The 280,714-nt window shown below is 45.0% G+C and overlaps 6 protein-coding genes and 1 long non-coding RNA gene across 19 annotated transcripts; 1 reads left to right on the forward strand and 6 right to left on the reverse strand.

Moving 5' to 3' along the window:
- Positions 1-5,675: 5,675 nt before the first annotated feature.
- On the reverse strand, positions 5,676-129,367 carry TTLL5 (tubulin tyrosine ligase like 5). Of its 8 annotated transcripts, XM_068192794.1 has the most exons (33): positions 129,232-129,367; positions 125,423-125,532; positions 123,559-123,641; positions 122,690-122,796; positions 121,973-122,103; positions 121,323-121,405; positions 118,909-118,978; positions 118,530-118,614; positions 107,320-107,421; positions 107,107-107,198; positions 104,940-105,047; positions 97,067-97,148; positions 96,122-96,183; positions 95,341-95,432; positions 92,475-92,516; positions 89,666-89,779; positions 89,203-89,294; positions 88,528-88,590; positions 87,574-87,612; positions 86,499-86,644; positions 85,232-85,517; positions 81,072-81,192; positions 79,338-79,484; positions 77,112-77,209; positions 74,138-74,271; positions 73,441-73,554; positions 72,659-73,066; positions 71,068-71,252; positions 56,202-56,356; positions 30,571-30,745; positions 23,095-23,315; positions 15,964-16,049; positions 5,676-6,228 (listed from the first exon to the last, which is right to left on the reverse strand). In XM_068192794.1, exons 1-33 carry the CDS (start codon positions 129,309-129,311, stop codon positions 6,188-6,190), a joined length of 3,954 nt encoding a protein of 1,317 aa, XP_068048895.1. In that variant the 5' UTR covers positions 129,312-129,367; the 3' UTR covers positions 5,676-6,187. The 8 variants fall into 8 exon arrangements, 6 of the variants coding, with proteins under 6 accessions (XP_068048895.1, XP_068048896.1, XP_068048897.1 ...); XR_010999913.1 differs by lacking the exon at positions 23,095-23,315; XM_068192795.1 differs by lacking the exon at positions 92,475-92,516.
- Positions 129,368-130,158: 791 nt separating this feature from the next.
- ERG28 (ergosterol biosynthesis 28 homolog) lies at positions 130,159-132,649 on the forward strand. Its single transcript, XM_068192803.1, has 4 exons — positions 130,159-130,370; positions 130,526-130,616; positions 131,844-131,962; positions 132,123-132,649. The coding sequence occupies exons 1-4, from the start codon at positions 130,238-130,240 to the stop codon at positions 132,200-132,202; spliced, it is 423 nt and encodes a 140-aa protein (XP_068048904.1). The 5' UTR covers positions 130,159-130,237; the 3' UTR covers positions 132,203-132,649.
- A 509-nt stretch (positions 132,650-133,158) lies between these two features.
- On the reverse strand, positions 133,159-168,281 carry FLVCR2 (FLVCR choline and putative heme transporter 2). 6 transcript variants are annotated; one of them, XR_010999915.1, is made up of 12 exons: positions 167,733-168,281; positions 156,650-156,791; positions 155,296-155,436; positions 150,328-150,395; positions 149,509-149,612; positions 142,770-142,880; positions 142,243-142,348; positions 141,665-141,776; positions 140,655-140,710; positions 139,222-139,354; positions 138,967-139,066; positions 134,681-134,718 (listed from the first exon to the last, which is right to left on the reverse strand). XR_010999915.1 is itself a non-coding variant. In XM_068192800.1 (11 exons), the coding sequence occupies exons 1-10, from the start codon at positions 168,243-168,245 to the stop codon at positions 138,977-138,979; spliced, it is 1,443 nt and encodes a 480-aa protein (XP_068048901.1). In that variant the 5' UTR covers positions 168,246-168,281; the 3' UTR covers positions 133,159-134,718; positions 138,967-138,976. The 6 variants fall into 6 exon arrangements, 3 of the variants coding, with proteins under 3 accessions (XP_068048901.1, XP_068048902.1, XP_068048903.1); XR_010999916.1 differs by lacking the exon at positions 138,967-139,066 and having other exon boundaries at positions 133,159-134,718; XM_068192800.1 differs by lacking the exon at positions 139,222-139,354 and having other exon boundaries at positions 133,159-134,718.
- An 8,825-nt stretch (positions 168,282-177,106) lies between these two features.
- On the reverse strand, positions 177,107-182,833 carry BATF (basic leucine zipper ATF-like transcription factor). The gene is made up of 3 exons (XM_068192805.1): positions 182,090-182,833; positions 180,171-180,275; positions 177,107-177,755 (listed from the first exon to the last, which is right to left on the reverse strand). The coding sequence occupies exons 1-3, from the start codon at positions 182,153-182,155 to the stop codon at positions 177,549-177,551; spliced, it is 378 nt and encodes a 125-aa protein (XP_068048906.1). The 5' UTR covers positions 182,156-182,833; the 3' UTR covers positions 177,107-177,548.
- A 14,941-nt stretch (positions 182,834-197,774) lies between these two features.
- On the reverse strand, positions 197,775-215,747 carry JDP2 (Jun dimerization protein 2). The gene is made up of 4 exons (XM_068192806.1): positions 215,616-215,747; positions 204,302-204,525; positions 199,660-199,764; positions 197,775-198,826 (listed from the first exon to the last, which is right to left on the reverse strand). The coding sequence occupies exons 2-4, from the start codon at positions 204,500-204,502 to the stop codon at positions 198,641-198,643; spliced, it is 492 nt and encodes a 163-aa protein (XP_068048907.1). The 5' UTR covers positions 204,503-204,525; positions 215,616-215,747; the 3' UTR covers positions 197,775-198,640.
- Positions 215,748-234,019: 18,272 nt separating this feature from the next.
- On the reverse strand, positions 234,020-244,997 carry LOC137475476 (uncharacterized). The gene is made up of 2 exons (XR_010999918.1): positions 244,821-244,997; positions 234,020-235,369 (listed from the first exon to the last, which is right to left on the reverse strand). It is a non-coding gene; the product is annotated as an uncharacterized lncRNA (long non-coding RNA).
- A 10,649-nt stretch (positions 244,998-255,646) lies between these two features.
- On the reverse strand, positions 255,647-258,069 carry FOS (Fos proto-oncogene, AP-1 transcription factor subunit). The gene is made up of 4 exons (XM_068192807.1): positions 257,706-258,069; positions 257,055-257,300; positions 256,832-256,939; positions 255,647-256,711 (listed from the first exon to the last, which is right to left on the reverse strand). The coding sequence occupies exons 1-4, from the start codon at positions 257,844-257,846 to the stop codon at positions 256,094-256,096; spliced, it is 1,113 nt and encodes a 370-aa protein (XP_068048908.1). The 5' UTR covers positions 257,847-258,069; the 3' UTR covers positions 255,647-256,093.
- Between the last annotated feature and the right edge of the window lie 22,645 nt (positions 258,070-280,714).

The following is a 280,714-nucleotide window of genomic DNA, read 5'->3' on the forward strand; positions in this document are numbered from 1 at the left end:
AGCACCTCTTTCACCTGCCCCAAACAAATGATACAATTTTTGTTAATAAAAGACATATCTTTAACAGCCCCTAAATCCTTAACAACTGCATCCAATTTGGTCTTTTTAAGGCAAATTTGATTTGTCTGATAGGTCAGATATAGAAGCCACTTCTTTTCAAAGAATAGAAGATTTCTCAAGCTCACTGTCTGTGCTGTAGGCGTGGACTTGTAGAGAAGAAGCCTTGTTAAGTATAGTCTTTTCCCTTGGGAACCACTATGATTCACTGAATACTACTGGCAAAGGCTTCATACCAGGGTCTCCACAGTGATCAGTGATTCTTTCCTTTTAATTCAAAACAGCAGTGAAAACTCCCTTTTCGATATGGGCCAATAAAATCCTTTTTTGGTAAGTTAATAGAGCAGACTCCTCAGGGCAGACTTGGTGTTACTTGTCACCTTCAGTTCAGTGGAGTTGTCTTCTTGCATTACAACTGCAGAGGAAGACTCAGAATCCAACAATTTTGAGATCAGTCTGCATTTCCTAACTACTCATCTAAGTCAGCAGGGAAACTTCATTCTTTGGAAAAGGACAGCAGTGTTACCAAGTGGGAAGGAACAAGTTACCAGGTTCCTTAAGACATGCTGTGGTTGTGCACATTCACCTTGAAGGTGCTCTGCACTCAAGCTCTTTGGAAAACAAAGCTGGCAAGTGAAATGTGTATGAATAAGATAACTTAAAAGCTTCAGTTAGTGGAAAGGTTTTTTTTTTCCATATTTACATGTTTAACCATTTACAAGGATCATATTATGGATGACTTCCATGTAGCAATCTACTTTCCTCCAAAATCCCAATTTGTCTAGAGGTGGATCTTGGTGTCCCTTATGTGCTTATAAAACTTTCATCATTCTGAAAGCCTCTGCAATATATAGTGCCCAGCCAGGTGAAAGTATACACAAGTTGCATGTGACAACTTGGCAAATGTCAGCAACAGACACTTTTCTTGAGACAAATCAAGGACTACAGGATGAATTCTGGTGGAACATGCCATTGTCATGAAAGTAGCTTTGTCCTGGCTGTTCTAGTAATCTGTACTGAAACTCTCAAAAACCCATACAAAGTCAGACTGCAAGACAACCTAGCCTACCTCTTGTGGGACAGAAGTCAGCAGCACATGCCTCATGCACAAGTTTAAAATTGGAACAGCCCATTGTGAGACTTCCCCAGAATAGTAATTTGAAAAGTCTTAGAAACTTCCTGGTTTTCAGTTTTATTATTTAATATGCCCTAACATAATACTTTTTCGTGGATTTGCCTACTTTTCTTTTCCAACCACATACTCTTTTTTGTATTCACATTTTGTACCAAGAAATTCCATAAGTCCAATACATACTGAGGGAAAAAAGTTGCTATCTCCCCCGACTTTTTTATTTTTTCCTTTGAAACTCGTATCTATTAGTTTCATTTGATACTCCTACTTTTAGTGGGCATGATTGTGAACTATTACTCCTTTTTCAACTTCTCCCTTACATACCCCTTGCTCATCTCTTTTCCAATTAACCACTTTCTGCATGAAGGAAACTATGAATGTTAAGCTGTTGGTATAAGCAATCTCAGTTCTATAACGTTAAATAAGGTTCTTCTGATGTCTGGTGTAAACAAGGATGTCTCAGCTCTAGAAACATGAGGTTCTAGAAGAAAAAAAAAAGCCCAGCCCCAGATTTAAGTAAAGCTCAGAAGCTTCTTTTGGAAGAAACCTATGACAGAACTATGAGAATAATGTGTTCAAAAAGGAAATAATAAGGAGCATTGATCAGCCACTTACTGGAACCAAAAAAATCCAACTATTTAAACACCAGCAAATAACCCATTCAGATTCAAACAGTGAGCCCAGGATTATCAGCAAACATAGAACTGACTGAGGTAAAATGTCTTTGGCAATTTTATCAAGTAAATCTTAAAAAATAAAATGGGAGACAGACTACTTTTGTTTCCAGCAAATAATCCAAAATTATAGGAAGTGTTGTATTAGTACAAGGTACAGGCCTTAGAGAATGCATGCTGAGAATCCAAGTATGTTCTGTAAAGCCATCTGTACATCAATGAGCTCCTCGGGTAAAGAAGAATGGTCTCACACTGCCAGCCATTCAACTCCTTGCACAGGGAGAGTATCTGTTATGAGGAAAAGGCACAGCACTGAGATTCCTACTGGTAAACGAGTATCAGAGATACATCTGTTGACCTTGTAGGCATCACAGTGAGGAGCATTTCCAAGAAATCATGATTGTCCAAAAACATACCCAGTCTTGAGAATAGAAATTTCAGCATTATCTTGTTGGCATCCAAGACTAAGTGGTTTGTCTGGGGTCACAACATGATCTCCCATTGATGGCACTCACATGCCTTGTGAGGCTGTTTTAAAGGTCAAGATAAAACATGTGAACAGGAAACTTGATACTTCACTTATTGAGCACAAGTCAGCTCTTCTGGAAAGGAGAGAATTTAATATCCCTGCCCTTAATTTTTATGTTGTGGTATGCTCATCACCTAAAACACAGCACAAAATGCTGTATGAACTCTTCATTAGCTCAGCCTCCAGGACTCTGATATGCACATTATTGCTTTCAAGCCTAACAAGCCCGATTCTCTGTCACTAGAACAGGCTCTGTAATTTAGAAGTGATACAAACATCACCGAAGAGGGGGATCCTTTGATTACATTATTCACTGTCACCACAGAGATAAATGCTGAATGATTGTTGGGGCTTTCTATTAATAATTGTCTTGCAGTGAGGAAGGACACTTCTGACAGAACCATTGATGAAGACAGAGAAAAAACAACCACACTCACCTCCCCCATAGTCTGCATCTAAAAAAACCTAAAGCTTACTTGCTTGCTAGCTTACTTACTGCCACTTTGCTCTCACTCCTACTTTTTACTTTTACCCTTACTTTTACTTTTGCTTATTAGTTAACTAAGCAGTCCAATTTTTTCCCTAAACTGTTTTTTCTTTCCCTTTCCTACATACCATTCGAACCTACTCCAAACTAAGACCTGAAAAACACCCAAAACCACTGAAAACCTACATTTTGTGATCTGCAGCAACCATCCCCAGTGCCGGAGACTGATAACTGCGCAAACACTCCCAAAAGAGACTTTCTAAATTTGTCATCTCTTCAAAGTAATAAAAGAGTTTTTGTCATATAGTGTTGTTCATTTTTTGAGCTAAGAAGTGCTTTACCAGTTCAATAAACAGGTTTTTCCACTACTCTCTAAAAAAATTCTTTCCAAGCCAAGTAGAAAAAGAGTCGTAAGAGTTTACTTTCTAAGGGCTCCTTCCAGAGGTTTTCTCCCAAATTTACCCAAAACCAAAACAACATATAACTGTACTCCCCTTGTGCAACTATTATATATCCAAAATGGTTTACTTTTCTGCTTCCCTCCTTTGTAGTAGAAAACACTTCCTGTAAACTGCCTTCTCTCCCAAGATAGGTGGGAAACAGTCCTATGCTTCCCCCACTGAATCTCTTAACTGCAGCATTAAGAGGCTTATGGAAAGGGACAGACATGGAGGCAGCAGAGCTGCAAAGAGACAAAATACATGCTACCTTTCAGTATACATTACCCACCATGCACAAAGACATATGGACTCCAGGCTGAAGAATACAGGGGGATGGAAGAAATAAGAGCCTGGAATTGCAATTTGTTCCAGAATTTGTTCCTGATTCTCTATTGCACATGTTCCCAGTGTATCAGCATTTGTATTCAGAGATGAGATCAGCAGATGCTCAAGACAAAAAAATACTGCTATATCATTTGATGCTCTGGCTGAGCACATCCTGAGAATAAATAGGAATTCAAGGTATAGGTGTTTGGCTTCAGGTAAAGGACCAGTCTTGACACTCCTGGGTTGGTTTTTTTTTTTTATTTGTTGGAAGCAGGAGAAAAATTTTCTCAGGCAAAAGGATGCAAGTCCTCACTGCTCCTGACAAAATTCATCCCTTCAAAATAAGGGTCTTAGACTGCACTGTGCATTTTCCTGAATATTTAAAAAAATCTCAGAAACAGGATATTTAATATACTGCTACTAAGTCATCACAGTTATAGATGTGGGGGTTGGCTGTATCTAACATGCAATGCAAAGAAGTTCAGGAAAAATGTCTGTAACCAAGTTCAAATCATTATCCCAAAATGAGTGGGTGTGAGACTGGCAAAGCTGACAAAACAATTCACCTGTGTTCATAATAAGCCAGCACTAATTGGTAATTTTCTTGACAAAGATGTAAGAATGTCACTTCTGACAATGATTCTTGTAAGACGATCACCTTTCCTGTGCTAACTAAATCTTGATCCTACAAACCTCTCTACAGTTTTCAGCAGTGGCTGTGATAACCTGAACAAACAAGCTAGAGAGCCAAAGGAGAGATCAGAGGTCCATAAGGATGTACATCCTACAGCTACTCAATCCTGTACGTAATACCCAGTGGAATAAGGATAACTCAGATCCTTTGGGAGGAAGAAAGGAATGGAATTGTTATTTACTGAAGCTCAATCTCACAAGGAAATAGCCCCTCTGACCGAGCTGGAGGTGATAGCCAATACCATGCATAGCTGTGAGAAGACAGACCTAAGATCTTGAAGCCCACAGCAGCTAAGAATGTGCACAAGTCTGAAGTAACAACTTCTGCAACTAAACTTTCACTAATCACGAGCCAACAAAAATGTGAAGAAAGCGAACGTGATCGTGACTAATGGAAATGGAAGATAAGCTAAGGAAGAGAAAAGCTGTATCAGAGAGCTGCACTTCAGACAAGTGAAGTATTCAGTGTGTCACATGTGTGAGTGTACCAGAAATAGAAAAAAGCATGTTCTGTCCTATGAATTCATGCCTGAAGTGAGTGATGGTGAAACTAATAAGGTACAAACATAATTATTTAACTTTCTCACAATTCGTCTGGTCTTGAGTGACAGAAAATATGTGGAATTCAAGAGTGAACATGAACGTAATAATTTCAAGAGAAAACACCTTCCCTCTCTGATGCAGTTTCTTTTATCAGTCCTTTGGGTTGATCACTATCTACTTGTCAACATATTTGAATGATCTCTTAACACTGACTATACAAACTACAAAAGACAGGGGAAAGCGGAGTAAGAAAAGACATCAAACAGGATGTTGAATCCAATCTCTGAAGACTCTCATACAAGCAATAGAACATTTTTTAACCTTTGAGAACTAGCAATCACACCCCTTGCTGCTGGACAAGGCAGAAATTGCAAAATACTGAGTTTTCCTTTAACTTGGCACCAACAAAGAGCCAGAGCTGAAGCTGCTTCCTGTTCATTTTAAGGATGGATGGATCTTCTCTCCAATACAATTTCCAGCTGCTGACATTGTTTTCTAGCACAAGCAAACTAATTTTCAAAACACTAGGCAAATTTTAACTGGAGTGCTTCACCAAGACACTACTGCAACTGATAAGAGCCACCTGGGCCTTAGGGTTCAAGCCTGGGTCTGAAAACATCAGCCAATTAAAAAGTTTACAAAGTCTAAACAAACAGAAATCAAAATACAAAATAAGCCACACAGAATACAAGTGTCCTACAGTGAAACAAAGACACATTTAAAATCCTGTCCAGTATAACAACAGCAAATATTTTGGGCATGTCAATTAATAACTGAAATTATAACCAAAGCAAAAAAATGAAATTACTTTATTTAAACTGTTAATTTCTATGGCTCTGTGCCAAAATTCAAGATGGCAACCAACACAGACATCTCCAGTCACATGTTCTAATATTTTTCTCTGCTGATGTGATGAAAGCATGGAATCTTGGCTGTTACCAGACTAGAAAAGATTGAAACGACTGAGCAATTGAGACTTTATGTTCAAACCTGGACATTAGGAAGAACAGCTGCAGGAAAGATCTCTCGTCTTACAGAAAGATCTCACAGTTAGTGATCAGGAAGAAATGGAAGGAAGGGACAAAGACTCAGCAGCAGGAGCTCTCAGAAGCATTCATTCACCTCAGCTTGCGGGTGTATCACCACAATCTGCTTTCACAGATGTTTAGATATTCTTTTCAGGGGGTTGCTCTCTCACCAAGGTCTCCTCTTCTCTCATTTTGCCTGATATGGGAATGTGATGGTGTGAAGTCACTGCTGCTGCTTCTTCCTTTGTCCCATATTTGAAGCAACTCTTGGGATTCCTCACCTGGAGTTCTGTGTTAATCCTTCTTTGCGAGCAGAAGCTGGGGAAAAAAAACAAAGTTTTTTTACTCAAATATTTTGAGTAATCATGGAGGACTGTTTTGTGGGGAAAACTGATGCACTGCTCTGCAAATCTCAGCCATCACCAGAAACCTGGGTGTCCCTATCACACAATCTCTCTGCCACAACAGATGAGATCACAGAGCAGTATAACAAAACCTAACCTAGTAAGCTACTGTGTGAAAAAGTACTCTTGGTATTCCTTTCAAGCACCAGAATACCTTCTTCAGTCTTGCTTCTGACTCATGTGATTCATCTCTTCCCATGCACCCTTCCTCTAAATCTTTCTCCCCTATCAGTATCCTTTATCTCTTTCTTTGGGTCTTTTACTCATTTGTTTGCATGGGAGTCGACTTCCCCAGTCCAACAATGCTGAGGGCCTTGCTGCAGGAAAGCTAGGGGTGTGAAAGGCTGATCTTTAAAAAGAAACAAATTGGGAATATGGAATTTTGCTCCCCACTCCCCCCCCCCCCCCCACCAATTATTATAAAGATACAGTTTTGACTTCTACATACTGTAGCATTTTACTATTTAGGAACATTATGGGAAAATGTCAATGTCATCTTCACTTCTTTTACTTAAACATCCTTAGACAGCCCTTTAAAAAGAAAAAACGAAAACACTTAGAAAAAGTACCAAGTTTATTTTGGACTGCTTGCATTTTACAGCTAATCTAGTAGGTAAAGCTTGTCCCGTGTATTTGGCACATCAGTTTGCTCCTAACCATGAGCGACATTTGTTGAGCAATGTTTCTTAAAAATATCGCTATATTTAAAGAAAATACACTCACTCTCCTTGAAAGTCCAGCATAGAGCCAAACATCACAGAGCACAGAGGATCTGGAAAGATGCTTAGAAAGTGGAATTGCCAGCTATGTCACCGCACAGAAAATTTGAAAACTGAATTAGGAACCATACTGTCAACCATGTGCATTAAGGCAGGATACCAGTCCAGAAACGTACCCCTTGGCAATATGCTGAAATTAAGGAAACAAAGGCACATGAGAGAAGGCAGCCAACTTCAACCTCATTTTCCTGTTTTGAAGATGTTTGAGCCTTCCTATTCCTACAGAAATGCATAGCACAGTTTGTCTTTTCTCACAAACTGGGTTAAAATCACTTTCCTTGAGTTCTTTATGATTACCTCGAAGGCTCAGTATAGAAAGGGGCATTCCTATGTCTACAAGTAAATATGTAAGTTCCTATCAAGAGTGCAGCTTGTTGCCAATTCAGTAATTTCATAAATATTAATGTATATAATGCTCTGAAGTTTTATAATTCCAAAGCTACTGGTGAACATTCCACCTCCTTGCAGTTGAGTAGATGGAGGTTATGGTTGAGTAGCAGGAACAGAAAAAGAGCTCATTGCTGACAGAAGCCAACATTAAAGGTTCATTCTCTCCAGTAATGAAGAGTCATTGCAGTGAATCACCATATACAACAGCATGAGCCTCCTTTATTCTCTGCCTGCCATGAGGTGTCAAAGTATCTGCCCATATGTCTGTCCACATGTTTACACACTATTATGTCATCCATGACTGCACCTCAAAAACTCAGAACAGTAACAGTGGGAAGAAAAGGATTATCTCCTTTTTATGGATACGATTCTGAGTCACAAGAAAATCAAAGGAGTTGCATGAAGTCATTTAAGAGAGAGCTGCACACTAAAATTCATTGCCATATAGACTTTCCCAGCACAGATGTACATAGCCTTGCTCACAAACCAGCACCTAAGCTACTGTGCTTCCAAGCTGCAGGAATAAGACAGAGACGAGCACAAGGCTAAGTGACAGTACTGGGCCAGGAGCCCATGCTAATATTTTTTACAGCTAGTTTGGACTGTTTCATCTTACCTGCAGAAAATTTGTGGGAGAACTGAGCAGCTTTATTGAAGTCTCCTGAATCTAGTGTTCAAAGCAGGAACTTACTTTCTCCCTGAAAAGCTAAGATTATCCCAGAAATTCAGATTTCTTTTTTTATCCCAGAGTGAATTTCTGATCTTAGAATGATGTCCAGCATTCTCTTGAGAATATATAGTAAAACTAAGAAAGACAATAAATAAATGGGGTTTATTTATTATCTATGGGTGACTGACACTAGCAAGCCAGGACAGCTGACAACAGAAAGCCAGCCTTCCCTCCCCCATATTTTGAGCACAATTTCAACCCGACTTGTTGAACCAGGAAGGCAAGGGAAAGCAGCAGCTCCAAGTCATGAAAATTTTCTTGGGGGGTGGGGAGGCGTGGATGTCTGAGTGTGTGTGGGAAGTGTGATGTGTATGTCATGAACAGTATATACAACTGTATTCCAGACAAGTCTTCCTGCATAAAAAAGCAGTGAGCAGACTCACTGACAAGTAAAGAAATACCAGTGGAAGTCAGCATGAGCCTTCCTGCTCTCCATGTTAAAGACACTTACCACACACTCATCCCAACTGTTAATGCCCTTCTGTACTTGACAGCCTTCTTTCTGATTTCTCTTATTCACCTCTCCACTCCTGGGTTCACTGTGGCTCCCTCTTGTCTGGCTCTTCCCCACATTTCATTTCATAACTTCACATATATGTTTTAGCCTATTCACACACATTTTGGCTTCTATTTTTAGCCTCAATAAAACAGTGCCAGATTAAAACAAAATCCAATTTGGATGGGCAAAATCATCCCCTCTATAGGTAGCTTAATGCCAAAGGACCAGATGTGAGGCAGAAGCAGCCACAATGTTATATAACCTCTCCTGGTCATTGCACACCTGATATTGAAGGACATTTCCAACGCAGCAAGGAACCACAGGCAGTTCACCATCACCTCACTACTGAGAACAAGCAATGCCCAAGCCTCCCGTCAGGCAAAACCACCAACTGCCTGCAGTCATCACTCATCCTGCTTCTGAGTTTGTCAGATGCAAAGGCTCCTAAAATTCAAGCTGAGTTCTAGCTCTCAGACAGGGAAGCTGACTCTAAAGACTGTTCTTTCCATTTTCTCCTGCTTTCTCAGGAAGAGTCCTGAGATGTGGAATGTCCTTTCAGTGGCATGAGATCAGCAGCAACAGGAAAAAGCTTCTTCCTTTCATAAGAGAAAGGCAAAAGGTTGAGTGAAGATGTGAGAGGCAGATTGCTCTCACAAAGTTAAGGAATAAATGTCATTTCTGATGATGAGAAGTGAACACTGATCCTCAGTTCTATCTGAGAGGCGATGGCTGAGCTGGATATTATCTTATCCTCTGAGAAGGGCCTGGAATGCTGCTTCTGGCAGCACTTTATATTCTGTTGAGACTTAATGAGTCTTACATACACTTTTCTCAGAACTGGGTAAGCTCAAACATAGTCATGTCCTGTTGGTAACTTGTATCTATTTTAAAGTTACTGATTCAAAACATCAATATTTGCTCATTGTTAATCATAAGATAATAGTTCCCTGCCCCTCCAAAGAGTACTAAGAAATGGGGTAAAAAGAAAGCCTCTTTACCCTTCTGCTTTCCCTTCAGGCCCATCTGGTACGACAGGCTTGTGTGTCATTATCTGACCTTGGATTGATTGATCAACTAAAGCAGGGAGTGAAATTATTTTTACCCCCTTCCTGTGTGCTCTCTTTATAAAACTGTGGAAGTCAAAAGTTAAGAGAGAAATTATTCAGGATGTTTTTGTGATGCATAACAAAACCAATGGCTTTAGGAAGATAACTATAAGAACAAATGTGCAACTAAATATCCTCCATTGTAACTGATTCTTTGCCCTCCCAAAAAGGGAGGCACAATAGTAGAATTCAACTCAAGCCCAGCTTTCCAAAGTATGATAAAAAGGACTAATTCTGTTTCTCAATGATCCTTTCTCTGCATGGAGACACCATTACAGAGAGATACTGACAGAACTGCTGTTAACAAAGGCTATATGCAGGGCCAGAGACTGCACCAGAAAAGTTTGATGCAAAGCGCTGGATATCACACAGGAGCTCCCTCTTCAATGATCCACCCAGAGCTTCCCAGCCAGACAGGTGGTTCTGAAAGGATTTATGTGGAAGAGCTCATCACGACTCCATTCCTGGGCTAGTTGGATAGTTGGATTACTAGGATAAGTAATGAGGTCAAAAGTAATGACATCAAAAGTTGCTCTTTTGTGTCATAAGATACCTTGTGCCTGGGTCTTCAAAACAATCTGAGGTAGAGGTTACTTGAGGTGCCCATTTGAAGGTCATCTTTTGAAGTGAAGACCATTTGTGCAGTCAGTCACAGCAACAACACAGAGAACCAGGAGGGTGGCAAATGAAGACTGGAATTAACAGGATTACTGAGAAGGAGGAAGCGTACCAGCAATGTGCTGTGTAGAAACCTGAGTGATTTCTATTCCCAGCTGCTCCTGATGAAGGATTTGGACAGTGTGGTGAGACCAGCTGAAATCATAGTCAAGGTTCCTCCTGGGAATGTGGTAACAACATAAAAATAAACACATCGGTGTTCAACAATCTACTGCTTTCCAAGGCTGCAGGGAACCTGGCAGAAGCTGAGGAAGCTTGGACAAGGCTGGGCAGCTGGGAATTCCACCCCACTGTAACAAATGGCTGGAAGACTGACACAGGCCATGCACAGTGGTAACAGTACATATTACATCCCATCCCCACCCTTTATGCTCCAAGAGAGTTGAGACATTCTCACTGATAAAAGAATCTCCAAATTCCATACTTTTTTTTTTTGTTTATTTGTTTAGATCTGGCAAAAAAATATGAAGTAATTGTATGTGTCTTGTTTCTATGCCTGCTGTGTTTACTTGCCTTTTTTTTTCCTGGACCAGGACAATTTAGAAACTTGTACATTTGCATACCTGCTAAAGGAATCTAAAGAGGCTGCATATCAAGAATAATGTTCAAGCAGTGGGTAGGCAACAGGCAGTCTTAGCATCTCCAATGGTAACTCTAATTCCAGGTCTCCAATAACAAGACATATAACAACATGACCTTGTTTTGAAGGTCCATACAATAATCTTGGATATAAAAAACTTTGGGAATACACAGTCTACTTGTAGATTTTCTGTAAAATGAAAAAATCTGGAGCATGCTAGATGGTGAGAAGAGTGAGTACAAAAAGGCTCGTTACTGTCACTAGTTTACAAGCAGGCTCCATTCATTGCTCCATACTGGACCACTCTGCTTACACACCTACAATATTTGGATGGCATTCAGACACTGCTCTCCACCTGAGCCTAAAGAAGGATATCACTAAAAAATTAAGAATAGCAGCCGGTCTTCTATGTGGATTAGATCCAAACCATTTTATTAATCCCCATATTCTTCTAGTCTCTTTGCAGTTCAGGGTGCAGTTTTAAGCCCTTACACAGATGATAACACACTTTATTGCAAAGAGTTGCATACTTTCTGGACTTGGCATTCATGCAGATACTGGGGCAGGTGAATGTCTAAAATAAACAACTGTTCATCACCCTGCAACTAAGCACAGCTGCAAAACTGAGAATCATGGGAAATAAGTCTATACCAACTAGCTCAAGAAGTTTCATCCTCGTTTCAGACTGAGTTTTGACACTCACTTTCTGCATCAAGTATTTTCCAGAGAACTAAAATACAAATAAATTAGCTTTAGGCTCATGTTTTCAACCAGACTAGATAGAGATCCAAGATTTCGCATGAATTAGCAGTCTTCACTGTCAAACCTGAAATGCATATTATTAATTTTAACCTCCTCTAATTCTTATGGGTTTTTTTCCTCTCAGCAAACACAGTGGACAAGTTATGTGGATACTAGTAATATAAACATCAGTACAATAAAACTGCATTACTGTTAATCAGTCTGATTATGGAAATATGAAGGTCCTGTCAAGTTTGGAACCATCAGTCTTGCACAGTTTTAATGATTCATGTTTGTAATTATATAGTTTATTAGTACATTATGTTTTTGTCATAGCAAAACAGAACTCCAGAGGTGTTCTGTCTCCTAAAGCTTTTAAAATAAAAATGTCACAAACTCTCAAGAAGCTGGCAGCAAATGAAGGATAAAAGCCTAAAGAACACAGGTATCATTCATACAGCAACTCAACAGTTGCTGTCAGCCTTTGGGTATCACACCAAACCAAATAAAATCAACTTGAGCATCTACTCTACAGCTGCACTGAGGGGTTAACTATACTTTCAGATTGTTCCTATCTCCAGACTCTTGCAGACAAGAGTCCAATTCAGAAACAGAGAAGCTGCCTGGGACTATGCTGTTGTATTTTCATAAAGTGCTCTTCATCCTCTGGTCTCCCCAAAACCTCCTTTCTGTTAGCATTTTCAAAAATGAAAAATAATCAATAGAAATAATTTCTAACTTTGAGATCAACACATAACCACAAAAATTCCTTGCTTGACATTTGTTGCCAGCTTGTTCAAAAGCTGAATTCTGATGGAAAAATGACATATTTTTTTTCTAGACCTTCACTTTCTGAAGAAAACAAATTCATAGCTATTTACCTAATGCCACTAGAGAGGAAAGGAAAACAAACCAGCAAAACATGGCAAAATATCTCTATACACCTTATATTCTTAAAATATATAGTAAAACAAAAATGACCAGCCTGACCATCATCTGAACTCTAGCACAGCCTCTATATACCAAGCACAGCCTCCTAAAGACAACCTGGACCTCAACAACCAACCACAGTACTTAGCTGTTGCTTAGCAAGCTATACTCTGAAGAAGACTTTGAAAAGAGAACTGGTTCCTTAATTCAAAAGCACTCCATTTCAATAATGCTAACTGAATTGCTGAATTCCACAAAACAATCAGTGTCATGCTGAGGGACCCTCAGAGTAAAACAGAATATAAAAAGCAATGTGATAATGGCTCTATTTTCAGAAACCCACTAGTGGCTGAGTGTTCAGTGAAAATTCAGGTCACAAGCAATTTACATGCTCCCTAGAGGTAGTAATTCTTAGTATTTATTAGAATAAATCCTGCTAAACTTCCAAAAATTTTTGCTAAGAATCTGTCTCTTCAGACACTACAAATAACCCCCATTTGCTATCTTTCAAATTTAGATTCCTGTCTGTATAGAGTCATGAGTCTCTCTGCCTTCTCTCTCATTACACCAGTGACAGACAGCTCCCACAACTCCTGCCTCTCTGTGAAATGAGGATGAGGCCACTTTCATTGTAGTGGTGGTTTGTTTCAGAATCCTGAGCTACCTTGCAGAAACGTTGACTTTTATTTTCCCTTTTATTTCAGAGGATCTGTTCTTGAGAGCCTGAGCCCACTGCACAACAGTGTCTACAACTGCTACATCACAATTGCAGCACTAACCACTACTGAACTGTCTTCTGGACAGTCTAGTTAAAAGTTTCTATACTGCCTGACTCTCTCTTCCATTGAGCAACATCCTGGCTTGAGGCAAGGATGACTCGTGACACCTTTATGCTTCTTCACAAAGCCCCATAACTATTCTCAGATAGGCTGTTAGAGGAGAAGGCCTATTCAAGCTTCTCAGACATTTTCGAACATCTGTGTGTATGTGTTTATACACAAGTCCTGCCTGGTTCCTCTTTTATATCTGCAGCTTTTCACAGCCTTCTATCTTTAAATGCGTGCAGTTTATTCTGTGATTTGCTTTATGACTTGTGTGTCCAACCTCTCCAGTTGGTATCTAAGATACTAAATACATGTGAAACAGTAACCCCAAGTAAACTGCTGCTGAGGGGAAATCGGGGCCCTAGTGTAAGCAATCAATGGAGAGAGTGAAGAAGAAAAACAGCTGTTCCTGCAGCAAGGACTACTACTGTGAGAGTAGTAGTTTCAGAGACACAAACTGGGCACAACAGCCGCTGACACATACCAGTAGCTTGGTGCAAAGCTGAAGAAAATATCATTCCCCAGTTTCCAAGAACAAACATTTGGCTCCAGTTAGTTTAATCACAGCAATACTTAGCACTCTTCTTGGAGCTATGTACCTCTTTTAGCAGAAAGGAAGCTTTGAGTGACCCATCCACCATGGTTCTACTAGTGTACCCCTAGCCAAACCTGGGCTTTACCTAAGCCCTGATACTGTTAGTTAAATAGCAGGGTAACCCTTTGTTTCAGCTGCAGAGAGGGCAGTTTAGCACAATGCAGCTAGACCAGCTCTACAAAAGGAAACGTGAGCTGAAGTTCTCAATTCTCACTGGATTACAACTATCCTGAACTTCACAGTTGTTATCTAGCCTCTATTATTCCTCAGCTCTGGCTATTGCATCCCATCATTAATATTATCATTCATCTTCATGCATGCACTGCGTAGGTATTCACAGAAATGGGGAAGGAGAGCAAAATGCTACCTACAGTTATCATGGACACACATAACAACAGTATCCAGAGGAGATGAAGAGATTCTCTTGGAAAGGTTAAAATTACAGGGTGGCAACTGTAACTGTAACTCTTGAAAATGTGAAAAAGAAGGCAGAATCCGGCACACAAACACCTTCATATAAGTCCACTCAACAAACCAGTTTTGTCAATATAATGAGAACTTCATTTTTACATTTACTTTTAAATTTATCTGTAACCTTGCTTTATATACTGTACTAAACACTTAAATTGCACTATACAGTAGACCAAAACTTTTGATTCAGCTATACACAGGGTCAGCTATAATACAGGGTGGACATAATTTTATTTGTTTGGATAATCCCATTATATGCCAGAGTATACTGTCATGTTCCAGTATACCATAGGGTGTTTTATATAAACTGTGGCCATTCACCCTATAAAATTTCTGGTAGGATAACTGGAGTTTTTGGCAGGTGGTAAGTGTGGGAGGCAGTTTGGAACTCTATGTTAAGTGCATTAGCTGAATGTTTGTGCTAGAGGATCAGCAAAAAAAATCACTGACATAAATAAAGGAAATGTCATATTTTAAGTTTCAGAGATAAATATGCAAGAGATGAACCCCTCCACAAACTTTTCTTTCAGTCTCTGAAAACACAGAGATCAGTGCATTAGTGACACTTAAGTCATGTTTTCACAGTTCCATTGCAAAACAGAAGATCAGAAACACAATTCTTCAAAGCATTCTGGAACATAATGTGTCCACATATTCCATTACAGCACTATCACAAATTACTGTGAGCCATAGGTAGCATGGGTTTACAAGACTATGCTCTACCTGCCAATAGGCCTGCATAAATGATTGGGTCCTCATTTTCTGAGAACTTATCAGCAGATAAACCTGTTTGAAATAATTAGCCACTAGAGAAAGATGAAGATTTGATTCTGTAACTCCCAGTGATTTTCTATCAGATACTTTCATGTCTACTACTTGACTTCACTATGTAGCTGATTCACAAGTCCCAGCTATGTCTTTCTGCACTAAGAGCTTTTCTGCAAGACCAAAGAAAAATGTAAAGAATGTCCTGGCCCTTTATTACCAGCCAAGCTTAAACAAGAGAGCATCTTGAGCCAAAGTCTAAAGCAAAAAGGAACCACTTGAGCCAAGGCAGTTTTTTCCCTCCCCAGCCATATTTTAAGGGGGTCTTCCAACTCTAGGAAACTCAGCCTATGCTCCCTTCTGTTTAGTCTTTTTAATCCCAGGGGGTATAAATTCCCTGCACAGCTGAACCCAGACTGTTACCTAGGAACCACTACATGTAGAGGAGGCAGCTGTGTTTCTTCTTGCTGATAAGTTTTTTCCCTGCCAGTTCTTGAAAAAAGATGAAAGCATCCCAGCATACCCACCCCCACTTTCACGGTCTTTGGCACTGTCACTCACCTGTGGAATACATCCCTGGCTCACAGGGTGCAGCACTGTTGAGGCTGTTCTGGAATCCATTCAGTTGCTTTTCAGTGGAGGTCAACCTAAGAGGTAAAACCATAAAATTAGACAGAGGTAAGTGATACAGCAAGAAAGAATAGAAGTCTCAAATAAAAAAAACGAGTTTACATAAACTCACTGGGACTGTAACCATGAAGCTGTGCTGAACATGGTTTGAAAAAGGCAGTGACTGTAACTGACTCCAAAAAGCAGAGCAAAAAAAATGAACAGTCAAGCCACCAGGGAAACTTCAATGTGACTAAAATACTTAATTGTTTCATATGCCTTGGAAGCTGATTCTGGAGTATAAAGAAGATGTTAAATTGTACTGGACCACCAACATACATTGCAACTAGTAATGCTATGGTCATCTTAGTCCAATGATTTGAATTAAAGCGATTAAGCAACTGTTGCACAGAAATGCACATGCTGTCAAAACATACTACATTCAAGAGTTAAGTCTTTGCATCTTGCCTCAGCAGAGAGAACTCATTTAGCCAAGATTCTCACTTATCTTGCAAACTAAGACACACGGGATGCATCTAATTTTCAGTAATCCAGTGCCATTCTTCAAGCAGATACCTTCTGCAAATCCTTCTGCATTGATCTCAGCACTTTGAGTCGCAGCAAAACTACACTCTGTAGACTACAAGTGCACTCTGACTCGGAAAGATTTATTACCAAACTGAGACCATGTTCTCCTACAGAAAAACTGGGTCTACTCACAAGAGAAGGGCAAGCTATACAGCTGCAGGCATCTATTCTGTCCTTAAAAATCTATACAATTATCCTTTTACTCCTGGTTTGTCCTCTCCTCCCTTATTCTTCCTTGCTGTTCTTCCTTCTGGCCCAACTCACTTCTGATCACTACAGACTTTTCTGTGTGCACTCATCTCTGCCAGAGTCCTTCTTCACTCTTTCAGTTCTGCAGTGTTACAGCTGCTCTTCCCCTGAAGAGCATCATGATCCCCAATCCCCATGGGATGCCCTGGCAACTAATTGACTGTTACTCACTGTTTAAACACGTCTATGGTTTTATCTGAAACCTTTTGCTTCCAGATTTCAAGGTCAGCAAGGTGCCAGAAACCCCAGTGTTTCTGACAGCTAAAAGGTCTGTGAGGGATGCCTGCATTTTATTTGAACTGGATTTCAGTGAAATGAATTGGAGTCCATACATGAAGGGAGAGGGATGTAGATACATTTGCATACCACAACCCCTTACTTCAGTCAGTTTTAACTGGAAATGCTATTGTCAAATGAGGTGCCTGTTTCTGTGTTTATTGTCTCTTGGAGAGAATTTTGGATCTGTATCTATGGGGTTTTTTTGGCTGATATTGCATGGTCTTTCTGGAAGCTGAGAATCCAGATGGATCTTTATGCTTCTTACATAGAGGTTCTGGGCTCATAATTAGCTTGCACACTTTGTTAACACAGCACAACTGACAGCCAAATTTAGCTCACCCTTCTGTAAGTAGAATGCAAGACTAGTAGTTGAAAAAGCAATCAAGAATGCCAGCAAGTACAACAATAAACAAGCAAAACAGGGAACAGTCACTCTTCCACCTTATTGTTCAGAGAATTTCTTTATCTCCACAGACTTGCCCTTCTTCTCTGCCTACCCACAACGTTGGGTACCTTGATTCTTGCAGTTTCAACAGTCGCCTCATTCCGAGAGCTCATTCTCAGCTCAGCTCCTGGCATCTCCCACCATGCTAAGATCACTTCCTCATACTCTCTGTGCTGTCCTGATGAAAGCTTCAGTGCCAGAACATATTCACTGTTTAAACTGAGGTAATCCCTTTCCACTTTCTTCCTCCTTGGATTGGCTAAAACCCTACTGTTTTTTTCTCAGTTTCCTACTGTCAATGTCTCTGTTGTTTTTGCTTCCACTTCTCCAGTGCTATGTTCCACTTCTCCGGTCCATTGTTACGTTCACCATTTCTTACTCAATACTACCAAAAACAGTCCCAACTATCCCCTCCATTTAAATATCTGTCATTGCTCTTTTCTATCTCCTATATGGCTAACTCCTCCTCAAAACTGATACTGGCTTCCTTAATTTAGGTACTACACTAGCATTCAACTGCCCAGCCTTGGACTGTAAATTCTGTTCCACAGGTGAAAGATAAATACTTTTTTGACTGAATTTTAACACCTCTGTTTTAACAACATATTTCTGGGATGCTACAGATGCATCTAAAGGTCCAGTGGAACCAGACAGATCTGACACTAACACATTCACATCGCAAAAGCCCAGGTTTGACAAGAGGACAGCAAAAGATGTAAAGACCCAGAGGCAGGGAAGCTTGTTCCTCTTTGTTGTTCTTGGATGGGGTACCCCTGCATGTGTATCTGTGTGTATGATCTGAGGCTAGCCAAGGGCTACGAACTACGGGTCTAGTGAGCCCAGCTGTGTCAGGGTGTTAAATCAAGGCATGTCTCTCAGATGCACTGCTTTTACTGCCAAAAATGTCTAAGGGTCAGGCAGCCTGAATAACCCAGATATTCAGGAGCTGAAAAAACAAGTGTGCTGCAGTACAGCAGTAGCAGAACAGTCAAAGGGGTTCCAGTAACTGTTAGATGCATGTTCTGCTGCCTGTCCTCTTATCAGTGGGCACTTAGTTTCTGTGTGTGATGTACCTGGCTCACTAAAGACACTTCACACATGGGCAAGACAGGATACAAAACAGAGCCAGAGTGTTTTACAGGGCCTTGCTCTGTGATAATCATCTGCTTTTAGCACATTTGCTAGGCTTGGCCAGTGGATCCTAGAAAAGCTGGCCACTTCTGTGTCCAACTGCAGTCAGACCTCCTCCCCACTCTGGGACAGATTTCCTGAACCCTAGAGAAATGGATCCCCTCTACCCTATTTCTGTACTAGTTACAATAGAGAAGAATTTTTGCTCTTCTACTGCTGACACCATATAAAACAAAAGAGAACATGGTAGAAAGATTTTTCTTCTGTAGTGGTGGGACTTGAAAGGAATATTTATTTTGAAAGGCTTACCGAATAGAGTTGTTATGATATTTACAGAGATGCTCAGTACAAGAAATTATGCCATGCTGATCAATATCCCCAACAGTTTGTAATGTTACTGCTGGTAAACTTGGTGATCTTATCTCTCACTGATAACATCCTGAACAATAGGCTCCTTTTCCCTACCTAGCATTTCCTCTGCTTATATACAGTGGTCTAATATTGACAGATCAATTTTTCTGAGATGTTTTCTTTGACTGATGGTTCTGTTCACAGGCTGCTCAAAGCCTTACTCTTCTTGACACTGTCAAAGAGAGAAGGTTTCTGAGAAGTTACTATGTGAACAATAGCACAGAAATGTGTATTTATTACGGCTTAGGCATTCCTAAAAGCAGAAAGATTTTTCATCTACCACCAGTTCACTCTTGTGAACAGTTGAGCTAATGTAATTTTCTACTTTGCATGCTGTCATCTGTAATGTGAAGACTATACACCAAATACTGCTTCCAGGGAACATCTGCTTCATTCCATTGCTTATAAATACTGTGTCTGTGATCTCTATCTCAAAATATCAGCAGGTCTCTTCATGGTTCACAGACCTGTCAATAGTAGTGGCAACATGAGCAGTGGGAAAGACCCAGTCTGACTCTGGGAAAGAAAAAAGAGCTTGTTGTGTTAGATGTTCAAAAACTATCTATTAGTGATACAAGCACATTTGATCAAAACTATGGAGCCCTGTGAGACCCTTTTATGGCACTATATTTCAGCATAGAGCTGCATACTAAACCATTTCTCCCAGTTAGTCTTTTTCCACACCTTAATACGGGCCCCAGTTTTCCACTCTGTTAGTTTAAGCAAGGAGTCTGCTTTGGACATAATCCACTATAAAGTCAACCTACCACCTTTTACAAAAACAAGAGAAGCCAGGAACTGAAAAGACAAGACTGAATTGTCTGGCTGTTCCATTACTTTTTTCCTTTATGTTTCAACCAGGAAAGTGTCCAAGTTACTAGACAGTTTTTGAATTAGTCAGTAATGTTCATCTTTAGCATTTCATTCTGTTTGTAGTTGAGTTTTCTACTTGTTTCTTCCTTTTCTGGAAGCCATGTATGCTGGCTGGAGAGAATTGATAACGCATGCAAGGAGGAGATAAGTCAAAGAGACAAAGCTGATTTTAGTTTTGTCACCACAGTCCTGTCTCTGGAGAAATTCTAGAAACAACTTGAAAGAGATGATCTTTATTAAATTGTGAAACAAAAGCCAGGCAGTGCAAGAGCAAACAGAAATAAGGTCTGGCTTACTGAAATATATGGGGGAAGAAAGAGACACGAGAGCTTTAACAACAGAATGGGATTCGTTTCAGTGAGTCTTCTGTAAATAATACATAGCCCTGAGATCCTCTTTGAGGAAAGATATCAGAAAAACTGCCAAGAAATATTAGAGAGTGAGAGAAGGCAGCAAATCAAAATGTGACCTGACAGACAAATGAAGCAGCCAAAAGATGTTATGGAGAAGGATATTTGCCATATCATAACCTAAGGACATGGTAGTCTCATCAGAAAAGTACAATTTTGGGTGCCACACTCCAAGCATTCTGACAAACTGAAGAAAAAACAGTAAATTCAAGACAATTAAGGACTTGGCAGATAGAACTACTATCTGAGGTTAACAAAACCTCAACAAGTCTAAGCAAAATTAGGTTACTCCAAGTAAAAGAATATTCAAAAGATGGAAAGTATTTACATGAGAAAGTGTTTAGGGTTCAGGAAGGAGGAACAAGGTACAACAGGCTGAAATAAAAGAAAAAATCAGAAAAGAATTCAAAAGAAAATTCCAGAAAAAATCAGCACATCAGGAGAGACCAGGTGATTAGAAGGTTGTCTAGATTCTTAAATAGATTTTTATAGCACACAGTAGAGCTTCTACCACTGGACTTTTCTGAAAATACCCTGTACAAATTATTGGGGACTGTAGATAACAGGCTGAAGCATGCAAGACATCTTTTTCTCCTCTAGTCCATGTTCCTTTTACACAGAGGCTTATCTCCATTCACTCTCTTCTGCAGATGTGTATCTGGTCTTTTCATGACAACAATGAATGGATTAAATTGGTCTGAGACATAGCAGTTTTTAAACGATCAGCTCTCAGTGTGTTGGAAATACAGCTAGGCACTGTTGTTTTCCATGTAAGTGAAAAAATGTTACTGCAAGATCCCATGAATGGCAAGAATGGGTTTGGAGCCTTGTGCTGGAGACTGAAAGGCAACTTGGAAAATATTTCCGGAGCGGCTCCTTGCAGCCTTCAATACTTGGATTACTTTTCTGAAATTCTAAAGGAATCTTTTGCTTTTTTTCCCCCTTCTGTGCATTTTTGGTGCTGAACTTTTTCCGGTTTTCCCACACTCCTGCCTGTCACAGAGCAGAAACCACAAAAATGCAGCAAAGTCAAGTCTGTCCAAGGAGCTGCAATTCCATCTCACAAGGATAAACATTTCCTTTGCCAAGAAGTGAGCACAGCACACCGGCATCTTCAAATACACATCCCCGCTGCCCAGCAGAGAAACCCACTGACACAGCCTGTCACCTGTACTAACAAGAGCCACCTAACATGAAAGAAATCAGATAGCAAAGCCACCAGAGCATACCTGCCAGACCTGGTGCTCACATCTGCATTTGCTGAGCTGACAAAATTTACTAACATCTTGTTTTCTTTTTAAATAGTTTTGGGGGATTAACTCTGTGTGCTATCTCTTAAGATAGCAAGAGTACAGGCAGCAAATACACAAACTTCCCTAAAGTAGTTCTGTCCAAGTTCCTTAAATATGCCTTGCAGCTCCAGATTTGATTCACACACAGTGACTACATCTTCATGAGGTGTCTTTCATCAGTAATCTAAAGCTAAAACTTCTCTCTTTAAACAGGAAGTGAAAACAGAATCAGGAAATCTCACAGGAGCTTGCTCTGAAAGCTTTAAAACTCTTCTGGCTGTAGAGTAAGTACAAGGAAGGAAGTTATGAAAGCAGTTTTTCAGGATGAAACAAGTCTGAGGATATATGAGGGAAAACCTGAAGAAGGATTTAGACTAAAGCAGTTCTGCCACTTAAGAGGAGATAAATAGAGAGTCGAGGAAGCTGAAAACCCAGAAGTCTTGCTCTCATTTTCTCATAATACACAAAAGAGAAAACATACCAAGAAATGGAAAGAAGGAAACTTAAAATAAGTAAGCAAAATTTCATGGTGAATATTTTTGTTTGTTTCTAAAGACAGCATTTGTTTTTAAAGATAACTGTCAAATCCATCCACTTACCTTAGAATAGCAAGCATTATTTAACTAAAAGCTTACTAAAAGTTAAAAGAAGGATTTCTACATTTAATGAGAAAAGCTATCATTACAGCAGGCACAATATAAGCATTTCATATTAAATAAACACTTGTGCTTGAAGGCCTAAATCCAACATGGTGTGTTAAATTTATGGGAAAACTTGGCTCAGGGGCAGATTATCTTCTTAAAGGTATTGAATTGCTTTGTTTGCTTTTTTGGGGTGTTGTTTTGGTGTTTTTTTTTTTTTTTTTTTTGGGTGTTGTTTTGGTTTTTTTTTTTTTTTGGCATCCTCTTCTAGATTGTAGCCCCCATCAAAGATTAGACAGAGGGAGTGACTTAAGTGCCTAAACATAGATGTACCTTAATTGGTGCTCTCAAGTTATTTGAGACATCTGCATGGGACTGACAGATACAACACAAGAACTACAGAAGACCTCTACTCATCTGGAAGAGCAGCTGGAAGTCAGATGGAATAGCCCTGGGCATCCAAAATGCCACTAGCACCCGGTATTTACGTTACTGAATCCCACTCTGGAATCAATTTGACAGTTTCTATGTCCTTACCTTTGTATGCTGTTACAGTTACCTTCCATATCCTTATGAAACACACAACTACAACACAGTGCAATGCTTATTTCAGTATGTACACCTCAGGTTATTCTGAGATTTATCCTGGACAGCACAGCCAAAAAGATCTGTCAGAGTCAGATGCAGACAGTTTCTTCTCCAATATTCATTTTCAGGGGAACCAGTGCCAACTCCCAGTTGTGGATGGAAGAGATAAAACTTACTTGGATATCCTCTGGGCTGCAGCCTTTCTGATCACTGCCTGTCTGTGGTTTGTCGGAGGTTTTGGAAACAGCTGAGGAGCTGTACTCTGGGATGGCATCACTTTGTCCAAACTGGCTGCCTTCTGGCCACCAGAAGTGGCATTTGATGTCTTGCGGGCATCAGAGCCAGCTGGCACAGATATAGAACTGGTGCTGGATTGTGAGCAGTTGGCAGAAACAGCCTGGGTAAAAAAAGAAAAACATCCCATAGTAATTGGTGATTACCTCTGTGAATATTGCTGAGAATGCTGATGGAAGTGGGTGATTTTTGTGAGGGATAATATCTGCCTGGTGAAGGCAACCCCAGGGCTCCAGGGAAAGTCCCACACATAAAGAGTTAAGTTGTTAAGTCAGTGAATTTTATGCCCCTGGAAACCAGGACTAGCTTCTAGTAAGGCAGACAACCTCACTATGCCACAGAATTCTACTATTCCAGATTAAAAAACAGGGTGCCAAATCCTCAATTTAATCTTGAAGTGGGCTTCTATCCACAAAGAAGCGAAGATTTCATTACATTGACTTTCTGCCATTATCTTGATAAATTATTCTTTATGTGGGAGGTAGGATTGAGACACAGTTCTAGGAAAGAGAAAGGTTATAGGGAAGATGATACAATGCTACTATTAGGTCTAACTGTGTAGGTGCTTGGAATAACAGAAAAGCTCTAGGGTACCTTGTTCCTACAGCACCTTCTTCTGAAAAAGGAACTTAAGCTCCAACACTGACAAAACAGAAATCCCCAGTAATATCAGGGAACAGAAAATATTTCTATTCCTATACCATGTGGGAGAGTAAGCATGTTGGAGATGTGACACAGGGAACAAAAGGATCTGCATGTTATGAGACACTGGAGAACTGAGCAACGGCCTGGCAAAGCAGGGACTGGAGAATATTTCCTCTATGGGAGCTCTGCAGACTGCTAAACTCTCTTCAGAAAGGAGCAACCTGCTAGGAGTTCTGCTTTGTCTTTCCTCAAAGTCAGTCAGATTCCCAGAACAGAGGCAATACCATAACCTTGTAATTTGACATCTAGAGATCAGTGATAGGAGATAAGGGGAAGAGCTGAGCCCTCCATGTGAACCCCTGGGAGCAGTGCCCTTCACTGAGTTTGTCCTCAGTTCTTCCTTGGGTGGAAAATACACAAAGCCACAGCAAATGGGCTCCAGGCTCCAGAGAAAACCACAGTCTGAGAGCTGGCTGAGTCTCAGCACACAGACAGGAAAAGCCCCTCTCCCCCGCAATTCTCTGGCAAATGGCAGAGCAGTGGTGTGTGGGAAGGCGTTTCTGACAGGCAGGGCTCTGGGGAGAGAAGGAAGTGCAGGAGCCAAAACAGGCCTGTTTCCTAACTAGAGCTCACTGACAGGATGCCCTTGGGCTCCCAATCCTTCTTAACCTCTCCCTTCCCTGAAGTTCTACCTTGATTGCAGCTTCCAGATTCTCAATAAGGAAGCTAGTACAAGTGCAGAAGTCTGGAAAAAAGCAGCCACACCCCACATCTCCCCAGAAAAACAAACTAAAATGGAACTTGGAACTTAGTCTCTTGCATGTCAGAGCCTGACACATTGTAGGGTTGGGATGGAGACCCTCAAATCCCTGCACCCACTTCTTATTTAGCAGTGACATTTCACTGTGAAATTATATTATCCATATTTCCTATAAGTTCTTTTGATATGATGCATTCTTCCTGGAAGCTCTTTTACTTGTCACCAAAATCACTAAGATCCTGGAGTTCACAATGCATACAGTCATAACCCTTTGTCTGTGTTAATATGCACTGGCAAGGAGATCCATGACTCTGAATCAACAGCAAGCATGGATGCTCTAACAAAGCCTGATCAGCAAAAACTGTGTTGAAACCTGCCTAAAGAAAGGTCATGGATGTTTTTCTTGGGGGTTACAGACTTCTGAAAATGCCTTTGTCTCCACATTGTGCTGAGATTCTGGCTGTCTTCCAGGCAAGGATGGGGAGACTGGAAGCTGACAAGGACCATGGCTTCTGGATTCAGCTACAAACTATACTGCCCTGCTGTGAACTCCATGGGGATAGGACAAGAAACCAGGAGAAGCTTCTGTGCAAATAAAGAGGACAGCTGGGGAGAGCAGAGCCTGACCACACAAAGGAAGGGCTGGGAAGCTTTCAGCACATCCAAAACACAGGAGACAGACCTTACCACTCATGATTCTGAAAACTAAGGGTCTAGGGAGAGCAGAAGCCTAGACAAACCCTGACAGATGCAGTCCTGAAGCAGGCAGCACCCTAAAACTACTGCTGCTTCAAGTGAAAAACTTTCAATTACAGTTCCCAGTCTGGCAGATTTAACTTGATGTTGAGGAGACATGTGCTACCCTAACAAGTCTCTAGGGCTACAAATCTGAAAAATACTAAAAAAGCTATAAGATGTTTTAGCTAAAATTTCTGTAAATTATTAGCGAGTTAATTCTTGCGCACAATTTTCTGGGGAGGAGAAGCAGCATTAACCCTGTCTTGCCCATGAAGAAAGCACTGACACAGAAAATATTTTTCCCTACATCACAGACTGAAGCAATATCTCCTTGTTTCAACATCTACAATACCATACACAAAGTATTCCTTGTACAAAAAAAAGAGAAATTTTTAAATTAGAAAATCTCAAAGTGTACACCTTGTCAGTAAGGACAATGAACATCTAAGAGTACTAGTCAGTAGCAGCTAAGTTTGGGCTGTTAGTGATCAAAAGCAGAGGTAGTGTAGTACTGTGAAGAAAAGCAGATCTATTAATGATCTTCAAAAACAGAAAGAATGTTCCTGGCACTTACCATCCCTGTATCTAACACCCATCCCTAGCACAGTAATGGAACAAATGTTGCAAGCAAAAACATGTTCACTGTGTGACCAGAGGAGGTAATGAAGCTCATTTCCTGTGAATCTGTCTTACAGTATCTAATATAAAGCACACCTCAAATTATGCCTCCCTTCATTGGTCTGGGCATTCTTGTGTTGGATTTTGTGCTGTTTAATTAGGAGTGGTCTCACACTGAAGCCATTGCCTTAGTGGGAACAGCAGTCGAACCCCCCTTCCCAGATACATGTCTCTTGATTTTAATGTAATTTGTATGGAACATAGCTGTGAGATTTTTATCCCACAGTCATGCACATTCAATTGGATCAGCAAATCTGAAAAAGATGAGAGACTCAGCAGTGTATGAGAACTGACAGACAGATGCACACTCACATGTATTGCATAGAGATCCGTGCAGCTAGTTCCAAATCCCTGACACTGCAAACTGAGACGTTTATAAGCAATAAACAATAAAAAGATTTTAAGTTAAAAAAAAAAAGAAAAAAGCAAACCCAACAAAACACAACCCACCACTTTTAGAAAAGCAGTTGTGTTTCAGATAACATTGCAAAAATACAGAGAATTAATAGCCTTGGAAGACCTTTCCAGTCATATAAATTGTTTAGTGGAAATTATTTTGAACACAAACTAATGAATTCAGTTAAATCAGTTTGGATACAATGATTGATTGAATTGAAAATTCAGAAAGTGGAGATAAATAGCAGGGTCAAAATGTACTACTAACTACCACAGTAGTAAACTGCACTAAGAAGAGTATCTTGGGGTCTTAAAGAAGAGCAAGCTCATAGTATGTACAGACTGGCCTGAACCATGTCCTCTTTGGTAAATTCTTCAGAGCAAGAAAAAAATATACTTTATTCAGCTGACTTGGTGCCTTCTGTTTTATTTCTCTTGGTACTGGTAGCTCTCTGGGGCAAGGATTGGGCTGTATCATTGTATTGGAAAGACAGTTAATACATCTGGGCATTACCACAATTCTAATAATAGTGACAGGATCAGAAACACGGGGACAAAATTTCAGCTGGTATAAATCAACTCAGACTACTGCTTTCAGAACAGTTGTTCTGTTTTACTTGCACTGAGACTTTGACTCATCAGTATCACAAGACTCAAATAGGAAAAATGGCAGTTAGCACATTTAGTGGGAAAACAATCTGAGGGAGAAAGCTGCAAAACAAGAATGAACAAGAAACGGAAGGAAAAGAGATCCTGCAAATCTGACAGCAGTTCAATATATAACAGTTTAGAAAACAGTTTAATGATGTTCAAGGCTGCATTCAAAGTTGCCCTCAGGCAGCAATAATATAGTTCTAGGAATACTAGGAATATTATTCACAATACTCAGCACTTCCAGTCAGATCTAAATAAATGGTAAGGATATCAGAAGAGAATCACAAATATTAAAAGACAAAAATTAGCTGAACTTCATAAAATGAAGACTATTTCAGAGGACATACAATTTTTAAATGACTGAGAGGAGAATTATTTAAGATTAATTTAGCCTAATCTTCTACAGCATAAAATCTAAGTAAAATGGTGAATGAAACTGTGATCACGTAACTGCCCACACAACTCATTAACATGATTCATGTCTTATTTAACATGAGCCTTTTTGATGTAAGCAGGACTGACAGGGATCATTCCACCATACAATTGTACTTCCCTTGTTTTAATTTAGCTTTTTTTCCCATGTGAAATGTTTGGCATAAAATTTTAAACCCAGCAGATGCTAGGCCAAGCAGACAGAACATAGCCACACAAAGAAGGAACCTCCCTAACAGCTAATGGCATCTTTCCAGTACAGGAAACAATTAGAGAATAAACAATGATGGTATATTAACTGTCTTGCCAACTGCAGCAGTGATAATAACATCTAGGTCATAACATGTCACACGAAGTCTCCTTTAAACATTAAAAATACTGCTATAAGCATGTTTTTCTTGCCTTTTGGTTTGATTTTGTAATTCTTGTTCCTTGATTTTACTGATATCAGTTTTAAGCTTCTTGTCTCTGTCTCTACTTTCAAACTCTTCCCCTTCCTGTTTTTGTTTACTTTTCTTAAGGTCTGTACTGTGTCTGTTCCTGGTCTGTATCACTCCACCTATTTGCTGGTTAGATTCTCATCCAGTCAGTTTGGTGTTTTTCTTTTTGTCCAAATAATAAAGTACCTATTCTGCAGTCAAAGGTCTATTCCTACCGTGCTACACTGTGTGAACTAGCTTCTGCATACAATGAGTGAAAACTTTGTAATAATTCCTCTTCCTCCACCCACACAGTATTTGATATTCCACAGATTGTTAAATGCCTGGAGAAATCATCACCATTCTTACGTGTCTGGAAAGTGTTCAACCAAGAGTGGGTGCTGCAATAAAGCACACAACAAGCCTTCATGTTAACACACATGGTAAGACAGAGCCAGTGCATGGTAAATGGAGGGATTCTTATGACACAAATACTTGACTAAAAAAGCCCATGCTTTCCAGCGCATCTATCTCATCAACATACTAAGCTGGTTAATGTAGAGGAGAAGCATTTGCTGTGTTATTAATCATGGTGCTTCTGTTACTTGATCACATATACATAGTCCCACATGTATCTAGTCCCTTTGCCAGAGACAGAAGGAAAGACTGGCACCTAGTCATGTTGCATGGTCACGCCACACTCAGGGTGTAGTTCAAGACATATTAATTAATAGATGCACTTCAGCTACTGACAAAAGGCTAGTCTGCCTTCTAACCATAACAAGAACTTGAACAATCAGATGAAACAGTCTCAGGGATATCCTGCATGCATTCCCCAAAGTAGAGAGATGATGACACTCTTTCAAGTGATAGGCCTTCAGTCTTGAGGGATGTATTTCTTCTGCTGAGGGAAGACTGACACATTTGAATGTAGCAGGCAAGGCAACAAAGGATTAAGTAGTTCTCAATAAATGGGAAGGAAGAGAAACAAAACAGCAGGCAATGGGAGACAGGTAGCATAGGTAACACTGACAAGGAAATGTGATAAAGCCATGCAGGCTTGGATAAGCTACATGAACTCTAGCTAAAAGGGGAAGGGTGAGGGTCAGCATGAAAGGGTGGTGCAGAAGTCGAAGCAGTGTGAGTGGGAAGATGTAGGTCACAGAATGCATAAAAAGAAGAAAGAGAAGGCAGATGAGAAGGCAGAAAAGAGAAGGCAGTTCTTATAAAGGCCAAGTCAAAGGACTAAAGTCTGAGAACCTAATTAGCAGAAGGAAGAGGTCAACGACAGAAAGCTAGAGAGGGTGCAGGGGAAGGCAAGGGTAGTGTCATGACTGGCAGGGTGGGCATCAGAGGACAGATGCAACTGTTATTGGAAGAGGAGAGATGGCTGGCTCCATACAATGTCTTGAACAGGAAGTGTCCAAGAGACAATCATTTTATTAAGATGACATTTTATTCATGACAGAAAGTCTGAAGGCCCCCATGTTCAGCAAGCATTTTTCTTCAATAATGTCAAATTCAGTGCAGCCCGAGTCCTGCAGCATGGCAATAGCCTCAACACAGCAACTCCAAAATGCTTGGCTCAGAAGGAGAAGGGAGAGAAAGGAGGGGGGACGTTGTGGGGGTGAGAGGAGGTTTAACAAAGAATCATTTTAACAGAAACTCCTGAGTAATGGCTCTGCCCCAGGCCAAGAATAACATCAGCTCAATGTCAGCAGTTACAAGAGGGCTCAGCCAGGCCCCATGGCCAGCTCCAGCCTCCTCACAGGCACAAGCCAGTTTATGGCCCTTTCCTGAGCTTGTGAGCAGCTACATCTGCCCACCCAGAGCCCAGTGGACAGAGATGAAAGGAAGACCTCCTGCACGGAGTAAGAGTGAGAAGGCTGTAGGTGAGAGATGTTGAGGATGGAAACTACATGGCTAAGTAAGGGCCTTGAAAGAAGGACAGCAAGGAGCAAAAAGCAGAAGGGCCTCTCCTTCAAGATACTCCCAGAAAAGGATGAGGGCAATTTACCTATAACCTATTCTCAAGGGCCCTGACTAATGACTCATCTGCTTCACAGGAGGGAGAGTGGGTGTCCAGACCTCCATGTGTTAGGTCTGTTCAGGGGGTCCAGTCATGCCAGACGGCCAACAAACAGCTCTGTGCTACTGGAGACCAAGTTGTTTTGAATGAAGATTTGATCACCCAAAGGCTTCCTTCCTTTTAGCAGGGAAGCATTTTAGACATCACTCAGAATACATCTCTCTCTCTCTAAAAACAAAGTAAGGTAACAGGTGTATCAATTAAGTCATTATAACCTTGAAAGCTTCTCCCAGCAGAATGAAAATGCTGTTCCATACAGAGTGGTCCACCTCTGGCATCTAGGAGCCATCCAGAACATCAGCAATACCAACCCTTTTTCATATTTCCTCCAACTCTTTAGATGTCAACATAATGGAAGAAGCTATTGGGAACCACAGTATCAAAATGCTATCAAAATCACTGCAGGTAATACTGGTTTTGTTGCAACCTACCTTAAGAGCTACTTCCTTGACAAAATCTCTGCCATCCTTACTGTCATCTGGATTTGTTTTCACATCTAAGACTCAGTCAGCACTGCTACATCCAGGCAGGAATTTTTCTTAGTTACCTGTTGCCGTGCTTGGTTTTGCTCCAACAGTTGCCTTGACTGAAGTCTCTGCTGCTGAAGTTGCTGCACAGCAAACTGAAGCTGATAGCTGGGATGTGCCAGAGGACCTTGTATCACCTTGTGGACACTGTTCTCCATCTCTCCTTCCAAGGCAAAATGATGATTCTCTGGACCCCTGAGGAAAGAAGAGCCATGTTTTCACTGCTCTGCCTATAAGGCACTGCTGCTTCAAAAAGATCTCTTAATACTTAGCCATCTATTCATTTGTATTAAGAGGCTTTAGCAAGCACAACACCTGCTGGAGGTGTCATGTGCCAACTGCTTCCTGCTAAGCACTTTCTTGAATATAGGCTGGGACTATATTACTAGGCATTCTCTTGAGGAGAAAAAAGGAAAGGAGACTAAAAACTCTAAACGGGAATATTTCTGTGGCTGATTAGCATTGAAGACAGGCAGAATAGCAGCAGGAAAAAAGCTGATTCCCATCACTAATGAGATAATTATTTATTTAGATTGGTAGAGGCTTTAATACAGTCACACAAGGCTTACTCTAAGTACATACCTGCTGCAGTGACAATGGAATAGAAACAGACATGCAGTGCAACATCCAGAGAGGATAAAGGCATGGTTGGGTGAGGTTGGAGCTAGGATACATGCTGACTCCATACAGTTACAATACAAAAGGCCTGGGGGGGAGTGAGACAGGCTCATTTCTTTCATCCTCAGAGAAATGCAAGCTTTTCTTAGAGGATAAAAGGCCTCTACAAAGACACAGGAGCTCTTAGAGCCCAGGCTTACATGGTAGGAGTTCAGCTGTGGCCTGCAACATGATAAGTACCAACAGAAGCTCACTAGCTTGCTTTGAAGTTTGTAAGCCTTGGCGAGAAGGCAGCACCAACACACTTCTACACACGGCTGAGGGGCTTTGCAGAGAGCAGGTGGCAGACTGACAGGACCACGAGGTGTCCTGAAGAGGCTACAACAGCCCAGCAATTCACACACTGTGTGCTCACACAGCAGATGTTGTACGACTCACCGAATCCTGACACTCTGGCTAATGTAACCTTCAAGCCTCAATACCTGAACTTCCCAAGTGTCTGTTGATCTCTGACATGTTTCTCTTAGCCACTGCTTCCAAATATTTTTTTTTGGATTCCCAGGGCAGGCTTCCCTTACATTTCCCATCTACATCATACATCATACGTAACTGGGACGTAAAAGATAACTGGTGTCTTTCATGCCACAATTTGGAATGTAGGTCATGGTTTTGGCAAGCGAGTTAAATGCAATCTCTTTGCTTCAAGAACCTATCACAACTTACAACCTAGATTCTTTAAACATATCTCAGCTTGCCTTAAATGTGTTGCTCCTTCCCCAAAAAGCTTTGTCATTGCAAACCCTAAAAACATTCACTCAAGAGAATGAGTAAGAGAATTCACTGAAGCACTCTTTAAGCTATTCATTCAAGTTATATTATTAATTCTAGAAACTAGTATCTGCTCAAACTCCTCCCATATATACCTCCATCTCAGAACCTGCAATCCATAAAATTCATCCTTTGATCCAAAAGAATGCTTATGAAGCTCAGGATTGAGTGATTACTTCTAAAATGTAACAGTGAAGACAAAATGGAGGAGACAAAACTGATATAAAACAACAACTCCACTAAAACTGGACCTGTCAATAGCCAGTTTTTGTGCCACAGAGATAATGTGCAATGACTGCAGTCTGCAGTACTGTGTGGGCCACTATCTAAATGGCAACATTTTAGTAACATTTCCCTGATTTCTCATTTCTTCTGTTTTGAGGTATCTAGCAAAGGATTAACTTATGGAATTACAAATACTTAAGTCTGGCTTTTAAAAAATGCACCAAGATTGCTGCCTTTCTCCAACCTTTATCCAATTCAATGAACTCTCAAATTCTCTAATTGGGTTTCTAACTTGCTTTAATTCACTTTTTCAGTTTCAGTCAATATACTGCACATAGCACTGCCCAGGTAAACTTGGCTTACATTGCTCAAGAAAGCACTGTTGAAACTACATTATTCAACCTTTAGGAAGAACTAAATTTAAAAACACCAAACAAAACCACGTAACTCCGGCTAAGATTTTCTTGTGGCACAACCTTGTACACAACTTCAGTTGCAATACCTTCTCTCCAAGTGACACAACCAAACAACACTTACTTTTTTTTCTAGACACTATATTGACACCACTGTTGCATGCCTAAGCAGATTTTATCCTCCTGGCCTGCAGAATCCTTCTGGATTGAGTATGCTTCTGTTGGCTTCTATGGGTTTTCCTTATTTACAGACAGAAATCAAAGTAAATGCATTATTCTGCATTTACGCATTATGTTGCAAAACATAACTTTAACCTTCTATAATATAAACATACAATACTTGACAACAGCAAGCCACTGTTGTGATCACTTTCATAAAGAGATATTTCATCTGCAGTTTTGTTAAGTCCCCACATAACATGTTATCAAGTGCTGATATTACATCTAAGGCTATGTTTGCCCTGATACAGAACAGGCTTAGGATCTGAGACTCAATACCTTGCTGCCAGAGACGTGCTCCAGCTCTCAGTTTGTTTGCCATGCTCACGGGAATGCATCATAGAGCATCTCCAGTTCTCAGTCTCTGCCTGTTAGATGATTTATTAAAGCAAGACAACACTTCTGCACCCTGAAGCACAAATTAGTTCTGCCTGAGAAAATTACAACTGGTTCAGCACCACAATGAAGGCTGCAAAACAGCTGTAGAGAACCTCACACCTTAATGGATATTAAAGAGTTCACTTATTAGGAAGACTGTATAAATACCCCAAGCTGAATTAAAAGCTTTCTCAAAACTTACACTGTTTTAGGCAAAGCCAAAAATAACCAGAAAAAACCTCCACACCCCTAATGGAAATGAGGATTGTGGAGTCAGTACTCACAGACCTGCATGTTTTCAATTCAGGATTATTGCTTGAACACTAATGACTGAATATTCATTTTTTCACATGTACAGATAACAGATTTAGGCACAGAGGCACACACATGCAAATGGGAAATAGAAATTCCTGCCTGTGCCACCAGAAAAGATTTGGTTTCATTCTGTCAGCCAGGCTGGTTGTGAGCAATCTTCTCACAGCTTGCTCAGAATTATTTATGAGTTGCTTAGTTTAGAGACCTGGCCAGGATTCAGGCCTTCACTATGCACAGGAAATCTCAGCCTTTGGCATTATGGCCCATCTTTTGTAAGCAAGATTCTGTCCTTCCAACGGCTCTTCAGGCTACTCAGTGTTTTTGGCAAGGAACCTACTGTGTTCCTTTCTTTCAACTGTAGTTTTCATAAAGGCTGGGCCAGAATTCTCTCTTCCAAATCACTGACAGCATAAAACCTCCCTGCTGCAGTTTTTGGTACCACAAAAGATACAGGTTTGCTTGTGAGACCACTTTCAACAAATCACCACGCAATTATGATGGGGATCCAGTCCAGAAAGGCTAAAACATCATACATTCATCTCCAGGTTTTCTGGTTCCAAACTCCCTTTCTGCTCTAGTTCCCTTTTCCAATCCATTAGCCCTTTTCTGATATAAGCAACCTTTATGCAATCAACTCCTTACCCCCATACTAGAAACTTAATGTCAGTGTACTAAAATACTAAATACTAATAAAACGTTAATGCATTTTTTCATTGATTACAGAAAAAAAAAATCTCTACGAAATCCAGTCTCCATACAGAAGGGATGTGAATATCAGCTCTTACAAGAAAGGAGAGAGCTGGCTTCTGTTTCCATTTCAAAAGAATTTGAAGGGAATTCCAAGGATTGAAGTTGGAGACAAGACCAGACCCCAGAACACCAGTCACTGAGGATCTCATAGCTATAAACAACTATAGGACAAACAGCAAGCCTGTACTACAAGAATGACACATCAGGCTTGCATTTATATTTCAACTGAAGCCTTCTTCCAATGGCACAGCTGGGCACTTGCTTGATACCAATTCCTGTGTGGCAGGCAACAATACCAATTCATGAAGTACACTGGTGTTCTCCATATATCACTCACTAAATAGGCACTTTTGAAATGCTGAAAAAGTGTCTACATCCCATTGAAAGGCAGTGCAAACTAGGCTCAAATTATTGTGTAAATGAAGTTTCAGCATTCATGAAGAATATTCCTCTGTTTAACCCTGCTTAGTTTGTAAGAACTGATAGGATTACGGTAGAAATCAGTATGCCTGGAGGTCTAGCAAACTGAGAAAAAAATTACCTTCCTACTAAACAAGGAAACAAGCTGACAACTAAATTACTTTGCATCCTTTCCTGTAAAGACTGGAGCTGAGGAGAAACAAGAGCCATTGCTGGCAATAAGAGAACCCAGTGCATTTATAAATCAGTGTTCCCACCTTGCCATAGAATGCAAGACAACCTTGGTAAGCAGTTTCCTTCCCACAGGGCATTCAGATGGTATGACAAGTCTAGGAAGTTTTCAGTACAAATCCTTGGTGAGCACTAGCTGCTAGAAAGTAGTTGGCATAGTAACTAATGATTTTGTCTAGTGTGGCAGCTCCCAGCATCCTGCTGACTTATGTTCAGGCACTCAGAAAAACACAGAACATTTTCTTTGGCACACTATGTGCTTCTTCCATCCCTAACAATAGGTCCTAGATTGGGGCTGGCTACGGAGCAATGATAAACAGAGTGGGATGAAGCCCAGGACGCTGGGGTCCTGGCTGGGATGCAGGAGTTTTGGGCCTCTCACTTGCCTCAAGGCCTTTCTTTGTCTTTCTTCCCCATTCCTTCCCCTCAGCTTCAAAAGCAATAAATTAAAAACTGAAAAACAGAGCAACAAGTCTTTGAGAATGGTTCACTCCTGGCCTCTGCTGTTATCAGGAGTGTCTATGAAAGAGTGACTTTGGTGCAGTTCAGTCAGCAAGAGTATACGTTTTAGCAAGGACTGTAGCTCTGTTTGCTGGAACGTGCAAGCCTGTAAAAACCTCCTGCTTTGTAACATAGCATAAGCTGTGTTACAAAGGTAAAGAAAATCAGTTTCACAAAACACCAGGGGCAAACAAAGCATTTTGAATATTTCTGTAAGAGCTAAGCCTGGGATTTTGGAGGTCTGAGGCTCTGGGAGCTGTCCAGAACTCACCATGGTACAGGTACTTGGAGACAGGGAAGGGGCAGGAAGCAGCTGGCCTGTATAAAATGAGGATGCCATCACCTGACCTGCAATCTACTTTTGTACTCTTCAGGAGAAGCTAAGGAAAAGCTTCTGAAGTTAATGAGAGGCTCGATAAGGCTGCATTGGCACAAGAAACATGCAGAACTGCATTTTGGGTTCAAATCCAGTTCAAAGTGAAAAGTACAGTCTCCCATAGTTGACGTGGTGCAGAGAGGCAGGAGAGTTTGTCACAGACCATCAATCGAACTTTATTATTGATGAGGCATCATGAAATAGTTTCAGCCTTAGTTCTTCAGCTCCCCCTTTTCCCAGCAGCTCAAGCTACTTTTACTTACAGAAAGTATATTTGTGTCATGAGAAAACAGAAGATGTATAATATCCATGTGCAAAACTTTAGAACTGCATTGGTTTAGGCAAAAAAAAAAAATATGAAAGGTTTTGTGCATTTAAGTACAGTTTCCAAAATCCATTCACAGGCTAACTGTAAGAGCTTACCAGAGGCACAATTCAAGCATTCCAGAACATTTTAATATGCACAGTATCTAGCAAATGGCAGGGGTCCCCCTCTGCTATTCTCTCAATTCCCCCTTTCAGCTGAGAAAACTGATATTGTTATAAGAATTTTACTCAGAAATAAATATGTGAGCAATGGCATCCAGCTTATCTCCTTGTGGTGCAGGACCAACACATTTCAGTGGCTGTAGGAGTCCATGTGTCACACTCAGCTGCACAACTCCACAAGCAGGCATACACTCAGCATCAAGAATTTCTCCCAACATTCCCAAGTAAACTTACATTTTCATTGTTTTATTATATGACATTCCTCTTATTTCAGGACTAAGCCTTCACTACTAGAACTATGCCTCCTTTGAGCTCAGCCAGCCTTGGCACACTTAGCTCTCTTCTTTTTCCTCAGCTCAGTCCCTTCTGGCCTTGATTGCACACTGCTTTTCCGTGAACTTTTTCCACTTTATTATTCCAGATGTGCATGCACAATAGCTATACATGGAAAGCCCGCTGCCTTCTTGCTCCTTCATTTTTTTCTACAACTACTATCAAAGTCCACAGGCTTCCTTCTTTTCTGGTGTATGTTGCTGGATAATTTATTTCCTGCTCCCGAGCTTCTGAAAATTATTCTTGCTGTTTCCTTGCCTTTGATAAACCTGGGTTTTGGAACATCAGTATTTTCTTACAAACAAGGCAATAGAGATCAGGAATTAAGTGCCTTTTACATCCCAGGCCTCCATATACAGGAAAGATCATGAGTGTTAAGTGACTAACCTGCTAGGTTAGAAATGAAGTGCATCAAAACAGCCTTCTGATAGTCTAGGAGGGGAAGGGTAGAATGATATTATGGAACACTGGAAAACCTCTTCAGGAAAGGTCTAACCTGTCTCAGCTACTCCTGGATTTAGATGGCATTATCAAGCAGAAGCCCTAAACATGCCAGTCTCAGCAAATTAAATCAAATCTTTACCCTTCAGTGAAGACAATTTTAGTTGGGCCCCTAGTAGCATCCTTGGCTTCGTGCCTGTTACAAAATACTGTCAGTCTCTCTGATCTGGGGAATACTTGGCAGGTAAACAAACAACACATTTGTTTCTGCTTCTCTTTACACACGGCAGCTCTCAAATTTACTAGTAGAAAGGCTGACTCAAGAAAGCCTGAATCAGCTGACTGCAAAGTTCAGTGTCTTCATCCTATTGTGGCTCATCAGGTCACTGGAAAGGTAACAAAGGTAACTGAGCATACCTCCTCCAAGTGATAACAAAATCACAAGCCTTTCTACCCTCAAATAGTGCAAACACAGGGTTGAGCTTGACTGAGTGGAAGGCTCTTCTGGCTTTATGTTTCTTGCACACATTTCCGCACCTGCAAACACAGAGACTGCAAAAATATTCTAAGAGCAAGGCATATAAACAGTAAGACTAAAACAGAAACCTGGTATCACTTTGCTGTCGTAAGGAAGTTTTGGGGAGGGGGAGGATTACCTGCTTAACTCCAACATGCAACTGCCTGAACTGTGTTGTGTGGTCCCACACACCCTACTCCCAATTTTAAAGTATTAATTAATTAAGGAATTTCAAACAGAGCAGGGAGGATCCAATTAATTTACTTCACTGTACTCTCTAGATCTGCTTTTATTAAGGTAAGTCATTCAGACTAAAACCATGTGTTAAGTGCCATCTTAAATCTGATCACTTATCCTAATCCAGGAAGAGTTACTGGTGTGAATATACACACTTCACAGAATCCAAAGTACCAGAAAATTAGATGCAGTATTGCACCACTTAGAGATGGAAAAGGTACTCCTCACTGAGGAGGGTCCACTGTAAAAGGCTAGCATGAATTAAGTGGACCAACTTGATGAAGAGGAGTTATAACAACATTCTTCTACTTTTCCTCTTTCACTGTAGACAAGTTTATTGAAAACCAAACTGAAAAAGACTTACAGGCTCTATTTATTTCTAGACAGAAAGCCTTTTTTAGTGCTTTACACAAGCAGATTTTGCATTTTACAGATGGAGAGCAGAAGTAGCACACAAGGATGAAAACAATAAATGTTTTCTCTCTAGAGAGGCAGGGGTTAAGTCAAGACCACTAAATTAGCCCTGCACCCCGTAATGTCTTTGAAAAGCCACTCAGAGTTTACAGGGAAAGAGTGAGACTGTTGCTGCTGACCCAGCCAACATTTGGTTCCTATTACAGCGAATAAATCTCCCCCTCCTCCTTTTCTTTTCTTACCCCCTTTTTATATTAAAAGTCCATCAAACACATTTTTTCCCTTTCATATTTTCCATTAAGCTTCCTCCTGCGTAAGCTTTCCTGGAGTGCGGTGCTCTTTGCTATATGTGCTCAAGCAGCAGCTGCAAGATCCCAATGAGTAAGAAAAGGGGGAATGAAGAAAGCAGCTCAGGCTCCTCTTTAAATCCCAAGAGGCAAGTGAAAAGTTACAACTGGGCTAAACTGGTGAAATCTAGAGCACTTGAGAAGAATAAACAAACAAACAAACAACACTAACAAAAACAATCCTAACCCTGCTGAGTTTCACAGGGTTAGGATTCATGAGATGGGGGAGAATACTCAAAGCCCTGCCCAGAGCTAAATGCCCCTGCCACCAGCAGTATCCCAAATGACACAGCACAGGATGGTGTTACACTAGAGGGCCTTAAGGATTCCTCAGGGTTGTGCTGTCCAGGTATCAATCCACTTGAGGCCCAAACAAATTTTTAGTGCCATATGACCAAGTAGTAGAGACATCTTATGCACTTTACTTTGGCTATTTTGTTGTCTAAATATTAAGTATCTAGTATACTGAAACCTTTAAAGAGCACATCAAGCCTCTAGATTTCACAAAATTTGCACTGAAATTAATTAAAACAACTAATTTGGCTTGACATCCAGTACAACTACCACCTTGTTATGTGGTAGATGAAGACTCTTATGAGTGTCTCTTAGAGTAGATTTGATAAATCTAGCAGCTTAGATGGTCTGTCCATGGGGACAATGCAGTATACAGTTGCCTGGCATCATGACTGTACCTTTCAAGAATTATAGCCAGATAAGAAAACTTCACAAAAGAAGCAATACCTCTAAATTTATAATCTCTATACCTAAAGGAAAGGCTAGAATCTGTTCTGCACTTCCTGAGCAACATCTACAAATTCATCTAATCAGGGATTGTGGAAAGTGTCACCTGAAAGCCAGCTGGCTACAGTTATCTTAATATAAATGTTCCAAGTAAAAGAGGTAGAGAATCAGCATGGCACCAGTAAGATGCATCTGCTGTGCTACCATTCAGTAACACAACTGAAGCTGCATAATATCTAGCTGCTGAAAAAAAGTAAAAGAAGACAAAAGATACAAAAGGAGAACTAAAGGTCACTTCTCTGGGTCCTTGCTGGGAAGCTGGAGGCTTGTGGTTAATAGTCTCTTGTTTCTGAGTAATTCCCCAAGCACTGATACGAGGGCAAAGTAAAGGTCCTAAAGAGACTTCTACCCTTAAACAACTGAATTTTATCAACCTATGTCCAGTGTACATTACTTTTACAGTCCCCTAAGCTTGACAATACTCACATGCTGGCCAAAGTGGTGCCTCTAGCATTCTTATCTGCCCAGTGTTAGAAACTCAATTCCATATGTATACATAGTTTCTGCTTTCCTTATCCCTCAAGGGGAATTCTCTAAGGTAACAAGGTATAACACAAAATAGACTGTATCTGAGAGTGATGCCACCTGTTAAACTGAGTTTTTTTCCTCCTCAGTCTCATTTTGCAGTTCATTTACGCTGGAGCTAAGGGAGAGAATTCTTTTACTTCCACCTCCTGTACAAAGATCGACTCACCTGCCCTGGCTCCATGAACACTTAACAATGGACTAGAGAAGGAAGTGACTATGCCTGTGACAGCACTCACTTCCTAAAGCCTGTAACAAAGTTATGTAAAATCTAATCAGGTGATGTTGGTGGAATATGCTCAAATATGCAGAGAGAACCTAGCATGGGCTGTTAGCCATTGAAGAAGCTGGCCCAACGACTGTACATGCTGCATAGGTGAGACATCCTAACCCACACATTGCAGGAAATTTAAAAATATAAGAAAAAAGGCTACTTATACAGAGACCACAGATGGATACCATCATGATATAGCCATTCAGCCATCCTAAGAGCAGCATGGCACACTGACACCAAAGCAACACCACCAGGGATGTAATGCTAGCTATTTTACAGCTTTTTTTTTTTTTTAATCACTGCAAGCCTCATTGATGGCCACAAAGCTCTGTATTTGTATTGTAAGAAGTGTTATTTTTCCCTCACTCCACCCAACTTCCTTAGAGGTAACAGAAGACACATTATAAAAGTGCTTATTATTTCAACCAAGGTAGCACAAATTCCTAGCAATAATTTTCTCAGGCTAAAAGTGACAGAAGTTTTCCAGGTCTGTAGTGTTCCTTCTAAGAATCCTCAAGAGACACCCTACTTGGAGGAAACCACTCTTCAGAAAACAGCAAGTATGTTGTGTTTTGTTGATAGCTAAAATGCAGCCTAAGAAAAAACTTCAGAACAAAATGGCAGGTTCCATTTTGATTTAGGTGTTACTGATTTTTAATATGGGAAGAGAAAAAATTTAGAAATTCTATAACCAGCACTAGAACAAAGATGAAAAACCATTCCTTCCCAAAAATTTCTATACATCTGTTCCCCTTTATTGCCTGGGTGATGACATACCAGAATTGTATTATAAAGAACTGCAAGAAAAGACTAGAAAGGCTTCTATTTATTTATACAGCCTTACCTGGAAAAATTAGTACTGCAGAGCAAGAATCTCCCCATTTTTTTTGGACTTTGTCATCCAGAGATAAATACCACAGAAGTGTTTTGCCTTGCCAAAAGAGACCATTCCAGTTTACCCCAATTTGGGCCTCTGTTTTCAACTACACAGAATTCAGTCCCCTTTCCACTCCTACTATTTGAATCTAGCTGACTCTTCACCTGAACACGAAGCTCAGCCTTCAGCATCTCCAGTAAATGAATACTTCAACACGGAAAACCAGAGAGGAGTTCACACTACCACAAAGAAGTTTGATATTAATAGAATAAATTGAGTTACAGCATGTTTCTGGTAGTGAAGAGTTAAGTGAGTTAACGGGAAATTCCCAGTGAACTGCCTTCAGCAGATATAGCAGAGTGTTGTCTGTTCCTGCTTTAACAAAGGCTTTATATGAAGCCTTGTTTTAGCCACCACATTTCTCTGTCTCCCTCAATCCTTATTGGAAAGATGATCCAGTCCCTCTAGACAAAGCAAGGAATTCTGGCGCACCATACATGTAAGTCTCCACCTATTTTATGTGGTCATTACAGAACAAAAGACTAAAATTACTGCCATTGTTTTGGAAGCAGACATAAAACAGAAGAGGTGAGGAAGAAGCAATTAGAAATGCAAAGAAGGCTGAAGTGAAATAAATTTTGTACTCTAACAGTCCCAATTAACTCCAAGGTACTTCACTGGCACAAGACACAAGGCACTATAACTCAAAGTGTAAAATACAACAAAGCAACACTGTTGGTAATGCCCATACTCTTGGTTCATTTTATTTTCTTCTCTCCATTCTGGCAGTGTAAAGGAGAATACAATGCCTGAAAGCTGGGGCCACAAGTGCTACACAGGGCTGAGGCACTATATCTAGCAGCTGCTAAAACAGAACATCAAAGTTTCAGCTCCCTTTGAAAACCCATCAGGCAAGAACCACTCCTCCCCTTCAGCTTCTTTAGGAGCTGGTACACGTAACCACTTCAGCGTACCACTTCCAAAACAGGTGGTGCAGTGGAAAAATCATTGGAGAGCCCCAAATCATTCAGTTATCTCCTTTTCCCCAGCAGGCAGCAACACACATGCTGACCAAGGCCAGCTGACAGAAAACAATTAAGCATTGAGAACAGGAAATTTGTAATTAAATCTCTGAAACTACAGAAAAGTCTCAGGCTGATCTTGGTAAACTGGGTCAACTAAATCTTTCTCCAGGAAACTGATACATCTGATGACAAAGTCTGTCATTAGAGGAAGATGAGTAAAAGGATGTTAAGATAATCATATTGTATAGGACCAAGAGATGAGACAGCACATTTTATAACATAGTTCCCAGACTTGTCCAGTATACATTGAAAGATCCCTCTCTGTCAGACCCTGTCTGCAGAAGATGTTCAAGTTGCACAAAACTTACTTGAACACCCAACTGCCTGAAGTATTGTTCCTTAGATTTCTGTCTCTACCTACAACTGTAAGATAGGAGGTAGAGACTGTAAGCACTAGTTTTGTTCACAAAATTTAGGAAAAAAGCTTTTAAATTATCTCCATTTGGCCAGGCACCTGTGTTTGTGATGTTTTCTCCTCCAGCATGGACAGAAAAGTCTATGATGCAGTTGTGCCAGCTCTGCTAGTCATACCAACTGCATACAATATCCATCTTTTCCACTTGGGATTTGAGAATAGGCATCTAGGAATGGTGCTGCTTCCTTAGAGCTGCAATTTTGCGGGATTCATTAATGACAGATTTTGGGTAAGCCTTTCAATTGATAGGTCTTTTTGGACTGTATATGGGGCTTGAATATTTCTACCGACTCTGAAAACCAATAGCCAAGAGTAGGTATCTTCAGAGGAAGTGCAATAGCTTTCATTTGTGGAATTCATGGTTAAACATGAAAAAAGTTATGCAATCCTGTATTCCATTCCAACCCAATCCCTTTTTCTAGAGCCAAAATGAAATTGTTTCCTACAAGTACAGAGAAAATCGTATAATTAGTCAGACGCTCCCAGACTCAAACACAGATGGGAACCATGGAATCTCCACCCCAGGAATTCCACCAAGTGATTGCATGTAATTCTGAGCATGAACACAAAGATGCAGATGCTAATCCCTTAAAAGGGCAGACTAAAATACCTCAGCCACTCGTGGAACATGTCCTTTCAAGACTTCCCTCCTACCATAGATAAGACATCAAGCAAGGAAAATAACAGTGTCCATCAAGAAATCTCCATTATAAGCTGCTTCTTTATACTTGATGCCTTTTTTGATGTTTCAGCAAATGTTCTAAATACAGCAGACTCCAAGGCCACAACTGGTACATTTCAGAGAAAATTAATCTGCAGTACAGGCAGGTAAGAGTCCAAACATGGCCTCCAGAAGGCTTGAGGTGAACACAGAAACATTTGCAAAGAGGTTAACCTTCATGCTGTGTACTGTGTTTAAGGCTCTAGAGACTAGTTGGAGTATAAGACTGTAAGCAAGCAAGCCTTCACATAAAGGTAACAATGTTAGTAAAAACCTGAAAGTAAATGACAGGAGTAGTCAGTACCTGGTTTTGCTACTAAACAATATACACCATAAACACCAGAGTGAAATTTTGGCCAACAATACACAAACAACTATGCCTTGCATAGCAAGAAGCGTTAACACTTCACAATTCACAGTGTTACATGATTCCAGGAGTTAAGGTAATTTCCAAGTGAAACATGCAAACAGCAAAATACTCAGCACCACAGTTCTTTACCTTTCACAGAAATGCTTCTCAGTAATGTCTACACTCATATTCAGGATTTGCAATGCTTTAGAGAACACAGAATGTTAACTTTTTTTTCTATTTAGAAAATATCAATAGAAAAAACCTCTGTGCTACATGAACCATAGTCTGTCCCCTACACCTCAAAATCACCTAGAAATCGATGTATAAATTTTGTTGTCTTTATAGTAGAGGATACTTTCATATTTAAATCATTCCCTTCATTATCAGCAGCAGGAAAGTGGGATTTCAGAAACAAATGAAAACACGACTCTGACCTTTGAAAAAAGTAAAATCAGTTATGCAATGTCCTGAATAGAAAAGCAAAATATTTAAATGACTAAAGATGGATTGGATCCAAGTTTCTTTAAATATACCAGAATAATCCAACTATTAAAACTGGGTTTTCAAAATTAATTAATTATTTACTTAATACTTTTAAATTTATTATTTGTGTTTACTTATAGAAACTAAAATAAAAAATTAAGATATTGGTGAACTTTGATAAGAGAGAAGTTATTATTCCCATTGGTTTTTTAGCAAAACTAATTCCACATTAAAACACAGCTCCTCCTTGAGGTTTTCAGCTTCAAAGATAGATAAGCAAATTGTCAATATGCAAAACCAAACTCTATGAAAGACAACTGTTCCAAAAAATCTTAATTGGCAGCCTTTGTCGGAATTGTTCCTACGGGATAAGTCTAAACTTCCTTGATTTTCTGGTATGGAATTTTGAAAACAGAAGGCTAGGGGGATCACTGATAGTAGAAACCTAAATCTCACTTTTCTGGAGAATATCCTGGAGATATTATACAGAGTTTCTTACTGGAAAGGGATGTGTTCATCAAAGCACCGAATCATAAGAACAGCAAAGTTGATGAAGAATCACTTTTGGGGCTGAGTTTTTGTGCCTGAGCTTAAATCTCTCACATATGCTGCTCGATTTACTGATTTCTTCACAAAAGAAGAGATTCTTTATCATGTTGACTGCCTGAATCAGAAAGTCTTTAATTGTTGCTCAAATTATGATCCATCCAAAGATATTTACAAAGAAGCCAGAATCTTTAGCATCATGAGACTGTCAAAGAATCACATCCAAGTGTCTAGTGGAGCTGAGATCAGAAATTTATTGAACAGAACATTCTTTCTAACAAGTTATTTCACACTGTTTCTAACACCACAGCTTGAGAAGTTTTAGGAAACTGTAATGGGAAGCATAAGTCACTCCACTAAGGAGTACATTGTCTTTAATAAGTAATGAAAAATTCTCATTTGAAATTCAGAATTTGACTGTGAAAAGTTTTTCTGAACTAAGTACCAGTACAAAGAAAGAAAATTCCTAAACTTATTCAATTTCAAGTCTCTGCATCTTCAACTTATCAAAATGCTAAATTAAGACAAGCTGATACCTCTTTACCCACCAGCATCTCTATCCCAGTGTCAAAAAAAGAAACAGATGGTCCAGACTTGAGATTTCCTCCTCCTTTTTATATAGTCTACCAAACATGAAAATTTTCTCAGCTGAATTTTGAGAAAACTCAAATTTCCAGCACTGAAAATATTAATAGCCCGACTTGGCTACATTCTTCACAGAAAAGATTCTACTTTTTTTTCCAGTGGCAAGCAAATAAAGAAATCTTTATGCATACAAAATTTTGGACCAAGAAAGTCACAGCCCTTTTGCTATAAAGGATGAATCTTGCCCAGGCAAAGCATCGCTAACAGACAGCTGCCAATAGCATGTGCAGCACTGCCAGATCTTCTTTGACTAACTTCTCAGTTAAGTCCCATGTGCCAGAGAGCAGAAAGATAGAAAGGGGAGTGGAAGACATGCACTGAGCCAGATGCAATCTGAAATGCAAGCAAAGAAGCCAAGCAACACAGAATCAAAAAGTGTCCTGAGTTGGAAGGGACCCATGAGGATCATTGACATCCAACTCCTGTCTGTGCATGGGACACCCCAAGAGTAACACCGTGTGCCCAAGAGCTTTGTTCAAGCACTCTGGCAGGCTCCCCACTTCCCTGGGAAGCCTGTTCACGTGTCCAACCATCCAGCAGAGCTCTCTTACTTTTGAATTCCTTTTACTAAAGGTTGTTGTCTAAATGCCAGTTTTAAATAGATTTGAATCGGCCAGGCTGGCCTGGCATCTCCCCACCTGGTTTGCTGTGAACAGTCCTTGGATAAGAAATATTCATAAAAATGCCATGTGTGCAATATGAGAGTGTCTGGAAACTGGTATCTTTTAGCACTACCTAGTTTGTTTTTTTTTTTGCTCACTCTCCTCTGCCTTTTCTTTTTTTAGGAATATATCTTTCAACTACTATGAATGAAATCCTAGAAATAACTGCTTGTAATACAGGATTCTTGACATTTCCATCCTGACACTGCACAGTCCAGCCCTAACAGAGCATTTAAAAATTCTCATAACTGGCACTGGTTCTGGACAATCCAGTAACAAGCTTTTTTGAGTGAGCTTTCTTGCTCATTACCAACCAAAGTTCTCTTACCCAGAGCATTTTGGTCAAACTACTCAATAGCTGATAGTATCCAGTGTAAAAAATTACTAGTAACCAAAAATGTTACTTATTATTATAAGCCACAATACTCCCTACACAAAAAGTTGGTGCTCCACAGTGAAGTTCTGGTTGCTGCATCTTCTTCAGATTACCCCTAAGACATACTGAACAGGATCACCAAGCAAAGCTGTCACCACATACAAAGGGAAACTGAAATAATCCTGACTTTTCTACATTTCTCCCTCCCTCTTTTTCAAAAGACATTCTTATTAAATACTGGATCCCTGCACGGTTCACAAACAGCTGCTGCTTGATACCTGCAGCTCAGAGAAACCCTAGAGAATAACAGACTGACACAGAGCCAACAGCATGCAATTATCAAACTCTGGTGTCAGCCACAAAACTTTACCAGTCACAAAGCTAGGGGAAATTAGGTGACAGCAGCACGTTCACAGGAAAGGTCAACTAACACTTTCAGGGACAGGAAAGGAGTTTCTTCGTGCTTTTGCAGGGATTTCCCATTTATATCACAGTATAAAACACCAAAAAGAAGACAGTTCATCCTGAGGAAGCCAAGCTAAAGCATGACCTTGGTCTGGATGGAAAATATGAGTGTGCATTGCTGGTGGAAAGTTCACTGTACAATGGAAGATAGCTCCAAAACAAAGCCTAGTAGGAAGGAAAACCCTTTGGCCCTTTTGCTACCTCCCGCTCTGGCATTTGTACTTGGTCACTGAAACTCTTAACTCAACTGAGCTTGATTCCAGGCCCTTTGGCTGCTGACTTTGTAGGGTTGTCCAGGGATTGGCCCACAGGAGGGCTGCCTTCTGGGAGTCTTTCTACATGGAACTCGGATCACACCCTACTCCCAGCACTGGACTGGCCTACTGAGATCGCAATATAACCCTAATTCAATTTCTCTTCCTCAGCTGTACAACACCAATGTCTTCAACACAGCTGTTCAAGACCTTTGCTCTCACAAACAACCAAATTTCCCTTCTCAAACCACCCACTACACCTCCATCTACTTCAAGTGAAAAGGAACAGGGCAGACTTAGAAATCTCCAAAATATTCACACTGAGTTCAACTTCAGGGCAGTCCTGGGCAGCGTGAGGCAAATGAAGTCACTAACCCTATCTTGTCTTTCATAAGCCTGGCTTACAAAGGGGATTTCCATTTCTCCCAAGCAGCATTCTGTATTTGTGCTAGGGAGGATACAGAACATGCAGCCCCAAGATTTCAGAGTGCCTCACTGTAACACACAGGAATAGCACAGTTCAAAGATAGGCCCATTCAATTCCTCTGTTCTTAGGCCAGATGGACCTGCCCTAAGATCAATGCCAGAAAGGACATTCTTCTGGGAAACTTCCCAATGCCCTTCTCAGCTGCACAACTGTGAACCAATTCTAGCAGCTATGGCATGGTAGCACAGCTTTCATTTATACTTCACTACGTGCAAGGCAAATCAATGGATAAAATTTGAGATCCTTGTGTGAGGAAGAGTCACAGATGGATAAAAATATTGTTAAAAGAATTAGGAAAGGGGGAAAAACCAGACATTCGTGGGATTCCCTGACAGCTTTGTGCAGAAGGAAGGGCTGGGCTGGAAAAAACAGGGCCTCAGGTTCCTGCCAAGCTGTCTGAGGCCAGTCCTTTCCAAATAGCTCAAAGAAACAGCCAAGGCTCCCTTGTAACCCTTTCAGAACTCCTTTAGAGAGGAAGGATGCTGTAGCCAGAGCCACTCCTACACAGCACCAGAATACAGGGTCCACTCATTCCTACAAGAATGTAAGGAGCAGAGTAGATCTCCCCCATGAGAACTACAGGCACATTAACCCTCTGAAAACCACTCTGGAAAACAACTATTTTAATGGTGAATGGGAGGTTTAAATAAATGCAGAGGAAAGGAAGATGTGCTGGTCACTTTGCAACATGAAATATCTAGAACTGATACAGTGTATTCCAAAGACCTCCGAGATCAGGGATAACTGGGGGAACATTTTGGGTCAAATAGTGCAAGACACTAGAAGATTTCAACTTGTCTCATATTGAATTAGGTGTTTAGTAGAACAGAAAAGATCCAGCAATTTCCATCACAGCCAACAAAACCCACCAGTGCAGGAAAAGAAGAGTTACCTAGCAAGGAATGGGGAAAGAAAAAAAGTCCCTGAAAAAATGATTACTTATACCTGTTGCTCATTCAACATTTATTGTAATAATCAAAGAAAAACAACTGCATATTAATAAAAAACTCAGTGTTTAGCATGGTCAGAAACCAACAAGATAGCCCTATATCTAAGCTGTGACAGAAATTAAAGATATTAGTTTCAAGTAAATAACATTAGTGCATTTTGCCCTTCTTGACGTACTGTTTTCATTTCTTGTCATCTCTGTAAAGATAGCCAGACAATTATTAGAGGGCCAGGAAGATCTCTATTTAGAATTTGGAAAGAATGGAACTGTTTAGTTTAGGAGAGACAAACAAGAAGGGAGATGATAAAAAGATAGAGAATAAATAGGGCAGAAAATAAATCAAGCATTTCTGTTTGCCTTCATGTAATCTTGTTACAGGTACACAGACTTTTGGCAAAAATTGTGAAAAAAATTTAAAGGAACTTTTGCATAATATGCACCACCTGTGGAACTCATTGCTACAATTCAATGGGACTGCATTTTTTTGCAGAAGGTAGAATACATGATTAATGACAATATACACACTAGACTATGCAGAACAAAGTATTACAAGAACTACATGCCAGCTGTTAGTATTTAGAGGGAAAAATCTGTCTTCCCCTCAGAAAGGGAATTTCCCTGCTGCCCATCAGAACATTTTTTGTACTGATGACAGTAGAAATAGTTGCTCTGAAGCAGAGGATGGGAGAATTGAAGAGATTAGCAGCCCAGTCCAGGATAGCAAATCCTGTGTTTACATCAGGGTAAGATCGTTTGTGGAGGCAGCTGAAAAGAGGAAACCCAAAATCATTATGTAGTATTGCTTTGGGAGAAGGTAGGAGACCCCTGTCACTCTCCTCCACCTATCAACATGGGCTGCTTGCTCTCCATAGTTTGCTGTAGGGAATAGTAGGAAAGATCCTCTTATCTCCTCTGGAAGTCACACAGTCAAAAAGAAGCTTGTTCCCCCTCAAATTTGAGAGTTACTTGCAGAAAATGTAACTGTGCAAGGCCAGCAGACAAAGGTAGTGCAGTGGCAGTGGTCCCTGTGCCCAGCCAGGGCCCATCCAGGGGAGGCAGCGGGCTGCAGCTCCAGTAATGCTTCCCAGGAGCAGCTGAGTAGAGAGGCCACACTTGCACAACTTCACCGGTGCCCTGCTCTGAGGCCTCAGTTTTCGCCTCCAGCTCACAGCACTGGCTCCTATGGTCTCCCCGCACGCAGCACAAACCTCCTTTGCCTCTGGAAAGGGTCCTGTGATTAATCTCACTTATTACCTCGGAAAAGTAACAGCGCGGCGGCTGCCAGCCAAGTCCGACTCAACAGCGTCTGGGGAGCGAGGCTGCAGGGCCAGGCCTCAGACTGTCTGGGCAAGTCACGAGCTTTCCGCCTTTCCTCTCCTGCAGGCTCCAGACAGACAGAGCCAAGGCCTAGCTGTGGGAAGCAGGGATCCTTGAGGACTCTGCCAATCCATGGTGCTGAGGTCCAGAGCAATTTCCAAGCAGGATGGGGAGCAATTGGCCCTGACAACACATGTTTCCTTAGTGTGACCAATATATATATATATAGGAAAAAAATACAAGGTGAGCCATGTATTCATCAAGTTTAAGTCAGCCAATTCACTTCCACCCTTAACAAGTTGTCACTGGCGACCCTGGGAGACATGCATGGAGAAAAACTAACTAAAGGTAAGAGGTTGTTAAGGCAGGAATTACAGGCACAAATATGCACGGATGCACAGGGAGAAGGACATGCACAAACTGGAAACAGTGTGACTCGTAAAAATGTACAGCTACCCTGGTAGTAGTTCTATTTTTTAACTGCCCTCCTCAAACCTCCTCTGAGCAGGAAGTAATAAACCCCAAATTCAGGGCTCTCAGAAATGCTGCCTCTCGAGGACCACAGGTAGAATCAGCATGACAGAGCTGCTGAGGCAATGCAGACAGAGATCACAGAAAAATCACTGAACCCACCCTCAGTTACTTCTCCACCTCAAATAAAGAAATGGAATTAATTCAAGCATTAAGGTAAAGAGAAAAGAGAAGAGAAGAGAACAAGCACTGTGGGGAACAAGGAACAGACATGTAGCTGTGCTAGCAGAGGGCTGGACTCAGTGCTGTTGGGCTGCTGCTGCTGCTCTGGCACTTCTGCAGTGCTTAGCCAGGGAGGTGTTAAGGTCATTGCAGTTTGCTCAGACTGAACTGAGGACCTACTGTGTAACCCTCAGTGCTTGCTGCTTTCTCCCTTCATCTCCTCCAGAGGCATCAGCACAGGAGAGCCTCCAAATCACCTTACACCTAGATGCTGTGCAAACAAATAGGCTCTGAACACTTGGCAAATGCAGCACTGGAGAGCAGTCAAGTAGTCTCCACTTTGCAAGAAACTGCAGGGAGCTTGAAACAGCTATTTGGAAGAGAAAAAGGTTACCATCAACCCAGAACTACAAGGCAACACATATGTAACATAGAGAAGATATTTATTCTTATAAAAACTTGGCATTAGCTGCCAACATCCCAGGAAATTCTCCTGTCCTTACTTCTACCTGCAAGCCCATACATAGTTAACATTCTCCCACAGCCCCAGCTGCAACACCCATGCTGCTTCTTCTGCCATGCTAAGCTCACCCTAGTCTAGCTCAAGAGTCTTGCAAAAAAGCAAGACTGCCCCATCATAAGAATCACCCTGCACATATTTTGTCTATTTCATTCTCCCTCTTCTCATTGCTCTTCAGAGCCTGTCTAGTCAGGGTCCAAGCATGACTTTTTATTTCACATTTCACAGCTCCAAAATTTAAAATAAAAACTGAGGAAACAACAAAACCACTTTCACCTTCCCTTCATATTAAACACAGCCAGCTGCCCCTTTGACACAAAGGATTGAGACCAGTGAACCATAATTAGCTGGTGATTGCTGTCTGGGGTCTTTCTGGCAAAACTCAGATTCAGTGAAACTAGAGAAGCCAAATACACCAACTCAGAGAAAACCCTCCAAAGAGACATGGGATTCTTCCTCGTAAGTCCAAAGAATAGATACTTGGTGTGATCAGAGCATCCAAAACCTACAAGACATAGTACATGCACCCCCAGCAGTAAAAGAAATTGGCATAAAGCAGTAGAAGGCACTAGGTGGGGAATCAGAATATAAAGTAGCCACTACCCAGCCAAGGCTAAGGAAGGCCAGCAATTAGAAGGAAGGTCCTGATTTGGGAGACTGTCTGTCAGGGGATGCAGCACAGCAATCTTAGTTTGTCAAGTGGGGTGTGCAAGTGAGCAGAATGTACAATCACTTTGCTGTAGAATTTCTGGGATATAAATTAATACATATTTTCTATTAGAGCAGGTACAGGAAGCTCTTTAAGTAGTACTGGATTTCCTGCACCTACATTGTTGATTTGTACATGAGCAGTAAATATACACAATGTGACCCAGAAGCATCTGAGATGATAAATGTCTAGACAGAATCTTCTGGTTTTCCACCCTATTCTATACTTCTAGGCAAGGAAAAATAAAAATGAAAATACCCAAAGCAGAGATTGTTTGGGAACCTGGACATACAGCAGGTATGTGCACACAGCCTGTGAGGCCCTGAGAGCTGTTGCTATTACTATCACTGAGAGTGATACCAGAGAAAATTAAACTTAAAACCCCCTTAGACCAGAAAATTGAAAAAGCATGTGTTTATATAAATTTAAACCAGATTAGACAAGTCTACCAACAAAACATTTCTTGATGAACCTGAGCACCTTGGCAGAAATTATGAGCTAAGGAGAATTTCAAACATGTCAAGCAAGAAAAAAAGGAGAATCCCTTTTCTCTGACTGCAGTAGCCCTTCACAGGCTCTCTAATATAAATTCGACTGCCATTCTACCCTCTGACTGATGACAAAGAAGCTTGCCTGCCTGCCCTAACCAAATTAGATAAGCCTGTCAGAAAATCCAAGGAAAAAATATGCTGAGCAGTTCAGAAGTGTAAGGTCTTCAGGTTTGAGATAAATGTTATGAATGAGCAGGAAGCTAATGAAACAGATCTGAGAAAACACTGACTATTTCACTGCTGAATTCTTGCCAATTTACTGCCCCTATGAGATGAACATGAGCAAGGATGGCTGCTGCTGAATACAAGATGCCCACTGAAAACATCAATCTGTACCAGCTAGAAAGAAATCTTTCTTGCTAGTTTTGGTCCAGATCTTAGAGATTTAGTGACCTGCGGAACCCAAGTAATTCTTAGAGACAAAGTCCACTGTCTCTTTCAAAAAATAAGTGGTACAGCAGCAGCAAATTCCAGTCCAGAAACCTCTACTAACCCCCATCTTCTGTCCTTACAACTAGGGATTACTCAGCTATTTGCTAATAGGTACTTCAAAGCTAGTTTATGTTCTGAATCAACAAGTTTGATTCTGTTAAACACCTGATTTTCTACCTTTATTATGAAACCAAGAATGCTTTCAGGAAAATGCTTTTTCAAGAGCAGCTCTAGTATGGCCTTGGCTTCAGTTGACTCACAGTTTCACTGGATAATGAGGAATCACATTCATGGTTGTGGTCCTTGGATTACATTACTAAAATTGTGATTAAAATTATATATGGTAATCTTTATTAACTCCACTACAAAACATGTAATCATATAAAATGCCTTCACAGCACAACGTGAAAGAGTGACAAACCTGCCCAATGGACTGAGTGAGAAGCTGAAACTGAACTGAGATACAGCACTAAAACAGGACTAAGATTAAAGAAGAAAAGAACAGATTTGGAACAATTTCAATGATACATAGAGGGCAACAAAGGCAAGTCTGTAGCAAATGAGGCAGAAGTTGACAGTCACGTTACCATAGTCAGAAGTAAGACCACATACAACTTGGAACATTTCAGTTCTTGTGCAGCCCTGCAGGCTTCTTTGAGGTGTAGCAACAGGCTTTGAGTCGAAACAGTGTCAATGCTTATAGAAAGTGGCAAAAAAATCCCTCAAAATGCACAGCAGCACAGATTTATAAAATAACATTTTAACATAGAACCATCCTCTGTCTCTGTATTACAAACCCAAGACCTCCTTTTGCCTTTTGGCAAGCAGACCACTAGTTTAGCACCTTATCTCATGGAAAGAAAAGGAATTGACAAAAGAAAGGATAACTTCTTTTGAGATACATTTAGATTAGTCACTACTGAGAGCAGGAATTAAAGGGGAAGATGACTTGATTAAAAGAATAGCCTGAATCCTACAGCTTTATGAGCATCAAACCAAAATTTTCTAACCAACTTCAGCAGCACAGAGTCATACAAAAACTGAGGATTGCACTTCAGAGACAGATGCCTGAACTGGAGCTAAGTGTAAGCCAGATAAGAGACCCATTCACAGAACAATTCCATCCTTGCTGAATTCTGCAACTGATAAATGAGAATCTCAATCTCAAAACAGGAAGCTTTTCTTCAGTCATCCAGCACTGAGCACGGGCTGACACCCATCAGATGACCCTCTATGAATTGCTTGCTCCAATGTAACAAATCAAGTACCAAAAAAGGCATTTACAATACAAGACAGCCATCACCATATACCATGACCTTGATATTCCTTTTGGAATTCTCTCATTAAGCAGAAGTTCACAGACCAAGTAATCCAGCACTGCCTCAAGAATTTTTTGTTTTCATTTCCAGATTTACACAAAACTCTTTAACTCCCAGTATTCTGGCCATTCAATAAAAGGAGCCATGAAGATAAAATAATTCAATAGGGAGTCTTAAGGCATCTTTCTTACTCTTGTTCTGAGGACACAAAACAGAGCAACTGAAGTAATGAAAGACTAAATGACTCATAAAAGGTTTGAAGATGGAATCTTCTATCAGTTGCAACTAGAAAATTCTGAAGTATTATCAGATTGCTGTACAAAATAAAACACAAACTTTAACTAAAGGCAATAAACTATGCACACAATGCTAGATGAGGCACCGCCCTGGAAGTCATTCAGAGTGAAGTTCTGGGCATTAGTGGTGGGGTTTGCAGCTCTGTCTGTGAGCCCATGCAAAGTTGCAAACTGAGCTGAAAGGGGAATGGAAGCTCTAGGACAGCCTGCATGCTGCTGCTCTCCCAAGCCATGTAGGAGGGGAAGGCAATTTACACCTGTTGGAGAGGTTCTTTATTTGGAAGAGGTAATAGCTTGCCTGGATGGGGTCCAAGAGCAGAATCACCACCACTTCTCTCAATAACTTTAAACCCCTGAGGCAAACATTGTGCTGGAACAGAAACAGGCCAGGAATTCATTTCTCACATTCCTCTTCTTGAGGCAGGATGAAAAGTAGTGACTGATGAAATAAGAACAACTTTACTTGAGCTTTCCAAATCCCATTACAATCTTTCTATTGAAGGACCCATTTGGGAAAGGATCACCATTCAGATCACATGCCTTCTGCACTGTTTCTGCCTCTCTCACTTCCCTCCATCCTCCAAGTAGCATTCAGTCACCTGTGATAAAAATCAGTATTTTCATATACATAGTGCTTTCCAGAGCTAAATTCATGTCTTGGAGAAGCTCTGCTTTATTATTCTGTTTCAGAAGACAAAAATGAATATTTAGGCAAAGGACTCAATATTATTTACTGGAGTGACAAAGGAAGAATTCAAATCTCCAGAAGTCTTGGGCTGTATTCCAGCCTGGTTACTGCAGCAAGTTTGCCTTATTCCTAGCTTCCAAGATTCAGACTTCTGCAAGTAAATCTTGCTGCTCTTTGAATCACGGGAAGAATGGTTTTACTGTAGAATCAGTCCTCTGTCCTGATTCCCAGGAGTGTATAAGCCATAAGTATTAATTCCAATGCCCAAAATTAATATAAAGAAGATATCTGGAAAAGAAACTCTGATAAATACTGCTCTATCTTTGAACAATCTACATTTGATATTCAAGGAAAAAGCATGAAGATGAGGACTTAGTGGAGATTTTTGCAGTATCAGGTCTAAGTCTGCATTCTGCATATATGTCTCAATGCCAGCAAACCTAAACTTACAGATGCAGGGATGGGAAATGATCAAGGAAAAACAGCCATTTCCTTCTCATCCACCATGTTCATCTATGCCCTTATTTTACCATGAACCTGACAGCTCTGGGAGCATAGCTATTTTCATAGGGCTAGTTTCTAGACCTGAGAGAAACCATTAGTAAGCCCTTAGAATCACAGAGTTGTTTATGCTGGAAAAGATCCTCAAGCCCAGCTGTTAACCTGAGCACTACCAAGTCCACCACTGAAACATGTCCCTAAGTACCACATCTACACATGTATTAAAAACCCTCAGGTGACTCCACCACCTCCCTAGGTGGCCTGTACCAATACTTGACAACCCTTTTAGTGAATAATTTTTTCTTAATATCTAATCTAAACTTCCCCTGATGGAACTTGAGGTCATTTCCTCATGTCCTAGAGTTTGTTATTTGGGAGAAGAGACCAACACACACCTTGCTACAACTTCCTTGGAAGGCGTTGTACAGAGCAATATCGTGCCCCCCACTTCCCAAGACTCCTTTTCTCCAGGATAAACAACCTCAGCTCCCTTAGCTGCTTCACATAAGACTTGTGCTCCAGACCCTTTCACCAGCTCTGTTGCCCTTCTCTGGACACGCCCCTGCATTTGAGCAAGAAGCCAAACACAAAATACAAATGAGCAATGAGTGCATTGCATTCTTCTTCAAAAAGCTAGATCAGCAATTTTAACTTACCTGACTGCTGAAGAGACAGATCTTTTGTCATCTCTATGAGTGTCTGACTCAACAGGCCATAGTGACCCTCTTTTGTTGAGTGGTGACCAGTAGCTTGGTGGGGCAGCTGCATTCCCCTTGCTTATAGCTCCACTTGCCAAGTCCAGGTTTGTTAACTAAAGAGGAAAAAAAAAAAAAAGAAAAGAAAAAAGAAACAAAAAACAAACAAACAAACAAAAAAACCCAAACAAACTATCAGAGACAATTAAAAGCTAAGAGAAGATAAAAAGGTATCACTAAGTAAATGGGATAGAGTATGTACTAAGAGAAGTGAAATTGCTAGAATATGAATATATTCAAATACAAAAGCACTGTGCTAGTTGCATAAAGCAGTGAGTGATGACACCAACATCCACTATACCTGAGATGAATTCAGGGGCCAGCATGAAAATTACAACCCTTCCATTCACAGAAGAACAGAAGAGGAAAAGGAAAAATATGGGGCAAAAATCCCAAAGTAAAAAAGTTCACACCATCTGAAAAATAAACTCCACATGCATTGATCAAAAGCTTGTATTACACTGAGCAAAGACCAGAGTATCTCTCCAGTCATGGTGAGCTGTGTCAGTAAGCCAACCATACACACCTGCCCAGTCTCTACCCCTCTCTATACAAACATATAGGCACAACCCAAAAGCATAAGTACCTTGGATACAAAATTCAAACCAAAACTCAACCAAACATTAAAGAAGCTGCTCACAGAACCACTTACAAATACTGTGTTCACACAAGTAAATGCACAAGATTATGTTAGGTGCACATTTGCAATATCAAGCTCTAAAACCGGTAAGTTTTTAAGCATATAACATGTATTCCATTGTTTCTTTGAGCATTCCTCCTGTACTGCTTATACTCTTGAAAGATCAAACTCTGCATGCAGACACAATCTGTTGATGTACTGAAGAAATACATAATGCAATGGATCTACTACAGCAGTATAACAGTTTACATTTTGGAAAAAAAAAAAAAACAACAACAAAACAACAGAAAAGTTGAAAAGCCAACTTGGCAAAGGCCTCCCAGTCAGGCTCTGACATACAACTACCTTAAATTATGTGAGCACATGCTACTTTTTAGGAAACAGCAGAAACATCAGGGTCTGCACAATGCTTAGGATCATATGGTGAACCTGACTTACCTGTATTGGCCCTCCTCCCTTCTGTAGCAATTGGAAGGCACGTGTCCAATGAAACGTAGGACACAGACAGAAAGAGGAGTCTAACAACTAGCCCTGCACCTGCTCCAGATCCCAAATGGGATGCTTATTCAGACACTTAAAGTGTGACTTAAGCATAGCTTAACAATGCTCTTGAACAGAATCTGTGTGCAATTACTCAAACAAGTACATATTCATTGCAATACACTACACTCATACTTAAAATGGACTTATTCAGGACTACAGACAGCCCTCTCACTGAACTCTGCACCATAAACATTGCCGTTGACAACACAGTAGGTAGTCCCTCCTGTGTTTTAGTTGTACAAGGTACCTAAGCATTTTGTAGGTTCAGAACTCCTACTTCAAGTTCTGGACAGGATTAAATTCTAGTGGTGATACACTAGGCTTCTACCCAATCTCCAAAAGCAGACACTTATCTCATCCCTTCTCAGGTCTATCTTTCCCCATTTTTGCTCCTTATCTGTGTGTCATTATTCTCACACAGTCTCAGCTTCTGCATTTCAGGTGTCATTCTCCTTGTTTTCCTCAGTACAGTTTCATTCTTACAGACTTCCAGCACTAGCTTTTCCACTACATCTGGACCCTGACCCACATTATTTCAGGTCTGGAACTTTCCAGGGGAGTAATTACTCGATCTGTCTTTCTACACTTCCATTCTTGGGTTCTCACATGTCCTATATCCTCGTAGTTCTGGTTTTATTCCCCTCCCCATTCCACTCCTATTGCCGACCTCTTTGTTCATCCAGTCCTTGAATGTGGGCTACTCACTGGACCACACTTACGACACTACCACTCCATCTAATTCTGTTCTTCTGTCTGAATGGTTCTTGGTGTCCTCTCCTAAATTATGTCCAGATACAAATTTCACAGCCCCATATCCTAGCTGTTTTCCACACCTGGCAGAACTCCTACTAATTCTGCAGTCAAGTCAGACAGGTCCCCAGCCCATCATGGACTAGGTTACTGAAAACACAGGAGAACAGAAGCTCAGCCAAAGTACATTAGAGGTGCAAATACAGAGAAATTCATTTTAGCATCCTCAGTGTGGAGGGAACCTTCAGGAAGCTGACAAGGTCTAGCAGGTCTTGCTCAGTATATTACACCTAAAGCTTTTTAAACAGTTACTCTACAATCAAGCTTCAACAAAATTTGGAATTCCAAATTGATATTTCAAAGCAAGGGAAATGAAGAGATTTAAAAGAAAAGTTCTTTAGGTATTAAAATGCACAAAACATTTTTTTAATCCAGCCTTGGTTTTGGCTGGAATACTTTGCCTTGCCTGAAGTGTTCTGAAAACTGAACAGTAAGCACAGAAAACATTAATTCAAATGAATAAAGTTTCAGAACACTATAAGCAATTTAAGACAAGATTTTACAGTGGGACATTATCAGGCAAGCTTAGCAATGGGTAGTGTTACCCACCTTATACAGACAACAGTATTAGGTGACATTTTGGTACCTCTACCTCACCCTTAATGTTGCTGTATTCTGTAGAATTTAATTAAAATTTAAAACATCTTCATTGCAGTAACAGAAAGCTTCAAATTAGATTTAGTTCTGATTGTGCCAGGCACTACACAAATACCTAACAATGACAGTTGCTGGTCACAAAGAATTTATTGTCTGAAAAGAAGGAAGAATGGTAAATGAGGCAAACACAGAAGGCAACATGTTAAATAAAATAGGTTATATACAATTCTTAGTTTGTCAGCAACAGTGATCACAATTTTGCTAACACATCCAATGTGTGAAATGAAAATTACTTCATCCAATTTTCTCTCCTCATTATCTTGATGCCAAGAACCATTTAGTCTGACAAATTACTGCCTCAATTCTACTCTATTACTGTGACATGCCTTCCTCTTTAATTATCATTGTATCAATGTATCATTGCTTATTTGAAAGCTGTCTTTTTATGCAGGTGAGCAAATAGCTTAACATGGGTAATAGTGACATTTCACACATTCCAGATCGACAGGTGTTTAACCTACACCAGGATTAAAAACAGGCAAAGGATTCAGAAAGAGAGAGAGCACCACCAAGAATATAAGGTTTAGCTGCAGCCAGGCCACCCAGACAGGTGTTACTGCTTGTTACTGTGCCATGCTTTGAGACATTTCAGCTGCTATAATTAACTGGCCAGGATGTTTGGGAGGATTACTGAGGCACCCCCAACACATCTGTGCTCAGCAGTGGCTTCATTTTCTAGTCTTCCTGTGCCCCTGATGGAACTGCATTCTTCCCTTTACAGAGGCAAACACTTAGCAGCAAATCCGATGTACTTTGGTGTAAAAGGTAATGCAGAGCACCTGGACCAAAATATCTATGTAGAAGAGCTTGTAGCTTCAGAAACAGTACTAATGCAGCAGAACCAAACAAAAAAAAATCTCTCCAAAACCAAGGAAGGCTAGTGGGGCTCAATAGAGAAGGTGGTTATTGGTGTGGATCTATAAGAATTAAGTTAGTTTTCAAACTGAGTTGCAACAAGATGGGTTCAAACTCTCCTGCTGCTTGGTAAGATTCCTGTTCATCATTAGCAGCAATGGACTTGAGAATATTTTTCCTGACACTGACAGTACGACAGGAGACCTGTGTGGCCTGCACTGCACACTTCAAACATCCCAGTTTTCAAACATCTCTTGTCACATCTACACATTCATTGTGGACCTTGTAAAAGGCAAGACAATACACAGCTAATACCTCATGATAGAAGGATTCATAAAGTTCTGCTACAATTTTTAAATTATTGGAACAGCAAAGATGTCAGAAGCTGAAAGGAATGTGCTGACTGAAGAACACCATGATATAGTAAATCCCCAAAAGATCTCAAGGAAGGTAAAGAGCCCACTTGATGTACCTTCCATTTATGATACAACATGAAAAAATGAGAGAGGGGAGAAGAACATGTGGGTTGTCACAGCCATATCAATAGATACCTGTGTTAGAAACAGTACTTATATGTAGTACATTTACTTCAATACAATGCTAATAAGCCAAAAGACAAACTATTGCATAATGCTGAAATACTTTTCTACATTTATTTTTAAATGTTACAAGGCAAGCTTACAACTGCAATATGCTTGTCTTGCCAGCAGAAACACATAAGCTTAAAAAACTGATTTCTACGGTCACGCCTTATTCAGAGAAATTTATTTCTGAAACAACTTTAAGACTGAAAGCAAGGCCACAACACAATGATAGCCCAATGTGCTGAATATAGGAGTTGAGGGGGCTTTGTTAATCTGCTTTAAAAATTCAGTATGAAATATGAACTCTCCAAGTACAGATAGGAATAAAGCTTCAGGATAGAATTTGCTTCCAATTAATTGCAGCCTACAGACAAAGATCCATTGTATAGTACTTCTAAGAAATCACAAGCAAGATTCAAGAGTTTCCCATTATCATATTCAATAATCTTTTTTCTACAATAAAGTTAGTATTTTCTTTTTTATCTTCTCTAATGGCTGAAATAAGCTAAAGCTATCAATTGTAACAATCAGAAAATCATGAGTGTTGCAGATCAGCCTCCATGAATTCAGGAAAAGCCTCCTGAAAGCCTGAATGCTTCTCTTGCTAGTTTGTAGGAGTCAACTAGGGTGAACAGGGACACATCACCACTAGAAGTTGTTACTCTGCCCCTCCTGGCAGGCAGTAAAAAGCAAGTTAAATTTTCATTACCAACATCCTGAACAGCAGATCCAAAGTTTCACTGGTCAACATGTTACAACAAGCAATACACTATAAATTGCCAACTTGATCCTCTCCAGCTGGCAGTTTTAGCACTTTTCTGGCAGAAGCCAGTCATATCTTGTTGCCTAAAAAGTGGTGGAGCTTGGGGATCTACAAAGTCTGAAGATCATTTCTCTTACTTGGAGCCACACTGCATCCTCTGCAGTTCACACATCTCACAATTCCATTTGGATCTTTCTGACTGGTGAGGAGGAAAAGGGGTCCAGAGCTCAAGATATATTTCACATATCAAGCCCAAAAGATATGCCAAAAGAATGCAGTAACATAGGCCTACTTTGTGTCTTCCAAAAAAACTTTCAAAATGATAAAATTTTCACAATCAGAAACAGGAGGAGACAGTTTTCAGCACAACATACCCTATCAACAAAGGCATACATGAATAAACTGTTTACTGAGAAACCTTTTTGTTTAAAGAAGGATTGGACAAGGATCATGATAAGATACATGCAAGATCACTACTCCTCTGCCTTAGGATCAGACCAGAATCCTTAAATTTTGATGAGTCAGACAGGACAAGATGACACTGTATCACGAGCTCAAAAAGGGAACCATTCCACTTGAAAACTGTAAATGTGCAAAACGCATCATCATTTGTAGTGTATTCTCCTTTGCATTTCAATCTATTTTTACCATATGCTCTGTAAGCATATGTATCCATAAGTTTATCCAGTTTGACTCCTTCAAGACCCTTCAGTCAATCCCTAATTCTCCATTTTATTACTTATTGTTCCTCCAGCAATGCCAACATTTTCCAACAGCTTACAAATGAAATGTGCTTTTTCTTTCATTACCTGGCTTTCATAGTCACAAGTATTTTCACTTGCCAAGCCTTCCTCAAACACAGATACTCCTAAGGCTTTCAAGATGCATGAAATCTTTAACAGAATGGAAGAGCTAAGAACTTGCCATGTGGAGGGCAAAAACCAGAAAATTTATTGTACTTTTTCAGTTATTTTTCTTCCTTCAGCCTTCAGAGATGACTGACTAGATGCTACAACAATATAAATACTCACTGTTAACCTGCCCTCACCCTAGAAGCATGTTTTGTGTTTTCCTCACCTTACCACAGAGCCCCCAGGTACATCTGGGATCCAGGACAGGCTACCATGACTTGGTCTAACACAGCTTGCAGGTCTGCCAGTACAACTGGAAGTAGTCCAGCTGCCTTGCCTTCCTTAATGCATCAAGACACTGGAATCCAACAGGCTATCCCAGTATTGGGGGGGAGGGGAAATCACACACTCTTAACCTGCCTCTTAAGACACAAAGGAAACCCCAAATCACAAATAAGACATACATGAACACACAAGCACTGTGTGAGCAGTGCAACAAAATGTACCACTCCAAACTCTGTGAGGAAATCAGGTAATATAAACAGATTTTTCTAAAACCATCTTTCTGTTACCCAGAGGCCATCTTGCTGACTGCACCACATACTAAAGCAGCTTCATTTTATGTACAGATTTGAATTTGCAGTAACAACTGGCCAGGAGGGAAGAACTGGGGCGAACAGGCTGGGAAGTGTGAAATCTGTGTGTGTACCAAGGCTGATCTGGCCAAAGGCCTGTGACATTCCTTCTTTGCTCTCTAGGCTTACCAGCTTACAGGATATACATATGCATACAGAGCACAAGTGTTCCAGTCTCCAGAAAACGTTCCAGACAAAGACCTGCCAAAGACATTCCTGGGAAACCTGACAAACTTGCAAATTCCTTTGTAGTGTCTCCAGCATATGCATCCATTTAACAATAAAAAAAGAAAACTCAAGTTAGTGCTGCTGCAGTGGATGGTTGAACTCTCCCTCTTCCTTCTCCTGAAAAAGTCAGGCTTTCATTTAGACACTCTGCCTCAAAACTTCCAGTGGGAGTGATTTTTACAAGGCACAATCCTGCCAAAAGTTTGATGATCAGGGTGTAATCTTTCCCATAACATGAGACCTTACTGCTCAGCCTGGCCTGTTTGGTGACTATCTGCAGATGTTGCTGCATCATAACAAAACCCTCTGCTTCTATTCCCTGTGGAGCCTCAGAGCAGGAGGAGTTCAACATAAGCACTGCAGAAACTACAGTGATATTTTCACTTCCTACAACCTCTGCTGAGACCAACTGGTTACATTACTGGTGCTGCTACAAATCAGTAGTAATAAAAGTAATTCCAGCTCCTGTGTGAACAGCTTGAGTGAGGAGAAGATGGGGCCCTGCAGCAGTGCAGAGGTGTGTGAGAGAGGAAAGAAAAATGTCCCTCAGAGGTGATTGCCTGCTTCTTGCTTCTCTTACTAATTACAGTAAGATGCCTTTTTTCTTTACACTTCCCATTCTCTCCATCAGTGGGAGTGTAAAAACCAAAGAAATGGTCACATAAGGAAACTAAAACCAAGACTCAGATAAAGTGGATTGAGTCAAACCAAAAGATCATCACTGAAAAAAAACCCAAAAATCCTCAGTGGGGAAAACAGCCTCACCAAATTTCTGTAAGTATTTGCTGCACCCTAAATGTAATGCTCTTGCTGTACTGTGCAGGTCTAGACAGTAAAGAGCTGGTGCCCACTGGGACCTGTACAGAGCACTTTGGCAGACTGGCAGCTTGCTCTGTCAAGGATGAGCCAGGTAAGGGTTCCACACTGTGTAAGTAAGACAGTTAAATGAGGAGTGGTGTGGCTCACTATTTTGAGGAGTGGATGAAGCTCACTATTTTGAGATTCCCATAGCATATACAGCGTCCTTCTGGGACATTGTAAAATGCTCCATTCAATTCTTCCTCACTCCCTCTCCCTGGCCCTAAGGTTTAGCAAACTCACCTGCTTCTTGCTCATTTCTGCCTTCTGTCTAAATGAAAAACATAGAATAAGACAAATGCCCATCCTCCGCTGGATCTGTCAGTATGTTTGCAGGAATCCTGGCTGCTGGATCTTGGGCACTGACTGGCTGCATAGCACAGAAGGAGGCAGCTCTCTATAGCCCTTGCCTGGGTGGTCTGATGTTATCCCTGTGATTAAACTCTCCGGCTGCATGAATTGGAGCTATTCCTGATGATAGTTGGGACTTGAAATCTCTCACTCTCCCACACACACACACACACACAGAGTCAGAGCTCCCACCAGGTTTCCCCTCCTTCTCTTCCTCCTCCTCTTGGTCAAGCTGGCCAACTCAACACATTCTTCAGCTCCCTAGCATTAATAACGATGAAGTACTACAGCCTGCTAGATATCAACTCCAGCTCCCCCCCATCACCAGGCAGTGATAGGGACCTCACACAGATACAGCATTGCAGAAGAATTTTTACCTTACAGCATGCTTCAGGAAGAAGTAGCATGCTATTTTCAAAGAAAAACACTCATATGCATCCAGGATCCAGCCACCTGGCTCTGAATGTACACACATGCTGTGTATTTTCATGTCCTCCCTGCAGAAAGTCTTGCAATGCAAACACATGGAAATATTTTATGCTAAACACACACGAAATAAAGACTTCAGATTAAAGCTTGGTATAAAAGGAAAAGTGGTCTGGATAATACTTCATCCATCTGTCCATCAAGAGACACCAATGGCTTACGTTAGGTACAGGTAAAAAATCCCCCTTAGTTCAGCTGTCCAGAAGTCACAAAGTAGAGAGCAAGATCTCTACATCATAAAATCAAGGCAAGAAAGGCAATAAAACACCTCTCCAATGAAATGGGCTTGCTGAACTGTATCTTCAGGCCTCATTCCCCAACATACCTGCCTTGTTTCCCCAACAGTACCGTCACCACCTTAGGCTCACGTGAGGCAATGGGCAAACTGAACAAGAACATTTTGAGAAACTGAAAAACTTTTACCATGCACTATTAACCACTGCACTGCACATATTGACAAAGACATCATCACTGTGTAAAAATAATTAGCAAGCATCCAATTGACATAACTAGGGAAATCAATTTCAGATACTGAGCTCCTCACAAGTGTCTCAGAAACCCACTTATCATAATGAAAAGATTGACTACAGTAAAGCAATGTAACAAATAAAATCTCAAACATGGAAGCAGCAGCACAGCACATGTTCTTCAGTAGAAAAGGTCAGTTCAGATCAATGGCCCAGCAAACTCACTATCCTGTCTGACATATCACAGAAGGTGAAAAAAAATTGGTTTCCATGCATATAACAAACATCTTATTGCTAAGGCAAATGAATTTTTTATTTCTGTATGGTAAAACCTAGGGATCTATCATTTGCAAAATGCTCATTATTCTGTCTGATGAAACTATGGCCTACTAATTTTTCAGAAGTTTCAGAAAGTAAATAAATTCTGTGACAATAACTACTCACGTTTACTATAATTTTTACTCCAATATCTTTCTGCTAAACTCAATATCCTCTTCTTATTATGAGAAACATGAATAAAATAAACTTTATTTACCTTGTCTTTCATTGCTCTATGTAATTCCTTCACACTTGTCTCCTCCCTCAAAAAACTTAGTTTTCACCATCTCATTAAAACTGTATTTGCAGTCAATAACTTTAAACAGTTATTTTTCCTAAATTCACTTTAGAAATATCACCCAGAAGTGAAAACAGTTTTGAGGAAGGTTGTGCAATTGATGCTTACACTAAAAGATATATATCCTATCCTGTTCCTTAAACACACTAATCAGTTTTCTTTGCTGACTTTACTGCTTAACTCAAAACAGGTATCTGCACTGAGATTTCAATGAAATCTTCTTTTTTCTTCCCTAAAGAAATAAAGTTTAGATTAATCATTCAAGAGGTTAAAGTTATCGCTTATCATATAGTCAGTTAATTGTAAACACTGGACTTCATCTGCTAGTGTCTAGCCCAATTAAGACAGCTCTTAAATTTCTACTAGTTTTACTCATAACAATCAAAAAATAATGCAATCATAGTGACAAATTCCCAGGAGGTAGGCGCAAGTTTAAGTTTACAGCACACACCTAACTTCATTGTAACCAAACATGGGACTCTTGCAGCCCACATTATCCTGAAGGTAACAAGAAATTACCTCATGTAGTAAACATGAGCTGCACAAACATGGATGAACACTAGAGAATAGTTAATTTACTGTAAATTCACACCCTATATTACTTGGCAATAACTTGCTTTTAAATTCATTCTTTAAGTAATAAAATGCCTTAATAATGTCCTTATGAATCGCCTCCTTTCAAACCTTTAATTTTACACTGGGTCACGTACATTCTGTATTATGCATCTTCAGTTATCCCCTTGCTATATAGCAAATTGACTAGTTATTTTTTTGTTTGCTTTTTGCCTTTTTTTTGACCTGTAATAAAACTTTCTTTATCATCCTACAGACACCTGACATCTTAACAGCACTTGCTGAAAGCTTGTCAAAAACCTTTCTGGAAGTTTGAATATGAACAAGTTAAACTGAGTGTTATTTTTCTCAGTTCAAAAAACTCTAATAGATAGGACATAATAGATTACTCACTTTCTTATGGCCATTGGAGATCAGATACCTCCCTTTTAGCCTACTCAGCCACTGCCTTACCAGGTTCATGCTGGACCCCGAAAGGCACATTTACCATAGAGATCTCTGTTGCTCGTTCCCAGACACATTGGGTAGCTAATGAGAGGCACACCTTTCTATTTTTGGATGCTGTAGAGTACTATAGTTAGACTGCACATACTGCAAAAATCAGGCTATGTCTGAAACTGTATGGATAGAGGTACCTAACTCCTGCTATTGTCATAATCTCAAAATGAGCTTTATTATTAGAAAAAAAAAATAGAAATAGTAGAAGCACACAACTTAATGAAAGGCAAAATGTTCCTACACACTTCGCACAACTGTCTGTGAGGACTGAAAACTGAGTACAACAGAACAAAACTGCACATCAGCAAGGCTTTACCTTCCTCATCTCTCATAGGCTATGAATTGTATATTTTATGAGTATCAGTGTGAAGTTCCTATCTGATCTTTCAGAAGTGAATGGAAAGGACTGACAAGACAGAAAGCCAAGGTAAACACAAAAAAATCTTGTTTTCTTAAGAGAACAGATCTTAAAAATCTTTTTCAAAGTTCATCAGATACTTAAAATTTTCCCTCAGGACATTAGTATTTTAGTAGTAAATAATAAAGTAGTATCAATAACATCAATAAAATTATGTCAATAAAAATAACTTAATAATAAACTAATTTAATACAGAGGCTAGAAAACAAGAGTGTAAAAGAGGAAACACGAAACAGGTGCTTTGCGCATGGGTAGAAAACAGTGAACAGCAGCAGGGATTGGAGAGGGACAGAGATGGATTCCCAACCAGAATGACAACACCATTCCAAGCACAGCTGCTGAGGCTACATTCCTAGGAACCCCAGAGACCCACACTACTATATGGATACCAGAAGCAATTCTCACAAAAACAGGAATGGAAAATAAGCTTCCCAGCTGCTCTTGGAAGGAGGTATGTATTCAGAGCACCCCAGCCTAAAAGACACAGCTTGGTACAACACAGGGAACCAATGCATTCAACTCTCACATAGAAATTCTTGCCCTTGAGGGGGAAAAAAAAAAAAAACAAAACACACAAACCAAAATCCCCCACAAAAATACAGTACACAGCAACACCAGTATTTTCAAGTCACTCTTTCATATACCCCGTCCAAATCAATGGTCCTAATCTTATCATGCAACATAATTAAATCCATATATCAAGTCCTTTTCATATCAGCCAGGTACTTTCCAACAAGGTAGACTAAATCCAAGCTTCTGGAATGGCTTTAAACAATTGTACTATTTTTATTATTAGGTAAGTAATGTTCTAATCTTCATGCCAATTTTTTTAAGAATGCTTTTTTAAAAATACAATCATATTTCAAGTGGTTTAAACACAGTGAAAAGGGGGAAAACAACAATTCAGAGTTTCCTGCCTAGAAATGTACAGGAAAGTAGTACCCTGTTTAATTAAGTGACCCTGATATGAGCCCTTTCTCTACTCTCCTCTCAGTTTCCATCCTTTAATTCTCCTATCCTAAAGCCATCAGAGTTTAATAACCCGGAACCCTCAAACACTCCCACCTCAAGCCTTTCCCCCTTTCATCTCATACCAGTAGTCTTTGACTTTCCAGTTCTCTCCAGGTGTTTACTAAATCCTCTCCCACATATTTATCTGTCTCAACTGTCTCTGCCTTCCCTCTTCCTGGTTCAGGCCAAATCCTGGTCTGCCCGTATCTAAAAACCATGCAACACTCCCAGGTAGTTTCAACAGTACCTGTTCTTCTGCAAATCACTTTCCAAACTACCAGCCAACTCTGCAATTCCTGCACTTCTATTTATTCAGTGCCCCTGCTTCCAATCCACATCCATGCTTAGCAGCTCAAAGTCCAATACCCTGGTTTCAGGTCCCCCACCAACAAGCCAAGCCTTCCTACTATTATGTTTTATTGTATGCTGATACCTCTTACTGCCCTTGTTGTCATGGCAGCCCTGTCTTCTCACAAAACCCCTGGGCCCTTCTTGCAAGACAGGATTTAAAATCCAGGCTGGATCAAAAAATAATCTAAATAACTGTTTAATGACTCACAGAAGAGTAGAATGTGTCCATGTGAAAGAAAAAAAAAAGCATAAGTAGTTACTGCATGCTTTACTCCAAAACATCACTGTTTCAAGAGTGCTTAAAAATAATGGTTTCATCTTAGAAATTGCTATGTGCTATAAATTCAGTACTGAAGAAACAGATTGCCTTAAGAACTATTCTCAACTAAATCAAAATTTTCATACTATGCAAATTTCAGATTCAGATTTCATCTCTCCAAAGGCGTTATTTAAAAAACATGGCCAGAAAAATCCCAGTAGAGAGCAGATGTCTATAACTGAATGGACACAGGCTCAGGAAGGAAACTCACTGTCAGATAGAACTCCAGCTCTAAACTTCTCATTGACTTGTGAATTCCTTTCTACACAGATCTTTTTCATTACAACAGAAGATGACAAAGACATAACCCCACACGTTTCTATATTTCACTACTGAAACAAAAGCCTGTGCAAACACTGCATAGTTGAATACAAAATATAGCAGAGTCAGAAAATCAGCAGAGTCTGCTAGGAGCTGAGTATCTTTTGCTTGGTTGTTGCAAAGCAAATTAGCACCATCATTCTCCAACTATCCAATTCACACGTGTTCTTTGGGAAAGCATCTTGGAAGAAGCCAGAAGCAAAATCAATGCAGACACATTCATTGCAGCCAATACATTTCCATGCACTTCATAGCCACTTTCACTCTTGAGTAATACCTACACTGACTCCTGGCTAAACAGGTTTCAGCTGCCAGAGTATGCTCCTTTGCTACCCAACACAGCTGTGCTCAGGAAACTGCACTGCCTTTCCCATGCAGATCTTTCTGAATTCCCCTCTTAACTTCCCCTTTTATATTTCCTAATTTATCTAGGAGTAATTAGCCATGGTAAGAATACAGGAGATTAAAAATCATTGAATAACTACACAAATGGCTGCAAGAAGACACACTGGGCTCTCTAGACAGACCTAACAAACCACAACAGTTGAAGCAGAATGGGTAATGAATTATTTTAGGGAAAAAAAGTCTATTAACTTATTTTTCAAAGTTCTTCTTTGGAAAGACTGAAATGAAATAGATGCAGTTCAAAATTTTTCCCAAGTATTTGTTTAGATAGTTACTTTTATCCAAGGAGGCAGTTTCCATCAAATACATTTAGCTTCCAATAGATCAGCATTTCCTAAATGAAAATTTTTCACTATCAAAGTTTTGAGCAGTTTTACTGACAACATTTCACTTAAAACCAGCTGCAAACCAGACTGATAGCTCTGAGTATTACTAGACAAGCAAACAAGAATAAATTGTCTAAATAGGATCTGGCTTTATGCAAGACCAGGCCTCAGCATCACTAGTATAGCCAGTGTTCACATTCTTTTCCGAGTCCATCAACAAGAAGGGACTTTATTTTTTGACATAGCCTTTAAAAATTGAAGGCCTATCTGCAAAGAAAAATCTATTCAGCTTCCTAAAGTTATACATGTACCCACATTTTGAAATATATTGCCAATAGCATAAACAGTTATTCAAAATCCAAGCATATAAAAATAAAACTGGAAGAAGCAAAGAGAAGCAAATACCAGCAGCTGTTGTAACTATTAAATGTGTCTCAGAAAACTCAGCAAAACATAACCATTAAAACAGTAATTCCAAAATACAAGAATCAAACTTAAGACACAAATCATTTGTCTCCAGCAAGTCAAGAGAAAAAAAATTACTGTCCAAGACAAAGTGCCTATGCTAGAAAATCTGCAGTTGGCAGCTTAACTGAGAAGTGCTCATCTTGAACACCTTTGATGAGTTCAACTATACCATATTATAAAGCAAAAAATTTGTTAGTGTGTAGCCATTTAGGACATAATTCAGCATGAAATATGAAACTAAGTGCAATTCTATCAGAACTCAATCATGTATCACCACGTCTGACAAAAGGATTATCATTCCCCATGCTAGTAAGTACTTCATTCGGTCTTTACAGTGTTATTGGAACACAGAATTTACACCAGAACGCATTCTGCAGACTTTCATGGCCAGCACTGTGGTGACACACTGGAGGAACAAGGAAGCAAATTGTATGGGAGCACAAATCTGAGAAGACTTTGGTTTATTGTCTAGTAAGACAAAGCATGGATTCCATTTTTTGTAACATTTTCTAATCCTCTGCCTTTTCTCCTATAAAATGACTTCAAGACATTCTTGTCATCTCACAGAAAAGTCAAGATTTTGGTGACTGTAAACACTTAGAAACAACAAGACAGAGATGAATTTTCATGACATTTACTGGTTGCAGCATCTCTCAGCCCAGCCCAGTGCTCACACAGAAGCTTGTAACAAACTTGTCCCTTGCACAGGGACTCTACTTCAGTGCTTACATACCTGCTGTGTAACAAGACTAACGTGGCTTGCTGGGGAACACTGGCAGGCTCCTTGCTTTTCTGCCAACTGCTGCAGTTCTGCTGCTGCCACACTGGGCCCATGGCGTTTGCCCTGGGAAGTATGTTCTGCATCTTTGTGCATCCTGGCTGAGCCCACACACTGCCCGCTTGAACTGCGCTGGAGACCTACCAAACAAACATTTCAATGTGCTTCATGAGCCATGTGTCAGACCCTCAGCCTGCTCATCACAGACATGCTAAAGCGGATAAAACACCAAGAAGAACACAGAATACACCTATTCTGCATAGGTATTGCCCAAATGAACAATTAGCAATTCCAAACCTGTATTCTCTTTATTACGATGTATCTAATGGCATCCAATTCCAGAGACATTGGCAGCTGTTACCCAAGTTAAATCTGTAATGTTTTTCCTTAAAAACAAATGGACCTCCTTAAGTAAGCTACTCAGTTGGGAAGCAAGATGTATTTTAATGCTTGAGGGGTTCAACCCTAGCAAACGTGTGCTGACCCTGACACACAGCCTAGAACAAATAAATACGATCAAAGTACAAAAAAAACCCTAGTATTATCAGGATCACAGCTGTTAGCCCGTATGTGGTTCCCCAAAGTTTCCAGATAGATTACAGCCTGCATGCAAATTGCTACAGTTTCTCCTATGCTTCAGGTTCTTTACACTTTAAAGCTGCATTGCTTAAGTAAGTTCTACCACAGCATGATAGATGAGAGGTCTCTAAATCTTGTTTTTTGGGATACCCTTGGATATGGCAGTGCTGAAACACCCTAGAGAATGAGATATTGTAATGATTCATTCAGATCCTTCTTTTCTGGAGGTCTTGACACATCTTTAAGTATTCAACACTTATGAGGTTTCATTACAAGTTTTCTATGCTTGATAGAAAACCAGAGAACAGCACATAGACTGAGACCGGACTTCTGCTTATGAAAACAACATTAAACCCACTAAAGACAGATGAGATCAGTAACACAATAAAGAAAATATACAATACTTAATTTCACAGCTCTTTTTGAACAAGTTCAAAGGCTGAGTTCCTCATCACTACAACTATCAGAAAAGAGGTTTTTGTGAGGCAGGGGTCAGCCTGCTCTCCCAAATAGCAAACAATAGGACAAGAGGAAATGGCCTCAAGTTGTACCAGGGAAGGTTTAGACTGAATATTAGGAAAAATTTCTCCACCAAAAGGGATGTCAAGCACTGGAACAGGCTGCAAGGAAGTGGTTGAGTCACAAACCATGAAGATATTTAAAAGACATGTAAATGCAGCTCTTCAGGACCTGGTTAATACTGAACATGGTAGTGTTAATTGTTGGGCTTGGTGATCTGAAAGGTCTTTTTCAACCCAAATGATTTTATGATTGCCTGTTCATTTGGTCAATAAAAGGGCATCTACCTAACAAGGGCTGCATCCTGTACTCCTGCTTTCTGTAAGAAATTTAGCACCATCCAACAAGACTCAATTCTGGAAATGTAAAATTTCTACCTATTCCACAACAGAAATTACACAGTCTCTGTACTGAACTAGCAGGTTATTATGAATCCCAGAACACTCACCTACTTTTGCAGAGGGTATCCGGGACAATCTTTGGCTGTAGATCTGAACAGCTCTCTGGAAAGATGAGAATGGGCCAGTGGTGTAGTTACCAGCACGACGATGTAACCCTGCAAGGCTACAAGTGTCAGTGGACACTGGGTGTGGGGGGACAGAAGAGCTGTCAGGTGCTGTGCTCTGCAAGGAGTGTAGTGGGGGTGGGGACTGCATCAGTCTGGGACCAGCTGGAGGAGCCAGCAATGAAGGCTGACCAGACATCTTTGGATTTTCAGAGGCTGCAGGCTGAGCTGGCATCCAAGAGCTGGTACTTCTCTGCAACATGGCACCAGGAACAGAGGAAGAAGCACCAGGAGGGCTGCACTGAGGTAATTTCACTTCAGCTTTTAAGGAGAAGGTGAGTCCTTCTGGAACTATACAAAGATAATGAAGATACTATATGAGGAAAAATCTGCTTTTTAGGTCCTTTGATAGTATCAACACACCAAATGCCTGCTTTCAGACCCATTGAAGCCAAAATGACCTCATCTACCAGCAGAGACAAGAAGAGGCTCTACATGATAAATACCTTCTTTCAAAGCCTGCCTTATCTAGATCAAGCCCCCCAGGGAGGGGCAGCTAACTCTTTCCCACTGCCTACTCTACAGTATCTTCTCTCGTGTTTAAAAGTAAAAATTGGGCATTTGGATCTCTGTTTGAGCCCAAAGGTTCCAACCTTTGTTTAAAACAGTATTAGAAACAGTATATGCATCCATTTTTAAATGATTATTTAAGTCAGTTGACTTACAGCTTGATTTAGCTTCTTTGGGTTTACAGCCTTTTAGTGCTCCTTCTGCAGACAAATCTGCAACTGAACTTTTGGGGTGATCACCTTTTATTTTTTTCACCATCTCAGGGTGCTCTATAACAAAATCAAGGAGTTAGGAAGTAGAACATTGCATATCACTAGAACAATGCTGCAGAATTTACCCTTGCTGTAATTGCCTTTATTGCTAATACTTCCTGTAGACCACACAACTTCATTGATGACAATTATGCTGTCATGTACAGTAGCATGGACTACTAGATACATATGGCTGGCACACTTCCTTCCATGGAATGCCTAATTAGGCTTAAATGTACAGTCTCTGCCCTCCAATGGATACACTCACTGCAGGCAGCAAAATTTAAGACCTTGATTTCATTTCAATTCTTACTGCCTTCAGTTGGCACGTTCTCATTTCAGTCATGAACTACCATATCTAGCTCCTTATAAACACCAGTCTAAGTTCAATCCATTTCACTTCAGGCAAAGAAGGCAGGAGTAAAGTTACTCTAGTCTTCACATAAGACTGAGTTAAAAAACAAAAAAAAAAAAACCCCAAAAATATAAACAACCTCAGAAAACCTGAGTAACATTGTGGAGAGGTTGTTCTCTTTTCACACACTTAAGTTAAACTAGATTTGTCTGGGCACATCATCTCAGAACTGCCTGCAAAACTTACCACCTTGCAGCTGTTTCTCTAACTGGTGACTGCTGTTGCTGTGTTTTGTGCTTGTGGATTTTGTTCCTAGGAAGACACTTGCCGATTTGTTTTTGTGTGTGTAAAATGTCAGTACTTCCTCCAGGTCACTTTCACTGCAATAAGGAGAGAAGAATGGATGTAGAGTGAGGATACTAAGCTTTTCTGCATTCATGTAACAATCAAAGACAATAAACAATAAGGAAACTGAAGACTGGAGTGGGGGAAAAAAAAGGTGACACTAGACAAGCTAATGATTTGCTCAGTTCTACAGGTAAGAGCAGAAGGAAGGCAACATGCCCTGGTTAAACCTGAGATTCCCATGAAAATACCATCTTCTTATGCAGTAGAAAATTCAAGGCATTCAGGAGCCTTCCCACAATAAATAAAGAGCAAGTGAATACTTCAAACACATCTGGGGAGATTAGCTCAACGTGAGAGAATCCATTCACAGCTAAATTTGTGAATCTTCTGCAGGTGCTCTTTAGAATGAGCAGCTGTTTTCCCATAAAAGAACTCAGCTCAGCCTCTGTTTTATAGTCACCATTAGTAGTTTCTGTTCAGCAGTAGGGGGAGAAGAGGAAAGAAGGCAAAAGTTTGTTAATTAACCAAAACTGCAGGACAACCAGAACAGTCAATATTTTTTGTGAAACTCACAAAACTTGCATATGTTTCTCATTTTCTTTACAAGGATGAAATGGGACAGCCCCAGTATCCTAAACACCTATTGGTCCCAAACCAGTATCAGTTACTTGGCCATTCTTATTAGAGCTTGTGCAAGCTGTAGTTTTGGTTGTTTGGTATCTATCATGCTTTCCTTTTGCTTCATAGTGTTGCCTCAGCATCAGCGAGCGGCTGTATGGCATGGCAAACACCAAAGCAAGTAGTGTAGCACCAGCAACACCACAAGAAAATGTAACACAGGAATATAAATTTGCAGAGCAGCAGTTAGAATCTTTCAAAATATCCTCTGAATATCACAATTGTAACTAGTATTAGCTAGTCTAAGCTTTAGTAAAAGCCATGTCTAAAGCTGATACACTGAAGTTTGCAGCATGCCCTGAAGATCCAAACTTCACTTTTTCTCCCAGAATAGAAGTGAAGAGGAAATAGAAGAATGAGAAGCTGTGTGTGGAAAGGTGCTTTAAGTTTTTAAATGAATTTACCAGTATGTATGTGCTTTTACAATGCACTGAAGATGTTTAGAATCAGTGGTCATAGCATATATACACCTAAGCACAATGACATCCATGTGATACCAGAGTTAGTCAATGAGACCATCTCAATTAAGAAGCAACATTTATTACCCATTTTCTCCACTGTTGCATTCACTGTACTGCAGAATGAACACTCAAAGTTGAAATCTATCCCTTTTGCTTGGCTCCAAATGACTTGCTCACTGATTTAAGCTTGAAGCACAGTGCCAAGTAGTGTCAGATATCAGAGTTTTCAAACGCACTTCACACTTCCAGAAGAAGCAGAAAGACCATCACTAGAAATTGTCTGATCATCAGCAAACTATTCTATATCACTCAGTCAGACAATCCAGCAAAAATCTCCAGCCCCAGCCTAGACTATGCATCAGGCCGTGATGACATGGTAGCCGATAACATGAAAACAGAAGAATTTGCAGCTCTGTTCCATGCAGCTATCTCTTAACATTTCTGGCCAAAAGGAAAATTACCTGCCTAGGACACAACAGACAATTCAGTGGCCAGAATGTTCAGAGAACCAAAAGCATACCATGAGCCCACATAATATGCATTTCTAGCAAGAGCAGTAGATCCTATGGTGTATGGTAGTCAGGCATCTTTATCTGAAGATTTTTCTGTGATCCTGTAAATCTGTTGCAGTAATGACTCCATCAATTATATTAGCAAAAGGTAAAATACTTGTTTTCATAAGAATGTATCAAGACAGACTGTGAAACCACTTGAACTTACTTAGGATGCCTCAGCTACCACCCACTTCTAATCATTCACTATTAGTGCTATCCAAACAGAAAAAGAAAGAACATTTTAATAAGTAGTCATGCAAAAGAAGAAGTGACCATCAATCTTCACAGAAAAAAGAAGATGGGCATTGAAAAGGCAGGTAAATTCTGTCCAGATATTGACAGGGGTTCTTGCCTATATAGGCATGTCATATATTGACCAAATAATGGAGTCAAGAGAAATTGCTTTTTGTCCTTGAGAATCAGAGATTTTGAAAACATAGCTGTGGTTCACTGAATAATTTCAGACCTCTCCATAGTCGGATAGTTATAATACCATTGTTTTTCATACAATGCTACAGGCCCTAAGGAATACTTGACTATTTTCAAAATATCTTTCTTACCAGACTTTCTTAAGTTTAAAGCAGATAAAGTACAGTGATAGAAAATGCTGTTTTTCCATTGTGAAAGTAACTGCTTGCACTGAACTGCCTTAGCAGGCCAAATCAGAGTCCTAACTCCCTTCCTTGCTCATCTCAGAAAATCCAGACCTGGAAAATTCCTGAAGAGAGGCAGCAAGCATGAGATTTGTTTCTGAGAGCAGAAATTTGAGTCAGAGCTGTAACAATTGTTCAACCACAGCAGCTCAAGATCATCTGAGCAGCAGTTCTAGTTTCATTCTCCTTCCGAAGTACTGCCTTATTTGGTCCAGCAGCACAGGAGAGGAAACCATTAACTCAGAAGCAGCAGTTTGAAATTTACACAGGCCAGGGCAACCACTGCTGTCCTTTGGGAAGTTACTTAATGGTCAAAACACGTTCTTCTCTATGCACCAGATGCTGATGTTACAAGTGTTCGGTTGCTGGAAGAGAGACATGAGAAGACAAGCTCCCTGTCCCTCAGCAGGAACAGGTCCTAGAGTTAATAAAGGTATGTAGAGGCTTTAGATCAATCAGATCATCTTTAGAGCAATGCTTCAAGGCTGAGAGATCATTTATCAAGGGGAATAAAATCTGTTCCTACCTTGCTCTGGCAATGAAGTCCTGAAAATCTTTAGGATTCACTCCCTCCTCCTCTTCCTGTTTCTTTTTTGGTTGTTTCTGAACCATCAGCTCTGTTTCCTGTTAAGAAGTAGTATCAGTAAGTGTCTCTATGTTCCATGGCATAGCTACAGCTCCCAGAATACAAAAACCAATTCCATAGGATCTAAGAAAAAAAGAACATCGCTATGTGCAACAACATGAATAAATATGGAGAGCCCCAGAGACAGCATCCTGAGCATACACTAAAGTCCATTCCTCCACCTGACACAACTGATTTGCTGAGAAAAGGTCAAGTCTTCAAAAATGTGTGGTGTTCTTTTAACTACACCCTTTGCTAGAACATAAGGAAGTATGGAAGGGAAAAAAGTTAAAATAATTCTTTACAGATATGAGGTCCCCTCTCCACTTTGTTGTTTCTGCCACAGAGCTCCTCCAAACAGCTTTTATTTGCATTTGTCCCAGAAGTAGACAGATAGAAGGAGGGGAAAAGTATAAAATTAATCTTAAAGAAACTGAAGGATGTCTGTAGAAAAATCAACATATTTCCTACTATAAACTAGTAGTTCTCTTGAGTTAATTTCTTCTGTCAAGCAGCAAATTGCTGAGGGCTTATACACATAACAAAACCCCATTGATTTAGCAAAGACTAAGAAAGTAAAACAGTGCAGCAGATGGCAAATGTGCTTATACAATGAAGTGTACTGGAATAAATGGTAAACCTTTGTGGGTGAAAATGGGAGCAAGTTTTCAGATACAAAGGGTCTATTTTACACCAGTAGAACTGGTCGGCACTAGATAAAAACATATCTGTTCATTAGAAAAACCTTCAGACCTGTCTGAAATACCAGTACCAGCTTAAAAACTTTATCTGACCAGACTTGACCTCCACTTCATTTCTTTCTGCTGTTACCTGAGCATTCCCAGGAAAAAAGGGTCAGATACATCTTTTGAAACATAATTCAAGACAGGAAAGAAGAGCCCGTTTGGGAAATTTTTACCCTTTACTACTTAAGTAAATGTCTGGATAATATGTGATCTGTTTTACTTAATTTAGTGGAGCTGTATTCTTCTGTGTCATTATAGATGATACACAATGGCAAGTACGAGTCCCTGTTAAATATGAAGTTACAAGTCAATGAAACAAGTCTCTATGTTGGAATCAGAAATCAAAAAACCTCACACTCTTTTGACAGTTTCTGAAGGGCTTAAACACATACACCCTGAAACCTCAAGTGATACGTTCTCACTTGTTTTAACTGAGAAAATATGTTTATGCACTGATTTATTACCAGTTACACAGCTTAAATCTGTGAATTTACTCAAGACTTAGCAGAAAATCCTAATGTTTGAATACAATTTGAGTGGAAATTATATCCAAAGCAGCTGCATTCTTCACTCACCACAGAACCACCCAAGTGTTTTGTGGTTCCTCCTAACAGAGTACTTCAGTGAGCATTAGGCATACAAGGCACTCCCTGGAACAGATTTGGTTCAATACAAACCTTGATTAGACAGATCAAATTACCAGATGTCAGTTCTGACAAGGCAACAGAAGCGAACATCCTCTCCTAACGAGTAGAAGCTTGGAGGCCTCTGCACGACAGCCTCTGAAAGCTGAATTTCAATTACCCTTCTTCTAACACTGAAGAAATGCTAGGGGGCAAAGCAAAGGGGAAGCTGTCCTTGCAGGACGAAGATTAGGTTGAAACCACTATGCTAACACCACCTACATCTAAAGATGTGAAAATTATTTAAATTAGGACCCACAACTCCTTTACACTGTGTGTGCAGAGTACATTACTATAGAAATGTAGCTTTCCCTCAGTATACCAAGTAAATAGTAAAATACTTATTTCATACTGTTCTGTATAAAACAAAATATATTTAAAGACGCCCTAGGAAAAAAAAAAGTGGGTAGAGGCATTACAAAGCATAAGAATCAAAGACAAGGCAAAGAAAAAGCACACTGCCAGTTAAATTCCACTTCATTTCAGCACTTCTTTTTATGCACATAATCACTGGCCTGCACATATTATGTAATAATATTGTTGTCTATCTGACAATTCCAACAAAGTGCCATTGTTGGATGCACAGCTGCAAGCGGATCATGTAAATAACAGAAGAGTGCCTTTGAAACAGCCTACACGAAACACTTTGTAAGAAGGAAAAAGAAACCAAAAAAATAATTTAAAGAAGAATAAGTCACCTTGTTATAGCAGATGATGAACTCGCCCAGCTGGCGAGCCAGGATACGCCGCCGATCAGTTAGTCCCACGTGATGGCTGGGGAGCAGCAGCCTCAAAGACGGATGGAGGTTGCTGGCAGCTCGCTTCAGAAAGCGGATGATGAGGTCCTGCAAGCAAGAGAGATGGAGTTAACAACGTGCTATCTGCAAGGTGTGCGGAGAAGAGAATACAGATATTACAGCAACTAAGGACTGGCAGGAACTAAACACATTGTCCTGAGAAAATGAGCTGAAACTGGCAGGCATTCTGCATTCTGCAGTCTGCACTTTTAATACAGCCCTATAAATCCAGTGTGGGGGAGAAAAACAATGATGTATCTTGCCTGAAGTTGGTCAGAATTTTGAACACTTAGGAAGTGTTTGTCTCAAAAGCATGGCAGATAAAGGAAAAAAATAACCAGTCAGTAAAATGCAGTGACACACCTAAAAAAGTCCAGTATCTTAGGAGAAAGTTTCCAAAAACCCACCAGCAATGTGTTAAAGGCAGCCTGTGGAAAAGTGCACTGACATAAAACTCTCTCAGCAGTGCCACAGGAAAGGGGATCTTGGTCAGATATCTCCACTACAGTGGGTAGCTCCATTTCATAATTTTTCATCTATATACTATTGCCACATCCTCTCTACAGCAATAGATGTCTACATCTACAGCCATGTAATTCCAGTCCCTCACCATGTCTGTTTGACCTCTGGTGGGGGAAACATATGGCAAGGCAGATCCTAAGGCAAGATGCATCCTGTGGGTGTTTTGAACCCCTTCTGTCTCGCTTCTGGATTTATTTTTGCTTAGGAGCTCTGCTAACGCATAAATGACCAGCCTCACAGCCAAACTATTGGATTTCACAGCTCGCCTCTCACTGCCATTACTCCAGGCTGGTTTGATCTGTTATTTTAAACATTAATCTTTACAGTACAGCAGACAAAGTGACTCTCAAAAAGCCCATTTTAATTTCCACTTGGAAAGAGCAGAGGTAACATTTTCCACTGAGTTGAATGATTATTCTTGACACACAATTTTATCTCTGAACTACATTGGCTGTTTCCCTGCAACACGCACTCAGGGAGAATATATGCAGAAAGCTCAAGAGCCTACTGTACAAAAGCTCTTTTAGGAAGGTATGTGAAAGGATCTGGGATTGCTGCACTTTTTAAAATGCATATGTATCAAACATAGGGCTTCAAAATACTGCCTAGAAAAGTCCATCACTTTTGCTTCCTCTTCTCAGTGGCTTTTGCTTTAATTTCCTCTATCTAGAATGCAAGTAAGATTCATAAACAGAGATGTCTGGATATATTACAACAGTACATAAGAGAAAAAGCTTAACTGGGTACCTGTTCTATTTGAGTAGATGAATGCTTTGCTTAATGCAGCACAAACCAGATCCTGACAAGTACTCTTAAAGAATCTTCTAGAGAAGAATTCAAAAGCAGGTAAGCTCAGAAATCCTTGAAGGAAAACCAACATGAGATCTGAGCAGCCTGAATGTCAGAGTCCAGTCATTAAGAGCTGTCAATCTGAGGTCAGTTAGCAGTCCTACCTCATTGCTATATTAAAAATACAGCACTGGCACCTAGACAAAGATGAACAACCATCTTCTCAGTTGGACTTCTGTACTTGCAAGGACGGGAACTGACTTCAAAACTTTCAAGGTAGATTCCAACTTGGCTTCTCAGTCTGGCCAACACAAAGCTTCTTACCATTTGCTCATCCTCTTTGGCAGCCCAGGCAGGATTCTGGATCTGTTCACCAGCCTCCTTCGCCAGTCGGAGCTGAACATGCTGCAGATAGGCAGAGAAAGCTGTACGCGCTTGTACTTTGCTGTGGACAAAAAGAATCAATCAGTTATCTTCAGAATAGGAATGGGAAGAGTTACAGCAGTCAGGCACAGCTTATGAACCAGAAGTACAGTCAGCAAGGACCTCCTAAGTGCACTAATGCTGAAGCTCAAAGAAAGGAGAACCCCCTTCACCCCATCGGCATTTTCAAGCAGACCTTCAGTTCACCAAGATAGGGTGGTAGGTATAGCAGGAGGTACAAAAGACAGACACTCTCTAAGATAAATTCTAAAAATGCAATGTTCTCCCTGCCTTTTACAGCCTTGGTTACTCTCCTCTAAAAGCCAGTAACACGGACATCAGCAGAACTGTATTTTTAAAACAAATTCAAGGCTCTACTGGGCCTCTGTTTTCACAAACATTTTGAACACCACAACAACAGACCATAAAATAAACAAAGGGCTTGGTACTGGTGCCAGAGTTATAACAAAGGCCCTGTAATTCCCTTTGGAAATGAAAGAATTAAATCTGTGAAAGTGAGCTCTTCCCCTGCTAGCTCAGGGATACAAGCCAAATTTCATTGAGCAAGGCACCACTGAGAAATGAAGGAACATCAGCAAAATCTGCTGTGCAGCTGGCTGAACATGTTGGGAAGCTGTAAGCATGAACTGAGGAGAGGACTGGGAGGGACACATAGCTTCTCATTCTCTCACAATAGTAGCCACTTTAGTACATGCATCTGTTGTGAGAGAAACTGCTGAAAGCTCTGCCTAATTCAGCTCATTGTCCTCAAGGCCTAAACCTTATCCTCAAACATTCTGCTCTCCCAGCCTCTGCTCTTCCTCATGGTTTTCCCCACAGATGTTAGAAGCTTTTCATAAGGACAGAGCAGCAGATTGGCTTTAGTGTAAGCAACAGATTTCCCTTTCTATCACAGGAAGTGTCCTAGTATGTTCTGTAGAATTTTAAGTTTCATCTTAAACAAGATAGAATTTTGAACCCATTACTTTTCTGGAATATTATTCCAGAACTTACTGTTCTAATAAATAGGAGCCTCCTCTTACTACCCAGCCCAGCTTCACTTATGAGCAGCTTCTAGTTGTTTTTTCTTTCTCTAACATAGTCCTGTATCTTAAATATAATCTCTGATTGGTCTCCCACCTTGAATGTCTTTGTTAACAGAGTTACATCCTTTCATAGTTTTCATTTTATTAGTGTGAACTATCCACATCTGCCAGTGTCTTCTAACAAAGCACCCACAATGGTGACACGATGAGACCAGCAGCTCACCTCCACCTGTGTTCCACTCACAATTTGCCTTCCATGAATATGGGTGATACAATACTCTACATGAAGTCTCAGAAGTATGTCAAGTGATAAACCCTGGAACACATTTGGTGTTTTCATGCATGCCTGAACTAGGACTTCACAAACTTCCTCTGATCAACCAGCATGCAAGATATTTTTCCTTATAATTAATTTCTAGTTGATGGAACACCCAGCTGACAGAACTTCTGGTGTAAATTATTAGTTCTTATAAGCATCCCGTTGCACTTCGTGCTACTGAATTTCATCCTAGTTATATTATTTATATTCTCAAGGTCATCCAGTTTCTCATATGTAGTGCACTACTTTTTTCTCATGGTAATAACTCCCAAATATTTTCCATCAGCAAATTTCATTAGCACATCTGTACATTTTGTGTCATTCTTGAATTGATTATATAATCAGCCTCAGACCAATTCCTGAGGAACCTCACCATATTTTTGTACTTGCATTCTGCTTCTTATGAATATTGTCAGGTACTTATATATGGTCCTTATGACTCCAGGTACACGATTCCCTGAAATGCTATTAAAAACTCTGTGCAGCAGTTAAGTCCTTCTGGTTTACAGGTTTGAAAATTTCAGGAACATTATGTTAGTGTTACACAGAAATCATACCACAGCAACACTTATAGAGATCAATGCATCCATTTAGGTAAGAACTGAAGTTAAAATAAAATACATTGGAAGTATCCATGCATGAGCTTAATCATCAACTTTTGATGCTTCTGGAAGGTCACACAGGGCCAAAGAGGGTCTAAGTCAATGACAAGTGCACAAGAGACTCAAACTAACATCCTCTGTTAATAGCTATACTGCAGCAACTAAAACATGATGAAAATACCTGGTTACAATTTCTATCTTCCAGAAACTTCAGAATGCACAGCAGGCCTTGTAACACCTCTGAGCTCTGTATGCTACTAGTCACTACATCTACCTTTTCTTCCTACACGTGTGGAACGTTGGGAGAACTCTCTGAATCCATGCTGAGAACCGATATTCTCTACATCAGGCCACCATGTATCAGAAAAGGCTCTCACCTCAGCTTTCTAGAGCTGTCACGTTTGCTGTAGGTACAACTCTAACATCTCATGACCACTTCAAGATTTGTGCTTGATAAGGAGCCCCCATTATCAACGTCAGCACAATAATACAGGTCTTGGCCTGCACCTGATACTTCTATGACTAAAAACTAAAGAAGGTTTTTGTTTAACACTGCCTCTCCTTTGGTGTGGGGGATATTGAAACCTGAGGCCTTAAATGCAGGAAAAAGTAACTTCCTTTTCATTTTACTTCCTTGGGAATGGCACAGTTGAGGGAACAAGTTTCCTTTGACTATCATTTCTTTACCAGTAACACCCAGCGCGTGAAAGGCAGATATTTCCTCATAAGGCTGACTAAAGGAGAGAAGAGTCCTACCACTTACAAAAACTGACTAGAATGGGCCTGGTTTCTCCTGCATGAAAAATTTATTACTTCAGCTCTTCTGCCTGTTGAGCCCATAAGCAAAGCTTACATCGAAGACATATCAGATAAGGCAAGCCCAGCACAATCTCAGAACAAGGGGTCACCACAAGCCTTTTGCCGTTCTGTGGGAAATCCCAACAGTGCTGGGTGCTGAGCAAGATTCTGCCAGGAACATCAGACAGAGCTTATGTTCTTGGCAGGAGTCAGTTCTATATATACGTGGATATAGGCACAACATTGCTATATTTATCCTCAAAAGAGGTTTCAGAATCTTCCCTGTCACAGCAGCAAATGTCCTTGCCACAATTAGACATCAGAACAACCCCCAAAGCCATTAAATAATCCATAGTTTCTCCCAGAAATTAAACTAAGAAAGCAACAACAATAAACATTTTCTCTGTCTTTGGACATTTTTCACAGAAAACATAATGCTGCTTCTTTTCTAGAAGATGTAAAGTCTTCCTACATAGATATATACAATCATCCTTTGTTTTTGTACTTTCTGTCCATCTTACTGCAATTAGACAGTTTTGCTACCCACATCCAAGGGCAGGATCATATTTCAAACCATCTGGTTAAGACCTTGCTTGGTGTTTTTCTATAGAATCTTCTCCAGCACATCTCTTTTTTTTTTTTTTTTCCCAAGGAAGAGTCATGCATCAGAACATACTCTATTCCACACTGCCTACTCAGTAACATGCAATGAGATGTTTCACTAATTTCACACTCTCAAATTACTTCCTAATCTTGCTCTCAGAAGGCAATGACCTTGAGCAAAGATTACTACCAGAGGTAAAAATTCTATCATCAATGAAAAAAAGTGCAAAATGAGAAAAGTAATTTTATGGAGAGACAGCACTGAGATATTCTTATCCATCCCTTCCTGGATAATTTAACCTACATTTATAGCCACTTCTTACCAAATGCAAAGAATGAGGAAGAAAAAATTTAGAATTCAGTAGCAGGCATCCCACATTAAGGCAAAGAGGCATTTTATAAGCCTGAGCTGACAAAGAAGAGCTTACATCATCAGATTAAAGGACTGCAATGGAAACTATAGGGTCATGCTTTACACTGATCCAACAGGTCAGGCATTCAGGTAAACTGTCAGACTTTGCAAAGGGCTCCCTTCTCTGCCAACAAGATGTCAAGGCAGCCCACAGTTAGACAAAAATCCAGGCCCCTTTTCTAGGGTCTTTTTATCCCTTCACATTCATAACGTGCATCTTCCATATTTTAACTCGTATTAGCTTCAAATCAAAACTAGAGGTAATATGCAGAAACTCTCACCTCAAGTTTCCTTGATTTTGAAGAATCTGAAGCAAGTTAAACTGAGGTTTTGAGTCTGTTTTTTGTGGAAACAGCTTTTCTCCATCTCCAGTTTTCTTGTTATGGTTTTTTGGTAACCTCTCCTTACAAGTAGTTTTCACTGATTCAGAGAGCTTTGGCTTGTTTTTCACCTTGGTGTGCGAAAGAGAGCAAACACTTCTATCTACCTCTTCATCTTCATCCATCTCCTCTTCCTCCTCACCTTCCGTGTCTGACTTGAGGGAAAGCTTTGTTGGTTCTGATGTGCCTGCAGTAGAGGAGAAATCACTTATGCTGGTTAAAGAAGAAAGTGGAGATGACTATTCTACTACTTATACCTTTTGGTTTACCCCTAAACTCTTTTCTGCTAGAATGACAGAATGCTGCCACTTCAGAACAACATCTTAAGTATGACTACTCTATATTATTCTGTCTTTCTGCTTGTGCATCAAACAGTTGAGAAGCCCATTTTCCCAATATTACAGAATACAAAAGAAGACCAAGACTCTTGTTTTAACCTTACCAAATGAAAAAATACCCATACAAAATCAAAGGGGCAATGACATTTTCCTATATTTTTATCCTGATTCTTACATACATACTGACATATCTACACCCATACCTGATATATATACACAAAATTTTGTATGTTGTGTGTCATATAAAACAAAGCTACAAAATCTAAATTTCCATATGTGCCAATAAAGATAATATACCATTACACAGCAGCAAAAACAATCTTATAATATCCAATCTCTCCTATAGTAGTCAGTATCACATAGCTATTAGAAAGAATCTAGATAAAGACAGGAACAGTCACTTGTGGGGATCATTCACTTCTGTACCCCTTTAAGTTTTTCCAACACCAGCTTGGATAAAGATTTCTCTTCCCAACAGCTGAAGCATCACAGCTGTCTGGGAGAACCAACCTGAAAGGTCCCATCTTTCTCTGAAAAGCTGAAGAATTACAGAGGCACACATACTGTTGAATTCTTTACCCAAAATGCAACAACAAGCTCATCTCCAAGTAAGCACTGATTACCTTTAATCATATACATGGGGGTGTAAAAAGGTGGGACTGAAATTCAAGGCACTAAACAAACAAGAAGGTCAGAATTAGAATGAAGTGAAAACTATTAACATTAGGAACTGAACAGCCCTATTCCCACACATTTCAAATGAAAAAGTCCTTTGCTTGCTTTTTTTTTTTTTTTACCAACTGCTCATTGAAAACTCTAGCCATGCATACCTGATGCTCTTGTCTGTGCTGTTCCAACCTTGCCATGATACCCCCGCCGCTTCCGTAACTCCAGTGAAACAAGCTTCCTCTCATAAAAGAGAGCATGAGAGCCCACAGCTTCCATCCTCACATCTGGCCTTCCATGGAGACCTGCTCTGGGAAGCACAGTACAGAGATATCCCTCACTCTCCCTTTGTCTTTCCCTGATAGTACAAGAGACCTAGTAGAACAAGCTTTTTCAAGAAATATTCCTACTGATACACAGAATAAATATTTACCATCAGTCTAATTCTGCTCTACTTAAGCCTGTAAATGTTTGAAGAGAGTCTTGTGTGTACTTCACAGAACATCACCTCTCAAAGCCCCAAGACACACTCACCTAGTGTCACACTTTCATGACTGAGCAGCATCTGCTCATCATGCAACAGCTCAGGGCACAATTAGCAGAGGAAAATGCAAGAGTACAAAACAATGAAGGGGAATGGAAAGAGAGCACATTGACACGAATCCAGGTGTCTGAACTGTTTAGGTAGACAGCTTGTTCTTCTCTGATCAGAGATAAGAATTTTAACATAATAAAAGTGGAAAATGCCAAAAGTTCTACCTAAGTCAAGGGACAAGGAGCCCTGTCAGATTCCAGAAGGGAAACGTACAAAAGTAACAATTTTCTGCCAGTGCACAAAGATCCAGGAAAGTGCTCCCTATGATATATGTGGAGTAAGCACAGAAAATGTTTATTGTTTCATTTATCTTTTTAGCTCTAACAAAGTGAATATATGAGTATATGAAGTCCAAAACCCTTGTGCATTACAAGATCTTTTGAGAGAGCTCAATGATGAGGCTTATCAATATGGTAGGAATACCAAAGTGAGAAGCGTATGAGGGGAAATGTTTAGGTCCAATGAAAACATGAGCTCTCCACATGTGGGTATATTCTTTTCTCACTGTATTTATGTTTCTAAAATTATTTTAATGGATTTCAGGTAGAAAAGGTGTTGACTCAACTTGGAAGATGAAGCCAAAGAAATCTAAATTTAGATTAACTCCTACAGAGCACAAATTATTTAATTAAGAAGCTATTTACCGGGATCTCCCAGTGATGAATTCTCTTTTCATCTTGCTCCTACAAAGAGAGAAAGGTCAAAATTTACTCTTCATACTGGAGCAGCCTTGATTAAAAAGCCTCACTAGTCTTTCTCATGTACAATGGAAAGATGGAAAGACCATATTTACAGAATTACTTGTGAGTTCTATCTTAAAGAAGAAAAAAAAAAAAAAAAGGGCTCCAAAAGAGAAGCCCTGAGCAGCTGTACTACAATTGATGCTTGCATTAAGCTGGAGAAGCATTGTTTAGAACTACTCTTCAGACACATCCCTGAACTTACACAGAGAAAAAAAAAATTGTACAGCACTGATGCAGGAAGAGCTTCTGCAAATATTGTCTCCTTTCTCAGTCACCTTGTCTTTACTAGGTAGTTGCTTCATAATGGATCTCAAATTTGCACAAGAAGAATTGCTGAGAAGGAAAGGCATTAAAGGCACAGTGAAAGACACTGCATACAACTCTCAGCAGAAGTTCAGCTAGTGGCATGAACTGTCCCAACGCAACCCAGAAAAAGAATCAAATCATGATTGCACAGGTCAAGACATAGGGATACTAAAATGCTGGACAAGTCAATTTCAGGGCTTACTGTACATGAAGAAAAGCTTTAATGTGATTTGAAATTTGAAAAAGGTAAGCCAGGACCACCTAGAATCCCTTCATAGAGAAACCTAAGAGCTTGAAGTTTTTTCATGTCTATAGTAATATTAGTACTCCAATGATTCCCACGCCTTTTGAGTATTGTCCTCTCTGCCCTTGGTTTCAGAAGAGCAACACATGAATATATGGCCAACAGTCATTGGCACACTAGAGAAGAGATGCACAATTATCACCACTCCTGTAAATCCCAGACTTGTGTTTGTAACATTGGATAAGTGAATCCTTTTTGTACTGTCTGTGCCCTTTACCTCTCTCCCAAACACAGAAGCTTTCTACCTGTCCTTAAACAGACGTGTAGCCAGCATGTAGTTCATTGACGTCTTGTGCTCTAGAAAAGATCTAGGAAAAGAAAAATAAACAGCATTATCAAGACAGAGCTCAACTCCATGAAAGGCAGCACAATGCACAAATGCAGCATAAATAAATGACCTCTAAAAAACATCCCAAAAGTGGATTCAGAGAACACACTGCACCACAACAGAAAAGACAAAAGGAGGAGAGCTATAATTTTTCAGCTGAAGTTCCTGGTGATGCAAGAGACGCAGAAAACATTACAGACTGGAAAAACAAATGTAGAAAAGTGTAACACAGTATAACTTTCAGAACGAGTGAGTCCTATATGGTGCTTATGGCCTAATGACAAGGGTACACAGTATGCAGCTTGAGGATGTAAAAGTAGATAGCAAAAATCTGAGAGGAAGACACTTTTAATCTAACAGAAAAGCAATACCAGAAATAATATCCAACAGCTTTCCATGGGGTGCAGTTATGCAAAGCAGCAGCTGATAAAAACAAGGGATCAGAAAAAAAAATATTCAACACTAAAATAAACTTTGCCAAAACTTTCAATATATCTTTTTAAATGCCAATATAGCTGATCTACACATACCTAACACAGAATATCCCTCAACAGGGAGCATCAGTGCTATCCTATCAGATTTTTATTCTTACCCATAAAGGTCCCACGTTAATGGGGTAGGGAATATCCGGATGAAGCCTCCTCTCCGTTCATTTTCCTCTCTCACTTGCCTAAGAACTTTGATCTGATTAAAAAGAAAAATAGAGAACAGCCAGGAAAATAGATAACAATGAAAAATAAACCTTTCAAAAATCTCTGAGTTTCAGAAAACAAGACTATTCAGTCCTGCAAATGGATGGGGTAGATAATGACATCCTTAAGGAATTTTGTCTTGCATTTAAATTCTGAAGGAGTCTATCACTGCTTCAAGGACATCTCTGCTTGGCATGATTGAGGGCAAGGGTAATACCAGCAGTAAAATTCAAATTCTGTTTCAAAAATTATACTACTTCTGTCACATTTTTCATTTACATGCACTTGCTGTTTGTTGAGCAAATAACCCTACATACTGCATGAAAGCCAAGGTAAATAAAAGCTACTGAATAGCCTCCTTACCTCCTCCATGGAGAGGCCGAGCACAGAGCTGCTGTGCCTTCCTGCTGCTTTTTCCCTGCCTAAGGGCATCGAGCTTTTAACTTCAGCATCGCTGGCAGACAGAGGACGGGTACGCTGTAGAGACAGTGTGAATCCAGACTTTTTTCCCACCCTCTCTCAGTTTTCATATTAAAAAAATTACATTCAAATTCCAGGACCCCATTCCCAGCAGGATCTATCACCATCACTGCCAGTATTTACACCCCTGGCCCCTTCTGGAAAAACAAGAGGCATAGCAAAAGCAGCAAAGTCAGAATGTCATACAGGAAAATCCTCACCCAAGAGGCACTGGAGTCAGCATTCACAGGACCCAAATACATTTGGATTTGCACATCAATGGTACCAGAACCATGATTCTCTGTTCTAACTAGAACAGAGTTGCTACACTAGAACAACAGAACTGTAACTCCCTGATGAGACAAATGTTGCAGGGAAAAGTTCACCACCTGTTATTCTTTTGTTACTATACTGCTGAACCTCAACTTGCTACTTCTCACACTTAACAGACACATCCTGCAGATGTACACAGATATATCGTGCAAATTTGCATAAACATTCAAGCTTTTTAAAATATGCAATAATTTGCAGACAGTTTCACTAAGCTTATTTTTAACCTGATGGGCAGTCCTGGCCAACTCTAACAAAAGGACAGGAATTCAAAATGTCTTCAAATCATCAGGATTATAAAATTTTAAAATCTAAGCAAGACAGAAATCTTTGAACTTGTTCTCAAGTACATTTAAGATGGTCTTAGGCTCAGTTTATGTAAACTACCTATGCAAAAACAGCAATAAAAGAGTCTACTGAGAAGGTCTCAAGCATTTTTACTAAATTACAAGTTTCTTTTAGCTCTATACTGAGCAAAGAATGCACAGAGAGCCTTAATCTAGAAAGAAGATAAAAACATGACAGAAACCTTAAGGTGGATAAGTCCAGGGGAATATCCCATACTGCTCAGATACAAAAAAATTCCATGGCAAGATCAGGATGCATCTTTATTTGTAAAGACTATGGGAATTGAATTCCATTCTCTCCGTTTCATTAGAAATGGCAAGCGGCTATTCAGAATCTGTAGATGAAGCAACAGCAAAAGCAACAGGCATTGCGCTAGAATAGGTTATACTGCAGTGATTGGCACAGAAAAATCCAGAGATAAACAGACATAGCAGGTACCAGCTGTAACATTTTGTTAAGCCTAACTAAAACTGATTCAGAAGAGAAGACAAAATAAGACGATCTGGATGAGAAGGCAGGAGACACAAACATCTGGAGAATAAATAAAAATGCCAGCAATAAAACAGGTTTGTTTGATGCTGTAGACGGCACTAAGGACTTCTAGTCCATCTTTCTAATCTTTCTTCCGTTTCTAATCCACAGCTCAAAAATGTTACTTAACAACTTCCTCTAAAATCTGATAGGTAACCTTCTCTTAAAAACCATTTCCCATTTCCTGGCACTACCATAACAATCCATCATCATGTGAGAACTGCTGTTCCAAGAGAATATTACAAGAAATTCTTCAATCTACTAAATTATCTGCTTTACTAAGGAAACATTCAATTAAATAATTTCCATTGTCTCAACACAACCGAGATGATTTCATTAAATACAAACAGTGAATATATGTCTTCGTATTGGCAGCTCTGACTCCTCCCCGAGAACAAAACTACATGGCTGTCAAAATTCAATTAAAAGCTCTTTGCTGGACTTCCTGCACAGTTTTTCCCATGTTTCACTATAGAATACCCTCTGGCTGTAGCACAGAAATGTCTCCAACTTCACAAAGATCTTGTTTCCTCTTTGACCCAGCTTACCTATAAAACTGTAGATATATCCAACCACTCTGGTATACCTCCAAATTCTGCAAGTATCCTTGGTTCCCAAATCATTATTCTAATTTAATAAGCACTGACAGCAGTTGGCACAAAGATCCTTCCTATTCTCTATAAAACCTTGTAAATCAGTAACACTCCTTCCTCTGAGCCTCAGCTAAACGTACTCAGAATGACAAACAGCAGTGAATAGACTGAATTAGGTTCTCAAGATGATTCCATCTTCCCTCTCTTCCTGATGGGGAACCCCATTAAAAAAAAAAAAAAAAAAAAAAAAAAGAGAAAATAACTCCCACTACATTTGTGCAGGAAGCCCAGCAGCAGAATAATGCCTAACATGTCTCCACATAGCCAGGTGCTTAGAATTGTGAACTAATATAGATTTGTCTATATGGCTTACAAGAAGGGTGACAAATATCACATTTAGAAAAGTAGATCAGCCTCACTTAGGCCAACAATAGTCCCATATTTTTCCATTAACTTTCACAAATCCTTCTTTTCTCTGCATCTATTTTGACCCAGTTCACTCTTAAATTTTTGCAGCGTCCTTCAGAGGACTGTCTCACAGAAAATGATCACCTCTCTTGTAGGGCCACCTGAATTTTGTCTGCATAGATTCTCCTGTGCTTACCTTATCATTCAGACCTGTAGTGTTAAAAACTTAGAGGGATTTGATCCAGCTGACCTTGACTCTCAGCAAGTTTCACCTACTTTTTTTTAAGCTGCCAGAAGTGATGTAAATATGTTTTCAACATTTGCTTTTGCCACATTGAAACAGTGCCATCTCTTCTTCTCATGTTGACTTCCCTCTCACCCCTAGGCCCTTGCCCCAGGCTACTCTAACTGTAAAATATATTTGGGGACTATTTATGCCAAAAGCACTGTAACATTTGAAACTGTAGCCCTTACACAGGTGATGGAAGCTGAAGGGTACTTACTGATCTGCTGTTTGCTCTTTGTGATTGTGCAGACACAGGACGCTGCAAGAGACACACAAAGAGAATAAACATCTTGTGTTCTCCAAGACACTATGATCCCTGCCTGAGTTGCTCAGGACTGGCAAGTACCCTAAACAAAACATTATAAGCAAAGGGTGGTGAGGCACTGGAACCAGTTGGTCAGAGATGTTGTGGATGCCCCAACCCTGGAACTGCTTAAAGACAGCTGGATGGGGCTTGGAACAACCTGGTCTAGTGGAAGGTGTCCCTGCCCACTGCAGTGGAATTGGAATTTGATAATCTTTAAGGTACTTTCCAATCCAAACCATTCTATGATTCTATGATAACTGAAGTCCAGAGGTAAAGCTAAACACTTGTATCTTCCTCATATCCTGCACAAATGTATCTTGCCCCCATTCCAAACACAGCACTCATTCTAACCTCAGATGTGCTCAACTGTGCAGAATTCATCTGGACATATGGTTTTCAAAAACACACTGAACTCAACTGTGATGAGCAAAATTCTTATTTTTGTAAAATAAGAGTCACCCATACAAAAATATTGAATAGCTATGCACCAAGGAGAAACAGATGCTGTCAAATAAAATTGTTCATAGAATAGAGGGGGGGAAAAGTAAAAATCCCATAATTTTGCAAGTAATTTTATTTCAATATCTCAAAATTCTAGTTCTTGTGGAGGGAAAAAAAAGATACTATTTAGCATTCTACAACAGGTGTAGATACATCAGAATGTCAAGAAGTACCCTTGACACTTCCCTGGTATCAGGCCTACAAGGAAAACCAGTTTAAGGACAGGGACAGATTCAAAAGAAAACCATCATCAGAGCTTAGATTTTTCTTGCCTTCAGTGGTATTCAGGCTGTCTTCCTCTTCTCCAATACACAAGAGGAGCAAATACTGTAAGAAAAGATTCTCTGGAGACCTAGCTATCATTTCTAGCTGTACTACTGACAAGTTCCTCTCTACAGATGGTCTACTCAGATCAAGGTGCCTCCATTGCTTATGATTAATTGAAAGAGCTCCAACGCAAATCAACAAGAAGTTACAAAGAAAGCAGGAAAATTGTTCATTTCCCTAGAAGGAGAAATGCTCAAAGAATCAAACCAAAGAACTTGCACAGGAAATTTGCAATCCAGTCTGGTGAAACTCAGAAAGAAGAATAACCATCTCAAGACAGTTATTCAAGAGAATTCTCAAGAGCACTGGTACCAAGAGTTCTTTCCCAAGCTGTAACTTCTGCAATGATTAAAAACAGCCTATGTGAATGATCAAAACTTAAGGCATCAGGAAGGAGGTAGGAAAAACAAAAGATTACATATACCCTTTGCAACAGAGAATTGGAATAGGTATCAAAAATCTGAGATAAAATGTATTCAGCAAAGAACAAGCTAAACATTCTGGGACCGTGGAAAGATCTAAACACCTATTTAGCTATGGGATTTCCACTTAGGCACTTAAGAAAAAAATGCTGTAAAACTTTATCACTGCATTACAAACCTGTTCCTGTTAAACACAGGTTAGTTAGGGGAACCACCCTAATCCCTCTCATAACCGATGTACTCTCATACAAATCTTTGCAACTTTCAACTGGCTAGCCTTACATCTCATTGTGGGTAATTGTTATGCAAAACAAAGTTGAAAGCCTCCTTGAAATTCAATGCTTTACAACAGCATAATTTTCTGAGACTGTCTTGTATAATTTTGTCAAATCATCAGGATCTGATCAAATTAAGAAAGAAGGGTATTTTTTTTTAATGGATCCTAATTTATCTCATGTACCTTTTGTGTGCTACAAAGAGCACCTATACAGTCAGAGGGATCTGTATTTAAAGCACTATTATATTTGTCTTAAAAGTTTCAGACTCGGACATGCATCCTAAAGATACTCAAATCTCATCTTACCAGCTATTCACCTCTCTCACAGTGACTAAAGACTCTTGAGTTTTACAAGAAACAAAATATTGCAATTTCTGTGAGTTTTCCCGATACCAAAATGGACAGTGTCTTGGTACACTGTCGCTGAACAAAATGACTTGTCATTTCCTAACTGAACTTGATCTACACAGCCATGTTGCATGTCCATCACAGCACTATCAGCTGCAGGGATGTCAAAAAACATCTGCCTATTTGCCTGAGGAGAAAGGAGTTGAAACTCCAAGTGACATAGCAGATCTCCCTGCCTTTTGTGAATGCTCCATTTCCACAGATATTTATGGAATCCATTTCATAGACAAAAAGAGACAGAGAACAACTGTCCCTCAACATTACAGTGCTGAGAAAGCACTACCTCAACAGAAAAGGCAAGGGGGAGTCACAGCAAGACACATGAGGCCTCAGTCCAGTGATCCATGGGAAAGAAGGTGAGATTCCAGAAGAGAATGGGAAAGAAGCCTTAAACTTCAAATGCAAGAAGCTGTTCACCTAGGAGAAGGTCTTGGAGACATTCATAAAGCTCCAGGAAGCTTGTTGTCCACAACAAAATCAAGCAGTTGAACAGCCCAGACCTCAGGTGTATCCCCCGAGTCTCTGAGAACCACAGAATGGTTTGGTTTGGAAAGACCTTAAAGGTTATCTAGAGCCAACTCCCCTGCCATGAGGAGGGAAGCTTCCACTAGACCAAGGTGCTCAAAGCCCCATCCAGCCTGGTCTTAAACGCCACCAGGGAGAGAGAGTCCACAAACTCTTTGGGCAATATGTTTCAGTGCCTCACCACCCCCACAGCTAAAATTTCATCTTCCATAGTTATGCTAGAAATCCAGATAATCTCGCTCACTGCCTCTCTCACCTGAGTCAGATTCAATGAGAATTACTTCCTCTTCAGCCAGGGCTTGTAAAAGTCACTCACCTGCAGCTTCTGGTAAGGATTTCTTCTGACAGATTCAGATGAATGATAAATGGTCCGGCTTGACCGCTGGCCTGGATCCTGGCATACAAAGCCTATGGGCACCAAGAGCCACATGAGAACTTTAAGACAAACAAACCCTGAAAAATGAATCTAGCATTTCTCTTCACAATCTCAGTCTATACATGACCTTCTTGTTCCTGCCCAAGGACCAATAAGGAGCCTTTTCTTTTTTATACCTTGTTTTGTTTAATCCTAAACTGCAATTACATTTTTTGAACAAAAACTTGCTTCAAGACCAAGTACTTAAATCAATAAATGGATTACTGAATAGCAGCACGGAGATAGACTTGGTTTTTAAACAGCTGAGCAGCATACCTGATGACAACTCTACTTCTTTCACTACTGGGGCAAATTGCATCAAGAAACTAAATCGAGATGCAAAGGACACTGTGCTCTAGACAGTACTCCAATTCTAATAACCCAACCAAAACCCACACATTCAATCTAAAAAAATGTGTTAATATTAACTCTGAAAGCTGAACAGACAGCAGTATCTTCAAATACCAAATTAGGGACTTTTAAAACCACCTAAGCATCACAAACAGAAGATTATTCTCAAGTTGAAGTGTCCATTTATCACTTCTCACTGCTAAATACAGCTGCTCTCCTTAACTAGAGTTCACATCTATTATATTCATCTAATAGCATGCAGCTCATAAACCTACCTATTACTGGTTTTAAATGAGGGAAAGACTGAAGATTTTTTTTTTGTTTCACTCACCTACAAGAGTGAACATATCTGAGAGCATGCTAGCTTTGATCTTCAGGTCCAAAGGAGCATCACTGTCCCCACATGCAACAGAGGATAATAGGAATTATTTGTCTGGCATTAAATGAGAGGAATATATCAGTATATCTCCCATTATAGTTTCTTTGCCTTCTTAAAATGGACAAAAACAAGAAGAATATTAGGTGATTTTCACATACATAGGTAAAGATCAGAGAGCAATGGCTTAATCTGTTTATCATTTTTCCACAACTTTTAGTATCCTAATGCAGACACATACAGTTTTGTTTAAACTCTCCTTAGGGCTAGAAACATTTTCTTTGAATGTATGTATGTTACATTTCATGAACTAGATAAAAGTTGCTGTCGTAGAATTCTTAAAAAACACACTTAACTATGCCTCTTCCACATAAAATCATAGCTGAGAGACGTACCAAAATAAATCCTCAATTTCCATTAGAGCATGAGGGTCAGCCAAAGGGCCAGGTCAACACACACAGTTCATAATTTATCTGATTAGAGTACTACACTGAACCCAAGAACTCCTCTACATACTCAAGTAAAGTGTAACTGATTGAACTCTGCTTGGACTCCAAAATCTTAAAGCTTCTATTAGCCAATAAGATTGAAATCCAACACAGTAGTCTGACAGAGCTCCAAAATTTATCTATAATGGGAGATTATGAAGCGTTAACAGTGACGACAAAAGAAAAATAATTAAAAGGTAAATGGAATCCCAACTGGGCTCTTTTAAAACCTATTGCTGCAGTAAGTTTGTTTATCCAAAGGAAAGAAGCAAAGGTGTATCCTCTCTGCCAATCAGCTGTGGAACAAAATCTGCAGGCATCATGAAATCATGCCCTCCTCTTAGGACCACAAGTTTCAAGGACAACCATCTCTCGCAAGTCCCTGCCTCATATTAAATTGGGAATCACTTACCAGGCCAATGATGGGGACAGGTTCACTTCCAACAGCCAGGGTTTCAGAGTGTCATCAATAAGGACATCAAAACCATACAGCTCTGAAAACACAGCAGACACTAAGTTCACCTTACTGCACCTTTAAGCATTCAAGTAAGGTCCAACATTATTTTCTACCAAGTCATTTATATCTAAATGTTAAATCCAGTAAACTCTCTAGTGATGAACAAATAATAACATTCCTCAAGTGGCAATTTTCACTTCCTCAGAATTAAACTTAAATATATTCTGCCTGTGGGGGAAAGAGTGCAACAAAATAATTAGGAAAGTGTAGAAAAATTAAAAACTCTTTACTGCCCACAAGCTGTAGTTCACACAGAACTCTAGAACTTCCTTTCACATAGAATTGACACAAGCATAGCAGGTTTAATCTACTTCTTCCACTGGATCCTGGAAACAACAAAACTTCATTCACCTTTCCACTTTTTAATCCCTTTATTCATTGTTCTAGTCAGCTAGAGAAAAATCTTGCTTCTTTCAAGCATCAGCTTCTTTTCAATTACTCCTGTATGTTTTCTGCAATATCCCCATGAGGTTACAGCAGACTTCTCCTTGGCAATTCCATCTACATGGACAACCTCCCATAACTTTTTAGCTTATTGATAGCTTGCCACTTTGCAGCAAACCACAACAATTATTTTTTCCTTAGTTTCTAAAACAGTCATAACATATTACATCTGCTAGATGTGTTCTGCTCTACACAGGTCAGATTGAAGCCAGCTTCCCATTCCAAATCTGATTTTACTATTTCACTCTCTATACACGTTTTCTCTTGTTTGGAAGGAGTTGCAAGAAGGATGCTACACAAAAATGAGTGTAAATCAGAAGTTGGCATTAATGCAACTCCTTCTTCCAGCATTAAGAAGGAGACTTCATAATCATCAGGGCAACTTAAGCAAATTTTTTTTTAAACACCACAAAGCAGGGTACTGGCAGAGAAGGAATTTCATGGAATTAACCAGTTCCCTAGTGCCTTAAATGGAAGCAGGAGAACTTCTTTGCCATGTTTCTTTCCTTGAATTGTGGCCCTGGCCTTTTGTCGCCTGCCTGATGTTGATGCTCTGGGAGCTGGACTGCTTGACAAGACCTTCCCATGCAGACAGCTGTGCAAAAGCTCATGCAGCTTATAATGGGAAGTTAATGAGCTGGGGTCATGGGGGAGGCTTGGAAGGGGGGAAATGGCAGAAAAGTGAGCACTGCCTGCTCACTTTTTTAAAGTCTGTAGCCAGACATTGAATGGGAAACAAAACAGCAGAGAGTTAAAGAGCTAGTTCACTCCAAAGAAATGAGGCTGAATCTACATTTTGCTTTCTTGCTCCCCAGACAGCAATGGCTGCAGTAGAGGGAAAATGAGAAGATGGGGATTGTAAGTGTAAATATTAGCAAAGCATTTTGACTAGGAGAAACTTCTGATGATTTTAATACATTATTTCAAAATACAGTCTCAGGTTTGGTGAAGATCCATGACTATTAACAGCACAGAAAACTCGGCAGCTCATGCCCAAGGCAGAGAAGCAATGAGTGGGCCTGCAGCAGCTGCTGGTCTGCAGCTTCCCAGCCCCAGTCAGGAAGAAATGCATTTTGTTTTGACTAGCTCCTGCTTCTTTTACTGCTGGCCATTCCCTTCCTTGGCCCCTCGGAGGCCCTTTCCTAGTGTTTTGGCTCCTCTGACTTTGTCCTCCTCTCCCACACAATTCTCTTGCAAATTGCTGGCTCTTTAAAGCTCCATCTTTCCCACCCAGTTAGTCATTCTGTCCACTTTTTCAAATACACATGGGAAACCTTTTGACCTCAGCTAGCTCTAACCATGTTGCTGGAGCTTCACATTCCTTTCCCTTGTGTCTGCCTTATTTATTACGACAGTAAGTTCTTCAGGGTATCCCTGTTGACTCAATTCCATTGTTAAACATGGATTCTAAAGCCACTTGCAATGACTTAGGGTCTCCCAGGAAGTCTCCACTGTTGCTCCTTAATGCCCCAAGTTTCACATATTCTGAGATATATCTACAAGCCCTAGACAGATGTCTCTGCTACCTCAGGGCATCAGAAGCTACATAATATCCATGTTCTGGCAATTAAATCAAGCCTCACAGATTCCAGGCAGGGTTTAGCACAAAGATCTGCTCAACAGTCAGAAGTTAACCCAGAAATATCTTGCTGGCCCTCTTACACATTTGGAAAATGTACTTCCTAGATAAAACACAGTAGTCACAGTACCCTTTCCACTGTGAAACTCCACTATCGCTTGATAAAATAAATACACAGGCAGGACAGAGATGTGGAGTCACATGAGCACAGGATAATCAAAAGTATATCCTCTGCAATTACCCACTTCAGCAAGGCTGCCATTTCCCTCTGCAGAGAGAGTAAAGAGAATGACCAAAAGAGCAAAACATGCCTCACACTGTGGCAATGGTAGGTTCACCACAAGCCACCTAAATGCCACTACTGTTAGTAGGGGAAGAAATTAAGATACCAGGTTTCCACAGTGCCTTCTCTTGCTACTAGAATCCACAAAAGCATGTTTCACCCGTACAGTCTGCTAAACATTGGAATTATATCAGGAGGTACCAACTGTTTCCAAGACTCAGCAGGAACAGCCTGCCTCTTCCTCCTCTAATCCCCATAGAGAAGTCACTGCTGATGAGCTTCCCACTCCCAAAAGAAGGCCTAGCTTTAGAGTGCAGTCTAACAGCAACAGTTCAGCCAGAGATTTTTTTGCCAATGACATTATCTACAACTAAGACAAAGGCTAGAGAGATAGTCTCAGGTTTTTTGGATCTGGTGAACTCCATGTATTCCACATTTATCTTACAATCCTCTCCAAGACTGCACCGGCACTCTCTTTCACAAAATATCCCCAAATAATTTGTTATTCTCTGTAAGTACAGACACTAAGTCACAAGCAATAGTGCAGTAGCATAAACAAATTTTTCATAATTTTGCATAGCATGAATAAGCTCTGTTCCTGAAGGGTTGCTGTAAATCTGGTCTTTCTTTGCAGCTTGTTCCCTGGAGGAAAAAGAAAGCTTTACTGCAAAGTACATACTCTACAATTAAATGGAGACAACCTGAAGTTATGAAGGGACACAAACAGTAGGGAAAAGAATTGCACAGCATGTAACCCTTTTTGATATTGCAATAAAAACCCATCTCCTTGTTTTATGTAGGAGCCTATTTAAAGACATTTCTACCGCAAGGAAATTTTGCCACTGAAATTCAAGTCTTCCATTTTTCCTTCCTATTCTTTCTGTTCTTATATTAACGTTTAATTCATTTTTTAAGAGAATTTTATTTTAACAGAGAAAGGTTTTATCTCTGTGTTATTACAGAAAAGGACCCAACAAGAGGGGACAAGTAGCTTCAAGGCTAACATCAAAGAACAGAAGTCTTGGTGCAAATTGGGCTGCCTTTATAATCCTAATCTGAGTAAATAATTCATCACTTACAAGGTATAAACTTGTTCAATCCAGTGGGTGATACCAGAGTGAGCGAAGAGGTTAATATCCCAGTAACCACTTTAGGACATCACTTAACTTCCCTTCCAATACTGAGGAACATAAGAGTAGATATGTTGCTACTTGGTCCTCAACAAACTCAAGTGCCCAAATTAACAAAATATAATACTAGGTAGACCAAAATAAAAGCCATCTGACTCTCTACAGATGGAAGCGAAGGATAAAGAGAGTATGTTTCCCAACCTCATTAGCCCAAGCTCTTACACTCCAAGGACCTTAGCCTCAAGAAAGCCATGAGACAAGAATAACCTGGTGCTCCTCACTTTCATGTCATCTATCTGGTGAAGACCCTAATGCCACCACAGGAACCAGGGGCAGTAGAAGACAGAATGAGAAGTCAGGATTGATTCTGACTTTGGTAACACAAGTCCATTAATGAAAAATTGACAGTGCTGGTCATTTCCTAAGTCTCCCAAAACCAGCCATAAAAGCTGTTTAGGTCTGCTCCAGCCTTCTGAGGAAGAAAACTGATGCTACCAAGCTGAGAACAACTTCTAAAGAAACAAAGTTTCTGCAGCAACAGGAATTTTGAATCTTTCAACTAAGCTCTGGGTACTAAATCATCAACATCAGATGAGTACCATTTAGAGCCATGAAGTGACAAGTAAGAAAACCAGTGCAAGGATAGACCCCCTGTTCCTATAGAAGCTAATACTAGAAGACCTATCCTTTGAACTCATTTTACCCTTCACACTCATCTGACAGTTTAGTCAAATTTGAAGATATATTTACATTTCAAAATCTACCTTGCCCATCGTATCATCAAAACACCTGTCTTGAAGGGTACAGGCCTCCTGAACCTGCTTGTAGCCAGAGGAGTCTATGGACAACCTTTTTCAGATTCCAATGGCATCTTTACATACTGGCTCCAAAGCAAAGACTGATGTTAAGGCAATAAAAATAGAATGGATTAAGCTTTGTAAGAAGGTGGTAATGGCAGGAAATCCCTGTTCAGCTTTTCTGTGACATGTAATGTAAGAAACTAGAAAAACATAGGAAATATGTACAGTATATGTATGGTTGACTTAAGTCACTAAGCATGGACTCACCTGAAGAATCTCAAGTTTTTAGTGCCCTGGAAAACTCATAATGGAGCAGGTCAGCATTGTTCAAAACTACAAAAGGCTTCTCCTAAATAGGTTAACTGCCACTACTAAGAAAGCTTAATGTTCATGAAGAACAGCAACACAGCAGTTGAGAAACTGGTGATTTGGCACAAATGAAGACTTTTTAAAGCATCTAGCTCCAGATCAGCACCACTCAAGTCATACAATAGTTTATTGTTTGTTTTTATCTCAATATAGCTGTGATTAGAAGCAAAAGCCTGACCAATTCAGCCTCAAGACACAGAAGCAGCTAAATAATCAACTCATTGCTTTGGTGGGATCAATATGCCCATTACCCTATCCTGGCCTTCCTTCTTGATTGCAGACAAGCTCAAGAGCGTCACAGCTGGGTTTACTAGAATGTAAATGAAACAAGAGGACTTCAATCTGTTGATCTTTAGGCTCACATTTCAGTGAGTGCATAAAATGGTGCTACACTGGCTGCTGGCCATATGTGCTGCACCCAGCCACCTTCATTTCCTACCCTACTAAGCCACCCCACAGGGAGATTTTTCATTCTGCCTGAAAGCAGGCCTTACTGCCTTTTCTAGCCTACCCAGAAATGCTTACTTTAGGAGGGAGAAAAATGCAGTCTGTAATCAGCTTGGGCATACGCAGCCCTATTGTGCCTCCTGTTCCCACACTGAGATGTCACATCCCTCAAATAAGTGTAAAATCTATCCTTCTCTTCAAGAAGGTTCCAGAGGTAACCATCAACTCAGCTGGTGACCAGCTTCAGGACAGTGCAGTGATCTTGAGAGTTGCAGCATGCCCTCCTCTGGAATTACTGGTTAAAACAATTTCTACCAGGAGCTTAATTTTACATTTGGATATTAGCTAATTACAAAGAACAAAACAGATGACTGGGATAACTTTGTTAATAACAGTGCATGAACAAGGCAAAATCACGTAGTACTTGCAGTGCTTCTGTGATGCACTTCAAAGAACAAAACTGAGCATCCCAAGTCCTTTGCAAACTGATTATTACTAGAATGCAGTAAATAGATCACATTACATGGCCAAAATGAAACTCACTCTTTACACTAACTGTCACCAGCACTCTGTTTTGACATAAGAAAAAGGACCATCCTGACCTTGCACTCTCTTTCTAGGCATGCAGTGGTAGCAGGAATCAGCCTGTTTCACCAGTCTCAGAAAATGAAGAAGCCATGAATGAATTCTCTTCCTGTAAATCCAGGAAGCAAGTACATTACCTATAAAAACACTTGTGAAAGAACTGGAGGACCACTGCAGTACTAAACTATTGGAGAAACAAAACGGATAATCTCATCTGCACAAATAAGTACTTGTGATTTAATTTTTTAGGCAGAAAATGGCAATTGTACAGGACTTCTATTCCCTATAAGAGCATTAGAAGCACTAGAGTAGAATACAACTTAGTTATAAGTTTTACAAGTTTTGCAAACAAGACCCATCTCGGTATCTGAATTTCAGATAAAGGTTTCTGAAGTCTGACATACTTTTCACATGATCAACCCTCCTCAGGACACACACTCAGTTTCATTGCTCACAGCTCAGAATGGAAAAAAAAAAAAAGCTTGTCTGAGACTCAACATGCTGCCTTGAAATCTTCATTTCCAGTTTTCTCCTTCACGCTAACAACTACGAACTGAACCATTATGAATACTTCCAGCTAGAAAAACTGAATATTCACAAGGTTAAAAGTTGTACAACCAAAAAGTGTCAGAACAAGACACACAGATGACAAATGAACCATACAGCATAATAGAAGTTCAAATCCTTGAGACAAGGACCACCACTTAATTGTGGGGGAAGGTGGCAGAGAGTACTGAGCTCTGGAAATGCCTTAGTCTCCCTAGGGAAGCAGTATGGCTCCTACTTAAGCTCTCTTTCCTGGGAAGCTCTTAATTTATGTTTACACTGAAATAAACGGAACAAAACAGTTTATTTGTGGGGGAGCATCTGAGAGGGTGGTTAGTGCAGCCCTGGGGAGGCAGCAGGAAGTGGGATAACCTCAGAGCCAGGCCCAGCAGAAAGTACATGAGGAAAATTAGTTTCCATATACACAGTTCTAGACACACAACTGATGAAGGAAAAGAAAGAAGCCAAAAAAAAGAGGCAGCTAAAGTGGTTCTGACTTGTCTTTTTTTCAACTAGCCAATAAAGTGCCATTTCACTGAGACTATTATCTAACTCATAAATCCCCACTTCAATTTTGAACAAAGGCATCAGAGTAAGTCAGGAGACACTACGGTGGGAGAGGTGGCTAGTTTTGGGAGGTAACTAAGCAACCTATCAGTCATGGCTCCTTGATTCCTGACTGTCTTATCATCCTCAAATATCCAATGATGCATTTATGCTGGAGTGTTGAAAGCTGCAGAATTGTCAATATCTAAGTGCATCTCAAGGACCACATAAAGGGATTTGACCTGTCACAGCTAGTTTATGTATAAGTTCCAATAGCTAAACACAGGCTAGATTAAGCCAAGCTTGGCCTTTGGTTTAAGCACTGAGACTTCATCTTCGTGCATGTATCCACACGAGCGAAGGACGGCTAGGAGCAGGAGGAGGCCTCTTTAGGGAAGGTTGGGAAGCAGCCACTGGAAAGTGGGAGAAGGCACACTGTGGTACCAGCCGCTGCTTTCTGGAGCTCGTCCCAGCGAGCGCTGGCAGCGCGCTCCGCACTCCCGCTGCCAGCGCGTCGCGGGGCGCCAGCTCCTGCCAGGAGCGCCCTTGGGCGCCCCCGCGCGGCGCTCCCGCACCAGCGCAGATCAGCCGCCGCCACCGGCATTCCAGGCACTGCCACACACGGCTGCTCCCCATCCTCGCGCACGCAGGAAAATGCAGAACTACACTGCTAGGTGGCTCAAGAGAAAATAGCAAATGCTCTAAAAACGTGCTTAATCACCCACAACCATCCTTTGCAAGGGCACTAGTAAATCACCAGCTATCCAGCACTTCCTCAAGTTCCCTTTCAAGTCCTTTTTCATCATCCTATTTTCATTTTCTTGCACGAGACCCTCTGATCAATGGTACTGACACAGGGTGAACTGAGATTCGATGCCCCCTGCCCTCACCGAGCCTTATGCTAAAGAAAAAAAACTAAACTAAAACAACATCCGGCTTTCTTGCACTAGGGAACGCACATTTCTCTCTAGCATGACAAAGCCGGAGGCTCCAAACAGTATTCAACAGGCAATCAACAAAGATGTCCCCAGTGTCTTACCAAAGCAGCAGCCACGATGTGAAAGAAAACTTTTACAAGCTGATGCAATGGACAGCTCAGCAGAAACTAGAGTCTTGATAATCAGGTCCTCCACGCTGGCCATCAGTGCTGCAAGGAGGGGATGGGGGGATGAGGAAAAAGGAAAAAAGTAAATTGTGAAGAAACACTTAATATCCAGGAAGGCATAAGAATATGTAAATGGAGATAAACCTTTGTGAATCAAAGCCCATGAGACCCTATGGATGACAAAGCAATGATGCTTGGAAATCCATGTAAGCCTAAGTAAATAGACATGCATAAGTATCCTAGTGCAAAAATACTCACAAATGGGAATGTGAGAATGATAAATGTGAGTATATGTCCAGCGCAGGTAAACAAACATATGGCAAACACACCAGCACAAGTCAGCTGGAGTCTGACCACTGCCCACTCAGAGTATTAGGAAGGATTAAACAAGAGTTTGACAAGAGGGGGTTAGTGAGATAAACCCTCAAACTACAGAGATTAAGCTGTAGCACCAACATATAACAATCTTTCTTGTAAACTTTTATGAGATAACTGTTCTGTGACACTGCACCTTCCTCTAAAGCAGCTGTTCCCATACGAAAGTTCATAAATCTTTTCAAAATTTTATGACTGGTGACAGCTCCTAGTCCTGCTGACCTATAGATAATCCATAGTAAGAAAGCACTCTCCAGCCCCTGCATGAGCCTGTGAACAGAGCTCAGGAACAGGAGTCTAAGAGTCTAAGCAGACAGAGGAAGCAAAAGGCAAGAAAAGATGTACATTAGACACAGACCCAGATTCTACACTGGACCTGGGATGAGTCATGCAATAGAAAGAACAGCACACTGGTTTTGTTTTCAAGGACAAGCAATAGAGAAGTGAGAGAAGGGAGAAATGAACAAATACTGGAGTCATAGTCTCAGAAGTTAAAAAAGATGAAAGGACAGCTTCCCCACCCCTCAAAGGGAGCACAAGCAAATCCACACAGACGTCTGGCAATCCCTGCTTCAAAGAGTATCTTCTAGAAACCACTTGACTAGAGAGTTTACTTTAGGTCTACAATTACTATTTCTCATGCTCAGATGATGACATGCAAGGACCTGAACAATTACAGAAAGAACATGCAAGCAAATTCAGATGTGAACTTCTGTACCAGAAAACAACTAAGTGGAACCAACACAGCATGGAAACATCCCAGCACACATAAACAACCCAGAGCACAAAAACCCTGCCAGCCCAGACAAGGCCAGCACTTTTCAGCCAGCATTCTGCCTCCCTATGGCCAGAACCAGATGCATCAGAGAAAGGTGCAAGTCTTGTAATGGATAGTTAAAGAAATCTGCTTGCATTGCTGAGTAGCTTGCTTAATTATTAAGAGTGCATATTTTATACTTGAGGTTGGGGTGAGGTGTGGAGATGTATTAATAGTAATAACTCTGCTTTCACAGCTGGCTGAACACATATGGTGCAAGGGATTGGACAGCCATGCACGCACATGATGTAAAAAAAGTCTACTTCCATCTGAAAGTCAGATTCAAACCCCTTTCTCCAACATTCAAGTTCTCTTTGGCAACAATTGCAATATGGGCCATAGCTGCTATCAGCAATTTTACTGATGCCTCAGTATCACAGGTAAATGATCCATAAAGATATACCCAGATTCTGCTCTGCAGATGCCATTACTCCCAGCAGACCTGGCAAAGGTGTGGAAGAGGGAGCTATTTTATATGAAACACATACTAAATGAAAACACCCAGCAAAAACCTGAGCCATGGAAAGATGACACCACATCCAAGAGTCATTCAAACTGGCACAGTTGTCCAGAGGTTGGTCACTCATCAGACTGAACACGCCATGGGAGCAGTAGAGGGAGGGAAGCTTTTAGAAGGAATGGAATGACCTTAAGAAACGGGAAATGTAGGTAATATTAAGAAACACACCCTGAGAAAGTCTCAGAATACTAGTTGCAAAAAAGAAGGGGTTAGGCCTTATCTCTGGGGATAGGGAATAAATACACAGCTCTCATGAGTAAGGAAAAATGCTTCCCTCCACCCTGCTCTGGTGCTAAATGGGTCTCACTGGGGCTCTTCCTTGCCTTCTTAGAATTCACACTAGTGAGATGACCAAGATCCAATAAAGAAAGAACAGGATTTCTACTGACCTGCAGTGTCTCTCCCCTCTTGTTTTAAGTACCTCAGCATTGCACTCATGCTCCACTTGTTTCCATAATCCTCTACCTCAGGATCATCACAGCTAAAAATAAATAAAAGAAGGAGATTGACACCCCTGGCCTACCTGTGTGGATCAGCATTAGACCAACTCAGGCAAACTGACCCAACCTCTAAAGTACAGGTTGCATTTTCCAGCCAAGTACCTGACGTAATCTCCACTCTTCTTGTTGACACTATAGTTGGTCAGATGCATGAACTGGTTTTTAATGTTCTTGGATGCCTGGTCATACCTCACTGTTGCAAATCTGTAAAGAGAAATAAAAATTCACAGTATTTCTTGAACAAGTGGCATCCTTGCTAGATACAGCAAGCATGTCTCTACAAATCACGGACTACCATACACGCCACTCAGCAGCAACACTCAGGGAGAGAATGCATGTAATGAGATTTCATCTAACACGAAATACACTTTATCCTCAAGGGATACATCAAGCAAAAAATAATGTCATAGAAAGTGAATATAATGCAATAGAATAGCTGCAGTTGGAAAGGACCTACAATAGCAATCAAGCCCAGCTGCAATCATTTTCTTACACTATATGTAATCCTGATTCAATACATATTTCAGACCCCAGACCCTGGAGAAAAATCAATTTTAAAAAACTGAGGGCAGAATCCAGAGTATCTGGTAGGTAGAATGACCAGTATGAGTCACTGATAATCAACATAGCACATAAAAGCAAGCATGTTCCAGTTCAAAAAACCCCAAACAACAACAAAAAACCAACAAAAGAAAAAACACCTTCACTCTGACAATCCTCCTGTTCCACAAGAGCTTAAGATACCAATGTCTCAAAAGAGATAAGGGGAGTAAGAAAGGATAAGGGGAGAGTCAAACATGCTATCCAAAGAACCAAGAGAAAAGGTATGTACCAAGCACAGCAGCGTTAGCTGCATAAAAAGGGGAGTATATATGGGGGTAGCCTCAATGCAGGAAAAAGACAGCATTTTGGAAAAATGGAAGAGTGAGAGAAAGTTGGATCATCTGGTTATGCAATGAAATAATGTTCAGAAAAGAACATTAAAAAACTCCAATTTTTTTCATTAATAGTCATCTCTCTCCATCCTTCCCCAATTAGTTCCCATAGCTCAGAAGAAGCTGAACTATACAAAGATAGCTAACAAGTTACAAAAAAAAAAAAACCCAAAAAGCCAAACAAACCCATAATCCTTTAGAAAGAACTGCCAAAAAAAACAAATACCTTATTTCTCAGTTAAAACGATGCCACTACTGCCCTCACTTGGTAGCAATTTTGAGAAATACCTGTTGCCATAAGAACTATACCAGCAAATCCATGAAAATGCTTAAACTTATCCTTAAATACACATGTGGAAGCAGAGGGGAAAACAATCCCCCCATGATATAACTAATTTTAAGTGGTGAGGTTAAAAGAGTGAAAAATATTTTTGCACTATATTTTTCTCAGCTTTAACTATGTACGAAGTCAGAGCAGCTGGCAACAAAAGCATTTGGAAGTTTGGATCCCCTTTCCACATATTTCCACAGCTTAAAGTATTTGAATTTCTTTTCAGTTTAACTGTAAGTTTCCTGAATTCAGCACTTCTGCATTGAAAACAGTGACAAAAGCCCTGTCATATATTAGGCTCTTATTTATGATTTCATCATCTCCATCTTAGCAATCATTTACGGGCAGCATACTATAAGTATTTGTTGAAATATACTTTCAGCCAGATCCTGGAAGATACTGAGCACAATCAGAGAGCCATTTCAAGTCTCCCTTGGTACTTCCAAGCAGAGGGCAATTAGTTTCACCATGCTTCTCAGCTTATGCTTTTAATTTTTCATCTTCAAATAAAAGAATAGGAACCCCTGGCAGACACAGACAATACTCTAAACAACAGTATTTCGGTACCTTCAAATGCTTGCATTAGCTTCCTTCTACAGAGACCATCCTTAATTATTAGGTGGTCTGAGCTCCATGCTCAGAATTTTACATTTCCATGGGGTCTGTCTATTCAGATGATATTTCACTGTGTTCCAGAGTTCCCAGTACCTAAGCTTTCTCTTTTGCTAGGATGCTATCATCTTGAAGGACATCATGGGCAACTTCAGCAATGCACCAAAAAACTCCAAAACTTCTAGTAATGTATACTATCTAAAAAGCCCAAGCTTTAAACAACATAATCCAATGCTTAATACATTCACTCAGAGCTGGTTTGCTCAGCCTCAAGCTAAGTGCAAGCCTGCAAATGGAAAATCCAAGCTATTTCTAGAGCTTCTATCAATAGCTTCTGGATGGCAGAGTAGTAACGGATCAGAAGCACAGGGCAAGCAAAAGCCCACACACCTTACAGTTCTGTGTTTTGCACTCGCTCGAGGTGGAAGAGTGTTACTACCTCTGAAATACCAGTTACAATTACTTTCAGTACTCTACAGTTCTACAGCTTTTCAGAGTATACCTTACTGTATCTTTCTGCCCCTGTAGTAACTATGCTGCTCATCCACCACACTTGCTCTCTCCAGGAAGGACAAGAGACTTGCAAGCTACAGAATGTCTTGCTTCAGCAGAAATTTATCATTATTTTAGAGAAACCAAGGTCATAGAAAAAGGCCTCACAGTAATAGTAAAAAATAGAAAAACAATGCTCGTAAAATTTTCTAGGTGTTAACCTGAAATTAGAATAAACTCCTGAGGAATCTTGTAATCTTTTAGAAGATGGCTTCATTTAAGGGCAACGTTCTTTTCCAATTTCATTCTGGGCTACTACTAAGAATAGAATATATGTTACTTAAAAGATAAGGGCCAAAAGCCTAAAAGCAATTCAAAAACTGTATGCTAAGCAGGAACAGAAAATAAAGGGCAAGCCTCGTGTTTTCCTAGTAACAGAACTTACCACAAGCATATGCTGCAATATTCTGCATGAACTGTTTTTCTAAACACTAAAGGCTTCATGCCCAGGTGTCTCATATTGCTATAATCCAGCCAAAGAGTGATGAAGGCACAAGTACGTGAGTCCAGATCACCATCTGCCAGGAGAGGACTGTTTCTGAGCCAAAGCATTACTCGTGGATGCTGCTATGTGGGAGCCTGCAATCCAGACAGGAATCCAAGAGTACTCCTAAACCAGAGGCTGGACTGTCCACACGTGGAGGCCCACCTTCAGCCAAAAAAAGACTATTTTATCAAGGGAAACTCATCTAAACACCATCTTCTGCTTACTAATGCCATCTCTTCTTACTCTGCTTCAGGCAACTGTCATTTTCCCCCACGGCGATCTGCTCCTGTCCACGTTCTAGACTACTCTATAAGCCTTGCAATGCAGAGACCAACACACTTAACAGGCATTGCTGATAAAGTGTGAGTGGGCTGAGTGGTTCAACAACTAGATTCACACTGCTTTTAATTCTTACATAGAATTTTGCTGTAGGACTTGTCAAGTGGAAAAAAAAACTAGGAAAAGGTAAAATTTTCCACTACTAGTCAGACAGGAAGGTTTTCAGTGAAATTCTTCAGTGAATTCTTCTGTCCCCACTTCATCTAAACCAGCAGTTCTTATTGTTAACAATGTGAAATATTATGCAGGTAGCCAAGAAAGTGAGTGTCTGCTCTGTATCCACCATCAGAAGAATATCAATTGTTTTGGCCTGAATACAGATTTGCTTTCTCTATAACACAAGTTCTAACCACCAGTTTTCAAAGTTGAATGACTGGACTTTCTTTTGCCTGCCAATGTACTTTTGGAGAGGGTGCAGGAGAAGAAGATGCAAGAGGAATGGTCCTCTCTGATAGCATTAACCTGGGTCATCCCTGCCCAGCAGCAAGAATATAGGAAGCACCTTCCCATGTCCTGATGCTATGTATTGCTTGTATTCACTGTTGAAAATGAACTACAAGTGATACTGAAGATACTCACTTTCATTAACTTGTATACCTGGCCTTACTGCAGTCCCATCCTCCAAAAGATCCTCCCCTTCTAATGAATCTCGTCATTTTAATGTCTGAAGAAAGGGCTAAGTTAAGAAAATTAAGGACACTAAAAGAGATTAGATTCCAAAAGCCTCTAAGCAGAAATATTATAGGAGAGTTTCTACCTCAAAACTACAGCTGGAAAGAGGAAAGGTTAAACTGAGGTTGACTGTGCATTGTTCAATTTCCACACGAACTGCTGCCTCCCAGGCAGAAGTAGCTGCAATTGTATTGGGAACAGCCCTGGCAGCCTCCCTCCCTTTCACTGCAGCTTCTCTTTCTCCAGCAGGACAGAGGAGATGGCCTTCATTTCTGAATTCAAAGCTTAGTATACAGAAGTGATATTCATACATTCCACTGTTCTGATACATCTGCTCATGTCTCAGGTGGTCACAGCCAAGTCACACAGGCATACTGCAGCCTGGATGAAGGCAACAACCCAGTCTCCATACCAGCAACTACACACTGCTACATAGCTCACCTTCCCCAACAGCACATTTCCCTTCCCTCTGGCTGTACTTCATCGTGGATCAAAGAGAAGGAAAGAACAATCAAAAGCAAGCAGATGGGTGGCAGTAGCAGCAGCAAGTAGCCTGGGCAGCAGAAAAAGAAAATGAAGGGAAAAATCCTCACTAATTCCTTCAGACTCCAGAACTACTCTCAACCTCCAGACTAATAGTATGGCATCTGAGACATCCCAGCTCTCTGCACCCCTCATGCCTCAGGTTCACCTTTGGTACACAGATACTGACAGATTCCAGTCTTCCTTCCCTTTCTTGTAAGGGTTCATTAAAAAGCCTAATAACCACACTTAAGCTCTACCTGCAATAGGTCACCAATCTTTACAAGTGCCACGCAAGCTTTTTCCCTGCTCACCTAGCAGTCTACAAAACATGTCAGAGCTCACACTGAAAAGTCCCCAAATCCACCACACCAAACTTTGGCCCCTAACCCACATCCCCACACTGCCTTAACCTAAACAACTACCCTTTTACTGTCACAATTTTAGGCAGCACATTACCCATGGTATTGTACAACGCTCTCTGCCTTATCTCCAGCATTACTTCAGGAAATGAATTAACCACAAGGTAAAGTTTGCAAGTAATTTCAGAAACATGTAAACTGGATCATTAAATATTTACAGAAGATGTTACATGGTTTTGCATGAACTTGACAGCTCTGGAATGCTTATCTGAGGCATCTAGTCGGAGCCTGGGAAATGAAGAGGAGAAGAGAAAAGACTCGAGTGGGAAGAAGGAAAAAATAGTTAATCCCTCTTCTGTCAAATGAGTTCTACAAAAAAGCACACATTAGGATAGACTTTTCCATGACTGCACACAGAGTTCCTGCATAAATGTCCTGGAAATAATCAGTATAGTGCTTTTACAAGCATGCTCCTCACGTTTTATGCTTGGAGTCACTTTCCCAGTCCCTCATTCCTCCCCATGCATTAGATTTTAGCCTCCCTGTTAGCCTATTAGCTGCCACTTGGTTTAGCGAACATAGTTCTTTACAGGACAGAAAACAGAAATCTAAAGACCATTACAATCCCCCTACCTCCAAAATTAATGTTTCACAGCATCCACTTGATATGTCAGTTAGCAATCAAGTATGAACAGGAGCTAAAGCTTGTAAGGGAATTACTAAACATAAAAAGGAGTTTTGGTGACACCTCTATGACCACAGTTTCTCTAATCAAAGCTGAATAAAATTATTCAAACTGTTCTGTGTTAAAGAACAAGATCCAGGAGTGGTTTTACCAGATGTCTACAGGAACAGGGGGGAAAACAGACTTTTTTTAATCTTTTCACAACAAATTTGCATGTTTTCAATTTATGCATTGCCATTAACAGGATTTTGAACCTTCAGAGCACAAGAAAACACCATGAGGATAACAAAGTACTGACACAGGCTTCCCAGGGAGGTTGCAGAGTCTCCCTCCTTGGAGATACTCAAAAGCCATCTGGACATGGTCCTGAGCAACCAGACCTAGATAGCCCCACTTAAGCAGGGGGTTGGACCAGATCCCTTCCAACCTCAGCTACTCTGTGATTTGGTGAACCTCTCATGTTCTGTTTCTCACATTCTCTAGTTTCTCATTGTTCAGACTGTCAGCAGCTTTATCAACCTCTTAGCAGCCTGTCTGTTCAGCACAACAGTAGGGTCATGTAGTTATACATCTCAGTGATTGAGTAGTTATTCACCTCAGTGATCTGAATCTGATTATCTTAATTAAGAAGTAAGGAAGCAACATAAAGCTGTCTGGCTTGATGGTCTATCCACTGGCCTGAAGCCCAGCAGGTACATCTAGTGAATAACACTGCTCCACAGCTTCTGCATGGGGCAATGTCTACTGAAGTGGCTGTAGCCCAACCCCAGGTGTCCATGCAGAAACAAATGAGCTGCACTCCCTAAGCAGCAGAGGCTACTGGGCAGGGGGATGGGGCTACTGCAACTGGCTCAGCCAGCTCTGGCCTACGCACAGCCTGTGAGCTAATGTGAATTCCTTGGCTCAAAGCACATACCTGAATTCTTTGAAAACCACAGGAATCCAGCACAGAAATGGTGAATAGCCCAGAGGAGCCAGTGTCAATTAGGAAGCCAGGCCACTGAAGGAAGGGTGTCACTAGGCTGGAGTGGTGTGAGCTCAGGTGGCAGCATGGCAGCTAGTGGCAGGTGCTACAAAGCCCAGCAGTCCAACCCCAGAGCGAACCCTTGTGTCCCACTGGAAAGTTCCCCCAAGCTGCTGCCCTTTGCAAAAACATTTGGGTTTCAGATCAGTTTTCCTTCTTTTTCACTAACCTATTTTTCAAATTCAGTGGTATTTCAAATTCAGTGGAACTTGTCTGAATGACAAGTTCCTGATGGTCTACAACCCCTTCCAGCTATTCAAGCTCAAAAATAGGGCTGTCTAAATGTGGTTTAGGAGAAAAAGCAGTCTATCGAGAAGTCTCCCCAAAACAAGGAGCCATTTCACTATGAATTCCCCACACCATGCGTCAAGCCCTCATCACACCTGCAGGCACCAAGCAAGAGAGGTCCACCAGGCTCCTTTCTGTCACACGGAAGAAGAAGAAGAAGTTAGGAGAGAAAACTAGCAAAACAGGGAAGGCTTATGAACAGCACAAGCTATTCCTGGTCTTATGTTCTCTTCAGCTGTACTTCAGGCACAAGTCAGGCTTGTTATTCCCCACTTACATGACTGCCCCTCCAAAAACCAGCATAATCCACCAATTCAGCAGTTGACTCTAAGTGAAGCCTTGGGACTCCCACATAACTGGGCTTGGTTAGTCACCTTCAAAAGCATGTCAAAGTTTGTAATTAAGACTGTGGTTTATTAACAATGTACCTCTTATTCAAACTAAGATATAAAAGATATGCCAATAAATATATTACACTGCCTGTTCTGGAAATCTCAGATAAATAAAACTACCGAGATTTTTAATGTATGATCAGATAACAGAGTTATACCCTCAGGCAAACCTGGACCAAGCTTGCCCTGATAATCTCATTTTCCAAACCTGTATCTTTAATGCAAAGGTCCCAGCTACAATTCTCCAGGCTGTGATCACAGACAACCAATCTACATTATAATTGTCTTTTCTAGTACAAAGTTACTAAATATCTGCCAATTTAACAGATGTATGGCAGCACATTGTGTTTATTTTTTATATGCACTAGAAAAGTGTTCAATACACATTTCAATCCAACAGGAGGATCTTAAGTCACCCAGTGCTGCTTTGTCTTATGCACAGCTTCAGTCTTGTTTCAAGCCTCAAGTGAGACAGGAAAATCCCCACCCCACTCCCTCCAAACAGATCACTGAATATCTCCAAATTAATCTACTAGCAGCGTTCCTTCTAAAGGTGCACCAGGCACAAAATATGCAAGGAGTTTTGATAGAGTTTGAGGAAGGCATGACTAGAAAAGCTGTATTGTAATAAAAGATAAAACCACAGCACATTCACTGATACCACTCTTAATAACTCTCCAGAAGTCTGACAGTTGACTCTGTTCACTTGAGGCTCTGTCCCCTTCTACAGCTTATTCCACAGGAGTGGGGTGGAAATAACTAGAAAAGGAACCTACTCAACATGAGTGCTTCCTACATTCTACTCAGTGGTCTTTCAGAGGATAAATAAAAAAAAAAACCTAAACAAAAAACTCAAAACCAAAACAAAAACCACACAAACAAAAAAAAAAAAAACAAACAAAAAACCCCCGAAAAGCATTTTGAAGTCACTATTTTCCTGAAAAACTGCATTAAAAAAAATAAAAAAGAGAGAGAGAGAACTTTGGCATGGGCAAACCACATAGTTATTTATGCATAGTAATAGCATAACAGCTGAAAGCTTTGTTACACACATCTGGGTACATACCCTTCCTATATCCTTCAGATAAAAATTGGAAAGTGAAATAGAAGGTACAAAAATGTCGCATCCACAATCTCTTACTTCTCCTCAGCTCTGAAGCTTCAAATTCCACTCTAGATCATGTCATGACAAGTCTAGCTGTGCCAGAAGAAACAAGGCCTAAGGAAATACCCAGTCAAACATCACAAATGTTTGTTATACCAAGTCTGTTCCTTGTAAAGATCATTACATCTTATGGTTTCCTCATAGCACTCCTTTTCTGGTAGAGGCCACCAAGTTTACCAAAACAGTCAGGCTCCTCTTGGAATATGCAAAGCATAACACTAGAGAGGAACATGACCTTTCAAGACAAAGAAAATGGAAACAAAAAATTAAAACACCAAGCTAGGTCATCCTTACTACACTTCAGAGACCATCTGCCTTAAGAAAGCAAATTCAAAATATGGAAGCCACCATAGTACACCACAAGCACTAGCTGAGGTTCCAAAACCAGTCTGCTTTGTTCTGCTGGTATTTTTCACCTTGGATTGCTTTTATACTACCTTTGATTCCAGGTCCTGACATTACCTCCCAGTTCTCTGCTAGAAATTGTTTCTACCCTTAAGCAGCATGCTTTTTGTTTTTTGTTTTTTTTTTTTTTTTCCTTAAGCAAAGTATTAAAAGCAGCTTCTACTCCCCAAGGTTAAAATATTTCCCTACCCCTGCAGAGCTAAACTTTTGTCTCAGCTTTAAACCAAAGCATTACACTATGTGAGGCAATACAACGGTCTCTCCCGGCACATAACTCACACGAAAATGAATGGCAAAACAGCTAAATAGGAAGCCATAATCCAGTAACTCCAGGTTCCTTACCTCTCACCAACCGAATCTGCAAATGCAGGGTTATGGGGAAAACACAAATTGCTACAACTGAAGACCACTAGTGCCATCTGGAGGCCACCCAGAACAGCCCACCTAAAGTTTTATCAGCCGCTGCTCACCTTGAACCTTGTCCTCCAAGGAGAGCTTACCAGCACTTGCAGCATGTACATACCAGCTATACAGCCACAGTAGATGGGAAAAATTTAAGGATAATTAAAGATACTGTCTGCAATAAACGTACAGCTATCATAAGAGAGCATTCAACTACAAGTCTTCAGCCACAGCTGACACTTCAGCTGAAACTGCTCAGTGGGCTGTTGAAGTTTAGTAACAGAATCAGAGCTACTCCCCATAGCTCAGATATCTCTCTTGGAAGAGAGATAACAGCTCATTGTTTTCATTTCCTCTACACCTCTTCCATAGTTGTACTGGTAGAGCAGACCATACCACAAAGCAGCATTCAGATACCAAGTGCCACATTTAGTCTCCATATACTATCTACCTCTCACAGAAAGCTGAAGGATGGGATACTATTTGAAAGAAAAGAAAACTTTAATTAGTAATACTGTGGTGTCCTGTAGACATATGTTCCACTTGTCATGTGTCGAGACCATGGGCACCAGATTTGATTATAACTTAAACAAATGGACTCTAAACACGTGTAAAACTGCTCAGGATTTCAGAACATTGAAAAGTAATTTGCAAGTATTGCTGACAGATGGGCATGGAAGACTGAGAGTCCGGAATTGTTGAGACTGGCATTTCTGAATGGATACCCAGATATGCACTTCCACATTCTTACCCTCAAGCAAAATATATTACTCTACTGGCAAGAATGCACACTTATCCTCAGAATAGAACACTTGTGTTTATACAGATAGATTTTCCCAGAAGTAAACTCCTTTGTTACAAGATCAGCAGAACCACTTTTAAGATATTAATGATGGTGCAAATCCTATTTTTGAAGGCCTGCTATGTACTGCCCATCCTGAGAACATGCTGGAGTTCTACACTATCTTGATTCCTTCTTCACTTTCCAAAAACATGCAATTATTAGTAGCTAACAATTCACCTGCCAGTTCCCAAGAGAAAAGTCTTGCATGTCTGGCAGGTTTAAGGCTCCCTTTCTGAAGTGAAATAGTTGTTAAGCTTTCCACTTATGAAGACCAGCTTCCCCCTTCTGCCTCCTTTTAGGGGAAAATGCGTTCACATTGTCTTTGCAGGCAGCGGCCCATCACAACACACCTGAAGGGTGTTCATCAGTTTAACAGATATTTCTTGTGGGGTCATTATTTATGTATTCTTTGGGATTCCTTATCTTCTTGAGACAAAGATAATTTGGATTCAGTATCTACCCAAGTCAAAGCATGAACCCTAGAGATATTCTGAATACATCAGATGTGCTTGTAAGACAGATACGATATTACTTAAAACTGTTCCTGAAGACAGTTGCGTGGTGCTCTTTTCTCAAACATCACTACAGTTTAAATTCTGATCTGTTGGGAATTCAGAGAGGTAATAGCTTCAAATCCATTAGTTACTACAGACAAATATTTTGCTAAACTTCTGGGACAAAGAAAAACAGGTATTTTTAGTACATGAGTATTGATTCTAGGTGTCTTTCACAATTTACATGCAAAGGAAAATTGTTATCTTGCAAGGTAAAAACAGTGAACTAGCCGAAAACAACTTAGTAGATATTGCAGAAAATACAAATGCTGACCTAAAATTTAGAAGAGTCATTGAAATGAATGAGTCACTGAGCTCATTTATTAACAGGTCTCCAACAACTTTTTTTTAGAGTAAATTTGAGCAAGCTTGGATTCCCTTCCCCTCAGAGAATGAAGAAGAGGCACAAAGGTATCAACAATCCCAAGTTTCAAGAAGAACTCAGCCTTGATAATGAACATACCAGGGACAATCTGTTTGGCCATTTAACCCTCGAGAGTTGAAAATTTGCTTTGTTAATTATACATAAAAACAATAAAATCCCTCACTCAAGATTCTATAATCTATAAGAAGAAACCTGATGGGACACAGCATGATGAAGTATCATCTACTTAAACTCTGCAGAATTCCCTAACTAGTACTTTCCTCATTTTACTATCGTTTCAGGAGTAGAGAGGCAAGCCAAGAAGTGTCTGGATCACCGAGTGCAGGTACACCAAAAACCAAAGACTTCTCCCATACCTGGCCAATCCTTCCTCGTAGAGATAGACAACAAGTGGATCATAGGATGTAACCAGAACATAGAGACGCACATCGAACTTGAAATCTGAAATACAGTTTGCAAGAGTCAGTGACTGTAAATATCTTTCAGACATCATAACTAGTTGAGGAATTTCAACAGACTCTGAGAGCAATAACCCATTATCTGCTTCTGACATAGGTGCCTGAACCTATCCCAGTTGTAAAGCTTCCAGGTTTTAATGAATTCTCTAGTTACATTTGTCTGATGCTAGACCAAGCTAGAGCACTCAATTATTCAACTAAACTCCTCCAAAGGCTGCAGAGATCCTCAGATGCAGGGTTGGGGGAAGGGAGAAAAGCAATTCCTAAGCACACTCACCATCTATGAGCAAGGGATTGCTGATGTAACGAGATACCAAGATGTTGTCTTCCACTACAATTTGGTTCGGCTGCAAAAGAACAGAGAATTTAAGAGTGAAAAAAAAAGTAGATGTAAGGAATAAGAAGAAATTAGATCAAATCCACCATTTTTTCCTGCCTTTCCCTCCTAAAGGAGGTTGGTACAGCCAGCCTATACCAATAACTATGTCAGGGGAAGGAAGAAATAAAACCAAAATGATAAAACATAATTGACACAGCACATGCCACAGCTGACAGCCACCATACACAGAGTATCACTATACAATATCAGAAGGCTTCGACCCATAGAGTAACACCATACCACATCAGAAGGCTTCAAACACCTGCCTTTCTTGTTCTTCAGCCCAACATTTTATACCCCTCCTGTTCATGCATTGCACCTGCGTGCCCTCTGTTCCCTTTGTGGTTGCTCAGTGCACCTGGGCACTCCATGGCTCATTGCTTTCATTGCTGCTCACCTGCTTCTGACAGCTGTACCCATTGGGGATGAGGCTCGGCAGCAGCCCACTCCCAATTACCACAAACTGTGTGCCTACACAGAACTGTCACTCACAACACATTTAAGGTAATTAGATCCTCAAGAGAATGATTACATTGCCAAAAAACCTGCTCATTGAATTTTCCAGTAAAATACTCAGAGTAGCATACAGATTTAACAGCCACATAGCAATGATGTAAAATAGAGAAAAAACCCCCACATCTAAGAACAAACTGTTACTCTGTTTGCTTCTCAAGGGTTTAAGCAAAAAAATGGAGAAGAGGCTTAGAAGACCCAGGATGGAGTAGGTAAATACAGATGGTAAGGAAGTCACAAGTGAAGAAAATTACTTAACTTGTGATCTTTATAACTACATCCTGGGCTGGTATCCAACCTTTTTGACTACCTTCTACTGAGTCTCAGTTCACAGCAGGAGCTCCTGTACCCAAAAGAAGCTACACTTGTAGGTAAGAACAGAAAGCTCAAGCTATGAGAAATACACGTCACAAAGTTATGGGATCTGTTGAAAAAGCTTTTACTTTTTGCTGTATGCAAGGCTCTCTTGTAACTGAGGTTACAAGAGAGTAGCAGAGGCTCTCGGTTTCTTGCACAACACTTTCTTGCCTTCAGTTTGCAGAAGAGGCAAGAGAATCACAGGCTTCTGCCTTTATTCAATTTTGCATCTATTCAGCCACAACACCAGCACCATGAGCAGAAAACCTAAGTATATAAAATGCTTATACAGAATGTGACAGAACAAGCTCAACTTCCCTCAGAATATCACACAGAAGTGACACACTGTTCTATACAGATCAGAGAAATGTAAAGGTTTGTTATTTGTTTGGAGGGGTTATTGTTGTTTTCAAAAACTTTTGTGATGAGATTCTGAAAGACACTCTTTTAACGGCATAACACTGAAGAAAACCGGCCTGTGGGCCAAACTAGCTGCAGTGTTTCTCAAACAGAAATACACAAAGGGATGTTGGTCCCAGAAGGGTATTTTCCCCAGGTCATGGCCACCTGCCATGTGAGCTTGAGCTCATTCCTCCCTTTCAAGCAAAGAAAAAACCGAGTGTAGCTCTGGAAATACTTACCTCATACACTTGGCAAATTGCTCCCTTATTTTATGGGAAATGATCCAAGAAGAGAACAGATGAGGCAGCATGACCCCTTCAGTGCAGGGAAGGCTAAAGGGGTTTGAATGAGTGAAAACAAAATGACTCAACAGTCATTTTGCTGTTGAGTATATTTATTGGAATCCCCTCATGTGTTTGGCTCCAGTTCAGATGTATTTGTTACCTATGACAACCTAACTCCCTACAAAGCCCACAAAGAGCAAAAGGCACTACAACCTGCACATTGATTTCAAAGAACTATCCCCATTACACCTCAGGAAGGACACACTGGCCTTTAGATAACATAGCTTTAAGATTGATACACTTCCTACTCTGTCAAGTTTCATTTAAACTCGTCTTTTCCATGGGGAAGTGTGAGACAAGGGGTCTGTTTGAGGACCGTTTAGGTCACGGAGGGAAACAACTAAGGACAGTTCTGAAAATCTCCACAAGGTCAGCCTAATGTCAGCCACAAAGAGAGCATGAAGCAACACAGCTTCCCAAACTGTCTCAGGGAGTATAAACTTGCTCCTAATAAGCTAAGACTTGAAGGTAGATTGCAAGATGAGCACAGCATAAAAAGAGACTGCTTTTGGTTACACAGCACAGGCCCAGGCAGGCCTTCCAAGCTGCTCAGGGCTGTTGAATTGCTCACCAATGTATGGCTGAAATTGACAGTAAGGCTGTGTCCAGTTAGATGCCTCCATGCCTCTTGCCTGGAAGCCAACATAGTTTTGAAGATACTGTTACTGAAGAACAGTTCTTTTAGTGAACACTTACGTTATTTATCAGGTAGACACCTCGACCTCTGGAAGAGGCCACAGGCTTCACTATCCATGGGCCTCTGTCCTTAGAATAGGTATCTGGTTAAAAAAAAAACAGTACAAGTCTGCAACATTTTCCACTTTGCTTATTAACAGGGGAGCAAGAATCAAGAATGTTGCCTACAGTAAACGCTTTAGAGAACTCCACAAGGAGATCAAAGTCTGCTTTTTCAATGTGTTATTTCACCCCTTTGGAATCACTGCAATTATTACAGCCCCTCCCTGAAGCCCCCCAGAGTGCTCTAATAGATTCATTCTTCTGCCCTATGCCTCCTTTTGGCACTTCTCACTTCAGTACTCCCAGACATTAGGCAGCGATATTGTGAAGCTGATCATCAAGAACACTGTGCACATAAAAACTCCTCCATTTTAGAGTCTTAACCCCACATCAGCTTTTTGAAAACTTACACAGGCATGGAGCAAACAGCACAGTAGAAATTACATACAGAAATCATGTGGACCTTTTCTACTGTCTTCCCAGCTTCCTCTAATTTTGTTACCTCAACCACTGGCATGATCAAAAGGCTAGGGTGTTAAAAATAATTCCCTTCCCCACATATCCCATTATTTTGTTTTATGTCTGGACATCATCAGCCATTCACTTACTGCAGAAGTCCTGGTACTCTGTCGGGAGGATAAAGGTCTGAGGTAAGATATGGAATGTCTTGAACCCATGGGTCAGCTGCATTCGGCAGACATTCTTGTACAGTCTGTCCTTTCGTGTCAGTTCATATGACCTGAAGTCCCAAAACAAGAGACTGCATCTATTTCTTCCCCGACATTACAGCAACCCTTTGTCCTAGTTACTGAAGTATCTGTAGCCTTGTTAGATGTCTAAACCCTAACCTGTCACATGTCTAAACCCTAACTAACTCTCCAGCTTTACTGCCTCTACCTATTATTAGGTATTATTTGGCTGTATTAATATCATTTGTGGCACTTCTTCCAATTCCCAAGACAGACTGAAGCACAGCAATCTGTTATAACGGTGGTTATAAACTGTTTATAACAGTGGTATATAAACTTCAACTGGGGACAAAGGACTATCCCTCTAACTAAAAAATCACAGTCACAAATAATCCATCATCAAATAAAGAAAATAAAATTTTAAATCCAATATTTGGGCTACAGACAACATTTTCATTGATCTACTATTCCCCAAAAACCCCAAAGACCATTAAGAATGAAGACAGCAAGTGGCACTGGCCCAGTCTGTTGGGATTTTATAGTAGCATGTATGCTCTATTTTTCAGGGGCTATCTATGTTCAGATTTTTGCAAATCACCACAATGATGTTTAACAAACATGGTATCAAGGCCTTACCTAGGGAAATGGTTGACTTTCTGAACATCTGTAAGGGAACGCAGCAAGCAAGGCTTCAAGTGTGATCCTGTCCACATGAGATTATAATCATTGCTATTAGGGTGAACCTAAAATGCAACATAAAAAACACCACATACAAAAACACTGAACTAATGAAAAGCAACACCACTTTGTCCCTAGATCTACAAGGCCAAAGCAACTCTAGTCTAAGACAGTCTCCTCTACTATCTCTAATGAAGGGCAACTCCAGCCAAACTGCTACTCTAAGGTATTCCCATGCTGGAAAATAATTTTTTTAAACAAAGTTGTGAGACTTATTGTCATAGATGGTTTAAACACAGTTTGTAAAGCACTTTAAATCTCTTCAGGAAACTTGTCAGATCAATTCTTTAAGTTGTTATTATTTTGAAAAAATCAACCCTACACATCTCTCAAATTGTCATTAGCTGCATACAGGACATTCTTTAGAGCAAGACAGGTGCTAGAAGAGAAGTGTCAAATACTACATCACTACTTCTAAAAGCTTGTAAAGGCTGAGAAATTAGATCCTTCTGATCTTCCCAAGGGTGTGATGCTTTAAAAGAAAAAGAAAAAACACATGACCAAATTTCAGCATTCATTTTCCCCTATTTTTGAAGGCTTAAGACTAATGGGCTCTCCGTTGAGGGAACAAGATGACGTATTTTCAGTCTGACTAGCAGACTACATTAAAAGACAAAAAAAAAAACCTCAAGTGAGGCCACTTCCACAGCAACTTCCTGGTTCTAACCCTGCAGAGTTTAAAAAAAAATTCACAGAAAAAATATCCAAAAACATTATCATCCCCTCCCAGCCCAGCACAAAATCCGACAGAATTTTGCTGCACTCACCTCATGGAATCCATGGGCAGTCAGAATGCTCCGAACCAGCCGGCTGTCTGTCCGCACAATCTTGTAGGACATGTGGAAGTGCTCTGTGAGGAGGCAAAGAGACATGAGATTAGAGTCTGCACCTGGAAGAATAAACCAAAGTCATGCTGCCAAGGAAAAGGACTCAAGACAGTACAGCTGCACTTAATTCACAGAGAGTAGCAGCATATAACAGGCAAAGGGAGATAGGAAATGCCAACATCAGCATCACTCAACTGACTTAACATCAATCCTTAGCTGTAAAACAGTAGTATCACAGAACCCAATCATATAAAAATAAAGCACAGGACAACCTAAAAAATACCCACTTTTTTAACATTCCATTATACAGATTGCTTTGTAAAACTCCAAACATGATTTCAGCTTTCTTCTCTATTCAATATTGGTATTTCTAGCTAAAAGTCATCATGTCTAATGCCTCTCATTGATATGGCTAGCTTATGTGATCACTTTTTAGATTCTGAAAATCCAAAATAAAGTACTGAATATTTGTTTACATCTCATTCACCTGTACCAATCTTCCAACAAATAACTGCAAATACAGTTAAGAAAAAGTAAATAGTACAAGGAAATAAAAACTCACTATGGAAGTAAAAAGTCATAAAAAGAAAGGCAATAGGCAGCCCTGGAGGTATAAGATAAACCAAAAGCAAGTAGGAAGACTAGAAGTCAGTTGTTGTATAAAAGGATATAGCAATCCAAAAAAGAGTTCAAAGACAGTAGAGAAAGAAATTGCAATGCTAGAATACAGAACTGCCTAGAAAAAGCAGTTTACAAATGTATTCAAACTGAGAATAAAAGGGTGAAGATTAAACTTCAGGAAATATGTTCTATCAACAAAAGTAAATCAAAAATCAAGAAGTATCATAATCAGGAACAAGACAAAGCTGGAGGAAATTTAACAAGTTGCTCTATTCAGCAGTAAACTTGTTAAGCCGTGTGAGAAAAAGCAGAAGAGACCCCACGCTGCAGTAAAAATGTGAGTTACAATTACCATCAGCTTCTGGCACCATCCAAGTACATTTGTAACTCACATGAAAAGGATCAGGAGTTTCCACATATAAACCACCTTCTCCACCCCTTACCCCAATGAGCTAGAAGCATTTCTGCTTGGATAGGATATTAGAAACGAAAGCACCAATTACCTAAGAAAGGAAAAAGCAAGAGAACAAAGAAGTGTCAGCACCTTCACAAAAGGAAGCTGAGTACATTTTAGCTTTTCTCCAACTCAGCACATCCAGAATGAGCTCCCAGCTGTACACACCCACAAGTACTAACTTTCAAATCCAAAGTGACTGTTTATAACAACCCAGCCTCTTTAGAGGCTCTCCCTTACTTGACATTACACAGGTGTGGTCTCCCAACTCAAGTGCTGCCAGGAACCATTTTGTTTATGGCCTTCTAGGGGTTGTGAGGCTGTAGACTCAGATTTGTTACTACAGCTTATTATTGTTCAACTGTGGGGCTGACTGCTTTACTTCCCAGTGAAATGCTCTCAAAACTCACTGCAATGATTGATTTTAAGGTCTTAGCTATGGTGAATTTGTATTCTGGTTCTAAGTTCTAGCAAGGCCTCCAAGTTCAATTTGCAAGCAGTTACAACTCAAAATACATCAGGGCCCCGTGGAGGGACAGACACTATCACAAAGACATTATAAGCATTCACCAACGGATTAAGCACTTCTGAATGTCTCAGTGGTCAGAGAGTAGAGAGGATTCTAATTTCCTACTATGTCCTCTTTCCACCACAAAGTGAAGGGACCATCAGGTAAGAGACTTTTACCTCATGCCTTCAAGCTAAAAGCTAGCACATAGTGGCACCCACCTCCAATTAGACGGAGGTAGCTGTCCTTAGCCAGAATGGCTTCAGCATGAAACACCAAGACAGGGACCCGCCTGCAGCCACCACCTGTCCACTTGATACATGGATGACCCCTGAAATGACAAGACAGTGAGTATAAGCAACTGCTGAGCCTCATACATGCAGCAGTTAGTTACAACAACAACAACAGCAATTCTCCATACTTACCCACCTAGCCTGTGGACAGGACATAAGCAAACATGCTGGCGAAAATAGTGGAAGATTAGTGAGGAGGACTGTAAACATGCCTAAATGACTTACAGCTTGGGTGTAGAAAAATACCTGTGACATACTAACTGCTGTTTATGTGCGTTTCACAGGTAGAACATCTGAAGTCAGATGGCACAGCATTGCAACAGATTTCAAGGCACTCTATCGAACATGCTTGAGACTCCTGCCCTATGGTGGGAAAGGTCAAAGCACAGTGGTAAAATACACCTGCAAGAATCCCTGAAAAATGAGCAGCAGCTTCAGCGATTCTCTAGCAAGGACCAAGCTCCACAGTGATTGCCTCTGCTTGCTGCTTTGGGGATCCCCCAGTGAGCAAGGTAATGAAAAGAAATTGACTCTTTGCTTTTCAGACGCAGTTTTGTGGTTGTGCCTAAGCCCTGCCTGCTCTGACTCAACACACACACATGCTAGGCATCTGTGGTGGTTCCAGGTTGCACCCTGGCTAGATGCCAGGCACCCACCAAAGCTGCTCCATCATTCCCTTCCACAGCTGGACAGGTGAAAAAAAAATTACCAAAAGACTTATGAGTTATGAGCAGAGAGGGATCACTCACCAATTACAGTCACAGGCAAAAGAGACTCAATTTGTGGAAATTAATTGAACTTATTACCAATCAATATCAGAGCAGGATAATGAGAAGTAGATCAAATCTTAAAAATGCCCTTCCCCCACCCCTCTCTCCTTCCCAGGCTTAACTTTATTCCTGAATCTCTACCTCCTTCCCCTCGGCAGTGCAGGGAAATGTGGAATGGAGGTTACAGCCAGTTCAACACGTGTTGTTTCTGCCATTGCTTCCTCCTCAGGGAGAGCCCATATCCTGCTCCAGCATGGGGTCCCTTCCACAGCAGACAGTCCATCAAAAACTTCTCCAATGTGAATCCTGTCCACAGGCTACAGTTCTTCATGAACTGCTCCAGCATGCGTCCCTTTCCACAGGGTGTAGTACTTAAAGAAAAGGCTGCTCCAGCATGGGTCCCCCACAGGGTTACAAGTCCTGTCAGCAAATCTACTCCAGGGTAGGATCCTCTCTCCATGGGTCTGGAAGTCCCTCCCAGGAGTCTGTTCTAGCACAGGCTTTCCATGGGATCCCAACCTTCTTCTGAGCATGCACCTGCTTCAGTGTGCAGTTCCTCCACGAGCTGTAGGTGGATCTCTGCACCCCCACAGATATTCATGGACTGCAGGGGCACAGCTACCTCACCATGGTCTTCACCATAGACTGCAGGGAATCCCATGTCTGGCACCTGGAGCACCTCCTTGTCCTCTGAACTTGGTGGCTGCAGAGCTCTTCCTGTCACATATTCTCACTCCTCTCTTTTCTGAGCACTATTACCCCTATCCAATAACTTTTTTTTTTTTTCTCTTCATAGATATGTTATCACAGTAGTGTTTCTACCATCATTCCTGGGCTCCATCTTGACCAGTGGTGGGTGCATATTGGAGCACTGTCTCTGTCAGACATGGAGGAAGCTTCTAGCAACTTCTCACAGAACCCACCACCATCGCCCTCCCACTACCAAAACCCAGCCACACAAATGCAACACAGCACCCTTGGTACTCAGCTATAAGGAGAATCTTCCAGATCACCCTCTTTTTGAGTTGGTCTTGCCAGCCCAAGTTTTGTTTAATCCTGTTTAGTTCTGTATTTATTTTAATGGGTATAATTTAGAAGAGGCCTCATGAGCTTTCACAGCTACAGTTCTCTGAATTTATAGCCTGAAAACAAGATCTATAATTCATGATAAACCACAATTGCTGGTATCCACACAACCAGACCTTGCAATGCAGGTTCCAGCCTCCAATTTTAGAACTGCAGATGAGTGCAGTCATCTTAGCTGTAATACTGGAGTCTGAAGTACACAAAAAAAGCAATAATGCAGAGTTTGAGGGACTACAACAGACTTGGCTCAACGCAATGGATAAAGCTGTGTATTCTTCCCTTTTAACTCCTGTCAGATACAGTGGAATGAAAGACCAGAATTCAAGAACGATGCCCCCCAGTGCACCACTTAAGCTACAGGCTCTGAGATGCAGTGATCAGTTCTGTACAAAACAAGAGTACACTGGAAAATATAATCTCCTCAGAGGAATTACAGACACACCAAAAAAAATTAAGACCTGTTATATCAAATTCTAGGATCACACAAAGAAAAACCAGGCAAATAAAACTCAGGCTGTTTATTACCACTGCACAAGGAAATTAAAAACATGAAATAGTTAACAGAAAACAGAGACTTAGGGGTTGGAAAGAAACCGCTACACTAAATACAAAGACTGTCAGAAATATACAAAAGCATTTGTATATGAAAGATCATTGTATGCCAAAGGTTTGGAGAAGGTAGACAAGACAAAACACCTCAAACACTTCGAACAAAAGAACAGAGATAAAAGGGCAACTTTCTGATGCTAGGACAAGGGCTCTTAAGGGTAGCCTAGATCCTCTTAACGAAGCTACTACCATTATCACCCATACAAATTAACTTCACAGCACTCCCACCTGCTTCCACGACCTCTACAAAATATGTTTTTTTTAATCTACAACTGGGGTGTAATTAGCTATTCAGATTGGAAGGGACCCAAGCAGCTTCCAGAATTTACACTACAGGCCAGATCCTTATATAAGTGGAAATGAGCTGAGGCAACAAGTCAGGAGTTTATACTAAGCCTGCCCTGAGGATTTGCAGCAAGGCTCAATCCTCCAGGTGACAGTCATTCATTCCGAGCATGACCCCTGGTCACTAGATGCAGACATACTGTTACAGATACATTCCAGGTGAAGCTAGTTCTGGACCTTTCCATCCATGAGGCTCTAACAAACCCAAGCCAACCACTTGCTATGAAGCAACATTCCTCTAAATGTCTTAAGTCACTGTAGTCTGCAGCTGAGCACTCAGTCACAATGTGCATCCAAAAAAACCCTAACAAGACACAGTGAAGTAGGTCCAGGTGAAACAAAAGTGATTCTGCTGTGGGAAAGAATAAGGGAGCAATTCCTTCACAAGCAAAGCTAAAAGAAGTTACTAAACAAAGATGGAATAAGTATTATGACTTGTTACTAGTAAGAAATATGAAGTCTAGTAGTTGAGTTATCAAAAGACTTTTATAAATCAAAAGTTTTATAAAAAGGGCATAAAACATCATAATCTACTGTACAGCAGATTTCTAATCTCTGCAGCAGTAAAAACAAAAAAAAACCAACCAAACAAAAAACACACAGACCTCTGCCCCCAGAAAACCACACATGCTAACCAAAAAAAAAGGGACATATACCATCAAAACATTCCCATTTTAGGAACGTGACAGAAAGAAATCCATGAAAATATGGACTTCAGAACAGCCAAGAAAAGCTGCACATCCACCCCTGATCAATGTGGTGGTCTTTTAGGCTGCAGATGTAGATAGCCCGCTCATAGGCTTAAGGCACAAACAAATCATCTTTCACTTCATAGGCAGGAGGGTGAGGTACACGTTTGTCCGTTCAAACAAATCCACCAGAAAGCACAAGGACATAGAAACAGTTCAGAGGCTTTTTTCTACTTACTCCAGTGCATCTACATTATCTTCTTCCTCCTCTGAGGATGAGCCAGTTTCCTCCAGATCTCTAGCCATCCCAACTGGCATTTCCTTTGGGAGTTTTCATACAGCCCAGACCTAGTTGCAAGAGCAGATACCTGCAATAAGGATTAAAAGCAGGAATGAACAGCTGAGCAGGACAGCAAGAGGTATCAGGCAGCTACCACTTCCTGCCGGTACATATTTCTTACAGTACTATCAACAAGCCTGTTAAACACCTGTGATCTGTTAAACATCACCTCCTAGCCGCGAGAGTGCGGAAAGCAGCATCACCTTCCAGCAGACTGCTCCGCACCTGCCCGTGGGAACCACGCGGGCACTCGCCGGTGACGCGCGTCCCTGCCCCGCCCTGCCTCGCCTCGGGCCGCAGACCCACGCCAGGCCGGCCCAGCCCCAACGGGAAACGCCCGCCAAGACCGCCCCGCCGCCCGGGGACAGCCGGACACCGCAACGCCTCTCCCGGCGCAGGAGCGGCCCTCCGGCCCGCAGGGGCGGCTACGGCCCGGCCTATCCCGCGCCAGGCCAAGCACGGCGACCTCCGGTGGCCCCAGAAGAAGCAAGAGCGGCGGGGAGCACCTAAGGCAGCGGGTCCCCGTGCTAGCCGTACCTGCCCCCGCACGGCTGGGCCGCGCCGGGCCCCTCCCGCCGCTTCCCCGTTACTACAACAACCGACGGGCGGCGGCCCCGCCCCGGCGCGCAGCCCCCCCTGCCGCCTCACTGCGCAGGCGCGCTCGACTCCGCCCCCTGCCGGCGCTCTCGCCTGCTCCCGCCAGGTGGGCGGGGACGGGGCGGGCACGCCTCCCGCGCGGCGAAGGATCCGATTGGCGGGAGGCGGTGCACGTAGCGTGGCGCGCGCATGGAGCGGCGCGCAGCGGCCAATCGGAGCGCTGGGCGGTGGCGTGGGCGGGAGCGCCGCCGGCAGCGGCAGGGACTCGGCCTGGGCCCGGCGGGCGCGGTTCGAGCCGGCCGGGAGGATGAGCCGGTTCCTGAACGTGCTGCGTAGCTGGCTGGTGATGGTGTCGGTCATCGCCGCCGGGAATACCCTGCAGAGCTTCCGCGATCACGGCTTCCTCTCAGAGAAGCTGTACACCGCCAGCCCCGGCCTCGGTAAGGGCCGCGCCGGCCGCCCTGGCGCCTGGAGTTCGCCTTCCAGCCATGGGCCTTGGACTGTCCTCGGGCTCCCACCTCTGGGGCCCGGCGAGACTGGGGGCGGCAGGCAGGGCCGTGCGTGGTCTCCATGTGCTCCCTCCTTCTTTACGCAGTGAATGGGCTCCAGGCTCGGACCTTCGGCGTCTGGACCCTGTTGTCATCGGTGATCCGCTGCCTCTGCGCTTTCGACATCCGTAACAGGACGTATGTAAAGCAGCACCCGAGAAATCCATTGGTTTGCTTGCTAGACACAGCCTGAGCTTAGGGTGCGGCACAGAGGAGGTGGGGAATCGAAAGCTGTTCCTGAACTTTCTATATTGTTGACAGCATTCCCTTGAAGAAGCTCAAATAGCAGTGTGGGATTTGTGTGGTAGCTGCTGCCCCCTTCTTCCTCTGTGGGGACAGCCTGCGCGTTTGAGTTCTGTTCTTAGCTCAGTCACAAACCGGTAGATCTGAGAACCTCTTACTGTCACCAATTTCTGAGCTCCAGCTTGGACAGCATTTTCTGAATGGCGTTGTTGCTCTGTTAATTAAGCAGTTGCTAATGCTGTGATGTGACTGATGCTCAATACTTCTTTTACTGTGACAGCTCTGCTAAAGACTAGGTCGGTTTTAGGTGCCCTATTGCAGTGGTCTTAAGCGGTTGCTTTCTTCCCTACACTCTTACCTGGGGCTGACAGCAAGGCCTGAGGAGCAGCCTGATGCTGAGTGGGAGACACACCATTTCTCTGTGTGCTAACAGAAGTGTTTCTGAGAGGGGTTTCCAAGCAAGCTGACTTGAGGTCTGTGCTAGACAAAGCCATTATTGGAGGTTGCTAAAATGCTTTTGTCAGTACTTCCCTCAGCCCCGCAGCAGAAGTCGCTGTTCACCTGGCAGTATGTGCTTGGATTACCTAGGCTTGTCTGAGGTAGGGAGGTGCAGGGACTAAACGATATGTTTTTAGGGGGTGGTGCAATGCCAGTTATCAAGAATCAGTTGTTTCTTTGAGGAATTTTATCTTGCATCTCTTGAACCTTCTCCATTTTCAACAGCTGTGGCCCATAGAGGGTAGCAGAGCACAATTGGGTGACATTGGGTGATGCAGCCTGAAGTCAGACAAGTCCTGTCACCCCAATTCTTTGCTCATCCAGTTCTCACCTTCTTTTTGTGTGTGCACATACTTCTCACTTCACTGGTGCCCTACTCATGCTCTCCCCTCTTCACCTTCCTTCAGGCCAGATAATGCCTGTGACTTTCAATGCACCATTGAACATACTGCCCCATTCTCTTGCCCAGGGAGATTTTGCACCTCACGAGGCAAGGGACAAAGTCCCCTTTGTGCTGCCAGTGAGAGCAGATGGGGCAGCATGCAGGTTTGTTTTTTTTTCTACTCAGCCATATTCACGGCCATAGTATGATATGATAACCTTCTTTTTTCTGCTCTTCAACAGCCTCTATCACATCACGCTCTTTACCTTCTTTTTGGCCCTTGCTCACTTCCTCTCTGAGGTCTTCATATACCACACTGCAGCCTTGACAATTGGAGTTATGGCACCCCTCATGGTAGCAAGTAAGTAGAGCTCTGCATCCTCCCCCTGCACAATCTCCTTGGAGCTATGATAGCCCAGAAAAACTCCTTATGTAGCTATGGGCTATGGGGATGGTGGGAGGGAATGCCTCATCTCTTGTCCAGCGTTTTCTACACAACTCATCCTGTATCTCCATCACAGGTTTCTCTATTATGGGGATGTTGATTGGACTGCAATACCTGGAGGTAGAAGCGCTATCACAAAACAAGAAGAAAAACTGAAGTTGAGAGCTTTTTGTGGGTCGGTGTCATCTTCTACCTTCACTGCCAGACTTCCATGAAAGCTCAGCTGAACTTCTCCAGGACACCAGTCCCACTGGTGGGTCAATGTCGGACTCTGTCAATCACTGTCATTACCAAGTTGTTTTTGTCTTGTCCAGGCAACATTTCAACTGACTGATGTCAAAGACCAAGTCCCAGTGGAGTTTGTGTCAAAGCTTATGGGAGGCAGTTGGTGACTGACTCCCTGGGTAGCAGGCAAAGTCTCTGGCATGCCCAGAGCTCTAAGGACTTCTCTCCCAGTGTACTTGTGGGGACAAGGTGCAGAACTATCTAGGATGTGCTGAACACTTTGGACCAGAGAGAATGGGTGCTACCCCTGGCATTGCTGTGTAACTTGCATGTGTGTGTTCCCCAGGGGCCATTTCTAATAAATGACAAAAAACTGCAGTGGGCTATGTTTGTCTTTCTGCTACACAGCAATGGGTCGAAGATCAGAGCCAACAGCACCTTCCACTGTATGTTGCAGAATACATCATCTCTCTTTACAGCAAAACTACCTTTCCCTGACTCCTTGCTGCAAAGTTCCAGGTCTGACCGCTCACATAACACACATGAAAAGGGTTGTGGAAGTTCTCTTTCTGCAGCATGCTGGTAACAGCAAACTCGAACTATGAATCTGTGAGCGAGGACTGAGCTTCCTGTGTAGCAAGTTATAAGTACAGAAGATGGAGAAAACAGGAACAGGTTCCTTAGACCTAGAGAAAATAATGCCCAAAACAGTGGGCAGCACACAGAATGCAGAAAAAAAAACCAGCAGGAATTTCTAGCTGGGAGGGCAATTCTCGTGCAGAAGAAAGAGGAAACAAAGGGAGAGAAAGAACACAGCAGTAGCACTAGGCAGAAAGATGATTTTTCCATTCTGCAGAACATTTCAGGCTATTAAATGAGCACATGTAGACTGTTTTCAATCATTTTATATGAATATGTCAGGTTTCATTGTACACTTAAAATGTTTATATTTTACATTAAAATTTCTATTGAAAATCATTCTAAAACTCCATCCTCAATCCCAAACTATCAAAGATAGGACTTCAGTCACAGAATATGCTGAATTTGAAGGAAGTTATCAGGATCACAGTCCAATTCCTGGCCCTGCACAGGACCCCTAAGAATCACACCATGCACCTGAGAGTGTTGTCTAAGCACTTACTGAACTCAGGCTGTATCAAAATGTAGTGTATCAAAAAATGTTAAAATTTCATCCAAAAAAATGTTTTGTCAAAAACAGTTTGTCAGAGAAGATTATTTTTAGCCATTCCACCTCAGTACAGCCTTTGTCCCCTGACTCAAATAATGTATAAGTAACAGCATGATTAAGGTGTATTAGGACACTTGATGTCTCCAGCAGGGCTGGGATGCTGGAAAGGATGGGGAAGTGATAAAAGGATCTATAGCTGTGTTTAGAAGATAAACATCATACAGATGGGCAGTGTCTGGAAGACACAAATGCTGGTAAGTAGGCACCTTCTCCTGTTCTCTATTATAAAGTGAGAAGCTAGATTCCTATCATACCCCTCTCTGTGGCTGTGAAGAACAACACACCCTTGGCTGTTTTTCTCAATATAACACTTCACAGAAGTTCGTATGCAGTGTTGAAATATGCAAAAGGCACTTTATTGTTGAGGAAGACACAGTCCTCAGCCCAGGGAAATAGTGATTTGACTCACTTTTGTTGCTAATGCAGTGATGAGCTAGATTTAGGCTGCAGAACTAGTCCTTGCCTCGAGCTAGAAGGAGGCATATTGGTATCTCTTAATTATTATATCTTAATCATACTCCTAATATGTAGGAACATCAGGGCAACCCCAGTGAATTCTGAGTAGAAGTTTATCCAGATTAAGAGTATTTCATCTAGGAAAGTCGAATAATAAAACAAGAGCTGGCAGCAGCTGGTACACTGCTTTGCACTTGCTGGTAATGTATTGAGACCTCTACTACTACCTGTGCAACACAGACCATCATGGGAACCAAAGCAGAGCAATCCCTTTTCCCTAGAGCCAGCTTTTCCAGGGCTGCTTACAGAATTAAGTGTGGTCTAGCTTCTGCCTTTCACATCACAGCCACATGCAAGGTGCCACCATCATGCTCAGGGCTAGCCTGGCAGTGTGGCTTTTCCTCTCAGCATATATGCTTTTTCCAAGCATACATGGTGGGATTGGGGGAACACAGCATTTTCCCATCTTTTTCTCCCAAACAACAAAACAGCATGATGCAAGGATAAAACTGACAAAAGCAACCCCCCTCTTGTTTTGCTCTTTCACACTCTCCACAGGCAGTTCACAGGGCTCCTGTCCTGAGGCTGCTCCCCTCCCATGGCATGCATGTGACAGCAGGATGGTGCAGGTAGAAAAGATAGGAATGAGGAGGGCTGTATCTCCCAGCTTTGCCACCCCTTCATTTCACAGCCGTGATTCCTCGAGGACTATGGGATTAGTGTAGGCTTCTGGCAACACTTTCTGCAAGTCAGAGAAAAACAATATGATTAGAATCCTGGCTGGCCAGACCCAGGCTTCAGAGACAGCTGGCCAGAGCCTGGGGAGTTCATAGCTCCCTGCTACTACAGAAATCCCCAAAGAAGAATCACCATCCTCAGAGAGTGCTGCTGGCTCCCTCTTCCTTCTCTAGCAACTCTGACTGCCCATCAAGGAGCACTGGGGCAGCAGGGCAGTGCAACGTCCCACTGTTAAAGCTACTTGCTGTAGTCCTCAGATCATTACTAATTCACTGTGGGACTGATACCACTGGAGGTATCAGACCCACAGCCAGCTCACCAACATTTGACTGTGACACAAGGTCAGCCTCAAAGCATGAAGTTGCAGGGCTAGTTCCCTGGGCAAGGGAAGGTGCTGGTAACTCCTTCATGCCATGAGGCAGCACGGTGTCTGTGCAAACACCAGAGAGAACTTGCTTTCTTTACATCCTCAGGAGGCTCAGCACAGCCACTAGTTCCCCTGTGTTCTTACTCCAGCATGTTTGAGGCCTCTTCAACTCCCAGACACATTGCTTATCTTGCTCATCTTCCAAGTCTTTTTATTCCCACTCCCACTACCACTGAAGTGCTGGCGCCCTCTGTCCTGCTTCTTCCCTTTCCCCAGCTTGGATTTATGGCTGAGATAATTCCAGAGCGGTGCCTTCTTCGAAGTTCACTACTTGTATCTTAAAGAGATGTAAGAAATAAGAGGCAAACATACAAAAGTTTTTTTCTCCATAAATCCTATAGAAGAACTTGCCTGATTTCTTGGAACCTTAAGATGGAGGGATCTTTTCCCAGAGGAAAAGCAAGGAAACTGGAGACTGCTGCACAATTACCACCCTATCCTCAGCTTCATGGAACAGCCAAACTGTTCGAATTCCAGTTCAGCTTTCCTACGTAGAGTTTGACAAGCTCAGCTTCTGAGCCTTTCTGGGGTGTGTTAGGATTAAACTTCAGACTTTTTCTTCCCCTTTTGGAAAGCATACTTCTCAAGTTCTAATTCTGCTTACAGTGAGACAGCCCAGCTGTCACCAATTCAGAAGACAGGACTCAGACTTGTAAAGGTGAATGTAGAGTCTCCTGCAGCCTGGGCTCTGAGTTTACTCACTGTAAGGCAAGACTGACATCTGAGGCAGAAATCAGAGGTGCACAGGAAAGAGGTTCACATCCCCAGTGCAGTTCAAGAGAAATCCAGGCAGCATGGAAGGAAGAGATATGAAACAGTCTCATTTTGAGTAGGCTCTTACACAATCTGTAGGTGAAAAGGTTTTACAGAAGTCAGCAGCAATATCCCAAAGCAGAGGAGAGAGATAAGGAAAGCTTCAAAGACATGTCTGAAAGCAAAAACCAGGAAGTGCAAAGAGAGAACTTGAACAAGCAGGAAGGGTAGGGGGTGCATGAAGTAGTGCCAGAGATAGGAATGAGGGGAAATCTGCATTTAGACTTCAGAAACTCCACCAGAATACACCATGGAAGCACTCAAGGAACTCAGAACAGGCTCCCCAAGCACCTCTGGGGTCTCAGCACCAGTCATCTGCTGTGGAGCTATAGGAGCAGAGATTTAGATCAGACAGTCTGCAGGGCTCCACCACCTTGGGAAAGGAAAGCTGCTCTCACAGCTGTGAGTCACAGTACTGGAAAAGGGCATACAGATGGCCTGCCTATGGCTCTGGGCCAGGAGAAGGCTGCTTACCACACAGTAAACAGAGAAATGGAGTAGGGAAGTTTGGAAAGCAAAGAATAGGTTCACATTGTTTGTGCCTACTACACAAAATTCCAGCATTTTTTATTGGCAGTATCTCACTAGAGGCTAAGCATGGTGCAGCTTCCACTAGAATCCATTAAGCTACTGAAGATAGTTTGTCCTAAACAAACTATGGAAGAACTATGGAAGAACAGCAAAGATGTTTTTTCTTAATGCAAAGAAACAATACAAAAGGGTTTGCATGGATGCTGCAAATCACAAGCAGTACACAGCATATTCATGAGTGTAATGTGTGTGGTGAATTAACTGACACTACTATGAAATCTTAAGGCACAACACTGGAATGGCTTCAGATGCATTTACAACAAAGGCAGCACACAAAGAGCCTCATTATCATGTAAAAGAGGTATTTGATCCAAGTGTCCCGAGATACAGAAAGTTAACGAAGCTGGAGCTCTGGGAACTGAGGCAGACAAAAGTGAGGAGGATTGTTGGGACCACATTACAGCTTAATTAATAGAGGACAAGGTGTACACAATGCCATTGGGCTAATTTAATCTACTAACTGCAACATTTGTTTAATTATAACCATAGCAGATGAGGGCACCAATAGAAGACAAACTGCTACACAGCCAATGGTACAGTGCTTCAATGGAAAGTGAGATCTGCACAACTCCACAGCTCTGGAAGCTCACAACTGACTCTGAGTTTTCTTCTTGCAACAGCCACAGAATTGTTCAGGCTGGAGAAAACCCTTAAGATCACCCAGCACTGCCAAGTCCACAACTAAACCATATCCCTAAAAACCACATCTACATGTCTTATAAACACCTCCAGGGATGGTGACTTTTAACATTTCCCTAAGCAGCCTGTTCCAATGCTTGACAACCTTTTCGGTGAAGGAATTTTCCTAATACCCAATGTAAATCTCCCATGGTGTAACCAGAGGTTGTGTCTTCTTGTCCTGTCACCTGTTACTTGGGAGAGGAGACTGACCCCCAGCTCACTATGACCCCCTTTCAGGTTGTTGTAGAGAGCAAAAAGGTCTCCCTTGAGCCTCCTTTTCTCCAGGCTAAGCAACCCCAGCTTCTTCAGGTGCTCCTCACAGGACTTGTGCTCCAGACCCTTCACCAGCTCTGTTGTCCTTCTCTGGATATAGCCCCAGCAGCTCAATGTCCTTCTTGTAGTGAGGGGCCCAAAACTGGACAAAGGACTTGAGGTGCAGCCTCACCAAGTACAGGTGGACAAACCCTTCCCTAGTTCTTTTGGCCACACTATTTCAGACATAAGCCAGGATGCCACTGGCCCTCTTGGCTACCTGGGCACATGCTAGCTCATGTCCAGTGGCTGCTGACCAGCACTCCTATGTCTTTTTCCAATGGGCAACTTTCCAGCTGCTCTTCTCCAAGCCTGTAGCACTGCCTAAGATTGTTGTGACCCAACTGTAGGACTCAGCACTCACTTTGTTGAGCCTCATAAAATGATCTCAACCTGTGGATCCAGCCTATCCAGGTCCCTCTGCAGAGCCTTCCAACAATACTCCTGCCCAACTTGGTGTTTTGGTCTGCAAACTGACTAAGGGTGGACTCGATCTCCTCATGCAGGTCATCAACAAAGGCATTAAAAAGGACTATCCCCAATACTGAGCCTTGGGGCACAGCACTGGTGACCTGATGCCAGCTGGATATAACTCCATTTACCAACACTCTTTCCCTGCCCATGGGACTCTTCCTCATACTTCCATCAAAACATAGGAGCTTCATGGTCCCTGTAGAACATACCCGATTCTTAGCAGTGTTAAGTCTGGTTTTCCCAATCAGCTTGCTCTGCCTGTTAGTCCTGTTGGCTGTGGTACTAAATGATACACACAGTCTATCACACCTTGAAAAGCAAAGGGTAGCATGGATAAATTAGTAGACCAGCCTGTCAGTATGAAGCAGAGGACAGTGAGTAGTAAAGCATACCACCCCAAGCAACAGCTGAGAAAATGCAAAGTACTACTGAGATTCACAGATGAACAAGCACAAAGCTTTACAATTTTCAGGCATTCTTATACCACAAGGCACCAACCCAATGACTCTGGTCTTGCTACATGTTTTTAAATTTCCTTCTTGAAGTTGGCCATGCACCCTGGCTGTGATCAAAACCAATTATTTAAAGGGTTCCTGGTATCACCTCTAGCCAAGAATCTGGACTGTAAAAATAATGACAGAGAAGTGGCTCCAAATGTCTGCACCTCCTCTCCCTAACAAATGACTGACAGTTCAGTTCTCCATCTGCTCCAGCACCAGGCTTTGCTTTGCTGCACCTAGCTGAATCCCTACATCTCTGTCTGACATGACTCTGGGGGGATCTCCACTCTGTTCTTGGAGGCTGTCTTGTCTTTCCTCTCAGCTGAGTACCTGAGAAGACCAGTAAGATTCTTGATACTCTACAGCCATTGCAGTCACCCCATAAATGCCACTGGCGTCATGCCTGTGCCACCCTGTGAGCATTCAGAGAAGTAGATTAGTGCAATTCTCCTGCCTTGGTGTGTTTAAGCTAGTGAGCAGGAGTGGCAATTGATGGGGTTAGATTTACAAGCTACAGTCCCATAATCCATGATCTGATTGCTGCCTTGGAGTCTCTGTAATAACAGTCACAAGTCAGAAAATATGGAGGCAATCAGGAAAAGAAATTAAAGTGCAGCAAAATAAGAAAGGGAAACAGGCAATGGAAGAAACCAGTAAAAACACCCAAGCAGGTGTAAGGCAGCTGTGCCCCATAGAAAAGCCCCAGTACCTGACTTTGTCAGAGCTCTCCACAAAGGCAGCACACAATGCCCAAGCCCAGCTGGCTGATCTCCTGGCCGAGGCATCCATCTTAATGCAGAATACCAGATTCAGCCTACCACCAGTCAGTTGAGCACCTGCAGATGGTTGTTAAGTTTAAGAGTACTCAGGTGAGCTCAGCCACATGGAGGACACATTTGGGGGTGCGGTGGGGTGTGCAACATGACTTCCTCCGAGCATGTCTCCTCAGGGGGAAGAAACTGCCAGTGAAATTTTTCACTGACTGAGACCTGTTATCTCACAAACGTCCCTCTGGTTCTTACTACTGTCAGTTCCGGAGACTTAGGATTAAAAAAATGACATTGCACCACCTTTGCTCTGGTCGTAATGCTCTTCCCCATGCAGCAGCAAGCTCTTACAATAGTATTTAGACTGAAAAGGATTTATACTAAAAAGGGCTTAGGCAAAAATGTACAATTCATTTGATGAGAGAAATGTCTGACAAATGGAAAGGATCTACTACTAGAAGGCATCACCTTCACTGCCAAAGGACCTCAAGCCCTTTCCTGGGCCTTCCACATCCGTGTTATAAATTCAGCTCACAGTGCCACCAGCATTGGAGAAGGGCAGCACTGTCTTCTGAATAGAGCTGACTCAAGACAGCACAGAACTGAGATTTTCACACTTTTCTACTTGCTGATGGTTGCCTGAACACTGAGTGGGTATCTCTGCTAACATCCTAGAAGAGGAGCCCAGAGTAATATGGAAAATAGCCTCAAGCAACCAGTCCCCTCCCATTCCCTGCAGGGAGAGCTTCTGACAGCATCCACTGCAATTAGCTCACCAGAGGCCTTCTCCCATGTGCAAACAACTGCATTTATCTCACAGTATGATACCACAGGGACATCACACCCCAAGCTCTGGTGTGCAAGTATGAACTTGCAGCCTTGTCAGCAGCACTATGCAAAATGTGAGCAGCCAGATTGCTCAAGCCCTCACTTAGGCTTTGTCACCTTATCTACCTCCAGTCACATACACTGAACCCCACTTGGCAGCTGAGGGCAAGGAGTAAGAGAAATAACCTGCCAGCCTAGGGGCCTAGAATAATAGTTACTCAGCTCTAAAAAGAGCAAAGCACTGAAGGCCTCATTGTCAAGGGAGACAAGCAAGCACAGCACCGCCCTACATCTGGCCCTAGCTGGTATGAAGATGTGTGAAGCCCTGCAGAACCCCAGAGGACTAGAGCCTACAGATTCTGCATGACATTAACAGTGTGCAAACAGAGGCCCCAGTAGCTGGCAGAGCTAGGATTACATCCAGTTTGAAAATGCCAACAAGGAGCTTCCCCACAAGCCACCCCCCTTCCTAGAAAAAAAGAGAGGTTGGGTGCTGTCCTGAGCTAATAGCAGAGGCACAGCAGGGATTGAAGGGGGGGTTACTCACTGTCTGTTCATTTTCCAAATTGGCCTGTTGTCTTCGGAGATCAGCCTTAATGAATGCTGGAACAGAGGGAGGAAGAGATAAGTGAAAGCAGTCAAGTCACCATGCAGGGCCCAAGTCAATTTCCCCAGGACTCAAATGAGCAGCAGAAGCCCCGGAAGAGACAGAAACACATCACAATAAGCAACAGAAACCACTCTCCTGGATGAGGCTGAGAACACTTCTGAAACAGGCAGGATAGAGATTCTTTATTGCAGCATGTAGAAGGTCCAACTTTGAGACCCCAGCCAGAGCCAGGGAAAAAAGCCTTGGCTCTTCTTTGTAAGCAGACCAGATGCTTAAAGGGGAACAGCATTGCTACGGGACTGCTGTGTGGGCTCTGCCCTTTCCTGCAGGCACTGTGAAGCACGGACAGATGACTCTTCAACTAATTAAGTTGAAAAGAGGGTACATGCAGAATCATTTCCAAAGGCATGTGCAAAAAAGCCACAAGTTCCTGCTCTCTATTTATCCAAAAAGCTTTCACATACTCAAATGGTTTCCAGGACGGTTTCTACGATGCTTATTACATAAACATTAGTTCTTGCCTAGTATTATAATTAGCTGAATATCCATTACGGCTGCGCAATCGTCCTCTTTAATTGGGTTGGTGGGCTTCTGGGGAGGAAGTAAGACGTCTTCCTCACGGTAAACTCTGCATCTCTGTCTAATTGGCAGGGCTCCTTGACTTGCTGGTCACAGTCCAAACCTCCAGTCATTCTTAGAACCCAGTGGTATTTATGGCTCCTGCACTCTTACAATACTTCATTTATCACCTGTCATTTCCAACCTTGTTTCAGTTATCCCCGCCTGGTATCAATTAGTTTCCTTGTTAAGCTCTAAGCACAGCATATGATCTTTGCTAAGTACATTTCTAACTTAACCCCTTGACTCAACTGCACACAAAAGCCTTCAATTAATGCGCCAAGCCCAAGGCAAAGTCAGAGCAGAAGAACACTGAAAATTTTTATTACCTGTCATAACAGTCCCCAGGAACAGGACAGAACAAAGCAAGAGGTTCCCTGCCTTTGTCCCAAAGCGATCCATGACTTGCCCTTCGCTTATGGTGAAGACAATACCAAAAATCTACAAACAAACAAAGGCAATGTCAAGCTGTACTGCTATTATGAAGCAAATTCTTTCCAATCTTTACCAAGTATCAGAGCATACAGGCCAATCAAACAGTTGGACTAGTCAGGCTAAAGAGTGGTTATAAACACATCCAGAGGCACCTCCTTGCAGCTAGTGGAATGACAGATGACCCTGAGGGGTGGAATCTCATCTCTCACTGGAGACGAACCAGGACTGTTAAGAGCCATGTTGGAAAAGGCAAGGTTGACTGGCAACCTGAAGTATTTTCTTAAGCAGAAACAGAATTGAGTGCCACTACAGAAATGCCATGAGGAACAGCATTCAAAAAGCCAGGTCCCGGGGTGCTTAGATCTGCACTACATGACAGCAATAATGGACAAGAAAAAGACTCAAGGCCTGGAACTACAATTTAATCTCTTTGCCTAAAAAGAGGCAAGCAAAGGGAAAACAGCACACCTACCTGTGCTGAGACATTAAGGAGCCCTGATGATGTTCCTTCTGATTCTGGGTATGTCAACTCCACAGCAAACTCAAAGCCCAGGGGAAGGTATCCTGTCATGAAAAACCTGTAATGAAGTACACAGAAAGGAAGACTCAGCAACTGCCAGAAGGAAGACTGAAGAGGTACAGTATAGACCGAAACTCTAAGGGGCATTATCCCCAGCACAGTCAAACAGCCATGCCAGCCCACATGCTTTTCACTCTGTCCACTCATCATCTATGGGGCTGTGGGTACCACTTGCTTTCCAAAAGCTTCCACTTGATTACCTGGAACAATTAAGCTGAGCAGGGTCACGATAATGTCCCTGACTCTAATGAAACACAGACAAGTCAGAGATGGGAAGGGCAGATAATTTTGTCCTTAAACCATGCAGAAGCCATTCAGATGCTATGGCACTCCCCAGTCCCTCCCACAGCAGGAGTTCTGCCTCCCTGCTCATCCCCTCCCATCACATGCCGAGGAAAGCAGCCTGAACATGAACTTACCCCAGAAACCCAGCAGTCACAAAGACCACCCAGAGGTGGCCCAGGCTCAGAGTGAAGGTATAGACTATCATTCCCACCAGAGACATGATATAGACAACTAGAGTTGTTTGCCTGCAAGAAAAAGCAATCAGGGTTTTATTTAATCTAGTCCTCCTTTTTGCCCACAGATATTAGTATAGCTTGTAGCACATGGGTAAAAAAAGCATTTATAAGTTGCATAGTCTCTTGGCACTCATACCCAGACAGAGGAACTGGACTGACAGAGAGCATGGAAGGGCCTGCACACAGAGCAGCACAGCAGAAGAAGAAAGATCCTACCACAGGTTGACAGGTGCCTGGTCATATATGGTACATGGCACTTGAGGGGGAGAACAAGAGCCAGTTAAAGAGATCATTAATCTTTCTTGGGCATCCCTCTGTACTATAGTAAGTTGAATATACTTATGAGTCAAGGAGATCAAACACTCTCAAGCAGGAACGCAAAGGAAAGAGGTGTCAGCACTGCTAGAGTTTTATGGGCCTGTATTTTTCAGTGCTGTCCAAAACAGCTTTCATTGCTGCCCCTTTCTGTTGTTTAAACTACCTGCTGTATTTGAAGAGGTGACATGCAAGCCAGGTTGCCCTCCCAGCTTCACCCTCAAGCCATGAGAACATTTAGCAGGTGCTAGTTCCACAGCCAGCAGCAGCTGAGCCACAAGCTCTCGTCTTGGTGCAGAGGAGACAAAGACACCCTGTGCTCAGGAAGTATGCCAGGCCAAACCTGCAGCCAGGCCGTGCAAGGACCACCAGTGGACTCAGTACTGCGAGACACAGGAACAGCCCAGGCCAGCTTTTACAAAAATATTTAGCAATTGTCATCCTTGGCTACACACCAAGAAAACCCTTTCCACATTAAAACAAGGCTCTTTCTAGTACAAGAGGCAGCAGTAGCTCTTCCCAGTATATCGTTTTGAGGAGGAAAAGGAGGGAAAGGAGGAAAACGTTAATACTTTACCTGACTGAAATTCCACCAGGATTTTGAAAGCAGAACAGTTACCAGAGTTGATAAACACTTTTGATCATTGTCTTTTAGGAAGAAGTTACATATATTACCACAAGCTACTTGTGTACTTTCTCCCAAATTTAAGTCTTAATCCATTAAAGAAGGTGTTTGATATCAGTTCCTAGAATTCCACTGAAAAAACTAAATCTCAAAGTATTTTCACTTTTCCTTTTTAATGCAAATGATCACTGTCAAAAATCCAACCCAAGTAGGCAGTAAGTATTACAATGTGTAAGAAAATGTTTCCAGTACACTGAATTACTACAGATAAATCCAGACTGTTCCAGCTAAGGTTCTGTCCTCCCTCACTGCTGCAATGACTGCAGTCAGTGGGGCTCATGCCCATATGTCAATTCTTATCCAAACATAGGCCTGAGAAGCTAATTTCAGGCTTCAGCTATCAATCCATGTTTAAAAGGTTCACCAGGCTCATTTAATATATTGAAAGGCTAAACGACATGCTGTGGCAAACATGTTGTGTATTTTGTTTTGTAATTTTGTTGTGTATCAAAGGAGTAGTTAAATCCCTTAACCTCCAATCCTGTATAATTTCTCAAGTATGTTCTTTCCAAAGTTTTCACTGAAGGAAAAATTCAGCTGTGAAGGCAGCACAAAGGGACTGCTTACTTGTTATAATCCATTGCAGAGAGCTGCTACTGGTTGGCACAGTGCCTGGAGGCTGCAGAAGGAGAAGAGCTGAAAGACTGACTGAACAGGCAAAGAGCAGTCCCCGAGAGTGAAAGAGATACAAGTAAAAGTCTTTTTCTGCTCAATACGGGTTCCTCAGGTATGTCCCATGACTTCTTATGCCTCCCATGGCTTGACAAGCAGCCATGGAGAAAAGAGATAATTAGGAAAGGAACTCAAAGCTAGAATTACAGTTCTGTACTTGGGCTACATGAACCAAGTTTGAACTGGGTGCTCCTTCCATAAATAGGAGTCTCCAAATTACATAGCAGTGAGTGTGCAGGCCTCCAAGAGGTGGCTGCAGCCCTTGCAAGTTTAGTCACTGCCAGCAGGGACACTCAGCCCGTGGAGAGTTTTATAATTTTTTTCTCACCACAGCCAGTTTGGGCTCAGTACAGAGGTCTCAGGATAATCACACAAAATCTCACTCAGTTTTCTAGGCTTATGGTTCAAGTATTCCAAGGGATTTGTATCTTATTCAGTGTCATGACAGTTGTCAAGTGTTGCACTTCGCCCCTCATCTCCAGGCAAAGGTGAAGAATGAGATAGTGACCAGATGTGGTCAAGGCTTTGTTTCACATTGATGCTATGTCATTAGTCAAGCTGCAAGAGAGGAGTTCAGTTCCCAGAACACGCTGTGCCCCACAGAGAGCTAGAGCAGGCAGACTCATAGCTGCAGGCAAACTCTTGAAGGTGTTCCTCACTGAAACTGCAGAACTATGTAGAGGACAAAATGGAGAAAACTGATCCTGCCATGGGTACCTCATCTAGCAAGTTTTCCTCACTGACCTCCCTGAATCATTAGACTGCAGAAAGACAAAATTAATCAACAGACCTTTGTGAAAGAACAGGACCACAGGCTTGAATGTTGTGGGAAATACAGTCCAGGAAGCGCCCTGAAGCCATGAACTGCTGCCTGCTCACCACAGACCCTCACAGGATCTGAACAGACAGCAGTGAATGCAAATCTTGCTTCAGGAAACAGCCTTAAGCACACAAGCAGACTTCTCCTAAACCAGACTTCTGCCATACTCTGCTCCCCCGAGCATACCACTGATTACAACAAAAGGAGATTTAGTGCTCGGCAGTCCAAGAAAGACATAAATTTTGAAGAGGGTTTAACTGAGATACTGGTAGACACTGGTGCATAGGGAAACAAAATCCCCCGGGGAAAGACACAGAGGCAGAGTGCTCTCAGGAAGTGACCTTTGACACCCTGTTCACCAGAGAACAAGAATGCTCTGTGGCCCTAGGGGCACTGGGGCATGGAAAAATGCCCAGTTTTAACTTAATAAGCCTCTTATCATAGCCATAAGTCTCATGGGAGTGAGAAAAGCACAAAGGAGGAGACGCAGATTCATAGAGCATATCAGCACTGCATTGTGGTGTTTTTAGCAACCTACTCCAATGACAGCTCTAGAGGGACTGACAATTTTCATTGTCTGGAACAGGGAACAGAGACTGTCTACTTAACAGGCTGATTACAGGCTGGAAGTTAGGCATCCTGCACATTATCTTAGAAAAACTGAGGCTAACCCAACCCTGTGCTCTGGGGTGTGGAAAGGAAGCATTGCTATGACAGCACCAGTGCCAAGTCTCTGTGGCAGAGCCAGAAGGAGATCTGTGAAGGACCTGAAACGCTTGTCACTTAGATGAACCTAACCAGCCCTGACATTCATCTGCCCTCCCAGTCACATTCCCAAAACTCCTGAAGAAGCAGATTAAAGAGCCCACACAAGGGACTGCGAGAAAAAAAGAGACCTTGGGGAAAAAAGCCAGACAGGGCCAGCACCAGCAGGGAACAGGGCTGAAATTAAGAACACATCTCCTGCTGTTCAGTCAGCTCCAGAAGAAGCCTCAAAGTAAGGAATGGGTATGGCCCAGCTCAGCCTTGTCTCACAAGGTCACTTGGATGAGGAAAGCAAAAGTGACAGGACAAGACTCGGAGGGGATTGCAGCTGCAAAAACACTAAATTCAAGCAACATCTGAGGCAACAAATGAACAAGCTGGGAGCAGGAGGTGGGATGAGGGGCACAGGCACATACAACAGTTTTAGCTGCTCACAGGGATGTTGTATGCAGCTCCAGCATGCCCTGCTGTATGGACAGGGATGGCAGATGGCCTCCACAGGCTTTGTCACAGGGACAGCACATTCCAGGCTGCACACAAGCCTGAACAAAGCCCTTGATCCTATGCTCCCAGAAGATCTCATTGCTGAAGACACAGAGGTGTCAGATGCTGGAGAAGGGATGAATCGGAGAAGACTGCTTTGCTTTTCACCATGCCCTTATCTTTTGGCATTCAGTTTTATGCCACTTTCTTCCTGTAGGAAGGTCAGAAGAAAGGACAGTCTTGGTAAATTATTTGTATGAGACATATGGCAGGACAGGGTGAAGACATATCCACTACACAAAGACTAACCTTGTGTAAAACAGGCTATGATAAGAAGGCCCAAATTGCAAGTCAGGCTAGGCTGAGAGAGCATGCATCTTTCAGTGGAAGAGAGCCAAGTGCCCCATCCTCCACCATCTTTTCTCCCCCCCCCACCAAATTTTTGTACTTTGCATCTGTACAGACCTAAAATACCATTTGCCTAGTCAATGGAGAGAGAGATTGATATTTCTGACATCTTGCCTTATAGAGATGCAGCAATGAAAGCTGAAAGTGCTGACTGCAACCAGCTTGACCTGAGGCATGTGAATACTGCACTTTAAAGAAAACCATAACCAAAGAGAAGTGCTGATTAATCCAGTCCCCAAACACCTCATTCTGAGCCAGACTACCCTAACAACACCAATGCACCCAGGAGTCTCCAGGTGTCACAACCTCATCCATCCTCTGAGCCAGGAACTTGACGTCAAAACTTTAAGGGTCTTCTCCTGATCGTATGATTCAAAGAGAGGGGCTGTTCTCAACAAGCCATACCACCAAAGACAACCCCAATTCTTGCACTGCTCGCTCATCACCACATAACCCATGTATTTATTTTAATGGACCGAATTTGCACCTGCTATTCCAAAAACAAGAACAGTGCAGGGACTGCTGTAAGGACTTACCTGCCAAATAAAATCAAGAGTGCAAGGCCATTTGATGCCCGAGCATGACAGATGGGGAAAGCCTGACTTAGCATAGCCTTACCCTTTCAAGGAACTGCTGATGGTACAGTAAAGATCAAACATGCATGTAGAGCTCTGCAATTCCTTCTGTTACTAACCTTCCCCTGCTCCCCTCAATCACAGCTGGATCCCATTCATTTGCTTCCCTCTCTCTCCAAGCTGACTAAAAAAAGGACTTGAAATCTTTCCTTCCTGATTTTCATGTGCTTACCATTTTATTCTTGACACAATCGCAGCAACAGAAGGAAGGGGGAGGGTACCCACCTAGAACATCTGGCATCTTGACAGTTTTTTTAAATAGACTTTTAAATGGGGCTAAATAAAGACTATGTAGCACTCAGAAAAAAAAAAGTGCTAGTTTCACAGAAATCCATTTTCTAGGCTGTAATGGAGAACAACTTCTTAGCAGGGTTTTCCTCACCTAAGGCTAAAACTATCTCCCAATAGTCCCTGGGGGTCTGTAGAATAAACTCCATGGATGACATAGTCCTATTTTTCTGGACTATTAGCCAGCTCTCCCTACCTTTGTGATCTCTCCAAGGAAGGAGTGGACATGGAACAAATACAGGATTTGTGGATTTTTCTCTCTCTCCCATTCTACCAAATTTCAAGCCCCAGCTCCGCATGGTGAGTCACAAAGCTCTTCAAGCCTTCATGCTGCAACTTAACCTCACTTATGGAGAACCAGGAAGATCATCCAGTCTAGCAGTGCCAGCTGAGGCTACCTTACCACTAGCCCTGGGCTGGAAAGAGACACAAGTCACATTGCATGGTTAGCACTGCAGTTCTAACAGCTGTATTTCTATTTCCCAGGACTCCCATATGAGTACTACTCAGTGCCACACAACCATCTAGACACAGCAACAAACAACCTGCCAAACCCAGAAATTCTCACCTACTGTTCTTTCTTATTAGAGAAGCCAATTTTCTACTTCTGATCCCTGTACTTTACAGGGAGCTAGGGCCAGAGGCCGCTTCAGAAGTTGCAAGCTCACAGCTAGCCAGATTAATCTAAGCTGTCTACAATGAGAATGTGCATTTCTGGTCCAAGATATGAGGTAGGATAATGGCAGTAGGACTTCCCCCAGATGAAAAGCTGCTGCAAGGAATAAAACTCTAAAATTGCTTTCAAGTCATTACCAGCCCATCACCAGTAAAACCCCCTCTCACCCAACCTGCTCAGACAACAGGTTGTAGCACAGTTCTCAAAGCCAGCAGAGAAACCAAAAAGGTGGGTGGACCCCAGTATAAGACACAAGAGTCTCTCTGTATCACCTAGAATATCCTACAGATGTGTTTCAGTGAGATCCAAATTTCTGAGGACTGGGAACTATAGGACAAGCAAAGACTCTTAACTGTCCCTTTGCAGATGGCAAGGTATGCTGGCCAGATCTGCCTTCCCAACTCGCTGGACAACAAACAGAATCATCCGCCCATAACCCCAGTAACCCTTTTGCCTGCCCTAAATACAGCAACACGCCATCAACACAATGCCTCTGGGCAATGGATTCAATGTGCCTTTCATTACGCTGGACAAAAAATCACAGAGGCTGGTTTGAAAGGGCTGATAAATGGTCTGGAACAGTCTTGATTCTGCTTGTGCCAAGAACTCTCTCATCCCTGATGAAGCAGTTACTGGGCCATCTCATCTTCTCTGTAAGCCTCCCTAAGGACCATCAACACCAGATCTTGTATGGGCCCAGTGCCAGCTAATGCACAGCTCTAAACTTCACTTTACACTTACTGGGTTTTGAAGAACCATATTTTTTCCCTACAAATCCTCCCAATTATTCAGTCTCTAGAGTGCCAACTTGCAACTGCACAGGGTTCCTCCTTGCATAGTATGGAGGAAGAGCACAGTCACCAGAGCACAGGGGCAAACAAGGGACTTACTTGTATGTTTTGGTTTTGTCCAACCAGATGCCGGAGATCAGAGCCCCAACCATCCCCGACAGTATAATGGTGAGTCCAATCCTGCCAGCATTCACCTCCTCCCCCTGTGGTGAGACACATACACACTCACACAAGTGCAGGAGCTAACTCATATCCAACAAAAAACAAAGTGCAGAAAACCCAGAGAGGAAGAGACACCAAAGTTAGTCTTCATACATGCTTTCTGCTGGTAATGCACTAACCAGAACCAACCTTTGCAGGAACACTTTTAGGCCCACTATGAGCCAGTGCTTTCTGGTCTATGAGAAAAATGTGGTCTGGCAATTATGTCTGAGCCAGCCCTGAGAAAAATGTGTGCAACTGGCCAGCATGAGCAGATACTCTCAGAGGAGTTAGCATAAACTCTATGAAGCTTGCTGTTAGGATTTGGGCCAGATTGACTAGGAAATATTGAGACTCACTATAAGGCAGCACAGAAAGGAGCTCTGTGGCACGCAAAACTAGCAGTAAGCTGTACAATAGCTCACGTACAGAGACACCCCACCCTTCTGCCACCAGAGCATGAGCATGGGTAGCCTCTTGGGACAGATGTCCCAGCAGAAATCACAGTCAGAAACAAGGAGAGAAAATTGCTGGAGGATTTTCTCAGAAGTAAATGCTTTCACTTGAGGTGCAAAGGAGTCATCTTTTCTAGAGCTCACCAGCTTTTGAATGGGGTGGTGTAAAGGCAAAAAAAGGAGCAGCCAACTTGTGCTAGATCCAACCTGTGTTGGACAACAGCAAGCATCAGAGAGGGCCGTGAGGGTTGGATGCACTTACTGGGTAGTGAAGGATCACCATGCGGTTCAGCAGAGTGGACAAGGCGTAGAAACAACCTACATTCAGACCTGAGAAGAGGATAAAAATGCAGCACATTCAGAGCCTGCTATTCTCCTGCTGGGTTGTGAAATGGTAGAAATGCAGAGAGAGAAATCTTTGGGTCTGTAGTTCAGAACAAGGCTGCAGAGTCTCAGGAGAGTGAGCCAGACTGGCTAGACATAGGTTACTGAAAGAAATGCAGACCAAAACCAGGCCTCAGCATGCAGAAGGAAGAACCCTGCAGTTTCAGGATGGTTCTTACCTAAGTAGCTAGAGGAAGGGCTGTGCAGAGTTCTGTCACTGAAAGGTCTTGCAACTCCTTCACAGAGTCTCAACCCTCTCTCACAGCCAGATTCATCTTTTAGCACTGCAATTTTCTCCTCTGCTCCCAGCCAAGTCAGAAAACTAGAAAAGCATCTGCCTCAGCATCATACCTTGAACAAGGACCTGAGATTCAATTAACAACAATGTCACTGACCTGTATGTTTTCCTCCCGGAGAAGAGCCTGTCAGCATTCTCCCCGCTGACAGCCAGTAAATAACATTCTCTCCAAGCCAAGAAATGCCAGAAGACAAGTAGGAGCAGAGCTGATTGGTGAAGCACAGACAACCCTCAGGCACCTGGGCTGTGTGTCTGCATAGGAAAAGCCTTGGATTTTAAAAGCTATCACTGAGGCCTGAAAAGAAAGCCATGAAAGTAATTTGTGTTTCTCAAAGAGAACTTACATTAACTATTACGAGGATCAACCACCTGGTGAAGGTTTCTCAGTATCACCCAAGGTGAGAATGAAACTGTTGGGGTGATACTGGTCAAGCCCTATTCAGATACTCTGCTCCATCTTACATGCAATTCTCGTTGGTTAAATGCCTTCTCAAAAGGGCAGAAAACCCAACAGCTTTGTTCAGCAGGCAAGAACATACGCACGTGCACTGGACCAGCAGTATTGCAACGGCTACACTCTCACCTTGGGTGATACTGAGAAACCTTCCCCAGGCTGATGAGGTCTGTAACAGTCAGTAGAACTTTCTTCTCAGAAAGTCATTTACATTTGCAGTTGGTTTCTCTTCAAGGCTTCAGTGATTCTGATGGGTGGAGGGAAGAGGACAGATTTTACCACTGCAGCTCACACATCTATAGGCTCCAAAAGGAGTCATGGTTTTAAAAAGTCTGGCACAGATGCCTGAAATCCTGACAAAACAGATACATGTCAAGTTCCCCCTTCCTACTTTTCCTCTCTGAGCCTCAGCTAAAAGCAGAAACTAACAACACAGGATCCAGAAGTGCAGTCTATCAGGCAGAGCTTTGACAGAGGGAACAAAGTCCTGAGCTCTCCTAACCCTGAAGTCCCCTATCTCCCCTTAAGTACTCAGCAAACCTGCACATAGCCCAGTCTTCCACTGAACACTGGATACCTGTTGCAGTACACAGCACTATGAGGAGCCACAAGATTGGCAGCTGTAGGGTGTATCACACTCCCTTCACACATCATCTCTGACAACATTACAATTTACTGTGAGGGTGGTGAGGCACTGGAACAGGTTGCCCAAAGGCATAGATGGAAGTTTTTAAGGCCAGGCTGGACTGGACTCTGAGTGACCAGGTCTAGGGGAAGGTGTCCTTGCACATGGCATGGACATGTGCAACTAGATGATCTTTAAGAGCCTTTCTAATAATTCTATACCATTCTATGATTAAGCAAAGCTCACTCCACAGCTGTACAGCACAGACAACAGATGAAGACTCTTATGCAAGTCATCCCAAATATTGCCTGTGACAATGTTTCCCACTTCAAAATCACGTGTCAGAAGATTACAGAAGTTGAGTGACATGCTCATTAGGCAGGAGAATCGACCCAATCATTACCAAGAGTTATTCAGGAAGACTAGAAACTCAGCAGGGCCAGCAGCCAAGGATGGGGAAGAACAACTGAAGATCTCACAGCAAGGAGGCACCCTCCAGCCTTAAAAGCTGTCTCTTTGCACCACTTGGCTATGGCAAAACAGCTAAGACACCCTAAATCAGCTTCATTCTATCTCCATTGGGAGCACGCCGCCCGCTAGGTGACACCACAAGCTGCAGAGCAAGGACACGAGATTATGGCAGATCAGCACAGTCCTTCTGCTTCTTCACTTCAAAGCTGGACATAAACATTAACCACTCATTTGTACACCTCTATTTCTCACCCAGCCAAGAGGACAGCAGCCTTGTGAAGACAGCCAGATGCAGCTCTGGTACCTAACACTGCCAGTAAACAGCTTTACAGCAGCTCTGTGATCCTTGTGATTTCCAAGACAGGGAAGGGCCCCTGCTCCCAAGCTGGGCAGAAAGTAAGAGTTGGCAGCAACACTTGGCACCAGAGTCAGGTAAAACATTCTAAGAATCAAGACAATGTGTCAAATTTGCATATGTGAGGGCTGAGGAAAGTTGTAGGCACTTCATATGTCACAGTTGCTCAGTGAAGCTTCTCTGAGAATTACAGCTGTTTGAATGACCGTAAAACAGGTAATGGTTTTCTCCAATGGGAAAGTGGCCATTTGCCCACGCAGATGAGGGAAACCAGAACTAGTAACTGGGAGCAGGACATCTGAAAGTCCAGCACCACCTGATTCTTTAGCTAGTTACCATGGTTTGCTTGTAATGTAGAATAATGTTTTTGATACCCCAGTGTCTCCTCTATTTTATAGAGGCTAGAACAGGGAAGTTTCTTGCCTACAGCTCCAAACAGAGCCCTTATTAAGCCTCCGACTAGAACCCAGGTCTCCCACAGGTAGCCAGCCTATTACCTATATGCCAGACTCTCTCTTGTTCACCCTTGTAATCCTCCCCAACAATGGTTCCTTATGCAGTTCTCACTGCCATGCCTCCTCCTCACTGCCCCATCACCATTCCAAATGCTGATTCTTTAAGATGGTCTCATGACTCCCATTCTATTACCCTTTCCCCGAATTTCCCACCCTTCTCCTGTCTACTGCCTCCCACTAGCAACATGCTCTCCAATGCAAAGCCCAACCCCATAGACTTGAAATTCCTTAATGCCCACTCCATGTTATGCCTCAGTTTTATGGAAGCAATGTCAGCAGCCTTGGGGAAAAGGTTCTCTGAGGGCTTTCCTGAAAAACAGTTCACTGGCACCTGGCATAGCTGCAGTGACACCACTGTTTCCAGCACTGCAAGTCTTGCCACAAGAAAGGAATCATTGTCTGCTGGTAATACCAAAACCTTAGAGGTCTGCGGATGTGTTCTGACCTGTCATTGTGGAAGGATCCTCATTCTTTCTACAGCCAGGAGAGATGAACAAGAAGCAGGTTTGCCCCTCTATCCCCTGACACATGTATGCTAACACAAAAGCCGACAGGCTGCAGATATCTTTGTGTTAGGTAGGCAGGATGACTCAGTTGCACTCGTGTGGCTGCAGATGTCTTAAATCTCGGCCAACGTAACTTTTGACTTGAGTAGGAAAAACAGTCACCATTTTAAACCCAGACAAGCTAAAAAAAAAAAAGTTTCACAACATAGTTCCCTCTCAGTAACAGTCACCATCTCAAGTCAAGCTGGAGATTGGCATGAGGCTGACACAGAGAGGAACATAAAAAATGCACAGACCAGCAGCAAGAGAAAATGAATTATGAGTCACTGAACAGATTTTCCACACTGTTTGTGACTGCCAGAAAAGAATTATCCCAGGAAAGTCAGATTCTAAACATGCTCTTTATAGTGAGAGCCCTTGTTTATACCTATTAGAGCAAATGATTTCCCCTTTCTTTTTCCTGAAGGGTAAGTGTGAACTGAGAAGATGATACAATCCAACTTTAGACACAGTCTGCCTGACAGATTTTTCTGTCTTCTCTTTCTGAGAGGGTATTATGTACTATGGAGAAAAAAAAAAAAAAAAAAAAAAGCCAAACCCAGCAGCTACAATGCAAACTAGGAGAATTTAATAGCAATCTGAGAGGGGCATTTCTAGAAGTCTACTGCACTGAGAAGGAGGGGAGCAGAGATTCCAACAACACCAAAGATCATTAGCATCCTCAGCATGTACAAAGCCACCATCTGACTCTCTCCAACCTGCCTATTCATAAACAAGGTCTTTCAGATACAATTGCTGGCAGAACATGCAGAACTTTCAGCAATATTTAACTGTCCCCCTGAGAAGCTTCCACAGCAAGCTGGTAGGAAGATTTAGGACAAAACTACCCACAGACTAGCTGGCTACAGTATACCCTATTATGCAGACAGGCACAGACCACAATGGCCTTTCTGCTAGTAAGAAAAACACTTTTCCATATGCCAATTCAGCATCAGGGAATAGATTCAATACAACCCACCGCTCTCAAACAAACAGACTGAGAATGCTGAAGAGAAGCAAGCAGCAAATTCAGCATGCAAGGACAGATGGCATAAGATATTGTCCAGTCCTTCCTTCCAATTGCTTCACAGGGACTGCCTAGAAAGCTGACAGAGTCTGCACATCTGCATACTCCATATGACCTCTACAGAGATGCCTGGCAGTCACATTCATATCCTTGCCTTCAGAAATGACTTTCACTCAGTTCTATGACTTGCACTTACATACTTCCATGTATTTCTTATGTAAGCACTTAGATAAGTTTGCTGCAATTAACTAAATTACTAGAAAAAAAGAACAGATAAGAAAACCCCATGAACAGCAAACAGTCAAAGACTGGGAGAACAGTTGTAGGGGCATATCATCCTCTGTGTGCTTGCTTCCTTTTGTTCTTCCCTGCTGCATTCACTGGTAACCACTGCTGAAGAGCACTGGGCTTTAAGGATCCCTGGTCTGTGGCAGCATAGGGGAGCTATCTTTATGTTTCCCTAAAACAACTCAAGCCAGTTACTGCCCCAACAGAGCACAGAGAGGAAGGAAGAAGCTGTGATAACTGAACAAGAAGAAAGGAGGCTAGACCTTACCATAAGTGACCATAAGCAGCAAAAAGTTGGCATTGCGGAGCAGGCGGAGGATTGATTGCACGTAGGAATACTCCGCAGCCGGTCTTGACTGGATCAAGGCCTGAGCTTGGCTTGGAGGGTTCGGGGGCTTCTCTTTGAAGACTGAAACCAGACACAAAGTACACCTGTTTGTAATGGTGCAGTTGAGGGGCCTGAGCACACACTGTGCCATTTGAGGAACGGCAGAGGGGCTGCTAGAACCAAGTGTACAAAACACACCATTTTCCTCAAGCTTTGATCTCCATGCATGAACAAATCCAGGAAGATGAAAGAACAGCCCTCTTCCAGCAGTAACTCCTGGGACCTTTCCAAGGGAAACATCTTGCCTTCAATTAGCTTTTTGTGTAGGCAGTGTCCAGCAGCACAAAAAGAGTTTTCAGGACTATTATCAGCCTTTGTTTCCAGAAGGAGGCCAACCAGGTGCAAAAGTGTTATGTGGATTTACAAATGACAGAGCGGAACTGGACAAGTCAGTTGACAAAGGTGGCCCAGTGTTCTGCAGTGGCCAGTGCCCAGGGAACAATGACCTTTGCAAGGTTTTTGCCCAGGGAACAATAACCTTGGCCTTATTTCAGGCCAAGCAATCTGCTGCCCCATACTGTCATTAAAATAGCATCCAGAAATCCCAGCCACAGGCGATACTGCTAGACAGGCATTTTTGTACCTTGTCTATTCCCCTCCCCACACTATTTGAAGTCTACATCTGATTCAGCCATCAGCAACATGAACAAACTGGCAAGAGAAGCCTATCAAAAAAATGGCATGGAATTCAGCAACTAAACTCAGCTCTCCAGTGAGCATGCCAATCTTTCATGCTAAAGATCTGGCTTTGACTTCATGTGTTAAGCAGGGGAATTGCACCCCTTGTGTCCTGCTACTGTCCTTCATGCTTTTTCCTCTCCACTCATAACTGGGAACATCTTGTTCCTGTGATGCCATTTAACTTGCCTCTTTCTACTCTTAAGGGGTAGCCAGGTCCCAGACATAACCCAAGCCCTAGCACCCTGCTTGCAGGGAAGATGACTATGAAAGATTTCTGTTGGTTTTTAAAGGACTTACTCATGCCTGGAATTTATTACACAAGCAATGGACAAAACTAACAATTTGGCAGGCTTGCTGACAACCTCCCTTCTACATGTGCTGTTCACCAAGGGTTTGAAGCAGCAAGATATAGTATTGCATGACCCTGTCAGCTGTATGGAAGGACACCTCCCCAGATGGCCTGGCCAGCCCATCTCCTGGCACACAGTCCCCTGTCACACATCAGCTGATCTCAGTCCTATCTGCTTTCATGTGCACACTCCCACCTCCTTACCTATGATGACCAGGATGAACAGGGCTGATGCCACACCTGCAGTCATGAAGAACATGATGCTGATGTGGTAGGCCAGATTCTCCACATCCTCCACATTAGGGATCAGAACTGGAGGGACCAGAAAGCCTACAGCGATGCCAAGCTGAGGAGAGAGAGGAGATAAACAGAGACATGACATGAAACCACAACAGTGCCAATACCCTACAGCTCAGTACAGGCTCAACTGAGCCTAATCCAATTTCACAACCAAGATGAAAATCTTCTTTACCACCCAACAATTAAAAGTCAGATACCCATTTCAATTAGGCCATAAGAGAGGTTTCCCCACTGCAATTACAACTGTCAGGATATTCAAGGCAAGGTTGTGCAACACAATTGAGCAGAATGAATACCTGGCTTCATCAAAGTGGAGGTCTTGCCTGCCCTGACCTCCCCCACAAATATATGTTCCTGTTCACACACAGATTCCATTCCTTACCTTGCCTCTGCTCTAGAGCTGGCCTGATCACCTGGTAAACCAATTTTACTCATTAAAAATAGCAGAAAACAAGACCATCAAAACCAACCACAGTATTTGCTGGGTTAATGAGTTGAACCAACTTATTTTCGAACCACGTAAGTGCAAGGGCCGAGGCACCTAACCACTCTACATAACTGAGATATTAATCTGGTTCAGCCAACTTTGACACAGTTTCAAATGAGCAGCCTCCCAAGACAAGGCTCACCTATGACCACCAGGAGAACCTAGAAGAGCATCAAGATTGAAAGCAAAGGAAGTGTTGATGGCACATATTCCAGATGTTGAGGTTGTTTTAGTAATGGAGCTTGGCAGCTGTCCCTGGATAAACTGCTCTGAAGTGTACAGAAAGCAAGGACTAAGAAAGATAAGTTCTGTGCAGCCCATAAACCGCATGGAAGCACATCAGCACAGAGCAGAAGACCCAAGAGCCCTGTAACCCAGGCATGAGCTTGGACAACTTTTCCAGGCTGTCTTCTAGCAAAACCTCCTTGTGCTTTCTGCATGCTTTCTCTGACATATCTCTGTGTTTCTGGGATACTGATAGACTCATTCTGGAAGACTGACTTACTGGCCAAAACAAAGATCTCAGAACAAATATATTTCAGTTGCCATATCTTGTAGTTAGGCTAAAAATCAGCTTGTGCCTCTCAGGCCCAGAAAACTCTCCACCAAATCCCTACTCCTCCATCCATCTGGTGTATTTCTCAGACAGGAAGAATGCTTAGAATTCAAACAGAGCTATCTGCTGCCCTCAGGCACCACATTTAGCTTACAAACAAGAGACTTTCAACCATATCTGGCCAAACTTCTCCTGTGTCAAACAGTACCCTCCACTGGGACCTAGAATATCCTGGGTCAGGATCAGCAACAGATAACACTAAATTCATTCTCTCAGACATTGCAGGGAGCTAGTGAGAAGAGCCACTGAGAGATTTCAGATGTGCCCCACCAGTTCAAGGCACTGTCAAGAATAAGAACATTAGAGGTTTGGTTACATAGACTGAAGACAAAGCCAAGCTGTGCCATCCCAGATAGTAAGTCAAGGACTGAAAGAGTTTAGGAGGAAACTTAAAAGATCATTAGGGAGGATAAACCTTCCTAACACCCACGTGGCACAGACAGACTCTGACACAGGACTAAACTTGCCAGAGCTCCGTTTTGCTCAGATATGGCCTATGCCCAGCCTCTCATCACTGTGAGTCAGGCTGACTCTCCTCCTCTGCACTGCCCACTGACTACAGTGAGCACAACTATGCTTTATGGTTAAAAGGCTTCAGGCTCTAATCCCCATCAAATTTCATGCCTCCCCTTCCCTACACAAACCTGCAGCTGTACAGAAAAGGTAATGGCATCAAACACAGAAGCTCACGGAGATGGCTGGTAGAGGGCAGAAGCCTGTTTGTCTCTGCAGCACAGTTGTTTTGCCCTCCTTGTGGCCAAGCACAGGCCTGTGCCTCTGGTGTGCCTGGTCAGCCCAGGACATAAAGCCAGCCTGGCCTTCACTCCTATCTCCAGAGCATTTCTAAAGATTTAACCTTTGAGGAAGAGACTCTCGATATTGCTCCTTTCCATTTGAGGGAAGAGTCCTATTGAGTCTCATATATCAGGTTTTCTACGTGCCCCTCACCCTTTCCCAAGTAAGGCTGACGAACACCTTAATGGAAACTGATCTTTTGTCTTACCACTGTTTCATTCTTTGAAGAACTCAGCTGGATTCCTGTGCTAGGTATTTCTTGGCTTCCTTCTCGCTGCAATCACATGCTAGCCACATAAGCTGTTTAACAGCAGCAAACCAACAGGAGAGGAGAGAACCATGATTTACTCTGACCTCTGACACAAGTTTCTCCAGGACCACAGTTGAGATTCAGTCTTTTCCAGTCTCCCTCCAGCTGCTCTGTCCTGAAAAAAGGATCTGATACACCTAGCAGAGAAGGTATTGAGAGTCTGTGTTGCAAATTGTTTAGAAATCTTTTTCTGGGAGGTCCTACAGTCATCATTTACCCAATGGGTCACAGACTCCCCCAGCTTTCTTCAACTACTTGTTGGCCTTTTCAGAAGAATTTTCCTGAACAACTTTTCTAACTATAAACAGATGTTTTGTGCTTTCTCTTCTCCTCCCCCCAAAAGAAGCAACTTTTATCCATTATGAGTTCATTATACCATTGATAAGAACCAGGTAGCAGAATGGACAAAAATCATAGCAATAGGAGGTACATTTTATATTTCAGAGCAACTCACACTATTAATTCTGTGAAGATAAGGCCCTTTGACTTGACTAAAACTGAAGATTTCCTGAAGAACACTCAGAGACCCGGGATTATTCATATCATTTTTAGCAAAGAAGACAAGCTCTCAACAACATGATGACTATTACACTGCATATACTTTACTTTTCACAAGGACATTTTTAGCCTGGTTCTCAGCAGGTAAGTGTGCACATTACCATCAGCCCACAGAAACAGTGTAACCAATTAACCAGAAAATTTAGCAGATGCCTTAGAAAGGGAAAAATAACCTCTCCCTTCTCCACACCTTACACATCAGGGAAAATAAAGCAATGTAAAATAAGGTTAGTTCTGCAAAAGTCCGTGCTACCCTCCTCACAGACACCATCAGTCATAATGTATATTAATGGACCCTCTTACTTAATTTGCATCTCCAGCCTCTATACAGGCAGATAGGTCTGTAATACCTATATAGATACGTTTGTTCTAAAAATTTGGTACATCACACAGAATCCTTTCACCCAAAACACCCAGCACTGTCCTAATCTCTGAGGGTCTCTCCAGGAGGTCAGGCTGCTGGCACTTTATTTTAAAAAGGCTTTAAAGTAATTTTTAAACACACTACCAGGAAAGTCAACAACTACAACAGAAAGCACTGTTCAGATGACTTACTCTTTAGAGACTAGTAAAGGATAGAAGGAATGTATTTCCTACCTGAATTTTGTGAAGGACCAGTCACAACAACAACATCATATTCAAGTGTGTACAAGAATAGGCAACAAAACCAAGAACAAGTATCTAAGAAGGTGGTAAAAATGTACCCAAAGTCTCAAAATAGAAAATGACATATCTAAGGTTAGCTGCTAAGAGTCTCCTGAAGGAAGATAACCAGTGGTGTATCAGCATAAAAATTTTAAATGAATGATCGATGGAGGAGTGCAAGAGTGGACTTCCACCTCAAAGAAAACTACGACTCAGCAACAGGAACACAGAAGCCCTGTAAAATTCCTAAGTAGGTATAAATGTTGACAGAGGGGACCACCAAATACAGAAGGTCAATTAAAATGTTAAAAGACAGAGATGCTGCAAAAGCAAAAATACACAACAGTTAGAAATTTTGACAATGCCCTTGCAAGCTAAATAAGCATCATGACAGGGATGATGCAGAGACTGCATTTTTGGATTCCATAAATACCCTTTTCTGAGGAAAACTTTTAAGAGGCAGCACAATTTGTGATTTCAACCCAGAACAGCACAGTGTGACTATGATCAGTATTACAGAATGGTTCTGTACTGGACTGAAATTCAGCTGCCTTGCAGCAGTGACAAAAAAAGGAAACACCCTCCAGAACACTACAGAAATATATAACTCAAAAAAGGAAGCTGCCTAAAAGGAAAAAAGTGTCCTACATGGAAATAAAGAAGAAAAGCCTAAGAAATTAAATGTTTGCAAGTGGCACTAGAATTGTACAAAGACACTGAGTCAGAGGCTCACTGTAAGCCTAGAGGATATTAGCAAAATATTTTAGAATAAAGGAGCCACAATAAAGTAAAAAAAAAAAAAAAAAAAAAAAAACAAAAAAACCAACGAGAACATAAACCACCCAGCTCTAAAACTGGACATTATTCCTTCAAGCAAAGAAAAATGACTGCAAGCTGGACGAATGTGGTGTTATATTTTAGTTAAGTGGTGTGCTCTGTCTCACCCCTGGAAAATGTCTGGTTTATTCCAAGCCTGTGCTCCTCCCCTGCAGTATCCTGTGTCTGTAATCCCATTGGCCCGATCTGTTCCGCGCCCACTTTGAATCTCCCTGTTCAGTGTGCCGGGGGGATGGTTCTCTCTCTCTCTCTCTTCTCCGGCTCTCCTGGCTGGTTCCCGCTCAGCCCCTCTCTCCCCCTCCCCTTTTCCCCCCTCTTCCTCAGAAACCATGCTGCCTCCCGGGGGTAGGACCCCAATAAACCTCATCTAATGAGCACCCTCAGAAGCCGTGTGGAGTCTCCTTGCCTGCCTGCTGCTACCAGCGAACTCACAGCCTTGGAGGCCCCCGGGACACCCCGAAGGGTCCCCCCAAACGCGCAGCAACAGACCAAGCTAAAGCAAAACCATAATTAGGCCAAAAGAGGCACCAGAACAGCTTACAAACTAAGTGAAAACTCTTCAAACACAACAAAATGGGGAAACCTGACAAAAGGGTCAAAAGATGATCACTGTGGAAGGAGAACATTCAAGAAAGAGGTCTTGGACCATCACTCATGACATAATGTGTTATGAGTGGAAGATATTACTCAATTTTTTAAAACAAATGTCTTCTATGGGGCATCTGGACCAGCTGGTATTCATCTACATGTTCAAAAGAACAAGTCAACAGAAAATCCACACTACTTGCACATAAACATACCAAATGGTCTGTTACCAAATATTCAAATTGGGAATGGAGGAAGAGAAAAGTGATGATAATTTTTAGGAGGCTCAGCATAAGCAGAAGTCCCAGGAAACCTTGAGACCAGCAGCCAGCTGGTTTGGCCAAGTGGACAGAAAATGTAGCAATCAAAAGATCTGTGCTTTGATAAACACCAATACAACAGGCTTTTCAGAAACCATGATTTCAGTGTGGTCTTAGCAAGTTCCCAAGCCAAGACTTTGGAGAGTGAGGAGGATACACTCCATATTCCCTCTGGATTCAGCCAGTGAAACTCTTAAGGAGATGCTTGTTCCAGAGCTCTGGACAACACAGCATCATCTTATACTCTTGTCTGCATATCAAAGCTCTGTCCTAGGCCCTCCCTCCTTTTCTAACTACAGGTGCCACTCGAACCGTAACCATGACATTTCACCAGAGTAGTTGAACCTTCTGGCCCTATAATTCATATATCATGACCTGCAGAGAGCAGACAGCTACCCCCTTCTCACACCCTGTGCCTCGCAACTGCACACTGGCTTCCCAATACTTTGCTATCAGCACAGGTCCCAGCCATAAAAAAGGCTTATAGGAGAATTGAAAACGCCCAACTGAGGTGCTGTTTAAGCAAAAGTTGCCAGTTCCTACACAGTAAACTTTTGTACAAATTGGTGTCCAGAATATGCTTCTTCCATACCACTGACAGCAAAATTAGAAGAGCCTATTGAAATCCAGACAGACAGGAAGCCAATGTACATTTTTGCACAGTTTACATAACTTTCTTGCAGTGTTTTAAGAAAAAATAAGAAAGTACTCTAGTTACGGAAGGAAAAATTGTAATCAAGCCTTGTGGTAAGACAGAGCTTAAGCTCAATTTACTTTCCCAATAATGTGGGAGACACTTTGCTTCTCCAAACCACACTTGCAAAACCAAAGCTCATCTGCAAACAAAGCAAACTCTTCCATGTCACACTTCTGCTTCCGTGGCATCATCTCATAATGCTGAATATGGTGCAATGCTGTACAGTGAAGACTATTCCCCTGTGCGAGTCATTCAGAGCCTGCCAGCCTTGAATGCACCTTCCCCCAGTCTGCTGGGAAAGAAATGCAACACAGCAAAACAACAGCAGTAGACAGGAGAGAGAACAAAACAGAGGGGTTTCAGCTCTGACAGCTACCTCAGCTGCTACTGGAATCCTCAGTGGGGACATGCTTTGGTCAAGGACCTACCCCAGTCACCTAATACAGATAATCCTGGATATCCTGCAGGGTAAGTGCTGAGGGTGCTTGCTGGCCCTCCCATCAGAAACACTGCAGACATTCATTTAAACTCCCATGCAGAACTTAACCCAAAAGCCAGCTTCTGTGAGAGAGAAAGAGGAGCTGCCTTTGGTGTATGTCTGGGAAGGGAGCACCAGATGAAATGGGTAAAAAAGTTCATTTCAGGCTCTCAAGTACATTTATAGAAATGGAGGCATTCCTGCAAAAGCCACACTGCTATTTGTTCAGCACGCCCTCCCACACTGAGCCACGTCCAGGATCTTGGAGAGTTAGCCATATAGCACTCCTTGAGATCCAAGTGCTCTGATCCACCCTGTCCTTTTTTTGTCAGGGAGAGAAAGGAGACAAGGCTGGAGAATGTCACCCATTAACTACTATCACTACAAGCAACTATGCCAACATTAGCTACTGCCACTAAAATCTTCTCTATTCTAATAGCTAAAACTCAGAGATACAGGGCCAAGCCAGAGGGCTGTGAGACAGATCACCACCTGTCCATATTTCTAACAGGGAATGGTTTGAAGGGGTGGGAATCCTCCAGCAGAGAGAGAGCAGCCAAAGAAGGTCTAAAAGTCCACTCAAAGACTGGAAGACAGGGACTCCACAGGACATGATATATTTCCACAATGCTTCTTAGACTTTAAGATGCTGCCTTCCCTGAAGGACAAAAGGTACAAAACAGTGAGGCATCAAACAATGGCACATGCTCAGCACAAACAGCACTGTAGGATCACCAGCTCAAAAGCAATGGCTATTCAGATGTTGCAGACCCAATTACATGGCAATACCCACCTCAGCCACTACCCCAGGCAACCTCTTTCCCCCAGTTCAAAACAGATAAAAGGACCCACCAGGAGTGAGAGAGAAAACATTACCCTGAATTTCATTCACAGCTTATCGCCAGGTTTGTCCATTTCAAAAGCCATCACCTAATCACTTCAAGACTGGCATTCCCAACAGGCTGCAGATACCACCTAAAACCTCTGCCTCAGGCTGTTTCTGTTATGGAAGCCCTAAATCTCTAAAGTCACATGGCAGCTACATCAGAACAGGGACAGATCCTAAGATCAGTAAGGTGCTGCATGATTTTTTTCCCTAAAGCAGAGCTTAATATGAGGCTGAAGTTTTCTTTCCTCCCAAATCACATCAATTTTTTTTTTTAGCTCTGCTTAAAAGAAAGAAAAAAAGGCAAAATTACTGCAAAAAGATCATTTAACAGGCCCGTTAAACCCCAATACTAGTGGCAAAGCAATACAAATCAAATCCACAAATGTTCTTTGTGTGCAACAGTTATACACTTCGCTGCGTGCTGCCCATGCCCTTTGCCCATCAAGTGACAACTAGTTAGAGTGAGATATGCATAAAACACAGCATATGCACAGCAGTTCAGCATGCACCATGGCAGCTGAAGGAGAGAGCTGGTACCCGGCCATCATACTCCAGCTTATAAATTTCAAAATGCCATGAAAATTTACCTCGCTACCTAAACATTCCCACCACCATGTTAGTTCTGTCATGCCAAAGGACCATGTGCTTCCTCATCCCCACATTACAGAAGAGCAAGTGTGCTTAATGAAGGGGCAGGACCTGCTGCTCCAGCAAGCACACACTCCTGCAAAGGCCAGTATCTCAGGAGAGCATTTCTTCCCACCGTGGTCCTGTCACCAGAAAGCATGATTGCCAGGCTGCCATCAGCACAGAAGGTTAGAAGCCTGTTTGCTGCTGCCTGTCAGGTCTGAACCACAGTCCCAAAGAGGAATGCAGCTGATGAATCAATACAACATAATGGTAACAGCATGGCCTTACCCAGACCGCTCTCTCCTATCTACCTCGTGTGTGGGACTTCACACAGATATCCAGCACCGGGATGCTCCACAGGGAGCACTGCTGATGCACACACTGTAGTGGGCACACTACTACTGACAGCTGTATTTCATAAGCATTGTCAGACAAATTTCTGCCAGTATTAAAATACATCTGAAGAATATTCGTGAGCTCTCCATAACACTTCTGCTTCTGTCTCCCAGATCTTCAGCATAAGGAAGAGTCCCCATATAGATTTTTTCCTAGTCTTTCAAGCAATGAGAAGCCAGTAGTATTTCAATAACACTAATATATTAATGCCAAAGCATCCAACAGGCAAACTTTATTCTATACCTCCCCACACATAAGCTTCCATGACAAAGAAAAAGAATGGAAAAACATCTATGTATATTCCTGTTAAAATGTGGTAAAAGTAAAATGTCATGAAAACCAGCAGTGGGTAAACAAGAGAATGTGATCACATCCACAGGTGTTCACACTCTTCTAGAAGCTCTCCAGCACTGATTCAAGAGTCCTCAATCTAACCGGGTTTTGCACTTCAGATACCACAACCAGAATATGGCCAGAAACAAGTGAGATGCTTATAATAACTTCCTAGGGATTGTTTTTTTTTTTTTTTTTTTTAAGGGCATTTAACACCTAGTCTGATTGATTCAATCATTTACTCTTCAGGGCTAACTTTGAACTTGAAGGTTCAAAGCAAGCAGAGGTGGTGTCCTGAGCTAACATGGCCCTGGCAGACCGAGATGAGCCAGCAGACAGGGCTTTCCTCAGGACAGCATTGCTGAAGTGCAGCCTGGGACCAAGAGAGCAAGAGCAGAAAGAGGGCAGGTATAGCAAATAAAGAAGCAGTGATACTTCCCTGCGTCTTCATGAAGTTGCTTGCAATTCTTAATCGAGAGGGACAACAGTGCATGGTATTCAATAACAGTAATAATTAAACTAAGTGACATGGCAAGGGAAGGAAAACCATACAGTTGTAGAAAAATGAGCATAGGGAATAATTTACCATACTGCAATTACAAAACCACTGTACTATACCCTTTGCTAACACTCCCTAATACAGTCTTTAACTAAAGTCAGGAAAAAATGTATGCCTCTATTTCTTCCCCCTGCCAAACCTCACCAGTAAACAAAACAGCTAGTTTTTATTCACTGGGATTATGCCTGACTATGGGAATAAATAGATCTTGCCTATGGACTATGCTCTGTCTTTAGTCACTACCATTCCTGACTTCTCTGATTCTCTAAAAGGAAAGTCTGGGCTTACAAAGCAAAGTCTATGTACTGAACTGAGGTCTCATTGTCATGTCAGTGCAACCACCAGAGCAGCGTGGAGCACCAAAAGGGTAGCTAAAGTTTGCTTTTCACAACCATTACACTAAGCCACTCCTTTTGGGATGCTGATGGCTCCACACAGCCATATAGCACAGGCAGACAGCCTCATTGTTTGGATTTCTAATGCACATTGTTAAGTAACTCCACCTGAATAATTTTTTAAAAGTCTGACAGAAACATGCTCAGTTACTTATTTGCTCATGCCAGGTTAGATGCCTTCCACTCTAAAGATTACTTTAAAAACACATGAAAACCAGCCCACTAGAAGGGATGATAAAAGCAAAAAGGAAAGCTTAGGCACACTCAAGTAAAGATGTAAAGCGGTCCCCTTAATTCCCTGGTGCTGTTCTGCAAACTTCTGTTCCTCAAATACCATCTCCAAGCATTCACCTCAGCAGTATCTAAATAAATACAGAAACACAGGAAGAAGGAGTCTGCATTAGAAGCTACCTGAATTGAAAACCATTCACATCAGAATGGCAGTCACTCAGAGGCTGAACGGTCCAGGGTGGAGCAAGAGTCACATGCAGGGGAGTACACTGCATCTCACAGCAAAGGGCACAGGCCCAGCAGCCAATGCCACATTCCACTTTCCTCTTCTTTGGGTCAGGGCTGCAGAGCCAGGCTCACTTCACTTATGCCTCATTGCATCAGTATTGGCTTATTCACTTCATCCAACTGAATGAGCACGAGCTCCGGTGCAAGGGTCACGAAGGTGACCTGATCCTCTCAAAGCTGTGTAAAAATCTATCTTCTCTGGCTACAAGAAAAGACACTCACAGCTTGAGCAAGTGTGGGTCACCGGCCTCAGGCACCTGTATTGATTAAAGAGTGCTCGGGGAGCTGACCTCACACTGGCCCAATGGAACTTTTCTCAAAGCAACTGCTTGTGGAAACACTGTACCTACTTTTAAGAGGTATGAAAGTGCTAAAGTCCTTTTCCTCCAGAGGCCAATGACAATGTTTTCAGCAGACAGCTAATCTCCTTTGTCCCATCTAGCTGTCAGCAGGAAGAGGATATTGCAGCGTCAAGTCCAGATGCAACTGCAGATTTGAAAGACTCTCTGCCTGAAGCAGTTTCTCAGCACCGTGCCTTCCCCCCCAGGCCATTCATAATTCTACTGAATCGCAGCCCTGGACTTGGAGACTCACACACACAGGAAGCGGAGGCCACTGGAGAAGAGCCTCAGCCAAAGACCTCTCAAAGCCAGAATCATACATAACCCCGCCGCTGCCCCGAACTTTGTAGATGGAGGTCCCACTTGCCTCTGCCACCATCAGCCCCCTCAGGCTAACACCAGTGGCATCCTTCCAAACACCAGATGCATTTTCCAGAGGGAATTTCATGTAAGTTCGTGTTATCCCTGCGGCCGCCTTCAGGCCATGTACATCTCTTACCCTTCCCTGGTTTGCTCCCTTAGCACCTCCAGTCTCCAGCCACGCAGGTGACAGCCCGCCCCACAAGCGCAGCCAGCCGGGGTGCAGCTGCCCATTACCTGGTTCCCAAAGACCGCAATGGAGCAGGCAGTGGAGACCTCGTGGGAGCCAAACCAGACCGAGGCGATGCGTGAGGGCATGCCCAGGATGAAGACCTGGGCCAGGCCACAGATGACCTGTCCCAGGACAGTGACGGGGAAGAGGTGCGGCTTCAGGCTGCCCAGCTTCACCCAGGCACCCATAGCATTGAGGGCCGAGGCAGCCAGGGCGATGAAGCGCAGGCCCCTCTTGTCCAGCAGCCAGGCGACAGGGAAGAGCAGGGGGATGTAGATGAGCATGTAGCTCATGGAAAGCCAGTCGATGGCGAAGGCGCTCACGTCGTAGAAGCGCACGAAGACGTTGCTGATGCTGCCGTACTGGATCCACTGGAAGGCGTTGCACAGGGAGTAGCTGCTGAAGAGCAGCAGCACGGCCCAGCGAAGCCGGGACAGCTGTACCACGGCGGCGGCATCACCGACCCCTCCCGCCGCAGTCGACAGACTCGGCGCCCCGGCGGGCTCCAGCAACACCATGCCGGCACCGTGGGCCGCGCCCGGCTCGGCTCGGCTCGGCTCCCCGCCGGCACCACCTGCCCAAAACACCCCGTCCGGCCGGCCGCCCTCGCCGAGCTCCCTGGCGGCCCCGAGCGGGGAGGTGCCCCCGGCTCGGGCCTGCCCGCCCTCCGCCCCGCCCCGCCGCGCCCCGCAGCGAGGCCGGGAGGGGCTCGGCCCGCCCAGGGGGGCGCGGTACGGCCTCGCACCGCCGGGGCACTCGCGGGACAGCGGCCCTGCCCTGGCTCCTGCCGGTGCGCTGCCCGCCCCGCGGCAGAGGGACCGCCACCCCCTCCCCACGGCCGCCCCCCCGCCACTGCCCGGCCCCGCCGAGAGGCCCCCCCGCGTTACGAGGGCCGGGGGCAGGAGAGGCTTCGGCCGCCCGTGATGAACGGGACGTGGGCTGAGCAGAACTGTGACCTGGGGGAGGCTGTGAGCGAGTGGGCAATGCCCGGCGCCGCCAGAGGTGCCCGGGTGGAGTCCTGGAGGAGGAACGCGTTTGGGTTTCGTTTGGGTTGGCCTCTGATGGTTTTTCTCTCAACACGGCACACTAGAGAGTGAAAATATCCAGTGAAATCAAAATTAAAACATCCCAGCGTCACTGAAGTAAAAGAGCCCAAAGTGGTGTTTGTTTCCATTCTCATGGGGAATTCGCAGTTAATGAGTCAGGGCTTGTTTTCCCATTACTTGAGCAACTCCACCAGGAGATGCCTGCCTGGAGATCATTTATGATCTACAGCTCATTAAATTAGCATCATGTTACCAAAATTGCATAAACATTCCTCAGCACAAGGACACAAGTTTGCTGGTGTTCAGCTTTCTTCCAGCATTTAACACACAGGTCAAAATTTGTTTGGAAAAATGGGAGCAGTGTCTTTAGGATGTTGTATTCCTGAAACAAAGGAATACAGAGTATGAAAAAGTGAATTTTCTCTGGCATGTATTTACTTGATAGCTGCATCATAACGTAACCTTTTTACATACTTGGTGGAGCACTGTCAGAGGTCACTGCCGCCGTCCTCTGAGTTATCTACCTACTGTCAGGAGCAAAGACAAACAGCTTTCATGCCTTTATGTTCTTATTTACCATGAAAGAAAACAAACAAAACCCCAAAACGAAAAAGCTTTGCACAAATTATTCCAAGGAGCACAAATGTCACTTTAAGTAGTTCGTGCTGTGTATCCTCACAGAGCTTGGTTCTTGTCACCTGCTTGAGTTTCCTACTCCCAGCAGAGGCCAGAAGACAAGCAGAGCCAGTGCAGTCTTCCCTATGTACTCTGCTTAAAGTTCCACAGGGCAGAGCTGCAAACCATCCTACTCTCTCCCTCCGCAGCCCACAGCTTTGCCAATGAACCTCCAGCCTCAACTGGGATGCTTCTCACAGTAGTACAACATAGTCATAATGGAGCCCTTTTACATAAAAAAGTAAGAGAGGCAAATTCAGAAGCAAAAGCCAGAAAAGAGGTTTTCAGTCCCATTTATTATAAATTTAGGCAACCTAAGTTAACTCGAAGCTCTGCACTGAGACAACAGAATGAACAGAGGAATTTGAAGTAACAAATTTGTAATCAAAATGTTATTAGGAATGCAATGAGTGATAGCGGTGCAGGTGGGGCAGAGGTGAAATGGAGCAGGAATAAGACTATTATGGTTCAACAACTGCTTAGTCTGAGAACTCTAACAATAAAACAGTGAGAAAGCACAGAAGATTAACTTCTAGGCTGATAAGATTTGAAAATATCTTTATAAAATTCTCCACAATATTATACAGAAATCAAAGTTACACAGAGGTAATCACTATGATTGATCAAAGAGCAGTTGAAAAACAAAGTCAAGAAAAGAAATGCACAGGCAACTTTTAGGATGGCAATCTGGATTTGTTCAGAGGACCATCATGGCCTGTCAAGTGAACATGAGCCAGGTAGAGAAGCAGCACTGGCTCCTCAAAGCCTAGTGAGACAAGGGTTTTTCATACCTATAGGCCCACACTTCCTTGAACTCCTGTCCTTGGATTTCAGGGCTGTTTTGTTACTAACTCTGTGAACTACTCAATCACCCCTTTATATAATTTGCCAATTTCTAATTATAAAATACTAAAATAAAACCCCTGTGCTTTGCATTTCCTCCTCTATTGCTGCATCTGTTTCTACTCACATGCTTCTTTCCCTTCTTGAAGCAACACAGCAGCTGCTTTTGGATTTCCCTCATCACAGCATATTTATATAAAAATTTCTTAGCCATGAAAAATTATTTATATTTCAGGACAACCCCTTGAAGTGGATTTTAAAGCTAGAGGGAAAACTCCTTTACATGGAGATTAACAGAAGTGCTAAAAAGCTTATAGGATCCTAGAGCCAAAAGTATCTGTGAAGATTGGAATGCACTAAATCAGAGGAAGAAGCAGGACCCAAATGAAGTGTTAGAGTACAGGCCATCAGGTAGAACCTAACTTCTGTAATCTTCTTCCCTACTGATCTCAAGAAATCCAACACTGAGAGTCTTGGAATACATGCTGCCTTTATGACCAATTAGTACACACAGTTCCTTTATGTTATGTAAAGCCTTGCAACAAGCTTGCTATTCTCAATAAATATAAATGCTAGGGATAGTGACAGCAATGATAATCCAGATGGCAACAATGACAAGCAAGGCAATATGAATGGGTGAGGAAAATTGGCTTGGAGGGCGTGCAAAAATTATTGTAGAAAATTATTCTGGAAAGTATAATTCCTTGGTGTCTTTTCTCTCCACACTGGTTCGGACATCCCAGGAGTAGGTGAACAAAAGAAGAAAACTGCTAAGAAAAAGCAAGTAGTCAAGGATCTACAGGATCTTACATCCATGCAGTTCTTTAGGTTCCCTTTAAATGGGAAGTATCTAACCTCAAAGGACCACAGGATGTCCCCTTGCTTTCAAACTGTCAGCCTTGTTATTTGTGCCTTTAAATTTCCTCATTGCACTTACTAAGCCTAACTAGCTTACCTCTTAGGTGGCTCTATCACATTTTGACTGATAGCATTTAGGTCTAGAAAAGCTGTCAGCAGATATCCTACACAACTTTTCACAACAGACATTGCAGGAAAGATTCCAAGATCTTTGTTAGTGGAGGGAGAAGGTTTTATTTTGAGTTCAGCACCTTAACTGCTTTAGTGAAGTTCTTCAGAGTTTAGGTAGTTGACAAGACTCGAATAGCTGGCAGAGCCACTCATTTCGGGGTCACACCTGGATGCAGTGCTGAGCTGGAGACATGCTGTGAAGCATGGGCTGGCAGGGCTGCAGCTCTGGACAAAACCAGTGGTATTCCCTGATGGAACAGGGAACACTGCAAACCCTCTGCTGGCACCCAGAGCTTTCTGCATCCCAAGAGCTTATACAGGCAATAGATTTGTTTATTACTGTAGTTTAGATACACAATTATTTTGATACCCTAAACCCTTAAAAATCTTTCCTGTTACATTTTCAGTGTGAAGATCTGAACAGTGATGGACAACTCCATTCATAACAGTGCAGCAGGCAACCTCTGCAGCACTCAAAATTTTGCAAAAATTACCTTCCTCTACACAAAACACAATGGCTTAGTTGCACAGTCTAAAATCTTACCTAAAGAAGACTGCAGACCTCAGAAGAACCAAAGTTGTGCAGGGGCTAACTTTGAGCACCAAACCTGTACTGTCCAAAACTTTATGCCTTTCAAAAGTACAGCTCAGGGAAGGGAAATTATGTTTTGCTCCCCTTCAGCATATTTCATGTGTAGCTCTCACTCTCTTGGTGAGGATGCATCATCTGTGTCTATTTTACAGGGCCACAAAGAGTTATGGTGATTTGTGTGGCCCTGCCAGGGGCAGGATTTTTTTCCAGTTTGACACCTTCCAGCCTGGGCTGCAAGGGCTTGCCCAAGAGCAGCTTGGATTTATCACTTCTTTGCAAATCCGATCTCCCTGTTCAAAGCCTGGCTTTAACAGAGCAAAGGCTTTAATTTAACCCTGTCCAGTTCAGATGTGATGTTTGTGTGGGTGAATCATGTAAGTCTGAACTGTGAAGAATAGATGGGAGGGCATGGCTGAAGTGCTAATATTCACAGCTGCCTCCTTGCAGCAAGAAGATGTAGGAGGAGTGTCACAGGAGTGCACAGGATGGAAGAGCTCTTGGGCACAAGATACCTCAAAGGTGCCAGTTTCTGATTAGTGCACACCCTTCCAGACACAGGGTGCTTATGCTCCCTCTGCATGGCCTTCTGCAAACATATCAACTTGCTTTGCCCCATCCTCTGATCAGGCCGGATGAGAACTGGCTCTAATCTAAAAACTGTGTAGCTGTGGTTAGCCTGCTGTGTTGCTTGAGTATCTAAGCCCAGCTCTCAACCTTTGCTTGTGAAAAGCTGTGGAGATATAGACAGCTGTGAGGAAAGCTGTGCATAAGCTCTGTTATTGGAGCAAACACACCTCACTCCTCTGCTGTGCACCAGGCATGCACATGAGATATGAAGATGTCTTTGTTCAGCTCAGAATTAAAGAAGTGAAAAAAGATCAAGTTAGCCTCAAAACTCAGCCATAGTCTAGATTTCCACACCCAGTCCAGATCAGGGTCACAGATTAACCCCAAATACCAAAGCTTGAAGTATATAAGCCCTTCTTACTCAGCATCCTCCAGCCTCCATCTCAGTGGGTCATACCAGTTCATGGCAATGATGTGAGAAAAAGATTTTAATCTTCTACTGCTTGCAGCTGACATTAATTAATAACGAAAGAGTGCTGGAAATGTGCATAGCCTCACTGCTGAACTTAGGCACGTCCCTCTTCTTCCTCCCACACACACTGAAGCAATAAAACCAAACCTGGGAAAAGTTCTGAGGACCATGGCACCAAACCACTGCTGTTGTGAAGGCAGAAAAGTTGATTGTGTCTTAGCAAAAAGCACAGAATTGGTACAAGAGTTGGAGGGAAGGTGTGTTGTCACTGTGTGGATGTTTCTAAGACAGGAGAACTCTCGGGAGCTGATGTCTGCTGAAAAATTATAGTCTCATGTTGTAATCCTAGCACATTGATTGTAACCCTGCCCCGGCAAGCAATGAATATATGTTCCCTAACATTTAGTTGGGTAGGGTTTTTGAGTAACCTAAAAAAACTTCATGGATACATATAACTCTGTCTCATTGCTCAGATATCCTCCAGATCAACAATCAATAAGATGGCAAAAACACAGCAGAACACAGACAAAGTGACCACAGGGCTATTCACTCAGAGAAACTCTTGTCATTTCATGCATGCTTTGGTTTTTCTCTTCTTGACAGCTTGTGGTATATAAAAATACTTTTCCTCTTAGCAGTGATTCCTGATCTTCTTTGATGTCTGTGTGCTGAAGTATTAGCATCCAGGCAGCATTTTGTATGACTAGTGCTGCTTTGTACACTACGATCATTGCAGGAAGCAGAGAGAAGGTCTCTCTTCCGTGAGCTGCTGCTTTGGTTCAGCATGCAGGGGGTTATCCTCTTGCTGATGCAGACTGGCAGCTCTAAAGGAAGTGAATTCTGAGATGGGATTTGTGAAACAAGTGCATAAATACTTTGGAGCCACAGCGAAATGGGCAACAGAGCTGCTTAGTCTGTCCCTTGCCAAAGCGGCTCTGGCAAGAGGAGCGCAGGTGCGGGCTGGGAGCGCTCAGCCTTCGCCCAGCAGAGGCCAGCACACGCGCGGTGTTCGGCAGGCTGTGCTTGCGGGGCAGAGCTGGCTCTCCTGTCCGGCCTTCCCCGGCTGGAAAAGTCTCTCAGCCTGCTGTGAGCCCTCGCTTCTGTACTGCTTTGAGAGAGGTTTTCAGTGAGGAGCTCTGTAGCACAGCAGAAAGGCGCTGACATTCTCCTGGGGCAGGGACAGGCTTCCACAGGCCCGGACACCAGCCGGTATATCCAGCTGTGTGCCCAGAAGCATCCCCTTCGCTTGCAGCAGCCAGCAACTCAGTGCTCCTGAAGGCTGGGCATGGCCAGATAACACACACAACACTTGAGAAATGCCAGATGCCAAGGAAATGAAAATTACAGCAATTGCATTGCTGGGAGGAGCAGACAATCGAAAGCAATCGGCAGTGATTGCCCTGGCCACCTCCCTGCACCTTGCTCCTCGTTTAGGCTCATTTGCAGTTCATTTGCGGACAACAGTGAGGGCCACACCAGAAGACAGGCAGGTCGCTACTTAGAAATGAAAAGTAGATGTGTGAGGAGCCTTGAGGAGAGGCCGGGAGCCTGGGAAAGAGAAGCAAGAGACAGGACCAGTACAGAAGTGAAGGAATCTCCTCACACAGCTCGAACAAGCAGTTGTGCAGCTCTGGAAATATCCTTAAGAAAATATATTTTTCCCTACACTTCCCTTTAAAAGGGCAGAAAGGATATGTTGTCCCTTGCTGCTTGGCTGATAAGGATATTCTCCCAGGAGAGCCATTCTTTATAACTAAGAGAGACTGCCTCCCAGATACCTCACAACTACAGAAGAAAGCAGAGGTCAAAACTGGCTTGAACCATGCAGATCATGTCCTGTGATCAGGTTTTTGCGAGCAAGACTGGGACAAAGCCAGGTCAGATTGGAAGATGTGTCTCCTAGGACCAGCAAACACCAGAATGGCTTGGTTTGCCCAGAATGGCTGAACACAAAGCTGGTAGGAGGCCTTTCAGCTCGAAGTCAGCCATGCAGAGGGAGGACACATTGACTGATGATGCCAAGAATATTGTTTAGGTTTTGGAGAGGATGTTGTTGCAAACCCGTCTCCCAGTCTCACCACTGGCTGCTTGTTTTCGTTCTGAGTTGCAGTAATATCTCTGAGACGTTTCCAGTGACTGTGTCTAGCAGTTCTGCAGGCATTACACAGAACCCCACCCAGCCTGAAGGATCTAGACTTCAGCAGCTTTGCAGCAGAAATATTGGCTCCATATCTGTGTGGGCATAGGTCACATATACACCACGGTAGGACCTTCTCCATCTGCAGCTAAAACAAAGCTTAGCATTTTATAGCCAGGAGAAAATACAAAGGTCGCAGCAAGGATGGAGATCTCTCACTGTGTGCAACACTGCAAGCTTTGGCAGGACTCTGTTGCATCCTCCAGTGAAGAGCATGAGCCTGCAGTGCCCTCCACAGCAAATCCCAGTCAAGGTAGCGGTAGCTTTTTTCTGACTGTAAACCAGGAAGCACAGGAACACCAGAACCCTAAGGAACAGCAAAAGTGAAAAATCTGGGGTAAAATCCACCAGAAGCTCAAGGAGCAGAAGTAGAGCCTGTAAAGACAAGCTCATCTAGAGCTGGAGTCAGTTGTCTCTCTCAGGCTTTAAGGGACAAATTCCAGAGAAAAGCACCTTGGAAAGAGCCTATGTAGCCTGACTGGCTCAAAGTATAGCCTGTGCAAGGAATCAGCAGCTCTGTTGAACTAATGGTTAGAGTGAAGCCTATTGGTGTGAGATCCAGCAGAGAGGGGTAGTGTAAGACACAATGAAGTTGTTCCTGTAGATGTATTCTGTATGTCATATATGCAGAAACCCAGCTCCCTGGCTGGAATAACCAGCATCATTCCCTATGTCCTTCCCTAAATATGCTCATCCTTCATTCCAGAGCTACACAGACAGGGAGGGCCATTGCAATCACCCATTGCCTCAGCACTGCTTTTGTAAGGTGGTGGCACCCAGACCAATGTGCTCACACCAGACATCCCTGACCACAGTACTCCCCATACAGGCACAGAAACTGGAGGCAGGAGGCTCACCAACCTCTGAGCAGATCATGGCAGGAGAAATCACAGTGCTACCTGCACCTATCCTGAGGACACCTTGCTGAGACAAGACAGTATTTGGTTATCATCTTGCTAGTGCAAACCAGAGAGAGAAAATGTGCACAGCACTGCACACTATAGACTTTACCCAATCACTCTTGAGGGCTATGATGATGGGCCAAAACCTATCTGGAAATAGGCTGCTTCTCTGTGCCTGCAAGAAGGATATCTATAAATTCAGTCTATTTCCCTCATTTAAAAGCCTACTTCAGCAGCACTACTTGTGGTACTCTATGCTGAAAAGATTGCAGCTGATGCTCCTTGAAGATGGCAGCAGTCCTGAGCCACTGTTGGCAACAGAACCACTGGCAGGTGGGCTTCAGCCTTGTGTATAGAGTGGGCCTGATAACTGGGCTGCTGCCTGGTGTGGGGTAAGGTGCAGAGACCGCCAGTATGGACCGGCTTGTGTTTCCAATAAATCAGAGTCAGAAGTACTAATCTACTCTGTGACCTTTCAGGTTTCATTTGTTTCAATGCATGAGATAGTGCAGCAGCCTTATGTGGAGCTGTGACTGATGGGCAAGGGGAAAGAATGTAGGCTGCAGCTACATGCCTTAGCAGGGTACCTTGGAGCAAGAGTCCTGCTAGGTCCGCTTCTCCCGTGCACTCCAGGAAAACACCCTCCATACCATGATGCTCCTTCCCAGCTGTGCTGCTGACCAAACTGAAGGCTCCACCAAGACCTGGGAGCTGGCACAACATGGCAGTGCACCTCCACTCATGCAAGGGAGCATGTGGAGGCATAGCCACCACATGGCATGTCACACTCTTTAGCCAGGTCGAGCCCTGCAGCAAAGAGGGACCCATCCTTCCCTGGGACCTCATCACCCCACAAACCACTGCTCTTCAGTCTGCCCAGCCTACAGCATGGGCCCCCCTTCTAAAAGTGGGGCTTTGGTTGCTGGCCCTGGATTAGACTCCTGTGCATGCAGGGCTGTTTTCTGGGCCCCAAGTTCTCCCATCCTGCAGTCTGTGTCTTCACTATATCACACCAGGCCTTAGGAGTGACTCAAATCCTATTTTGGAAACAAGGAGTTAAGCATTTTCAATCTTTATTTTACAAAAATAAACCAGTTTTGCCCTGACACTCTGTGGCCCCAACCTTCCCCTCCACCCCTGCTCCCTCTCCTCTTCCTGGAGGTCTGGCTGTTGCGTGCCATGGCCAGCTGCTCTTATGGAGGCTGCCAGTACCGCACACTCCTGTCAGTCTCCCCAGACAAGGACCAGAGAAGGGGCTTGGTGCCCTTTTGTGACTGCCTCTTCCTCCCAGAATCCAAGCTGGAAACTGTCCAAAGATGCCTCATGGTGGCTCTGCCATTTCTGCATAGGGAGCAAGTCTTAGGCAAATCACTCAGAATACATACTTTAAGAAGGAATGTCCATCTGTCCAATTCCTTCCCTTGGATGGGAAAGCAAGCCCCACAAAGTTACTTCTTGCTGTCAGTGGAGCTGGCAGGATGCTCTCCTGCTGGCTGGCTCAGTGCTGGAAGCGTGGGGAGCTAATGTGGGGCTGGTGAAAAGAGTGTGTAGCATAAAGCACTTCTGGAGGCGGTGGAGGGGATGTCAGGATGGAGCAGAGCGGTTCATGGGAGCTCAGCATCGAGGTGAAGTGCTTCATTTCCTCTGTCAGCTGCTTGATCTCCCGGCGCAGGGCAGCATTCTGTCTCTCCAAGTCTTCGCTCTCCTGAGGAGACAAAACCACAGGGGCTTCCTCAGCATGGGACCCACAGGGATGAGCTAGGGACATGAGGACTGTGGTCCTTCACCTCTCTGCCCCACAGAATTTCCAGAGCTACATATTTCTGGTAAATTCATCACAGAGCTACGCCTGGGCAAACCCTCCTCCCCCAGCTGGCCAGGCCCGGTGTGGGTGCGATGCCGGCAGCCCCAGCCACGTTCCCCAGCCCCGGCTTACGAGAACTGACTGTGGCTTGCTCCCGCCCAGGCTTTCTCGCTCCCTCTCATGCACACACACATCTCCGGGCGCTTCCCGGGCAGCCCAGCCCCCGGGGGAGAGCACGTTGAATAACCGCCGTCTTTAACCAGAAAACCACCTGCCACAGGAAACCTGTCATGGCCCTGGAAAGAAGAGACTCACTGCTTCCTGCTAGCAGCCGAGGAAAGCAGCGGCTCGATGGGGAGGAAGGGGAGACGCTTGAGTCAGAAGAAAAGAGAAACTAAGGCCTCAGAAAAACTGAATTAATACTGGTATGAATGAGAATAACAATAAAGGGGTTAATAATGATGCTCAGCCTTGTCTAAACAATACTGAGAGCATCAAAGCCTTTGATACCTCTGCTTCTGCTGAAGTGCAGCCAGCTCCAGGCTGAAGCATTGCAGGCATCAACTGACCATGAAGCCAGCAGCCTGGGCAGGACCAGAGGATTGGAAACTCAGCTGAGAGTGCTAAAGCAAGACCCAGCACTTGGAGGCTCTGGAAAGCTGCACCTGGCAAAGCAAACCTTCTACTTGCCCCTCCACTGCCATGCTGATTCCGGAGGGTGCCCAGTCTGTGCACAGGTTGAAATGCATCCAGCAATTACAGCTGCTGTCACAGCAGGAGCTCACATAGCAAACAGCATCTCTCAGGCATGACCAAATGGTTTGGAAATCAAGACTGTTGTTGAACTCAGGAACTGATGGGAATCACCCAGGGGCCAGGAGTCCCAGCTTTCCTATGACTCATTCCCCTTAAAACACAAGCTGGAAAACCCTGGGGCAGATGGAGCTGGTGGCTCCTTTCATACCACCATAGCTCAAAAGGAGCCATGCTTTTCTATGAAGAACCACATCAGAGAAACAAAGTCCCTGATGCAGAATCGACCAAAGGCAAAGAGTGCTCAGGGAATGAACCCAGGAGCAGCAGGGGGTCACTGTCCACTGGAATTGAAAAAATAACTAGCAGAAATTTACCATCCATCATCTACTTGTCTCCCTGCATTTTTTCATCTACCTGTTGGGATTCAAACTGGACTTAGCCCCTCTGCCCCATCCCAATGGGAAGGCAAGGACTGTATGCTATCAATGCTAGCTGAGCAGTAGTGATCTCATAAGCAAGTGATTTGTTATCTGCTCTAACAAAAGCATCCCAATCCTGCTTGGTGCACAGCTAGGCAGAATTTTCCTGGGGGAAGTTCAGAGCCCATACCTACATCTAGGATTACTGTAGAGAGAGCACTGACCCAAAGGAAAGGGTATTTTCTCACCTCTCATAGATACAGCTGCCCAGAGCCATTGCTGCTGGCTGATGTCATCAGCCTAGAGCCATGTCAGCTCTAGAAGGTTCATCAGCTACTGAGAAAGGAGTGAAGTCTCTGCCCTAAACTTAGCTCCAACCATGGACTAAGGGCACTATGTAAGGAGGAAGGTTCAGAACTAGATTCTCAAGAATTATTTCCAATAATGGGAATATGGAGACTGCTAAATCAAAGGATGTTTTTTCAAACGTGAGCTCAACTACCACTTTTCAAAAGACAGCCAAGCCCAGCACAGGGATAAAGATGATTTCTGCCCCTGCAAGCTGCATGTTCTTCATCCTTCCCACCAGTGGCCCAAAATACATGGGACACACTTATCAATGTGCAAAATGCAGAGCATCCCATCCCTTATACTCCAACACTGACTACATACACCTGCCCAAAAACACACAGCCAGAAGTGACCATCCCTCCTGAAAGGCAGATATCTAATTCTTCACACTGGAAAGAGCTGTTGGAGGTGCCCACAGTGGCACAGAAAAATATCTTTGTATGCTGTTGCACCTCTGCATAAGTGGTGGCATAACTCTCAAACCTGGGGAGAGCCAAGCCAGGTGAGACTACGCTTTCAAAGAGCTCAATCAGAAGAGACTGGGAGAGGAAATCACTAATGCAAGACTGAGAGATAAAGATGGATTCAAAACTAGCTGCAAAACTAAACGCTTCAGTGGCAGTCATCCTGGGCTGTGTGCTCTCACTGCAAGTGCTGAGTCCTACATCCTGCCCTGGCCTCACTTCTGTCCCGCCTCCACTGAGCATCTCTGCTCTGAGTCCCAGGGGGAAAGCACAGTTGTCTCCTATGAGTCCTCAGCACCAAGGATGAGAAAGGGTGGGAGTGCTCACCAAATGCAGTGTGTCTGCTTTCTGGGTCTGCCTCAGGCGGCTCTTCTGGGCAGCAATGCGATTCTTCTCCCTCCTTTGGACTTTCCTCATGTCATCAGAAGAGTCCTAGGGAAACAAGGCATGGAAATGACTTGGTAATTCTCTTCCTCACCCTTCTCCTGCAGGGCAGTAGTTGGGAAAGGGTCACAGCAGATAACTTCGTTGAAGCACAGGACACACCCTCCACACCAGTATAAAGCTGTAGCACAGGGGATGTGTGATGCCTTTAGTACCCCTGTTGCCAGGAGGGGGACATCTGACATCCTTGGGAATCCCAGCACAGCTGGAAAATGACCACTCTCTCTTCATCAACACACTGGCCTGGGATATAGTTTGATGGACCAGAGTAAGGACCTCCCTCTGGAAAAAAAAAGATAAATTGAATTCTTCTACAGAAAACCATTTCCTTTCCTTTCTCTCTGCAGGGCAATGGTACTGCAGACATTCCAGCTCCTTGGATATACCATTTTTCCAGATATTCAGCATGTGTTTTCCTCTTTTCACCCCTGTAGGTCCCTCCCTTCTCCATCACCCTTCTGTCTCAGGCTTTATTTGTTGCAAACCCTCACAACACAATATGACCCCTGCTTTGTTTAACTAGACAGACTCAGAGCTTTTGTTTTTAACACAGATCTTATCTGCTCCACCTCTCTTATCTCTGTCCTTGCTCTTTTCTGGAATCCCTTAGCAATGCCTGCAGTGCTGACTGCAACACTCCCAAGCTCCTTAGGCAGGGGAGAACAGAGGTCTCCAGGCTTCAGGTCATGAGCTTCATGCACCAGCCATTCTCTGCTGAGATCTGGTCCTTTTGCTGCCTTCTGACAGTTGAAACTGTCACACAGACTTTCATCTTCTGTTTTCATTTTGTACTGCCCCTCTTGTGGACTCCTTAACATTCACATCATCACTTCTCCACAAGACTACAAAACTCAGCCACAAAAGTTATCTTCCCAGCCCATTTATCTGTCCACATCCTCTCCCCTCTCCCCCAAACCCAAGATATTTTTCTTTGAACTTAACCGTTTTATCCTTGCCTTCAATACCCTGAAAATGTCTCAGATATAGCAGCTCCCATATCCTGCATCAAGTCCAGTCCCTATCCTTTGGAAAACCTAGTGCTTTATCCCTGTCTCTACCAGGATGCAAGCCAGGATGCATTCCCATCCTTGTTTGGAAGCCAAAAATCATCTGCCTTGATGAACCTCAAGATTTCTGAGCAAAGTCTCAGGCACTTGCTCTTGTTGCCAGCCCTAGAGAAATGGCAAATGACAGATAAAATAAAGTTTAGCCAGAAAAGGCAGTGAGAATACCTCAGACTCGTGTCTGTATCTGCCAGGAAAAGACCAAGCATTAAGGTATGCCATGCAACAAAACAAAATCCCTCTGTGAAGCATCACTGACATGAAAAACTGCTGAGGCTGAACAGTAAAGAAAGCAGATCCAAAGTAGCAGGGCTTTTCTGGGCCCCGAGTGCTGTCCACAGAAGCAGAAAGCAGGCAGGTTGCCCCTGAGCTGCTGTGGTCCACGGCCAGAGGTGCCTGCTCAGGCTCCTCACCAGAGCACCAAATCACACCAAAACTTCCTGCCTGCCTGGCATGTATCACAGGGTCCACCATGCCTGGGGGTCCTGGGCCCCCAGCTGCCCCTGGTATTGCCCCAGGGAACCAGGTCATCTCTCTCTGCCCACACCCAGCTTAGTGGCTGGAGCTTCTGCCAGGGCCCTTGGCTGAAACCTGCATCTCTCTCCCCACAGCCATTCTTAGAAAGCTCTGCCATATTGCACTGTGAAAGCACAGGCAGTGGATGCCACCCTACCTCCTGCCCACCCGTGGCCCACCCTGAAATAGCTGGGGAGAGCTGGGGAAGGGCCCCTGCTTTACCTGCTTGCTGGGAGGGGGAGACTGGCTGAAGCTGCTGGAATCACTGCTGTCAGAGCTGTGGGGCATAGCTGCTGTTTCTGGCTCCCAGGGTCTCTTCAGCTTCCTTTGTGCTCTTGGTGTGCCTGCTTTCTGTCTTGCTTCTCTGCCCTCCTCTGTCACCTCTGATGTGGCCCTTGGCTTCCTACTCTTACACGTCCCAGAAGCTCTCTGTCCTCCTGCCCAGCAGTCCAACACTTTTGCTGCCTCTCCTCTCAAAGCCTCTGCACCTTCCCTTTAGGTCTCAGCCTCCTGTGGTTTCTCAGAACCTCAGGATGTAAGCTGAAAGTCACGTGGCCGGAAACTTTAAGGCAAAGAAGTAAAGTTAAAGAAGAAAAAAAAATTAAAAACCAATAAAAAAGAAGAAGAAGAAGAAGAAAAAGCACATCTGGGAAAAATGAGCTTCAAAATAGCCTGAAAAACCCCTGAAAAACACCTTCAGGCACTTGAAAAACAACACGATGGGTTTTCTCTGAGACAAACAGCAGAGATAGAAAGGAAGAAAAGCCCCAGCTCTGGCTGTGAAACTTGGACCCTCAAAGGAGAGCTGTGCGGAGGAGGTGACACTGGGAGCCCCAGGAATTCCAGGGGTACTATCCCATGCTAACCCTATGCAGGCAGGAGGTCAGTCCAGCCCCAGGCAACCTCAGTCACCCCAGCACAGCTGAGGAAATTCCCAAGCAGCCACACATCTCCCCACAACCCACCCACCCCTCCTGCCGCCCCCAACACCACTGACGCGGGTCCCAGGGAGGGGACGGGTACCCTCAGCAGCTGCCACATAAACGCTGCTTGTGCAGGTGGTTCACGTGGGCACAATGTAGCACCAGTCCCATTTAAGAAGAAAGGTTCAGGATCACAGAACATTTGGACTGGGCTGGGTAGGACTAGTATTTTCTATAAAGCAAAGCTATTTAGCACTTTAAAACATTCATTAGTATGTCACCACTGGCCATAAGGGAATAGCAGTCCTGGCAAAGTGCTGTAAATATAAGACTCTATGGATCAACCCATGCAGACAGCAGCAAGGAGAAGCTGCTTTGGATCCCCTTCTTTGTCTCCCAGTCTGTGCTCTCTGGGACTACTTCTATCCTTAGTACCTCAGAAGACTCAAGATGTGCAATCAGTCCGTAGGACAGCAGCGCTTCAGGGGTACCCTCAGAGTACCCCATGCTAGTGGCTCTGGAGGTGGCAATGCGGGAGTAGGAAGTGCCAAAGAAGGGACTATTTGCTTTCTGATCTGCTCATGTCACCAGATCCAGCAGGGTGAGCCAGGGCCACATGCCAACAGGCTCTCCATCCACAGACAGAAGCACACGACTTTGGAGCTGCTAAGTTCTTGCATATGCAATCAGGACCAGATCTAGAAACACCCATGAACCCATCCACAGTAATCCACTTCTGTGGAAAACAGCAATTCCCAGTTCCCAACTTACTGTTTTTTGTTGTCTGTGGGTCTTTTGGTTGAGTTTCTCCTGCCTCAGGCAGGAACAGCTAGCAAGTCTCAGCAGCAGGACATGGGTAAGGGTACTTGAGATGCAGTCACCATTTGGGAAAGAGCATTGGAAATAATTTTTGTATTGCAGCACAGAAAACACACTTGCAGAGAAGCATGTGCTTGGAAGACAGTGCAGACTTGTGTGGGCACTGCTAGCATTTCTTCCAATCCTTGCCACTCATGGAGCCAACACAGGAGCAAACATGGCCAAAATCAAAAACTGTGTGGGGCTGGCTGCAGGCTGCATTGATCAGGGAAATCTCCTGACTTAGCTCCAGCAGCGAAACTACTCCATTTGTCCCATTTCCCTTTTTAGAAACAGCCTGTGGCACTGGTGTTCTACTCTTAGCCCTTTTATCTGAACATTTCACAGCACTGAGTGTATTTTTTGTCCTGGTGTGCTGTATGGAAATGCTAGGATTCACCACACTTTTTAACATGGCTCCAAAGGTTTGCTTGGCATGACCCACACTGAGGGGCCCAATTTCCTGGAAGCGCAGCCCCCTTGTAGCACACAGGGCTCTTCTGGTGTAGCTGGCTTCAGAAATGGAGTAGCCAAAGGGATCAGTGACGTGAGAGGTGTTGAGTTCAGGCCTCCCAAGGCACTGGCTAGCAGAACAACCCTTGAAGGATCCATTAGCTCGCTGCATCACTACACTTCCTCTGAACTCTGCAACCCTGTGCAGCACTTCCTTTCCAGGAAGCACACTGCTGGATTCCCACTCTCCTGAGGAAACCACACTCCTCTGCTGGTGAGCAGGTCTCAGAGACTGCCTGGCCTGGCCTGCTCTGCAGGCTGCTGGATGGAGGGAGCTCCTTCCTCAGAGAAAAATATCCTTGTTCCATTCCATTATTTGACAAATTATCTGAACTCCTTCCTTTTGTAGCTAGCAGGGCCAGCGTGTGGGAGGCAGTTGGGAAGGTGGCACGGCTGTTGGCAGAAGGTAGTGAGGGAAGCTGAGTGTCCTGGCAGGAGCTGGACAGTCAGTGTAAAACTGTCCAGAATGTGGCTATGGCAAAGGCTGTTCTTTGATCCACAGGAGGCAGGTTTTGAGTGCACCTTGATTTGCCTAGAGCTGGGCTTTTATGAACAGCTGATGAAGATACCTCAGGAGAGAGCAACAGAATGGGAGAGGGTTTGGACACTTGGTCTTTCTGAGCAGGAATAAGAGAGCATCCCTTTCCTTGCCTTGTCCAAACACATCCTTTTCTCTTGAACTGGCCATGATGTTAATGAATTCCTGCCACTTACGAACAAATAAGCATCTGTAAGTGAGACAAGTGTCTCCTGGTGGGAAGATGGGCAGAGCCTTCACAATGCTTCTCTGGGCTGGGCTGGACTGGACCCATATTGTCTCCTCACAGACAGTGAGAGCCCTCTGCCATTTCTCTGGTGAGAGATGTGATCCCCCTACCCAAAGCAGCAGAAACCAACAGTATGGCTCCACCAGCATTTGCTTACAGCTTTGTGGGAAGTGACCTGGGCACCTGCTGCAGGCACAACATGGGGAGCTGATTTCCTGCTACCCCTGCCCAGGCTCCCCCTTCTATGAGGGGGAGCTTCAGGAGTCAGTCTCCTAATCTCTTTGCTTGACTTAGGTGACTAAATTTACACTGTCAATAACATTCCCTCACTTTCTCTCTGGGATCATTTTGTTTTCTTTGATCTTAATCACAGGAGCTGTGAAATCACTGTCAGTAGCACTGGAAAAACTCACCAATGTTAGGCTACTGCCATACAAGCAGCTTGATGGAGAAAGGATGGTTCCAGAGGTTCTTAGGGGAAGGACAGGACCAACCTTGTACTTGTCCTTTGTAAATTACAGCAGGCAATGCTGAAGGGAGGCTTGTTCTCCCAGGACAGAGTCGCTGCAGGAACTCGGAAGCCTGTGCTCAGTGTGATCTCGACTGTGGAGAAATGGTTTCAAAGCAGCAAGGTGCAGTTCAGCAAGGACAAATGCAAATGTCAAGCGAAGCGAGCTGTAGGTAGAAGATCTGGGGAATAACCGATGGGGCAGCAGCATAGCAGGCAAAAATCCAGGCGTTGCAGAGCACTGAAAACTGAAGCTTTGCCAGCAGCAAAGGGGTCAGGTATTGACTTGGAGTTCTGGGGCAAGGCAGAGGAGACAACTGCCTTGTGCTGCCTATGCAGGACCCTTTCAGAGTCCTAGGCCAAGAAGTGGAGTAGTCTGGAAGAAAATAATACAAAGGATAAACACACAAAAATATTGCCCTAAAAGAAAGGAGTGAAGTTGTGCCCATTTAGCCTAGAAAAGAGAAGTCTTGGGGGTGGGAAGTGGGTGGTGAGGAAGGAACAGCCTTTCATATGTTGTAATGGAAAGGGTGGCCAGCTGGTTTCTGTGCAGCCAAAGCAGGGTAAGAAGCAACAGGCTCCAACTGCAGCAGGAAAGGTGAAGGTCTGATATTCGAAGCAAGATGAGGTTAGGAGGACCATGGGATGGGAAATTCAGAAAAGTTATTCAAGCCCCTTTATACGAAGTGGCTGGGAAGAAACCTCTCTCAAAAGAAATCCAAGTTGAATCCTGCCTCTGTGGGATGGATTATGTTATGAGTTATGTTCCCAGGGTTTAAATAAGGAAAAAAAAGAAAAAAAGAAAAAAAGAAAAAAAGAAAAAAAGAAAAAAGAAAAAAAGAAAAAAAAGAAAAAAAAAAGAAAAATTTAAAAAAAGAAAAAAAAAAAAAGAAAAAAAGAAAAAAAGAAAAAAAGAAAAAAAGAAAAAAGAAAAAAAAAGAAAAAAAGAAAAAAAGTGCTACAAGGATGGGTTCCTCAGAACCAAGAGAGCACATGGGGTATTTTTCAACCAGCTTTGCTTCAAATCCTCTTTCCCTATATCCCACCTGTGCAACCAGCTTCCTCAGCACAGGTGGGTGCTGGAGTTTCTTCGTAAACCTGCTGCTCCAGTGCTCTCGCCTGCAGCAGGCTTATGACAGCAACATTCAAACCAGCATCTCAGCCCATCCACCTCACTCATATCGTTTGCACAGCCATTCAGTGCACAGTGCTATTTAAAAATCCAGCCTAGAGCAGTTACCAACTTCAGCCTCCTGTAAACCACCGAGGTTGTTTCTGCTTCACATGTAGCATTTTATGCAAATAATTTCTTGCAATATTTGGACAATTGAAATTACTTGTTTATAATTCTTCACATGAGTTTGAAGACTTTTGCAGAAATCAGTGCTGAGAATGGCCATGTTGAACAAAGTCCCTGCTCTCTACCAGATGCTTCTGCCATGTCCCACTCTGCCAGCACCTGTTGTCCTGTCTGCAAAGTGTGCAGCTTCCCCAGTCTCTGTCACCAGGGCTATTTCATCTTGATTGAGCTGAATGTGAGAGTGAGGTTGTGCCAGGAGAGCTGAAGCATAGTCCCACCAAATTCATTCTACTTGGCACAGAGAAAACACCAACACTTTCAGTCCTTACTGGGTGCAACCAGCCAAGGTACAAGAAACAGGTACTTTACATCCAGAATGTCTGATAAATAACAAGGGCTGTAAGTCAAGCCCTCAAAATTATGGAAATCCCAAAATTAAATCCCTAAAGCACACTGCATTTATGCCCTCATGCTGTGTAACATGCCGTGCTCTGTAGCTGCATGATCCACTAGAGTTTATTCCCTGGGATGGCCATGTTACCTTCATCATGTCTTGCAGTCAGCATGCTCCAACATCCTGCTTTTCCTTTTCTTCACAGACTTCTTCTAATGCTCGGCACTTCAGCACTGAGTGAGTGCTTAGGGTTACTTATGAAGCTGTTTTCTCAGGCACCTTTTCAGATCCAGAGCTGATGATGAGGGGATGGAGTTATACCTATTTAACAGGTGCAAAATAAGAGACAAAGGAGATTTAGGTCATAAGTACTCATTCATTTTGGATACACATTTTGAACCAACTAGTATCTAAATTTTTTTATGGTTTTGGCACTATACAGCACTTAGTTTAGTCAAACACCATATCCTGGTGTCTGTGACTGCATCTGCAAATCTTTAGCACTTCTGTAAAGCAGCTTGGGAAATGAGGAAGACGTGGCTGTTCCTGTGAAAGCTCTTGCTTATGTGGCTCACCAACTCACAGAGTAACTTCAAGGCAGGGGTAGACACAGACCAAGCTCTCCAGGGAGGCATCAGCTGTCTACCCAAGAGAACCACCTTTCTTTCTGCAGTCTCTTGCTTCACCAACTTGATAGGATTTTCCCAGCCCTACTAAGAAAGGAGGCAGCCTAGCTGTCCAGCTTATTGCTCCCTCCAGCCAAGGTCCAGCCTGGGTGCTGAAGAGGTGGCAGTCCAAGGCAAAATGCAGCAAGTGATCATGTGCACAAGACAGCTGAAGCTAGGCTGCCCAGGCAAACCCATTTCTGGCAATTTCTAGGTCTTTGGTACTTGGCTTTGCCACTTTTGTGTGGGGATTTTTTGACTGTCATTAGTAATGCTTTTAATGTTTGGGGTTTTTTTGTTTGTTTGTTTGTTTTGTTTTGTTTGTTTTTTTTTTTTTTTTTTTGTCCATATTTTAAAAGAAGGAAACTGTAGAAAGAAAATGCCAAATGTGCTGCTAGCTTTCCAGATATGGACACCAAGCTCCAGGTAGATGGGTCCATCTGACCCCACTGGAGACGAAGAGCAAGCTTGGCTAGAGCTGAAGTGTTGAGAGAAGGTTGGCAGGGTCAGACCTCCTGCACAAAGGGGAGTTTCAGTCTCAAGACACAGATTATTTTAGAGTTCACCCCAGGCTATTTTGACTGGATGAACCACATTCTCCTTCTCCTGTCCTTTACAGATCAACTGGTTGTGTATATAGTTGAGCAGCCTCTAATCTGTTCCTGGCAAGGACTTAGCAGCTCATAAGCAAGTACTCTTACATGTACACTTACAAGAGTCTCCAGGTCAGCAGATCTCAAACCCTGGTAGAGTACATCCCTTCAAGGCCAAACTTCCTCTCACTGCTGTCTTCACAGGCCTTGTCTGCATTCTGGGATCAGTCAAAAATTAACCAGATCACCCAGCTGCACTTGGGACACTGCAAAGGTTCAGCTACCAGACGCCCCCCAGTCAACCAGGGTTTCTTTGCTTCCGCTGCCTGGGCTGAGCCCAGCAGTTGAACTATCCAAGCGCATGGACGTGCTGTGTGGAGGGTGCAGATGTTGTCTGACGGTTTGACTCATCTCGGTGGCAGTCTCGTTCGGTGATGATGGGGAAGGCCCAAAGAGGAAGGGCAGTGACCCGTTTAACCAGAAGGGCTGATCCACCCAGGGGTAGACTTACTGGTGATGGCAAGGGGCCATGGGCCCAGTTTCCTTTGTGCTTCCCAGTGTGTGCACTTCCAGGCAATACAGGAGCAGGAGAGGAAGACGTGGCTGTTCGGCCCAGCCACAGTGGCAACAGGACTCAACCTTGGGACTCTGCTACTGCTGCAGTGAATCCAACTGTAGAAACCAAGTAGCAAATATTGTACTCCCAGGGGATGAACAATGCCTGATGGAGGATTTGATGTTTACAGGGCTTTGGTTGAAGCCATGATCCATGGCATGGGGGTGGATGGTGTTTCTTAAATTAATATATGACTCTTGAGAGTATTACATTGCTGCTTTATGACTCCATTCAGAGGAAAATGTCCTTCAACACCACCCATCACCACAAAAGATGTTCAAAACTCCCAAGGATTGAGTATAGCTTATTTAGGGCATGTTCTTGCAGACAGACTCTGAGACACCTACCTCAGCAGGAGATGGCTGTGAACAACATTCATGCTAGTACTGTACTTTCACCCCAATGGGATCTGCTTCACTTTTGGATTATGGGGGTGTGTACACCGGTTTTCCCTTCTCTCCATCCCATTTGGGAGGAACAAGAGCTTCCCAAATCCTTCAGCTCACGCAGCATTCTTGGAGGAGGTGTTCAGCACAAACAGCAGCACTGACAGGCTCACATGCAGTGAACTTGTGCCCAGGCATGTGTGGTGCTTGTACAAGCAGTGCTGGAGCCCAGCACGTCGGAGGCAGCGTGGGGGAGGACAGGCAGCATGGGGCAGAGTGGCTGTGCAGGAGGGGACAGAGGAGCTGTGCAGAAGGTACACTTGGTGCCTGTGCAAGTAGCGCTGAATGGCAGAACCACACCGACAGAGTTACCAAAATACACAAATGGGTATCAGCCCCATTGGCCGGAGAGTGCACTGGCACGTGCTGTCACACCCTGGCACACACAGCTCTCGCCTGCTGCCAGCTCTCTGGGAGACAACCCAGAGTCCCAGAGCAGGTTGCTGAGGGAGGCAGCGGCAGGGCTGAGCCCCTGACCCAAACCTGGTCCGTTCCCCAGAGCCTCCAGCCAGGGCTCTTCAATGCCTTTTTGAGAGAAACACAAGGAAGGAGGCCCATGGTCAAACACCCAAACACCGAGGGAGGACTTGCTTAGTGCTGGCTATTTCAGAGCGCTTGTAAAGTCCCACAGGTTTCCCCAGGGGGCTCAGAGCAATAGATGGAGGGAGGGAGAGGGAGCAGTTCTAGATGATCACCAATCCTGTGCTTTCTACCCTTGCATTTTGGAACCCTGGCAAGAGAGATGCTCTGTAATCAACCTCCCAGGACATGGCTACTTTTCCTACAGCTTTGTATGTGGCTGCCAACACCACTGCCCAGACACAGGTGACCTGCAGCCTCCCATGGCACCTCATCCTTCATATTGCTTCGGAGGCGGGATGAGGGAGATGTGCTACACCCTAAGCCATGCCAGCAGTGATGGTGCAAGGCCTTGATTTGAAGACTTGGTCCTCCTGGTGTCATGAATAATGCCAAAATTGGTTTCAAAGAAGGGACAGGAAAATAAAAACTCCTTGCCACCATTCTTTATCTGAATGCCAAAGTAGATGTCCAAGAATCATGCCATCTTTTATCTTATTTAAGCCAACATTTTTTACTTCAGCTTTGGGTATCCTTGTTTTTCATATCAATACCTGATCCTTTGTGAGCCATCTGAAACTGTTGGCCAGCAGGGCATCTTGTCCACCTGCAGAAACCAGTTTGCTGGCTCTGTGAGAAGTGTGTCGGTTTATCAGTGTGAAATGAGTTGTCTTTCCATTTCTTTGAACATCTTGTGAGGGGGTGAGCAGAGGAACAGACTTATCTCTAAGCCAGGAATTGCTCTGCACATCTGTATCATGCGGCATTTCACTAGTTTCCACTCCAAACTAGTGGGACTTTTAGTCCCTGCATAGGGAAATTTTCCTGCAGCCCTAATTTAGGTCAGCACCCATCTTTGGATGTCTACTGATTTCACAGCAGGGAAGACAGAAGCAAACACAGTAGCCCAGGGAAGCTTCCCCCCATCTACCATGGCATTACAGTTATAAAGGATGGATGTACTCTTCTTCATCCCATTCCTCATGCAGCCTTCCTCCTTTCCCCTCTGCTGCACAGTGAGAGGGACCCACCAGGTAACTCTGTCTTGAATTTGGAGCACAGCCTTGAACCCTTTGACACTCACATCTAAACCACCCAGGTGCCAACTGGCACTTAGGCACACTCCAGAGCATGGCTGGGAGAAAGGCAGAGCTGCTGCTACCCCAGCATGTGAACTCAGCTGCCAAGCAGTGTGGGACCTTGCAGCCGCAGCAGATGGTTGCTGTCAGATGAAGAAATGTGCTGCTCCAAAGTCCTGCCTGAATGAGGCTCCATGTCACGCAGGGTACACTGGCTGCTTGCATTGCTCCTAAAACTTGTGCACATGATCCAGTAACCTGCAGGTTTTCAACAGACAGCGGAACAGGTGCCTACATCCACTTTGCAGACACGGAGAACACCTTTCACCTGCAGCTGAGGGGGTTTGTTTGGACCAATGAGTCTGGCTTTGCCAGCCTGTTACACTGGCTGCATGGGGTGCCATCATGCTGCCCGGTCATACAGCAGTGCCAGCATGCAGCACCTGACTACCTTAGCCACACATACATTACCTGCTGTCTGGAGCTAGAGAGTGAATCAGGTCACTGCCTCCAGGGAAGTTCTGCACAGAAGAAAAGGGATGCCTCACTTGGCAAACACCTGCAAAATGCAGCAGTGCCTCTGCTTGGCACCCACGGAGTTTGCCTCTGTCACAGAAGTCAGTAGCCCACATACTGAGAGGCACTTGCCAATACCCACACATTAGCTCTAGCGCAAACCCCCTCTTGCTGCTTGTCTGGTCACCAAGCATTCAGCACCACCTTGACATGAGCTGTCAGTAGCCATTTTGTCCTCAGCCAGAAACTACATGTTAGCCTGCTAGTGGCTCCATTGGATTTGGGAGCCCGCAGGCCTGCAGCACAGCCTTGCTGCCCAGTTCTTTCTGACAACCCCATGACATTTCGGCACAAGCAGATGTCTAGCAAATCCAACCAGCCCAGATGATGCTGCTGGAATTGGGGCCATGGCAAAGCAGAGGCAGGAACTGCAGTGTCAGGAGTCAGGACTTCCCCTGACAGTGTCACAGATGACAACTCAGCAAGTTCATTCTGCAGAAACTAGATAACATCAGTACAAGGTAGTGGTTACTGGTAAACGATCCTGTTCCTGAAGCTTCATCTCAGACATGACAGGCTGCAGTGAAACCCCTTTTGTCAAGCAGACCCAAACTCTGCTTTTGCTGAAACCCACGTGGGCTTCTGGAAGTAGCTTCATGCTGGTATTTCCTAGGAGCTCCAGGTCACAATGCTGGGAGCCAGGACTGGAGAAGTCCATCACCTTGCTAATACAGGGCCTTTTTGTCTTGCAGAGTCCCTTGAACTAGACAGGGATGCAGAGCTGTCAGTCTTACCCACAAGTGACCCACCTTCTTCCTTGAGCAGCAAAAGCTTTTCCTTCTCCTCAGGGCCTAACCTTTCTCCAATCCCCATGGCACTCCACTTGAACTCTGCACAAGCACAGCAGGACACAGGACTGGAGAGAAGAAAAGTCTTTCCTTCCTTCCTTCTTGGAAGTGGCTGAAGTTCAATAAACCTCTTGGCAGATGTTCTTAATCAGCATTAAGGCCATCCTAGTACAACTGGGCTGACTGCCTGCCCCTGGGTATGCTTTGCTCACAAAGATATTTTCAGCCCAGGCAGTCATACTACTGCCTGCTCTACCAAATATGTCTCTGGGCTGAAGTCTACTTGAGTTGGTTACTCCACTTAAAAAAAACCAAACCAAAGAAAACCTACTTTAACTCCACAGCAAGGCATCTGGAGGAGGGTTTTTCACCACCAAATTAGCCCATCACCTTAGCTAATTGGGAATAACTTCTTGCTGACCCTGACAGACAAAACCAAAGGCTCAGCGTCATTAAGCTCTCTCATCCCACAACCACATGCTGCATCTTCAGCCTAAACTCAGCCCCAGGTGATGCATGGGCTGCAATGCCTGGCCTTTGTGAGCTGATCTGTGTCTCCCTGCCAGCCTCAGCACCAGTTCCTTCACCACCTTCTCCCCAAGTGTGTGGTAAGGAGCTGAAATATCTGTGCTGGACAGGAGACCCAGCTGCATGCAGGCAGAACCACTGAGGCTGTCACGGGTGCCAAGGCTTGGGGAAGCATCACAGGCACTGGCTGTGCCTGGAATTACAACTCAGTTGCAGTGGAGGAGTTAGCCTGAGCTGACAGGTGCTCCCAAGGCTTCTGCTCCTGGGGATTCAGATGCAGAGAAAAGGCAAACTCCAGCTGTTATGTCATGGGTTCCAGCCCTTCCTGGTGGCCCTGACCAGCAAGACCTCCTGGCTGCAGGGAACTGTCTTTTCCTCATATGGGAAGTGTTGCTGACAGAGCTGCTGACAGCAAGCTCCCTGCCCGTGGGGCTGGCTACACCTCTGACAGCTGCTGCCCTGCCTGCCTCCATCACCCACCTGGGAGATGACCCTGGCCACCCTACGAGCTGCATGGTGTGGGGAGACTCATGCGCTTAACCAGGGACAGGTGACCCACCCAGCTCTGCCCACAGAGCAGTTTCCTGAGCCCAGCAGGAGCATGATGCCTCCTCACAAGCACGGGATACACATGGACCCATTCCCTTTGATTGTGCCTACCCCCCATTCCACCCTCTTGCTTTCCCCCCACCATTTCAATTTCCAGCAACCAGTGACCACAAATAAGCAAAAGGTGTGCAAAGCCACGGGGAGCCAGGTGATGCTTCCAGGCTCAGGGAAGCAGCAGCTGGTTTTTCTCATTTCTCTGTGAGCATCCTTGCAGCACAGCTCTCCCTGGCTCCTGTCCTGTGCCCAGCCATGGGCCGTGCTGGTGCCAGTAATGCTCAGTAGAGTCTGGCACCCATGGTAATCAAAGCAGTTTCCATGACTCTTGGTATAAATCAAGGCTGGGGATTTCTGGGGCTTGTTTTCCAGCAAGTTGAGTAGAAGAACCAATAAGGACAAAGACAAATGAATACCTGTTGCCCTTGGCTCAAAATGAAACAAGAGAGACAGGTCACTGGTAAAGGTTAGTTAATACCACTTACCACAGAGTTAGGGAGTCACCCTCAGCTGCTAACAAGAAGGGCAGAGGAGGCAATTTTTCATAGACAATGTGAGAACAATACTATGAAAACTGCAAAGTAATGACCCCCAAGCATCCTCTGCTGCAAGGCAAGGGAGGGAGGGGCTGGATGCACTGTCCCCAGGACTGCACACATACCTTGCCTACAAGGGAATGGAGGCACTGGGTTGGGAGAGGATGAGAAGGAAAGGAAGAGGGCCACAATGAAGCTTTGTTGGCCTGCTCAGTCTCTTCAGGTTGAGCTGATTGCAGGAGAGAGGGGAGAGGAGCTGGCAAGACACTTCTGGGGAAACAGAGTTCTGGCTGCCTGACACTTATTAGAGGTCCAGCAAGAAGAAGAGAATCAGGCATGCAGTGTAGAACACTCACACCAAACTACTGTAGCTGGACTCCCAGCCTGTTTATCCCTCACTGCCCCAGGCCTGGTCATTTTGGGCAAAGTGGTACCTACCTTTCCTTAGGAGTGAAGAGGATAGGATGGCTTTGCAGAGGGAACTGGGGTAATATGTGAAGGGCATCAGAGAGCTGTTACAAGCATCTAAACAATGGAAAAGTAATGCAGCTCACCTGCCTGGGATCAGGAAAAATATGGTATCATCACTCTGGGGACAGCTCTGGCCTGAACTACTAGTGAGTGTGAGAAGGAGCACAAGAGTTATGACCTGAATGTGGATCTCATAAAACAGAAGATGGGCGTGTCCGGGAGGAGGCTTGCTGGCACCCTGGAAATTCCTGCTGCTGGTCCTGGTTGTTAAGTTACCTCAGGTACCTCAGAAGCAGAGAGGCCTGCAGGTTGCCAAGTTAGCTCACATGTTTATAAAGAACCATCTGATGGAACCATGGGATGGCACCACGAACCAGAGAATGACAGAAAGGTTTGAATTGAACAGGATCTTTAAAGGTCATCTAGTTTCAACCCCCTGCCACGCACAGGGACTCCTTCACTAGACCGGGTTGCTCAGAGCCCTATCCAACCTGGCCATGAAGACTTCCAGTGATGGGGCATTCATCGCTTCCCTGGACAACCTGTTCCAGTGCCTCACTGCCATAATTTTAAAATGCTCTTACATACAATCCAAATCCTCTTTCAGTTTAAAACTGTTGCTCCCTGTCCTAGCACCACAAGCTTACCCAGAGACCTTTAGGTACTGGAAAGGTGCTCTGAGGTCCCCCCAGAGCCTCCTCTTCTCCCGGCTAACAGCCCCGGTTCTCGCTGCCTTCTCTCACAGCGCAGATGCTCCAGCCCCCTGCCTGTTGCTGCGGGCCCGCGCCAGGCCCGCTCTGAGAGCTGCCCGCCGGCCCGGAGGCGGTCAGTGCTCGGGGCGCTCTCCCAAGCCGCGGGGCAGAGCGGCCGCTGCGGGCCCCGCACCGGGCCGTGACCGGGCGGGAGCGGCGCCGGCACCGTCCGCCCGCTCGGCCCGGCCCGGCCCGGCCCGGCCCGGCCCCGCCGCTCCCGCGGCCGCGCGGCGCCTCCTGCCGGCGGCCCCGGCTCCGCAGCTCTGCCCGCGCCCGGGGAGCGGCGGGGCCGGGGCGGCGGCGGGCGGTGTGAGGAGCGAGGCCACGGGAGCGGCACGGGGGGCTCGGGGAGAGGGAGCCGATGCCCGCGCACTGCCGCATCCCGCCCGCCGACGGGCTCCTGCGCGCCTGTCTCCATTCGCCTCGTGTGCGGGTCTGGGTGGGCACGGGAGAGCCTCAGGCTGGAGCAGTCCGCGAGCGAGACTAGAGCTGTGTGCCAGCAGCGACTGCCGTCCTCAGGGCTCCTGCGCCCAGGGCCAGCGACTGCGGCTCTACAACCAGCTACCGCTATCCACGGGAGGGATCCATGTGTGCGCGTGTGTGCACCCACCAGAACGAGGGATGCGGCCCGACCGCTGCCTGGACCGAGGACGTGGGGCTGGCGACAGCCCCACAACTACCAGGCTACCGGCTCCAGCATCACCGGCACCAAGCCCTGTCCCAGAAGTACAAGATCCTTCAGCTCTGCTCCAGTAGTGCTCCACAGTGCACCTGATACAGGATGGGGTGGTGTGGGATGGCCAGGAGATGGCTTCCTGGCCTTTGAGAAGCGTCAGTTGAGTTTTCCAAGCAAATCCACATGATCAGTCTGTGCATGAAGTGGATCCAAGTGCAAGGACACCGCCCCAGGTAGAACCATTGCATTTTAGATTTGGGGGCGTGTTCTGGCATACGGCAACACAGGCTGTGCCTGGCATGTGCCCTCTGCTCCTGCCCATTCCCACGAGATGTCACTGTAATGCACAAGCCTGTGCAGTGGACCATCTGTTCCATAGCAAAATTTTTAATTCTGAGAAGGTGGGAGCTGGGTTTTGAGAGGACAGATGCTTCCAGAATCAAGAATATCAAATAGCCCGTCTCCTACAGGAACCAGGAGGATTTGCAGTATACAGGGATGGAATCTTTTCCATTCAGCAGTCACAGGCTGTGGCATAAAGGGGAAGAGGCCCAAACCCTCTGCTTTAACTTTATTCTGTCACAGCCCAACCAAGTCACCTGAAAAAGAAATGCTCTGAACTTTGAGTGTCAAATGTCTTGGTACTAACTGAAATACAGGAGAAGGTTGTTTGGGTGACAGAATCAGGGAGTGGACTGGGTTAGGAAGGACCTTAAAGATAATCTCATTCCAACCCCTGGACCTTGCTAGGATTCAGCTCCTGCCCAAGCCTTGGCTGGAATAGCTGAGCATTTAACTGATGTAGATACATCACTCTTCTGCTGCTACCTTTGCTAGCTGCTTCTAGCATGCTGGGTTTCAAAGGGCACCCTTTATTTATCTTCCAAACCTCTTCTGTTTTCATAGAAGAAATCTTTACTGCAATGTGGCTATTTGCCAGAGAAAGCCCACTGCTTGCACCCACAGCACTGCCAGTGCTGCTGGAAGCCATGTAGCAGGTGAGAGAGAGGCCTCCTGAGTAGAGATGAGCACACAGGCTCTCCAGGTGAGCAAAAAGTACAAGATTCCTGTGGACAAGATGCCTGGATCATCTGGTATCCACAGGGAGCTCCCACTGACCACCAAAGAGGGAATTTATTACCATGTACACTTTGCAGAGGGAAATAAAGAGAAAAGATAAGGAGGCCCAGCACATGCTCTGCATCTTTTCAGCAGAGCTTAATGAAAGGCCGAGGTATCACATTTTTCAAAGAATGAAGATTGGCTCCTGACAGCAGCTGAGGAATGGGTCAGATCTGAGCCATGAACTCCACAGTCCAGGCAGAAGGAAGCACAAAGGCACATAAAGGGATCACCAGTACAAGGACATTGTGACAGCTCCCCTGTCTCTTTCTCATCCCTGCAATGAGTTCAAACTGCTGTATTTGGGACTGAAACACAAAGAACTAGTTAAGGATGATATGGTCTCCCTCCACCTTTCCAAGTGGCAAGCCATGCCTACCTATCCTCTTTGGTGCGGCACTGAGCTACTTCTTGCTTGACAATAGTCAGAGCTACCTCCAAGGCTCCCAGCTTTCTAGGATGAATTCTCCTGGTCCACAGCTGCTAACACAATCATCAAAATCAGCTCTGGGATGTGCTCCACTGTGCCACTCAGCCAGGAACACACCTGGCCTGTTCAGCCCTGGCAGATGCTGCCACAGTGCTGACCCAAACAGAGCTACAGGAGGACAGAGTACGCAAAGGTAACATTTACTGAGAGATACAGAACTGAGTATTATGAAGGACATACATGGATGGACAGGGTAGCGACACCACTGCAGAGGGCAGCTTGGACCCCCTTCCCAGCATGCCAGGAAAGGAGCTGGATGCTACCAGACAAGTAACACAATGGAGATAACTGTGGCATATGTGTTTGTAACAAACAGACCATTATAACATACATTTCTATGGGATCACATCTAGTGATTATATAAATCCATATAGAGATCACTGTATAAAAACTTTGTAAAAAATACTTTAAAAAAGTGTAAAAATGTGCATTCAAAAGCACGGCCGACACGGACAGCTGGGCTGTAAACATTATACTGAGTGTGCTTGTGGGGGGCGCCTGCGCCACCAAGCCCCGACAGGCCTGCCCACCAGATGGGGCTGCATCAAGTGTTTGTGGTTCTTGGGTTTGGGTTTCCCTCCGGAGCGTGTGCCAGGAGCAGTGGCAGCCTCTGGGCAGGGTGCTGTTGGGCACTGCCCAGCTGCCACTCCTCAGCCTGCAGCCCCTGCTACCCACGGGCTGCGCGCTCCTTGCAGGATACGCTGTGGCTTTGCGGGTCCCAGGGCTGAGAGCTGGCTGAAGGGCTGTGACGTATCACGGGGAGGTTGCCCTCACTGGTACCACCAGCCCTGCTCCCAGGTTCAGCCTCAGAATACATGGCTGGCAGGTTCCTGATCTTCTCTGTTCCCATGTTTGGTCCATAGTTCCCAAGGAAGCCCACTGGGTCCTGGCTGCACCAGGCCTGGGTGCACAGTTCTTCATACAGTACATACATTAGAGACCCTGGAAGACCCTGTGCCACTGTCTCCTCCTCCTGGCCCTGTGCCACCTTCACTTCTTCTCTAGCTGCTCCAGCAGTGGGTTGGCTTCGCTCTCAGGCGTCTTGATGCTGTCTGTCCGCACGATGCAGGTGGGACGATGCCGGTTCAGCATCAGGATGAGCTGCTGCCTCTCCTGTTTCAGCTCTTCTATCTGGGCCTTCAGCTCAGCATTCATGAGCTCTAGACGCTCAGACTCCTAGCAGGACAGAAACACAACTGCATGTGATTTCATCTAGCAGGACAAGATGCAAGAAACAATTTGGCCAACATGCCACCTCTGCCCAGTGCTGTCCCTCAGCCCCTGCAGCAGGGGAACAGGCTGAAGACCTGCCACATCCCTCCAGGAAGTTCATCCCCAGCCCTGCTGCCTTGTGCTTGGCATTTAGTGCCATCACACAGAAATACACAGCCACCACCTGGGGCAGGTCTGCCACACCCCAGCAAAACCTGTGCCTGGCTGCTTTCCGTGGTCTGGTAAGGTGTTTGGGAACAAACCCATGTTTAAGTTTTCACCCAGCCCATCTGTAAGCATCTGCCCTTGTGAAATGACTCTTTGCCATGTTGTGGCATCTGCCCATGTCTCACCACTGTTTGCAGAAAAACAGCAAGGTGCTGTGACAGTTTTCTGCCCTGGGGTTAGAGGTGGAGTGGGCATCTGGCCTCTGAGTGGGAAAATCTTTAGGGCTTTAGTCAAGGGGCCAGCACACTGCCAGCCCCTGTCCTGTGCCACACTCATATGGGTGTTCCTGCTCCAGAACTGAGGCAGAGACATTATCATTCCTCTCTCACCGCAAGCCCGGAGCCAGCCTCCAGCCCTCTCCAGCCCCGGTACCATGGGTAAGCTCTGCGTGGGCATGTACATGGCCACCACCTTCACAGCCTTACAAAAAACAGGGGCTGTATTTTCCCAAATAAAGGCACTGGAGCAAGGGGTGGCAGAGGGGCAGTTTAGGAGGCAATGTTGCCTGCAGCTGGAGCACTGTTCTAGGGAGGTCTCTGCTGTGCCCTGGGACAGACTGGGGCACCCACCCGTTGCAGGAACTCCGTCCTCTCCTTCTTCTTGTTACGACATCGTGCTGCTGCTACTTTGTTTTTCTCCCGGCGCCTTTTCCTCCTCTCTTCTTCCTCATCCAGCTACAGTAAGACAGAGAAACCCAGATCAGAGCCAGCAGGTGTGGGTTGAGGCAGGAGGTAGGGGAAAGCATGTAGCAGCCCCACCCACGGCAGGGCAATGTGGCAGCCACCTGGTCACGGGCCACCAGCAACATGACTTAATCCTCGCTGGAACCAGGTATGCTGCTGCTACAGCCTCTACCTCCCCTTTGTGGGAACACAGAGAGGGAGACCTGTACCCACAGCTGAAGACATGGCTGGTAGGGAACAGACAACCCTTCACAGGGCTGCTTCCTCCCTGAGAGAGGGAAGAGATAGAGAACAGAGACCCCTCCCAGAAACAGGGGTGGTTTGTCACACAGACATCTACAGACTCAGCTCTGAGAGCACAGACATTGAAAGCATCATACACACAAAAGGCAGAAAAAACCCAGAAGATACCCCAGCTGGGCCTGCCCCATTCCAGTATCTGGGACTGTCTGCTGCAGCTTCAGCACCGTCTGAGTCACAGGGCCACCACAGTAAGGCGGGGACAGGTCCTGCATCCCCTGTAAGGAGGCAGGACACAGCAGTACCTGCGCTGTTTGCCATGACTCAGTTCTCTGTGCTCTTTGACTCAAACCACGCAGGCCAAGCCAATAGGCCCTATGGGTTAGAAAACCATAATCAAAGTATTTACGGATATATGCTGCAAAGCCTGTGTAAATGGCCCATGGAATGCCTACATCCAAGAACCCAAACTAGCTCCTTCAAGAAAAAAATGAGTGCTGGAAAGCCCTGTGAAGTCAGGTTATACTTTGTAGCATAGATAGAGAAGAAAAGGTCCCCAGTGCCTTCATCTACATTTGGCCTGGGTCTCTGAAATTCGAGGTGTCAGACTGAACTGCCTCATTCCTATTGACTGATACCCAGTGGCCACAAGATCACCCCACATGCAGACACACCAGCAGTGCCTGATGGTAATGAAGGCTGCAGGTGCCATCATCCACAGTAGACTGTGCACACTGCTAACAGTCACCAAGTCCAAAACCCACTAATTAAAACATCCCAGTGTGATGAACAAGGACTGGATGAAACATGGACTCAGCAAAGGTAGGGTGAGGGGGTAGCTTAAGTAAGCTGCACATCCAATACACAGCACAGTGCGCTGTAGAAGGCAATGTCCAAGCTTTATAGCACTAACAGTTTTGCATCTTTTCTACCTTACTTTGCAAGCATTATACCACAGTTGCTATTTCAGCTGGGGCTAAAATATTAAGCAAAGCCAGCACAAGTTAGGCACAGACTTCCATAATGCCAGGCTGACACCATTCTTTTGACAAGGCAGTGTCATGGGGCACCAATGTACCACACTTGGGAGAACTAGGATGGGAACTGCACTGATACCCTCAAGTCTAGTCAGAAACAGACAGCTCACAATGCACCCACATAAATTAGATCTGACAGGTTAGCAGAAGTAATCTGGAAGGCACTAACTCTACATACTGCTGCCAGCTCTTACAAAATTCCCTGACAGAAATTAAGAGGAGGTGGACATCAGGATAGATGTAATTCCCATATGCACATTTACCAACTACTCACCTACCCCTAAGACAACTTCTTGGTCTTTTAGTTCCAGGATTACTAGGAAGATGCATAGAGGTCACATGCTCACAGCTCCAAAGCTCAAAAAACACCCCCAAACTTGGCTTCAAAAGTACATCTCGGGGCGGAACAGCAACTGGAAGAGCAACCAGCAACTGCACCAGCCCTGGGAACTGCCTGACATTTCCATGCCCTGTTGGTCCATTCAACTAGAATTACAGAATAAATGACCTGTCTCTGACCCTGCCTCCACCCCACAGAGGGCCCAGCAAAGGTCTGTGTCCTTTAGATGGAATACAGATGCCCAAGGAAGGTGGCTCAACACAGATAGAAGAAGCTTGAATCCTTGGTTCTGCTTTTTGACCACAGCTCCTGTAGTTTCACAGAAATATAGAAAGGTTTGGACGAGATCTTAAAGATCACCTAGTTCCAACCCCCCTGCCACAGGCAGGGACATCTTCCAGTAAAGCAGTTGATGAAAGCCCCGTCCAGCTTGCTCTTGAACACTTCCAGGTATGAGGAATCCACAAATTTTCAAGGCAGAAAATTTATCTTCTTCAAGACAGTAGGTTTTCCCCATCTGCTTCTGCTTGATTTCAGTTCAAAAAGGTGACATGGCCCTGGTGCTGAGGGTTAGGATGTTATTCAGAGGCAAATTGAGGGACAGTGATGATGTACCACCCAAAAGCATGTCCCAGCAGTTGATCTTCAGGGGATCCCTGTGGGTAGAAGTCCCTGTGGGAATGCCTCCTGAACTGCTTCAGTCAGCAGCCTCAGAGACTGAGGTGATCATCTGCCTGAGGGGCAGGGCTCAGTCCCAAAGGGACCACCCCAAGTGGGATTCAGTGGTGGAGGAGCCCAGCAGCATCTGTCTACACCTCTCCAAGAGGAGAGCAGCTTTCCCAGTGGGGCTGTCCATCACCCTGAAGAGAAACTGGCACACGACACCCCCTGGGTGGGTTTTGTGTGTCCTCCCAGGCACAAACACCCCAACGCCACGAGATGCTGGTGCCCTCAGCAGAGCAGAGAGCTGCCTTGCCCAGGCTCGTGTCAAGCAGCCTGTCCTCCCAGGCACTAGAGAGTGGCACGCCAGCACCCAGCATTCCTGGGCTCCAGCACCCTGCAAGAGGAAAGCAGCTGCAGGCTGCATTGCAAAACTGTGCGTGGGCAGCTTCTTGGCTACTCATGGGATAAGCAGCTACTGCTTCAGCTCCCTCAGGCTTTTGCTGCAAAGCCTTGCCAAGGGCAGCTCCATTTGCTGTCTTCAACTCCTCAGCTTCATAGGCCATGCAGGGGAGGAACCAGCTGCATGGAAGGTAGCCATGCAAGGGCTGTCAGTGGGTTTTCTCTTCTTTCCTCTACATGGTGCTTCAACAGCTGGCTCAGAGGACACTCAGCAATTCCAGTACCTGCTGTGGGGCAGAACTGCCCTGTCCCTGTTACACAGATGCCAGTGACATCATATATCCATGCCCACAAAAAACAAAAGCAGCGGTTGCAGGCCCAGCTCAGAGGTGCCCAAAATGCCTCAGGAAAGGAGCTGGACCTGGGAAGACAGCATAGCCACAAAGTCACCCTCTTTCCTCCTCAACCCATGAAGCAAGGCAGGCACTGCAGATCATTTGCTGCATTAATACCCAGGCCAAGAGCTTGGAAGAGAATTTGGCTTCAGCTGCAAATCCATGACTGCTTTGCCCATAGAGGAACAAAAGCCATTAGCATCCCCCAGGGCCTTACAATGGCCTCCCAGAGTAACCTAGCCTCAGCTCTTCCCACTGCTGTCCAGTCCTTCCCAGGCCACCTCCAGGCTGCACAAGCTGACTGGACACTCTCTTGGGCACAGAGCTCCTGTGCAGGGTGATCAGATGAACTACGTCATACGAGTTCTACCCACAGGAGTCCACCTCAGACAGCTGGGGGGAAAGAACAGGGATGGTCTGCACACGTGGACCTGGCTGCTGCTGAGCTTCTGCCAAAAAATTGGGCTAAATTAAGTGTCAGCACCATTTGGAGAGCAGGTTGCCCCCTAGAACTCCTATTTTACTTCCTTCAGCTCACAGCTCATCACAGGCAGCTTTTCACATCATCCAGCACCTCTTTGCTCACACTGCCAGAAACACACATCATCCCATCCTCATATGGCATCATCTGACATAACCTCACACAGCAAATGCTCTGTTCAGAAGGCTGTTTATTGGACCTTCTAACATCAGCCAGCACCTTCACCAACATGGCACCTCTGAAACGGTGGGTTCCCAGCTCCATCTGCAGGCTGTAGGAGGTGCAAACGCTCACCACCAGTTCAGCCAGAGCCAAAGACTGGACAACGAACACATGGGACATAAGGAAAACACTGTCCAAGCATCTCCCTAGTCCCTTCAGCCTGGTTCTGACATGGCAGCCTGTGGCACCGAGCAGAAACTACCCACCTTCCCCATCCCAGGAAACTCGAGGTGAAGCCAGGGCCCACCCCAAGCAATGGGGCAGGGGCAGCTCCCAGCCAGCAGCGCCTGTGGCACAGGCTGAGTCACTGCTCCACACGCTTGTCCACGCACCCCATTCCTGCTGGAGAGGCAACACCAATGCCAGAAGCACCAAGGGCTTGTTGACATGGGTGACAGGCTGTGTGACTTCTACTCTGGCTGCATGCCCCAACCTAGGGACATGTTGGTTGCACCAGACCCCACGCCACTGCAGGTTTTGAGTTCAGATGACTGCCAATTGCTGCATTGGACCAGTCAGGCCTGGGACGCTGAGACTACCACTGCCAGCCAGGGACAGGAAATCAGGCAGGGAGAAGAGGCAGCTAGTGGAGCAGCTGCCAACATGCATGCACATCACCAAACAGGGAGCTTATAAAACACGCTGCTGGCCACCCTGCTATGACAGCCAAGCACAGGCAGGAGGGAAACCCAGGCAAATGCAGACAACAGCCCTGCAGGGCCACCTGCAGCCAGCAGCCTCCAAGACTCACCTCACTTTTGACAGGCTGGGGTCTCTTCCCAAGCTTCACCTCCAGGAACTGGAGTGGTGAGATCATGGCCCCGATGTTGCGGATGTCAGCGCACTTCAGCTCCTCAGCAGTCAGGGCTGTGCCAGGCAGTCCTGTCAAGGGGCCGAGCCCAGGCAGCGCACCAGCCGTCAGGGACGGGTCGGGGATCTGCCCTGGCATCATAGCAGGGGAAACAGCTTCATAGGCTGGAGGGGGACAGAGACATCCCATTACAACCCAGTTACAGGGTCTCAGGACACAGCACAGGACAAACTCATGCTACAGTCCCATCACCTACAGGGGTATGAATCTAGGAAGGCAGACATTCTCCCCCAGGAAGGGCAAAGGCAGAAAATAAGTAGAATCTGTATTACAGAAACCAAAATATATGAATCCTGCCAGGAAGAATAGGCTACTGGGGTGTAGATCAGGAAGGGAAGAGACCTGAGAGGCAAAGCACCAGAAGAACAGGAGCTGGTTGCAATGACAGTGATGTGATCCCATGGACACCTTTCTCTGGAGTACAGCTGATCAAGGTTTGCTTTTAGCAGAATTTTGATTAATTAATGTGTGGATTATTAGTACAAGAACAAAATGGCAAAAATAGCACCATAATACGCCCTAGGCTGGATTCCTTCTGGGGAGGCTCAGCCAGTGGTCAGGGCTAAAACACAACACACGAAGAGCACAGACAAAACTGCAAGGAAAAAAACCTGCCACTGTACAAACATCTCTCAGCACAGACATGAGGAAACAAAGGTTGGAGAGGAAGGGAAATGGTTCAAGGTTCAAACGACCTCTTCTGTTATGAAAGAGAAAAAGTGAGTATTGGATCAGGGGAAACTTCAGCAAGTCACTTATAGGGAGGTGAAAGGGAGTTATCAATAAGTATGAAGAACAAGCAGCAAAGATATAATAAAATTAAACCTAAAATGGGAAGTCCATAGAGCTGGAGCTGTTACATCAGTCCAAAAGCCATTGAAGCTGATGGTTGTTGGCTGCAATGCAGGTACATCCCTGGTGTGTAACTGGCCTGGGACACACACAAGTTACCTACTTACAACATCCAGAGTCAACTTCTGTCCACACAGCCATTTGCCCCTCTTCTTCAACTCAACCACATGTCCCAGTGTATGTGCACTACTCTCCTTGCTCTGCCCATCCAGAGAAGTCCCAGAACACTGTAGGAGCCTCCAGGCATCCACCCCATTCTGCCCCTGTGCAGGAGGCCCCAAGACAGCAGGGATAACAACCAGCAATGTCAAGAGAGAAACAGACTAAAGGAGCAGACCCAAAATCTCAATGTGCAGCTTTCTGCAACCACAAGAGACAGTCAGAAGGCAGGATTCAACAAAGAGCTGGGGAAACTCATGGAGGCTCTAGGAGCACCAAGTGTCAGAGAAAGGAGGAGCATTAAATGAGGAATAACATGCATTTGCCCTGCTCTTTACAAAGCATCTACTCTCATCTGCTCAGAGACCAGGCAACAAGCGATACAGACTTTTGGCCCAGGCAGTACAGTTGTGCAGACTCACACACACACACACACACACACACACACACGGCCAAGCCGGCTGCCACAGCTGCTCAGCACTTGCCATCCCGGGGAGACAAATCTATGTCAGTACCAGGCTGAAGACTTGAGTAAAGCTGCATGTGAGATAAAACTGCTGGATCACCGAATCACAGAACAGCTGAGGCTGGAAGGGATCTCTGGAGATTGCCTGCTCCAACTGCCCTGCTCAGGTGGAGTCAGTGGGAGCAGGCTGAACAGGGTTAATCATGACAAACTGAGAAGTTAAGGATTTCTTGGCACTGGCACATCTCTTTACCCATGAGATTATTTAGTATATTTGTTAATGTGAAGGAAGCAGAGATAAGCAGTAGAAGGAAAGGAAAAACAAGCATAGAGGCTAGTCAAGGGCAGAGAGGCTAATTCAAGTTCTACAGCATCCAGCATGAGTGCTGTGCAAGCTGTATTGGTGTGACAGACAGAATGATTTGCAGCAGAGAGTGTCTACAAGCTGCAGTGAGCTGTGAGCTGTCATACAGTCTAATCTGCCAATGAAGAGATCCAAGTGTCAGCATGAGATGTCCCCTGGCAGGGTTTGCTCAGCTGTGACCAAGAAGACTTGGGAAAGAGCAGGGAAAGCAGATGCAGCAGGACAGAAACCACAAAGAGGTGGCAAGCAGGAATCAAGCCCTCTGCTCCAGTCATCCTTTAGGAGACCAGAAAGGGAAGAGCAAGCCAGTGCTCAGCAGTGCTGGGAGCACTGCTGTGGGGAGGGGAAGCTGGGCAGAGAGGAGGTGATCTGCATAAGGTCATTAAAGCCTGAAGAGAAGACAGGAAAGACAGACAAGTAACTTCCCAAGAGAAGAGATACTACCTGATGAAATGGACTCCTGCCCATTTGGTGAAAGAAAAGAAAGAGAAAATACTTGGTAACAATACTTGACCTCAGAAAAGACTACAGGTCAGCTCCTTGAGACTGCAAGGACTTAAACTGATGCGAAGTATTAATTCTTCCGCAGAGATCTCTAAACTAGAAAAATGTAATTCCACATCTGCAGTGGAATCTTGTACTGACATCTTGTACCGGGATCTGCCCCAACAGCTTGTAAGGTGCCCAGAGATGCCCAATGTAGCTGGGCTCTGATGCTGCATGCTACCTCCCTCCCCTTTCCTCTCAGGCCCACACATGGCTAAGATGCTTCACCCCTCCAGAAATAAGTACCATCACACCCTTAGGCTGCACTCCAGACAGGAAAACACAAGTTATTTAGGGAGTGTGGCTAAATCCCCACCACCTTCCTCAGAGATCGTCCCTCTCCAGCAGGATGGCACCGGGTCAATGAGTGGCATGACAAAGGGGAGGTGAATCTAGAGGTTCTTCCCAGGACCCCCTGCCACAAGACAGAGCTGTATGGAGTTAAATCCAGTCTACCATTTTGGGACAGCTGTATACACTGCAGAGCTGGCCATTTTCCTGGTGCTGCCACCAAGGTGACATGCTGTGGCACTGGGGAACACACCTGCCAACAGTAGCACAGCCCTCACCAGCAATCCCACAGATGTCCATCCCCAACCTGAACAGCTTACATCAAAATTTAAAAAATAAAATAGAAAAATAATCAGTAGCAAAAGTATATGAGCATCCACTTGAAGTCTCTCACAGACTGATTTGGGCCCTGACCCAGCCTTTCACAGGCTTCAGGATGAGAATTGACTTGAACCCAGCACTGGATGCCAAAATCCATTCTGGACTTGGAGGACCAGAATGCTTTGGTTCTTGGTTTTAATTTATTCATAGAATCATAGAATATGCTGAGTTGGAGAGATCATCAGGATCATCGAGTCCAGCTCCTGACACTGCACAGGATAGCCCAAGAGTCACACCATGTGCCTTAGGCTGTTGTCCAGACACTTACTGAACTCTGTCAGGCTTGGTTCTGTGACCACTTCCTTGGGGAGCCTGTTCCACTGCCCAACCAACATCTGGATGAAAAACCTTTTTCTGATATCCCCTGCCTCAGCTTCATGCTATTTCTTCAAGTCCTGTCACTGATCACAAGAGCACCTGCCCCTCCTCTTCCCCTCACAGGGAAGCTGTAACTGCCATGAGATCTTCCCTCAGTCTCTTCTTCTCCAGGCTGAACAGACCAAGTGACCTCAGCCACACCTCATGCGGTTTCCCCTCCAGGCCCTTCACCATCCTCATGGCCCTCCTTTGGATGCCCTCTAATGGCTTCATCTCTCTTCTCTATTGTGGTGCCCAAAACTGCCCACAGAATTCAAGGTGAGGCTGCACGTGTGGAGCAGAGCAGGACAATCCCCTCCCTTGACTCCCTTGACTTATGGATTAAGCACAGCATCCATGGCTGGCGATGCTGTGCTTAATCGTCTTTCATCATGACATGCAGTTGACAGCACCCAGGCTAGACAGTCCAGGTCCTCAGGCAGACTGAATATAGGGTCACTGCAATTTATGAAATAAGGGGCAAGGAGAAATCCATTCTTCAGACTGGGGGACAACCTCAGTACCCTCCCCCATGCACTCCTGAGCCTGGGGCAGGTCCCTGGGGACAAGTGGCTAAAGATTTGAGAAAACACTGTGTTTTCTCCAGCACATTTTCTCCTTTTGCATCTTTGATCTGGTAGCTTAATATGCCTTGAAATAGCCTCTATACCAGTGTAACACACAACACAGGTCAGAGTGAAGGGGCTGGCCCGGTATCCAATATGCTCTAAAAATTTATCCTAGATCCAGGAACTACAGTGCCAAAGCCCACATCACACCTGCATCAGTGTAAACTAAATTTTAAGCTCATCAAACCAAAGTGCCAGAAGCCTCCTGGATAACCATAAACTTGCATATTAAGATGAGCTGAGAGCTAGGTAGAAAGGGGGACAAGTGTCTTCTACAAGTGAGAGCTTGCTCAGGGGTCAGAAATCTCAGGAGCACATTGAGAACTGCCAAGAGTCAAGCTGAGTTAGGCCTTGGAGAGGAATATAACCATTCCCAGCAGGGCTATAACCATGGAAATAAAAAGGAATGAGGAGGTGCCATCCCTCTCAGCAGAGCAGGTGTGCAGTAACAGATCATCTCTCCAGTTCTTGAGGGCCCTCAGCCCCAGGCACTGTCACTCCTGCTGATTGGAAGGACTCAAATTTGAACAAACTCCAAGCTTGTTCCACTCCTTTGCTTCTTCCTAATGTAAGCACAACCTTCTCTTCATCCCAAATTCCAGATACTTTCCCATTCTTTTCTGGTAAGTGCCAGAGATAAGTTGTACTTGGACCATGTAAAAAAGCCAGAGTATGGAATTCTATTTAATGCTTCGGTCTTCCTCCCAAAGCTGTTCTCCTGGCAGACATGGACATGCCTACCTATAGGTCCAGCATATTGGTACCACATTCACATGGTAGGGCAGAACTTTAAAGTTCAGGATCTGAGTTTGACCTTTAGGTTGCAGCTCTTCAACAGCCACATCTTGCTGGATAGGGTGCATACAGCTGGTGCCTTGCCAATTCTTAATTATTTTCTGGATATTCTCTTGCAGCATTTGCTATTTCTAAGGCACATGAACCAATCCACCTCTGTATTCATTCATTTTCTATCACTGTGCTTTAGTTGCGATTCTTATTATATTTATTTTTTCTTTTCAGAACTGATTAATAACACAGCCTTTTTCCCTCAATGCCAGGTGGTCTTTCAACATCTCCTTACACAAGCTTGGAAATGTCGTGTCTTCAGTAAAACCTAGCTTTCTGGTGTCCTACATTTGAACCAGTTCCTTTGTATGCATTGTATCAGCTATGCTTTTTCACATAATGAAGCCAATAGCAACACATCAAGGGGAATCTTGCATATGACCATTGGATCAGCATGACACCAGCTTCTTGAGATTACATTTACCATAACTCTGCCTTCTGCACCAACACTATTCATCATTTTGTGCCATGACATCAAGATGCTCCAGAGTTAACTAGGAGACAGAGAAAGCTTTCTTACAACTTCAGTTCAACGATGAGTACCTTATACCATTCATTGCTCTGTTCAGCAACCACCTTTGCAGCAAAAATCTGGTCAACACATGATTTCACAGGTCAAAATTCAGCTTTTATTTCCTTAGCTTTGCCCCTACACTCCCTTATTCTGGTTAAAATGCTGTAACACAAGACTTGACCTCTTGCCGAAATGTCTGTAAACTCTCCTGATAATTGCAGCAACTTTTGCATCCTTGCTTTGGCACTGTTCTTCCTGTGGCTTCAGTAAACTCAGTTATTTTATCAGTAGTCTCATACTCAAAAAGCTGACAGCAGTACAGCTTTCTTTGCTCACCTTGGTTTTGCTGCATCTTTCCCACCAGTTTCAAGTGTTTGTGTTCCCTAATGTATTCAAGTGCTTTGTTCCCCAATTATGTCCTTATGGTCAGCAGTCTGTGACACTGGTTGATTTAATATTTCTTAAAGGCAGCACCCATTACTCTTAGTTTTTCTCCTACTGCCAGAGTCTGTTATCTTCTGGAAACCACAGCCTAGAGGGAAGAAGCTTTACCAAGTTCTTTCTGTCCCATACAGTTGTTCAGCTTCCTCAGTGACACTGCCACCACATACCCTTCTATTCTTTCTTCTGCAGTTCTAATCTTCATGTTCTTGGGCTTTTTTTTTTTTTTTTTAATGGGTTAGGTTTTTTTCTTTTCCTTATACTGATTTGGTTGCTGCTTTTTCAGGGGACTCTTTGTTTGTGTTTGGTTTTTTTTAAAGAAGTTTATGTTTGCACAGCAGTTACAGCATAAATCTAACATGCATAGGCATAATTCATATAACCCAGGGGGCTTGTACTTCACTTGCTAGCCTGTATTCACACCCCTCCTGCCACCTCTTCACTGCTATTCTTACTCACAGACTAAAACTGGCACAGGAATGCCTACCTGTGTTGAAATAATGCATTCAATTCCCTGCACATAGACTGCCTCAGTTTGTATCCACCATCCGATGTATCCAGAGGCGCCGTTTGTTTCTTTATAAGCCAAATGCAGTTCTACTGTTGCACCACGAGCATCATCCTGCAGAGACGACCATGACATCCCAAAGCAGGCTCTGACAGTCACACTTCAATTTAACTTGCCATATCTTTGGTGTCAGCTTCCTTGGTGAGAGTGAAGGCTATGTGCAGCCTTATTTTCAATTTTGCTGTCTATAATACAATCACAGTTTCTTACAACATAAGCTATTTCACATGTGCTGACATTTATAATGGTTGATCCAAGTACCCTTCTGATGCTCAGAGCCAGTCTAGCATCTAATAATGCCAGCCAGCAGATTCTGACACTCTGTACCTACCAGCATGTTTCTCTTTTGCCCATGTTAAGCACTGCACTAAGGCATAGTCTGTCCTACCAGCCCTTCTCCATGCTGCCTGCAGAATAAAGGCCATGCTTGCCTGGTATTCTCTAATCCAGGCTCAGCCTGGGTGCCTGCCATTACTTGTCAGCTGTCACGCATCAGAGCACTTCTGAAGTCTGTAAGCCACCATACAAGCAGTCTTTGAACTCTTCATCAGTGTGTTAGCACCTAGCACAGTATTGCCATTGGTATGTACTGTCTTGGAGCACCCAAGACACAGTAACTGGCCTTTTATCTGCTCCTGGCCAACAGGGAACAATAACTCTGATTTGGAGATCAGAAGCAGCGCTACCAGCTTCTAGTTACTTAGATTCTACTCTGCTTTATTGCCATTTTAAAACTTTTTTTTAGCTCCTGGCTATCAAGCTACCTCAGTCTGTATGTCATACATTGAATCTATCTAGTTCCTGCTGTGAGCAGAAGGATGATTTATATGAAAGCCCTTTCCTGACATACCCAACTTCTCATGAACCAAGAATGTTACTTCCTAAACAAAGACAGGGCAGTTGGCTACCACTCTTTTTCTGAAGCTCTGAACCACTTGTTTTTTTCCATCTGGACTCTTCTGAGAAGACTGCAGAGTGCTGATGGTCTGAAGCCTACAGACCTTATTCCACTTCCACTTTAAGGTGCAGGCCCCAGTGGGAACAGATGGAGGTAGAAAGACACTACCTCATATTCCCAGTGCCACAAGTACCTTGCTGTGCAATTAGAGCTTTCTTCTGCTATCCAAAACATGATACTCTCCCATTGCCACACAATTCTATCTGCTCTAGATGAATTTAATTTTGAGTAGCACCTTATAGTCATATCTTCTGTCTAGCTGCTTCTGCTTTGCACTGTTAAAAGCAGAAACTTGTAGGGCCAGTGCCAAGCACCATAGTGATCAAAGTTATTTGGGGGTAACCAGTCTTTTCAGATCCCCACGCAGTAGCTCTGGTAAACATGGACTTTAACAGCCACGGTGTATTCATTCATTCAGTTGCTGAACCTGTTAATGCCAAGGAACCCACCACCTATAGCATATTGAAAAGCTGCAGTGACACCACCTGGGACAAAAACGTGCACAAAAAAAGGCACTCTTACTGAGCACCTAGCATTACTTACTGTTTCATGGCATCACAGAAATCCCCCTTTGTTTAAAGGCCAGTTAAAGGCATGGTCACAGCATGGCCTATCAAGTGCACTGAGGTGGAGCACACCACCTCAGAATGCAGACACTGTAGTACGTCACTACTCACTGTAGTGCCTCCACACCCCATTTCCTTCCCAGGAGGGAGAGACAGCTCCTACAACCAGGTTCTAGGATTGCAGGTTCAAAGACACATCTGTGCCCTTCCCACAGACAATCTAAGCTGCCATTCTTGCTGTTCCTTTCCTCCCACAGGCAACCCCATGTGGTGGGAGAAGAGTTGCAGGGTTTGTGAACACCCATACATGTAACCTCCCACCCCCAGATCAGAGTGAGTGGGGGGCCACAATGCTGAACAGAAGAAGGAGCTATGAAGAACTGTTCCTCAGGAGGTGGAATTCTAAACCTACTTCATGAGTGGGAACATTCTGGCTCAGTCCTGCACATCTAGCTGGCAGGAGGAACATCAGAGTCATTGACAGACAGAGGGCTATAAGAAGCTTTCTGAAAACAGGAATGCAAAGAGCCCTGCTGCCCTCCTTCCTCTTCTCCATCAGGGAAGCTCAGAGCTTCCTACACGGTGCATATGGGGCAGCCCAGAGCAGCCAGCATCTCCTTGGCAGAAATGCCATTTTGCAGCCCCTTGTCCAACTGAGTCTCACCATTAGGCCTCCACACCTGCCTGTCTAATGCTTTGACTTCTTGCCCCTTTTGTGAGGAGGGGGGATACTGATTCTCCAGTCCTCAGCTTTAGAAATAATCTCCCTTTGCCATCAGCAAAGCAGTCAGCTCACAGCCCTTCCTCCCTGAGCATTTTCCTCCATACCTTCACAGGGCAGCAAAAAGCTCTAGTTTAGCTGCTCCCACCACTGCAATGCAGTGATTGACTTACAAGCAACCTGTGACAGCACGGTTTTGTACAGCACCTACCATAGCAAGGCTCCCCTACTGCGATAGTTAATTGCAATAACTGCAAAAAAAAGCCATTAATTATCACAGTATTATTAAGATTGCAATTAATTAATTGCGGTTGCACTACCCACTGGACGGCAGTACAGAGCAGGAAGGTAAAAGCTATCCTATTCATACCTGAAGGAGCTCAAAGGGACTTGAGAAGGAAGGAATATGGTATGAGAAAAACCTCAGTGTCTGAGCTGCAGCCTAACAACTGAGTTGTTGAAATTACCCAGGACCTTCCATAACCACTTGTGGTCAGGGCTAGAATCTTTTTCAAGAAGAAAATCCTGCTCCAGCACAAAGTTCTGCCCTCAGGGGTCAAGGATGGCCTCAGAGATGACAGTCCCCACACCCCCCACAAACTCCTCAAAATTATGTCTTAAATACCAGTCATCCACAAAGACCTCTAATCCATATAAAGACCAGCTCTGGCTAGTTTGCAACAGCACTGCTCAGCTCAGGGGCCTTCAGCTCTCCGGCTGCATGTTAAAATAGCCTGCAATGTTTGGATTGATACTCTGGACAGTCCAAGCAACTGAGAAATGCAGCCAAAGACAGATGGCATCAGGTTTGCAGTGTCCCCTCCTTGCTGCACTGGCACTGCAGGACACACACACATGCTGGCAAGGGGTCCCATGCCTCACCATGGCTCTGTCTCCCTTGCTCTTGGGGCCAGGCCCACTACGAACAGCCACTGCAGTGAAAAGAGCCTCTTACAGCTTCACATTGAAGTCATTGCATGCTGCCAAGTACCTGGCCCAGCAATGCAGCTGAGTAGTGAACAGTAGCACAGGGAAGGAGACCACAGAACAGATGCTCAGTGCTCCTTGAGCAGTTGGACACATTGCTCAGATGGACAGGGCAGGAGGAGGCAACAGGTCTGAGGGAGTATTTACTCTTCCTTGGCAAGGAATGTAGCACAGAGACCTTTGCGTCCTGTAAGGAGGGAAATACTCGACTGTGTAGATGCAGGGAAAGCATCCATAGGCATCTCAATGAGGAAGCAGAGGCAATAACCTGCACACTAATTCACCAGATTTTGTTAAATCCCCAGACACCAGGGGCAACCAACTGCTGCATGACCCAGTAATGGTGTGGATGGCAGCTCCTGCACCCATACACTCATCCCATAGATGGGCAGGTTTTTGCATTTTTAAATCACTAGGACTCATACTAAGAATCTGAACTCCGAAGACCAGCATTCACAGATGCCCTCACACAAGCTTTTAGCAACAAATTCCCAGGGCAGACTCTGTCAAGAGTCTCCAGACACAGATTTTTATGCAAGTTTTCCCAAAACTAGCTAAAAAATCCTGGTCTGAGCTGCAGAAGCATTTGCTTCTGCTGAGCTCTTGGAGTCCAAGCACACACACACGCACACACACTCACAGTTTGGCAGTGGTTGTGTTCCAGGGCTGGTAATGCAAGCCATGGAGCAGGCTGCCAAGACAAGCAAGAGAACGAGCCAGGCCCTGTTTCATTGGCCACCATACGCTGCATATGGCCCTGGAACCAGCCAGCACAGTGTTCTCACCCTCCTTGAAGGCATAGGAGACCCTGTGTTTTCAAATACACCTCCACAGGGCCTTCATTAAAGGAAAATGGAAACATAATGTGGCTCTTGCTCCCCTGGTATTTCTCCCTTTCCCCCAATTTGCTCTCAAACCTATTTCCCTTCCATGGAAAAAAGAAAAGTGCCTCCTGGAGCAGAGCGTGCAAAAGAATGCAACTTCCATTCAACTCCATGCCTGACTGCTAAAGCGGACTTGGGACCGCGCGGCGGGGGCACCTCCAGGGCCCCTTTCCTTCCCCGGGCCTCCCGGGCTGGAGACACGGCTGGCGACAACCAGCCCGCCCGGCCCGGGCCGGCAGCCGCAGGGAGTCCGCGCCCCTCACCTGCGCGCCCAGCCGGCAGGTGAAGCGGAGGCAGCGGGCGCCCGAAAAGCGGGGGGAGGCCGCCCCCGCCGCCCCGCAGCTCCTCAGTGCAGCAGCAGCCCAGAGGCAGGCACCCCCAGCCCCCGCGCGTCGCCGGGTGCGGGGGCAGCAGCCCTGCTCTGAGCCGCCCATGCGCCTGTGCCCGCCCCGTGGAGGGTCTCCCGGCATCCCCGCGGTGCGCCCGGCAGCCTGGACAGCAGCACCCTGCCCGCTGCCGCGGCAGAAGGGATGCTCCTCCGGGCGCCCCCCACTCCAGCCCCCGTCGCCGCTGTCCGCCACCCCCGCGGAGCCCCGCGCCGCCGCCCGCCCCCTGCCGCAGTCCCGGCCCGCTCAGCCCGTCCCCCGCCCGCGCCCATACCCACCGTGCAGGGCGACCGGGCTGCCGGGGTGCCCGCGGGGCCCGGCCGTAGGGGCCGGGCGCGGGCTGCAGGCTCAGTCCCGCCGCCTCCGCCGCTGCCCCGACCCCCGGGCCCCGCCGGGTGCCGATGTCGGTGCCGGCCGCCGCCGGGGCGCCTTGGCCCGCCGCCGCCCGCCGCCCCGGTGCGCGCCTCCCGCAGGCTGTGGCAGGCGGCGGGGTGGGTTGCATCAGCCCCGGTTATATAGCGGCCCCTGGGCTGCGGGGAGGGGTCGGGAATGCGGAACCGGCCGGGCTGCCAGCGCCACACGTCAGGGAGGGCGGGGGAGCGGGGCCGCGGGGCGGGGAGCGCCGCGCAGGGGTGGGACCAGCCGGGGCACCCCGACATCCCGCACCTCGGCATCCCGCACCCCACGGCCAGGTATCCCACACCTCACGGCCCGGCATCTCCGCATCCTGCACCCCGAGACTCCGCACCCGCCACCCCTCGGCAACCGTCTGCTCTCGCAGCCGGCATCCCCGGCACGCTCCGGCACCTCTTGACCCCTCCGCACCACGGCGCGCCGGCACCTCGCACCCCGACCGGGTGCGCGTTTTCCGCACGCTCCTATCTGCGCCCCTCCGCACACTCTCTGCTTCCCTCCACGTCGCTCTCGTCCCCCGGCGCTCGCCCGGACACCGTCCCGGGCATCCGCGGCGACGCGGCCCGGTGCTGCCACAGCCGTGCCCGAGCTAGCCCGATTTGTGCGGAGCCTCCGCACCTCAGCCTTGAGCCTGAGAAGAAGGAGGCAAAGGACCAGAGAGAGCATCCAGTGCTCCCCAGCATCAAACACACCTCACCCAAGGTAGCAAAGGCACAGGGGCAGGGAGGGCTGCAGGGTCACTCCACTGTCCCGTGGGAGGCAAAAACCTTCTCATCTCATCCCTCCTCCAGCCTGGCCTGCTCATGCCCCACACAACGCGGTCTCCCTCATACAAGGGCCAAGGGCTGCCAGCCCCAGCTCCACCACTCCCTTGACTGGCCTGGAGAGTAACCAGGGGGAAGCAGAGGTGTTCAAGACACCTCTTCCCAGCTGTTTTATTTCCTTATCATCAATGGGACATCAGGGAGGGACGTTGCCTGAAGCACAAGTACACTCATGGTGCCCAGTGTTCTACCACCTTGATGTCAGGTGGGGATCATGGAGCAGGTGATAGACTGGGGCCTTCCTGATAACTGATTTGTGGTTTTCTTTTCTCTTTCTCTCTAACATTGGCCTCTTCCCAGCTGCATTAGCCAAACTCTTCCAGGGAAGCAAAGCTTTGCTCAACTGGTGGATCATGCTGGACCTGCCATAGGTACTGGATGCTCCAGGGCTGTTGCTCCTAAAGCATTTCAGGACATTAAGGCTCCCTTTCCTTCGGAAAGACAACATTCTAAGAATAGTTAGCAAAACCACCAGGCTGAGCAGCACTACCCAGCTAAGTGACAGTGCCACTTCTCTGACCCACCTAACACCACAGAGAGGCACCATCCACTCTACCTCATTTTCATTCGCCTGACTTGTCATTGTTTCTTTTCAGCATTTACCAATTTAATTTCTTTTCACAACTGAGGATTCACACTATTCATGATCTACAAGGTTTTGCCATCAGTACTTCCAGCCTTGTCCTCTTCATCTGTACCTCAGCAAGAGAAAGAATTCAGTTAGAAAGATCTGGGACTGAGCAAGAACATGGGATCAGAAATGCTGTGTTCAATATAGGATATAACCTGCCCAAGCTGTCCTACAGAAATAGGTGACATATTGGCTTGGCAGGACGCTGCACATGTATCTTCATTACTAATCTTCTCACACTGTTGTTCTTTTGTTTGTTTGTTTTGTTTTCAGAACAGCAGAATACTTTTTGTACACTTTTGTATACAACCCCAATATTTCCTTAATCTTGGCACCTCATCTTGGGGGGAAAGGAGAAATGTCAGCCAAGATATATTTATCCATATGCATTCCTTCCTGCATCAGCTAGGACAGACTTTTCTATTGCCTTAAGCTGCAGGTATCCCAACGGGGTTGACAAACAACATCTCTCTCTAGCAAATCAGACAAGTTGCCTTCAGGGCACGGCAGCTTCCTCACAACTGCTGCATCCTGAGGGAAAGGAAGAGGACAAACCAGAGGGATTTCAGAAGAGGCTGATGACCTGGTTGAGCAAGGTCCAGTCCAGCACATAATTCCTTTTGCAGCATTTCTCTACCCTGGGGAAGGTGGGAAAGTGCCATTTCCCCTTCTTTGCAGGGGGTTGGAAGAAAGAGAGCTCTCCCTGCTCTGTCTTCCACCATTTTTGCCTTTTTCATTTCCCTTTCACTAGTGGGCAGAGCTGGGAGATCTCATTGCAACACAGACATCTATTGCCCCAGCCTTGAGTATTGGCCCTTTCTCTCCCAGACAGCCTCCACAGGATGGGAGCAGGGATCCAACATCCACTGGTCTGTAAAAGACTTGCAGCATGTTTGCAGTGCACTGATTTTAAGGCTGTACTGAAGAAGGTTAGGAAATGGGGAGGAGAGTCCATCAGCCTAGAATTTCTTTCCTTCCCTGCTTCCCCACTGCAGGTTCTGGAGGCAGCTGGGCCTCCATTATTATAATAATGCAAGTTAGTCCTAACTGGGACTTACTTAACTATTGAAGAGCTCATTCCAGGGGAGCAATCCTTGCCTGGGACAGTGCTTACGCACATGTTTAAAGGGACAAACTTGCATCATTCTTCCTTGACTTGGGATCTCTTGTCTCACAGGGGAATTTTCCTTGCTCTTGCAACCTCCTGTGCTTGAACTGTTCTTTTGCCAAGCATTTGCAAGTGGGTTTTGCCTCATGTAAACACCAAATATGTTTACTTTTCAGATAGTTTCATTTTGGCTAGAGAAGATGTAACAATTAATTGAGAATTCATGGCTTCAGTGTGTAAAAGTGAACAAAAAAGTCACCTACAACAGGCTGTTTGCAGAATGATGCAGATAAACATGTCTGGCCCGACCAGGGCTGGTCAGTCTTGCCACTGGGGTGGAAACATGTACTGACAAAGACAATTAATCAAATGTGAATGGCAGCATTTGCAATGGAGACAGGAGCTGTTGAGAAAAAAACCCCAAAAGTTCCACTGCACAGAACATAAAAAGCTGTCAGTACCTTGCTGCTTGGCAGATGGCTTGCTCTTCAGATGAATGGGATGATTTGCATATTTTTGTCCAAAATAAAGTCTGTGGAAGGTGAAGGCTCATGGATGCAGAAACACAGCCCCTGCAACACAACATGGGGCCAGAAAGTTATCAGGAACAGAGAGAGCTCTAGAGCAAAACAGAGCTGCACCAGCACAGAAGTTTGATTGCAAAGGAGTTGCTCTCAGTCCTCGGGAAAAGTCTTTGCTTTTCACCTGCCAGTATGCATTCCTCTGCCTTTTCTACACAGATGAACTGTGCTGCTCATCGGCTGGATTTAGGCTTAGGCCAGGACACCCAAAACAGCTCCACAACCACCCTTGTTCTTTCAGCCGTCTTCAGATTGTCTGGTGGCCCTCTCACAGCAGGAGTGGACACTGCCCTGGGGCAGGCCCGCGTCTTCTGAAGGTGGGCAGGGGAGGCAGAGTCAGTACTGGTCCCTCTTGCCAGGTTTCTCTCTGAAACCTGCTACAGCCCTGTCTGAACACAGCGACAAGAGCCACAGCATGGGCAAGGCTCCTGAGGGTCCTTGACATTTGATGTGCTCTGTCCAAATGCACTGAGCATATTCAAGACCCCAGCAATGGTAGTCCTTTGCTTGCCCTCTGCACCCTCCTGATGCCACTGTTAGTAGTGATGAGCTCACAGTAACCTCCCTGAGATATTCTTGGCCAAGAAAGCAAATGATACACTAGACCTAAACATCTCTGTTGCATGACCAAGAACAGGTCTATGTGCTTGAAATTAATCAATATTTTAAGTCTAATCAGGATGTTAGCCATTCCAGTTCACCTTTCTGCAATCTCTTCAGGGCTGACTAGCACAACAACATGCACGTGGGACATGCCTGGCAGATACAAAGCCATATTGATGTCCTACATGTAAAATTCTCTCTGGCATTACCTCTCAGTGCAGGCTGACAGGATTAATGATCCCCTCCCATCCTCTGAGGCTGAGAGAGCTGTGTTGTGGCTCTGCCTAACTGGGATTCCTCAGACCTGCTGCTTGCTTGCACAATTGCCATCCAACATTTGCTATATGAAACAGTGCATTTCATCTGTTACCCATACACTTTTATCACCCAAATCCTCATGAATCTGCTTCCCTTTTCCCTGATCTTTGTCTTCAATATTAGTATGCAAACCTGATGGCCAATTCTGAAAACCATTCACTGAAGGATGTGACCTAGGACGTGTACATTCAAACTCCTGTAAGCCACAGTACAATACCTATCTGCAGCAAGAAAGAGCTTCACCCTGCAGAAGAGAATGGTGGTGATACAAGACAAGACATAGCTGCCATTTGGCCTCCTCTGGCTACATTTCACACCACCCCCTTGGCCACAAACTCAGTTCCGATTTAACTGTTTCCTTCATTAATCCCTAACTCATTTCTAGTCTTATTTTAAAAATACCTTACTTCCAGTCATTTTTAGAATTGGGCTGAGAAAAGAAAAATAACACAAGCAGTAGGAGTGAGAGGATGGTAAACTGCCCCTAAGACACTGAGGGAAAGCAGCTGTGTCTGGGCTGGTGGCAGTGCTAAGGTCTGAGGGGTCACTACCACAGTCAGACAGTGCCACACAGGCTGATGGGCTGATTGATCACTACATTGCTTGTTTAAAAAATAGGACAGATTAGATTAGATTAGATTAGATTAGATTAGATTAGATTAGATTAGATACCAGGGCTGGAAAATGATGTGCAAGAGCTTGTCTCTGATAGTGCTAGATCCTTAAGTTAAATAATCTTTATGTTGGACAGTTGTGGAATAACCTCTTCAAAAAGGAATTTCTTTCTTATCTTTGTCAGTTAGACATTGGCCTAAACTTTGAAATATATATGTCTCCTTAAAAAGTTACAATTCTATCTAATTCATATCCCTTCCCCATTTATCTTCTCTGTAAACTGACATTGTGTTCCTTGCAGTCTCTGCTCATGTGGAAGAAATTTCATCTTTTTAGTAATTTTCTTTATCTACCTTATTTCCCCTATTTTGGTGATGAGAAGCATACAGAGTATTCCAGTTGGAGGTCTATCCCAGACTCACTATTGCCTGAATTAGTTTCCTTTCTGCTATAAAGCCACCCTTGCATGGCTCCCAGAGGCAGACTGCTCTGAGCCTTCAGAGCTCACAGTTTCTGCTCTGCAGTATTTCAGCAGTGGCAGCACAAATCACCTTGTGGGCACTTAGCCTCGTCAAGAAGCTCTTGTGAAAGACAGTGCTCATAGCTTTTGGAAAACCCATGTACTGCTGTTATTTCCTACAGCAGGAAACACTCCATAACTTCTAGTAGCTCCAGGAGTATGATTTCCCTTACCAGAGAAAGTGAACCATAAATTTCTCACTGCAATGTAGCCAATCAGGTACATGGGGGCCTGCAGATCTGTAATGAGCATCCAGCAATTTACCTGGGCTGGAAATACGACCTAAGTCTGCAATTCCTTAGCTCTGTCTGCCCTACCCCATTGCTGCACACAGCTGTCATTCTCCAGCATTCTGCTCCTCAGGTGCTTGTGCCCAGTCCTGAGGACTGTTGTTTTTTAAGACACCGCAGCCTTGCTCTTAAAAGTTCTCACTGCCTGAAGGTGCCTTCTCTGTAGCAACTGAGAAGCACTATTAGGGAGATTTGTCTCTTTTTCTTTTAGGTGTAGGAATTACTTAGCTTCTCTGCAGTGTCTTAAGCTTCCTTAGCTATTCTACTTTCTTCCCTGTTCCCAAAACATGTCAGTCCTCTCACAGGCTTCCTAATTTCAACAGGCTGAATGAAGATCCTATAATTTTTACTGGGTCTTTGTGCTTAGCATTCTCTCCCTACCTGCCAGAATCACATCTAACATATGCAGCCTGTGCACCTACTGGCTGCTTTAGACTTAAATGTTCATTTTCTGAAGGATCTCTCATGCCTTATGTCCTAGAGGGGTTTAGGGCAGGGAGAAGTGGGGGCTCTTTGCCTTCCTCTGCATATCGTTGTCTATGGCAAACCAATGAAAAAGATCTCTTGATATTTATCCAAAACTCTTTCTCTCCTCAGTGCCCCCTATCCTCCTTCCCCATTTCATTTCTCCACTATCTCTTCCTTACCCTGCTCCCCTGAACACTTTGCTTTCTCAATTTTTTGGCGTTCTTCATTCCCCCCCCCCCCCCCCCCCCCGCCTTGTACTCCCTCCTTCCTTCACTGCCTCTCTTCTTCCCTCCCTCTCCTTGGCTCAGTACTCAAAATCCCTGCCCATAGCGACGAAAGGAAAAACAACAACACAACACTCCAGCCTGAGGAGGCCAGAGCATGGGATTCCTTCCGAGAAAACTCAGAAACCAGGGAAAGGAGAGAAAGCAAACAGTGAGACCAGGAAGAAATCTGAAGAAAGCATGGATATTTCAAGGGGGAGGGATGAGCTGGTATCTCAGGGAAACTTGGTGGGGTTTGAGACAAACACAGAGACATGATCACAGGTCCAACCCAAACACAGAAGAGCAAGTTCTGCTTTCTGGGAGAAGGAGTTGGGTCAGGAAGCCCAGTTCACACAGAGAGAGCCCCAGTATACAGCTATGCAAAGGACAGAGATAACTGTACAGATGGGAGAAAACAGAAATTGCTCTAGGGACTTGCTCCAGGGAGTGGATGGGTCAATGCCCTGGGGACAAGCAAGAGAAATCCCTGCAGTGGAGGTAGAAGGGCTGACTTCCCCAGGGATATTGGGGAATTCTTCCTACCAAAGGCAGACTGTGGGCCGGGGGCTGAAGGGTTAATACCCCACAGGAGGGCCCTGGGGAATCCACTGTAAATAGGTGTGGTTTTCTCTGAAACTCCAAGAGGCATTTTCTTTCTGTACCAGTCTGGACAGGTGAGAAATCGGAAGAAGTTGGAGCCTGTGCTTCCCACTAACACAAAGCAGGGCTGTTAGTACAGGTCTCACTGTTTGTTTGCACACTCCAGCCTGGCTGCTTAACTCTGTAGTACCCAGTGCCAGGAATCTCTGGCAGTCAGCACGGTGGTCCCCCGGGTACAAGCACCTGCCTGTTAATGGAAAGCCACAGATTAATGGAGCAGCACAAGGAGCCTTAGTCAGTTACTCATTGCAGAAAGGATAAGCTCAGTGATAAGCAAAAGAGCCAGAATTGGCATGTGCAGGAAAGGAACAGAAGAAACTCTCTTCCTTCTCCTCCTGCAATATCTCACAGGCCTGCACCCGTACTCCAGAGATGCGCTTGGCCCTCCTGCCTGGCCGCATCACTCACCCACCCCAGGGCTCAGCCTGGCCCTCCCCAAGCCACATCTCTACACTGAACTAGAGCAATTTTGTTTCTTTCCACAATCCAACCTCCTTTCTTGACCTGGCTCTGCAGCCTGCCTGCTGATAGGCAAGAATCAGTTTTCAATCTCCTCTGCTCCATTTTCCATTTTTAATGCAGAATATTTGAACCTGGAGGATAATTTTCCCTTCTTCAAATGAATTTTAAACATAGCTGTCTCCCAGAAAGGTAGAACTAGAAGAGACACCAAATCACTAAATTTAGCCATAAGGACTAACTTATATAATTCTTTTCATAAACTAACCAGGCTCAATCTTGAAGCCAATTAGAATTTTGCCCTCCCTGATCTCACTAGAAAGCTGCCCAAAGATCTTACTACTTAGAAAGGAGAAAGTATTCTGTTAATCTCCAACCTAAATTTGCTCAGGCAAGGAAAGACAACACTCATGCAGCAAGGTGCAGGATAGGACATAAGCCTCAGAACAGAATTCAAACAAATCAGACTGAATCAAAAAGAATAGCACTGAGGAATGAAAGAAGAACTGTTTGCAAAGCAATTAATCTTGGGCTTGGAAGTGCTGATTCTCCCAGCCATTTCAGATCCTGAAGGCTCCTCAGCCCCACCGCTTCCATTCTCCAAGTGCATATTATGGCCATGACACCACTGCATCTCTGGACCACCAGGTCTTTTGAAAGGTGCTTCCAAGCAAATGCATTTGAATGAAGATCTAGCCTCCACGCAGTTCCCTGAGTCCTATCTAGCACAGCTACTGCCAAACTGCAGCTTCAGCCTAGGAGAACTGCAGGAAAAGAGAATGCAGGTGTCTACAGAGAGAAGAAATCTCTCTGTCCAAAGTTCAACATATAAAACAGTAAAATGAGGTTGCAGAGGGTCAAATGCTTAAGGATAGATACTACAAAGCCATGGGAAACAGAAACTGCAGGTACTGAACTTACCTTCTGCCCCCTGATCCTAGACACCACTGAAGTAAGCGAGAAGGTTGGGTTTTTTTACATTTTGGTCAAATTCCATTTGCAGGAAGCCAAAATAGTGATGCTAGACACAAAGGCATGTCATATCCCAGCAGAAACATGGCTCCCCAGCTTACATGGGTAGATGCAGCCGGGCCACAGATACTTGCACTGAATCATAGATTCCTGTCATCCAACTGTGGATGAGGATAATGGGAAACACAACAGAAGAGATGGGGTAGCCATCTGCTCCTCTCGCTTGATTGTGCTGTGAAATTGTAGGCTCTGTTTGGGATAAACCAGCACTTATTTCCAAGGCAACACATTGCAGTATCATAAACAACAGAGGACCAGGAGATGCCTGCAGGTTGGAAGCTGAGAGAAAGAACATCCTTCACGAAGGCATAGGTGGACTGATGAGGCAGGACTCCAAGCTCTTGCCCAGGGTGCTGTTTTTGCCAGTGTGACCATTTGAAACCTCTTCCCTGCTCCTCCCAAGTACAAGGCACCCTGACCACGTAGCACAGCTGGATGTTGTCACAGCTGCAGAGGGGCTAGGTTGCCCTCCAGCTTTGTGGGTATATTTATCTACAACCTGACTGAAGGAACAGCCATAAAAACCAGAGATGCAGAGTGTCCTTCTGGTGCCCTGAGTCTAGAGCTACGGGTCACAGCAGAGGCATTGCTGGGACAAAACCCATGCATTCTGTGGCACCTCCATGTGACAAGTGCTCAGACCCAAGCAGGGGATCATAAAGCTGGCTCTGATGGTCTGATACAAAGAAGACAGAGGTGGACAACTGTAGCCTAAGGCCTAAAGAGGCACAAGATAAGCATAAGCAAAACCCATTAGATTGCCATGATTGGTAGGATTGTCCCCTCTCCCATGTGGTGATCCTTCTGGAGCATAGCTCCCTAACTTACATAGAAAACTAAGTGCTCTTGAACCTGGAGGAGACCAAGATGGAGAAAAGCTGGAGAAATAAAACTGCAGCAGAAAGATAAGCCTTCTTTAAGGAAGGAATGAGGGTCAGCAGGAGGAACAGGAGTGACAGACATAAGCGACACCGATTTAGGTAAGCCATTGAGTGCTAAGAGATAAAGACCCACAGAAGAGCACACATAGTTCAGAAGAAAAGAGATCAAAAGGAAGAGAGCGGAGCTATTTACTGATGATGAAGTATGTCCTCTGTGGGGCAGATGGACCAACTAAGCACACTGAAGTTCAAATCATGGGGCTAAATGTGGGATGCAATGAAGAGAGGGGATGCTAGTGGGTCAAGACAGAGAAGCCAGTTCAAGAGGAAATAGGAGTGAGATTCCAATAGCTGATGGCAGAAGCTGTAGTCACAGCATATATGAGCTGCAGGACTCCTGACAGCCTAGATATCTGTTTAAAATGCAAGCTTGGAATCTGAAAAACCTGAGTAAATGTGTCTCTGTACATTCAGCTGCAGAATGGGGGTGCCTTAAATTCCAAAGAGCTTGAGGACTGGTGTGCATCTCTCCCACTGTATCACTGCTGTAGTTCCCAAGATGCTCAGCCTGTGTCCTCCCAGCAGTCCCGGGACTCTCAGTCCTCATGTACAGCACAGGCACTCTCATGGTGGGGCCAGGTGAATTCTGCTCCTACATGGCAGAAAGCAAACCACAGTGCTAAGGAAAGCACTCTGTGCAGAGGGCAGGAAGAGCTGGAACAGCAGGTTAACGAAGCTGCCCTGGGAGGGTGCTGAAGACCTATTAGGTGAGAAGAGGTTCATGCATACATGCATGGACATAAGAAGAATACCAGGAAGCATCAGAATGAAATGGAGAAGGCTAAGGGCCAGAGCTGACCTGCTGAGGCTACAAAAGCAAACAAAAAACCCTAGAAACTGGAGAATGAGAGAGGGAAATGCAGGGGTTGCAACTGCCCACAGAGAAGGGAAGACAGCTGGCCAGGGAGGAGGTGCACTTGCTGACAGGGAGAAGGTGCACTTGCCCACACTCAACTTTATTGAAGGTTCCTCCAAAAAAATCATTAGTAGCAGAGTCTCAGAGTAAGAATAGTTAGTGAGTTACAGGAGAGATCCCAAGGCAGAATCAGCATGGTGCAAGCAAAAGATCCCATTGTGAAAGCTGTCCGTGGGGCAAACTACAACTTCTTGGTAAGTCTGAGAGTGGATCAAGGGGCAGAGAGAGAAGAAGAATGGCATCCCTTGAGCTTCTTCAGCGATCTGCGTGCTCTGGAATTAATGGGCTGCCAGTAGGGACTGTGTGAGCCAGCACTGTTGTACAAACTGGACTGGGCTTTCCAGGAACCGAGGAAAACCACAAACTGTCTTTGTGACGTGGACAAAACGTGGAGCACACAAATGGCTTGGCTCATTCCAACTGAGAGCCGTCAATCAGTTCCCCCAAAGGCTGGGGCAGATATAGCCCATGTAAGACTAGATTCTCCACTGCCGCCAATACCTAGGAATAGTGAAACTAATTTTAGCCCATGGCAGCAAGAAGGATTCACTGGCCCCTTATGGGTTTTTCCCCTGAGTGACACACTACGTCCATTTTAGAGCGGGAAATGTTTCTACCCTTTCTTTCCCTGCACAATTCTTCCAGACAAACACCTTCCTCTGTGCACTCTATGACTCCCTAGGGCTTCCTATTAACAGACACTGTGAAAAAGGAAGTCTTCCTGTTGTACACAGTCAGCCCAGTGTCACTGCTGGTTGGATTCATGTGTCAACAGTAGCCCTGAGGAAATCCAACCTGGGATGTGGCTAGCTGCTACACGGTCATATAACATGACACACAGAGACAATATACAGCTGGCCCTCAGGCATGTTAGGGGTTAAGTCCACCAAGAAAGTGTTTCTGCTGCCTAAACCAAATTTGCTCTTTTTCGTCTCTCTCTTGGTTTTTTGATTGCCTTTTTTTTGTTGGGTTTTTTTTTTTGTTGTTTGTTTGTTTTGTTTTGTGGGTTTTTTTGGTTTTTTGTAGGTTTTTTTTGTTGAGGAGTTAGTAAAAAAAAAAAAAAAAAAAAAAAAAAAAAGCTGCTATTTGTTTTGCCCCTGCAGGAGCCATGAAGGGAGCTCTGCAGAGTGGACAGTACAGTCACTGTGGCATCACAGCAGTGAGGGAGCTGAACCGGGAGCCGTGAGGTGAAGGTCTCTGTTTAACAGCTTTCCGTTTGTTTACCAAAAAAATATTGTTCCATCATAAAAACTCCCAAAATAGTTCACGTCTTGACAGACTGGCTGGCAGCTACCCAGCTCTGCAGGATCCTGCTAAATGAAAGGAAATAAAAAGAGCTAATCTGGTACCCACGTCCCAGTGCTTGCTGCTTGGAAATTTGCAGAGTTTCAGGGCTCAGCTGTCCCAGTAGGTGCAGGGTACGGTAGAGACTCCTCCGGTCAAGAGGGTGGATTTACTGATGGCACCAGCTTTTCCATGGGTGCTGGGCAGGCTGATTAGGAAGACAGCACTCACCTTTCAATGAATGATCAACTTCTGCTTTATTTTTATACCAAAAGTTTTTTCCCCTCCACCCAGCTCTGTAAAGCTTTACCTTCACAAGACAGCCACGCCAAGGCTTTCAATTCCTAAGACTTGTCAGTGGCTTCTTTGGGTTTTTTTTTTCATACAGTCTTTGTTCTGGACCAGTGTAACTCCTGACCAGTTAATATATCACTTGTTGCTGAGAAGATCTTGGTACACAACCTACAGTTGCTGCAGATTGTGGTGATCTTATTAGATATAAATGGAAAGCATCAAACAGCACATGACAGCCAAGTCAAAGACAGTCATCATCTGTAGGAAGAGCAAAAGGGCACTGTGAAGTCCTGCAGCCTGCCACAGTGACCAAAGGACTGTGCACACTGTGACTCACAGTGCAGAGAAGCAACAAACCCAGATTAGGTCATGCAGAATTAGAAGCCTCTGTGGAAAGAACCTATCCTCACCAAATTGCAGATGTCTCCCCAGCTGCAGAGTTAACTTCTCCATGGCCTTCATGGCGCCCAGGGCAAGTCTGTTTTAGGAAGGGAATGAGGGAAATTTGCACTCCAAATCATTCCCAGTATTGGCCTCATTGGACTTTCCATTCATTCCTTAGACATTTTAGTATCCAGCCTTTAAATCAGGCCAGGCTGTAGAGGCAGACTTGGAGGAGGGTGGAAGGATGACCATTCCCCAAGTGCTTGCCCTCATGAGTGGTGTACAAAGCCAGGCTGGTTGTGCTGGCTGCGGTGGTTCCTCTTCTTGTGGCAGGATCAGTTTGGCCTCCCACTGTGAAACATTCCTGAGCACTGCCACACCAGTTCAGGAGCCAGACATGGGAGACCTTTCACTACAGGTGAGCTCAGGGCTTGCTTGGTTTAGATAGCACTATCACAAAAAAGAGCTGGACCTGGTGGGACAATCGGTAAGCTCTCAGCCACAAACCAGACAAAAGTGACAGATTACATTGCTAATGGATTTCACACAGATTTGAGGCTCCTTTCATAATGCACATGGTGTGCATGCTGCCATCTGGGTCTCTCTTTACCCATTTGTCACACCTGAAAGAAAAGCTGACCACCAAATTTTGCACTGGAGGTATGCTGCCATTGCAGGCTGGCTCTATCTCATGACTGGCCACTCCTCTTGATCCATTTCTACACACTGAACTGGCTCTGGGTAAGCCACACGGCTTCTTATGATGGAAAACAGACCTGAGAGCATTGGGTATTACTTCCATCATTTCAGTCTCAAGGACACAGGGAGCTGAAACCTTCACAGCACAAAAAAGAAGAGAGCCTTTAGCTGAGGAAGGGCCATAGGAGAAGAAGAGGTATGGTTTGCACATCAGAGCAAGTTGTAAGCATCCTTAGAAGCAGTGGTTTGTAGCCATCTCATACGATCCTGGAGAAGCAGGGAGCCTGCATCAGGTGGATCTCCACAGATCCAGGTGGATCTCCAAGCAAGCATGCTGTGTTTCTCCTGCCCAGGCTGGCCACCACATTGAAGCCAGCACCCACTCTTCACCCTTTCCCCTCTGCATTCAGCTCCCCCAAGCTCCACGTGGCAGTTTAACAATTACCTGGTAGGAACACACTGCGGGGCTGTTCATGGATGAAGGCGGCAGGACTAGGGGGAGTGGAAATGTCTCTGAAAAGACACAGCCTATTTTGGGGGAACTGTGGACAACAGCCTGCTGATCTGGCTGTTGAGGTGCTTGATTCTTAGAGTTTATTTTCCCTTTGTGCTTGGTTTCCTGTGGACTGTGAGATGACTCCAACAAATGTGCTTCAGGGTAAAAAATGTCTTCAACCACCAGCCCATTTTCTAGTCTTCTTTTCCCCATGTTTGCCCATGCCTCACATTTTGCAGTCAGGTGCCTCTGATCTGACAATTTTGTGCTGCAGGGCTGGAAACTACTCTCCTTCAGCTCTCACACAGCTTGTTGTGGACAGAGACTGACCCCATGGAGAGCATTCAAGCACTCTGAAACCAGACCCTGTAAAACAAGTGCCACAGCTGTGCTCCCAGGCCCTGAGTCACCCATTTCCTCTTCCACTCATGGGGCAGGTGATGCACCAGGAGTGGTGCAGTTCTCTCAGCACCTCCTCAGTCATAATTTTCCTATTATTTTATGTTTATTGTTTAGGGCATAATCATCAACAGACCAAGTGTAAGGGTACAGGTGAAGTTAAGGGCACAGATGAAGGGCATTTCCCTTTCACATCTTAACACTCCAGGGCTGGCACTATAAACCATGCTAAACAAAACCAAGGTTTTACATTTGGAGAGAAAATGAAATGCTGCCATCTTGCTCCTGGGTTACCAAAGCAAATCAAGGCCTCACCAGTCACCAAACCCAAAAGCCCCCAAACACTGTCCTTAGCCCCATCTTTTTGAGTGATGTATTAATAGGAGATTGTTGCTAGTCTGTTTCCAAGAAAGCTGCAGAGAAACCTGGGGGCTTGGCTCTGTAGTCTGAGTGTCTGGGGCTCACTTGGGTCCACAGACCAAGTTGTTCTCCTCATCTACAACTTTGCCTGCTCTCTAAGCAGGGCTCCCTTTGCCAGGGTGTCTAGGGTCTTGGCCACATCTCAGAAGAGATGATTCTTACATATACCTGGATGTGATTGTCCATTTAAACCCCATTCCAGCCCTTGGCTCATCTCATAGAACAGCCCCCAAACAAAAATTTGCCTTTCTGCATTCTTTGCTGGGAGATCCTTCCACTCCAAACAGCATATGAATTAATCAAGCTGGTGGGGGCAGGTATCTCAGATCCCACTGCCAGCAAATAAAGCGCAAACTGATCACTGCTGTACCAGACTTCTCCTTCAAATGAAAAACCTCAGAGAAATGGCCAGGAATTGAGCTTATCTCTGCTCTGAAGTATTAAGTGAACAAAAATGTAAATACAGGCTTTGTGGCTCAAGGAAGTCAACAGAACTCCCAGGTACACCTTTGTCAGCATCAGACACCTGCCAAGTCCTATCCTGCTCATCCCTGGCTTGTGCATTTCCTTGCTATCAGAGACATCTAGTTCAAGACTCATTTTACATTATTTGTTATCATTACATAGCAAGTAATCAGATTCGTTATTACTGCTGTTTCCATCTTGCCAGATATGGGACTCCCACCCCCTCCCTATGGAGACACAGTTCACTTCTAGGAAGTACTTTCCTGATGCTAAGTCTAAATTTTCCCCTTTTGCTAACGCAATTCCCATCTCCTCACAGATGTTTGCAGACAGCAATGCTTCCCCCACCTATGTCATCTTTTGGCTAAACTGGTTAGCATTGTGTTCAATCAATCTTCCCTGTCTGTCAACACCTTCAATTTCCCCCAGTTCAGATCACAATATTTGGTAAACTGTTCAAGAGAGATCCTTCCTCCCCTCCTCAAGAGGAAAATCACTCTGGCATCTTTCTCACAACTGTAACATAACACAGACCTCCACCTGACTTGCTCTCCGCTGCTGTCCTTTGGGCTGAACTCCAAAAATTAGTGAAATTTATTAGAAAATCAATTCCATCTCTTATCTTTCTGTTTCCATAAGGGTAGGACCTTGCTTGCTACAAGTTGCTGCTCACAAGCGTAAACAAATTATCACAGTCCTTTTTCAGCCAGTTGGCAAGCAAGTCCATGCTGGAATCTATGAGTCCAGGACATGAAGTTTTGTGAAAGCTACAGTTGTTATCCGCTTTGCCCCTTTCTCCAATTGCCCACAACTTTATCTCTCTTGCATGCAGGAGGGCGGGAGCTCCACACTGATCTCATCCATCACAGATGGCAGAAGGAAGACCAGCCCATGCACTAGGGAAGGGGGGAAACAAGTATCTATGCATTGGCAATGAGCAGCTGGATACAAGAGAAAGCTCGCCCAGCAAGGCAGATTAATATGCCTTATTTTCACTTGTCCTCAGTACAACACACCAGCTCAGTCAGTCTATAAGTCTGATTGGATTAAGTTCTTCTTCACATTTTGGTTGAGAAAAATCACAGAGATAATCGCCTAGTTCATGCAGTCACTGGTTGACATCATTCCTCATGGTCTTAGTGCCATGTGGAGTACTGCTCACTTAATTCACATTAACTGGCTTCAGCTTTGGACTTTTACTTGCCACTCTCCCAAGGATCTTGTGACAGTGGGTGGATCATGATAAAAAAAAACAGAGCTGAGAGCAACTAATCTCGATATGGTATCACTCCCCACTTCCAGGAAAGAGATGCTTTCTTAAGCAGCAGGCTGCAGCCAAAATGAATAAGGAATGCCTTACAGTCAAGCAGGTCTCCATTGCAGGATTTGGAAGGGGCTCTGATGAGGGCTGGTGGTCATGTTGGGTTGGTTTGGGGTATGGAGAACTGCAGAGACAGAGGAGCCACAAAGGAGAAGTAGCATGGAAGAGCTCCTGCAGAACTAAATCTCTTTTTTTGCATATTCTGTGGAAGCACTAAAAACGCCATTGCTTGTTTATCTTTTCTGGAAGTGGATTAAGCAAAACTGAAGGATGGTATGCAGAGTTCAGTGTCCTCACAGGGAGCTTGTGCAAAAGAGCTACTGCTGTCATACTCTTTGCCCTCAACACTCACTGCTATATGTGGTAGGGAGATTGAAACAGCAAACAGAAGGAAAAAAAGGGAAAGAACTATCCCTTTTGATGCCTGGTGGTGAGAGAAAGCCATTTCCAAACAGAGCAATGGGCATAGGAAGAGAGAGTATTAATTCCTCTCCATTAAAGATCTGGAAAAGCCTTGTGAACATTTCCTTTCCTGCATTATTAACAGTTCTGCAGGGTGATATCATCGGGGCCTTTTCCAAACTCAGAGCGTCTCAGACATTACAACACCAGGTTTTGGCTGCTGACACATATGGCCAGCTACACCCACCCCAGCCCCCTCCCTGCAACACCCCCAAAGGGACCAGTGATCCCCCACTGCCAGACTCACCAGACCTCTGCTCAGCATCTTAGCAGTCACAAGCCTCCAAGACCTCGTCACTGGACATTGTACCTACACCTATGTCCTCAAAAGCTGCTCAGATAAAAATAGACTGTAATTGCTCCAAAAAGCCTAACATTCTGAGTTCCACTGTTTTTAAGGCCAAGAAAGCAAGTAGCTCATGATGCCAGGCACCAGGCTGCTGACAGGTAGGTTTGGAAGTAGGAAGAAGAAGGAAGAGAGAAGGTGCCTCTGAAGGATATCTCCAACCAGGCCAAGGTCAATGCAAAGGTCTGTTTCCCTAGTGCTGCAGAGCAAGTCCTGGGCAAATTAACAGCTCAAAAGTTGAAAACCTGCTCTTGGCAAAGCTACTTGCAAGCTGAAGGAAGGAGAGCAGCTCTTTCTAGTCCCCAGCAGTTATGTGCTCACATTCTGCAATCCAGAACCTCTGTTGCACATATCTTGATAGTTGCAACTCTCCTCTAGGTATGGTGGGGCTCATGTTCAAACTAGCTCTGCACCAGCATAAAGAGGAAATGTCTCCCCTGACATTAATTAAATTACCTCAGAGTGTCAAATTAGGCCAAGTGAGAGCAGAATCTGGGTATGGTGGAGATTTGCAGCCACAGAGCAGCCTACCAGCAGAACAGACAAAAACAGTGTGTCAGCGAAGAGGTTTTAGTTTCAGTTTGTCCAAGAATCACAAAAAAGCAGCAGTCATTTAAAAACGCCTGAGCTAGGTTCCTCAAAATAGTGGAAGTTTCATTTAGTGCTTACCCCAAGCAGTGTGTTAGCAACGCACTCAGAGTGCCTTCTGTAGAGAGAAAAAGTGCCAAAGGCAGAAGAAAAATAAACAAACCAAATGCCTGGGCTGTTCCAGTGGCCAGCAAAGATGTCAGATTTGCTGTTAATAATGCTGTTAAGGATGGTTTGACCTGCTTCCCTGCCTGCAGTCACACCCAGGAAGGTGTGAGGAGCCCCAGAGTTGCAGACAGCATGTGCTTGAAGTGTCCCCCAGTGAATTTGCACGACAGCCTGGCAGCTCTGCTCTACAGATGTGCTCTGTCAGTATAAAACACCCCAGGGCTGTCAGCCTGCTCCCAGCAGCCTCATCTACTCCCCCTTATGCTTAAGGATCACAGAATTGCAAGCCTTTCTTCTGTTTACTGTAAGGACATGTTGCCTAGATCCTTTTTGGATGGAAACTCTCTGCTACATTGCTCTCTAGCAACCTTAGTCAAGGTTCCCAAGAGTTTTTTCCAGCCCACCAGACAGTTTAGTTGCTCCAAAACAAGAGTGGGTTAGTTCAAATCCAGTATTTGATCCAATGGCTCAGCTACATTCCTGCTAGGATATTGCCCTCAGTATCACCACTCTGCCTATTTAGCAAGCAGTCCACGGATGAGAAAGACAAGTGCATGCCAGAAGTTACTGGGTTCACCAAAGCAAACTAACCGCAAAGGTCCCAAGCTGGCAGCCTTTCACCAGGAAGAAATCTGCTCCTAAAGCTCTGCTCTTCCATCACTCTGGCAGCTTTCTGCTGCTATTGTTTCCCCCCTCTCTCTCTTCAGAGATTTATTTTAGTACTGACAGGGACATTGCAAGGACCTTTCTTTCCTTTCTCCATTCTAAGGCACTTCCTTTTTTCTCTCTCCCACCCTCTGTGTAGACGAGAGGGCCCGTTTCCCTGCAGTGATTAATTCCTTTTGGCCCTTACAACTCAGAAGAGATTTTCTTTTACTGCTGTTTTTATCCCTCCTCGATTCAAAATGCACCTTGCATCATACAAAATAGCTCCAAGCACTTCCCATTGGGAACACGGGTTAAAACCCAGCCTGAGTCCTCACAGCAGACAGTCAGAGAAGAACACAGTGGGAAGAGGTAAAGAAAGTACATGGATGCTAGTGTACAGTGCTGGCAAAAGCATCACTTCCCTACTCTAAAAGGGATGCTGACCACTGGGTAATGCAGGAGGAAGAGAGACTGCAATGGTTGAGAGCTGAACTATTTGCCCCACAGTAAGCTTAGCCTGTTTAGCATTCTTGAACACTTAGAAGAAAGTGTCATTATTCCACTGTAATCCCAGGGAGTAAACATGGAGTACTCAAAAAGTCTTCAATCTCCTGAAGAAAGGAAGAATGGGAACCACAGCCAGATGCCATTGCCAGGCAACCTCTGATTAGAGCTAAAACACTGTTTTGTAGAGTGTGGCTGATCAATCCGTGCACACGGTAGATTCCCTGTCTCCATTGGATTCTGCACCGAGGCTGCTTAACCTCCCAGAAGCACTACTGGAAAACCCATATTATTGGGTGTGGGACAGAGGTAACTACTTGAAATGAAGGGGCCAGTCTTACACAAGAGGTGAGGCTGGATGATTGCCTGTCAAACCTGGGGAGCTTGTGAATTGCCAGAGCTCTCGTTTTGCCTGTGGCATTTCTGTAAACCTGCCACTGGTGCTGGTTCAGTGCTGGCATGTGTCCTGGAAGCACACCTTCTCCAAGCTGTTCATTGTTCCAGGTCTGCCAGAGACTGAATTTGCTCCCCTGCCTCTGGCAAGAAAGTTTCAGCTTTCCTTGTATAACCTTGCAGAAGCAGGGAGCACGGCAACCAGAGGGGGCTGGTTACACCCTTGAACAACAGACAGGAGGCTATGCGCTCCAGATCCAGAGAGGAGGGTGGACAGTCAAGGTGACCCCAGAGTAACAGAGCACACAGCCAACTCAGCAAATCAGCTCAGATGACACGCACTGCAGTGTGGCACAGATGAAGGAGGAGCTCCAAAGGAATGCAGATAATCTCAAGGATCCAGTGGCAACAGTTGTACAGCAGATCACCTTGCAAAACTGAGCTACAGCCCTCGCAGAGTAATGTAGTAAGGTGCTCCATAAGCCAAAAACTATGGTTCCTCTTTGGGTATGAGGCTGTTTATCCCTGTCCGTCCGTTCCCCCCCCCAAAAAAAACAAAACAAAACAAAAAAAAAAAAAAAAAAAAAAAAAAAAAAAAAAAAAAACACAAAAAACCAACCAACCAACCAACCAAAAACAGACAGACATAAGGCTGTGGGTCCATGAAGTATCTGCATAAGCAGGACCCAAAAGAAACTTCAGCCACTAGTCTTTGTTGACCCATAAACCTGATGCAAGGGGAGAGCATATATAGACCAGGCAGTGAAGACTTCCCACAAAAAGAAGCCATGCCACCTTGAAAACTTGCCAAGAGCTGATGGGTTGCACCTAAATCCCTGCAAAGTCCCTCAGGATGCAGGCACTGCTTTCAAGCTTCAAGCCTGATTAAAGAAGAGCTTAGAAAATGCAGCCAACCAAGAGTCATATTCTCAAGCACATGAAGCTGCAGAGAGGTGTATCTAAATCTTCACTCATGAGCACAGACTGTCAAGAATTCTTTCCAGTATTAAGAAGCACAAGCCAGTCAAGATAAGGACCTTGGAACAGAAGAATACAGCAGGTGAGTCAGTTTCCACACTGGTGTCCCCTGCCTTTGAGTGCCTCTCCCCCACACGACATTGATCTGGGCTTCCTCTTTGCAGCTCTCCCATCCCCGGTTCTGGCTAGTTCTGATGCCTGTATGTGCTGGCTGTGGTACTAACACACACACCCTGTGTATACAGGGTGCCTGTACATCCCTGCACACAGCTGCCAGACCAGGGTCCAAACCAGCTGCATTCTCCATGTCTTTTCCATGGCATGGCACTGAACCAGGCCTGATTCTTCTGTCCACCTGTAGAACCTCACAGAACCTGTAGAAATGTAACAATCTTGGGAATTTCTGCTCTTATCTCGAATTTGGTTGAAACTGTTCCACATGTTCAAAAGTTGCCAGAAGGGCCCCATGGTAAACAGCATGATTACATAAACTTTGTCACCTTAGGAAACCATCCAAAACCAGCCAACAGCCTCATACACTACATCCACAGCCCTACAGGTATCTTGCTGCAACAGGACAGGCCAAGAAGGTGCCTTTTGTGCATGAAGCACAGGCAGCTGGTGCTTTGCTGTCTTTCCAGCTCACTTGCACACTGTAATGTGGACAAGAAATAAACTGCTTATTAAGCAGCAACCCCAGATTTGTCTGGTTTTGCTAATGGTGAGTGTCGATCCTCACTGAGATGATTCACAAGTTGACACTATTTTCTGTTCTCCCCTTCTGTCTCCAGCCAGAGCTCTGATATCCCTGGCTCAAAGCCAGGGTGCAGGGTGAGTGTCTCTCACTTGTTTATAGCAGGGCTGGGGGATGTTTAAACGAAGGTGGCAATGGGAATCTTGGGAACTTCACAGCACACATAACTGCAGCTACAATCCTTCCTGCAGCTGACAAGCTCCAGTCAGGCCAGAGTATAGAAATTTCTTTATCTAAAGATAAATCTATTGACCAGCTCCTTCTGGAAATGAAGGCACTCTCAGGGATCGTACTAGTTCCAAATCAAATTTAAAAACCATAATCACTCATGGCCTGATCTTTAAAAGGCAGGAGTCCAAATCAAAAACTATGTGTTCGGCTGCATGCTTTAGTAGACACATGCAGCTACCATGATTGCCTGCAAAAAGAAACATTTTGACAGGAGAGAGAGAGAGAGAGTCCGGCCAGACCTCTGTGAGAGGCGAGAGCAGGTCCATGCTGAACTGCGCAGCTTCAGCACTGACGGGGTCAGAGCACAAATCCAGCTTAGAAATAAAAAATTCTCCAGTCATTGGTTTAGTAAAGAAGCCCTACAGATTATTACTAAAGCTAAAAGAATTTGTTTAGATCCATGCTGTGTTTCACTGTGAATGTTTATTTTCTTTCAGCACTTCATTCAGCTTGGACAATGACAGCAAGCTAATTAATTTCATATTTGTCCATACTTTTAAGCCTTTTTCTTTTGCAGGATTTCATTACTGCAATACTAAGATTGTAAGCATGATAAGCAAAGGCAGGTTTCATTTTTTTTTTAGAAAAAGTCTAAAAGTCTTAACTTGATCACTTATTTTTTTTTATCATCAAGTGATTCCAGTAAGTTTGCTATTAGCTAATGACTACACTAGAGGGTCAAAACTGACCTGATAATGTTTAATTAAAAAAAAAAAAACACCAAAAAACACCCAAAAACCAAAAATCCAACCAAAAAAAGCCCAAAACAAAACAAAATAACCAACCCAAAAACCCCACCATAACCAAAAGCCTGAAGCTTAGCTTAGGAAACTGAAATGCTTGCAAACAGAAAAACACTTGGAGTGAGAGGAAGAAAAATCAACTCTAATAATAATGATACATTATTATTTTTTAATGCCTTACAACTTGAATGCCAGTGGTATACTTGATGCTTGGATGGGTACCAAATGCCAAGAGCCAGCAACATCACACCTATCTACGTTTGCAGTTCAAGAAAACGAATACATTCAGGGGGTCTGCAGCATTGTCTCTTGATGACCCTTAGAAAAAAAAAAACATTTGGACACCTTACAAGAGAGTCTCAAACACAGGAGTCTGGGAAACCCCGAGTCAAACAATGCACTGGAGTGCCTGAAGCTCATTTTTACAAGGGCAGTTCTGTCTGAGAGTGCAGCTAAGCACTGGTTCAGTGCTGATCTGGTTATTTTCTGAAAATGCAGCATTAAGGATAGGATCCATCACTGGCCACAAGCGCACCTCACAGGACCATTTAAGAACAGAAGAACCTGAAAGACAGAAGGAGCTGGGCAGCAGCATGCTCCAAGTGCTGCGTGTTTCCCAGACTGACATCACCAGCACCACTGGCAGGAGCAGGGGCACAGCAGCCTGAGTGCTGAACATTCCCTCATTTAAAGTCTCAGTTCACCTTACCAGGGACCTGGAATTGCTGGGGAACCCCTGGAGCAGAGCTGGGTTCCTGCCACTGCCATCACATAGCACCCTCAAAGTGCAAATATGGATCAAGTAATTCCACAGGACAATTCTCAGCTACTCCTCCTTGGACCCACAGTAATAACTCCCTGTAAAAGCCAGTGTCCTACCTCCCCTCCCTCCCACAGTTACCATGTATCAATTTTATTTTCTTCTTTCTGCTTCCTTCCCACATTCTGCCCCAGCTTCCATATCTCCTATTCAGTAATTTCTAATGGTGGACAGTCCTGTTACCTACCAACACTAACCTTTTGAAAAGTAAAAGCTCCATACAGCTATATCACAAGCAACCAGAGATCTTACATTGCATCCATGCAAAACTTAGGGAGCAGCAACTGCTGCTCTCATTACACACATCACAAGAGCTGATCCACAAACTGCAAACAGCTGCTTCTCTGCATATCAGCAGGCTTGGGGCTGCACTGCTGTTGTTGCACTGCACTGACCTGTGCCACTGCTCTGGCCAAATCACTCAGCTCAACAGATTATCCACAACAGCCACACAGCTGGCAAGCCTTACCAAGTGATGGCACAGCACCAGGGTGACAAGCTGCATGGGAGATGAAGCCAGGTAAATATGTAACAGCTGACTCTGGGGATAACTTGGAAAGAAAGTCTACCTCAGCACCACAGTAATGAGAAGCTGCTGAAGCTCTAGAAAAAAAGGTCCTTCTGACTTGCCTAAAACCCCCTAAATCTTCCTTCTCCGCTGAAGCCTAAAATAAAGAAGAACAGGAAAGTGGGTTCCTTATAGCAGAAAGCAAGAGACAAAATTCCCCTCAGAAGAAGTGCAGTATTTTCCACACTGGTGACTGTCTTATCATGGAAAGACATCTGAGACACTTCATTAGTCACTGCCTGCAGTTTGCCTCCTTAAACATGTCCCCAAAGCAGTAGAGACCAAAAATAAAACGAGAAAAGAGGAATCTCTCTATCTCCTCAAAAATGTGGGATTAACCAGTGGCAGTTTAGATATCATGCAAAGCATTTTCTTTGTATATTTTACAAGATTTTCATCTGCAAATAACTCCTTTAGAACAGGAGCCAGGTCCAGAACTGCACTACTAAAAAGGCCCAGAATTAGTTTTCTTCAAACAGGTATCTTCACTAGTCCAAATCCTGAAAATAATTTAAAGCTGCCAGCTCTCACTGGAGCTTCTCTGACAAGTCTGGAGTTGTGTTGGTAAAGAATCACACATGCTAAAAGCTGTGTGCTGGATATGAGTACTCAAGGTCCTACAAAGTATGCCCCTAAAGGGGACTGCAAGTCTTCACTGGCAGGGTCAACAGAGACCTCTGGGAGGAGCCAGAAGAATGGAGAAAGGAGGGATGGAAGAAGGTACTGCAGTGCCTAAAATATTGCTTTGCAAATCTGACTTGTATTTAATTAAAATGTTAAGAATTAATAAGATACAGGACAGGTATTGCCCTTTCAAATCTCTCCTATACCCTAGTCTGCACATGCAGCATCAACCCCTACATGAGATAAACAGAAATGCCAAGTGAAGAATGGAAAAAGGCTCAGTATCTTTCCTGAGGTCTGATAGAGGGCCAAATCACTATGTGAGAGTCCTCACATGGCATTCTGGCATGTGGTTCTTATCACTGGCATTCTGTGGTTCTTATCTGTCACACTTCAAAATCAAGGAATAAAATTGGACCTGCCCTTCCAGCTCTGGCAAAAACTGCATGTGAGAATCAGAATTGTTCAGGCTGGAAAAGACCCTTAAGATCATTGAATCCAACTATAAACCCAAGACTGCCAAGTCCATCACTAAGCACTTCTCTAAAAACCACATCTACATTTCTTATAAACACCTCCAGGGATGGTGACTTTTAACATTTCCCTAAGCAGCCTGTTCCAATGCTTGACAACCTTTTCGGTGAAGGAATTTTCCTAATACCCAATGTAAATCTCCCATGGTGTAACCAGAGGTTGTGTCTTCTTGTCCTGTCACCTGTTACTTGGGAGAGGAGACTGACCCCCAGCTCACTATGACCCCCTTTCAGGTTGTTGTAGAGAGCAAAAAGGTCTCCCTTGAGCCTCCTTTTCTCCAGGCTAAGCAACCCCAGCTTCTTCAGGTGCTCCTCACAGGACTTGTGCTCCAGACCCTTCACCAGCTCTGTTGTCCTTCTCTGGATACATTTGAGCACCTCAATGTCTTTCCTGTTGTGAGGGGTCCAAATTTGACACAGGACTCAAGGTGTGGCTTTACCAGTGCCAAGTCGAGGGAGACAATCCCTGCCCTGGTCCTGCTGGCCACACTATTTCTGACATAAGCCAAGATGCCACTGGCCTTCTTGACCACCCGGGCACACGCTGGCTTATGTTCAGCTGCTGTTGACCAGCACATCCCGGCCCTTTTCTGCGAGGCAGCTTTCCAGACATTCTGCCCCCAGCCTGTAGAACTGCCTGGGGTTGTTGTGACCCAAATGCAGGACCTGGCACTTGACCTTGTCGAACCTCGTACCACTGGTCTCAGCCCATCAATCCAGGCTGTTCCGATCCCCCTTGCAGGGCCTTCCTAACCTCCAGCAAATCAACACTCCCCTCAACCTGGCGTCATCTCCAAACAGAGGGAAGGGGGCTCCAAGCCAGTCAGGCCTATCAGAGCAGCCACATCGTTTGGCAAGGGAAAAGCAAGGTTCATTCACCTGTCCTGGCAATGAGCCACGGCCAGTTCTTGCTCGGACACCCTCTCCGTGACTGACGGAAGGAGAACGCGAGCCAAGCCAGGCTGCAGAGCACGCTGTCGGGAGGTGAGAGGCAGCTGCCCGGCCCCTGCTTCCCCGGCCTGCGGGAGTGCAGCGGCCGGGCGGCTGTCTCTGTCCGTGCCGGCGCCCGCAGGCCGTGCCCCGGCCGTGCCCGGCAGCTGCAGCTCCCGGGCCGCCCGCAGCAGCCCGGGCCAGCCGGGCCGGTGCTCCCGGGCCGCCCGCAGCAGCCCGGGCCAGCCGGGCCGGTGCTCCCGGGCCGCCCGCAGCAGCCCGGGCCAGGCGGGCCGGTGCTCCCGGGCCGCCCGCAGCAGCCCGGGCCAGGCGGGCCGGTGCTCCCGGGCCGCCCGCAGCAGCCCGGGCCAGCCGGGCCGGTGCTCCCGGGCCGCCCGCAGCAGCCCGGGCCAGCCGGGCCGGTGCAGCTCCCGGGCCGCCCGCAGCAGCCCGGGCCAGCCGGGCCGGTGCAGCTCCCGGGCCGCCCGCAGCAGCCCGGGCCAGGCGGGCCGGTGCTCCCGGGCCGCCCGCAGCAGCCCGGGCCAGGCGGGCCGGTGCTCCCGGGCCGCCCGCAGCAGCCCGGGCCAGCCGTGCCGCCGCCCGCGCCCTCTGGCGGCCACGCTCGCACGCACCACCGGCTGCCCCCGCCGCCCTCGGCACCTCGTCCCAGGACGGCGCCACGGCACTTGGACACTGGAACGGGATGGGGCCGCCTCATTTCAGGCGCCACGAGTGTACCCACGCCCTGGCCTCGGCACAGCAGTGACCTGGTAACGCCACCGCCTCCAGCCAAGTCTCCCTGCCTCCCCTCGTTTCTCCCTGGGCCAGGAGCACTCTGCAGGCAGACAAATTCCTTCTGCCTGGACTCCCCTTTCAGAACAACAGCAGCCCCAGCTGTATCAAAGCAGCAAAGAGCTTTGTTCTCTCAGCCGCTGCAGGTTCCTGGCTTTTGTCATCAAATCTTTATTGTGGGTACTCATCAAGCCCCAGACCAGTGTGATTTGCTAAACCGCAAGGCCTGGAGTTCGCTTGAAGAGCAAACATTCTTCCATTGGACCAAGCGTGTTCACTTTTGTATGATAGCCTCCACCAGCACAAAGACTAAACCTGTACTTAGGTACCTACAGCGCCCTCAGTGCTCTGCAGCTTCAAAACAGGATCCAAGGAGCTTCCAGAAAGGAAAGAGGGCAACAAACATTGTAAAGAGGGCAAGAGAAACAGTGCTGAATCATTTTTTGTGATAAACTGATACCCATTAATTGATCAGCTACAAATTTCTGGGGTGGTGGGAACTTGCACAGGTGCACAGCACTCTCCACAGCTGGCAAGTCATGGTCTCTGCAGGACAGCAAGCTGTGAGACACATTATCAGCCTCAACACAAAAAGATTTGCTGCTTTCCTCACCACCCTTCTCCCAGAGGGCAGCCAGTAATTCCCAGATGCAGCTAACAGCAGTCAGTTAGCTGGAAATGACTAGCTGCGGTTTCAGGCTATGATAGATGGCACTCACTGGTAACCCTTCCCTCCCTCTCTCCATTAATAATCCTCCTCCCTCCAGTTTCCAGAAAATACAGCAGTGTTGCCTTCTGCCTGCCCCTCTCTCCTCCCTCCAGGCTACTCCTTTGGAGAATTGGCTCCACAGCTGGATTGTAAAATAATCCAGCTGTTCCTATGACAACATGCTGGCAGTGGGCAGAGATGACGCCAGCACACAGTGTTGGCCCATTCACTACCAATACCCAACTCTGTTTTGGTTTGGGAAGCATTTGTTTTTCTATGCGGGCAGCTCTGCCAAGTACATTTCTGAAGGCTGGAGGGGCAGGAGGAGCCACAATCCCAGAGATGCCAAGAAAGTTGCTGGCACTGTGATTTACCCTTGTTTTGGTTTGGCTTTTTTTTTTTTTTTTTGCCCCAGCTCCATCTGATGTGAGGATAAAAACCCCTCCAGCAATCTTGCAGCTGCACACAATCTTTGCAAGACTTGATCCAGAGCCTGATTTAAAAAGCACAGTGCAAGACTTTGCGTGTCAGACTTGCACAGGAAAAAAAAAGGAAAGTCTTGGGTAGAATCAATAAGGGCCACACAGTCTTTATTTTAATATCTTGCCTGTCAGCAGAAGGTTTGCGGGGTAGGGGGAAGTAAAGGAAAAGCTTGCCCCGTTTAAAGCATGAGCCAAACACCTGGCTGGACTCACCATCCTCTCCAGCTCTGACAGGAGCTAGCTCATGTACAGAGGGATTTCGGCAGAGGCCATTAGCAGGAGCAGAAGGACCTTCCTGTCAGGCTCAGGAAACTGAGGAGGCTCCTTAGGTACTGCAGCTATTAAACCTGCTCAGCAGAGCCAGCTCCTTCAGAGTTGCTGGGGTAATTCTACATACATAGCTTGGCAAGTCCAATGACAGGGTTCCCAAAAGGAAGGTCAGGAATATGCCTGACATTCCTCAGGAGAGGAAGACAATTTCTCAAGGACTATTACCCTCACAAGGCAAAATCTGATAAGAGGTTGCCAAGTCCCTGGTCTGTATGGTGTTTACAGGAACAGACCACTCTATCCAAAGCTTCATTTGATAAACTAGACTCAATATCAGCACATGTACATATTTAAGAGTATTAAGAACAAAATTTCATCAAAAGGTATTTCAATTATCAGACTGCACAGCAGATACACAGCAAGGCAAAGGATTCTGAGAGCAAGTCTGGCCATGCATCCACAACCTGTCCATCCCACGAAAAGTCTACCTGCCTACTTGGTCCTGCCTGAGGTCCCTTGTGAGGCTTGGCAGTCGTGGGAAAGCAGATTGGTGAGAGGAAGGAGGGCAGCCTGAGAGCAGTGTCAGTGCAGGTGGGAGATGGGATCAGGTGAGTGACTAGAAAAGGGGTTTTGTGGAGAGGACTAGAGGGTCCTGGCAAAGCAGACAGCTGCACTGGAGATGGAGCATGAGCTCTTTGGTTCGGATTGAGCCAATAACTGACTTTAGTTAAACTCACAATGCCACCTACCCCAACAACTGAGCTTAGAGACAAATTAGTGAGGCACATATTTGCCTCATGAATAATGAGGTAGGTTGGAAGCTGTCTGGATCACCACACTCAAAGTCAGTCAGCGGTAGAAAGCCCAAGCGACAACCAGTGAACTCTAGTGGCATCTCTTAAGGGCCAGTACTCTGTGATGCCCTTAGTAACAATCTGAATGGTGTGACAAAGCTTACAAATAGCAAATTAGTGCACAACACCAAATCAGGGGTAGTGTCTGGCATGCTTAGAGAGCAGTGCTACCACTTGGAGGAATCCAAATAGGCTGGAGGAATGGCTGATAACAATTTCATGAAAAAAAAATAACCAAATGCAAATCCCTCCTCTGGGAGAGAATAAGTCCATAAAATATTACTGGGTGTCACCTGGCTGAGGAGCTGTTTCACTGAAAAAGTGTTTGGCATTTGCAAAAGGTTTGGGAAAGCAGTGTGGAAATACAAATTCTTCAATACATGTCCCAAAGATCCTGACTGTTTACCATAAAACTGATCAAACACTAGATCAAGTCGCCCAGAAATGTTGCAGAAACCCCATTCCCAGGGTTATCCGAAATCCAACGGGACAACACGGTGAGCAACACACTCTCGTTGGACCTGCTTTCAGCCGGTGGCGGGAGTTAGGACTTCTGGAGTCAGAGCACCCTGATTCAATACTCCTCAACTGCGACTAATCGCCTCTGCTTTTCTCCCCCAGTGCTCAGCTTCCCGGAGACCAGCAGGGAGCAGTGAAAGGCGAGGAATGAAGACTTACCCACCAGACCAGCAGCATTCCTGCAAGGCTGCAGACGCATGCCGGGACCGCCCAGCGCTGAAGTTCTGAATGCCCAGCCCAGGGAAGCGGGAAAGGGCCCCGGCCAGCCACCGGCCAAGAAAGGCCATTGTGGGATGCGACCCCCGGGCACAGGGCACGGCCGGGAGCGCCGGCGGGGAGCGGGGAGCGGGGAGCAGCCGCGGGGAGCGGGGAGCGCCGGCGGGGAGCGGGGAGCGGGGAGCGCCGGCGGGGAGCGGGGAGCGCCGGCGGGGAGCGGGGAGCGGGGAGCGGGGAGCAGCCGCGGGGAGTGGGGAGCGGGGAGCGCCGGCGGGGAGCGGGGAGCGGGGAGCGGGGAGCGGGGAGCGGGGAGCGCCGGCGGGGAGCGGGGAGCGGGGAGCGGGGAGCAGCCGCGGGGACGCGAGAGCCGAGCAGACGACGGGGAGCGCGGGTGGCGACTCTCTCGGGGACCTGGCCAAGGGATGCAGAGTCTGGGGGCGTTTCCTACAGCCGGGGGGTCGGGCGGAGGGGGCTGCCCAGCTGGCTGCACCCACGGGTGCCAGCCCACGAGCCTGATCCCCAGAACTCCGGTGATCTTCCCGATATCTCTGCTGTCAGCGCTGGACCTTGCTTGTGGCTTCAAGCGTCTGGGGCTGCAAGGCTAGTATTGCCCAACTGTCCTCTTTGATCTCGAGATATAAACACATGCTTAGCAACAACCGAAATTTAAATTCTTACATAACCACATGACTCCAGGCACTGGAATGATGAAATCCCAAGAAGCATCAAGACTCTTCCACTGACAACAGACCTGCCAAAACCCAGGAGACACTGGCCATTTTACTGGTCAGGTTTGCTACAGGTCAGGATAATGCTCACATCCATTGTGCAAATGAGCACCAAGGCCACAAAGACATTTGCATGTTGCAGTCAGTTGCAGTATAAATTATGGCATTTTGATTTAAACTATGGAACTTTACCCACAAATGACACCTATGGAAAATCAGACACAGGACAAAAAGAAACCCCAGCAAACTGATGTCTTGGGACCCCAAAAATCTGAGTTTATGGGTGGCTGAGCTTAGAAGTGCTGCCTCTGGTTTAACTCTGGGGTGAATGACTATGACTGGGGTGGTTGCAGGCATTCCCATCTAAGTCTCTCCACCCTGCTCTCCTGTCCTAGGCTAACACACCTGTTCCAGGGGAGGCGGAAGAAGAATGGGAACATCAGTCCTTGTCACTGGGCATCAGGAAGTTCTGCACAAGTCCCTTTCCTCAGTCACTTGGTTAGCTAATAGCTCTGAGCACAGGCAAGGGTACAGCACAGGCTGTCACCTCTCACAGGAGAGCTAGCAATGCACTGTAGACAGCAAAGACAGTATTTTAAATTGCTAGTTAGATCTGTCAGAGCATGACATCCAGATCTTAGAGATGCTCATACATATACATAGAGACATTTCACACATCTGGAGTCGTCCCTTGCCACAAACCCTGTGTGTTACCACTCAGCTGCCTTCACACACAGCACCAGGGCATTACTCTGCTCTCTGTGATACAACTGATCCAGCCATTCATACATTCAGTGCATCAACAAAAGTTGGAAGGGGTCTCTGAAGGCCACCCTTCCCATCCCTGCTCGAAGTAGGGTCAGCTAGAACGGGTGGCTCAGGGCCTCAGCCAGTCCAGTTTTGATTACTTCCAAGGCTGGAAGTTCTGCAGCCTCTCCACGCAACATGCTCCAGCGTTTGACCACTTTCATGGTAAAACATAAGGATTTTAGTGCACGCTCTGAAGACTGAACTCTCCAAATTGAACTTAGGCAAATCACTTCGGTCCTGGATATGCTGTTCCACAGGAGTTTATACAGTTCAGTTTATACAGTCAGCTACAGCACTTGACTGGTTCTGCAGTAACTTTGGTCAGGGATTCAGAGCAGCCTAATTCTCCCACATAAATATATTCATTGTGCCAGTGTAACTTCCCATTTAATTGAGAGGGCAGGCAAGTAACTATGTACAAGCTGGGAATAAAACAGAATGACATGCATGAAGATCTCCTGAAACTGTAGCTTCTCTGCAATAATGTAATATTGGCCTTTGCAAGGGACACAGTTGTCCAAAATGTGGAGAATTAGTTCCCTAAGGGCTAAGGACCCTTCAGTACTTGCCCATTCAGACTGCCAGCTATGCTGCTTACACCTGTAGCACAAACACACTGCAACACAAAATCCGCTGGGGAGAGGAGAAGGGAACAAACCATACACTTGTGTATTAGTCACTTTTGAGGTTAATGGGAAAGTGTTCAGATGCTGCTTTGAATGGTTCATGGTAAGCGGTAAACTAGAACAGAACACTTCAATCATTAGTGCCCATAAGGAGCTCCAAGATCCTCAGGTGGAAATCATTATATAATAAATACATCATTCTCTTAAACACAGATTATTATTTCAGTGCATAATGTATCTTAAAAGGAAATACAAACCTTTGCTTAGAAGTCAGAGCCGGTCCTTACCACATTCTGTGCCTGCTCACCTGCAGGGCACAAGCTGTCATGCAATATCCAGTAATTAAGCTATATTTATTATAAGACTGGAAGCTGTGAAGTCATTCCCTGTGCTACTACACGTGCCTTAAGTTAGCTATGATAATCATTCTCACATGCACCCAACTGATGTTTAGGCCTTCAGCCACAGTTACTCTCTTATGATACAATAGCAAGTGACAAAGTGGCACAGAGTGGAAAAATATTGCTGACTTTGGTCATAAAGTGATTTGGAAAAGAGAGATTTTGCTCGCTTAGACTGCATGCACACTGCATACACTCTATTCCATACATCCAGCAAATGGAATACGTTATCACTTTTACTGCAAACACAGGAGTATCACCATTCCAGAACCATCTCATTGGTTCCAGAACCATCCTTACCTACTCTATAAGGAACAAGCAAATAAATTGCATTTATTTTTGGCATGAAAATACTTGCACAGTAAAATCTTTCTCAAATTATACATTCTAAAAGATATGAAAAAAAAACCCTCAATTCCAAAGTGCTAAAGCTTTCTTGGCAAATCTTCACTTATTGTTAACAACATATAACTATATGACAGGTTTATGAAAAAGCCATGTTAATACTATTCTGGTGTAATGAGCAAGAGTCTTGCATTCCTGTAGTGCCTTTCTGCACTACCATAAGGAGTAAAACAACAACAAAAGGAATTTCATTAGTTCTTAACTAAATGTGTCAGGACTAAGATCCAGTGAAGCATTTGCCCTTGGAACCTAAAGGTATGTTGAATATGGATAAAACTTTTTCTCAAATAAATGTTCCTAATCAGGATCATCCCATCTGAGGGATGAGGCATAGGTAGCTCATGTGACTATTATTTTGTGGTTCTTAAAGCGTGGAAACCCTCCCATCAGCTTGCCATGCCCCTTGACTTAGCTCCCAGACAGAAACAAAGATCCTGAAAATATGCATCCAAGTAGAATAACATGTTTCCATGTGTGTTATTTCACCATGTTTCCCACCAATTACAACTACGCATCTGCCATTCAGTGAAAAACATCAGTTCGTGTTTCCCTTAAATCCTACCCCATATTTAGGATGATTTGGAGATAATTTATCAAACACGGCAGTCATCGGGATTCCTTTTGGAGCACTGAACATGTTACACAACCCTTACAACAAGGTAAATCCTCTAACCTGCCAGAGCTTGTTTACAGCCTGACACAGGCAGCATCTACAATGCCAAGTGAAGCTGGGCCAGGAGCTGTTCTTTGGTGGAAGGGCTGGGCAGTCACACACCACATCCACACCACACAGCACATGGCTGGTGGTCACCTCTGAACTACATGTGGTCTTAAATAAGTATTATTTCAGGAGTGTTATTTCAAACAGGCAGATTTTAATAAAAGAGGGTTTGTCATAGCCCAGAGGGATAATTTACAACCTGAAGCTAAGGGACTTGTCATATGCCACAGCATAGAGGTGTGTTTGACAGTATGAAACTTGCTGAGATGTTGCTGGATCACCGAGAAGAGTGGAGGGGGTCCAGTCTCACAGAGTCTTGCTCACTGCTCAACTGCTCATTGGACACATGCTACCCTCTGAGCTACACCCAATCATCATCTTGGAGATTGCTGGTTGACACATGCCAAGACTGTCTCAGAAACCAGAATCATTACTGTGTAGCAGAGCACAGTGGAAAAGCAGGAGTCAAATGCCCAAGCTTGATTCCTACTCTCTTTGATTCAGCAGCACATGCATAGCCAAGGGACCCAAGCTTGTGGCACCTGGAAATTGCTGACAAATAGCAGCAAAAAAACCACAGCCCTGGGGGGGCGGGGGGTTGGGGAGAGGAAAAGGGAAGAGAATGAAGAGGATGGGAGGATCTGAGAGGCCCATGGATAGTTAAAGCTCTGAAGAACTGAATTCTTTGAAAGTATTGGAGTGAAATCCTTATCTGTGCCGAAACCCCATTCTTGGCTTTGTACTCAGTTCTTATGTAATGACAGCAAATTACTTTGTTTTATCTTCTCTGGTGTCCTCGAGGTTAGTGACACATCACCATCAGGTTACGTTACTGTTTTAGTTCAACTGCCATACCACATGCCTAAATGCTGTAACACAGCTTGTCCTTCTCCCGTGTGCTACTGGCAACTGTTATTTTTCCTACAATTAGAATTCAAATGCTTCATAGCAGGAATTTCATCACTCTCATGCTGAAGCACCCAATATACTTCAAAGCAGTGTCAAAATAATGTTTTATTTAAAAACCCAAATACCCTCACAATATCTGAATTCCATGTACCTTTCAGATGATATGCTTTAATACTAACACCGCTACTGTATTTTATGGCCTTCGCAGTACCATTACCTATTCAGGGGAAATATTTAATTTTGCAAACAGAACCAGATAAACACAATATTATGAGCTGGTTTCTCTTCCCTTCTTCCCAAGCATGAGAAGATTCAAGATGGGCTATTTAAAAAGCACTCAATCCTTACCAAGTGGAAGATGCAATGCAATCAGAATTAAAATTACTCCTTTAATGTTGCAGTTGGTTGTTCTTAGCCAACAGACCAAGTTACAAAGCATTTGTACAAAAACAGAGCTCAAATCTAATCAGTGAAGAAGAGCTGAAAATCTGTTGTGCAGACTAAAGATGCCAAGGGGGTGGCAGGGGACAGGACACCACTCCACAGAATAAGAGCTCCTTAATTGGAAATAATAAAGATACATTGTCTACATGCTAGTTACGGCCTTCTTTTGTTTTCCCATGATATCCTGTTGATATAATATCCAGGTCCCTTGTGAACATCCGCTGTTTCCAAATGAGAAGAATGGATGTTGTTGGTTTCACTTCAGCACCTCACTGGGTCACCAGCCTACCTCTGCCTGGAAAGGCTACCGGATACAGCCTTATCAGCAAAAGATCTGAACAGATAAGGTGCACGGACATATGAGATCACATCTTCTGGTAATTTCAACAAATTCAAACGCCATTATAATAGGGAAGCACAGGAAAGAGTGAAAGTTCAGCTAAATCCCTACAAACCCACCAAGAAATAATCATATTTGATAAAATCAAGCACAGCTTTTGCCCGTCTCTGTTAACAAACACAGTCTTCTGACACTACCTCTAGCAACCACTTGAAGAAAGTAGTAAGGACAAAGTCGTGGTTAGTGTGTAGTGCTGCCTCACCACAGTACTCCCTAAGGCCCCAGAAATTTCAAAATCAGGACTTGCACAGCCAAAGGGTATATTTGTGTATTTCATAGTCCTCACTAGCTTTTATTTGTGTTCATTTTCTGGAGTTTCCATCTCAAAAAAAAAAAAAAAAAAACACCAAAAAAAAAAAAAAAAAAACCTTATCTGCCTCTGACCTAGAAGCTGTCTCACACTTCCTAACATTTATCTGCTTCTCTGAACCTCTTATTATGCTCTCTGTCCTTCTAAAGATCAGAACTGTACACAACATTCAAAGCACTGGCACACCATGGATTTATCCTGTGCCATAATGACACTCTCTGCTTTTATTCTCTTGCTCTTATTGCTTATCTCCTAACACTCGATTTGCTCATTTACCAAGCCTTGAACTGAGGTTTTCACAGAACTATTATTATGCCAAGATCTTGTTCCCAAGTGATAAATCAGCTAGGCTGTTTCTGTATGATTGAAATGGATTGTTTATCTCCCATTTAAAACGCTTTACATGTATGTACATCAAATTGTACCACCCACTCACTTTGTATTGTGACATTTTACTACCTTTGCTCTCAGTCCACAGGCTCCAATTCAGATCCTTGTGGAACTTTGCATGTTGACTCAATTCGCCAATAAATAGTTTTGTTCTGTCTGACAGAGGCCTGTCTTTAATGCAGTGTCATCTATCCACATGAAAACTTCTCTTATTCTACAGTTCCTTCAGAAGGTTTTGCTCATAGATTTTGATGAATACTTTTTAGATACCCAAGTAGGAAATACCAGCTGAATGTCTCTTGTCCACATGCTTTGCTGACTCCTCACAGGACTCCAAACAATGTGTGAGGCCAGGAGTTCTCGTTAGAAAAGCTCTGCCCTCTCCCATGGTACCCCATTTTCTCCCTGCACCCACTAGTTCAGCTCTTTAAAGTTTTCACTAACTTGGCTGGTATAGAGAACAGGCTCAGTGCTCAGCAGCTCTACAGAACTTTTCAGGCTGTTGTTTTTTGGTTTTTGTTTTTTTTTTTTTTTTTCTTTTAATTGGCATGTTAACTATCTTCCCTCTGTTATCAAAGCCCTTCTAAATGCAATGCTACACACAAACCATTAGAAAGCAGCTCAGCTATTTAAGTCTTGACTACTCTTAGAACTCTTGGGTTAATATAATGCAGTCCAGTTGTTCAACACTTTTTATTTTAGCTATTTGTTTCACTGCCTTTTCTACAGACTTTCAGCTTGAAGCATATCTTCAGAAAAATCCTTCACAAAATCAAGTACAGAATTATTCTTAGGTTCCTCTACAATGAGCACAGAGCAAAATATTAATTTAATTTTTCTCCAGAACCTTATCTCCTCTGAATAATCCATTTTTATTTTGTCTGTCCAGTGGCCCTGATAACTCTTTTGGCAAGCTTCCTGTTCTATTTTGACAGAAAGCAGTAGTCAGATTTTTGTAACAAAATAGTAACAAAAAGTAACAAAAAGACAAACGGTAGGAGAACTAGCAGAGTGAGTGTTCAAGGATGTAGGTGCCTGGTCACCCGGTACACGACAGCCACGTTCATATGGCAGCTCTTGTGCTGCAACTGCAGTTAAAATATATATATATATATTTTCTTCCACCTGCTGGAGATAAAAGCCAGTTGTCACTTATGGGGGGGGCGGGGGATTGGGGCGGTTTGTTTCGTTTTCTTTTCCCACCATCACGGATCAATTCTTGGTGACTATGGAGATTTCCAGGTGGGGGGTGATGCCACGGAAGCCTGGCTAGGGACAGCGAGAGCTACAAACCGTCACGTGTGAGCTCGCCTGGGACTCAACGCCCAGCTGCTCGAAATCCCCATTCCTTCTCCTGACGCCTCACCCCGCAAAGGCAACGAGAGCGCCGGAGGAGGCGGAACGGACACCAGGCCGCCTTGTCAGCCCACCGGGGGCTCCACCCGCGAGGAGCCCGGTGGGGCAAGGCAGGGAGCGGCGGGCACGGCCGGGGGGCACGGCCCGGCCCGGCCCGTCCCGGGGCCCGTCCCGCCTCCCGGATCCTTCCCGCCGCCCAGCGCCGCCCGGGAAGCGCGGCGCCGCCGCCGTGCCATATATGGGCACGGCCGGAAGCGCGCGCGTCACGGCGCTGGCTCGCGGCGTCCCCGCGGGGAGCGGGACGTCACGTCACGTCCCCGGCGCGCCCGCGCGCGGCGCCCCGGCAACCAAACAGTAAACACGGGCGCGCGCAGGCGCGGCGGGGCGGGGCGCGCGCTGCCCGCCGCGCGAGCCCCGCGGGGCCGCGCCGGGGCCGGGGCCGGGGCCGGGGCCGGGGCCGGGGCCGGGGCCGGCCGGACGCGGGAGCCTCGCGCTGACCTCAGGTACCGGCAGCGGCCGCCCCGCCGCGGCCCGGGGCACGAGCGCCGCAGGCGGGGTGCGGGGTGGCGTGCACCGGAGCGGGTCGGGACTGCGGCCGCTGTCAGCACCGGAGCAGCCCTGGATCCGCAACACCCTCCTGCAGCCGGGCAGGAGGTACTGCTGGGCCGGGCGGCCCTGCTTTGTTCTACCATAAACGCGTTTAAGGATCTTCACGTTGTTTTACAGCTCTGCTGTCTGTAATTCCTAACAAGGATTCCGCTGCGCTTTGCGTTGTGTTGCAGTTGCATTTCTAAGAATTAATTACACTGCTGCCCTCAGAGGGATCAGGAGCACAGGAGGCGTCAGAAATAACACGAGCGTTTCCTACGTGCCTTATCTCGTTCCATTGTTGTGTTTCACAAAGCTTCGTGCTGGTATCTGTGTGATGGATCAGATACAGCTTGTAATTGAAGCACAGGCTTATAACACATTGCAGGCAGAGATTCCTGCATTATTCCTCAATTGAAGATAGTGGCAAGATTCCCCCTGTTTTAAGTGCAACTTCACTACGTAATTCTCAAATGCTGGGTAGCAGATAAACCACATTCATAACACAGCATAAAATTTATGTAGCACATCCTGAATTCTGGGTTGTTTGTGGCTGAAGGCAAGGAGTAAGACTGGAGCATGGGGTTAGACATAAAGTGTCTCGTGTAGTGCCACCCCTGAATCTGATATCTTTGCGTAACAAATGCAAAAGCTGACACTTAGACTTGGCACTTGCTATCACTTCTGTTAAAAAGAGAAGCCTTGGTTAGGCTGCAGGACTGCCGTCTCTCTGAATTTAGCTCTAGATTTTGCTCTAGCCTGTCCAGTGATCATGAGAGATGATAGGACCAGGATCACTCCACCTACTTTGAGGGAACCGTGTGGTATTTTTGGACTTTGTGGACCCCTGTTTCCTTTCTGCCTCTGCTGAATGTCTGGTGATTTCAGCAGCATGCGTGGGCTCCCAGAGACCTGAATTGTTCAGTTCTGAACTTAATGGTCTTTCAGCAAGACAGCGCGTTGTCATTCCAGATTTGCTGACTTCACGGGGTTACCTGTCACATAAGTCTGACTCTCCTGTAGCATCACCTACCACCTACATGACTGCTTCAATGGTTCAGTGCTGCTGTGCATTTGCTGCACCTGGGTGTTGCCCGTGTAAACTCAAATGGCCATGTGAAAGTAACTGCTTCTTTAGTAGCAAGTGAGATTAGTCTTCATCACTTGTCAGCTCTGCCTACAGATTAATGTTGAAAGATGGGAAACTGCACTTGTAATATTTGCTTTTACACAGGGCAGGCCTTGTTGAGCAAGTCATGGAGCTGCAATACTCAATACTGAGATGAGATAGATCATGTGTGTGTTCTGATTAGGGAAGGGGTGGAAAAAAGCAGAGCCTGCTGCAGTGACTGGGAAATGTGGACTTACAGAAACCTGACCCTGAATGTCAGCCTACAGAGATTCCTTGAGACCATGGTGTCACGATGGCCTTCAGCTGGACACACATGCTAGCACAGGTGACATCTTTGCTTTTACCTTAAGAAAGGAGTTCTCAAATTGGAGTGACAAGGCTAGAGGCTGTCAGAGAAGCCTTGCCACTCTCAGGAGACCCTTCATGTGTAGCCAGCAGGGAGGGAGCAGACCACTGCTCTGCAAGCAGGGGTAACCTGGCCCATCTGCTGTCCTGCCAGCAGAGCACACTTCACTGCACAAGCAGCAGGGATTACGGAGGGTAGCAGCCTTTCTCCACTAGCTTAGCAGGAGGGACCACATTTTCAGAGACCCCAAGGAGGCAGCACATTCCTAGAATGTGTGTGCCATTTGCTATAACTCATTCATTCAAGGGCTGGGCTGGCTTTAATAGAAACTGAAGAACCAGTGGTTTGCCTTATACCACCCAGCCCAAAGTGAGGAGTGCACAAGCCTTTCTCATCCCCTTACATCCAAAGAAGATAGGCCACAGCTATTCCTAGAGGAACCAGACCACAATCCAGGGACAAGGAAGTTGAGCTGTTAGGCACGTGGAAATTATCATGTGGGCCCCAGCCTAGAGGTGCCCTTTCACCACTTTTCCAGCAAGACCTCCAGCTAGCTGGTGAAAGGGCACAGCAGGTGACACACAGAGACACAGAAGGGGACCAGCCCCAGACAGATCAGCTGGGAGGGGCCTTAGGGAGTGACCCTGCTGCCTACTGGAAGGGGTGTAACCACAGCCAGCCCTGACTAGCACCAGGACAAGGACAGGGCTGGCCTAAATGGTATTCCCACCCTGATACACCCTAAGTCTCAGGCAGATTGCAGGTGTCTGCAGTTTATAAAGCCCAGACAAAATTAGAGGCTAGGGGACCCCTTTGAGGTCACAGGGAAGCAAGTGCAAAAGGTAACACAAAGACAGCTCCAGCAGTCAACTTAAATGCTTTTATTGACAATGTCTCTGAACAATAATAAGCAAACAATGCTTAAGTTTCATCCAAATTCACTTTCCACATGTCAAAAAAGACTTCAAGGTAGAAAAAAATAAAATAAAAATATAAATATCTGAGAATCCATCTTAATAAATAAATTAAAAACACAATAAAAACGTTTTCATGGAAAACTTATGTCAGAACATTCAGACCACCTCAACAATGCATGATCAGTAAAGTTACAATGAACATCAATGTAGAACTACAGTACATGGATATAGCTATTTATCTACCTACTAGAAAATAAAATAGAGTCTCTTTCCCCCCACATAAGATGGGTCATTGCTAAGTCATCAGAACACGATATTGCCAGGAACACAGTAGTTATTGTTAATCAGCTGCACTAGATACGAGTTGGAGATACCCAGCACCAGGTTAAATTCCAATCATTTAAAACCAAGAGATTAATTAGTTAATGCTAGTGATACTAAGGAGGGGAGGGAGTCACCTACCCAGCCATGTGGGACATGCTACAGACTACCAGCTCTCATGGATGGGCCACTGGGGACAAGACAAACTCCATGCGATTTGCTACATCTCTGGAAGAGGTAAGAGACCTCGGTGCATGACGCTCTGCCAGGCCCCGGGGCACCAGGCCAGACAGGGGGTGGCGGTGGCAGGGCCCTCCCCAGGCCTGGGGAGCCCCATGGGGCACAGCTGCAAGTCCGTGGGGGTGCATGGGCAGGGGAGGGGGCCCAGCAGGTCAGTCAATGCTGGAGCCCTTCACAAAGCCAGGAGGGTGGGGGAGCTGAGGGAGTCAGACGAGGGCTCGTTGCTGCTGCTGCCCTTCCGGTGCGCGGCAGCGCAGCTGGGGAAAGCCTCTGCCTCGGGGTAGGTGAAGACGAAGGTAGAGGTGTAGGTGCTGGGACACGGAGTGCAGGTCACCACAGGGGTGCAGAGGGGCTCCAGCTCACCGCTGGTCCCGGCAGTCAGCGACTCCCAGTCCGACGGGTAGAAGGAGGAGGCCCCAGGCAGGTCCATGTCGGGCACAGAGCGGGAGGCCTCCCGCGGCCCCGTGGAGAAGAGCAGCTCGTCGAAGGGCTCAGCCTTGAGCTCCAGCCCGCTGCTGCTGGTCTCCTTGGGCGGCACGGCCGGCGGCGCTTCGGGCATCAGCGGCAGAGCAAAGGCAGCCTCCTCGGTCATGGGGGGGCTGGGGGTGCCCAGGTCCAGCGCGGTAGCAGCGCTGGCAGCTGCCAGCTCCTCGGAGAAGCACAACTCCTCGGGCATCTTGCAGGCGGGCCGGTGGGCCGCCAGGATAAACTCCAGCTTCTCCTTCTCCTTCAGCAGGTTAGCAATCTCCGCCTGCAGCGCGGACTTCTCCTCCTCCAGCTGGTCGGTCTCCTGCCGAGAGAGCAGGCTGTCAGCCAGGGCCGGCATCACTCCCAGCTGGCGTCCCCTTCCTCCCGTCGTCCCCGCCCCCGGTACTCCCTCTTCCCCAGCCACCTCCCGGGCAGCACTTACCGCCTGCAGCGTGTCGGTGAGCTCCCGCCGCCGGTTGCGGCACTTGGCAGCTGCCATCTTGTTCCGTTCCCGGCGGATCCTTCTCTTTTCCTCCTCCTCCGGGGACAGCTGCGGGCAGAGAGCAGACCGCTCAGTCCCGCTGCCAGCCCGGTTACCCCCGGCCAGGGCAACCCGCCGGCGGCGCGTTCCCCCAGTCCCCCCAACAACTCCAATCCGCACTCACCTGTTCGACTTTGCCCCGGCGGCCGATGCTCTGTCCGCGGCCGCCCGGCGCCTTCAGCACTGCGGGGCGGGAGTAGGTGGTGGGGGCGGCCGCCGAGACGCCGTAGGGGTGCCCGCGGCTCTGGGAAGGGGCCACTGAAGAGATGAGAGTGGGCTGCACCAGCCACTGCAGGTCGGGGCTGGTGGAGATGGCCGTCACCGTAGGCACGAAGCTGGCGCTGGAGGCGGTCAGGTCGGTGCAGAAGTCCTGTAGGTCAGAGGAAGGAGGGCTGCCGTCAGCGGAGCGCCCGGGCCGCTCCCCGCCGTCCCCGGGGCCGCGGCGCCGCGCTGCCAGCGCCGGCTCCACACGAGAGCGGCCTGTTATAAATATCTCTGACGTCCGCGCTGACGCAGACGCTGCTCCGGAGTCTCCTCAATGAACTCGCGTTTTATCAATGAAGCCGCTTTACACACCCGCCGCAGAGCGCGGCCCGGGCTACGGCACCCCCCGACCGCCCCGCCTCGGCACCGGGGCCGCTCCCCATGCCAGTCCCCGGCCTGACCTCCTCCGCGGACACGGCTAGCTCCGCGCCACCCGCTCCCGTCCCGTCCTCTCCTGAGCGCTCCTACCCTGCCCCAGCCAAGAGCGCAGCCGGCACGCTCAGCAACTCACCTGCGGGTTGACAGGCGAGCCCATGCTCGAGAATGAGTCCGCCGGGGAGGGGTAATAGGTGAGGCTGTCCCCGGCCGGGGAAGCGCTGCTGCAGCGGGAGGACGGTGCCTCGTACTCTCCGGCGAAGCCCTGATACATCATGTCGGCTCGGTACGCGCAAGCCGAAGGTGAGAGGTGATGCGACGGTGGCAAAGTGTCCTTGGGGATGAAGCGAGGAGGGGTCGGCTGCGTGCGTCCCTGTGCCTGGTCCGCGCCGCGCGTCTCTCCGCTCCACCGCCGGGGCTGCCTGAGCTGCTGGAGTACCGCGCCGTGCCTTCCTTTTATACCCTCCCGCGACGTCACAGGGGACGTGCCACCCGCGCCTATGGGGGGGGGTAGCCCGCCCCGCGCCCGCCCCGCGCCTCCCCGGGGCCGCCCCGCGCGCCGTCTGCCACCGCCCCCCCCCCGGAAGAGACCCACGGCTTGGGGCGGGGGGCGGCCGCAGGGGCAGGGGGGCCCCAGGGCAGAGCAGGAGGGAGCGGCCATGGAGCTACCCCCCCGCGCGGAGTGGTACGGCCGGGCTCGGGAACCCACTGACGCAGATATCCTTATATGGGATACATCCTGTGCGAGGGGGCGTGACTGACGGGAAGCGCTCCAGGCTGCAGCCAAGTGCGGCGGGCGGGCGGCGCGCGGGACGGGACGGGACGGGACGGTTCGGGACGCGACGGCACCTCCCCCATCGCCTGGCGAGACCCTGCGAGGGCTCTGGGGCAGCGACACTGCCCTGAGGGCTGCCCTCTCGCAGCAGGTGACCCCCTCCCCGGGGGCAGCGTCCCGCCGCAAGTGAACCCCTCCCTTCAGCGGGGCCCCGCGCAGCCTTGCAGCCTTGGAGCAAGGTGCTCCAAGGAAGGCGACGAAGAAGGGGCCCGGCGGGCCAGGGGTGCGCTTTGCGCTGCAGGTCAAGCCCCATCGTCAGCACTGAGCGGGGTCTGCCCATAGCTGGGCACAGGTATTCAGTGGGCACCATGCACGGAAAGCTCAACTTACACCCGTCCCTCCAGCGAGGAGGGCGTTATGCTCATGTGTCGCTACTGATTTCTCTATTATGTATGTTTGTAGTTGTCGAGAGTGAGGGTAATGGCACAGGGCGGTGGGAAGCCCTGCCAGGGAAGCCTGAGGGGCCGCAGCCCTCCGGGAAGGTTGGAAGAGCTTGGGAGCAGTGCTCGGGGTGGGGGGAGGGGGGCTGGGATAGCCGCCAAGAGCATGGGCAAGAGGCCACCGGGAAACCACCGACGAGGAGAGAAAGGGGCGAGGCTCGTCCTTTCCTCCAGTTTGGGTTTTGTTTTGATCCTTGTTGCAGAGAAGCCCGGAGACACCCACCCACGACGGGGATGTCAGGCAGCCCTGGCTCAGGTCAGGCTAAGGTGGGAGCCAGACCGCAGACTCGCCTCGCACGGGCGCCAAGAGATCGCGGCTATAGATAGTAACAGGGAAGCTGCAGCAGGGAGCGTGTTTACAGCAACAAACAGAGCCTGCAGCGCAGTCTCCAGGCAGGAGCGTCACCCAGCCAGGCTGGGATCCTGCTGGCAGCCTCTCCCTCTGTTTGAGCTCATGGGCTAAATGCAGCGCTTGATGCTGCTGCTGTTGCTGTTGCTGCGCGAGCAACCTCCGTTCTTAGAGATCTGGGCCACGGGGGCGGGAGAACTGGGCCAGCTGCTATTTCTGAACTGCCCGTCAGAGCAGAGGGGACAGCCAAGGACTGCCGCAGCTCACGGCCCAACCGCTCCCTGGGAAAGGACCTGCGGGGCCCCATGCTGCTCTCATCAGCTCAGTGCTGGCCCGTGGGCTGGTCCATCCCGGGGCAGGCATCTGTCACCCCAGGTTCCTGTGCTGCCACGAGTTCTTTTCCCTGGCCAGCATTCCCCTCATACCAGCTACTGAAAGACTGGGGCAAGCATGGTCTCTTTGGCAGCCCGAGGCTGCAGGTGAGAAGGCCCTCAGCACTACCCAGAGAAGGGGTGTGCCAGCAAATTAGCAAAGCCACGATTCTGCCATCCCTGCCAGTGGTGAGCAACAGGCCAAACCTCTGCAGCCACATGCCCAGCGGGGCCTAGGTCAATACATCAGTGCCCAGCATGGGCAAGAGCCTCTGATACAGTTTCCAGTCTCAGACATTTGCCAGGCACATTTCAGAAAAACACTGTTTAGCCCTCCTCTCTAGAAACGGTCCCAGGATTCCTCTACCCAAACTACCTTCCCCAAAAGAAGTGTCTGGAAATCAGGGGGGGAATCCACTTCACCAAAGCCCACAATATTTTTGTGGTGCAATGCAAACCATCTGTTGCCATCTCCACTGGTGACCAAGCATGATCCGTTTGTACCAAATGGAAAGTGCACAGATGCCGCACATTTCTAACACGTGGAGGCAACGAAACAGAGAAAGCGAAAACACATGACGTGGGTTTGTTGTTTGCTCCAAACACAGGGTGCACACGTTTTACCACAGTATGTGTGAGAACAAAAAAAGGAAGCAAGCAGTACCGCAGGGACAAAACAGAGTCAGAGCGTGAACCCTCCTGCCTGGGTGAGAGGGTTGCCCTCACCAGCATGCCAGGCTGATGGAGGTTCCTCACCGCCCCTGCCAGCTGGGAACGGGAAGAGGCATTAGACCCTCAAAAATTAGTCTGATCTGTGGAGTGGACCATGACTTCAGTGAACAATACAACATTATTAAACCTGTACAACCAGGGCCAGCAGGGTTTGGACAGACTTTGGTGGTGCTTGGCTGGGCTTCATCTGCAGGGACACACCCCTCTAGGGACTATTCCCTTGCTTCAGACAAGCCCACTGCACCTCTGAATCCCGTGCTGGTGAGGAGGAGGTGGCTGCTGACTGTCACCAGCAGGGAGATGGCTCTTCCCAGATGCCTGGCCAGACAGAAGAGGCCATTCCCACTGCACTGCTTGGACATTACAGTGGGGCCGGCAGGGCAGAAGGACAGCATCCATCCAATGAGGATCTTGTCCTGCATGCCAACAGAACCCCTCCACCTTCCTGGCCTCCCCTTTTTCTCCTATCAAGCAGGGAGATGGGAAAGCTTGTAGCTCTGAGGCTTATAACAGAACAGTGAGCCCCTAAGCCTCAGAGTGCAGCACTGGAACTTGTCTCTACTTTCACACCCCTCCTTCATCTGAGCTTGCAGCTCAGGCTGGCCTTGGAAAACCACAGCAGAAAAGCACCTGAGGCATGTGGGCCAGTGCAACTGCACAGCCAAAACCCACTTCAGGGGCAAGAGATGGCTGTGCCTAAATTTGGCCATGCACCAGGGGAAAGTTCATGCCAGCAACATGGCCCTTCGGTAAGTCACATGACTGTCTCAACCCACTCTCTGTCAGCAGCGCTGACTGTAGCATGGTTCCATATTCCTTCTCTAGACACACAACGTGATGGACATCTGCTTCCAGCTAACCAGGGACTGTTGGGGTCATTGGGAAGGAGACCAGACAGCCAGAGTTCAGCAGTGGAACTGGCATGCATGGGGCACTGCTGTGACACCAATAGCACCCCTGCACTGAGAAGTCATCACTGCCTGGTGAAGCATTCTGCCCATACTATCGGAGGATCTGCACAATAACCTGAGCACCTGTTGCAGTACAGATTTTATGGGCAGGATCCAGGGGCATTTGTGACATTCTCCCCGAACACACCTGCACATCCATTGCTCCTGGTGTCCTACAATGCATTAATTCCCAGCACAAGGGATCCTGTCCCTCCCCTTGTCCCCATAGAGGCTTTTAAAGCCAGGCAGAGGCTGCAGGGCTTAGAAGAAACCAGGATGGAAAAGCAGAAGAGGGGGTTGAAAAACCAGTGGTGAGAGCCTGCCCCCTCTGTTGATCTGGCTGGGGAGCAAAGGGTGGAGGAAGGGCTCATAGTATGTTATCTGAGTGTCCTGAACTCCCCCCAAGACACACTGCAGCTGTCACCCTCTCACCTAGCCTGGGAGCCTCCAGTAGGGCATGGTTCCCACTTCTGCTGGTCTTAAAGGTACAGTGCATACCCAAAGAAAAGTATAAATAGTAATTAATAATCACAGCAGCTGGGTGTGTGACAGGGACATCCTAAAGAATAAACACCACGAGCAGAGACATCCTGGCATCTCGTGGTCGCACAGCTGCGTGCCATGGGCCGCAGATTACTGCGGATGTTGCTGTTGTGCCGTCCCACTTACTCTCACCACTCTTTGCCTGCACGGTGCTGGATACTAACTCGCCAGGCACAGCTGGACCTTGCTGCACACACTGAGGAACCTGTGCACCGCTCACAGCCAGCAGGTGTGAAAGAGCTTCGCCCACTGAAGCACTTCCTCCCCACCCTCTTGCCCTAAGGGCAGGCTGGCAGCCATCACCCTGTGAGCCAGGGTTCATAACCCTGAGCAATTTGAGCACAAAGTTCTCCAGATAAAACTCCAAAACTCCTGCTGCTGCCACCACCAATGTGCCGTGTGTGCTATGTCAGTGCGACAAAGCTGGAACACCATGGCCAAGCCGGCCTCTTAGCTCCCTGCCAGCTCCAGCACCATAGGCCCATCCCAGGGAACCCCACGAGATGCCTGCAATAAAAACCCACACAATCAAGAGAAAGCTTGGGCTTCCTGTTGTGTCCAAGAGCTTTCTGGAGGTGGGAGCTGAATGGTCACATTACACAAGCTACCTCGTTCCTGTGTGGTTGGGCAGCAATACTGATGCTTGTGCTGGGGGCTAGGTAAAGGGACTGGGGCTGGGTACAGGGGTCCTGCTCCTCTATTGGTGTAGTGGCTCTTGAGTAAAATGGGTCAAAGGTAGCAAAGGAGGAAGTGCTGAGAAGAAGGAGGAAAATGCCACTGTGCTTAGCTAAGGAGATTTTGTTTCAGATGGAGAACAAAGCAGCTGAAGTGAAGGGACAGGATGTTGAAGATTGTTTAGCACAGGACAGAAAGAAACCTTCTAATTGTTGTGACTGGGGAGTGCTCTGGGGAAAGAAAGGCTCAAGGCAACTCAGGACAGACAAAGGATGGCAAAGGATAGTCTGGGAGGAAGAAAGACACTCTGAGCCTTTATCACTGCCTGGAAAAACAGCCCTGCTTCACTGGAGATAGTCCCCAGGTCACCTTTCTCCTGTGCCATTCAGTGTCAGACACCAGCATGCCAGGTGGGCTGGCTGCCCTAGAGGACAGTCATGAAGTAAGGTCTCCCTTTTTGAGTCCTCAACTCTTGTAGTGATGGGGCTGTCACAGGGACTCACAGAGACTCAGCTTGCCCTGGCCCACCGGCAAGTCACATTCAGTTGCTGCTGCTGAAAGGAAATGGCAAGACTTGAAAGCAAGGTGTTTGCACCCTTCTCCGACTGGGCCGTGCCTCTGGCTGGACAGCCAGGCTACACTCAAGGCAAAGCCAAAGGGAGCAGTCAGTTCAGTGCAAAGATGCTGCCACTGCAGGAATAGAGACCCCAGGAATGGAGAAAGAGAATAAATAATGAGACATGGCTACACGGTGAGTTGGCCTTCTCTGCCCTAGGAACAAACACTGGGAATACCCCAGGAAGCTGAGGTTCCTTAGATGGTATTTAAGAAATGTAACAAATACAAAATTCAGTATTATTAAATCGTCTGGGGTTAACAGTGCCATGAATATGTAAACATGTAAACAGTGTGGAGCACTGCCAGCCCAGCCCCAAGGCTTTGATCATCCCCATGCATCCAGATCTGCCAAGCAATTTGGTTTGGCAGGGGGTAGCTGCTGGAAGAGGAAACATCTTTTATGTTAACTCCTTCCTAAGTATCTGCACAACCAGAGTTAAGCATATGTCTGTGCAGAGACCTGGGAGTAGGACATTTACAGATCATCTGTGTGCCCTGCTCCACCTCTGCACAGTGAGCAGGCTCTGGAGGACAGTCTCTCGTGCTTACTGCTAGCAGCTCACGGCTCGTCCCAAGTCGAGAAAAGCTCTTGCCATCATCCAGGCCAATACCAGCCTCTGAAGAGATTGTCCATTTTCTTCCCTGTCAAGGTCATATGTTAAACATGTAGACAATAAACACCTCAAAGAGTCTAGGCCTGGAAAGTCAAGGACCTTTCACAGAAGAGGTACAGCAGTCCGATTTGGGACTGTTTGACTTGGTGATTGCACATGGAGGACATGTCCTCTGTACTTTCCTGCCAGGAGTCTGGCTGCCAGGGGCACAACCACCAAGCCAGTGGGGTCAGGTTAACTTGCTTTGTCTCTGTTTGCTTTAGGATCTCAATGGAGCTCAGCAGGCTGCAAAACTGACACCTCTCACCCATGTGAGACACTACGTGACGATGCTGGTCTCCCTGGGCACCGAGTGCCAGCGTAGATGTGGGCAGGCACCAGCCTGGAAAGAAAGGTGCCCTGAGCTTCAGCAGAGCCCCAGTAAGGTAGCCTGGAGGAATCCCCATCCCCAGTTCCTCTGAACAGGGGTTCCCCTGTTCAAACCCAGCATCTCCCATGAAGCTGGAGACAGCCTGGAGAGAATGGCCTGGTGCTGGAGAGGAACTGGAATATGGAGCTGTGAGCTTGGGCTCATGCAGCTGAAATGGGGCACCACGCACTTGGCCCCACCCAGCACGCAACACCCTCTCAGGGCCCCACTGTCTCCCTCCTGCCATGTGGCACAGGTGTGCAGGACTCCTCCAGGTTGCCAGGTCCACCTGGACTAGACTCTGGAGTTTTGGGGTGCTGGTTGATGTCAGCATCCTGGCCAGGCTTCCAGATCTCCCCACCCTGACAGCCTGCAGGTTCAGAGCGGCAGAGGTGTGTGTGGGATCGTATGAGCAAGTACGTACGGCAGTGGACACACTCAGTGCGTTTGCACCTTGCCCCCAGACAAGTACAGAATCCAGAAAAAACAGCAGAATATTACAAAAAGCTGTGGTGTCAACCTGGCAACCCCAGAGAGACACAAAGCACTGCGATGTGCTGGGTATCTGGCACCGGCCAGTGGGTGGTGAGCGTTTGTATTGTGCATAATTTGTTTGGTTTTAGCTCCTTTCCCTTTTACTATCATTATTATTGCTATTATTTGCCATTATTATTGCATTTAACTTTGTTTTCAATCATTACACTGTTTTTATCTCAGCCTACAAGTTTTACCTCCTCCCCATTTCACCAGGATGGCAGGGAGACAGGGGAGTTGAGCGAGAGGCCGTGGTGCTTGATTTCCATCCGGGCTTGAGCCCCGGCCGTCCTTTCCGCCGCCGCCGAGCCCCTCCGGCCCGGGGCCCGGCGCGGCCCGGGGAGGGGGCGGTGGCGGGCCCCGCCCCGCGGCCCCCTGGCCAATCGCGGCGCTGTTGCCGGGGCCGGGCCCGGCGCCTGACGTTGCCCGGGAGACGGCGGGACGTTGACAACACAGAAACCCGTGACGTCGGTGCGTGGTTCCCGTGGAAACGGGATGGCGACGTCATCGCCTCCCCCTCCCACCCCCCCGCCGGAGCGCGCGTCAGCCGCGCGGGAGGGGCGGGGCCCCGTCGCCACGGCGGCGGGCGGGGCGCGGTCGCCACGGCAGCGGGAGCGGCTGTTGTTTGTTTGGGAGGCGGCAGCCGAGGGCGGGCGGGGCCTGCGGCGGCCCCGACCCCCCCCGCCGGCGTCCTGCCCACGCGGCTGCCGGCGGGGCACCTTGGCCTGGCCGGGCCCGGGCAGCCCCGGATTCCCCGCGGGCAGAAGGCAGCGGTGTGGGTTGTGGGTTAGCAGAGGTCCCTCCAGCCGACAGCCCCGCGGGCGGCTTGTGGCTGCTGGGCGCCCCTCCTCCGTGCGCCGGGAGGGCGCGGGCTCGTAACCCGAGCAGGGAGATGGGCCCAGGGTTAAAAATAATGTCGCTGAGAAGGTGGGTTTATTTTTAACGGGGAACAGCGGTGCAGCCCTCTGCACTGAGGAGCCTGGCCGGCAGTGCAAACAGCCCATCTGCAGGGAGAGCCCGGAGCTGGGACGGAGGGAGGGAGGGAGGGATGGATGGATGGATGGATGGATGGATGGATGGATGGATGGATGGATGGATGGATGGATGGATGGATGGATGGATGGATGGATGGATGGATGGATGGATGGATGGGCCGGCCACAGAGGCCACTATGCAGGCACTGCTCTGAGAGAAGTGCATATGAGTTCTTGCCCTGCTGCAGGTACTGGCTGAGCACCCCCAGCACATGTGAACAGGTCTGCTGTGCCCATCATCCAACTTTGCTGAGTGGAGTGTGGATGTAAAGTGAATGTCCAGCAAACCTGAGAAATCTAGCCTTGAAACAAGTGGAAAGAAACTAAGAAGTGAACCACAGATATTGCAGTATTTTCTGGTCCATCTCTTGCAGAGTGGCCTGATCCCTCAGCATCCTTTGCCAGCAGCATCCTCTGCAAAGCCTGCTCTGCCAAAATTGCCCAGCAGACCACCCAGTGCCATCCATAAATGCTCCTGTCACCAGCAGCGGGGGTGCCCAGCAGAGGCCAGACAGACCAAATGTTTTCCCTGCATTCCGGGGCAGCAGGGGCTGCTCCAAAGAGCCCTGTTCCTGGTGCATTGTTTCCTCGCCGGCAGCCGGCCTTTGGGTGTTCCTTTGGGCGTCTTTCTCTCTGACATCAATTTCCTCACAATGCGTGGCGGCCAGAGCCTTTCTAGGTGAAACACCCGACGAAGAGAGCGGCTGACGGAGGGACCCACCCACCGGCATCCCCGGTTTCCCCGTGCCAGGGCCGGCTGGGTGGCTCCTTGAAATCCCAAAAGCCGTTTTTGCACTGAGGGTTGCGCAGGAGCTGCTGGCAGATGGGAGAGGAGGGAACCTCGGGGCCGCCCCGGCCTCGGCCGCTGAGCCGGGTGCCTGCGGGGTGGGAACTCCCAGCGACTGTTCCCGCCGCCGCCATCTGCTGAGGCCAGCAAACTGGAAACCAGCTGCTTGCCCAACCCTCGCCAGCAGCCAGGCTGTTGTCATTGCTCTTGGCTTTACATCAGCTCTGTTTGGTTTGGCAGGCTGAGGGCAGCAGGTTCAATCTGGGCGATTTTACGAGGGCTGGTTCCTGTCCCACACCCCTCGGTGGGGAACACGGCGTACGTTTAGGATACCCTCGCCCTGCAGCCCCAGGGCAGGAAAGGGTGCGGCTGAAATTAGTGTTTGCTTCTCAAGGGCAAGCCTGAAGTGCCGGTGTTTGGGAAGGTAATCAGCGGGCCTGGGAAGGTAATCAGCGGGCGTGAGAAAAGGCTTTCCGCACGGTCAGGGCAGCATTCCGCATTCCGGGGTACCTGGTCACCTGCTCCCGGAGACCGCTGGCCGTGTGGGAAAGTGTGGGTAGGTGGTCAAAGGCAGGGATCACACCTGGGGTTTGGGGCCGCAATGCAGAGCATGTCCAAAGTCACCCGCCAGGCCTGGAGGGATGTCCCCCCAGGACATGTACCCTCCCGCAGCCTTTGCCCCGGGCAGTGCCTGCTACTGACACCTGCACAGAGGGGATGTTTCTGATGCATCCAGGCAGCTGGTGCCTATGGTATGAGGGCTTCTACTCCAAGTTTCATGTTGACATGAGAAAGGGAAAATGTCACTAATTACTCCAATTATTCTTGCTGCTCCCCTTGTCCCAAAATAGGCTGTCACACCCCATCCTATCCCAGGGCACAGGCAACAGTGCTGCTAGCACAGGCACTCACGGCTCCTGGGCTGCAGGGAGTCACAGACACCAATTAGCCTAATGTCCTCCTCATTTGCTCATGCCTCATCTCAATCAACTGGCTATTTTCAGTGCCCTATCCTGCCAGCCAGGGCTGCTATTGGGTTGCCACCCTGTCTGCTATGGGACCTCTCCTGCATGAAGGGAGAGAGGAGTGGGGCAGAGGACAGGGAAGGACCAGCAGAGCAGAGGACAGAGTTCAACATCCACAAGTATGTCTGCCCAACTCTGCCCCTGCTCCTCCATCCCAAATCTGTCCTGCCCTGTGTCACACATGCCCAGCTGAGTGATACTGTGGGACAGAGTAAGCAGCTGGACACCAGAGATTGGGGGGGGGGGGTGGGGGAGGGAGGGCAATGTAGCCCTGTGGTGCTCCTAGCCCCCTCCTGCTCAAGTCACATATATAATTTCTTTGCACCAGACATAGGAGCAGGTAGATATGTAGCAAGCCGGTTCAGAGAGCTGACCTGGATGGAAAAAGAACACTTTTTTTCAGCAGGCTGAAGATCAGCTCAGGCTGCTTGCTGCTCAGGGGCAAGATCAGCTCAGGGGCATGCTTGCCAAGGGCTGAACTGTCAGGGTACCCTCACCATTGGGGGACCCCATTCCCACTCCTTGCCAGGTCCAGTTCTCAGCTGTGGGGTGGGAAGTTGCCCTCTTGTGCTAGCCCAAGAGAAAACTCTTTGCTATCTTTTGTCAATCTGTCCTCTGCCATTTTATTTATCATGGTAAACTGATTGAGAGCAGAGTCTGGAGTCAGCCAGTGCATGGAGAAGGCTCCCATGGTCCCATGCCAGGAGGAGTGGGAAAAGCCAGCCTACGGCAGCTCGGCATGCGTTGCTGCAGAGCTGCAATTTGGGTGGATGAGCACTCGCCTGTGCTGGCATGACACAGGGTGTGGTGCTGGCAGCTACCCCACTCCCTCTATATCAGCTGATTCAAATCTGGGAGGCACAGCCAGCACCTTCCAAGCCAAGCCAGGGTGCACAGTGCTGCTCAGGAGCCTCACAATGAGCTGTGCTGGAGGAAGACTAACCCCACAAGGACAAAAGATAATGGCTCCTCTGCCAGAAAAGCTCCTGGATCTGGTTTGCCAGGCAGTTGTGTATAAGATTGCATTGGCACAACAGGGAGGATCTGAATGAGTTCTGTGGAGTTGGTATTGTTTACACCACTTCAAACAGCCTCAGTACCAAAAAAGTGTAAGCATGGCCACAGAGAAACTTCATCTAACAGGGCTCCAGTTATCAGCAGAGTCTCTGAGTCCAAGCCTGGGACACATCTTTACTGAATTGCTGTACTAGGAAAGGAGAGCTGGAGCTGAGCTCCTGCAGGAGGACTTGTCCTTTCACACAATATTTGAATATATTTGCACTTCTCTGCAGAACTGAGGCTAGTTGGCTGCTCTCCCATTTCAGTATCTTCCAAGGCTATAATATTTTCACTCCCTGAAGTATTTTAGTTTCTTCGTGCATTTCTTGTTTGCTCTGGTGCCAGTTCTGGCAGGTTGAATGACCTCTGCCCCCGGGCCGCATTCCACGTCAGTATTGGAGGGGGCTGCGTTACTGCATTACTGTGCAATAGCATTACTCCTCTCCCGTGTCCGCACCCCATGTGTAGGAGCTTACAGAGCTGCTGCACTCTCCACACAAATACTCTCCCTCCACACACACTCTCATAATCTTTGGGATACTCCCCCGTATCCTATACTCCTCCTCTCGGCTCTGATTATCCTCTCCCTCCCTAGCAAGAAGGAGCACTCTGGAGTGAACTACTCACTGCGATCGTGACTGTTGTGAAACAGTTTATCTTCCTACGGGAGCGGCGGCCCTTGCCTGTCAGCCTGTGCCTGGCGCTCACAACGCCTCCAGCACTCACAGCCCCGCTTCCTTCTCCCTGACGTGCACATATGCACGCTCCTGCACGCACACGCGGCCCTCCTCCGGCATGCCTTTTGCGCCCGCCGCTTTCCCCGGGGATCGTGCCAGCAAAGGGGATGCGGTGGTGTGCTGAGGGGGCTGGGGCTCCTGGCGCCAGTGGGGGATGCATGAGGAAGACAGATATGGGTCCTGTTGGGAACATCCAAGGATGTTGTTCTCCCACCCCAGCCAGTTGCAGATTGGGTGGACGGGTGGTAGTTGCAAATGGACCACAGCCCCCTTGTCCTGCGGGTTATCCCTCAGCCGGCAGTGCCTCCTCGGGAGCAGCCAGACAGAAGGTATGGGCATTCAGGCAGGCACATGCCCGGAGGGGGAGGGAGTCGGATGCCGTGGCCACCGCAGAGGCTCGGCGGTGTTCCCAGGAGGTGACTCTTTAGGAAGTGGGTGCGTCCTGCCGGTGCCACGGCGGGAGGCCCAGCGGGAACTGCGTGGGAGCGAGGAGAGCCGCGGAGCAGGCTGGGTCCTAACCTGACCCCTGGTCATTAGGGAGAAGGCGGCTTTGACATGAGTCAGCAGGAGAGCTGAGCACAGGGTAAGCAGCACCCAGAGACTGGAGAAGCAGGGAGGTGCCAATCAACATTGTGACACATCCTAATTATTTTAGCTTGTGCTATTAAATTTGCTTGCTTGTACAAGAAACAAAAGCAAGAGACATTCCCCAAAACTCCCTCCAGGCAGTGGGCTCTAGCACCTTACCCAGATGTTGGCAGACTCTTCCTATGTCAGACTCAGAAAGAAGTCCTGGTCATGCTGCCTCTTGCCAGAAATTCCCAAGCCGGCAAGCCCAAAGCTTGCTGCCCTGCCTCGCTAGCCTGGGACCAAGCACCGGAGCATCGCTGACGAATACACCACCCATGAGGGCCAGGCGTGGAGGAGCCACAGCCCACATGGGCAAGAAGCCCTGCGTAATGCCTCCGCTCCCTGTGGTTGGGAAATGGCCATTGCGCAGAGGCTGGGCGCTGCGGTCAGCTAGCACGGGACAGGATCCCCAGCGGCTGCTTACCAGGTAGTGCCTTACGTGCGGGAGGGCAGCCCAGGGAGCGGCCCCTGGGGTGTCACAGCGCTCGGCCAGTGTCAGACAGAGGTACCCCAGAGTACCAGGAACCACAGGTAGCTAGGGCAAGAGCCCCCCCCATCACCTGCATCCGATGGCAGCAAGCCGCCCAGCACCCAGTGCCAGTGCTTGCCTGGCTCTGCCAGGCACCTCTGTGGCCCCGTGGGCCTCCCGCACACCGGCACAGGTTCCACCGGGAGAGCAGCCTCCTCCTGCTGTGGCTGCTGCTGCTGCCACCTAATGGAGCCGCTCCTCTTGCCCGAGTGAAGTGAGAGCGGCGGTGCTCTGCGGCGGCCGGCCAAAGCTTGCCCACCCCGGGCAGCCCGCTGCCCGCTTGTGCCCGCGCCCGCTGTGCTGCTGGGGCAGCAGTAGGATGTGCTGGCGCTGGAACGGGTGAAACCCCTGGGAGTATGTCACACCGGTGGCACGGCAAGGAGGGGAGCCAGGCTCTCCCTATAGATGGTCGCCCCTGCATCTCGTTGACACGCTCTCTGTCTCCGTATGCACGCACACACAGCACACACGGCGCACACGGCGCACACGGCACACGCGGCACGCCTGGCGCACACAGCCGCGTGGAGGTCTCGGCTGCCGGCAGCGAGCGTCCGAGCCTCTGGTTTGTAGCGGCTGAAAGCAAAGCAGCTCCCAAGCGACGCGGGTCATGGCAAGATGCTTTATATAACCCACCGCCACAGAGAAAACCAAAATAGCTGCCTCCCTGCTGCTTAGTTCGTCTCTTCCATCAAACACGGATAAAATTAGAGCAGGCCGTGACGTGCACCTACGTCTGCGCAGGGACTCCAGGGAGACGGAGGGAGCCGGCTCAGGGCTCTGCCATTAGTGGCACAGCCTGCCAGAGCTTTCAAGTAGGATCTGTCAGTGAGGCTGGTGTGTGGCCGCAGGGGATAGATGTGTGGAAGAGGAGGCGGCAGGGGGAACACGGCTGCCGAAGGCTCACGGGGACGGCTCCATGCCTCATCGCTGCCTTTTGGGAATGCAGGCTGAGCGCTCACACGCAAGCTGGGCTTCAGCGCTGTGCTGACCTTCGCTTTTCCAGCACGGACACCACCGTGGGCGGAGCAGGGCTTCTCTCAAGGATCTGGATTCACCGTATCTGAGGCCAAACTCCCGAGCAGAGGAGTACTGGAATGGGAATACTTCTGCCAGAGCTTTCTAGCCAACTTGCTTCTGTAGGCTGGAACATGGAGCTGCTGCTGTCCCCTGGGAGGTGACCTGCAGAGCTGGCCAGCTCCCCTTGTCTGCTGACTTTGCAACCTGTTGAGCCATAGGCTATGTAGTACAGAAAGAAGGTGAAAAGCTGACTCTGAAAACAGTGTGTGAAGACTCAGACACTTTTAAGAAAGAAGAAAGAACAGGAAAATAAAGCCAGGAGAAAAGCCTAGAAAGAAGCTGGAAAACAGTCACTCACATTCCTGTATAGACACATAGATTAGGACTGAGACTTTCCCTGCTGACATGAGAAATCTCAATTGCTCAAAGCTCCTGATTACTAGGTAAAACTAATAGTGTCATTGTCCAAAGCACACACAGATAAAAGTGTCTAACTTCTCTTTTGGATGTATTGGCTTTGATATTTTTTGCCTGGCTTACTAGTCTGAACAGAGGAGAGAGGCCAGGAATGTGGTAATCTGTTATTCTGTGACATTGCTTTTCTCTGTGACTTTGGACACAACTTTACCTGATATCTGTGTGTCTGTATGGGGGCTTTGGTGTCCCATCCTGAATTCTGGGACTAATATTCTCCATCCTCATTCAGCTGACATGTAAGACTTGTGAAGGAGAGCAAGTTAATATAATGTCATACACGAAAGATGACAAGAACCCTGGAGAAAATAGCTGTGTTTTTCCTTATTTATGGAAAAACAACCCCCCCCAAAAAAGGACAAAAACTGGTTTTCCTACCCTGAGAGGCATGTGCCTGCTTGTGAAGGTAATATATGCTGCGTCCTCTGGACCTCTGCCACCTTCTCCCTTCACCTCTGTCATATGACAGTGCTGAATACAACTCCATTTGGAGAGGTGGCTCGGATCCCAGACAGATCCTGGAGACAGGAATCACTGATATATATATAGCAGCATGGCAAGAGGTGAGTGGGGCAGCCACAGGAGCAGTTCCTCATGCTGGGCTCAAAAAAAACCCAAACTCCAAACCACTCAGAATAAATGAAGTCTGTTCATCTTCCCCATGAGTTCCTGGAGGTGAAAGCTCAACAGGAATGAAGTGGCTGCATAAGAGGAGGAATATCTGTGTCACATGGTAAGGTCTCTCCTCAGTCAGTCCTGCCCTCAGCCTGGCAAGGCCAGCTGGAAGTTGCTTAGGTATCCCTGGGGACATTGTTTGCTGAGTATCCATTGATGATTGTTATCTCATTGGTTTCCGAGGAATTGCTTTGCTGCAATCCAAATGTCAGCCATACCGTGCATAACAGCTGGTGTGTCCCCTGTGTCTTCTGTTATCTTTTTCTCCTATGGCCCATGACAATGCAATGGGATATGGAGTGCCTGGAGTGGCACAGACTGGTGTTGTGTATTCAGTGAGGCAGTTCAGAAAGTGTGTTTGGGAATCAAAGGACTGTACAGCAAAATCCAGCTTCCCTGGGTTGGTTCCAAGGTCTGTGTGACTCCCCCAGCCACAAACTCCTCAATGCACCACTCAGTGCAGCCTCATGCCCCTGTGATGCTAATCTTGGGTCCTGCCCAGTGCTGCCCATGACAATCACCCCACCTGCAGGCAAAGCTCCTGGTGCTTCCTGCCCCTAGGCAGGGGGCATTCATCTTCTGGTTGCCCAGGTTGCCAGGTTCTTTGATTCCAAGGAAATTGCATATTTGTAGCAGAAAGCCTCAGAGAGAGCAGAGTAGATAGAAGTAGAAAGGGCCAGGAGGGGCCACAAAACCTGTCCTTTCCCCACAAGCCACAAATCAGCCCTGCTCAGGCCAGGCTGGATGTTGCTGAAGAGTTATGAGACACCAAAGGCAAGTGAGGCAGCCAGGGACCAGCTGCTGGGAAAGTGGAGAGAGGGTTATACATCTCCATGGCTCAGAATATTGTAAGCCTTTTGTGCTTCCACTGCACTCACACCTTGCCTGTGCCTTCTCTTACAAATCAGCTCTTGAGGATTGGAAGATGTAGCACATGCACATGAAATATCAGGGTATATTTGTTGCAGGAAAAGGCAGGAGAGTATTGTGATATGGTCTGGGATTTCCCTGAGGCTGTTGGAGGACTGGTTTTACTAGCGGGATCTCTGCTGGGATGAGATGAATGGGAAGCAGGATTAATTTGCAATCCCTCTTACGTCAACACTTGACAGAAGACTTAATGACTGGGATTTCCCTCTGATTATCCTGGGGGAAATGGAGATCACTCTACCAGAGAGCTCTCACCCAGTGTTAGGCAAAGAGCCATTCTCAGGCTGTTTGAGTCTCTTTAGATGTCAGGAATAAAAATTGTTTCCTGTGAGCAGCAGCAATGAATGTCCTGGCACAACTGTGGTCTGAAAAGGATACTTATAACAGGAGCATCTTTTTCCTCAAACCCTCAGCATATTCCTCTTTCATAACTCTTCTGTAGCTCAAAATAACCTGTCCTGGCAGCTGGTGTTACTTGCATAAAGAGGAAGCTGAAGCCCTCAATGAGGTCAAAGGGAAGAGCACCCTGTCTAGACCAACATCCCTGGGGATTTCAGCCCCTGCCTCCTGGAAAACCCCCTGGTCCAGAACTGCCCTGGTGAGTCAGAGCCACTTGCACAAGCCAGCACTGAGACAAACTCCAGAGCTATCCCATCACTCTGACACCTCTGGGGAAGGCTTCTGCTGGGCAAAGGAAATTTCCACTTTGCTCTTACCAATTGATCCTCATCAGTCTTTATAGCCATGCTGCAGGATGGATAAGAACCTGTGAATACACATCCTATCCATCTTCACTGTGTATTTTTCCATTCCCTTCCTCTAGAATACGCTCCTTGTGCAGCTCTCCAAAAGGCCTGCCAACTGATACTCTCCATATCGGACATTGCAATGGCCAGCCAGGTCTTTGGTGCTCACTGAGACAGGCACACTGGCAAGGCTCCCATGGCCCACTGGCCTTGGCTACAATGCTTAGGAGTGACTTAGTGGCTTGTTGCCTATGGCCAGCAGTGAGCAAAGAGTATCTCCAAAGTACCTCTTCCCTGGGTTTTGGGGTGCCTCCTGCACCCCCACCCAACCCAGCAGCTCACTTTGCCTTTGCAGAAGGAACTCCTCAATGCAGAAGTTGCCCATCTGCACCAAGTGGCCACGGAGGCTGTGGTTTGGGTGAGCCATCCTGCCCCCAGAAATCTCGCTGTAGAGGAGTTATTAATATTCCTATTGCCCACGTGCCATGCTGACTAGCTTCCAGAGATAAGTACTCTGCTCATGTGCCTGTGGAGAGAAGGGACTTCCCAGGCCTAATTCAATGCTTCCCATTCCTGCTTTCTTACACATCAATCTCTGTCGAGGCTATGAATATGTCCTGCTGAATCAGTGTTCATGCAGCCAACTTCCCTTTTTCACAAGGGGAAATATTTATAATCTAACAGTCAAGCCACCACGCAGTGCAGCTGGTGGAAGACATCCAATACACATCCCATCTAACTGCTGCCTTTGCTGCCAAGCCTCCTCCAAAGAACTGGTGACTTGAGCAGCATTCAGCTGCGCTGTTGTTGATATACAAGAGCTAATATTCATTCTGCCATTTGCTAGATGCTGGCCATTCTGATGAGTTGCAGGAAGGAATATTCTTCATGTTAATCTTCAAATAATCAGCAAGGTTGTTCTGAGTTGAAAAAAAATATGTCAGTCTGGAAGAATTCATTAAGCATTCTCTTCAGTGGGGATCTTGGCTTGATACTCTCCATTAAATCTAGCATGAAGATATCTTTGAAATAGGTAGCGTTGTTGTGCATAGATGTCCTCTTTTTATTCTTACCAGGTGATATGAGGATAATATAATTCAGAAACATGGCTCCATTGCTACAGCTGAGATTAGTTTTGTGTTTCAAATTAGAAATTCGATCTCTCTATTGTTTTGGTATTTCCTCCCCAGTGTTCTTGCACTTACTCTCTATGTAGAAGGAAAGATCTAAGAAGACACAGATAAAATCGCTAAATATCTGAAAAGTTAAAAAATAATTAAAATTAGGCCTTGAAGAAATGCAGCCTCTAGTAACAAAACATTTCAACATTTAATCATCACTGTCATAGTATAATAAAAATACTTCAGGCTTTCTGCACAATAAAAGCGTCTTGCTATCACGTGCAAAGCCTACACAAGAGTGTTTACTTTTTTCAATTCCTAAGTATTTTTCACATTACTTTTGACATGTGAAAGTCTCTCTGGATGGTTACATTAAGAATTCAGTTCAGAATTTTTCTTTTAAAAATACCACTAAAGTCACAGCTTGTCTTAACTGGGAATCATTTGGAAGAGTTGCCCTTAGACACACTGATACTCAAGCCTTTCCTGGTACCTAACTTGGTACTTCTCCTCATCTATTTTCCTCAGTTGCTGTCTCTTCACAGCTCAGGCAGACACCTTTCTTGAGAGTGAAATTGACTATATTCCCATCAGGTACAACTGGAGGATAGGTTCTGTGACAGGCCTGCAGTTACCAAAATCTGAAACTGATTCTAAGGAAATACCTTTACGGACATCGGCCAGCAGCTCTGGAAAGCATCTGATTCAAGAGATCAGCAATACTTAAAAGCATTGAAATTTATATGGCTGGCAGAAAGATCTAGATTTTTTAAAATGAGTGTATGTTTTTACAACAATAGTGAGTCTTCTTCTGAGAGCCTCCAGTTAGGTCAAATTCATAGTAGTTTGATGCTGCAGTAAACATATCCTGTCTTTCTGCTGTGGACTTCTCCATTGTCCTGTGCCATATTCATCTCTAGCCTTTATCAGAGAGAGGACAGTGGAGGAGCTGGTCTGAGTGGTCTGGAAACTGACCTGGGGGTTCCTGTCAGTTGGTAGGGATGAGGTGAGTGAGGACCTGAGCTGAGCTGCAGGGAGGTGGACCTGGCCAGCCACCTCTTGTTTAAGATGCTGTACACTGGGTAAGGACAGCTGTCTGACTGGCAGTGCAGTCAGACTCATGCAGAGCATCAATACACAAGGTAACTGCTGATTAGACCTTGATCTCAGCATAAATTCAGTTTGAAGAAACCTGGAGTGAGATTTATCTAACCAGATTTAGATGTCTGGTTCAGGATGAGGAGACCTCTCTAGAATAACTTATTTCTCGCCATTGCTTGGAAAGGGAATGCAGCCCCCACGGCCCATGAGATGCAGAGATATGCATTTAATCAGATGGATCTCAGCTACAGTATTTTAAGAAAAAGTAACTATAAAGTTATGCCCCAAACATCAAATGTACTCTCTTGTGTGTTGTTTTGAGCCTGCACTGTGATTCACAATTGAAAGAAAAATAATGCTATGACTTAACACTGGAGAATTTGCCTATTGAAACAAGACAATACCCCAAGCTTCTATTTTTTTAGAGTTGTGGCTTAGGTAACAAAACCTCTTTTGTAGAGATTCTTGAAAGCCTGTGCAAACAGTAATTTGTTACCCTCCCTGAGCAGAGGCATGTTTATCATAAAGGTCAGAGGAGGACAGGACTGGGGCTTGAGAGGAGGTAACAAGCCAGCTGCTTCTTGCAGAGGTAGGGGGTATTTAGGTGAACTCTGTACTGGTGTTTGCTGGAAAAGTTAATCCCAACACTGTTGCTGGTGAGCAGGAAAAGCCAGCAGGCCTCTGCTGGACATAGTTCATGCTACTGGGGCAGTGGGAGAAGCAGGGCTTTGCCTGGAGCCATCCATTGGGAATGGAAAATGATATGGGCTTCCCTTGAACTCCAGGAGGGCAGTAGGTGAAAGTTGCTGGGAAGTGAAGTGGGAGGTTTCCTCAAAAAGATGGGAGGGCTGTCAGGCTACTACTTAAAAGCTGAAAACCTGCCTGACAGCAGGAAAAGCTCTGGGGAGAGATGAGAGAAGAATCATGAATGCTCGCTTCCTCAAAGTGGTTTGTTTGTGATTGAATCTGGGCTGTCTTTGATGAAGGATGTTTTGTTTCCCTAAATGAACTCATAATTTGGATAGAGCCCTATACACTTGATTTCAAGCAATTAACATCCATGCAGGATTTTGAAGTACTTTGTAGAAATAACTTTAGTCACTTGGTGAAATGAAAGCAGATACATATAAATATACTATAGCAATAGTTTGTCTCCTCAAAGGATTCAACTCTAAATGATTCTTGATATCTAAAGTTGTTTTGTTCCATGCCTGTTACCCAAATGCTATATATTTTAGCTATGTGGCCAGCACACAGTACATGTCATCCCTGGGACAGGAGAGACAAAGCAGTGCAATGCTATTTTATGGCTGTTTAGCCACTGATTTATTTTTAGTTGGTTGAATAACATCTCTATCTAGACTGTGATCACAATGATGACTGTGGGAGTTATATCCCAGCAATGAGTTCAAATACAGCCCCTTAAAAGGAGTGGCCTTGCACTTTCTAGAAGTGGTGGATGGATAATTTTGCATGGTTAGTAAAAGCACTGATTAGCATTGTAAAGAATATGTAATTTTTATAGCATTTTCTCAGTAGCTTGCAGTGGATTGCCAGGTGCAAGGCAGAATGCAAAAGTATTAGAACATAAAAGTAAGTCTAGAATAGTTTTTAAGAGGAACATTGTTTCAACTTTTTATTGTCCAAAACAAGAAAATGCAAAAATGCCACAGCAGCTGACGCAGAAGCTGTAAAAAAAGGTCTAATTATGTAATTCGTACACATTCACACACATTGTTTCATGGAGAAAGCAAATTAGTGTTGCTTTCTGCCATTTACCATAGATAAAAGATACATTTTGGTGTGGCAGGAATTGACTACTGCTAACACTTTGTGAACTTTGTCAGTTGGGAAAAAATTAGAAATTCGATGGGAAAAGGCATATTTTCTTCAATGGCCTTTGCTGTCTCAGACTAGTGAGACATCCAAAAGTTTCCATTGCTCTTTTGCTAAAACAGAACTGAAAGCTGAATAATTCATTGCTCTCTTCATCATTTTCAAGACAGCAATAAAACTGCATTAGGGATATTTGGAAAGATAAAAGATATCTTTTATCACACGAACAAAATGGTTTGAATTTTGTCAGTGTGTCGCGATTGTCAGCTGATATCAATGTTTACTTTGGGGATACACCCATTTGTCTATGGGTTAGTGGTAGTGAGAACAAATACCTGCCTGCAGCTGAGTGCCGAGCTCCCACAACGCTTAACGCAGCAAATTAAGCTAAAATAGGTCATCGCTTCATCTGGAAAGTTGTGTAACAAGTTATCAATCTCTCCTTCACCTCTGTTCAGGGTTTTTGAATTACAGGAATCATTTCATTTTGTTAGCCTCCACTATGTGGAAATATTAAGGCATGTCCCTGCAAGACTGTTATTTCCTAACCTGGAGCTGAAAGGATCTCCAGATGCTTTCCCTCTGCTCTAAGTTACTTTGCACGCTCAAGGGAAATTGCCTCATTGCATGTTTAAATGCTTTTTAAAAAAAGCTGGGGATTGTTCAGAGACTCATAGCAGCTCCGTACCATTTTATTTCATAACACACTGAAGCACTAAAGGATCTCTGAGGGGGTTTTATAATTAGATCTGAACTTGCCTGTGTGGCAGTTTCTAGAAAAATGCATCCACAGGAGGAGACTGCAACAGAAAGCAGGGGATGGATTTGTTGGTCATAAATGTAACTCATCTAAAAATGTACCATGACAAAACGGCCACAATAGAAAGGGATTGTAGTCAGTTATATATTTGCTTTTTGATGGTTAAGTTCACACTTTGATTTTAGAAAATGAGGCTACTTTAACAAGAATGAGCCACTTCCTCTGGAAAATAAGGCTATATTTGAAGCTTTAAACATGTTAGAAGGCTGGATACATATAATTGGCTTGAAGAATGCTCTGCATGAAGAAATTTGTCATGCTGTGCCAGTTTTATCAGGAATTTTATGGTACAACATTTCGTATCTTTATATTCTAGCAATCTGTGTTTCTTAAAGTTTGTGAAATAATAGCTCTTTCTGCCTTAAGCACTGCAATGGAAAGAATGTTTTTGTTTGCAAATATAATTTGACATATTGCAAAAAGAGTAAAATATTTATTTTATTATGGTTACGTTCCAAATAATTTAATTGTCCAAGTAAGGGAAGGTTTGTGAACTAATAAGAGAATTGAAAATCTATTAAAATGTCCATCAAGTCACTGTAAATCCCACTTCAAACAATAAACTGGAGCTTAAAGTAAGGGCAAATGTTTAGTGCTGGGAGGTTTTTGTTGTTTTGGGGATTTTTTGTGATTTTTTTTTTTTGTGAAAGTTTTTTTATTTCCCTCCAAACAATGAGGTCACTCTACCACTGCACATTTGGGCTTAGTGTCTGTTCCTGAAGGAGAGCTTCATCATATGTTCTCAGTAGGTATGAGCACAAGCAGGCAAAAGCACTGCATTGTTCTTTAAAATGCTCTGCAGGTGAACATCCAAGCATGAAATTTGCCGCTTAAAGCCTCTTGTAGTTTGTCCCAACTCCTCGTCATTGCTTGCCATTAAAGACATGCTTTGACCAGAGAGAGAACATAGCTGGTGATGTTTAAGGAATAAAAGTGGAACAATGGTGTAATTTTTTTATTCAAGCTAAGAGAAGTAAAAAAGGTATCTTGCTTTCTAGCAATGTTACTATCCATTTCTTTCTTCCTGCTTTTCCTTACGTCTCAGCACACCCAAATATTTGCAGCTGATCCCAGGAGCTGACTGCAACCATGGTGATCATAGCCACACACCTGTGCAATTTTCCTCCTCCCTGTTGGCAGGTTATGCCGCAGAACAAGTCACTGCTCCCTCCCGTGTGTGTTCTTCCCGGCAGCTCCACTGCCAGGCCAGGAGGCTGGGAGTGGAGATGATGTGGTGCCGGGGGAAGCAGCAGCCCAAAGCTGGTCAGTGGTTACCTAATGCTATCTTCCTGAACAAATATATCAAAGGGAAATATATCAAATATATCAAGAGGGAAAAAAAAAAAAAAAAAAAAAAAAAAAAAGAAGATCTGAGTGTATGCTGGAAAAGGAGAGAAAAAAGTAATGTCGTCTTCAAAAATCATTATAATTTTATTTGCTGTTAAAACACTTGGATACTCCTATTGAATGGTATTTGCAAGGCATTGATGCAAAGAAGCGAGACATCTGATACTGAATTTTCTTGTGTGAAGAAGTCAGGAGGGAAGTTACTCC

This window comes from Anomalospiza imberbis, chromosome 6, assembly GCF_031753505.1.
Source record: "Anomalospiza imberbis isolate Cuckoo-Finch-1a 21T00152 chromosome 6, ASM3175350v1, whole genome shotgun sequence".
Lineage (NCBI taxonomy): Eukaryota > Metazoa > Chordata > Aves > Passeriformes > Viduidae > Anomalospiza > Anomalospiza imberbis.

What these genes read in the sequence shown, in the direction of transcription:
- TTLL5 (XM_068192794.1), bottom strand. Translation starts at nt 129,311, where the DNA reads ATGCCAGTTGGGATGGCTAGAGATCTGGAGGAAACTGGCTCATCCTCA. An exon ending in AAGAGTGGAGATTACGTCAG is followed by an intron (nt 107,199 to 107,319) that starts GTACTTGGCTGG and finishes ATTTATTTTTAG; the next exon opens with CTGTGATGATCCTGAGGTAG. An exon ending in GCCAGGGATGTATTCCACAG is followed by an intron (nt 6,229 to 15,963) that starts GTGAGTGACAGT and finishes TTTTTTCCCCAG; the next exon opens with CTTCTGCTCGCAAAGAAGGA.
- JDP2 (XM_068192806.1), bottom strand. Translation starts at nt 204,502, where the DNA reads ATGATGCCAGGGCAGATCCCCGACCCGTCCCTGACGGCTGGTGCGCTG. An exon ending in CCCAGCCTGTCAAAAGTGAG is followed by an intron (nt 199,765 to 204,301) that starts GTGAGTCTTGGA and finishes GTCTTACTGTAG; the next exon opens with CTGGATGAGGAAGAAGAGAG. An exon ending in GGACGGAGTTCCTGCAACGG is followed by an intron (nt 198,827 to 199,659) that starts GTGGGTGCCCCA and finishes CTGTCCTGCTAG; the next exon opens with GAGTCTGAGCGTCTAGAGCT.
- BATF (XM_068192805.1), bottom strand. Translation starts at nt 182,155, where the DNA reads ATGCCCCACAGCTCTGACAGCAGTGATTCCAGCAGCTTCAGCCAGTCT. An exon ending in CTCCCCCTCCCAGCAAGCAG is followed by an intron (nt 180,276 to 182,089) that starts GTAAAGCAGGGG and finishes TTGTTTCCCTAG; the next exon opens with GACTCTTCTGATGACATGAG. An exon ending in AAGCAGACACACTGCATTTG is followed by an intron (nt 177,756 to 180,170) that starts GTGAGCACTCCC and finishes TTGTCTCCTCAG; the next exon opens with GAGAGCGAAGACTTGGAGAG.
- FLVCR2 (XM_068192800.1), bottom strand. Translation starts at nt 168,245, where the DNA reads ATGGTGTTGCTGGAGCCCGCCGGGGCGCCGAGTCTGTCGACTGCGGCG. An exon ending in TGGTGATCCTTCACTACCCA is followed by an intron (nt 149,613 to 150,327) that starts GTAAGTGCATCC and finishes GTCTCACCACAG; the next exon opens with GGGGAGGAGGTGAATGCTGG. An exon ending in TCCTTAATGTCTCAGCACAG is followed by an intron (nt 141,777 to 142,242) that starts GTAGGTGTGCTG and finishes GTTTGTTTGTAG; the next exon opens with ATTTTTGGTATTGTCTTCAC.
- FOS (XM_068192807.1), bottom strand. Translation starts at nt 257,846, where the DNA reads ATGATGTATCAGGGCTTCGCCGGAGAGTACGAGGCACCGTCCTCCCGC. An exon ending in GCCGGGGCAAAGTCGAACAG is followed by an intron (nt 256,940 to 257,054) that starts GTGAGTGCGGAT and finishes CTCTGCCCGCAG; the next exon opens with CTGTCCCCGGAGGAGGAGGA. An exon ending in TCACCGACACGCTGCAGGCG is followed by an intron (nt 256,712 to 256,831) that starts GTAAGTGCTGCC and finishes CTCTCTCGGCAG; the next exon opens with GAGACCGACCAGCTGGAGGA.
- ERG28 (XM_068192803.1), top strand. Translation starts at nt 130,238, where the DNA reads ATGAGCCGGTTCCTGAACGTGCTGCGTAGCTGGCTGGTGATGGTGTCG. An exon ending in CACCGCCAGCCCCGGCCTCG is followed by an intron (nt 130,371 to 130,525) that starts GTAAGGGCCGCG and finishes TTCTTTACGCAG; the next exon opens with TGAATGGGCTCCAGGCTCGG. An exon ending in TTCGACATCCGTAACAGGAC is followed by an intron (nt 130,617 to 131,843) that starts GTATGTAAAGCA and finishes GCTCTTCAACAG; the next exon opens with CCTCTATCACATCACGCTCT.